A 220,260-nucleotide genomic window follows, 5' to 3' on the forward strand; every position below is an offset into this window, starting at 1 on the left:
TCAGCCAAGGGGAGGAACATCATCTACAGTTCTCGTGCTGGAGCAGACTGGGCAGAAAGGCAGGGACAGAGGGTAAAGCCGTAGCCTTCCCTACACATAGCTCAGTGCTGGGGTGCCATAGCAGGGACCCCAGGTCATCTCTTGCAGGGTGCTGGCTCTTGGTGCAGTAGTTTACAGTGGGAACAGCTCTGCCCCAGCTTGTGGCTTCCAGGCGTTGAGTTATTTTCTTGTTCTAATTTAACACATTTGTAACATTGAAGTAATGGAGTGATCCATAACAGTCCAGCATCACCTGGGACTGGCACACGGCTTGGCTGCTGGTTGTATCCCTGCAGGAGGAGGCAGGCTGATCCCAGCCCAGGTAGGAGCTGGGGTACCAGGAGTGTGGAGAAGGAAATAGGGGGGCTGAGAATGCTCTTGGAAGTTGGCACCCTCTGATCTGGGAGAGCCACCCAAGGAGAGCTGAGCCAGCGCAGGCAGTGTGGCAGGGTCTGGGGGCCTTTCAGCATGGCTGGGGTCACTCAGCACAGGGCAGGCTCTTTCCTGCAGGAGCCTGTGCCCGCCTGAGCACTACTGGGAGCACTGGTCCTTCCTGGGGTCACGCCGAGCCTTTGCAGCTTTTAGTTTTAATGCATTTCTATGTTCAATAATAACACAGTTCTATTTTTTGTAGCATTTCGGGTGTTCCTGGGGCTTGTTATCACATCACAGGTTGGAAACACTAATAAAAAGCTGGGTGAGCTGCAGAGAGCATGTGCCCCTGTGCTAGGTCAGCCTGGCAGCCCTGCGTGGCACATGGCAGGGCCGCTGATCCCCTTGCGGCAGTGGTTGCACACAGCGGGGCTTTTTCTTTGTGCGGGGCACGATGCCTGCTCCCTGCTTCAAGTTTACTTCATGTCTATTATCTCGCTTCCATCTCAGGTGCTAAGGTCTGGCATGCAAACCCAGCGGTGCATGAACCGGAGAGAATAACAGCGAGTGAGTGGCTGCAGATGGGCCCTTGGGAAGAGGTAGGTGCATGCCTGTGCACAAGAGGTTTGTGCTTGAAAGAGAAAAACACTGATTGTAGAGGGGAGAAGAGTTGCTATGGTTCAGCCTCGAGCAGCTGGTTGGGCAGGATGGTGCTGGCTGCAGTCCAGGGACTCCCTGCACTCAAACATGGGTGAACCAGGAGCCCCCACTAGAAGCAAGGCTTGACCCCTTCCTATGTCCCCCTAGGAAGGGATGAGGTAGTCAAAAAGGGCAGGTAGGATAATTAAGGCATCCATCCCTCTGCCTTCTCTGTGCCTGGGGCATCAGAGGGCTCCTTGCAGGGCCAAGAGCTGTGCCACCCTCATGTCAGGGTGGTGGCAGGCTCTGCCAGGCTGGTGAGTGCAGGCAGGAGTTGCCTTTGCACAGCCAAATGCCCATGGCTCCATTTAGCAGTCCCTGGAAAGATGCAAAATGAAAGAGAAATTGGGATACATGAGCTGCACCTGGGCCAGCCTGAAGCCTTGCCTGAGAGCTTTTTATTTTCTTCTAACAGTTCCCTTAATGTAAAGCCTTTTTTCATGGCTTTGCAGCTGTGGGCAAGTGATGCTCTGGTAGCACTGTGTTATCGTGACAGTTTGTATGCACAAAAGATGGAGAAATAAATATTATTTTTGGTACAAAAATGTAATCTTGTCTCCATATTGTAACTTTGCTGGTGCAGAGATGAACCTGGAGCCTTGTGGCACTGAGCCACAGGGACCTTGTCTGGGCTGGGGTGGGCTGCTGGGAAGCTGGAGCAGCATTGCAGCTGCCTGTGGTGGGCTAGGTGCTGCCACCACGTCCTGGGAGGAGGCTGGAAGTCCTGTTTCCCACACAGAAAATTCACCTTGGCAAACCTGGTCTGGTGCCTGAGAGCCCAGACGTGGAGTGGGCTCTGAGCAATGGAGGTGTCCTCCCTGCCCAAACATCACCCAGGCTGAAAGCCAGGCAGGTGGGAAGCTGGTTAGGACAGGAGCCACCCCCACTCTCCAAATACTTGCCGTGATGGATATTCCCTGGAGATAAAACAGTAAGCAGAGCCCTGGTCACACCGCTCAAGCTATTCTTTTCCCCAGAGGTGTATGTGCCCATGTGACAGCTCTGTGCCAGCCGTGTCCCTCCTGGTGACCCCACAGAGGGGTCCTCCTGCCCTTGCTCTCATGTGAGCAGCACCAGCCTGGCTGCCAGCTGAGTTTAGAGGTTGACCTAGCCAGAAATTGGCCAGGCTGCAGCTTCCTGCTGCTCTGCTGGGATGAAGGATGCTTTCTCCCAGATGGCCTCTTTGGAGGGACAAATACTTCGCCATGTGCTGGTGGCCCTGGCTTGGTCCAGGAAGAGTTTGTCCTTGTGACTGGTTCTGTGTATGAGGCTGGAGCTGACTGCGAAAGGCTGCATCCTTCTGACTGCATCCAAAGGCTGCATGGACAACCAAGCCTGAGCTGTGTTCCTCATCCCAGGGCCAAGTGTACGTTGCAGCAGCTGTTCTGCTGCTGAAGTCCTGGTAGCATCTTGTAGTAGGTACCCCATGGGGTGTCTGAATCCCCCCCCTGCAGTCAGCCTGGCCCCTCCTGCCCAAGGTGGTGCTGGTTTTACCCCTTGCCTGTGGCAGGGAGCAGCCCCTGCTCCCCTCCCTGCCACCGTGAGTTTAGAAAGGGGGTGGTGGGACATCACCAAGAGAGTCCTTCGTGTCCCCTGGAGCTGCTCCAGCCCCTCCTGCTGTAGCAAGCTGCCACCAGCATCTCCTCCCCGTCCCCAATCCTCCTCCATGTCTTTCCCGTCCCCCCACAGGCACAGTCTTGAGGGGACATGGCTACCAGCCAGGCCTGTGCCCCAAAATGTCCCTGCCTCTTCCCCAGCCCCCTTTCTGCTTCAAGGCATCCCTGTTGCTGCAGCAAGTGTGGTATGGGGCCAGCTGGCTAGTGCTTGCTCCACAGCGCTTTCGGGAGCTGGTCCTGCCGGCATGGATGCTGCGGACTGCAGGGGTAATCTAAAAATGAGGACAGAGACCTGATTATTGCCCTAGTTTGTGACAAATCTCCTTTTTTTTTTTAGCAGCCTTTTGATGAACTCATCAATGACAAGTTGCTAACTGGGGAGCAGGAGGCCCTGAATTGGGGTGGTGGGGCAGGGAGCAGGGTCTCCCAGGGTGCCTCATGGCTCAATGTGGCCACGTTGTCCTGTGAAAATGGGGAAAAAAAAGAGCCACGATAAAATAATCGTCTAAACCTGGTGCTGGGCCTGACCAGAGGGACCAGGGGGATGGAAGAAAGCCAGGCAGGGGCAGCCTCAGAGGAACATGGGACTGATACTTGGCTAGGGGATGAGGACACCCCAAAGCTCTGCAGGGGCCAGCAGAAACCTCATGGGCTTCAGCAGGGAGAGGTGCCACGTTACCCCGGGGTGCTGAAGTGGTGGTGGGGGATTTCCAGTTTCTAACAACGTGAGGCACCTGCCAGAATCATGTAGAGCAGTGGGCTCCAAATTTTTTTATTGCACTCTCCCAATATATTTATTGACTTATAAATTACCTACACGTACTACTGAGCTAAGATGTACATTGTAAAGAAGAAACTAAAATAGAAATTTAAAAAGGATGGGGTAAAGAGAAATAAGCACTATGTTTAAAAGTACTTTTTTATTTATTAACAGTACAAAAAATATTTTCTTCCTGCACCCCAGCAGACTATATCGTGCAGCCCGCTCTGGGGACCATGGAGTTGGAGTGAGCCAGCCCGGCCCCCTCTGTCTGGCACCGGTGGGGCCCTTCCCCATGCCCCACTTCCCTCTCCCCCTTCCCCCCCGCCCCGGACGCTGGCCTGCACAAAGCAGCTTTGTCTGCCTCTTCCTCTTCCTATCCTCCCATCTGGCCGCTCTCCCTCCCTGGCGCCCATCCTGTCTCCCTCAGCTGTGCCAGGACCCTCCTTCTCTATTCATCTCTGGGGAGGGAGTCCAAACCCCTCTGTTGCCCCATTGCAGCTCATGGGGACCCCTGGCTGTGCCCTGGTCTGGAGGTGATGGGGGTAATGGCAGGGTCCCCACCCTGACAGCCCTGGCACCTGTCCATACCCTGGGGACCAGTTGTGCAGCTGCCACCAGGAAAAGCAGTAGGTGCCGCTCCCTGAACTCCTCTGGAGCCAGGGCAGCATGGTCCTTTCCTTCCAGCACAGCTTCACCCATTGCTTTCCCTTCCCCATGCCAGCAGAGCTGTGTCGCTTGGGGTTCACCCAGGAGGGGTCCCCCAAAAATCCCATGTGTTGTGAGCCCTGTAGGAGAGGAGGGGAGGTCCCTGGGACATGTCTCTGCTCCCCGGTCCAAAACTGGCAGTGGCTTCCAAACTTTGGCCAGTGGAATGTCCCCAGCATGGTGCCACCCATGTCCCTGTCCCCTGAAAGGGGGATATGCCCCAGCACGGCTGTCTGCAGTCCCCTTCCTGCTGCCAGCTGCCCTGACAAAGCCCTAAGTGGTTTGACTCAGCATCGCTGCTCATTCGAGTGGAGAGGGTGCCAAAAACCCCCTCCCCACGCTGGGCATAGCCACTTTTGGCATGTGCTAAAGGGAGAAGGGTTGGATAGGCAGTGCTGGGCACAGGCAGCCCCTGCCTATTGCTGTGTGTGCTGCTGGAGGGACATTCTGGCAATGAGTGGCTTTTCTTGACTTTTTTTTTTTTTGGCTGTGGGTTTCCCAAAGCACTGCCCCTGCCCAGACTCCCTGGGGGCCAATGGGGGCTGGGTGCATCCATGAGGGGATTAGCCCTGCCTGGCTGTGTGCCCCCAGGGACTCCCTGGGGTGGGTTTGGGTGGGCTAGCACTAGGCTCCAGGGCAGGTGGAGGAGTATTCTGACTACAGAGGCAGCATCAGACCTAGGGGCCAAGTGCATGGGCTGGCTCCTCCACCAGGAGCTCAGTGACAGTGACCCTCGCAGGTCCCACCCATAGCATCACAGGGGCCTCAGCAAGTTCCAGAGGAGTGTGCAGGCTCCCAGGGGGACAGCAGTGTGCACCATGGCCCAACAGCACTGCCCACAGCATCTCCCTGCTCTGCCCCGTTTGCCTTCATCCTGCCTGGCATCCCTCTCCTTCCCCTGCCTGCCCCTCCATGCCCTCCCCTCTCCCCAGCTCCACAACTTCAGGTCTTGGCTGCAGCTGCTATCGGCTCCTCACAGCGCCCGGCCACCAGCATGGCCGGGGCAAGGGCTCTGCTGCCTCTGTCCCGCAGGGGAGGATGGACAGACAGACAGAGTGGGCTCCAAGCAACTCACACCACTGCATGGCAGAGGCCACCACGAGGTCACATAGGCTGCAAAAGGGCGAAATCCCACTACATCCTATTTTGCCTGGTCTCCTGCAGCCTGAAGAGTGTCTGAGAGCTGGCCCTGCCCCTCTGCATGATGGATGAGCTCTTGGCAGCCCCGGCAGGGCCGGCGAAGGGCAGGCAGTTCCCTCCCTCCACCCTCTCCTCCACCGCAGCCACAAGGTTTCAGCCAGCAAAAGGCAAATTTTATTCCATCTCCACACGCTGGACTTAAGCTGTTAAAAACAATAATAAAATAAATCAAAGCGTCGGGAAGTGGATTTATGGAGCAGGAAGAGATGCAGAGGATGGTGAAACACCTCTCGTTCCCACCTGGGAATGTGAGGCTGTGAGAGGGGCCAGCTATGTCAGGGGGAGATTAAATCCCAGAGGAAGTTATGGTGAGGGGCTGGTGGGCAGCCGGGTGGCACAGGCTGTGGGAAGGGCTTTCCCACTGCACCACCCTGCTACGGACACCTGCTCTCCTCGCCTAGCCCATTTGCACCCGCTGCCCCAGTAAGTCCCTTTTAGGCCCTTTCTATTCCAAGCACCAAGATTTCTAAGTGCTTTTTGATGGCATTGGCTGCCCTCCCTGCATCTCTGCTCAGAGCAGGCTCAAAATCCAGCCGAAGGCTCTTGGCACAGGAATGCACGAAGACCCACTTAACCCTGCAGCTGCCAGTGCCTGTGTCAGACCCAGGGCGACCTCCCGACTGCCTTCAGGGACCCTGAAGGAGCAGGCGAGAGGGAGCTGCGTGAAAACTCAGCTTTTTTGGTGATTTTTTCTCCCCACTCTTTGCTGGGTGAGGTCACGGCTGGAGGAGCTTCCTGATGGGACTCAGCCTGTGACCACAGCCTGATGCCAAGGAACATGTCAGCAGGCAGGATGCTAGCTCCCCACTGAGCACTCTCCAGGGCTGAGCAACCATGGGTCAGCTCAGCTCACAAATCCAGTGGAAAACTGTGTTTGCTCACTTCCTTTTTGTTGTTGTTGTTTTGGTTTGATTTTCAAGGTCAACTGGCCGAAAAAAGTGACTGCTACAAACAAGGGCCCTACAAGCTGGTGACACGGGGCTGTCACTGCCCTCTGCATCTGCAGGCTCCAGCCCTACCAGGAGCTGGCAGTGAGTTGGAAACAATCCCTGGGGGAACAACGATAGGAGCTCCAGCCTCAGTGTGACCTGTTCCTGCACCACCAAGGGCTTCCAGCTCAACTGCCTGCAGAGAAGCCCAGGGCTCCCCGGTCCCATGCCATGGATGTGCCTGGGAGGGTGACAAAGGACAGCAGGAGGGGGAAGAGGTGCTGAGCTGCTCCCAGTGTGAGAGGAAAGAAGGAGATAGAGGAGGAGGAGAAGAAGCAGAATGAAGCAGCAGCAGGAGGGCACCAGGGTGGAGGAGGATACGAGCTCCTTCTGGCTATTGAGAGATGTTCAGAGCATCCCAGCATGGCCCCTCATCCTGATACCCCAGCCGGGACCCAAGGCCCCCCTCTGCTTGCCATCTGGGCTGCCTCAAAGTTTGCTGATGAATACACACACACTCCCCATGCATACCTGGTTTGGGGGGGGGAGGGGGTATAAAACCACTCACCCCCCCCAGCAGTCGACACCAGGCACATGGGCTGTAACCCATGGCCCCACTCCAGCCACAGAGTCCCTCAGTCTCCCCCATGGCTGGAGGTGAAGGACACCCCCCACCTGCTCACTTGCTCCCATCCCACATCCAGGATTGTCCCCTCCTTTCCAAGGTCAAGTCACCCTTCCAGGGAGCAATACCTCTAATCCCCCAATAGCCACTCAGCCCAAGCAGCTGCTGGGGGCTTGGCCTTGACACCCTCTTTGCATCCCTTTTGTCAGGGCTGTGACTCTGGCTCTGTTTCTGTTGGCCTCCCTTTTCTTATCACCTCAGTTCAGGAAGTCCTCCATTGGCTAACCATGCTGCAATGAATAAGTTCCCACTCCTGCCTGTCCTTGCTAATTAGCACAGCTGACTGGCTTCCCTTCATCACCACTAATTGGCAGGTTTGTGTGTCTGTGCCTTTCCCTTCCTGGTTTTCGCAGTGCCCTTGAGTGATTTTAGTGCAACAGAGAGGAGAAATAAAATGAAACTAAATAAGCACCCTCACATTGCACGCATCCTTACACTGACACCAGCAGCTGGGGACACAGGGACACCGCAGGGCTTAGGGCACTGGGGAGGCTGTGGGCTCCTGAAGCCAGACCCACGCCTGCAGCTCTGCAAAGCCTCTTTGCTCCTCACCAGCAGTGGCCATCACTCAGCCAGGGACCCACAGGCCTGACCGTCCCCTCTTCCTCCACCTGCACTACCCACATCACCCCCCTTCCATCACCCAGCTCCAGGTGCCCAGTGGCATCACTGGCAAAGGAGACGGTGATGCCCAGTGCCCTGGGACAATGTCACCCTGGCTGGGGTGGGTGCTGGGGACAGCCCACGGATGGCACCTGGACGTGGTCAGCCCTGCTCCCTATTAACGCTGGGTCAATGTGATTGTTGTCCCCCTGAAGCTGCCCCTAATGCACTCCAGGTGTTCCACCTTGCGAGGGACGGTGGCCCCGGGTCTGGGGGCAGAGGGCATGGCATGACAGGGGCCCTACTGCACCAGGTACCTGCCCTGTTACCACCCTGACCCCAGTGCCCTCCCCTGTGGTCTGGGACTGCGTGCCCCAAAGGAGGATGCTCTGGCTGGAACCCCCTCCCACATGGGTGCAAGGGGTTGTGCATATGTGTGCGCATGCATGTGCATGCATGTGTTTGTGATCAGGGCTGTCCCCATATGCACAGGGAGGGGAGGAGGGTTGGCTCTGTGGGGTGCAGGGGAATTTGATGGGGGTGTCGCTGTGAGAGGTGCATGGGGATTTCTGGGGGTCTCTGTGGGAGTGCAGCAGAATTTGGGGGGTGTCTCTGTGGGGCGCAGGGGATTTTGGGAGTGTCTGTCAGTCTGCAAGGGGGTTTCAGGGGATGGTATCTCTGCATGAGGGCAGTCTCCAGGGGTGCTGGGGGGCAGGGATGTGGAGGCCACGGAGCTGCAGCCCAGACGGGGGCACTGGGAAGGGACAGGATGCGAATTCGGGGGTGGGGGGCTGTGCCCTGCACTCCTGGAGCCTCCTGCACTCTGTTAATGGGGCGGGGGGGACGGGACCTGACCTGACGGGGGGGGGGTGTGTGTCTGCCTGTCTGCCTGTCTGCCTGTCTGTCTCCCAGGGTTGCTCTTCCCCCACCCCCTCCACTTTCACCCTAACATCTGGGCAGCAGCAGCTTATTTTTTCCTCCACGGTTGCAACACCCCAAGTCACAGGACGTTTCTCCCGCAGGGAGAGGGTGGGGGGCTCGTCTTGGCCGGGGGGCCCCGGGCACAGTGCCTAACCACCACCCCCCACGCGTAGAGGGTGGAGCCCGGGCACCATGAAAAGCAGATCACCCTGGCATTGGAGAAGGGAGTGGACCCCTACCAGTGATGGGGAAGGGTGACCAGATCCCCCCAGGGTTGGGGAAGTGTCACCGGCTCCCTGCCAGTGATAGGGAAGGGCAACTGGATCCCCTTGGGGCTGGGGAAGGGGCTGTAGCTGTGGACACCATGGTCTCCTCGGTGGGGTATGCCAGGTTCTACCCCAAAAATGCTAGCCAGGAGCACACTGGTGCCACCCCTGCCCAAAGACCTGGGGGACCTGAGGATGGGGGGTGCCCCAAGAGCATCCCCACCATTGGAGCCAGGCTGGGCCCTCCGCCGGCAGCATCGGCACAGCAGCAGCATCGGGAGGGACAGGCCTCATCTGTGGCCCCCTCTTCCCATTGGAATAAATACTATTTATTCAGAAGAAACCATTTTATTATTTTTTTTCCCCAAAGAAAAAAAGCAATATAAATATTAGAGTATAAAACTTGCATGTAGCACATCAACATTGGTCTATATGGGTATAAGAAGGATATAAGCATATATATAATATATAAGTATAATTCAATATTAGACACATTGAAAGGGCGGATGTGTTTCATTTCACATACACTTGGAGCACAGACCACATGGAAAGAAGATACAGAGAAAATTGAAAATACTGGTGTTCACAAGTTAGTTACCGAGACTAAAAATAACACACCACTAAATACGCGACACTCACTACGCTACTTCAGATTGCAGATTAAAAAGAAATATAAAGACTACAATTCAGCTACAGCATTTCTAGAGGGGGGGCAAGTGGCAGCTGCAGGGGACAGGGTGGGAACCGCTCCCAGTGCAGCCAGCACCAGAGGTGGCCAGATCTGGATGAAACACGGCAGATGCTCCTGCTGCCCTGGGTTTGGGGAGGGTGCAGTGGTGGGGTGACCGCTGTCATGCCAGAGCCTGGCCGAGAGGGCTGGATCTGCTTGGGTGAGTTACGTGTTAGTGATTAAAAAGGGAAAAAACAACACACACCCCCTGGGAAACCTGGCGCGGCCCCTTCCTGGCCATCCCACAGCCCCTCTCTTCCCTCTGGCTACACAAAGTCCCGCTCTGCCTCCTCAAGGGGGCTCAGAGCTACTTTGATATGGGAAGCTGGCCCGGTGCAGGGGTGATGGGCAAGTGGAGAAACTCTGTTCCTCATCCTTTGATTCCCTCCATGGTGGAAAGCCCAAAGCTAGCAGGAGCATCACCTCCTCCAGGCTAGCCCAGCGTGGTCCCATGCGACCATCCCCTTGTCACCCCAGCTCGCTGGCTTTGCAGCATCACCCCATGCTTACCCCCAGCTCTCAGGTCCCTCCTCCGGGTCTGGTCCCCAAGCGCCACCAAACCAACTGTCACTTACTTGGTCACCAACTTTCCACCAAAGCCATGCGCTGGCAGCTCTGCGGATCTCACCCCTTTGGGTGAGACCCCCAAATAACCCCCTTATTTGGGGTCTACATCCCAAATAAGAAGCAATGAATCTCTCCATCCCACTTGACCAATCCCACCCCCCACCCACCTCCCAAGGCAGCCCTAGCACGGAGGCTCAGGCAGCTGCCAGCACTTTCACACCATACTGCGTGGGCATGCAAGGACTTCTCTGGATCCATGGAGCTAACTGTGCTAGTGCAGGTGTGAGGTGAAGGATGTGCACGCAGATGCAGGGTGCAGAAACATGAAGCATCGTCCCCCAGTCCCCTTGGAGGGTACTTGGCCAGACGTCTGCCTGAAGCAGCCTGGCCATAGGGGACTGAGACTCTCTTAGCTTTAATTCCAGAAGAACATTGACTGTACATATAAATATTTACTGCAAAGAAGGGATGAGATGTGTCTGCTCTTCAGAGACCCCTAGAACCACTGGGGCAGCTGCCGCACACCTTGGCACGCTCCTCATTGAATTCCCTACCTCTCAGACATCAGTAGGGGGTTTTTTGCCTCATATTTCAGGCCATCGGTGGTTGCACTTTAAAAAAAAAAAAAAAAGTTTAGGATGCAGCTTTGCCATATTCCCTTTGACTCATGCAATATAAACACTCACTTTTTTTTTTTTCCGGGTAACAGGTAAGCAGGAACTGAAGCACACCCTACCAACTTCTCAGCAACTAATCCATCGCTATTATTAACTGGGGGTGAATTTTACTAATGGAAAGTTTAAGAGCAAAGATCTGGAGCATGAGCTCTAAGCTAGGAACTTTCTTTTCCTTTCCAAAAAATGATTGAAGGTCTATAAATTAAATGACCCACATTAAAATTATTTACACTGGGCAAAGCTGAGCACAAGCCTTGTGCCTTTCTTGGACTATCTGGGAGCAAATCAAATCCAAAGACATGGCAGAAGACCTTCCGCCCTTGCATATTCTAATACCCGGGGGATCATATACATTAGCAAGTATTCACAGGGCACTTGTTTGTGTTCGGTTTAGCTTCCGGATTGGTTTTCATCATGAGATCTAACAGCAGCAAGACCCTGCTCCTAGCTCTGATGATGATCAGATACATTCGCAGCATTTACTACTTTTTGCATCACAAAAAATTCACATTCGTCCTCCGGCCTGGGCTGTGGTTTGGGGGAGTGCTGGAGCTGGCTGCCCTGTAGCTCTAAGGTCTCCTTCTTCTTTACTTCTTCTCCTTCTTCCCGGATTTCTTCTTGTTGCCTCCCGAGGAGCTGGCGCTCTTGGCGTCACGCTTGCCAGCAGCATTGGTGAGGGTGGCAGTGCTGCCTGGGATGTAGACGTTCTGCCGGTAATCAGGAACGTGCTGCAGGGTGAACTGGGGGCCATAGCGGGTGCTCAGCCCCATGGTGCCCGTCCCGCCGCCCAGGGTTGAGTTGCCATCAGCAGCTTCTGTGGGGGATGTGAGAGGGGTGGGTAAAGAGAAGGGCAGGTTGTTAGTGCCTTCCAGAGCCCACCCCAAGCCCCAGCAGTGCCAAAAGGCTCTCAATGGGTGTCAAACCCAGGCCTCGGTCCCACCAGCTTTCCTCCCCACCCCTCATTACCCTTCAGCACTATTGCTCCACAGGACAGGTGCAACGTGTGCGTACTGGGGAGCACGGTGCAGCCAACACCAAAATCCCTTGTTTCCATTTCACATCGTTGCCAGAGGTTTGGAATTTGGGGCTGGAGGCTGGCCGGGGTAGGGCAACCTCTCCTGCTCTGCCCTTGGCAGCAATGGGCCTGCCTGTCCCTCCCTGCCTGCCTGATGCTATCTGCTCTGCCCCCCTCCCCAGCTACTGCCTCCACAGAAAAACATACACACACCCCCCTCTGAAAGCAGCCCATTACAAACATATTGTGCAGCCACAACCACTAGTAATGCATTAAGAGAAATCCAATATTATTTTTTTTTCTGCTGCATTTAAAACCCTGCCCCCACTATTTCTTCAGCCAGGCTTATTCAGGGAGCAGAGCACATGAGATGAGAAGAAAATCCCTCCCCTGCAGTACCGCAAAATGGCTCTAGGAAGCTGAGCATGAAGCAAATCAGTGCCGTGTCTGACGGTCCAGATCTGGGAGCAGGGGGAGGGGAAGGCAAATTCATTCCTGTCATTCTGCAAAGCCCCAGCACCGAGACAGCAAGCGCAAGGGCAAGGAGGGGCGCAGCCCCCCCATCCCTCCGGGGATGCTGGGGCACTGCTGGAATCTAGAGACCAGATGGAGACAAGAGGATGCACAGAGGCAGGGGGAGAAATGAGCATGGGGGGGGACGGCAGAGCACAAGCGGTGCTGTTGCCATGAGCTGCTGCACAACCCTGCTCCAGTGTGACTGCCCATGCACAGCCCACGGTGGGATCCTTGCACAGCCCTGCTCAGAAATAATTTGCTAAAACCCTGTCTTTGCATTGGATACTGTGGATCCCATCTCAGCCTTTTGACTGCTTCATGCATGTGGCTACCAACATGCTCTCCTGGGAGGTTGGAGAAACCAGCAAGGGCTCCTGAAGGGCCCAAGGCAGAGACTGGTGCTGCTACTCCCTCCTTTCACAGGTAGAGAGACTGCTGGAATAAAGAAAAACAATGAGCAGAGAACGTGGGCTGGGCCCCTCATGTTTTTCCTCGCTCCAGACCAGATCTGTGCACGCCTCCGTGTTGCCTTTGCTTTCCCCTGAGCAGATGGAGGTGGCTAAGCCAGTCAGAAAGCTAGACAAAAAGCTGGGCCACATCCCAACAACCCCCTGAAATATTGCTGTGTACACATCACAGAGGTTGGAAGTATGAAGCAACTGCAGTTTGAAAAGTTACAGCTGCTCTGCTGGAGCAGGCAGAGGAAAACACACAGTGAGTCTGAAAACAAGCAGAATATTGTGCACCGAGGCCAGGAGACATGCAGGATGGTGTACAAACACAGCGAACCAGTGTGGGGAAATGCCATTTTTCTTTCCACTGTGGAAGCATTCACCAGCAGACTTCTACAGTCCCCATTAAATGCGTCCCAGACCTGGCACGGCTTTGAGACCTTGGGCTGGAGGAGGGCTGGAGGAGATGTGCATATAAAGTTAGTGATATTTATCACTAATCCTCGCTTGCCTCATCAGCAGCTCACCTCATCAACAGCATTAACAACCAACTCAACCCCACAGCCATTGGGGTGTTACAAACGGGGATGGGACAGCTGGAGATGTGCTGTCAGGCCAGGCTGCAGCCAGGGACTGGCTCGCAGGTGGACTATGGCCTCTGGCAGTGGGGAGATTTTTTTTCCTGGGTTCTCCCAGCTGGAGATAGCCCAGCTGGGGGCTTGGGCACCTACTCCTCTGCCCTGGGTGCTGCTGCCCTGCGTCCCCCCCTGGGCCCTCCCAGATGCACCAGGACTCTGAGCAGTGAGGGGACTGGGGGCTGCCAGCCCCATCCAGGACAACTCATCTCCATGAACTAGTTTGCAGTCACAGCATAGCCTTCAAAGGGGAGAAAAAGACACCCATGAAGTTCCCAGCCTGCCAGTTGGTCTTGGGTAAGAGCAAAGGGCTGTTTCTAGGTAACATTGACATTAAGGCTCAAAAGAAGAGAGAACAGGAACAACAGAGGTTTATAGATGGGCACGGAGCTGCTCTTGCCAAGCAGGGCACTTCAGCTCTTGTTGCTGGAAAGGTTACTCTCAGCCTTTACGAGCAGCCAGCCATCATCCCAAGCAGTCCTGAGGAGGAAAACAAGAATTTGGGCTTCGGCAAAAATAACCAGCTAGTGGCTCCATCGCCCTCATGAGCAGAGGGGAGGAGAGGCCAGCCTGAGGCAGCCCCAGAGCACGTGCTGCTGCAGCTGCTGGTAGGGCTTTCAGGAGAACCCAATATAGCACATCTGCCCCTACCTGTGGGCAGCAGAGCTGGGGAGAAGGACCTCCTTAGGCTGCCTTTCCATCTGCTCTCCCACCATTTCATGGCACCCCTATAAATTCTCACTGAAAGCCAGGGTATTTTAAGGACGGCATGTCTGCCCTTTATTATCTGGTGTCCTGGAGCATCTGCTCCTTGGTCTGTCTTAGCAGCTGCCTCTGCCCCTTCAGATGGCTCAAAACACTGGCTTTTCATGTTGTTCCCAGCTACAAAGGAAGAAGATCCATAGAAAAGGAGCCTGTGAAGGGAGACAGAAGCCCTACAGCAGGGTTGCAGCCCTGGGGTGAAACCAGCTCCCCAGGCACTCTGGCTTGGGAGGGTGATTTAACCATTAGGCAAGCAATTTAATCCTCACAGCAACTAGAACACGCAGGCTTGGCATGGCAGGGCCAGCTTTGCCTCTTGCTGAAGCAAAGGATAACCCCTGGCACAGGGTAAGGATGCAGGCAGAGCATCACCAGCCCCATCTGGGAGGCATCCCTAGCTCATGGAGCAGAGCAGCATCAGAGGAGTTTCTGCCTACTGGGTGGTCTCTGCTCAGTGCGTACTTGAACATGGGCTTAACGTGGTGCAGTGGAAGTCAGTATCAACCACTCTGTGCAGGAGCAGCTCACACTCGGGTGAACAAAGGGCAAGCAGTGCCATCACCTGTGTCACTGTGTCTCGAGCTCAGGAGGTGACAGTAAGAGATAAGGATCATTTAAATATCCAGGAAACATTACCCAAGGATGGGCAGCACAAAGCTTAATGGGCAATTAGCACTGCCCTTAATCAAAGCCTGCTCCAATCAACTCTACTAGCTTAATGAGTGAGAGCAGAAAAGGGGGCGAGAGAGAGAGCAGGAGAGACGTGAAAACACAGTGCTGGTGGAAAAAGCTTGTGCTGTGTCCCCATCCGGCTCCATCCATTCATCCATCCATCCATCCAGTGCAGCAAGGGACCGGCATGGGCAAGAAAAGGATGGAGTGCACAGAGCCATCCTCTCCCTGGGGCTGCAGCAGGGGAAGCCCTTATCTAGTGAATGGATCTGATTTAAATTAACCCCCTGGGTGGACGGAAGTGGTGGGAGAGGTTAGGACTGTTTGAGACTTGTGGACTGGAGAGATTTGCTGCAACAGGGCCCGGGGCTACATGGAAGTCGGTGCTTAACCTGGAAGGGACCCGCTCAGCTCTCTGATCTGGGGGACTGCTGGCGTGGCAGTCAGAAAAACAGCTTTATTTGCGAGCAAGGAAACTGGATTTGGAGGCACCAGGTGATGATAACCACATGCAACCCCGGAGGCTATTTTTCCATGGTCGTTTTTCAGAGCAGACACACATTTTCACATTGTTTCTTTCCCTTGGGTGTAAACAACTCCCTTGCCCAAGACCTTCGTCCCCTTCCCTGGCCACGGCAGCTGTGTCTCCAGGCTGCCTGGTGTCTGCAGAATGTCAAAGTTCAGCTGCAGCAGCTTTCCAAGAAAGCAACGCCAAAGCCATCCCTCCTCCCCCAGATTCCTTCTCTCTCAACAGCTCAAAGGAAACATCCTAAGCATTTTGCACAGGGTTTTATGTGTGTGCTGTTGCTTCTATTTTTAAATCAAGGGGGAAAAGACTAGGAGGTATTTATAAATAAAGGCTGTATGAAAACCAGCCTCTTTATACAGAGCGCTGCGCAGAGTGATAATTGCATTTGTTTTATATAAAGCCATGGACACTGTGGGTGCATGGGAACACCCCTCCCTGCCCACCGCTTCTACATGGTACAGCCATAAACCAGAACAAACCAACCCAAAAAGACCCCAAATCAAACCCCTGCAACTACAACTGCAAAGAGCCAGCAGCAGCCAGTGGGGCAAACCTTTGCGAGCCCACAGCTTGGCAGAGGGACCTGGTGTGACCAGGAACACAGGCTGATGTCTCTGGACATGAGGCTTGTTGGGGATACTGAGTCAGGCATTTACTGTATTCCTGGCCCAGTCTCTATTCACAAGAAAATCTTCCAGGCTTCCTACCTCCTCGCTTTACAGCAAGTTGCAATACAGCAGAGGTTTAATTTACTGTGACCTGCTGGAACCAAGTAGTTTATAAAACATCATCTCAGGACCAGCTCTCTCATGTAACACAACTGTGTCATGAGCCACATAATGTTCTGTCAAGTACACAGATAATATAGTTTGGGTGGAAGAGGTAACCCTGTCTACAGCATGCCTGATCTGATGGCTACCTGGCATCTCGTCTGCCTGAATCCTTCCCAACCCCTCTCCTCTGCAGGGTAACACAGACAGCAGTGCTTTTCCACCAGCATGCCTGATCTGATGGCTACCTGGCATCTTGTCTGCCTGAATCCTTCCCAACCCCTCTCCTCTGCAGGGTAACACAGACAGCAGTGCTTTTCCACCAGCTACTGTCGAAGAAGGACTTTTGAAGCCACCCCCAGTTAACCCAGATATGTAAGTCCCACCAGCATCTTATCTAATGGCATGCATCTGAGGTGTCCGCGCAAGACCAAGTGCCATGGTTTTCCCACACGCGATGGAGACCAACCATTTGCTGAAGCCAGGATCATGGCTTGGAGCATCTCTGTGTCAAACTGGTTGTTCGGCCAGGCTCCACCTTCCTCTCCATTCTGGGAGCTACAGGAAAAGAAAAAAACCAGCAAGTTAGTGCAGCTTGATCAGGAGGAGTGGGCTTGTCAGAGAGCATGAGAAACCAAGGCTGCAGGCTTGTTCGCTGGCAAGGAGGAGTTTGCAGGCTTTAAATCTTTCTATTAAATAACACTCAAGATTCAAGACACTTTCAGAGGTCTCCATCCCTCTCCAGGCTTTTGAAGAATATACCAAAAGCACTTCAGGGCTCAGTGGTGCTTCCAGCAACACCTACCTAACTCCTGCTGACTTCAGAGACAGCCAGCCCTTCATCACCTCAAAATTCCACCAATATAATTTAATGCCTTCCCACCAATATAATGTAATAGCACAGAAAATGCTGGTCCTAAAGTCCCAGAGGTGCATGCATCTTTGTATGACCAGGTCCTCTGTTCCTTTTGCAGGCCATGTGAGTGAATGCACCTTTCAAGCTATTTCAGGCTACAACTCCATTCTGCAGCTTCATTCGTAAGACAGAGGGTGAGAAAGCCCCGTGGTGTGGTGGGCTTTGGGACCAGCATGGAGCCAGCTGCCTGGCACCACAAAACCTGCTCGGAAGGGAGGTCAAGAGCAGCCGGCCAGCTCTGCAGAGCTGGCAGCAAACAGTCCTGGGGAGACTGGAGCAATAGGGAGAGGAGAAGGGAGGTGGGCAACCACCTTGGTTCCCCAGGACTGGGTGATGGAAGGGCTGAGCACCACAGATCCACCTGGGAAACCTCTGGGGATGCTACCAGGCTTTGATTAAGGAGGGTTTGTGACCGAGGTTACTATCAGCAGTCTGTGTGCAGTCTAACAAGACCTGCATTCACATTTGCCAGGTGCCAGCTGTGCTTGGCCACTGCTCACTAGCGGTGACACTTCCCCTCTGGAGAGGTCAGGGCTGTGCTCCCAGAGCCCCTCCAGAGCTTCTCTGCTTCCAGCAGAGAGACCTGAACATCTTACCAGCTTCCTGGGCCCTCCTCTGCTCTGACCCTTAGTGACCACATGACTCAGACTACCAGTCTCCCCTCTCCCAGCTGACTGCTCTGACCACCCGCAGCTCTTGCCACCCACTGGGATGCCAGGCTCTGCCCCTTGGCTGTGTGCTGGCTTGCCAGGGGCGAGGGCTGCCCTGCTCTTGCAGCTGGGAGCTCTCCAGAAGCGAGATGGGGGATTCAAAAGCCCTTCCCCTTGGAGAGAGCTGAACCCATTTCTCAGGGTTCAAACCACCATTCAAACCAAGCATTCAAACCACCAGGCTGCAAGGCACAGAGGTGGCCTCCTCCTCCACCGCTGTGGTCCCAGCCCTTGCACCCAGGAGCTGCCAGACCCAAAGCCCTGCTCAGACACGCTCAAGGAGCCGAGATCTCCCCCAGCTCTGGGGTATCCTGATGGCAGCTCCATGCTTGAGCATTCAGCACCCTGAGCACTGGAAATGCCAGCACAGGCACTGCCAGTGCCAACTCAACCCCGTGTGCTGGACGGCAGATGGGCTCTTCACCACCGCGCTGAGCACCCTGCTGCCTGAGTGCCCCAGATGGTTGCACCCACTGCAGCCCTCACACACAGGACAGGCTCAATATGGCCATTTTGGAAACAGGACGGATCCACAGGCCCCTTGAAGGTTGTATCTGCCGCAGTGACCCTGGGCAGCTCTGGGCTGCGTAACGTGGGCAGCTCCTGAGGTCTAGGTCACTACCCCAGCTGCATCAAAGCTCTGCAAGAAGGGAAGCCCTGAATGCACAAGAGCTTTCTCTGTCCTCCCTGTACAAATATCCTGCACACAGGAAGAAAAACTGCAGATGCACGGGATGGGTAAGAGTGCCCGTGAGCTCTTACCAGGCTCCACACGGCTCTGCTCAGTCACACAGCTTGGTATGGACCCAGTGAGGGGTATATATGGGCAAATTCCCTTTGAAACACAAGATCTGAGTGTAAGGACGCATGTATGGACACTCCCAGGTACTCTGCTGAAAATCTGGTCTTAAGCAACTTGCCCAAAGACACACAGGACCTGTGCCAGGACCACATGATCATCCTTCCCTTCCCCTTCTGTACTGCCTGCCTGATCCATCCCCAGCCAGGCGCTTGGCACCGCTCTCACACTGGTTTATCTGTAGAGGATGCAAACAATCACTAATGTAGCAAAGGCTGCCCCAGCACGACACTGCCAACAGCACTGCTTCTGAAATACCTGCTGTCTGCTGCAACCCAGGGCATCCCAAAAACTACTTATATCGCTCCTCCGTGATGCGTGTTGTGGCACAGTTTCAAGAAGGTCAGAAGCAAGGCTTGCCCGCCTCACAAATTGATTTCAGGGCTCGCATGATGGTTGTGCTGAGACTCCTCGGACATGGGTACTGCTGCCCTGCACTCGGTGTTGTGCCAGCGAGCAGCATGCAGGCAGTCCAGGCAGTGAGGACAAGGCGTGGACAGCCCTGGGGCTACAGTGACCTGTTAATGTCACAAGCAGGGCTGGGAATAGAGCCCCAAGCTAGATCCAATAAAGGACTTAGGAATCTAAACCCCATTGCAAACCACAACCCATTCAGCCACCAGTTAACCCCAGCAGTTCCTGCCCCACCAGCTGGCAGCTGAGGTTCCCAGGCTTTTCAGGGCTGCAGGAAAGCTGCCCAGAAACACCCCATTGTCTCCCAGCCACTGCTCCTCGCTCTGGGGGCTGCCCCAGCACACTGATGGGATCCAGAGACAGGGAAAGGGAAAACACAAAGAAGTGTCAAATCCTTTTTTTTTTTTTTTTTTTTTAAATTGTAATATACCAGTGGTTTGAACTCTGTTTTGAAATCGGAGGCCCAGATTCAACTCCCTCTTTGATCCGGCAGTGCCGGCATCACATTTTCCACCTCCTGAAAGACTCTTTCCTCCCCTCCTACCTCTCCTTTGGGCAACAGGCTGCAGTGGACAGAAGTTCCTCCTGTCAAAGCCATGTGTCCATGCCCTAGGACAGCAGGAATGCATGGAAGGAAAGGCTCACCGGTGGTCAGGGCATTCACCTGGGAGGTAGCACCAGGACCCCCAGCCTCACTGAGCTCCCTAGCCAGGTGGTCCTCACTCTCCACCCCAATGACCCTTGGCCCCATGGTTGCATGCAGGCACAGACAGGAGAGCCAGCCACCACTGAGCACCAGACTTGCTCAGGGCTGGGTTGGAAACAGGGGGAAGAAGGGCCATGGTTAGTCCCTGCAGCCTGGGAGGGGGTTGAGAGACACAGTCTAACCCCTCTGGTGCACAGCACAAGAGGAGTGGCTGTACCAAGAAACACGTGGATCTTGTTCAGGTTGTTTTGACCTCGTGTTTTAGAGGTGTGTACCCCCAGGGAAGGGTGACTCTGCATCACCAGTGAGCAGAGAGAGGTTCCACCCTAGAGGATGGGGAGACGGGCAGTATTTCAGACCCTTTTCCTTTCTTCTGGTCTTAGAGAGGGAGTGAACATATGTGAACTCATGAGTTGGATTTCACTGGCCCCTGCGTTATGGGTATACCTCAGTGTCAGGGGGAGACCCAAAGCCCTACACCCCCTTAATGCCCTGTGGGATCACAAAATCACAGACCAATTCAGATGGAGAGGGACATGAACCGCCCAGCCTAACGAAGGTGGGAAGGTCTCTGGTCCAACACCCCACTCAAAACAGGGCCAAGCTTTCAGCTGGATCCAACTTTATATTAGATGCTCAGGGCTCTGAGCAGCCACATTTTGAGTACAAGATTCCTCCAACTCTCTGGCCTCTGGTTCCCATGCTTGACCACCCTTGGGTGAAAAACATTTCCTAACATCTACTCCAAATTTGTCTTGTTGCAACATGTGCCCATTGACCCTGTCCTTTCACTGTGCACCTCTGAAGACAGCAATGAGACCCTTCTCCTAGTTCTCAGACCTCCAAGCTGAAGGAGCTCTCTCAGCCTCTCATCCCCTGCCAGGGGCTCCAGACCTCTGATCATTTTGGTGGCTCCCAAATGGCCATGTCTTCGTTGCAGGGGGGAGCCCAAAAAAAGGGCACTGTGCTAGAGGTGTGGTCCCATAAGTGCCAAATTGAGGTTAACCATCTCTTCTCTTCTCCTGCTGACTACAATGTTACCAGTAAAACCCAGTATACAGTGGGTCTCCATCACAGCAAGGGTACACTGGTGACTCGTGTTCAACTTGGTGGCCCCCAGGTCCTTTCCTGCATATCTACTGCACCCAGTGTTCCCAAATTTTGGACAAACAGCCCCAAAGCTGTGTGCCTGCTCCCCATGATGACACACAGAAAAGCTATTTTAGAAATGCGATTTTAGAATTGCAAAAAAATGGTATTGAGCTCACTTCTCTAAGCAGGAAATTCAAGTGCCTCAATTACTTGCCGTGCAATCATCCAGAATTCAGAGGCACAGAAAAAAACAAGTGCTGTAATCTAAAAACAGTCAAAAATAACTTCTTGCATTGGGAAAAGGCACACAGCTGATGACCAGATCTGGCCGTCCTCCACGGCTATAGGGTAGAGTTGTGAATCAGAACTGTGAATCACTGATTCAACAGCGAGCAGCCTGCCCTGCCCTGCTCCCTCTGCGTGGGGCAGGCAGACCTTGGACCCCCGCCTTGTAGCACTGCTCCCCACTTGGCCACAGCCTTGGGCACTGCTGTGGGGAGGCTGCCCGGAACAGGAGGGCTAGTTCCTATGGAAATTACTCCAAGGACTCACTGTTTTTAATACAAATGCCATTGACTCAATAGGGTTTTTTCCAAAAAAACATCCCCCATAGGATAGATTTTTTTTTTCTCTGTTCAATTCTACTCCGCATTTCAAAGCTCAGAAAAGAGCTGGCTTTCATTTTTGGGAACGTTTCCAGCACAGCTAGGACTGGAGGGAAAGAAGCAAACCCACGTTTGAGACAAACCGAGGGATGCAGCATCTTAGGGGGCTCAGGGCATGGTGGACACAGAGCACAGGACAGGGCCTGTGCCAGCAGAGGCAGGTACAGCTGGTGCACGACCTGCGAACACCTTCATTAAACCTGGCTACATGGAAATTGGGGAATGCTGAAACGAAAGGCTTGCCCTGCAGCCTTGACACACCCCCACTGCATGCTGCATCACAAGGCTGCCCCATTACCAAGGGCTTCTGCAAGCATCCGCCCGAGCAGCCCAGGGTGGACCTAGGTGCTTTGCTGACTGGCTATTTTGTGGCACCCCCAGCCACGGCTCCCTTTTTAACTTCCACTTCAAGCACAGAATTATTCATTTCCTTGAGGGGTTGCTATGGAGCTCATCACTATGGCAGCCAAAGGCCTTGCAAACATTTATTTGTGCAGCTGCCCAGCAGATTCCTGAAAAATTGTTTTCCTTATTCTGCAGCTGGAAACATGAGCCATAGCAGTGCCACAACAAACTGAAGAAGTTTATTCATGCCCGAGCAGTGCTGTCAGAGCCCCAGGGGCTGGAGAAGACAGCCCAGCATCCCATGGACAAGACCCCGGCACCCCGGGACTGCCTGGCAGGGATGCAGGCAGTGCTTTACCTGGGGATTTTCCCAGGACACCCTCAGCATCCTCCCTCCTCTCTCATTTGGGGCTTTCTGGCTCCTATGGCAGCGGCCCCCCAGCCAGCACCACTCCCACCCTGCAGGCCCGGCTGCTCCCAGGCTTCCCCACTCCAGAGAGGAGGACATGGCTGGGGTTTGTTTCTCCTTCCAGCCTGTCCCCCTTTCACTCTTGTTTGCTCCCCAGATCTGGCTGCTGGTCCCACCCTCCCATCACCTCCCCCAGCAGCCTGTCTGGGGCAGCACTCTGCCCTCCCCTCCCCACCCAGCTCCCAGGGCCAGGTAGTATCTTCAAGCTTATTCCTTCAGCCCCATTCCCAGGCAGCCCCTGCTCCCCCCAGGCTGCCTCCCCTGCCTAAACACCCCTGCACTGCTGTTTCCTCTCTCCCAGCTTCCTCCAAGCCTTCCCCACTACCACCACCCCCCCGCTGCCTCCCACATACAGCTCCAGCCGGAGGCAGCAGCAGAAGTAACATCTCAGCCTGTGTGTTTCCAGGCTGGTAAAGTGACGAGCAAGAGGGAACGGATCCGTCCCTGCCGGTGCTGAGCCTCCACCGTGCTCAAAGGTGTGCTGGAGACACAGCCCCAGAGCTGGGGATGCAGCCCCAGGGCCAGCATCCCTCTGTCCCACCACCCACGCCTCCCACAGCCCCAGCCCACAGCCCACCACTCTCCTGCCTCCCCCAGCCTCTGAAAAAACAGAACCAACTCCAAAATTGCCACAATTTCCTGCCCTTCTCCCTTCCTTAAGAGAGGATGCCCTTCCCCCATGCTCCCCTAGCTACGCACATTCCCTGCTGCTTCTGTAATGCAATCACAAAGGCTGGAGAGGACCTGGATGAGACCCAGCTTTAAGATCATGACTTTGCAAAGATGGGATTGAAAAATGTTAGCATGCAAGCAGGGGGAAGGTTTGCAGCCTCCCAAAGCACCGGCAAGTCGTTACTTCCAGCCAGCAGAGCTGCTGGAATGCCGCTCTGCCAGGCGGAGGCAGAACAAAAGGCCATGATGTCTCTAAAATGGGGACCAGCGGCAGTCCCCTCTCCCAGGGACTCTTCCAGCCCTCCTGGATGAGCTGGAGCTGAGACCAGTATTATTTCACACAGCCCATCCTGCTGCCATCCATGCCCCAAACACGCTGGGAAGGATATTTTGATAAATTCTTTGGAAAGGTTATTGTGCCTATGTGTCGGATCCCTCCACCTCTGCAGCTGGCCATGGCACGTGCTCTGCTGTGCAGGAAGCAGATGGAGACAGAAAAATTAAACTAATACACATAGCACCTGCTAAATTACCTAAAATAACATTTCTATACATAATGCTGTGATGATGAAACTCCTGATATTCTGGGGGCTTTCCAGAATGAGAAACACATCCCATCGCTAGGATATTTCCTTTTCTCTATAAAAGGCTCCCCAGCTTTTGACACGCCTGGCAGGATCCAAGTGGCTCAGACTTCAAGGGCCATGACAAATGCAGATGAAGGGATTATTGGCCCTGGATGGTCAATAAGGGAAGGAAACATTCAGCTGAAGAGGGCTACATGATCCAGAAAGAAGCCCACATACTGAATCTGCTGATATTTGGGCTGTTAATAGGCAAAAGGGTGAACCCTGCAAGCAGGAGTGCTCACTGGCATCGTGCACAGCACGGGGGACCAGCTCTGTTGTTTCTTGGATATGGAAGAGGAAGTGATGTGGGACCAGGACACATAGCTACAAAACCTTCAGCTTCCAGTCCCAGGATTGGCTCAGCTCCACAGGAAGGGGGGAAAAGAGAGCAGTTATCCAGGGACAACTCCTGCTCCCAGAGTCAAAACAGCTCCTGCCTATCCCAACGCCCCAAATCCACTCCAAAACTGCACCATGGGGCTGCAGCCTATGCTCAGAGCAAAGCCAGGCTCTGAGCAGCTTCATAATCCTCTAAAGCAGGATTTTCTCTGCAGCATTTGATAGGAAACCACAGTCCCACCTAAAGCCATGAGTTTCTGAGTGGTATTCAACCTTTCCTGTTTCAAGACCTACAAGGGAAACCCCAAATGTGGCAGATGCAACCATCTGGCCCTTGCTAGGCTTCCATGGTTTCCTCCAAGGTGTTTGCTGAGCAAAAGACATACAAACAGGCTGAGGGCTGGAGTGGGCTGCATCACTGGGCATGAACAACCACCTCAAATATTCCCCAAAAAGGCAACTTCTCTCCCAGGCTCCCCAGGACCTGGCACAAGCTGGTGATTTGAGCTCTGCAGCCCTAGAGACTTTGGCAGGGGGAAAACCCTCCCTTCAGAGCAGAGCCCCTTTACTAGCAGAACTCCTCCTTCACTCAGGGGTCCGTAGCCGACACTAAAGTGCAGCGGCTCTCAATCTTAGGCGAGCGCTGTGTCACTTAGATTTCAGCTGTTTCTGCAAAGCAATGACCCCAAAGGGATTTCCAGAGGTGCTGTGATTTTTCAGGCTGCTGGGCTCCACTCACACCCTCCTGAGGCCCCGGGGTGGCAGCTGAGAGCAGCTCCACACTCCACATGCTGCAGGAGCTGCGGAGGAATCACTTGATACTCAAGCATCTGAATAGGCAGATAAATGCAAACCAGCCAGAAGCAGCAGTAATTTTAGCCCAAAGACTGTTGCACCTCTTTTGATTCACCTGCAAAACATGTGGAGCCTCACCTGGCAAAGCGAATACCACTGCTGGCTTCTACCCTTGAGTGCATTTGGGATGGACACCCGAGAATTACAATTATTTCCTAAACTTCCCAGGGTGGCAGTTATTTCTGCAGCTCCTCTCACCCCTGTCAATCAGGAGCTGAGGATGGGAAGCCTGCGCAGCCCAGAAGTGCCAGCAGTTGCTCCCAGGGCTCCTGGCCTTCCCCAGGAACCTTGGTGACACCAGCTGCAGTGCATGTCCCACTAGCTGCATGTTCTCCAGGCAACACCTGTCCTGATGACTGTCTCCTTTTCCCTTTTTCACCCTCTTTCCCCCATGCTTCCCATCCACTCGTTCAATTACCCCTGGCTTTTGGAAGCCGCTGAGTGGTTTCAACCAGATCCGATGGCCAGGTGGAAGTTTCTGATATGCTACTCTTCTACCTTTTGCATGAAAATCAACAGAGAAAGACCCTCATTGGTGTCTCCTACTAGGGAAAGGCTCAGTTACCAGCCATGCTTGGCCCACTATCTTGCCTGTCACTGCCTGTCGTCACATGGGTGGCTAGAAATTGCAAAAGCTGCTTGTTCTGCTGCTGGTTCGGAGCTGGGCACAGCCTGGGATGCTGTGTGGGATGACAGTGACGCTGGGGAGGGGTTCAGAGAAAGCAGGAGGCTGGAGATGCGGTGGGGAATGGAGAAGAGGAGCATAGGCACCTTGCTGCATGGTGCACAGGAGGGCAGCAAGAGCAGATATTGTGGTAGGAAACACCAGGGACCTTGACAGGCTGGAGGAGTGGGCCCATGTGAACCTCATGAAGTTCAACAAGGACAAGTGCAAGGTCCTGTACCTGGGTTGGGGCAATCACCAATATCAGTACAGACTGGGGGATGAATGGGTTGAGAGCAGCACTGCGGAGAAGGACTGGGGGTACTGGTGGGTGGCAAATGGGACATGAGCTGGCAATGTGCGCTCGCAGCCCGGAAAGCCAACCATATCCTGGGCTGCATCACCAGCAGCATGGCCAGCAGGTCGAGGGAGGGGATTCTCCCCCTCCGCTCCACTCTCCTGAGACCCCCCCTGGAGCACTGCATTCAGCTCTGCGGTCCCCAGCACATGACAGACATGGACCTGTGAGAGCGGGTCCAGAGGAGGCCACAGAAATGGTCAGAGGGCTGGAACAGCTCTGCTATGGAGAGAGGCTGAGAGAGTTGGGGTTGTTCAGCCTGGACAAGAGAAGGCTTTTCTACCAGGCTCTTTCTACTTTCTACTAGACTTTCTACTAGGGCCTGGTGTGACAAGACAAGGGGCAACAGATTTAAACTGAAAGAGGGTAGGGTTTGGGTTGGACATAAGGAAGAAATGTTTTACAATGAGGGTGGTGAGACACTGGAACAGGTTGCCTAGAGAAGCTGTGGATGCCCCATCCCTGGAACTATTCAAGGTCAGGTTGGATGGGGCTTTGAGCAACCTCATCTAGTGAAGTACGTCCCTGCCCATGGCAGACGGGTTTGAGTTGATGATCTTTGAAGGTCCCTCCAACCCAAACCCTTCTGTGATTCTATGAAAAGATGCCAGAAGAGCCATGGTGGGGCATGAGAGGGACAGAAGGGTCACAGTCACAGGGACCTGGCTCTGCAACCCAGCAGTAGCACTGGAGGGGAGGGAGAGGTCTGCTGCAGGCTGCAGCTTGGCTGGCACCTCTGCCCAGCATGTGCCAGTTTTCACAACATTTTCAATCAAAGAGTGGACAGAAGGTAAATCCATCAGTGTTCACCCAGACATCCCCACTGCTGCAGGTGTGCATGTGCTTTATAGCACTTGCTACTGTATCCACTATAACATTACATAAACTTGCAATGTAAATTCCTACGGGGTTACAACACACGCAGACACCCCTGTGGCTGCTGGGTTAGCAAGTATTTTTTTTAGGAAGTACGTGCTAAAGCCTGCATCTGTGGCCAGTGGTCTTTTTGCTCTGTATTCACCCTCATGCTGCATAAGCCCATGAACGTCCGCATCTCCCTCTACCCTCTGGCCCCAGCTGCTGCATGCTCTGAGATGTCCCACCCAGACAAGCACATATGGGGTCCCCTTGGCAGGAGTGTGTCCTGGTACACTGGGGTTCTGCTGTCACACAGGACCTCCTGACCATCCCAAACACACACTAGAAGCCCCCCAAGCTGCAGCCACCCTTTGGCAGTACCTGCATGCTCTGAACGCCAAGAATGCTTCTGAGAGCTTTAAGAGCCTGAGACTATCTCTGGAACACCTTTTTTCCCCTCCCTGTCCCCCACCACACACAGGCAGGCTGTCGTTAGTCCTGCAAGCCCAACTCTTGGAGTTCAGGTGTGAAATTGAAACAAAGAATGAAAAAACCCTCCTTTCCTTCATAGCTCTCCTATGGGCACCTCCACTGTCAGCTACAAACCCCTTTTGCTGCACTATCTTTCCTCCCTCTGCACTGCCTGGGTGATGATAGCCAGAGTCAGAAGGGGCAGCCGTGATGCTGTTCAACAGGCGAGTGAAGCAAACACCGCTATTGACTGTGTTTGCCCTGGGAGAGGGGGTCTGGCTTGTAACAGCATTGGAAACCAGTAGCACATGAAGATTTAGGATTAGAGAAAATAAATGGAGAGGGGGTGTGAAACGACACTCTAGATCTTCTTTGCATGCTTTGCTCTGCCCTCCCCCAGAGCAACTGGGGATTCCCACACTGCTCCCCACCTCCTTGTGAGTCGCCCACCACAGTCTCTGGGGTGCTTCCTGCCTGGGATCTCCTTCTAGCCTACCCACACGGCCTGAGGTTGTTCCCTCTCCTCCCACAAGCTGCCCAGGACATACCGGCTCTTCCCAGCCCAGGATGTCTCACCCTCCTGTGCCCACCTGTGAGCAACAGAGAACCCTCCCCACTCCTCCAGGAAGGAAATCCTGACTTGAGCCTGGTGTTTTTCTGAATAAACCATCACACAAAGATCAAAACAAAGAGCTACCAGGCAAGTACTATGAACAGGCAGGGCACAAGCACGGTCTCTGTTCCTTTGGTGACTAGTGAAAAAACAATAAGATGGGTCCCCCATACCAGTCCTGGTCCCTGCGTTCTCCCCTCACACACCACCACCCCAGGGAAATCCCATGCTCCCACAGGTATGTCCTCCAATGCTACCGGACTGTACGTCTACTGTACTGTGGACAATTCATCGCTGTAATCTCCACTACAGACACTGATCTCATTTGTCTGGGAATGGTATCTGCTGCTTGGTATCATTCAGTATTCATTTACATTTGCCCAGAGACAGCATGAGTGCTTTCTTTTTTTTTTTTTTTTTAGAAAACAAAATACAAACATCATGAAATTAATTAATCTATCCTCCTGTTTCTCCCAAATAAGATTAGTTGAGAATCACTCTACTCAGGTCTGACTCCCTACCACATTTTCAGAGGATATTGCCTGAGCTCTTATTTCCTGAGCATCTGCACCAGAGCTCTCCTGTGTTGCAGAACAAAGAACAAATTCTCTTTGTTGTCCCATAACAGCACTCTGATTGCAGTGATGTACAAGATAGAGAGATGGTCCCTGCCTTATTGAGCTTACCCTGAGTTTTGCCTGGTTCCAGGTGCTCAGAAACATGTGGGATTCATTTTGGTGGGCAGGGCTACACTGACAAAAGACAGGATTGTTCCCTTTTCCAACTCCCAAGAAGACAGCAAAGGAGAAATCACGACATGGGTTTAAGCCTGCTTTCTGGCTTAGGGTCAGTGCCAGACTTCCTCCAGGATCCACTCAAAACGCTAGCCTAAGCTGCCTTGTCTTTATTGCTATTTAATTTGGATCAGGCAAATACAGTTAAGAGCACATCCCTTTTTTTTGTTTTCAGCTAAGAGGCGGCCTATGTTCCCCAAGCACCAAGCAGAGCCTTGCAGTTCAGAGAGCTCACGGTGCTAGAGAGGTTTGCCTGTCAGTAGGAAACAGAGTTGTACATGAGCAAACATTGGAAAGAGTAACGGCGGGCAGAGCTCAGGCAGCTGCCCTTGCACCCTCTTTAATACCTGTACTACCAACCGGTGCCTGGGGAATTCACACACCAGACATCAAAACGCAGGGAAGAGCATGGGAAGAGCACAGCAGGGAGCAGACTGCTCTCCAGGATTTGCCTGTTTGATCACCAGAGAGATGTCAGGGCTGGGCACTGAACATATGATAGCACTTTCTATTTCCACCCTTTAGTATTGTAACACAGGTTTAGAATAAAAACATCTCCCTTGATTTAACTTAAAACAGCAAAAAAAATCAGCAAGAGCTGCTTCATTGCAAATATGGAGTCTGCACACAGGCAGGTGGGGAAAATGAGCAGGAGTTAAAATCCACTGAGTTATTTCAGTACCAGCCTGTGCTTGGGCAAAGCCTCTCTCTAAACCCAGGGGTCAGTCTGGGCAGCCCGTGCTATGGGAACCTATGCCACAACCGGCACTGACACGAGCCACTGGTGGCTGTTTCAGGGACTACGGTGGGCACCCACAGAGCACCTGGGGTAACAACACAGCTTGTGCACCAGAACCAGCGTGTCGTGCTAGTTCAGCTCCCCATGAACAGAGTCTGAGGCTGCTTTTTCTCCTGCCCTCTCTCTTCCCATCTCATGTGCTGCTGCTCCAACTTAGGCACTGGGAAGGGGCTGGAGCTTGTAAAGAGCTACAGGCAGAGCCTGGGGCTGGGGTGAGGTCCACTGGCCCATGACCTGAGAAAAGGTCCCTGTCACTGAGTTAAGTAGGTCTGCACTCCATCAGCACTGTGCCTTGAAGAGCTCTGGCATGATGCTAGAAGAGAGAGCAATAGAGCTTGCTCTGATGGGGCTCATTTACTCACTTCTTGTAGCAAAACTATTACAGCTGCTCTGGTGCACTTCTGTATTAACAGGGCTTTCCAGTTAATTGTCATTTGAACTAGAGCGTAAATGGTTAGAAAGATTTTTCTTGATTAAAATGTTGTCAGTGATGGGGAATTCAACAGAGCTCTGAGAAAACTGCTCCAGGGATAGCCTTGTTTTAAAGTCCATGGCTGGTTTCTAGTGGGAACGCTTTATACACTTTACATCAAACCCTCACTCCATCTTGCCTTTGTCAGCTAGAAGAGCCTAGTAACAAAGTTTAATTGCTGCAACAAGTTAGCTATAGCAGTCTCCTAATTTTCTGTTCAGCTAAATTATTGAGCCAGACTCAGGGAAAGACTCACACACAACCAGCTGCTGCAGATGTTTAACTGCAAGCTCCGACACCAAAATCCAGGACCTGATGCTCCCTGTGGCACTGTTTAAACCTTCACGGGCACTGCCCGAGTGGCCTCCAGGGACAACAAAGCACAGAGGTGTGAGCTCCTCCCTTTTCTGCAGAGATACACTGCCTGACCCAGGCAGCCAAAGGAAGCACAGCATGTGAATTTACTCCTGGTTGCTCCAAGGGTATATCCTTGAGTATGCCCCAAGAGATATAATCTTTTCACATATAAATTATCCTGGAGCCAGTCTCCTCATACACAATAACCTCAGGTTGGGGTATTCACAGAGGAAGGTGGACTCCCAGTTTAAGTCCTCTCTTACCCTGATGGTACTCAAGGAAGTTCACCCTCTGAAGACGATCCCAGCCCCTGCCTATGAACCAGGAAGAAAGACAGGAGAGACAAAGGGCACCTGCTCAACATTTTCTTGTCGACACTTTCTCACTGTGTACCAAGAAGAGCAAACTTTGTTGGGCCAGAGGCAAGAGGGCGCACAGTCAAGAGAAGGGTACGCACTTGGGAGGCAGGTCTCTGCTCTGCTGCCAGGGCTTCTTATCTTTTTGGCATCACACATAAATTGGGCAAAATTCAGCTATGGTTTTGAGAGCAAGACCAGACCTTAGGAGACCTCATTCCTGTGAGTCTCCTGATCCATTAGGTTTAATTTCTTATTCCTTAGCCTCCCTCTGGCCAGTTGCCCAGCTCCAGTGGAAAGCGTACAGAGGGCTCCTCACCTGGATGAACCGATGAACCACCCCACGTTGGCGATGGCAGTTCCCAAGGAATGCAAGAAAGACTCCAAACTCCCCAAAAAACAGAGCTGGATCCAAGGCTCCCAACTCTGATTCAGCCAGACTAGCCCACAGGAAAAAGCACATATAGTGGCATTTCATGAGGGACTTGCTCCTGCTGACGTTAGATGTGGCTGAGACATTTCTCAAGAGGGACCTCTGGGGACCTGAGGCTCATCTTACTCCATGTCTGGCTTCCATGGGGACTTACACAGTGGTTTGACACCAGGTACTCAAGCCAGAGCAAGCAATATACTTCAGCAGCACAGAGCTCGAGGCTTCATGGCTGGTAAAGGGACTCACATAGTGATTTCCAGTGGTTTGCATGAAGGGGAGGAATCATAATTTTGGACTCAGAATCTGCCTAAATCTAGTCTAAATACTTGAAATCTGCTTTGGGTAACAAGCCTTTCACTGAGAAGCATGTTTTCCAGTCCTTTAACCATCTCACAACTTCACCTAGGACTCCCTCTCGTTCCTGACTGTCCTCTTTGAGCTGTAGACACCAAAACCAGACACACCATTGCAAACAACAGCTGTCACATCACCACCAAACAGAGCTGACACAGAAACAGCCCTATTTCTGACTCTTTGGCTGGACCATTCTACCAATGACAGGGAACACCCATCCCCAGAACTGCCAGTCGAGGACTTTCCAGCACTGAAAGTGGCATGCAAAGGAAAGAAACCTTCACCAGACACATACATGGAGAAAGATGTACTTACCCACTCGTTCCAGGTCTCTGGGTCTGAGAGAAGCGCCAGTCTGTGTTAGGCTGAACTTGCTGCAGAGGAAATAGAAGAGTTTTAATACCTCCATTCTTGCCTTTGAAAATGAAAGCGAACTGATCCTGTATTATTTCAGTCTGGACTATCAGCATGTTCTTTCCAAGTAAAGCAAATCAGTTAGAACAAAAAGAAAGCCCCCTCCCCCCCGAGTATTTCTGAACCAGTATGAATACTAAAAAGCATGATGAAAACTATTCAGCAAACAATCTTCCAAAGCAGCTCAGGAAAACAGGCTGTGAAAGAAATGAAGCATGAAATAAACTGATAAGGGCATCAATTCAGAAGGAGCAATGGTACCAAAGTAATGAGCTTGGAGGAGTGTGAGAGTGGGGGTGGCAGAGTTTATTGATACTGAGAAAGATGCTTTTAATGCCAGAAGGTAAAATTATAACAGACCTTCCTAATCTGTCCTTCTGTCCTTAAAAAGGCCTGCCTGAGATCTTGACTTCACACACTGTATTTGAATTACTTTTGCTAGATGCTGTGGCCTCAGAGCATTACAATATTTTTCTGTCCATGGAGAAAAGAATGAAATTCTGACAGCAAAAGAAAAAAGCATTATTTGTTTAGGAGCCACAATAAACTTCGGACACAGCAGCACACTTTGTAACTTCATTAGTAAGCCCCCGTATCACTTTCTGCCTGTGTTATTTTACAATCAGACAACTAACATTTTGTAAATAAGGAAGGACAAGAAGCAGGCTTGCATATTCCTGTTTGAATCACACCTTTGTGAAGAGCACTAAATAGCAGAACTGTTTTCTGTCTGGAAGACATATACTTCCAAAAATCGTAATATTCTTATTTAACTCCAGAATGATAACATGCTACCTGGAAAGGACATTTCTCTCAGTTACCTTAGGAATGAACAGTTCATAGTCCATACAGTGGAACATCAGTTTTATAGGATTATTCTGCTTGTACATGCAATTACTAAGGAAAAGTGAAGATGGGTACAGCTGACCTAGATTTTTATTTAGTAGATGTGATTTCACTAATTTCTCCACAGCTTGGATGATTCTCATGAAAGAATATATTAGAATAAATTACTCCCCTAAAATAGAGGCCCCACTGGTACCCGTGCTGCATGCAAATTAAGCTGTTTAAATACTTGCTTTCCGGATTTCAGACACACATTTTTGCACACGCTGACACACAATCCTGCACTAGATAAGCCCTTCCCAATCTATATTTTGAATTTCTGTTGTAATTACCACTTTCAAATTTAGGGCAGACATTTATGACACAAAATTACTTTCCTTTTTATATCCCAAAGTTATAAAAGCTACAGCTAAAGAGAGTCACCTTACATCCATATTTAGACATCTGAATACAAGTGGGTAAAGTTTTCAAAGCTCACTGCTGCCTAGGTCTCTGCAAGCCCAAGGGCATGTAAGGTCACCAGGACCTTTGTAAGGTCACCAGGATCACTACGTTCAGTGCTGAATAGTGAATTCAGCCCCTCACTCAAAATGACCAATCTGGAAAATTATCCCTTGCTGGGGCACAATCAGTAATTAATAACACTTGGGAGTTAAGAAATGAGAAATTTCTACAATGCATCTCTAAAACAGAGCAAAAGAAACACCTACAAACTTTGCTTTCAGATAACCTCCTCCCACGTCACGGTTCATATGCCATGCAGAATAAAGGGGTTAAACAGAATCAAGAAGTTAAACACCCAAAAAACACATTCCTGACCATGCTAAGAATCACTTTAAAAATAAAAGAGTATGAACAGGGCCAAGGGAAAACTCTCCACTTCTACAAACACACAGTCTTTGATTTTATAGTGCCACCCAGCCCCTTCTCCCACCTCCATCAAGCTGAGCCAAAGCTTTAACCTGCCACCTCCCAGGAGGTGACAGTGGCACATGGTCCCTGAAGCCACCTTCTTAGGTGGAAGGACAGACAGAGAACAGCCAACTGGCCTGGATATTACAGACTGTTGCGCTTAGCAGATAGGACAGCAAGAAACACCCATCTCTTACCCCATCACACGGACTCGCTAAGGTGCTGGTCACCTGCTCATAGGCAGCCATGGTCTCTGCAGTGCTAGAATGGCTGAAAGGTTTTACAAAGAGGAAATCATTCTGGTCAGACATGGGTGAGAAACAAGAGGTGTAATTCTGTGCCTGGGAGGTCAAGCCTGCTCCTCCCACGTCCAGGTACTCGATGAAGCCATCTGGCTTCATCTGCCCACTGAAATGGGAAGCAGGCTTGTGGCCAGTCCCTTGGCAGCAACCCGCAAAGGTCCAGCTGGCAGCACCAGCTTTGAGACATCGGGCAGCCACCACAGCAAACATCACACAGAACACAAGGGAAATGGACACCAAGGAGATGATGAGGTAAAGCGTTAGGTTGGTATCCTTGGGAGAAGATTTGGGAAGGTCCAAGGACTTGGCGAAGTCCTGCACACTGTTTTCCTCTGGAGAAATTACTATTACCACAGAGGCCGAGAGGGACGGTGTCCCATTGTCCCTCACTTCGACCACCAGCCTGTGGGGATCTTCTAACTCCCTGAAAGCCTGTGCAACCCTTATCTCTCCAGAGTGGCGTTCCACTTGGAAAGGCAAAGCCTCAGCGGTCTCCTGCAGCTGGTAGGACAGCCAGGCATTATGGCCACTATCAGCATCAACAGCTACAATTTTGGTGACCAGATAGCCAGGTTCTGCCAAGGCTGGGATGGTTTGGTGGAAGGCAGAGCCCTTGGGGACAGACGGGTAGACAATGGTGGGGGCATTGTCGTTCTCATCCAGGATGAACACATGGACCACAGCAGTACTACTCAGCGCAGGAGACCCAGCATCCTTCACCTCCACGGGCACCTGGAACACCTTATCCTGCTCATAGTCCAGAGCTCTCATCGTGTAGATGGTGCCATTGTCCTGGTCTATTCGGAAGTAGGTTGAGATGGGTACATCTTGCATCCCATTGTGCAAGATGGAGTAGGACAGCTTGGCATTGCTACCCTCATCGGGATCAGATGCTGACACCGAAAAAACAGAAGTTCCAGGAAGGGAGTTTTCCTGAATGTGAGCCGTATCAAAAGGGCTGGAGAAATTTGGTGCATTATCATTCACATCAGCAATTTGGAGGTAAAAGGTTTTTTGTGTGGTCCTCTGTGGGGACCCTGAATCCACAGCCCTCACCGTGATATTGTATCCACTGGCCTTCTCCCGATCAAGGGGACCATTTGTGACCAGTGAAAAATGTTCTTTAAAAGATGATACCAGTTTAAATGGGAGCTCTTTCGCTATCTGCAGACGGACCTGCCCATTGGCACCAGAATCGCTGTCCTTCACACCAATGAGGGCAATCACAGTGCCCGGAGTTGCGTCCTCCTGCACTGGGCTGGAGAGAGAGGTCAGCACGATCTCTGGGCTGTTATCGTTGATATCGATTAATTCCACTCGCAGGTGACAGTGTCCTTCCATGGCTGGGGATCCCTTGTCCCTGGCTCGAACCACAATCTCGTAAGCACTGGATTCCTCATAATCCAACGGGCCTTCGGTTCTGATCTCCCCTGTCCAGGGATCTAAAGAGAACATCTTGGTGAATTTACCAGGTACGTTATTGCTAGTTTTGAAAGAATATTCCACATCCCCATTGGGACCTTCATCCAGGTCGGTAACATTCAACTTGGTGACCAGAGTGCCTACTGGCACATTCTCCTCCAGATGTACCTTGGATATGGGTGGGTCGCATATAGGAGGGTTGTCATTTGCATCCAGGACATGGATAGTAACCTTGGCAGTGCCAGATTTCATTGGATTCCCTCCATCCAGGGCTGTCAGTGTTAGGTGATGAACAGCCACTTTCTCTCTATCCAGTGCTTTTTCAAGTATGATCTCGGGCATTTTAATGCCATCTCCTCTCACACTGATACTCAGGGTGAAATGTTTACTGGGGCTGAGCTCATAGGTGGAGATGGAGTTGGAGCCCATATCCGGGTCTTCTGCTACCTCCAAGGGTAGCCGAGTCCCAGGGTTGGCTACCTCAGTGATCTCCAAGACCACCTCCAGCTTGGGGAACTGGGGAGCGTTGTCATTCACGTCGAGGACATCCACCTCAACACGGTGGAGCTGGAGGGGATTCTCCATGACGAGTTGGAGGTGCAGGAAGCACGTGGGGCTCTGCCTGCACAGTGCCTCCCGGTCCAGCCTGCTATTGAGGAGCAGCACACCCGCCGCCAGGTCCACCTGGAAGTGCCGCTGTCCACCCTCGCTCACCAGGCGCAGGTTGCGGGCGGCCAGGCTCTGCACCTCCACCCCCAGGTCCTTGGTCAGGTCGCCCACCGAGGAGCCCGGCTCTCGGTCCTCGGGCACGGAGTAGCGCAGCTGCGCGCTGCTGCGAGCCGGCAGGCAGGAGAGGGCTGCGAGCAGCAGCGAGAGCTGCCATGGCAAACTCCGTCCCCCGAACATCCCGTGCCGGGTCTGCGAACGGAGCAGCGCGGAGCGGAGCGGCGGCGGCTCCGCGCAGCCTCCCCCGCCTCCCCGCCCCCGCTGCCGGCCCCGGGAGCCGCCGCCGCGCCGGAACCCCCGTGCCCCGGTGGTGTCCGAGCGGGTTGCGCAGGGAGGAAGCCGCCGCCGGAGCTGCCAGAGCCAGGCAGGGAGGGATGGAGGGGGCGGGGGGGGCGATCGCAGCCCGGCCGGCTGAGCCGCTCCTCGGCACGCAAAGGCACACAAAGTCGGCGAGCGAAGGGGATGGACCGAGTGACAGTTTTACGTCTCTCCACAGCCCCCTCCTCCTCCTCCTCCTCCTCCTTTTTCTCTCCCTCCTCCTCCTCCTCTCCCTCCTCCGCCGCCTTCTCCAAAATACGCACGGCGTAGCTCCCCCACCCCCCACTCCGCCGCCGCCATTCCGCCCCCGCAGCGCCAGAAGGACGCCGGGGACTCCCGGCAGCGGGAACCTCCGCTCCGCCCTCCGCGGCTGCTGGGAGCGGGCACCGGCGGGCACCCCCTCCCCAAAGTCGCCCGGGGATGCCTCATCCCGAGCCGCTCCGGTGCCGAGCCCCGCAGACGCCGGGGCTGCGGGACATGCTCCCGAGCTCACCTCGCTGCACAGGGTGGGATCCGGCGGGTTGGCACCGGCTGGACCCGCGGAGGGTTTCACAAACATGAACTCGCTGATGTCTGAGACCGGCGAAAAGCAGGAGCGGTAACGCGGGGCAGGGGGTGCCATGGCCGTCACCTGTACGCCCACCACCGTATCCCCTTGCTTAGGCTCATAGTGCAAGTGCCCAAAAATGTGGCTGGGAGGGGGTTGAAGCGTGTTCACGCTCTCCACACAGCAGCCGTGGTTGGCAGGTGCAGAGCCCCGCTGGAGGCACTGCACGCCCAGTGCTGCCAGTGCCACCAGCAAGACAGTGGAGATGAGCACTAGGGACATGATCAGATAAAGTGTAATTGTGGGTAAGCCCCCACCATCAGTGGCCCGAGCTGCGGAGCCCTGCAAGGCATCTGGACCCTCCTCCTCCACCAGCACCACCAGTGTGACAGCTGTGGAGAGCGGGGGCTCCCCAGCATCCCAGACCACCACCAGCAGTTCATGTGCAGAGGCATCCGTCTCCTGCAGGCCCCGTGTGATCCGGATCTCACCAGAGTGCAGGGCCATGCTGAAAAGCCCTGGGTCTGTGGCTTCCACGAGGTGGTAGGAGAGCCAGGCATTGCGGCCCGAGTCCGCATCTATTGCCACCACCTTGGTGATGAGAGCAGGAGGGGCAGTGGAGGGGGAGATTCGGAACTGGGTAGCGGAGTCCTCCCCAGCCCTGGGGAAATGCACCCGTGGGGCATTGTCGTTCTGGTCCACTATAAAAACGTGAACCAGTGTCCTGTTCCTCAGGGCTGGGGAGCCACCATCAGAGACCTCCACGTGGAACTGGAGATAGGTGGTTTGCTCATAGTCAAAGGGGAATTTGGCAGAGACCTGCCCACTTGTGGGATGTATGGAGAGGTATTGAGTCGGATCCAGGCCTGGATCTGTTCCACCAGTGTGCAGGATGGAATAGGAGAGACGGGAATTCTGCTCCGAGTCAGGGTCAGCAGCAGAGACTGTAACCAGCATGCTGCCCACCGGGTTGTTTTCTGTCACCAGCACTTCATAGGATGCTTGCTCAAACTGAGGCGTGTTGTCATTGACATCTGCAAGGGCAATTGGCAAGATGGTGTGGCGGGAGAGCGGAGGACTGCCCAGGTCCGAGGCAGAGACAGTGACATTGTAGTAGGCAACATGCTCCCTGTCCAAATGGGTGCTGGTTAGCAGCGAGTACTGGTGCTCATAATCCTTACGCAGCTGGAAGGGAAGATCTGGAGACACGTGACACTGGACCTTGCCCTGCTCACCAGAGTCCCTGTCTCTGACGTGTATCACGGCCACCACTGTGCCTGGGGGTGCATCCTCGCTCAGGGAGCTGGAGAAGGAGGTAAGAATGACCTCAGGGGCGTTGTCATTCACATCAGTGATTTCCACCACCACGCTGCAGTGCTCCTCCATCATGGGTGATCCCATGTCTTTGGCCTCCACTTCAATCTCATACACCGTTGCCTCCTCGAAGTCCAGGTTGCCGTGGACACGAATCTCCCCAGTTTGCTCATCAATGGCAAAGATCTGGCATAAGGTAGCTGAGTTGTGGCTGCTGAGGGAGTAGCGGATCTCTCCATTGGGCCCTTCATCCACATCGGTGGCATTTAACTTCACCACAAGGGTGCCCAGAGGCGAATTCTCCACCAAGCGGGCTCCATATGATGGTCTATCAAAGACTGGGTGGTTGTCATTTGCATCTAGGACCTGAATAGTGATGCGTGTCTGGCTGGACTGGGGGGGAGAGCCCCCATCTTCGGCGGTCAGGACCAGGTGGTGGAAAGCTCTGAGTTCCCTGTCCAGGGCCCTCTCCAGCACCAGCTCAGGGAACTTCCCACCATCTGTGCGCACCTTCACATTGAGGTTGAAGTTCTCATTGGCACTCAGGTGATAGGTCTGCAAGGTGTTGGTGCCCACATCGGGGTCCTGGGCAGGCTGGATGGGGAAGCGGGCACCCAGGGATGCCAGCTCATAGATGCGCAAGGAAACCTTGTCACTGGGGAACTCCGGAGGGTTGTCATTGATATCCAGGATCTCCACCTCGATGCGGTAAAACTCCACTGGGTTCTCGATGGCAAGTTTCAGGTGGAGGAAGCAGCGGGAGCTCTGCCCGCAGAGCTGCTCCCGGTCTATCCGCTCACTGACCATTATAACACCAGTGTTCACATTGACCGAGAAGTACTGGGAATCTGAATCCGACAGTACCTGCAGATTAGCTGCCGCCAGTTTCGCCACATCGGTGCCCAAGTCCTTTGCAATATTGCCCACAAAGGTGCCCCGGGTGAGCTCTTCCGGGATGCTGTACCGGATCTGAGCAGAAGAGCTGTGCAAAAACAAACAGAAAGAGAAGACACGCGGCAGTCCCAGGGACCGGCCCGCCTTTCCTGCCCTCGGCATCCTTGCCGGGTGGGCGGCCGGGGAGCGATGCCTGCCGCGCTCCGAGACCGCGCTCAGCGCTCGCCGCTCCCATTCATTGTTTGGGGCGGACGCGGTTCGACGGGGGCGGGGGACGCCGGGGCTCCGCGCGGCCGCCTCGCCATTGGCTCCGAGCGCCGCGTCGCTCCTCCAATCGCCGCGCTCCTTTCCCAGGACAGCAACACCGGCGCCAATCGCAACCCGCGGCGGTTGCCGCGCGGCGCGAACCTGCGGCGCCTCCCCGAGCGACGGTGGCACCGCGCCCCCCGCGCCCCCCGCGCCGGGGCGGGGGAGCAAGGGCAGCCCTGGGGGAAGGCGCGGTCCGGCCGCCGGGCAAGCCCCGCGCCGGCACCGCTTTCCCCTGCCCCTAGGCTCTCACCTGGCCGGGGTCCCGCAGCGTACCGGTAGCGGAGAGGAAATCCCCGGTTTCCCTTGGTAGGGTCGCGGGGGGCAGGCAAGGCCGCAGGAAGGTGAAGTCGCTCCGGTCGGAGCCCGGGGAGAAGCAGGTGCTGTAGCACTGGGACTGGGAGTCGGTGGGTCGCAGGGTGACCTCCATGTACTTAAGGGTGCCGTCGGAGCTGAGCTGGAGCTTGGGGCTGGGGTGCCTGAAGAAGTCCCGGGAGGGCGACTCACTAAGCCAGCAGCAGCAGCAGGGTGAGGCGGCAGCACGGCCTCTGCACCGGAAGCACCGGGCGGCCAGGAGGGTGATGGTGGCAAGCGCCACAGTGCTAACGGCTGCCAGAGCGATGATCAGGTAGATGGTCAGGTCTGGCTTCTCCTTGGCACCAGCCAGGAAATCCCGAGGCTTGTAGGTCTCCTCCAGGGCCACCTCCTCCAGGGCCACTGTGATGGTGACAGTGGTGGAGAGCGGTGGGTTGCCATTGTCTGTCACCTGGACAATGAGCTGCTGTGCTGCCACATCGGTGTCCTGGAGGGCACGCGCCACCCGCACCTCCCCAGTGTACAGCGACACGTGGAACAAGGAGGGGTCGGTGGACTGCGGCAGCAGTTGGTATGAGAGCCAGGCATTGTGCCCAGCATCCGCATCCACTGCTGTCACCTTGGTGACCAGGTAGCCCGGTGGGGCAGACCGTGGGACCCTCTGGGGTGCTGGGACATCACTGTCACTGGCAGGTTGCAGGATGGTGGGGGGGTGGTCATTCTGGTCCAGCACAAAGATGTGGACAGTAACGTTGGCATGGAGCGGGGGGGACCCTGAGTCCCGCACAGCCACGGAGACTGGCAGAACCTGCAGCAGCTCAAAGTCAAAGGTGCGCTGAGCATAGAGGTTACCATTGTCAGGGTTGATGTGAACGAAGGAAGAGGTGGGGGCACCCTGCACTTGGCTGCTCTCTATGAAGTAAATGAGACGGGAATTATCCCCGTCATCGGGGTCCAAGGCAGAGACAGTGCACAGCAGGGAGCCAGGTAGGTTGTTCTCCAGGATGAAGGCATCGTAGGAGGGCTGCAAGAAGCGTGGGGGGTTGTCATTCACGTCAGATATGTTAAGGAGCAGTGTGAGCGTCGTGGTGAGGGTGGGAGACCCACCATCCTGGGCGATCAGCTCCACTACATACTGTGAGGTGGACTCTCGGTCCAGGCTCTCCTGGGTGACCAGGGAGAAGTGGTTCTGAAGGGACCTGATGGCAAAAGGCACATCGGGGGAGATCTCCAAGCTCAAATCCCCGTTGGCCCCTGAGTCTCGGTCTCGTACATTGAAGAGCCCCACGACAGTCTCCGGTGGGGTGTCTTCCGGCATGGGGTTCAGCAGGAAGGTGAGCAGCACCTCCGGGGGGTTGTCATTGGCGTCCTCCACTTCCACCTGCAGTACACAGTGGCCCTCCATCTCTGGGACCCCTCCATCATGGGCTCGCATGTAGATCTCATAGAAAGGTGACTCCTCAAAGTCCAGGGCCCCACTCACCCGGACCTCGCCGCTGTGGGGATCCAGGGCGAAGAGCCTCCGGACCGAGTCGGAAGTGTGAACCCCAAATGAATACTGTGTCTCCCCATTGGGGCCCTCATCGGGGTCAGATGCGTGGAGCCGGAGAAGCAAGGCCCCCACGGGCATGTTTTCCAGGACTTGCACCTTGTACATGGTGCGGTCAAAGGTGGGTGCGTTGTCATTGACATCCAGGACCAGGACTGTTATCTGCGCTGTGCCCAAGCGGGCTGGGCTTCCCCCGTCCACAGCCGTCAGCACCAGCTGCAGTTCTGGCTGCTCTTCCCGGTCCAGGGCACGCTCCAGCACCAGCTCTGGGAAGAGTTTGCCATCCTGCTGCTGCTTGACATCCAGGGAGAAGTGTGAGTTGGAGCTCAGCCAGTAGGAGCCTACGGCATTGGTGCCCACATCGGGGTCCTGCGCGCTCTCCAGTGGGAAGCGCGCAGCCACTGTGGTAGACTCGGCAACACGCAGGGTGTGGTGAGCAGTGGGGAAGCTCGGGGAGTTGTCATTCAGGTCCAGGATCTCCACTTCCAGGCGGAAGAGCTGCAGGGGGTTCTCTGTCACCACCTGCACCGACAGCACGCAGCTAGCAGCCGCTCCGCACAGACGCTCCCGGTCCAGCTGCTGGCTCACCACTAGCACACCACTGTCCAGGTGCACAGCGAAGTGGCGCAGGCTCTCTTCTGAGCCCAGGCGCAGCCTGTGACCTGGCAGCTCCTCCACCTTCAAGCCGAGATCCTGGGCCACATTCCCCACCACAGTTCCCACCTCTGACTCCTCAACCACCGAGTAGCGGATCTGCCCGGAGACACAGCCGCAGAGCAAAAACAAACTCAGTACTTGCCATTTGCAGGCAGGTTGCTGGAGGCTGACACTCTCCATGTCTGTGCACGTCCGGCCCGGGACGCAGCAGGCACTGGGGAGCTGTGAAAAAATCCCTGGGTCTCTCTTCCACGGCTTGGAAAACAGCTCCGGGGCTCTGGCAGGCTGCGGCTCCGGCTGTCAGCCTCTGAGCAGAGGGGGTGGGCTGGGGGAGGGGAACTGAATCATAGCCCCAGTGCGGAGGTGGAAGGGGTGGGGGGAAGCAAATCCACCCCCCACTTCAGATCAGTGCCCAGTTGGCCGAGAGCTCCGTCCCCTCTCAGACAGCCATGGCTCCCCAGAGGTGCGGGAAGTGGGGTCCTGAGCCGACATCAGCAGGGCTGCCACCCCCAGCCTCCCCTCCGCCAGCCTGAATTACTTGCTCCGACAGCTCGCTTCCCATTCGCAGGGAAACTGCACGTCCTGGCAGCCTGGAAGCTAGGTACCAACCCTCCCTGTGCACTCCCCCTTCCACAATGCTGGCTTCACATCGTGCCCACAGACAAAGGGCAGCTGTCATGAACATGGGCCAAAGGATTTTTCATGCCCAATGAAAAGGTGCTTGTTAGAGGTGAGGTGCCAGGGGCTCTTCTCCCACCTCTTTTCTCCCCCCTAGCTAATACTTCGGCTGCTGCCTGCACCCCATGATTGCCTCTGTAAGTGAGGCATCACTGCCACCAGTACCACCATCAGCCAGGAGACCTCACACCGAGACAGGGATGCCCACCCCTGTGGGTGTTGGAGGCAGAAGCTGGGAAGGCAGAGATGGGTGAACCATTCAAAGCTGGAACGCAGTTGCTCCCCACACACACCTGGCTGGATGCCTCTTCCTCTCCCTGTGACAAGGAAAGTGTCAACCTTCACAGTACCTGAGTCATTGCAAATACACGGAGCTAGCCAGCAAGCCCACTATCCGACCACCACTGGACTGCAACATGAGGTCAGGATGTCAGACTGGAAATGAGGACTGAGCCTCCCACCTGGCAGACATACATACTGAAATTCTGTGGCAGACACAGCTTTGCAGCCAAGCAATCTCCCAGAGCGCAAAAGCAGGGGTCTCAGCCTCCCCAGAGGGGAGCAGAGCAGTAATTCCCCTCTCCCTGTCCCAGAGGATGGTGGCAAGCTGCAGGGTGTTAGCTCAGTTCACATCCCTGCAGAAGTCTTGTGCAGTCATGCCCTGGAGTCCTGTCCTCGATGCACTCCAGGTGACCCTGACCTCCCTTGGGTCCACGCAGACCCTGGGGTGCTGAGGTCCACAGGGGTGCGGCAGGCAGGGGAGCCAGCTCCTGCCTGGAACCCTGCCTGCCCCCACCACCCAGGCACCAAGGGGACCTGGGGGAATAGGCGAGAGAGGCTGGAGGCACCCACGCCCAGCACGGTGGATGGTGACAGGGCCACCATCCTTCTGGACAAGGACAGAGACGGTGGAGGTGCTGCCGTCGAGGGGCCTCCCTCCCCCCTGCAACCCCTCCCTGCACTTTCCAAGAGCCAAGGGGCGGGACCACGCTGGGAGAGACGGAGCAAGGAACATCGCGATTGGTGCAGAACACGGCCCGGGTCCCGCCTACTGCCTGCTCCGGGGGAGGGAAGGCATTCTTAAAGCGCAACGCAGCAAAACGCTGGACAAGTGGATTCCCCAGCGTCCAGAGACCGATACTTGTTTGGACATACTCATTCCCCGAGGGCTTCCGACGGTGCCACCAGAGGAAGCTGTCGCGGTAACCTTGACTCTGGCATGTGCCCTGTCCCCATCCCAGGCAGGGCCCCTGACAGCACATCTGGGTGACAGACATTGCCGCTGACAACATGGGGTGCTGCACCCCTGGGAATGGGTTTGGTGCTGCTGCGGTGCCTCAGCAGAAGCCCCCTGTGAAGCCCACACGGTGTGGGAGAATCCGCTCAGTGTCCCGAGGTGGCTCGGTCACCGAGAGGCTGGAGCAAGGGACAGGCTTCACACGCGGGATCCTGCTGTTGCTCAGGTTGCCAACGCCTGGGATGGGGATGGTGGCAAGGCAGGAAGGGTATGGGATGTCTAGGATGGAGAAGGAGATGTCCCCGTTCCAAAAGGCTGGAGCTCACCCTGTGGAAAGGCTCCGACCCAGATGACCCAGAGAGCTGAGGGATCACTGGAGATCCTGCAGGGTAGGATCCCTCATGGCAGGACACACCACCTGCCACAGATGGGGCCAGCACCATCCCCACTGCATTGGTTTTGGGGTCTGGCTGTTGTCCTGCAAAGCAAAGAGGTGTAAAGCCTTTGAAGGCTTGACATGGTCCGTGGCATTGGGCTGGATCTTCTTTGACCACAAAGACTGAAAATGCAGGGCCCAGTGCCAGCCCAGCTGGTTTCTCACTGCCAGTGCCTTTACAGTGTAGTACTGGGGAGTAGGGGGGGAGCCATGGCTAGGGCTCAGGCTTACCTCCTGCCCATTATCACCTCCTTCCAGCCCCACTCTCAAATAATTTACTGCCCCCACCCCCAGAGGCATCTTGCCAGGACCCTTTGGTGGAGGGGACATCCTTGTCCCCAGCTGTAGCACGACCCACACAATGCAGAGGAACACTTGCTTCTGCAGCTGCTGCAGCCATTCCCACCTGCCACAAATCAGAATTGCTGAGTCTGACCAGCGATGCAAGAAGAAGAAAAAAAAAAGGCGAAGAAAAAAAAAATGAAGAAAAAAAAAAAGCATAAAATAATTCTGAGAGGTTTCTGCCTCCGTCTGTGATTAGGCCACAGTGAGCAGGCAGCACACGCAGCCCCACACCCATGCGCAGCTTCCGCTGCAACCTCACTTCCTTCTGCTCCGAGGAACCGGTTGCTCCTACTCACGGCCTCCTGGGAAGGGACACATTACTGGCACCAACCACCTTGGAAATCACCTCCCCTGCTTCTGCTGGATCCTCTACCCGGCCTCACCTCTGAGGATCGAAGCGTTTCTGTAACTGAAAGCTCTCAAATTAAGCTGCACAATTCCCACTGGGGAAGAAGCACAGAAGCTGCCTGCTATGTGCAAATGCCTTCCTGGCTGCACTTTGTTCAGTCAGGACATTAGATGTCACCCGGACATAGCATATTACAAATCATGCAGGGCTTGTAATAGGGTTGTTAAAACAACACCTGGGTGGAGGACTCACCATCCTGCTCAGAGCCACAGTCCAGCTCAGCAGAGCCCTGCAAGCAACTGGGGTAGTCTGCAATCCCACCCCCCTTCCCCGAAGCAAACATCATCACAGAACTGCCATGGAAACAAAACATCAGAGGTCAAACATGAAGTGGGACACGGATGGGAGAGACTGCTCTGTGGCCACAGTCTGTCAAACAGAGGAACGAGCATTGTCCTTCAGCTTTTCATGATGCACTGTGGGAAGAGACACCCCAGTGCCCCACTGGCAGCTGGTGGCTCCCAGCCCCATTTGCACCCCAGCCCACACCAGGGCATGACACAGAGAGGCTATGTTCCCCTCCCAGAGCCTGACCCTGCAAGTGCTCCCCTCGACTCTCATTTTGCAAGGGGAAGGAAATACCATTAGCAGCAAACTTTCTGCTGAGGATTTGCAAGTGGTTGCAAGCTGACTTCAGCCTCCACCAGTTACTCACGCATAGCGTCCCCAAAACTGCATCCCAAAGACATATGTCTGCTAACCTGAGCAAACTGACTCTCTTGACCCTGCTCACCACAGTGCAAATATCATTGACATTCAGGACAGCTCATTTGACTTTGAAGAAGACCTGTTCAGCTGTAGCTAACCACTCTTCAGAAGCACGGCACGACTGGATATTCCCCCCAACCCCAATCCACTACCATATGCATATGGGACAAACGAACCATGGCTCTGCCCGGCACTGAGACATGCCAAGGAAGGAGCTACATTACCTCGGCAGGCATGGGGAGCCGGCTGGCGGTGCCCATGATCTGGTGGTACAGCCCTGGCTCACCATTCCTCATGGTGCTCTGGCAGCTCCCCAGGGGGCTGGAAGTGAAGGGCTTTTTACACAGGAGATCACTCTGGTGAGAGTCCGTGGTGAGATAAACCTGGTGGTAGAAGTTGGGTGGCGTGAAGCCGCCCCGCACGGCATCAATGTGGTGGAAGGGCCCTGGTGTCCTGTATAGGGTGCTCCTGGAGCTGTTGAACAGCTCCTTTGACTGCCTCCACTTGTAGCACTTGAAGATGCCTACTGACAACATGGTGATGAAGAAAGCTGCTGACACCAAAATCACAGCCAGGATGAGATAGAAAGTCACATACCTCCTGGGATCATTGGTGGGTGCCACATCAGTAAGGTCAGTGAGCACCTCCTTGACCATCTCGGCCACAGAGATGGAGACAGTGGCACTGGTGGACAGCACAGGCTCCCCATGGTCTTTCAGCAGGATGACTAGTGTGTGCTGGGGAGCGTCATCCTCCTGGAGCTGGCGGGCTGTGAAGATCTCTCCACTGTGCAGCCCAACTGAGAAGAGGCTGGGGTCAGTGGCTTGCAACAGGGTATAGGAGATCCAGGCATTGTACCCTGCATCCACATCCACCGCCACCACCTTGGTGACCAAGTGCCTGGCAGGAGTGCCTGGTGCCACCACATTGGTATAGATGGTGGTGGTGTTGAGGTGAGGGTACAGCACAGTTGGGGCATTGTCATTGAGGTCAGTGACAAACACACTGATCGAGACATTAGTGGCCAGAGGTGGAGAGCCGCCATCCTGGACCTGTACTGTCATGCTGAACTCCACCTGGTCCTCATGGTCCAGGGAGGTGAGCAGGTAGAGGGTCCCATTCTCCCGGTTGATGGAGAAGATGTGGCCTACAGTGGGATCACCTTGCAAGAGGGTATAGGAGAGATGGGCATTGCGCCCAAGGTCTGGGTCTGTGGCACTCACATTAAGGATGGGGATGCCAGGCACGTTGTTCTCCAGCACATAGACATCATAGGAGTCTCGGGAAGACTTGGGCGCATTGTCATTGACATCTGACACCTGCACCAGGATCTGTTTTACCACAGACAATGGTGGTGAGCCCAAGTCCCTGGCTGTGATAGTAATGTTATACTCTGATGCCTTTTCCCGGTCCAGAGCTGCTTTCGTTTTCAAGGTGTAGTAATTTTTGAGGGAGGAGCTGAGCATGAAAGGGATCCCAGGGGAGATGAAGCAGTTCACCAGACCATTGTCATGGGAGTCCAAGTCCGTTACACTCAGCAGAGCTACGACTGTCTCTGGGGCTGCATCTTCAGGCACGGGGCTGTACACGGAAGTCACTGTCACCTCTGGAGCGTTGTCATTTACATCCAAGACTTCCACCAGCACTTTGCAATGAGCCACACCAGGAACAGCACCCTTGTCTTTAGCCTGTAAGTAAATCTCATACAGCTTCATTTCCTCATAGTCCAGCTGCCCCTTGACCCTCAACTCCCCCGTGGCCAAGTCCAGAGCAAAGAGTTCTCGTACCTTGGCAGGCGTGTGGCTGCTGAAGGAATAGATGATGTCTCCATTGGGCCCATCATCCAGATCGTACGCACTGATCCTGGCGACCAGGGTACCACTGGGCGTGTTCTCCCTCACACTTGCCTTGTAGGTGGACTGGTTGAAGACCGGGGCATTATCATTGGCATCCACAACGTCAATGTGGATCTGCACGTGGGCTGACCGTGGTGGGCTGCCTCCATCCAGCGCGGTCAAGACCAAGTGCAGCTCCCGTTGCTCCTCCCTGTCCAGCTCCTTCCCTAACACCAGCTCCGCGTACTTGCTGCCATCCACTCTCGTCTGCACGTCGAGCGCAAAGTGCGGGTTGGCGCTGAGCTGGTAGGTCTGCAAAGAGTTAATCCCCACATCGGGGTCTTGCGCGCTCTCTAGCGGGAAGCGCGCCCCGGCCGCCACCGACTCGCTGATTTCTAGCCTCGCCTGGCTGCTGGGAAAAAACGGGTCGTTGTCATTGATGTCCTGGATCTCCACGGAGCCGCTGTACAGCTCCAGCGGGTTTTCCACCACGATCTCAAAGCTGAGGGAGCAGGGAGAGAGCGCGCCGCAGAGCTCCTCCCGGTCTATCCGCTCGCTCACCAGCAGCGCGCCGCTCGTCAGATCTACCCCGAAGTACTTCTTGTTGCCGCCGGACACCACCCGCAGCCGGCGCCCCGGCAGCCGCCCGAGGTCCAGCGCCAGGTCGGCTACCACGTTCCCCACCACGGAGCCTCTCCGCGCCTCCTCGGGAATCGCATAGCGAATTGCGGCAGAAACGCAGTCGGAAACGCCGAACAAAAGCAAGAGGCTCAGTACCTGCCCCGTCGTCACCCCGCGGTTCCTTACAGCCACGCCGTTCATCGCACAGGACGGTTGCGCTCTCCGCTTCGCGCCCCTCCGGCTAGAAATCCTCAGCTCGCCCCGTCATGCCGCTGCCCAGCGCGCCCCGGGAAGCGGCGTCCGGCGGGAAGACGGGCATTGCTTTGCGGGCTCCGCGGAGACTCACTCCCAGGCTCTCTCTGAGACCGTCTGCGCCTCATCCCGGCTCCGAGCGGGGCCGGGCCGCCAGATCCCCCCCGCTCCATCATTGGCCGACAGCGGCACACAGAGTCCCCGCCAATAACTGCACGGAACGCAGGGCTTCCGGAGCCCCGCCACAGGGCAGCCGCCCGCCGAGCACCGCCGGGAGGGAGCGCGGCAGCCCCGGCCCGAGGGCAGCGGGGCTTCAGCCGGCTGATCCTGAAGGGAGAGCACAGCCCGGCAAGAAACCCAGCTAATAAGGACAGCCGGGCTGGGAGAGCGCGGACAGAGGCAGCGTAGATCGGGGACGGGGACTGCGTGTGCGGGCAGGAAGGTGTAAGAGTTGGCGGAGAGGATGACGCCAAAAGGGGAGATACGGAAACAGAGCGGGGGTCCCCCGGGAAAACCTCGTTGGAAAGAGGCAGCGGGAGCAAGAAGGGGAGGGGGAGAAGGCGGGAGGAGGGATGGGGAGGGTCGGCCGTAGCACGCAGGGCGCAGAAGAGACCCAGCCCCGGCACGACGCGCCAGCTCCGAGTGTCCTTCGGGACCATCGGGATGCCAGTCCTCCCACCCAAGTGCTTGGTCAGCCCCTTCCTGACGTCCCACGGCGTCAAGATGTCGCGCCTCTGTGCGCCACCAAAGCAGCGTCGCCGGCAAAAGGACACAGATTTCGTGCTGCCGAGTTACGAGCAGCTCCTCCGGCCACAGCACACAGTCACCCCGCGGGGCAATTCCTGCCGCAGAGTTCCCAGGAGCATCGCCCCTCCTGCTCCCCACCGCCACCACTGTCCCAGCAGGCATCTTCCCTGACAAATCGGATACATCTCGGTTTAATATGCCCTCCTGCTCTCGCCACCTCCAAGCTTGCTCCCTGGTACCTGTTTCCACCAGCCAGACGCAGGGAAATCACAGTCTGTGACATGCTGGTTCACCGGGGGCAGAAGCGGTTCCCGTTCCCCTGCAGCAACAGCCCGGCAGATCATGGCGCCGCATAGACCATGGCACCAGCAGCACCTGGGCCAGAAACAGCCAATTCTCGGGCTGCCTGCCTGCATTTGGGGTTGTTGCTGTCAACATACGTCGGTTTTCCGACATTTCAAGTGCCCATACGGATAAAACTACCGCAATTTCAGCGTTCGTTGTCCATCACCCGCACAACTGCTCAGCTCTCACGGTGCAATGAGAAGGGGCCAAGGGAGCTTGATAAGGGAGCGCCAGGAGCCCTGTTAAAACCCGGCTGTGGCCGAGAAACACAGCGTCCAGGTGTATTCCCGCAGTCGAAACTGATAAGGAAGGGACGGCGATGTCTGGGAAAGAAACCGGAGTGGAAATTCCAGATAAGCATTCATTCACTTATCGAGAGAAACGACAAGGCTCTCCATGTCCTGCAGAACTGGCTTGGAAATGTTGTGGCTGGTAATCCGTTACCCCGCTGCTTGTCATGGCTGAGTGGCTTGAGGAAGGGCTGCAGATCACCCGCACCAACGTGGGAGACACGACACCCACCGGAGCGACAGGGACCTCGACTCTGGCTACATGTCCTCAACCTGCACAGTCCTGTTAACTGCCGTGAGCACACGGGATCCACCCTGAGACGCAGTATTTCTGTGCTTATATGAAGATTCAACAGTATCAAATGGGTCGGCACAGTCTTTTCTCTCTACATGCTCAGCTATTTCTTTTCCTACCAAATAATAGTTGCCAAAAGATAAACCGTATCAGCGCTACTTACCATTCTTATCACCAGTCCACAGAATGTGATAAAAGGCTTCACATAGATAAGATCCAACATTAGTCATCTGTTCGTATTTTAATAGAAATTAATTCTGGAGCCATTTCAAGACTGAGAAGGAAAACGATATGCTTTACCCACTGCAGCTGCATCCTGCACATAAGTACACATTTTGCCTCTGTCCGTTTTGAAGCGCTTCTGTAACAGACCGTGTCTGCAGGCTCCCAGTGCTGGGAGCAGATTTCATTTCTCATAGGCCCATAGCAACCAAATCCCAATTACCTTTCTTTCTTACATATAATTTAAAAAGAAAAAAACCACAGCTCTCCTGGAGATAAATCTTGAAGCAGTCTTCAGTCACTTATTTTCTCTGAAATAAGCTCTGAATCTTTATTCCAACCACTGCCTATTTCGTCTTTCCTAAGCTCTGTTTACTGAGCAATTTCTCTACCCTGCATATCGCAATTATTAAGGAGTTTCTCTTCATATGAGTGCACACACAACCTGTATTCAGAGTACCTTGTCCACTTAATCCCAGCAGCAGTAGGATGGGCAAGCAGTGGAGAGCTGAGTACAGTGAAGAGATTTTGGGAAAGGCATGGAAGATTGAACATTTCCATCTCCTGTATTTCCACTGATCTGGAGACGTTGTGTCTCCTTCACTGTGATGGGAAGCCTGAATATTGAAGGCGATGTCTCGGAGCTCCTGAAAACACTGTTTGCAGGGAGACGAGTGGAAACATGCAACAGCTAAGGGGAAAGACGCCTTTCCCCTGCACCAGGAATTCCTTCAGGGACGGGTTCAAGCCAAACCCCAGCCAAGAGCCACTCACTCCGGCACTAGTCCCAGAGTGACTAGCTCTGCTGGGGCTCCAGAGGAACCTGTGGCAGCAGCAGGCCCAATGCACTCTTTGCTTAGCTCCAGGCTTGGAGCTACAGTGAAGCACCAGCCCTGGCTCCCCAGACAGAGGGGAAATGTTAAGTCGTGGGTGTACACAATATCTTCCTTTTAAGGCATTCAAAGTATGAAAAGAACTGTGCTGGAAGGGAAAACAGAGCACTACAAAGTCACTGCCCTCACTGAGTGAACAGAGCGGGATAGATCACACATCGTTATCACAGGAAAGCACTTAAATCTGGCAGAGACAATAAATTAAGCAGCCACTAGGCCAAGACAGAAGTGTTGTCTCAGCTTCGGACTTCACAACACTTTCGCCCCCACTCCACTCCATGTCCACACCACCACCCCGACTCAGTGAAACTCACACCCGGAGTAGGACAGACAGACAGCTGTACTGACACGATAGCGTCACTACTTGGGGCACAACCAACAATTTGTGGATGAGACCAGGCAGATAAAAAGGAAGAGTCCAGATCACACACACCCCCCAACACACACATGCCCCCCCACACACACACACACGAGCTATTGAGCAGTGCACCGGAAGGCGACATTGAACTCTGCCGGTTCCCACGGATCCCTGATGGCAGAACAGCAAGCCTGCAGAGAGGGACCCCAGGACAGAAGCTCACCTGTGCTGAGCTCTCTGAGCTGGAAGGGTCCTTCCCGGAGTGAGTGCCTAAGCCGGGTACCCCGGCCAGGAGACAGTCAGACAGCGCTGCCACCCCTGGTCTCAGAAATGTGAAGTCCTTCTGGCCCGACTTGGAGGCTAAACACACCTCGTAGGAGTAGGGCAAGGGCAGTGTGCTGCTGCAGTAGTTGTATGGTGCTTTTGAGCCCAGGCTGGAATACAGTTCCTTATCAGAAGTTATAAAAACGGGAGGGCGCCTCGACTGTCGGCATTTAAAGAACAATATCAAAATGACTGTCAAAACGAATGACAAGGACACGACAGCGAGCACCACTACAAGAATGAGGTTTAGATCAGACGTCAGCTCGGACACAGCGTCTCTGTCGCTCAGCTCCGGCAGCGCCTCCTGCAAGCTCTCGGCCAGCACCACGTGCAGCGTGGCCGTGGCCGACAGCGCCGGCTGCCCGTGGTCCTTCACCACGGCCACCAGCCGCTGCTTCGCCGCGTCCCTCTCCGACACGGCCCGCGCCGTCCGCACCTCGCCGCTGTGCAGCCCCACGCGGAACAGCGCCGGCTCCGGCGCCTGCACCAGCTCGTACGACAGCCACGCGTTGCGCCCCGCGTCCGCGTCCACCGCCACCACCTTGGCCACCAGGTACCCGGCCTCGGCCGACCGCGGCACCACCTCGAACGGGGCCGCGGCCGGGGCCGCTCCCGCCGCTCCCGCGCCCGCCGCCGCACCCGCCGCCGGCCACAGCACCCGCGGCGCGTTGTCGTTGCGGTCCAGCACGAAGACGCGCACCGTCGCCGTCGAGCTCCGCGCCGGCGCCCCGCCGTCCTGCGCCCGCACCGCCACCGCGAACTCGCGGCACTGCTCGTAGTCGAAGGAGCGCTGCGCGTACACCGCGCCGCTCCGCGCCTCCACCGACACGTACGGCGCCGCGCCCGCTGCCGCCCGCCAGCCAGTAGCTCACGCGCCCGTTGGCGCCCGCGTCCGCGTCCCGCGCGCGCACGCGCAGCACCGGCGCGCCCGCCGCGTTGTTCTCCGCCACGTAGGCGCTGTAGGCGTCCTCCTCGAACACCGGCGCGTTGTCGTTCACGTCCGACACCTCCAGCACCAGCGCCGCGCGGCTGGACAGCGCCGGGCTGCCCCGGTCCCTGGCCACCACCGTCACCCGGTGCTCGGGCGCCTGCTCCCGGTCCAGCGCGCTCGCCGTCACCACCTTGTACGAGCCGCCCGACGTCGCCACCATCGACAGCGGCGCCTCGCCCGACAGCTCGCACGACACCTGACCATTCTCCCCGGAGTCCCGGTCCCGCACTTTCACCAGCGCCACCACCGTGCCGGCCGGCGCGTCCTCGGGCACCGGGCTCGACACCGACGTCAGCGTCACCTCGGGCGCATTGTCGTTCACGTCCAGCACCTCCACTTCCACCTTGCAGTGCGCCACCAGACCGCCTCCGTCTCTCGCCTCCACCAGCAGCGTGTACCCTCGCGTGTCCTCGAAGTCCAGCACTTCCTGTAGCGTGATCGTCCCGCTCTCCGCGTCCACCACGAACTTCTGAAGCGTCTTGGCCGGCATTTTCCCAAAGCCGTAGGTGATGCGGGCATTGGTGCCGGCGTCGGCGTCGGAGGCAGAGACGTTCAGCACGGGCGAGCCCGGCGGCGCGTCCTCGCGCAGGCTCGCGCGGTACCCGTCCTGCGCGAACACGGGTGGGTTGTCGTTGGCGTCGGTGACGTCGATGCGGAGCTGGGCGTTGCCGCTCCGGGGTGGCTCGCCGCCGTCCAGCGCCGTCAGCACCAGCCGCAGGCTCTGCTCGCTCTCCCGGTCCAGCGCGCGGCGCAGCACCAGATCTGCGAACTTGCTGCCGTCCTGGCTCTCCTTCACCTCCACCGCGAAGTACCCGTTGGCCTCCAGCTCGTAGCCCTGCAGCGAGTTGCTGCCCACATCCGCGTCTTCCGCCATGCCCAAGGCAAAGCGGGTGCCGGGAGAAGTTAACTCGTTGATCTCCAGCTGGAAATTGTCTTGCAGGAAGCGCGGCGCGTTGTCGTTCACGTCCTGGATGACCACCTCGACGTGGAAAACGTTCAGCGGGTTCTGCACCAGCGCCTCGAAGCTGACGGAGCAGGACGCCGACTCGCCGCACATCTCCTCCCGGTCCAGCCTCTCGCTCACGTACAGGTTCCCGGTCTCCCCACTCAACGCGAAGTATTGCTGCTCCGTGCTGAGCCGCAGCTTGCGTGCCGGCAGGTCCGCCGGGCTCAGCCCCAGGTCACGCGCCAGCGGCCCCACCAGCGAGCCTCTGCCCAGCTCCTCGGGGATGGCGTAGCGGATCCGCTCCGGCGCCGCCCGGCAGCACAAGCACAGCAGCAAAGCGGGCAGCAGCACTCGCCCGGACGCTCGCCGGCGGCTCGGCCTCTGCCTGCCCGCCATTCTCGGCAGCGCTCGCCGCGCTCCTCCTTCCTGCCGCTGCTCTCCCTCCCTGCCTCCCTTCCAGCCGCTCTCCGCAGCGAGCGCAGCGGCCGCCGGAGGGCAGCGATCTCGGCGCCGGCTCGGACGCCGCTGCTCCCCGCGCCGCGCCGCCTCTCGCCTCTGCTGCCCGTGCCGCTGCCGCTCTGGCCGGCGCCCTGCGAGCGAGCAGCCTGCGGGGGCAGGACGCTGCAGCGGCTGCGGCTGCGGCTCCGGCGCCGCTCCGCGTCGGCCAACAGCGGCACCCGGAGGCGCCGCGGCGCCACTGCAGCCGGCTCATGGCGTGCGGCGCTTCGGTCTCTGCGCTCTGAGCCGCACTGTCAGCAGCTGCCGGGAGTCGGCGCCATCGGCCACCGAAAAGCGCGATTCATCTTTCAGTTTGGCGAGTTTTCTCACAGACCCGGAAAGGCGAACCAAGCAGGTCTGTTCACTAGTGGAAATGAATAGTCTGGTTGGAGAACGTGTTACCGAGCAGTGGAGGAGCGCGCAGAATTCGTACAGCAGAGCATAGGTGAGTACAGGTAAGTACAAGCAGGTACACTGTACAGCAAATGTCTGAGAATTCCAACAGCTTCTACTATTGCTGCAGGTTGTCTTTCCCCAGCTCTTTTATTTCATTTCTACGAGGTCTGAGAAGCAGCAGCTACAAAGCATTTCAGAGGGGACGCTGTTGTAGAAAGGAAGCACCAGACCCACCATTTTCTTTGAGGAGACTCTTGTTTATATCCATTTTATTTTATATACCTCTCAGAGTGACTGAGCCTGGGACAAAATGGCAAGCTTTATTCTCTACAACAGCCGTTTCAGTACATGCTCCCAGTTTACAAATCATGGAGATCACCACGACTTCTAGCTCTAGAACTGGGAACACAGACCTATTAAAGCATTTCTTCAAAATTGCTTCTTTCAGTGAATGGGGTAAGTAAGTAGATCTAAGAATATGGACTGGCAGCAAAAAGGTACCCATGCTTCCAGGATACTTCAATTACTAGTGTGCTATTCCGAGAATCATAAAGAGGAGTGGTATACTCCTCTGTGGTGACGCCCGAGGTGTATACCACATGTTAGCTGCCTTTCCCAGGACAATTAGAGACCTGTAGAAAAAAAAAAACGGCAAAAAAAGTCACAAGAGGAAAAGTCAGAAGGGCAGCACTAGAGAAGGCAGTTTACGCATGACACAAACACAGCAATGTGTATTTTGCACCGACAATACACAGAACACTCCAGGCGTGGGGTGGTCTGAAAATGGAAAGGGTAAAAGCCTCTTGAGTGCAGCGCCTTTGAAAAAGTACTTCATCCTCCTCAGTGCCTGTTTGTACAATAACACCACCTCTCAGCAACAATCAAAGGAAATCACTGAATGCAGGACTCTGCAAACGAACAAAACTTGGTTCATGGCCATGGAGAGAGCAGGGCACATTATGACCAGCTGAATTATTTCAAATGCTACACAGACCACTAATCTGGAAACCAGAGGTACAGCAGACTTTCCTAACACTCCTATGCCCCAAACAAGAGATGACTCCATGGAAGACTACTGTGCCCATTCACAGGGTCCTGGTGATAACTCAATTCCGGTAATGCCACTCTTGCCACTCCCTCAAAAGATATAAAGACACGGACTACAGGACTCAGTTTCTCCTTCACAAACTTCTTTCGCTGTGGCAGTTATTAGAAAATGATTGCTCAGCCACAACTTTGCTGTGAGAAGAGGCTCTTCCTCACCAACAAGACCATTCTCACAAAGAAGTAGCTACACTCTACTTCAGCTGGAGAGACACAGACAAGAGGGTCACCTACCCATACTGAGCAGGTATTTACACAGAATCTCGCCCTTCCTCAACGTTTGTGATTGCATTACTAAGGTACTGCTTACATGCATTTCAAATAATAAACATTAAATCAAAACTCTGTTTTGTAAGACAATAGTGATAAATAGAGCAACGAATTATAGACTTCTAGGAAAACCTTCAATTAATAAGACGTTCACAGTGAAAATGCCTGTGTATACCTGTACTCATAGCCCAATCCTATGAGTGACACTGCTGAGCAAGAAATGAAAATTATACCGGCATTAGGCACATTAGTACATACTGTCGCTACACCCTCGGCTACACCGCTACCTCTAACTACACCTCTCTGTAAAAGACACGATGATGCACAGTAAAGCAGATGAAAAGTGACCATAGAACAACAATGATCCCTCGGAGATTAACCCTCCTTTGACAGACGAGGCCACAAGGTTGCAGAATGAACAGGCTTCTCGTGGACAACAAGGTCATTCTCACAAAAGCATTCCAGGTGCAGTAAGACTGGATGTGCTCATCAGCTGGTAAGCAGCACAGAAGGAAAAAACAATCTCTCTAACCAGTAATGCTGTTAAGAATGCACGCTACTCTGTTCCTCACACACCGTTTGCATCAATTTTAAATACTTAGGATTGAAAGATCAAGCGCTGCTACGCACGAGGGATAATGATAGGAAACAAGCTGTAAGGCGACATAAAAAGCACAAATGAACAACCCTTCACAGCAAGAGTATCTTGACATTTCTTGAAGTGCCATGCCATCTGTAATGCACCCCAGCAGAAACTGCAACAACGTTCTCTACATTCTAGCACTTCACCCATAGTTTGAAGGCCTAAGACGAGGCTTACAGAGTCTATAAGCACAGCATTCAGTCTGGAAACATCCAGTTCTTCAGCTGTGTCTTTGAAAGAGCACAGCGGTTGATCACCACTGATGTGACCAAACAGTGCTCACGTACGCACACGTATTTTAGAATTTAACACTTACCAACAAGTAATTTCGGTCCTTTTCCACCCTATTCCTCAATCCAGAGCTTGGAGCTCACTTTTGACCCAACCAAGGAAATTCCCGCAACCAACAAGGAATTCACAGGAACGCCACGGAGTGGTCTCCCTGCTGAGAAAGACGTACCTCCAGCATGGAAAACACACACTGCATTCTGGTACACAAAGTTGAGAACGCAGTCACTACTGGCTGAGAAACACGCTGTGTGAGGAACTTTCACACATGAGACAAGTACAAGACCCACCCCAAAGCAGGCACAGGCGGCTCTACGTTCATTTCCAACAATGGCTTACATTAATCCTAAATAATGACTGTTAAATTAAAAAGCTGTGTTACAAGGGAAGCGTGATAATTAAGTCAACCAAAGACGGACTTGAGAAAAACACTTTAACTAACAGCCATTCACGATAAAAGCAATTATGTATTTCTAATAGTCCTATCCTATAAGTAAAACTGCTCCCTGGCTGGTAAGGAGTACAGAAAAAGAAGAGAACCATTCTAACAAGTACCGCTATTAAAAAAATACATAGTCCTCCATTCCTCACATACTGCTTTCAACGATAATTAATAAGAAACAATATAAGATCAAGTGCTACTACATGCGTCAGCGGGTAATGATATGAGACAAGCAATAAGGCCGCATAAAAAATACAAATTATTAACCCGACACGGCAAGTTATAGATGCAGCCATTAACATGCCGTTTCAAGAGAATTTCATCCTACTCAAGCACTTGTGCTGTCGGGAAGATATCTTGACCCTGCTAATACTGCAAACTTCCATTTGTTAGTAATGCAATACATCCGTTCAGAAGAGCTAACACTGACACGAAAAACGGTATTACACGTCAGGGGACAAAACGAGAAACGATCTGTCACGGGATAAAAACACAAAGCCCCGCGCTTAAGAAGTTCAAGGCAACAGTAGCCCCACTTCTCCTGCCTCCCACACCAGCTGTAACGCTGAGACACAATCCCATGTTCGCCTGCCCGGAGCAAGAGGCACCAGCACACAGCGCGTTGCTGACCAAAGCTTTGCCTTCCTCGCAACTAAACCTCCCTAGGCGGGACACAGAACAAGGGGGAACGGGCAGAGAAACAGCAGAGGGAAGCGTCGCGGAGAACGTCTCGTCAGAGGAACTCACCGGGGGAGCGGCGGGGTCCGCGCGGCGGGCGCTGGCAGGGTCCTCCGCGAGCAGCGGCACGGGCTCGTCGGGCGGCGGCTGGGCCGGGAGGGTGTCGCAGCAGCTGCCGCCCGACAAGCGCAGCTGGCTCTTGCGCGAGTCGGCGGTGAGCGACACCTCGTGCGAATAGGAGTGCAGGAAGGCGCGGACGCCGTCGATGCCCACAAAGTGCGAGGCCGGGACGCCGCGCAAAGCGCCGCTGCCCGCCGCCGGCAGCTGCGAGCGGCGCCAGCGCCAGCGCCGCAGGCGCAGCGCCAGCAGCAGCAGCAGGAAGGCGAGGAAGAGGCAGGACACGGCCGCCACGGCCACCACCAGCCACCGCGTCAGGCTGCCGGCCGGCTCGCCCGGCGCCGCCGCCGCGCTGCCCAGCTCCGCCAGCAGCTCGGCCACGCTCTCGGCCAGCACCACGGTCAGCGTGGCCGTGGCCGACAGCGCCGGCCGCCCGTTGTCCTTCACCACCACCACCAGGCTCTGCCGCGCCGCGTCGCGGGCCAGCAGGAAGCGCGCCGTGCGCACCTCGCCGCTGTGCAGCCCCACGCGGAACAGCCCCGGCTCCGTCGCCTTGGCCAGCTCGTACGACAGCCACGCGTTCTGCCCCGCGTCCGCGTCCACCGCCACCACCTTGGCCACCAGCGCCCCGGGCTCCGCCGAGCGCGGCGCCAGCTCCACGCCCGCCCAGCCCGCGCCCGGCGCCGCCGCCGCCGGCGGGTACAGCACCTGCGGCGCGTTGTCGTTCTCGTCCACGATCACGAGCCGCACCGACACGTTGCTGCTCAGCGCCGGCACGCCGCCGTCCTCCGCCCGCACCCACAGCCACACCTCGCGCACCTCCTCGTAGTCGAAGGAGCGCAGCGCGTACAGCGCGCCCGTCTCCGCCTGCACCGACACGTAGGACGAGAGTGGCGAGCCCCGCACCCGCCCCTCCGACAGCCGGTACCGCACGCGCGCGTTCTGCCCCCAGTCCGCGTCCGCCGCCCGCACCGTCAGCACCAGCGCGCCCGCCGCGTTATTCTCGGGCAGCCGCGCGCTGTAGCGCGCCTCCGCGAACACCGGCGCGTTGTCGTTCACGTCCAGCACCCGCAGCGCCAGCACCGCGCTGCTCCACAGCGCCGGCGACCCGCCGTCCGCCGCCCGCACCGTCACGTTGTACTCCGCCACCTCCTCGCGGTCCAGCTCCCTCGCCGTCACCACGCGGTAGTAGTCCTCGAAGGACTTCTCCAGGCGGAACGGGAGGCGTTCGGCCATGCTGCACCGCACCTCGCCGTTCGCCCCCGAGTCCCGGTCCTGCACGTGCAGCAGGGCCACCACCGTTCCCGACGGGGCGTCCTCAGAGATCGCGCTCAGCTGGGAAGTCACTGTCAGTTCGGGAGCGTTGTCGTTCACGTCGGTCACAGAGATCGCGACTTTCGCCGTGTCGGAAAGTCCGCCGCCGTCCCGTGCCTGCACCTCCACTTCGTAGGAGTCGCCTTCCTCGAAGTCCAGGATCCGCACCAAACTAATTGCTCCCGCCTCAACATCCAGCCGGAAAATCTTCGAGGCTTTCTCTGTGATTTTTTTAAATGAGTATTTCACGTGCCCGTTCAGCCCCTCGTCGGCGTCGGTGGCCGTGACGGTGACGAGGACGGAGCCCACGGGCACGTCCTCCGGCACACGCACCGTGTACTCCGCCTGACTGAACACGGGCGCGTTGTCGTTCGCGTCCAGCACCGCCACGCGGATCCGCGCCGTGCCCGTCCGCGCCGGCTCTCCGCCGTCGCTCGCCCTCAGCACCAGCTCGTGAAACGCCGCCTCCTCCCGGTCCAGCGCCTTCGCCAGCACCAGCTCGGGACGTTGATCGCCACCGGGGCCCGCCTGCACGGCCAGCGAGAAGTGCTCGTCGCCGCTCAGCTCGTAGCTCTGCAGCGAATTCGGTCCCACGTCCGGGTCGTGCGCCTCGGCCAGGGGAAACCGCGACCCTGGGGCTGTCGTCTCGCTCATTCTCTCCTCCAGCTCAATTTCCTTGAAGCTGGGCGCGTTGTCGTTGATGTCCGTGATTTCCACTTCGATTCCGTAAACCTGCATTTCCCCCTCCACTATCACCTCACACCGCAGCACGCATTGCTGCACAATCTCGCAGAGCTGCTCTCTGTCTATCCTCTGCGCCGTCACTAAATGTCCCGTCTTCCCATGCAGAGCGAAATACTGCGTCCTACCTCTGTCTATGATGCTGAGGTCGCGGTGGCGGAGCGCCGGCAGCTCCAGCTCCAGGTCCTTGGCCACGTCGCCCACGAACGAGCCCTTCGGCATCTCCTCGGGAACCGAGTAGCGCAGCTGCCCCCACGCCGCCTCCCACGCCGCCACCAGCACGCACCACAGCAGGGCTCGCTCCCGCCGGCCCCGACGCCTCCCAGCCGCGCACATCTCCGCCGCGGCACTGCCGGCACTGCACTACCGCCGGCAGCTCCCCGCCGCCGCCCGCCGATCCGTCTCCCGATCCGGCTCGCCGCTCCCGGCCGCTGCCGCCGGCCCCTCCGCCTCGCTGAAGCACGGCTCCGCACCGCGGGGACACTCGCAGACCGCCCGGCCGCCGAGACAGCCACAGAGCGAGCGAGCGAGCGAGCCGAGCCACAGCGGGCGGGGCTGCCTCCAGCTCTCCGGCCTTCCTCTCGCTCCTCCTCGGTCAACAGCGGCGCCCGCAGCCTACTCCCGGCACTGCAGGCACCCAGCGCTGCCGAGCGCTGCCCGCCCTGCCTTTCCCACGCGCAGCTCGCGGGAACCGGACAGTCCACGCGGAGACGTCGGTTCCCGGCCAGCGGTGATCTCCTGCCTTGGCTTTTCTCGAGCCCGTCTCCTCTTTCATCCTCCAGGCGACCACAACCAGGAGGAAGGCTGAGGCCTCCCGTGGGCGTGGTGTTTCTACCGCACAGGAAAAATGACTCGCTAGTGCCCATCTATGTAAAGTAAAATACTTTTTCGTAACATGAAGTGCAGAATATTACGAGTTTTGGCCCATGCGTCCAAAAGCACAATCTCTACCACGAATTTTTGTAGCTGTCTAGCTTTAACGCATAAGAAAACGGTTGCTGAAATTCCAGCTATGACATTCAGACCCGCCCCACGGAGAACCAGAGATAACAGACTCATTAGCCGAAACGGAAGCAACTTTTCTTTAAATACTTCCGTTCATATGGAACACGCTCCAAATTAACTGCTCCACAACCATTGATTGAGATCAGACATGTAAGGGCTGAAGAAGGTGGAGTCAGTCAATTGAAACTGAGACCCTAATCCCGTACAGCTCCCGAGGAGGTGAACTTGCTCAGGCACCTGCGCCGTGCTCAGGGATTTCTCCCTAGAAGACCTTCTTGGGAACACAGTACAGAAGAACGCTCCCCTGTTGCTCGAAAGTCATTCTGTCCCTCCCACCCCGGTTTCAGGCTACAGGTCACCTGATCACTTCGCACTGATTGTACGACAGCTACCGAGGAGGCAGGAAGCACCTGCAGTGAACCTGGCCAGAATCATCTGCTCGGCTCCCCGCACACTCCGCGGAAAATGGCTTTGCTAGTGCAGCAAGAAGAAAAACAGGTACATCTGCCTTTGCTCCTATGCTCATTCTGTGGCCCACAACAGCAAAGAGGGGTGATTGCACCCGTACGACAGGGTTGGTTTGCTCCAAATTTTTCTTGTGCATCTGTTTTCCCGATAGTCGTCTATTCTCAACGATATTTTGGAATGGGATGAGAGCAATGCAATGCTTCAGTCAAGTCACTGAGCTAGCGCCTACATCATTAAACACCCAAAGCTGCAGCTAATACTGAGCAAGGAATGTTAATGGACTCTAATGGGTGATTTCTCTTTTTAATAGGCCACATTAATTTAGGGTTTGTATAGTTTATACACATTTACACTGAAACAATTAATTGGATAGCTTGAACGACTAGGAAGGGGCTTTCATTTTGTCAGACATCGACGTGTAAAGGATTGCAACTTGTTAATTAAGTATTAATAAAGTAATAAGAGGCGTGGGGACCATTTCTACATGTGTAAATGGACTTTATCGAAATGCTTACGTGCTTTCGTTTTGAGTATGCCCTTGCCGTTGTCGATATGTTCTCAGACATATGGGTAGAGGCTTCTCCTTGTAAACGGGCAGACACAACAAGTATTGCAAGAAATGGCTGACAGACCGACTTCCTCGATTTGTATTGCCCTGTCAACGCGATCAACCAGGTCCAAGCACCTCTCTTTGGGAAATGGGGAGAGAAAAAGAAGACAGGCTCCGAAATATAAAAGCCGACTTTTTTTTTTTTTTTTTTTTGAGATATCATACTACACTCTGTATGAAAGACAGATCAGGAACAATAAAACCACCATCCATGATGGAATTAAAAAAAAAAAAAAAAGGACAAATAACTGCACAAAGAAACAATGCCTGGAGAAATTAACCCATCCCACGTGGGCTACCATTTCTGAAGAAGCCTTCCACCAAAAGACGGGCCACACTCTCCTCCTTCATCAGGAAGGAATAACCTGTAACTTCTCCTTTCATGGAGAAAGCACGCACATTTCAGGAACGAAAAATCTCCAACACCAAGGGTCAAGCCATTCTCCCGACTCCATCATGCAGAATCCCCAGATTTCATGCTACACAGTAAGGATTGGTGCTCACCGTTAAAATGGGAAATAACCGTACAAAGAACTCGGAAAAATCATGCCTGGTTATAATTTATCCGTCCGATTAATGCTGCCATTTCTGCACCAGCCTTCCTCCAAAGCATGAGAGGGCGCACGGAGGAAGAGGGGAACATTCACTACGGATGAACAACCTGTAAGTTCTCCATTCATGGAGAAAACACGCACCTTTCCTTCGGGAAAACAGCGGGGTTCCATCCAGCTATCAACCAGCTTCAAGTACATCGCTTGGGGAAAAAAGAGCCGAGAGAAAAGCCTCCAACTCCAAGCCTCCGCCACATTTTTCGTTATGCAGAATCATTAATTTGCCACGTTCACCGTTACTAACTCAAGCGACAGTTGTAGTCGAAACCTCTCAGCTGAACCTGAACCTGTGACCACTGATAAACCAAGGAGCGCCGCCGCTAACTGCCTGCTCTGAATGGAAGGGAGTTACCCCGATCTTTCATTCCTTCACGGAGACACGGACCGGCACTCCCCATTCACAACACCTGAAAAAAAACCCAGGGCAGTAGGAACGGCGGTTCAGAAAGGCTCAAGGAAAACAGCAGGAGCGCGCGGGCTTACAGACCTGCGGTGCGTCGGGGTCCACAGGCGGCTCTCCCGCGCCGGCGCTGCTGCTCGGGCTCCGCTTCCCGTAGGGCTCCCCGCCGAGAAGCTCCTCCGCGGGCAGGCTGGGCAGCGGCGGCGGCGGCGGCAGCCAAGCGCCCTCCGCGACGGCGCGGCCCGGCGCCGCGCACAGGTTGTACGAGTAGGGCAAGGTGCCCTCGCAGAAGTCGGCCGGGAAGGCGGCGCCGGCCACGGAGAAGCGCTGCGCGCCCAGGCAGCGCAGGACGGCGGGCGGCCCGGCCCGGCGCACCCGCGCCAGCACGGCCAGCGCCACGCTCAGCAGGAACAGAGCGGAGAGGAGCGCCAGCGCCAGCACCAGGTAGAACTGCAGCTCCGCCGGCGAGGCGGCGCCCGCCGCCCGCTCGCTCAGCTCCGGCAGCGCCTCCTGCAAGCTCTCGGCCAGCACCACGTGCAGCGTGGCCGTGGCCGACAGCGCCGGCTGCCCGTGGTCCTTCACCACGGCCACCAGCCGCTGCTTCGCCGCGTCCCTCTCCGACACGGCCCGCGCCGTCCGCACCTCGCCGCTGTGCAGCCCCACGCGGAACAGCGCCGGCTCCGGCGCCTGCACCAGCTCGTACGACAGCCACGCGTTGCGCCCCGCGTCCGCGTCCACCGCCACCACCTTGGCCACCAGGTACCCGGCCTCGGCCGACCGCGGCACCACCTCGAACGGGGCCGCGGCCGGGGCCGCTCCCGCCGCTCCCGCGCCCGCCGCCGCACCCGCCGCCGGCCACAGCACCCGCGGCGCGTTGTCGTTGCGGTCCAGCACGAAGACGCGCACCGTCGCCGTCGAGCTCCGCGCCGGCGCCCCGCCGTCCTGCGCCCGCACCGCCACCGCGAACTCGCGGCACTGCTCGTAGTCGAAGGAGCGCTGCGCGTACACCGCGCCGCTCCGCGCCTCCACCGACACGTACGGCGCCGCGCCCGCGCTGCCGCCCGCCAGCCAGTAGCTCACGCGCCCGTTGGCGCCCGCGTCCGCGTCCCGCGCGCGCACGCGCAGCACCGGCGCGCCCGCCGCGTTGTTCTCCGCCACGTAGGCGCTGTAGGCGTCCTCCTCGAACACCGGCGCGTTGTCGTTCACGTCCGACACCTCCAGCACCAGCGCCGCGCGGCTGGACAGCGCCGGGCTGCCCCGGTCCCTGGCCACCACCGTCACCCGGTGCTCGGGCGCCTGCTCCCGGTCCAGCGCGCTCGCCGTCACCACCTTGTACGAGCCGCCCGACGTCGCCACCATCGACAGCGGCGCCTCGCCCGACAGCTCGCACGACACCTGACCGTTCTCCCCGGAGTCCGGGTCGTTTACGTTCAGGAGGGCCACCACCGTGCCGGCCGGCGCGTCCTCGGGCACCGGGCTCGATACCGACAACATCGTGATTTCGGGCGCATTGTCGTTCTCGTCCGTGAGGTCTATCTGCACCTTGCATTGACCGGTGAGCCCGCCACCGTCCCTCGCCTCCAGGCTCAACCTGTATTTACTCTTCTCCTCGAAATCGAGCGGCCCCGCCGTCCTGACCTCGCCGCTATCGCTGTCCACACTGAACAACGCGCGGACGCCGTCCGGGACGTTGCCGAAGGAGTAGGAGACCCGCCCGTTGGAGCCCGCGTCCGCATCCGTAGCCCGCACCCGCAGCACCAGCGACCCCGCAGGCAGATTCTCCCGCACTCGCGCCTCGTAGACGCTTTTACTGAACACGGGCGCGTTGTCGTTGGCGTCCGTCACGTTCACCCGAATCTGCACAGTCCCGGACCTCACGGGGTCCCCGCCATCCACCGCCGTCAGCACCAGCTCAAAGGAGCTCTGCTTCTCACGGTCCAACGCTCTCTCCAGCACTAATTCCGGCTGCTTGCTTCCATCCGAGCTCTCCTTCACGGTCAGAGTGAAGGATGGGTTGCTAGTGAGCTCATAAGTCAACAGCGAGTTGCTTCCCAAGTCCGCGTCTCGGGCCGTCTCCAGAGGAAAACGAGCACCAGGAGAAATGAACTCGTTGATCTCGAGGTCCAGAGCAGCCTTGCTGAAGGCCGGGGAGTTGTCGTTCACGTCCTGGATGGCCACCTCGACGTGGAAAACGTTCAGCGGGTTCTGCACCAGCGCCTCGAAGCTGACGGAGCAGGACGCCGACTCGCCGCACATCTCCTCCCGGTCCAGCCTCTCGCTCACGTACAGGTTCCCGGTCTCCCCACTCAACGCGAAGTATTTCAGCTGCCTGTTAGCCGTAGACGCCAGCCGCAGCTTGCGTGCCGGCAGGTCCGCCGGGCTCAGCCCCAGGTCACGCGCCAGCGGCCCCACCAGCGAGCCTCTGCCCAGCTCCTCGGGGATGGCGTAGCGGATCCGCTCCGGCGCCGCCCGGCAGCACAAGCACAGCAGCAAAGCGGGCAGCAGCACTCGCCCGGACGCTCGCCGGCGGCTCGGCCTCTGCCTGCCCGCCATTCTCGGCAGCGCTCGCCGCGCTCCTCCTTCCTGCCGCTGCTCTCCCTCCCTGCCTCCCTTCCAGCCGCTCTCCGCAGCGAGCGCAGCGGCCGCCGGAGGGCAGCGATCTCGGCGCCGGCTCGGACGCCGCTGCTCCCCGCGCCGCGCCGCCTCTCGCCTCTGCTGCCCGTGCCGCTGCCGCTCTGGCCGGCGCCCTGCGAGCGAGCAGCCTGCGGGGGCAGGACGCTGCAGCGGCTGCGGCTGCGGCTCCGGCGCCGCTCCGCGTCGGCCAACAGCGGCACCCGGAGGCGCCGCGGCGCCACTGCAGCTGGCTCACGGCCGCGCTCACAGGGGCCCGGGCTTTCCACCGGTGTTTAATGGCTGCATCCAGCTTTGGGGTCTCCTTTTTATTAGAATCAGGAAGCGCAGAAGCACTTGCCCAATGGAACTCCAAAGACGTTTAAAACTGACATACGCTGTGGGGTACTTTTAGGTCATCTCCTTGAGCCGCAATGAATAGTCAGAGGGAAATCTGCATGGCAGAGCAATAAATAAAGGAACTCAGCTGCCCTTAATAAAATCAAGGTGGAACTGTAAGAGCACGAAACAATATTATAGCTAGGGAAGACTTCCAGAGCTTTATAGCACTCTGTCAGGTATTTTCAATTCTGCTTTTATACATGGGACAAATACCAAGAGGGAAATATTTGTCATGCAGTAATCAACAAGCAATCCCAAACAGAATGAAGCAAAAGTCATTTCAATCCTGTCATGCTGGGCCTGCAAAGCCTTTCCATCTTCCCTGCATTTCTTCCTTTTGCTCATGGGTGTCTCTGACGTTTGTCCCACTGTTGATTTTTCTTGTAGGGAGCAGAACAATTACCCTGAGAAATATACTTCACCCCACAGGTAATGTCTATAGCTGTGTGCTAAGGCAGCAGAATAACCTTTATTATCTTGTGTCTCTTTCACAAAAGTTCCTTCTTCTGTGTCTCCATACCTGAGGGGCTGACAATGGGAAAGTGCAAAGCCACGTCGAGTCTTTCATAGAACTAAACATCGGTTTGGGCTGGAAGGGACCTTTAAAGATCATCTATTCCAACCACTCTGCCATAAGCAGGGACATCCTTCACTAGATCAGGTTGCTCAAAGCCCCATCAAACTTGACCTTGAGCACTTTCAATGGTGACACATCCACAACTTCTCTGGGCAACCTGTTGCAGTGTTTCACCACCCTCATCATCAAACATTTCTTCTTTATGTCCAATCTACACCTACCCTCATTCGGTTTAAAACTGTTGCCTCTTATCCTGTTCACGACAGGCCCTGGTAAAAACTGTCCGCCTTTCTTTTAAGTCACCTTTATATATTGAAAAGGTTCAATAAGGTCTCCCCACACACTTCTCCAGGCTGAAGAACCTCAACTCTCTCAGCCCTTCTTCTTAGCAGAGAGGTTCCAGCCCTTTGATCATTTTCAGGGTCCTCCTCTGGACCTACTCTAACAGGTCCATATCTTTCTGGTAGTGTGGGCCCCAGAGCCGCATTCAGTACTCCAGGTGAGTCTCATGAAAGCAGAGTAGAGGGAGAGAACCACCACACTACTTGTGATACAGCCCAAGATATGACTGGATTTCTGGGCAGCAAGAGTTAGAAACATACACAAATGAACAGATCAGGTGCAATAATATTTCTTAGGCCCAACTTATTGAGCAGAAGCAACTCAAACTGCATGGTACTCCATTAGGCACACGGCTGTGTTCACTATGACAAGCAAGGAAACGACCATCTGTTCTAGAACAACCCCACAGAGCTCCCCTGTCTTCTCGCCAACCCTACACAACTTGTAGGTTTCCTTCTGACCTTCTCATAACTGGCAACACATATCATCAGAGTACAATGCACTACAGTCACACCCAGAAGGCAGGTACATTTGCCTGTCTGCTTACCAACATTCTGAGAAGAAATAGGGCAATTCTAAAGCACAGGAATGATAAACGGCCAAACTAAAATGGGACTGGTAATCCAATAGAGAATGGGTCATCAATCAATGGTTTAGGGGGAATCTCCTCCCCTCTTTTATCACACACACTGTTCCACAGAGATGCGGCTTCTCCTAAGGTCATGTTTACATCTACGTTACCCGACAATAACAGAACACAAAAATACCCTCACGTCTTCTGCTTCTCACACCCACTGTAGCAAGAGAAAGACACACTAACACACGGCGCATTGCTAAACGCATGGCCACCTATTTTCCTAGTTCAAAACCAGACTCTCACCCTCCTTGCTCTGCATTCACAGCTTTTTGTTGCACCATGGATAATACCCAACTTTTGGCCAGGTATCAACCACAGGTGAAAGAGCATTTCATTCAGTGACATTTTAGGGAAAGAGAAGTATGTCAAAGTCTTTCTCCTGGCAGCTGTACACCTTCAAGGTATGGAAGGAAAGTGCTCCCCAGCCTGATAATTTTAACCAATCTCTTCTTTGAAGGACTATCAGCCAAACTGAGGCCCAGTTTTAGAACATGTGAAGAAACAAGGAAGGAATGTGAAACCAACAGAAGTGAAGGCATCATAGCTGAACATGTCAGATTATGTCAACTGTAGTAGGTACACAAGAAGAGTATCCAGCTGGGAAAAAGTACATGGGAGGATCACACAGGAGTTCACACCAAAGACCATAGGCACAGCTCTCCAAGTCATTGCTTTGGACAAGAAGAAAAGGAAAATGGCCAGAACCACACCTATGGGACCCATACAGCAACTAGGAGAAACGGAACATTTACACCTACCTTGTAGACATTTCAAGCTAAGCCACAGCAAACTCTTCCACCTGCCCTGTCTCTGTGCAGACAGAATGCTTCAACGTGCTCCACTATCATGTAACAGGGAAGCTAACTTTGCAGACAGACACCATTGAAAGACATGCTGCACACACAACTTCTCTTTACAGAGAACAAGCATCACAACATGGACGCAGGCATGGAGACTTCTCTGCTCATCACACTCATTTCAAGAAACGTAAAATGTTCTAAAGGGCACAAGCGATATGCAGCTTGGTTAAAGCCTCAGTCGTCAGTATCAGCTCAAAGGCACCATCATTCCTCCTCAGCACACAGGCAATTTGGAAGATGTGTGACTCTGCGACTGTTAATGCAATGCTTACGTCTATGCCCAATACCTACCGTTCACAGGAAAAGCTGTATCCAACGTGATGGTGGATAAAATGAGTAACTTCCTCGCACATGCCTCAAATAACAAGCCCCAAACCCAGGAATTCCTGACAAATGTACCCTCCCATCCCCTACATCCCCACCAATTTTAATACCAACAAAACATCAGCAGGTACCTCACATGAGCATGAGCCATTAATAATGCCTGAAGGTTAGTCAAGGCTGGGAAAAGCTTAATACCACCAGGATGAAACTCTACATCATAGTCTTACAAGGACATATAGGTGGAAAAATGACATTTCACACAGCAGTTACTAGAAATAGAACCCCTGAGTCATGTTTGCACTTCCATGGCTATTGCTTGCAGCCAAACTTGTCAGAGGACTGTCATCCCCTTTCAGGATGCGGGAAAAGGGGTTTTAGTGTAAGTGACAGAGGCCTTGGCACTAGGCATGATATTAAAGCACCGCCCAGGCAGACGGAGCATACAACCCCTCTTTTCCTGCTTCAAAGCCAGTCTCTTGCTGATACTGCCAAAACTTCTCACCATCTGTATGTGACAAGCAAGAACATTTGTTCCAGTGACATCTTCAGACACGTTATCAGACACACAGAGGCCCACCTTTACCTCAAGGGAAGAATTTAACTACCATTCACAAGGAACATCATGCAATAGGAAAGCAAACTGATGAACTCACAACATCCAAAACCAAGACACCTTCAGACTCATTTTCAGTAGTTCAGCAATAAACCCTGGGAATCAACAAAACACATGCCATGTCTCCACCAGTACCTCCCCACACACAGCACCCCAAGACTCCCCTCAAACCCTTCACAGATTGCATGGTTGACGCTGATCTTCATCATTTGCAGATAGACTCCATCGAAAGACAAGTTGCTCAGACAACTTCTCCTTACCAGGGACAGTATTTGACTTCTCAGCATGTGCACGTGACAAGCAAGAGCATTTCTTCCAGTGATATTTTAAGGAAACACGTCTACGAATACGTCTTTCTCTTTACAGCTGTAAACATGAAAGGCACGTACAGGACAGTCAGGCAAATGTAACAGAGGTGATCTTCCACACATTATCAGAGACAAAGGCCCTCCTTCAGATCATTACAACGAGCAAGTCAAGAACTTAACACCTGCAGAAAGGAAGGGATCAGAACATACACTTCTAGATTATGTAGAGGTATTACCTAAGGTAGGTACATAATTCAGGTGTTTAGTAGGTAGCGCATACACAGTTTGCTCTTTCCAAGGCTCTCACTATGACATTTGTCATAAGTACATAATTAAGCTGTTACTGAAGAATTGACGACAACCTGCAAACACACAGGAAGAACCTCCCAGGGCTCCCAATACAGCTGGAATAACATGTGTTAGGCCAAACTTACTTGGGAAGCCAAAACTCACATTGCATGATACTACAGCTGGGCACTGAACAGGGAAAGGAGCAAACCATCCCTCTTGTGTCCTTCAACAGCCCCTCACGAACAGCTCCCATGACTCCCATTTCCAATCCTTCACAACTTGCATGGTGTTCTTTGACCTTCATAATTTGCAAGCACATGGCATCAAAGAGCCACTTGCCCAGACCATCTCTCTATAACATGCACCAGGATCATGCCACGGACTTCACAGAGATCTCTTTACATCTCTGTATGAAGAAGGAAGAGACATTTGTCTGCTCACTAGTCTTCTGGGAAGAAACATCAAGGGTCTAAAAGTAAGAGAGGAGCATGCCTCCAAGCAGGGCTGGATCAAGGAACAGCGTGCAACTCAGTCACGACAAAGCCTCGCGCTTAAGAAGTTCAAGGCAACAGTAGCCCCACTTCGCCTGCCTCCCACACCAGCTGTAACGCTGAGACACAATCCCATGTTCGCCTGCCCGGAGCAAGAGGCACCAGCACACAGCGCGTTGCTGACCAAAGTTTTGCCTTCCTCGCAACTAAACCTCCCTAGGCGGGACACAGAACAAGGGGGAACAGGCAGAGAAGCAGCAGAGGGAAGCGTCGCGGAGAACGTCTCGTCAGAGGAACTCACCGGGGGAGCGGCGGGGTCCGCGCGGCGGGCGCTGGCAGGGTCCTCCGCGAGCAGCGGCACGGGCTCGTCGGGCGGCGGCTGGGCCGGGAGGGTGTCGCAGCAGCTGCCGCCCGACAAGCGCAGCTGGCTCTTGCGCGAGTCGGCGGTGAGCGACACCTCGTGCGAATAGGAGTGCAGGAAGGCGCGGACGCCGTCGATGCCCACAAAGTGCGAGGCCGGGATGCCGCGCAAAGCGCCGCTGCCCGCCGCCGGCAGCTGCGAGCGGCGCCAGCGCCAGCGCCGCAGGCGCAGCGCCAGCAGCAGCAGCAGGAAGGCGAGGAAGAGGCAGGACACGGCCGCCACGGCCACCACCAGCCACCGCGTCAGGCTGCCGGCCGGCTCGCCCGGCGCCGCCGCCGCGCTGCCCAGCTCCGCCAGCAGCTCGGCCACGCTCTCGGCCAGCACCACGGTCAGCGTGGCCGTGGCCGACAGCGCCGGCCGCCCGTTGTCCTTCACCACCACCACCAGGCTCTGCCGCGCCGCGTCGCGGGCCAGCAGGAAGCGCGCCGTGCGCACCTCGCCGCTGTGCAGCCCCACGCGGAACAGCCCCGGCTCCGTCGCCTTGGCCAGCTCGTACGACAGCCACGCGTTCTGCCCCGCGTCCGCGTCCACCGCCACCACCTTGGCCACCAGCGCCCCGGGCTCCGCCGAGCGCGGCGCCAGCTCCACGCCCGCCCAGCCCGCGCCCGGCGCCGCCGCCGCCGGCGGGTACAGCACCTGCGGCGCGTTGTCGTTCTCGTCCACGATCACGAGCCGCACCGACACGTTGCTGCTCAGCGCCGGCGCGCCGCCGTCCTCCGCCCGCACCCACAGCCACACCTCGCGCACCTCCTCGTAGTCGAAGGAGCGCAGCGCGTACAGCGCGCCCGTCTCCGCCTGCACCGACACGTAGGACGAGAGCGGCGCGCCCCGCACCCGCCCCTCCGACAGCCGGTACCGCACGCGCGCGTTCTGCCCCCAGTCCGCGTCCGCCGCCCGCACCGTCAGCACCAGCGCGCCCGCCGCGTTATTCTCGGGCAGCCGCGCGCTGTAGCGCGCCTCCGCGAACACCGGCGCGTTGTCGTTCACGTCCAGCACCCGCAGCGCCAGCACCGCGCTGCTCCACAGCGCCGGCGACCCGCCGTCCGCCGCCCGCACCGTCACGTTGTACTCCGCCACCTCCTCGCGGTCCAGCTCCCTCGCCGTCACCACGCGGTAGTAGTCCTCGAAGGACTTCTCCAGGCGGAACGGGAGGCGCTCGGCCATGCTGCACCGCACCTCGCCGTTCGCCCCCGAGTCCCGGTCCTGCACGTGCAGCAGGGCCACCACCGTCCCCGACGGGGCGTCCTCAGAGATCGCGCTCAGCTGGGAAGTCACTGTCAGTTCGGGAGCGTTGTCGTTCACGTCGGTCACGGCGATCGCGACTTTCGCCGTGTCGGAAAGTCCGCCGCCGTCCCGTGCCTGCACCTCCACTTCGTAGGAGTCGCCTTCCTCGAAGTCCAGGCTCCGCACCAGCGTGATCGCTCCGGTCTCAACATCCAGCTGGAAAATTTCCAATGCCATGTGCGACACTTTCTTCAATGAGTATTTCACGTGCCCGTTCAGCCCCTCGTCGGCGTCGGTGGCCGTGACGGTGACGAGGACGGAGCCCACGGGCACGTCCTCCGGCACACGCACCGTGTACTCCGCCTGGCTGAACACGGGCGCGTTGTCGTTCGCGTCCAGCACCGCCACGCGGATCCGCGCCGTGCCCGTCCGCGCCGGCTCTCCGCCGTCGCTCGCCCTCAGCACCAGCTCGTGAAACGCCGCCTCCTCCCGGTCCAGCGCCTTCGCCAGCACCAGCTCGGGACGTTGATCGCCGCCGGGGCCCGCCTGCACGGCCAGCGAGAAGTGCTCGTCGCCGCTCAGCTCGTAGCTCTGCAGCGAATTCGGTCCCACGTCCGGGTCGTGCGCCTCGGCCAGGGGAAACCGCGACCCTGGGGCTGTCGTCTCGCTCATTCTCTCCTCCAGCTCAATTTCCTTGAAGCTGGGCGCGTTGTCGTTGATGTCCGTGATTTCCACTTCGATTCCGTAAACCTGCATTTCCCCCTCCACTATCACCTCACACCGCAGCACGCACTTCTCCAATAGCCGGCACAGCTGCTCTCTGTCTATCCTCTGCGCCGTCACTAAATGTCCCGTCTTCCCATGCAGAGCGAAATACTGCGTCCTACCTCTGTCTATGATGCTGAGGTCGCGGTGGCGGAGCGCCGGCAGCTCCAGCTCCAGGTCCTTGGCCACGTCGCCCACGAACGAGCCCTTCGGCATCTCCTCGGGAACCGAGTAGCGCAGCTGCCCCCACGCCGCCTCCCACGCCGCCACCAGCACGCACCACAGCAGGGCTCGCTCCCGCCGGCCCCGACGCCTCCCAGCCGCGCACATCTCCGCCGCGGCACTGCCGGCACTGCACTACCGCCGGCAGCTCCCCGCCGCCGCCCGCCGATCCGTCTCCCGATCCGGCTCGCCGCTCCCGGCCGCTGCCGCCGGCCCTCCGCCTCGCTGAAGCACGGCTCCGCACCGCGGGGACACTCGCAGACCGCCCGGCCGCCGAGACAGCCACAGAGCGAGCGAGCGAGCGAGCCGAGCCACAGCGGGCGGGGCTGCCTCCAGCTCTCCGGCCTTCCTCTCGCTCCTCCTCGGTCAACAGCGGCGCCCGCAGCCTACTCCCGGCACTGCAGGCACCCAGCGCTGCCGAGCGCTGCCCGCCCTGCCTTTCCCACGCGCAGCTCGCGGGAACCGGACAGTCCACGCGGAGACGTCGGTTCCCGGCCAGCGGTGATCTCCTGCCTTGGCTTTTCTCGAGCCCGTCTCCTCTTTCATCCTCCAGGCGACCACAACCAGGAGGAAGGCTGAGGCCTCCCGTGGGCGTGGTGTTTCTACCGCACAGGAAAAATGACTCGCTAGTGCCCATCTATGTAAAGTAAAATACTTTTTCGTAACATGAAGTGCAGAATATTACGAGTTTTGGCCCATGCGTCCAAAAGCACAATCTCTACCACGAATTTTTGTAGCTGTCTAGCTTTAACGCATAAGAAAACGGTTGCTGAAATTCCAGCTATGACATTCAGACCCGCCCCACGGAGAACCAGAGATAACAGACTCATTAGCCGAAACGGAAGCAACTTTTCTTTAAATACTTCCGTTCATATGGAACACGCTCCAAATTAACTGCTCCACAACCATTGATTGAGATCAGACATGTAAGGGCTGAAGAAGGTGGAGTCAGTCAATTGAAACTGAGACCCTAATCCCGTACAGCTCCCGAGGAGGTGAACTTGCTCAGGCACCTGCGCCGTGCTCAGGGATTTCTCCCTAGAAGACCTTCTTGGGAACACAGTACAGAAGAACGCTCCCCTGTTGCTCGAAAGTCATTCTGTCCCTCCCACCCCGGTTTCAGGCTACAGGTCACCTGATCACTTCGCACTGATTGTACGACAGCTACCGAGGAGGCAGGAAGCACCTGCAGTGAACCTGGCCAGAATCATCTGCTCGGCTCCCCGCACACTCCGCGGAAAATGGCTTTGCTAGTGCAGCAAGAAGAAAAACAGGTACATCTGCCTTTGCTCCTATGCTCATTCTGTGGCCCACAACAGCAAAGAGGGGTGATTGCACCCGTACGACAGGGTTGGTTTGCTCCAAATTTTTCTTGTGCATCTGTTTTCCCGATAGTCGTCTATTCTCAACGATATTTTGGAATGGGATGAGAGCAATGCAATGCTTCAGTCAAGTCACTGAGCTAGCGCCTACATCATTAAACACCCAAAGCTGCAGCTAATACTGAGCAAGGAATGTTAATGGACTCTAATGGGTGATTTCTCTTTTTAATAGGCCACATTAATTTAGGGTTTGTATAGTTTATACACATTTACACTGAAACAATTAATTGGATAGCTTGAACGACTAGGAAGGGGCTTTCATTTTGTCAGACATCGACGTGTAAAGGATTGCAACTTGTTAATTAAGTATTAATAAAGTAATAACGCGATCAACCAGGTCCAAGCACCTCTCTTTGGGAAAAGGGGAGAGGAAAAGAAGACAGGCTCCGAAATATAAAAGCCGACTTTTTTTTTTTTTTTTTTTTGAGATATCATACTACACTCTGTATGAAAGACAGATCAGGAACAATAAAACCACCATCCATGATGGAATTAAAAAAAAAAAAAAAAGGACAAATAACTGCACAAAGAAACAATGCCTGGAGAAATTAACCCATCCCACGTGGGCTACCATTTCTGAAGAAGCCTTCCACCAAAAGACGGGCCACACTCTCCTCCTTCATCAGGAAGGAATAACCTGTAACTTCTCCTTTCATGGAGAAAGCACGCACATTTCAGGAACGAAAAATCTCCAACACCAAGGGTCAAGCCATTCTCCCGACTCCATCATGCAGAATCCCCAGATTTCATGCTACACAGTAAGGATTGGTGCTCACCGTTAAAATGGGAAATAACCGTACAAAGAACTCGGAAAAATCATGCCTGGTTATAATTTATCCGTCCGATTAATGCTGCCATTTCTGCACCAGCCTTCCTCCAAAGCATGAGAGGGCGCACGGAGGAAGAGGGGAACATTCACTACGGATGAACAACCTGTAAGTTCTCCATTCATGGAGAAAACACGCACCTTTCCTTCGGGAAAACAGCGGGGTTCCATCCAGCTATCAACCAGCTTCAAGTACATCGCTTGGGGAAAAAAGAGCCGAGAGAAAAGCCTCCAACTCCAAGCCTCCGCCACATTTTTTCGTTATGCAGAATCATTAATTTGCCACGTTCACCGTTACTAACTCAAGCGACAGTTGTAGTCGAAACCTCTCAGCTGAACCTGAACCTGTGACCACTGATAAACCAAGGAGCGCCGCCGCTAACTGCCTGCTCTGAATGGAAGGGAGTTACCCCGATCTTTCATTCCTTCACGGAGACACGGACCGGCACTCCCCATTCACAACACCTGAAAAAAAACCCAGGGCAGTAGGAACGGCGGTTCAGAAAGGCTCAAGGAAAACAGCGGGAGCGCGCGGGCTTACAGACCTGCGGTGCGTCGGGGTCCACAGGCGGCTCTCCCGCGCCGGCGCTGCTGCTCGGGCTCCGCTTCCCGTAGGGCTCCCCGCCGAGAAGCTCCTCCGCGGGCAGGCTGGGCAGCGGCGGCGGCGGCGGCAGCCAAGCGCCCTCCGCGACGGCGCGGCCCGGCGCCGCGCACAGGTTGTACGAGTAGGGCAAGGTGCCCTCGCAGAAGTCGGCCGGGAAGGCGGCGCCGGCCACGGAGAAGCGCTGCGCGCCCAGGCAGCGCAGGACGGCGGGCGGCCCGGCCCGGCGCACCCGCGCCAGCACGGCCAGCGCCACGCTCAGCAGGAACAGAGCGGAGAGGAGCGCCAGCGCCAGCACCAGGTAGAACTGCAGCTCCGCCGGCGAGGCGGCGCCCGCCGCCCGCTCGCTCAGCTCCGGCAGCGCCTCCTGCAAGCTCTCGGCCAGCACCACGTGCAGCGTGGCCGTGGCCGACAGCGCCGGCTGCCCGTGGTCCTTCACCACGGCCACCAGCCGCTGCTTCGCCGCGTCCCTCTCCGACACGGCCCGCGCCGTCCGCACCTCGCCGCTGTGCAGCCCCACGCGGAACAGCGCCGGCTCCGGCGCCTGCACCAGCTCGTACGACAGCCACGCGTTGCGCCCCGCGTCCGCGTCCACCGCCACCACCTTGGCCACCAGGTACCCGGCCTCGGCCGACCGCGGCACCACCTCGAACGGGGCCGCGGCCGGGGCCGCTCCCGCCGCTCCCGCGCCCGCCGCCGCACCCGCCGCCGGCCACAGCACCCGCGGCGCGTTGTCGTTGCGGTCCAGCACGAAGACGCGCACCGTCGCCGTCGAGCTCCGCGCCGGCGCCCCGCCGTCCTGCGCCCGCACCGCCACCGCGAACTCGCGGCACTGCTCGTAGTCGAAGGAGCGCTGCGCGTACACCGCGCCGCTCCGCGCCTCCACCGACACGTACGGCGCCGCGCCCGCGCTGCCGCCCGCCAGCCAGTAGCTCACGCGCCCGTTGGCGCCCGCGTCCGCGTCCCGCGCGCGCACGCGCAGCACCGGCGCGCCCGCCGCGTTGTTCTCCGCCACGTAGGCGCTGTAGGCGTCCTCCTCGAACACCGGCGCGTTGTCGTTCACGTCCGACACCTCCAGCACCAGCGCCGCGCGGCTGGACAGCGCCGGGCTGCCCCGGTCCCTGGCCACCACCGTCACCCGGTGCTCGGGCGCCTGCTCCCGGTCCAGCGCGCTCGCCGTCACCACCTTGTACGAGCCGCCCGACGTCGCCACCATCGACAGCGGCGCCTCGCCCGACAGCTCGCACGACACCTGACCGTTCTCCCCGGAGTCCCGGTCCCGCACTTTCACCAGCGCCACCACCGTGCCGGCCGGCGCGTCCTCGGGCACCGGGCTCGATACCGACAACATCGTGATTTCGGGCGCATTGTCGTTCTCGTCCGTGAGGTCTATCTGCACCTTGCATTGACCGGTGAGCCCGCCACCGTCCCTCGCCTCCAGGCTCAACCTGTATTTACTCTTCTCCTCGAAATCGAGCGGCCCCGCCGTCCTGACCTCGCCGCTATCGCTGTCCACACTGAACAACGCGCGGACGCCGTCCGGGACGTTGCCGAAGGAGTAGGAGACCCGCCCGTTGGAGCCCGCGTCCGCATCCGTAGCCCGCACCCGCAGCACCAGCGACCCCGCAGGCAGATTCTCCCGCACTCGCGCCTCGTAGACGCTTTTACTGAACACGGGCGCGTTGTCGTTGGCGTCCGTCACGTTCACCCGAATCTGCACAGTCCCGGACCTCACGGGGTCCCCGCCATCCACCGCCGTCAGCACCAGCTCAAAGGAGCTCTGCTTCTCACGGTCCAACGCTCTCTCCAGCACTAATTCCGGCTGCTTGCTTCCATCCGAGCTCTCCTTCACGGTCAGAGTGAAGGATGGGTTGCTAGTGAGCTCATAAGTCAACAGCGAGTTGCTTCCCAAGTCCGCGTCTCGGGCCGTCTCCAGAGGAAAACGAGCACCAGGAGAAATGAACTCGTTGATCTCGAGGTCCAGAGCAGCCTTGCTGAAGGCCGGGGAGTTGTCGTTCACGTCCTGGATGGCCACCTCGACGTGGAAAACGTTCAGCGGGTTCTGCACCAGCGCCTCGAAGCTGACGGAGCAGGACGCCGACTCGCCGCACATCTCCTCCCGGTCCAGCCTCTCGCTCACGTACAGGTTCCCGGTCTCCCCACTCAACGCGAAGTATTGCTGCTCCGTGCTGAGCCGCAGCTTGCGTGCCGGCAGGTCCGCCGGGCTCAGCCCCAGGTCACGCGCCAGCGGCCCCACCAGCGAGCCTCTGCCCAGCTCCTCGGGGATGGCGTAGCGGATCCGCTCCGGCGCCGCCCGGCAGCACAAGCACAGCAGCAAAGCGGGCAGCAGCACTCGCCCGGACGCTCGCCGGCGGCTCGGCCTCTGCCTGCCCGCCATTCTCGGCAGCGCTCGCCGCGCTCCTCCTTCCTGCCGCTGCTCTCCTCCCTGGCTCCCTTCCAGCCGCTCTCCGCAGCGAGCGCAGCGGCCGCCGGAGGGCAGCGATCTCGGCGCCGGCTCGGACGCCGCTGCTCCCCGCGCCGCGCCGCCTCTCGCCTCTGCTGCCCGTGCCGCTGCCGCTCTGGCCGGCGCCCTGCGAGCGAGCAGCCTGCGGGGGCAGGACGCTGCAGCGGCTGCGGCTGCGGCTCCGGCGCCGCTCCGCGTCGGCCAACAGCGGCACCCGGAGGCGCCGCGGCGCTACTGCAGCTGGCTCACGGCCGCGCTCACAGGGGCCCGGGCTTTCCACCGGTGTTTAATGGCTGCATCCAGCTTTGGGGTCTCCTTTTTATTAGAATCAGGAAGCGCAGAAGCACTTGCCCAATGGAACTCCAAAGACGTTTAAAACTGACATACGCTGTGGGGTACTTTTAGGTCATCTCCTTGAGCCGCAATGAATAGTCAGAGGGAAATCTGCATGGCAGAGCAATAAATAAAGGAACTCAGCTGCCCTTAATAAAATCAAGGTGGAACTGTAAGAGCACGAAACAATATTATAGCTAGGGAAGACTTCCAGAGCTTTATAGCACTCTGTCAGGTATTTTCAATTCTGCTTTTATACATGGGACAAATACCAAGAGGGAAATATTTGTCATGCAGTAATCAACAAGCAATCCCAAACAGAATGAAGCAAAAGTCATTTCAATCCTGTCATGCTGGGCCTGCAAAGCCTTTCCATCTTCCCTGCATTTCTTCCTTTTGCTCATGGGTGTCTCTGACGTTTGTCCCACTGTTGATTTTTCTTGTAGGGAGCAGAACAATTACCCTGAGAAATATACTTCACCCCACAGGTAATGTCTATAGCTGTGTGCTAAGGCAGCAGAATAACCTTTATTATCTTGTGTCTCTTTCACAAAAGAAGTCCCTTCTTTTGCATCTCCATACTTGGGGGGCAAGGCCAGGTCAAGTCTTTCATAGAATAGAATGATTTGAGTTGCAAGGGCCCTTTGAACCCCTCTGACACAGTCTGCCACTGACCCCCAGTCTGTTCATGGAGACCTAGTCTCAGCTGGGTTGCCACTCTGCACTTTGAGGACTGCAATAGGGATGGTTTTGCTTTCTTTCACTACAGACAAGTGTGCCTCTGGGAGCACACGTATGCCTATGAAAGCCTTCCTCTTTACAGCTGTAAATGTCAAAGGTGTGTACAGAACTGGCCCTGCACTCAGACAATTGGAACAGATGTGACCTTCCACATTTCATCAGACCCCCTGAAGTCTAGCTGTAGCTCATGACAACAAGCAAGGCAAGAGTTAGAAACATACAGAAATGAACGGAATTTCTTAGGCCAAACTTATTGAGCAGAAGGAACTCAACTTGCATGTTACCACAACTGTGCGCCTAATGGAGTAACTATGACAAGCAGGGAAATGACCATATCTTCTTCTGTGGTTCCCCCGTCAACAGCTCTCCCCTGAGTCTTCTCTACAACAATACACAACTCATGGGTCTGCTTCTGACCCTCTTAATTGGCAAAAACATATCATGAGATGATGAGGCACCATGATCACACCAAGAAGAGAGGTATGTTTGTCTGCTCACCACCGTTCTCAGAAGAAACAGAAGGATTCTAAAGCACATGAATGAGCCATGGCCAAAGTACAAGAGAAGCAGTCATCCAACAGAGAATGGGTCACCAAACTAGAGACTTAGGTAGAATCTCCTCCCCTCTTTCATCATATGCACTGTTCCACAGAGATGCAACTTCTACTGTAGTCATGCTTTCATCTACTCTCCCTACCAAAACCAGAACACAAATGTACCCTCACATCTCCTGCCTTCCATACCAGCTGTAGCATGACCATAAGCACTAACACACAATGGAAGATAGCCTGCTGCTTATAACTAAACCAACATACATAGGAGACCAGGAAAATAATAATAATAAAAAAAGAAAACAAAGAAGCAACACAAGGAAGAAGGAAAAGAGAAAATGTTCTCAGAGGAAATACATTGGGAGGACATCTCAGTCTTCACTGCAGGCATTGAAATTCATCCTCCAGAGCACCTGGACATCACTGAGGTCTAAAGCTTCAAGTTTGACCTATTAAAGTCTTAATCTGCACTACACAGCAGGGGGGGGTCATTTTATGAAATATTCATCAGCTCTAATCTTTTTTTTTCCCCTATAATATGGCCTGCTAACGTCCCTACAAATAAAATGCTGTAAGTCTAAACACCTTATCATGAGCACCTTTCTCAAGCTAGAGCAAAAATACAAGAGATTCTGCTTTAGCTTTTGCTTCTTTTTCCTCACACATAAAATTCTGCCTTAGGTGGCTGAAGTAAGCTTTTGCTGCAAAACAACATGCACAGTTTCAAATGCAAAAGCACTCTCCAGAAATGGAGGAAATGAACCATCACCTTCCAAGAAACAGAAGCCTGAAAGAAAGTGTAATTACAGCTATGAAAAAACTCTACATCACAATAGTACAGGGAGATACAGGTGGATCAAGGAGGTTTCACACAGGAATTGTAAGCTGTTCTACCCATGCATCATTGTTCTACACGCACAGTTACTGCACAAATACTTTATGACTGGAGGACTACCATTGCCTTTCAGGACAGGGAAACCACGACCACAGCATAAATGGCACAGGCCTTGGCACCAGGCATGAAATCAAGTCATTGCTCAGCCAAAGCCACATGGACCACCTGTTTTCCTAGTTCAAAACCAGACTCTCACCCTCCTTGCTCTGCATTCACAGCTTTTTGTTGCACCATGGATAATACCCAACTTTTGGCCAGGTATCAACCACAGGTGAAAGAGCATTTCATTCAGTGACATTTTAGGGAAAGAGAAGTATGTCAAAGTCTTTCTCCTGGCAGCTGTACACCTTCAAGGTATGGAAGGAAAGTGCTCCCCAGCCTGATAATTTTAACCAATCTCTTCTTTGAAGGACTATCAGCCAAACTGAGGCCCAGTTTTAGAACATGTGAAGAAACAAGGAAGGAATGTGAAACCAACAGAAGTGAAGGCATCATAGCTGAACATGTCAGATTATGTCAACTGTAGTAGGTACACAAGAAGAGTATCCAGCTGGGAAAAAGTACATGGGAGGATCACACAGGAGTTCACACCAAAGACCATAGGCACAGCTCTCCAAGTCATTGCTTTGGACAAGAAGAAAAGGAAAATGGCCAGAACCACACCTATGGGACCCATACAGCAACTAGGAGAAACGGAACATTTACACCTACCTTGTAGACATTTCAAGCTAAGCCACAGCAAACTCTTCCACCTGCCCTGTCTCTGTGCAGACAGAATGCTTCAACGTGCTCCACTATCATGTAACAGGGAAGCTAACTTTGCAGACAGACACCATTGAAAGACATGCTGCACACACAACTTCTCTTTACAGAGAACAAGCATCACAACATGGACGCAGGCATGGAGACTTCTCTGCTCATCACACTCATTTCAAGAAACGTAAAATGTTCTAAAGGGCACAAGCGATATGCAGCTTGGTTAAAGCCTCAGTCGTCAGTATCAGCTCAAAGGCACCATCATTCCTCCTCAGCACACAGGCAATTTGGAAGATGTGTGACTCTGCGACTGTTAATGCAATGCTTACGTCTATGCCCAATACCTACCGTTCACAGGAAAAGCTGTATCCAACGTGATGGTGGATAAAATGAGTAACTTCCTCGCACATGCCTCAAATAACAAGCCCCAAACCCAGGAATTCCTGACAAATGTACCCTCCCATCCCCTACATCCCCACCAATTTTAATACCAACAAAACATCAGCAGGTACCTCACATGAGCATGAGCCATTAATAATGCCTGAAGGTTAGTCAAGGCTGGGAAAAGCTTAATACCACCAGGATGAAACTCTACATCATAGTCTTACAAGGACATATAGGTGGAAAAATGACATTTCACACAGCAGTTACTAGAAATAGAACCCCTGAGTCATGTTTGCACTTCCATGGCTATTGCTTGCAGCCAAACTTGTCAGAGGACTGTCATCCCCTTTCAGGATGCGGGAAAAGGGGTTTTAGTGTAAGTGACAGAGGCCTTGGCACTAGGCATGATATTAAAGCACCGCCCAGGCAGACGGAGCATACAACCCCCTCTTTTCCTGCTTCAAAGCCAGTCTCTTGCTGATACTGCCAAAACTTCTCACCATCTGTATGTGACAAGCAAGAACATTTGTTCCAGTGACATCTTCAGACACGTTATCAGACACACAGAGGCCCACCTTTACCTCAAGGGAAGAATTTAACTACCATTCACAAGGAACATCATGCAATAGGAAAGCAAACTGATGAACTCACAACATCCAAAACCAAGACACCTTCAGACTCATTTTCAGTAGTTCAGCAATAAACCCTGGGAATCAACAAAACACATGCCATGTCTCCACCAGTACCTCCCCACACACAGCACCCCCAAGACTCCCCTCAAACCCTTCACAGATTGCATGGTTGACGCTGATCTTCATCATTTGCAGATAGACTCCATCGAAAGACAAGTTGCTCAGACAACTTCTCCTTACCAGGGACAGTATTTGACTTCTCAGCATGTGCACGTGACAAGCAAGAGCATTTCTTCCAGTGATATTTTAAGGAAACACGTCTACGAATACGTCTTTCTCTTTACAGCTGTAAACATGAAAGGCACGTACAGGACAGTCAGGCAAATGTAACAGAGGTGATCTTCCACACATTATCAGAGACAAAGGCCCTCCTTCAGATCATTACAACGAGCAAGTCAAGAACTTAACACCTGCAGAAAGGAAGGGATCAGAACATACACTTCTAGATTATGTAGAGGTATTACCTAAGGTAGGTACATAATTCAGGTGTTTAGTAGGTAGCGCATACACAGTTTGCTCTTTCCAAGGCTCTCACTATGACATTTGTCATAAGTACATAATTAAGCTGTTACTGAAGAATTGACGACAACCTGCAAACACGCAGGAAGAACCTCCCAGGGCTCCCAATACAGCTGGAATAACATGTGTTAGGCCAAACTTACTTGGGAAGCCAAAACTCACATTGCATGATACTACAGCTGGGCACTGAACAGGGAAAGGAGCAAACCATCCCTCTTGTGTCCTTCAACAGCCCCTCACGAACAGCTCCCATGACTCCCATTTCCAATCCTTCACAACTTGCATGGTGTTCTTTGACCTTCATAATTTGCAAGCACATGGCATCAAAGAGCCACTTGCCCAGACCATCTCTCTATAACATGCACCAGGATCATGCCACGGACTTCACAGAGATCTCTTTACATCTCTGTATGAAGAAGGAAGAGACATTTGTCTGCTCACTAGTCTTCTGGGAAGAAACATCAAGGGTCTAAAAGTAAGAGAGGAGCATGCCTCCAAGCAGGGCTGGATCAAGGAACAGCGTGCAACTCAGTCACGACAAAGCCTCGCGCTTAAGAAGTTCAAGGCAACAGTAGCCCCACTTCGCCTGCCTCCCACACCAGCTGTAACGCTGAGACACAATCCCATGTTCGCCTGCCCGGAGCAAGAGGCACCAGCACACAGCGCGTTGCTGACCAAAGTTTTGCCTTCCTCGCAACTAAACCTCCCTAGGCGGGACACAGAACAAGGGGGAACAGGCAGAGAAGCAGCAGAGGGAAGCGTCGCGGAGAACGTCTCGTCAGAGGAACTCACCGGGGGAGCGGCGGGGTCCGCGCGGCGGGCGCTGGCAGGGTCCTCCGCGAGCAGCGGCACGGGCTCGTCGGGCGGCGGCTGGGCCGGGAGGGTGTCGCAGCAGCTGCCGCCCGACAAGCGCAGCTGGCTCTTGCGCGAGTCGGCGGTGAGCGACACCTCGTGCGAATAGGAGTGCAGGAAGGCGCGGACGCCGTCGATGCCCACAAAGTGCGAGGCCGGGATGCCGCGCAAAGCGCCGCTGCCCGCCGCCGGCAGCTGCGAGCGGCGCCAGCGCCAGCGCCGCAGGCGCAGCGCCAGCAGCAGCAGCAGGAAGGCGAGGAAGAGGCAGGACACGGCCGCCACGGCCACCACCAGCCACCGCGTCAGGCTGCCGGCCGGCTCGCCCGGCGCCGCCGCCGCGCTGCCCAGCTCCGCCAGCAGCTCGGCCACGCTCTCGGCCAGCACCACGGTCAGCGTGGCCGTGGCCGACAGCGCCGGCCGCCCGTTGTCCTTCACCACCACCACCAGGCTCTGCCGCGCCGCGTCGCGGGCCAGCAGGAAGCGCGCCGTGCGCACCTCGCCGCTGTGCAGCCCCACGCGGAACAGCCCCGGCTCCGTCGCCTTGGCCAGCTCGTACGACAGCCACGCGTTCTGCCCCGCGTCCGCGTCCACCGCCACCACCTTGGCCACCAGCGCCCCGGGCTCCGCCGAGCGCGGCGCCAGCTCCACGCCCGCCCAGCCCGCGCCCGGCGCCGCCGCCGCCGGCGGGTACAGCACCTGCGGCGCGTTGTCGTTCTCGTCCACGATCACGAGCCGCACCGACACGTTGCTGCTCAGCGCCGGCGCGCCGCCGTCCTCCGCCCGCACCCACAGCCACACCTCGCGCACCTCCTCGTAGTCGAAGGAGCGCAGCGCGTACAGCGCGCCCGTCTCCGCCTGCACCGACACGTAGGACGAGAGTGGCGAGCCCCGCACCCGCCCCTCCGACAGCCGGTACCGCACGCGCGCGTTCTGCCCCCAGTCCGCGTCCGCCGCCCGCACCGTCAGCACCAGCGCGCCCGCCGCGTTATTCTCGGGCAGCCGCGCGCTGTAGCGCGCCTCCGCGAACACCGGCGCGTTGTCGTTCACGTCCAGCACCCGCAGCGCCAGCACCGCGCTGCTCCACAGCGCCGGCGACCCGCCGTCCGCCGCCCGCACCGTCACGTTGTACTCCGCCACCTCCTCGCGGTCCAGCTCCCTCGCCGTCACCACGCGGTAGTAGTCCTCGAAGGACTTCTCCAGGCGGAACGGGAGGCGCTCGGCCATGCTGCACCGCACCTCGCCGTTCGCCCCCGAGTCCCGGTCCTGCACGTGCAGCAGGGCCACCACCGTCCCCGACGGGGCGTCCTCAGAGATCGCGCTCAGCTGGGAAGTCACTGTCAGTTCGGGAGCGTTGTCGTTCACGTCGGTCACAGAGATCGCGACTTTCGCCGTGTCGGAAAGTCCGCCGCCGTCTTCTGCCTGCACCTCCACTTCGTAGGAGTCGCTTTCCTCGAAGTCCAGGCTCCGCACCAGCGTGATCGCTCCGGTCTCAACATCCAGCTGGAAAATTTCCAATGCCATGTGCGACACTTTCTTCAATGAGTATTTCACGTGCCCGTTCAGCCCCTCGTCGGCGTCGGTGGCCGTGACGGTGACGAGGACGGAGCCCACGGGCACGTCCTCCGGCACACGCACCGTGTACTCCGCCTGGCTGAACACGGGCGCGTTGTCGTTCGCGTCCAGCACCGCCACGCGGATCCGCGCCGTGCCCGTCCGCGCCGGCTCTCCGCCGTCGCTCGCCCTCAGCACCAGCTCGTGAAACGCCGCCTCCTCCCGGTCCAGCGCCTTCGCCAGCACCAGCTCGGGACGTTGATCGCCGCCGGGGCCCGCCTGCACGGCCAGCGAGAAGTGCTCGTCGCCGCTCAGCTCGTAGCTCTGCAGCGAATTCCGTCCCATGTCCGGGTCGTGAGCCCTGGCCAGGGGAAACCGCGACCCTGGGGCTGTCGTCTCGCTTATTCTCAGTTGCGTTTCCGACTCTTGGAAGCTGGGTGCGTTGTCGTTGATGTCCGTGATTTCCACTTCGATTCCGTAAACCTGCATTTCCCCCTCCACTATCACCTCACACCGCAGCACGCACTTTTCCAATAGCCTGCAGAGCTGCTCTCTGTCTATCCTCTGCGCCGTCACTAAATGTCCCGTCTTCCCATGCAGAGCGAAATACTGCGTCCTACCTCTGTCTATGATGCGGCCGCCGCGCTGGCGGAGCGCCGGCAGCTCCAGCTCCAGGTCCTTGGCCACGTCGCCCACGAACGAGCCCTTCGGCATCTCCTCGGGAACCGAGTAGCGCAGCTGCCCCCACGCCGCCTCCCACGCCGCCACCAGCACGCACCACAGCAGGGCTCGCTTCCGCCGGCCCCGACACCTCCCCGCCGCGCACATCTCCGCTGCGGCACTGCCGGCACTGCACCACCGCCGGCAGCTCCCCGCCGCCGCCCGCCGATGCGTCTCCCGATCCGGCTCGCCGCTCCCGGCCGCTGCCGCCGGCCCCTCCGCCTCGCTGAAGCACGGCTCCGCACCGCGGGGACACTCGCAGACCGCCCGGCCGCCGAGACAGCCACAATGCGAGCGAGCGAGCGAGCCGAGCCACAGCGGGCGGGGCTGCCTCCAGCGCTCCGGCCTTCCTCTCGCTCCTCCTCGGTCAACAGCGGCGCCCGCAGCCTACTCCCGGCACTGCAGGCACCCAGCGCTGCCGAGCGCTGCCCGCCCTGCCTTTCCCACGCGCAGCTCGCGGGAACCGGACAGTCCACGCGGAGACGTCGGTTCCCGGCCAGCGGTGATCTCCTGCCTTGGCTTTTCTCGAGCCCGTCTCCACTTTCATCCTCCAGGCGACCACAACCAGGAGGAAGGCTGAGGCCTCCCGTGGGCGTGGTGTTTCTACCGCACAGGAAAAATGACTCGCTAGTGCCCATCTATGTAAAGTAAAATACTTTTTCGTAACATGAAGTGCAGAATATTACGAGTTTTGGCCCATGCGTCCAAAAGCACAATCTCTACCACGAATTTTTGTAGCTGTCTAGCTTTAATGCATAAGAAAACGGTTGCTGAAATTCCAGCTATGACATTCAGACCCGCCCCACGGAGAACCAGAGATAACAGACTCATTAGCCGAAACGGAAGCAACTTTTCTTTAAATACTTCCGTTCATATGGAACACGCTCCAAATTAACTGCTCCACAACCATTGATTGAGATCAGACATGTAAGGGCTGAAGAAGGTGGAGTCAGTCAGTTGAAACTGAGACCCTAATCCCGTACAGCTCCCGAGGAGGTGAACTTGCTCAGGCACCTGCGCCGTGCTCAGGGATTTCTCCCTAGAAGACCTTCTTGGGAACACAGTACAGAAGAACGCTCCCCTGTTGCTCGAAAGTCATTCTGTCCCTCCCACCCCGGTTTCAGGCTACAGGTCACCTGATCACTTCGCACTGATTGTACGACAGCTACCGAGGAGGCAGGAAGCACCTGCAGTGAACCTGGCCAGAATCATCTGCTCGGCTCCCCGCACACTCCGCGGAAAATGGCTTTGCTAGTGCAGCAAGAAGAAAAACAGGTACATCTGCCTTTGCTCCTATGCTCATTCTGTGGCCCACAACAGCAAAGAGGGGTGATTGCAGCCGTACGAAAGGGTTGGTTTGCTCCAAAACACCCAAAGTTGCAACTAATACTGAGCAAGGAATGTTAATGGACTCTAATGGGTGATTTCTCTTTTTAATAGGCCACCTTAATTTAGGGTTTGTATGATTTATACACATTTACACTGAAACAATTAATTGGATAGCTTGAACGACTAGGAAGGGGCTTTCGTTTTGTCAGAAATCCAGGTGTAAAGGATTGCAACTTGTTAATTAAGTATTAATAAAGTAATAAGAGGCGTGGGGACCATTTCTACATGTGAAATGTGCAAATGGACTTTATTCAAGTGCCTAACTGCTTGTCATTTTGATTATGCCCTTTGTCGTTGTCGATATGTTCTCAGACATATGGGTAGAGGCTTCTCCTTGTAAACGGGCAGACACAACAAGTATTGCAAGAAATGGCTGACAGACCGACTTCCTCGATTTGTATTGCCCTGTCAACGCGATCAACCAGGTCCAAGCACCTCTCTTTGGGAAATGGGGAGAGAAAAAGAAGACAGGCTCCGAAATATAAAAGCCGACTTTTTTTTTTTTTTTTTTTTTTGAGATATCATACTACACTCTGTATGAAAGACAGATCAGGAACAATAAAACCACCATCCATGATGGAATTTAAAAAAAAAAAAAAGGACAAATAACTGCACAAAGAAACAATGCCTGGAGAAATTAACCCATCCCACGTGGGCTACCATTTCTGAAGAAGCCTTCCACCAAAAGATGGGCCACACTCTCCTCCTTCATCAGGAAGGAATAACCTGTAACTTCTCCTTTCATGGAGAAAGCACGCACATTTCAGGAACGAAAAATCTCCAACACCAAGGGTCAAGCCATTCTCCCGACTCCATCATGCAGAATCCCCAGATTTCATGCTACACAGTAAGGATTGGTGCTCACCGTTAAAATGGGAAATAACCGTACAAAGAACTCGGAAAAATCATGCCTGGTTATAATTTATCCGTCCGATTAATGCTGCCATTTCTGCACCAGCCTTCCTCCAAAGCATGAGAGGGCGCACGGAGGAAGAGGGGAACATTCACTACGGATGAACAACCTGTAAGTTCTCCATTCATGGAGAAAACACGCACCTTTCCTTCGGGAAAACAGCGGGGTTCCATCCAGCTATCAACCAGCTTCAAGTACATCGCTTGGGGAAAAAAAGAGCCGAGAGAAAAGCCTCCAACTCCAAGCCTCCGCCACATTTTTTCATTATGCAGAATCATTAATTTGCCACGTTCACCGTTACTAACTCAAGCGACAGTTGTAGTCGAAACCTCTCAGCTGAACCTGAACCTGTGACCACTGATAAACCAAGGAGCGCCGCCGCTAACTGCCTGCTCTGAATGGAAGGGAGTTACCCCGATCTTTCATTCCTTCACGGAGACACGGACCGGCACTCCCCATTCACAACACCTGAAAAAAAACCCAGGGCAGTAGGAACGGCGGTTCAGAAAGGCTCAAGGAAAACAGCGGGAGCGCGCGGGCTTACAGACCTGCGGTGCGTCGGGGTCCACAGGCGGCTCTCCCGCGCCGGCGCTGCTGCTCGGGCTCCGCTTCCCGTAGGGCTCCCCGCCGAGAAGCTCCTCCGCGGGCAGGCTGGGCGGCGGCGGCGGCAGCCAAGCGCCCTCCGCGACGGCGCGGCCCGGCGCCGCGCACAGGTTGTACGAGTAGGGCAAGGTGCCCTCGCAGAAGTCGGCCGGGAAGGCGGCGCCGGCCACGGAGAAGCGCTGCGCGCCCAGGCAGCGCAGGACGGCGGGCGGCCCGGCCCGGCGCACCCGCGCCAGCACGGCCAGCGCCACGCTCAGCAGGAACAGAGCGGAGAGGAGCGCCAGCGCCAGCACCAGGTAGAACTGCAGCTCCGCCGGCGAGGCGGCGCCCGCCGCCCGCTCGCTCAGCTCCGGCAGCGCCTCCTGCAAGCTCTCGGCCAGCACCACGTGCAGCGTGGCCGTGGCCGACAGCGCCGGCTGCCCGTGGTCCTTCACCACGGCCACCAGCCGCTGCTTCGCCGCGTCCCTCTCCGACACGGCCCGCGCCGTCCGCACCTCGCCGCTGTGCAGCCCCACGCGGAACAGCGCCGGCTCCGGCGCCTGCACCAGCTCGTACGACAGCCACGCGTTGCGCCCCGCGTCCGCGTCCACCGCCACCACCTTGGCCACCAGGTACCCGGCCTCGGCCGACCGCGGCACCACCTCGAACGGGGCCGCGGCCGGGGCCGCTCCCGCCGCTCCCGCGCCCGCCGCCGCACCCGCCGCCGGCCACAGCACCCGCGGCGCGTTGTCGTTGCGGTCCAGCACGAAGACGCGCACCGTCGCCGTCGAGCTCCGCGCCGGCGCCCCGCCGTCCTGCGCCCGCACCGCCACCGCGAACTCGCGGCACTGCTCGTAGTCGAAGGAGCGCTGCGCGTACACCGCGCCGCTCCGCGCCTCCACCGACACGTACGGCGCCGCGCCCGCGCTGCCGCCCGCCAGCCAGTAGCTCACGCGCCCGTTGGCGCCCGCGTCCGCGTCCCGCGCGCGCACGCGCAGCACCGGCGCGCCCGCCGCGTTGTTCTCCGCCACGTAGGCGCTGTAGGCGTCCTCCTCGAACACCGGCGCGTTGTCGTTCACGTCCGACACCTCCAGCACCAGCGCCGCGCGGCTGGACAGCGCCGGGCTGCCCCGGTCCCTGGCAGTGATGGTGATATTGTAAGTGGAGACCTTTTCCCTGTCCAGGGCACTGGCTGTTATTAGTTTGTAGGTGTTCTCTGCTGACGGTTCTAGTCTGAAAGGCAAATCGCCGTCGATGTTGCAGCTCACTTGTCTGTTATCCCCCGAGTCCCTGTCACGGACATTGATCACAGCTACAACCGTGCTCGGGACCGAGTCTTCGGGTATCGGGTTCAAGATAGGCAGGAGGGCAAGGGTTGGCGCGTTGTCGTTCACGTCTAGAATGTCTATGTGCACTTTGGCGTGCGCAATCAGCCCGCCCCCGTCCTTGCCTTCAACAGTCGCTTCATAATATTTCTCTTCTTCATAATCTAAGGGGCCTGTAACTTTCACGTCCCCTGTTCTGGAGTCCAGAGTGAAGAGCTGGCGAGCACTGTTTGCGATGTCACTGAAAGAGTAGGTAATTTCTGCATTTGTACCTTCGTCGCCGTCAGTAGCTTTCACCTGAAAAGCTAAGGAGCCCTCTGGCAGGTTTTCCAGCACTCGAACCTTGTAGATCTCTTTGGTGAATACCGGCGGGTTGTCATTTGCGTCGGTCACGTTAATCTTAATCTGGGTGGTCCCGGATCGGACTGGATCCCCACCATCCACCGCCGTCAGTATCAAATGGTGATTTCTCTCTTTTTCTCGATCTAAGCTTTTCTCCAGTACCAATTCCGCGTGTTTCGTCCTATCAGGACTCTCCCTCACTACAAGGGAGAAGAGCGGGTTGGGGGTAAGTTGGTAGTTTTGTAATGAGTTCGCGCCAATGTCGGGGTCTCTGCCACTGCTCAGTGGAAACCTGGTCCCAGGAGGCGTGGACTCGATCATTTCTATGGCAACAAATTCTCTGTCAAACTGCGGCGCATTGTCATTGATATCCTGGATAGTAACGCTTACATGAAATATATTGAAAGGGTTTTCCACGACTGCTTCCAAACTGAGGACACAGGGCGACACGGCCCCGCAGATGCCCTCTCTGTCTATCCTCTCGTTTATCCGCAGATTTGTATTATCTTCCCAGAGAGTAAAGTATTGCTTTTCGTCACCAGACACTATCCGCAGCTTGCGTGCCGGCAGGTCCGTCGGGCTGAGCCCCAGGTCCCGCGCCAGCGGCCCCACCAGCGAGCCTCTGCCCAGCTCCTCGGGGATGGCGTAGCGGATCCGCTCCGGCGCCGCACGGCAGCACACTGGCAGCAGCACGGCCAACAGCGCGACCCGCCCGGCGGCTGCCCGGCCCTGCGCTGCCGGTCGGACCTCCATTCTCTGCTTTGCTGAAGCGTATTCCGCAGACGATTTTAAATTAGGCTTTCCAAGCAGCTGAATCAGTACGTGAGAGAAATAAATATATGAAAACCACGTTGCTGGTCGGAGGACGGGCTGACTCTTGCAGTTCTTCCTCTTCTCTCTGCTCTGCTCCGTGCGGAGCGGCACTGCGCGGGCGCCGGAGCCGGGGAGGAGCCGCCGGCAGAGCCGCTTCTCCGCCTTGGCCAATAGTGACACCCTGAGTCTGTGCCCGAGAACCGCAGCGTCCGAGAGGAAGAGAACAGCCCGAAGGTCCTACTACGCACGCCCTTAAATGGCACTCAGACGCGGGCTGGAAAACACGGGTGTTGTCAGTAGCGCGAAACAGAAAACTTCTGTGTTGAAACCGTGCATCTAGGAATTCCCATTGTCTGAGTTTCTTACACTTGCAAGTATTCTGCAAGACAAATCCTCCCCCATTGCTCGGAGGATGTGGGGCAGGATCTCTATCTCTGCCCCACAGTGATCTTACTGGTCTCTAGTGTGAGGGCGCGGGCGTGTCCCCGTTGCCACCGGGAGGAAATGGCAGGACGGGACGAACGCTGCAGCACTGCACGTAGATAGTGGTTTTATTTTCGATATTTGGGAGATCCCGAGCTAGCACTCAGCTTTCCCACTTTGAACAGTGATCGCTGATGGACGAGCAAAGCCGGGAATCCCAGCCCAGAGATGGGATTTCCCATCCCACTGGGATCCCATGTCTTTCGACATTCAAAACCCAGCATCATCGTATCAGTGCCATACAACCCAGCCCCGAATTTCTTTTGTCTGTGTCTCTGACAAACCACGTCCTCATCTCCTAAGCAGGCCGTTACTGCAGCGGGTCTCAAATATTAAGAATATTTTCTGGCAAATGTCGACGGCAGTTACAGTTGCTTGAACAAGCCAAGAGAAAACAGACTGATCCCTCCCTCATGAAAAGCCGTTGTATGTCACCTGTACATTAAAACGTTGTCTCTCTTACGTCTCTCTTTTTTTTAAGGAAAAAAAAGACCTGAAGGAGGGCTGTATCACCGCAGCCCCTTATGCAGAAGACAAGAAACGGTTAGAAAACCCTCCACACTACCTACCCGGTGGAGTACCTCCGCATATAGACCAACGCTGAGTCTCTGTAGGTGCCAATGTGTTCCCCTTGTCAGTAAGGTGTCGTTAGAAAATATGTTTTCCTGCTAACTCTGGCCATTCATCCAGTGGAGGATTTGTTTTCCTCCAGATGCACCTATACACTACTCACGGTAACAAATTAACAACGTATCAGAACGAGAAGTTGGTTTGAATTTGTAGTGTTTCAGGAGTCAAGAGGTAGCAAGCATGTGGACATCTCTATATGAGGTCGAGAGAGGACTGTGGATATTTACATAGGGACGGGGGGAGTCTGCTGAAACATGTCGGCCTCCCGACATGTTTCACTGCCTCCTATATAGCGAGAATTGCTTATCACAATCCAGACACACATTTTCATGCACCTTCACACACCGAAGCACCCTCCGAATCGCTGTTTCCAAGCGGAGATTGATGTCTCCTAGCTCCAGGATTTTGTCTTCCAGCTTGTACCCGAGCCTGCGGGCCACAGCACAGTTAAGTCCCAGGAAGACGCAGCTAAGAACCAGCCTGCATCAGAGAGGGAAACATTTTCTTCCCACGTGCATATCGCATGTGAGTTTGTGCCTGATGGATGGCAGCAGAAAGGAGTAACGACCACAAGGTTAGTTCATGTAAAGCATAAGGTTATGTCTCAGCTTACATTCCTACCACACACAAAGGTACCAGTACAAAGTCACGACATTTTGGCAAGATCTAGGATCAGCGCAAAAAAACTGTGCGGACCTTCACCGGGAACCTTAACGTATGATTTTCTCTCAACTTGAAAGCAGTAATTTTTTATTTGCCACTAGTTTATTTTGTTTAAAATGCAATGACACAATGTATCACCAACTCAAATAGCAGAATAACAAACAATAGAGCAACGTAACATTGCTCATTAATTATATTCTTGAAGTCTTAAAAGCCTGTTCAGTCCATTATGAAAGATCAGTAATGGAGGTGAAAAGAGCTAAAATCCCCAAAGACAAAAAGAAATGTTGTAAATATGTTTCCTTTTAGTTTCCCTTTCGCAGATAATTTAGCCTAGCCTGTCAGTATTGTTGGTCTTAAGTAAGGAAGCTTAGATAGTAGAATTGCTAACGAGCATTCTTTATTTGAAGGAAACCTACGTATGGTCTTTCCCCCTCCTAACAATACTCATTAGAGTAAGAATGCTTTGCCTGTGTTAAATCCTTGGTTAGCTTAGATAGTTGCAATGTAGATAGATAAAAAGGAATTATTCAGACCCTGTGTCCTTGGAAAGGGCTGATAAGGAGAAGCTACACAAGAACCAACTGGTTTTGGATATGCAAGGAAGATATGAGCAAGACAAAAATGGACTGAGCATGCGTAAAGACAAAGTTCAGTCAGCGGTCAGAGTGATGAAGACTACCGACTTCCTCCAACGACCACCAGAGGATCCCTAACGACCACCTAAGGACTCAAGTACGCATGCGTCAGAGACACTTACATATATTAATGAGTTCCAAGAAATCTCATGTTTATATAAATTAATCTTATGAATATGTATGATTTTGCAATATATAATCTCTGCGATTCTGCTTGTTTGTCGGAGCACTTATGTGGAGTGATCCCCAGTGCTGCCCAGCGCTGTAATAAAGGATGCCTGCTTAATAGTAACTCCGTTGCTATTGAGTTTTATTTCGGAAACACTCTGAAACCCCGATTCGCCTGCTGGGAGATTCGGATTTTAAAGGGTAGTCTCCACGAATTTTGCTTCAGCTTTGGTGACCCAGATGGGACTCTCTCTGTCCAGCTGCAGGAGCCCCTGAGTCAGAGACTCCCTTGGCCGGCCCCGGAGACTTCTCTGGAGGGACTCCCCGATTCGGCGGATCCATGCGGGGAAAGACAAGGACCACTGGTAAGAAAGGCATTCTTTCTGAGTTTTGGGACCAGTCATTTGAAGCTACTCATAAGTCGCGGTTCATGAGAACCTCGCCGGGTGGCATACAAATTGCATGTACGATTCATACTGGCCGTTTGGTTGGTATTTGTATTGATCATTTGGTTAATACGGTTGTTTGTTTGTGCATGTGTGTCTGATTTTGATTTACATATGCATATGTGATATACGTACATGTCTGGCATATGTGTACTTGAAAATCTCTGTTTATGTCGACATTTACTATCTGGGGATAGTAGTTGTTATGTGTAAGTGTTTGTGTTCTAGTTTTTGTTTTTGTCCTTGTGTTGTACAAATTTAGAATGGGGAACCAGCAAGGTGGAATTTTGAAAAAGAGTCCTTTGGGTTGCATTATGGCTCACTGGAAAGATATTGGGGAACCATCTGGAGGGAGTGTGAATCGTAAAACCTTGATAAAATACTGTAATCAGTGGTGGCTTTTGTGTAAGTTAGAGGATGGAGAAAAAAGGCCTTTTGAACGGAACTTTGAAGTATAACACTTTGTTGCAACTCATGTTATTTTTGCAGCAAGAAGGAAAATGGGATGAGGTGGTTTATGCAGATAGGTTTTTCACTCTGCGGAATCACCCTGAGTGGCAGAAAGAGTGTGGAATTAATTTGGCACCCCAGCACCCTATGGTCTTGGCGATAGAAAAGGAGAGAAATAAGCAAAATGAGATTGAAAAGGTGTTGTTCAGCGTGTAGCATTGGACAGAGATGTTTGAAAGTTGGTTTGCAAAATGAAAGGTTAGAGGATGTGGATGCAGTGTTTAGTGAACCAGAGAAACAGATGGTTGTGAGAGCAGCTAGAGCTCAGGTACAGGCTCTGGTGCTGGCTGGGACTCTGCTGGGAACAGTGGATAATCATGTTCCGATTACCAATCCTGGCTGGGACCCTAACCAGATGGGAACCAGGGATTTACTAGTGCAGTACTGGGAATGGATTGCCTACGGAATAAGAAATGCTGTCCCAAAATCAGTAAATTGGTCTCAACTGTATGAGATAAAATAAGATAAAAAGGAGTCACCTACTGACTTTTTGAATCGGCTAAAGGAAGGAATGCAGAAATACCCTACCTCTCAAGAAGGTAAAAGTCAACTAATATTTCTGGGTTTGGGACAGTTGGTTGATATTAGAAGGAAATTACAGAAAGTGCAAGGGGCAGATGCAAGGGACTTGGAAAGGTTATTGGAAATCGGAATAGAGATAGTCAAAAGGAAAAACAAATGAGTAAAACAATTGCTACAGCTAATGCTAGAGTAGCTGCTTTGCGCACCGTAGAAGGTCAGACACCCCCTTGGAGCAACACCAATGAGGGAAGAGGAGTTATGAGAAGTGGTGCGAGTGCCCCACTTAGAGGGAATAGAGGAAATCAACCCCTCTTGAAAGATCAGTGTGCCTATTGTAAACAAATGGGGCACTGGAAAAAAGATTGCTTGAAATTGGGCAAACCGGTGACGGTAGCCAGCACGGAAGAAAACTGACAGGGACCAGGGGAATCTTCCCTAGCGGAACCCTTGGTAAAAATTCAGCTAGGGAAAGAAGAAAAACCTGTAGAATTTTTAATAGATACAGGTGCCACATTTTCAGTATTAAATCAGACTTTATTGCCCATGAGTAAAAAAACTGTTAACATTGTGGGAGCAACAGGGCAGGTTGAGAGGGCTTTCTTTCTAAGACCATTGAAATTTAAAATTAGGAAAAGTGTAGGGATTCATAAATTCCTCTACCTGCCTGAAGCTCCTAGGCCACCTTTGGGAAGGGACTTATTAGAACAATTGAATGCCAAAATAAGATTTAAAGATGGGTAAGTCGGATTTAAAATACCAGAAGAAAACCATACTGAAATTTTAAGTTTGTCTCTCACTGAACACCAAGTTAGAGAAGAAGAAATTATGCAGGAAATAAAAGACCAGGTATACCGAGGAGTATGGGCCTCGGGAATACCTGGAAAAGCTAAAAATGTGGAATTGGTTGTTGTTAAACTCAAAGAAGGAGCATGACCCATTAGGGTAAAACAATATCCTTTGAAATTGGAAGATAGATGAGGAGTGCAAAGTATCATAGAAAAATTTATCAAATTTGGATTATTGACTGAATGCTCCGCAGAGTATAATGCTCCCATTCTGCCTGTCAAAAAGCCTGATAGCAAAACCTACCGATTGGTACAAGACCTACGGGCAATAAATCAGATAGTTGAAGATTTGCACCCGGTAGTGGCAAACCCATACACTTTATTGACTAGTTTAAAAGAAACCTATGAATGATTCACAGTACTAGATCTGAAAGATGCATTCTTTTGCCTCACCTTGGCCCCTGAAAGCCGCAACTTATTTGCCTTTGAATGGGAAAACCCCAATTCAGGACGGAAAAAAACCCCAACTAACCTGGACAGTGTTACCTCAAGGATTTAAGAATAGCCTCACAATTTTTGGAAATCAATTGGCTAAAGAATTGGAGGTCTGGGAAAGGCCTCCAGGAAATGGTATCCTTTTGCAATATGTGGATGATATTTTGGTAGCTACAGAAAAAGAAGAAGAATGTAAGGAATGGACTGTGAGTTTGTTAAATTTTCTTGGACTAAGTGGTTATCGAGTATCATTGCAGAAAGTCCAGATCTTGGGAAAAAAAAAGTAATCTACTTGGGATTTGTGATTTCTGAAGGACAGAGACAGCTCGGGAAGGACCGAAAGGAAGCCATCTGCAGGACCCCAAAACCGACCATGGTAAAAGAGCTGCGAACCTTTCTGGGAATGACAAGTTGGTGTCGATTATGGATTTATAATTACGGACTTTTAGTTAAACCCTTGTACGAACTGTTGAAAAATAGTCAGACACAGTTAACATGGACTGATGAAGCCAAGAGGGTGTTCAAAGAATTGAAACTGGAATTAATGAGAGCTCCAGCTTTGGGCCTGCCAGACATAACAAAGCCCTTCTGGTTGTTCTCATATGACAGACAAGGGGTGACTTTGGGAATTCTAGCCCAGAGGCTGCGTCCTTATAAATGAGCAGTAGCATATTTTTCCAAACAATTGGATGAGGTTAGTAAAGGATGGCCAGGATGCCTTCGGGCAGTTGCCGCTGTTGTTCTGATCATTCAAGAAGCTTGAAAATTGACTTTGGGACAAAAGATGGTTGTGCATACTTCCCATGCTGTAACTTCCATTTTGGAACAAAAAGGAGGACATTGGCTGTCACCATCAAGGTTTCTGAAGTATCAAGCAGTCCTGATGGAACAGGACAAAATTGAAATCGTTACATCTGCTGTTATTAACCCCACTTCTTTTCTAAGTAATAAGCAGGAAATTAAGACTGTTGTACATGATTGTATAGAAACCATTGAGACCGTATATGCAAGCAGGCCTGATCTGAAAGACGAGCCACTGGAAGAAGCTGACCACACTTGGTATACCGACGGGAGTAGTTTTGTAAAGAATGGAGTTTGAATGGCAGGATATGCTGCAACCACCACAGATCAGGTGGTGGAAGCTAAGTCACTCCCTAAAGGCACATCTGCACAACGAGCCGAAATAGTTGCCTTAGCGAGAGCACTGGAGCTTGCCAAAGGATTGCAAGTGAATATACGGACAGATTCAAAATATGCCTTTGGTGTAGTTCATGCTCATGGAGCAATTTGGAAGGAGCGGGGACTCTTAACTGCTCAAGGGAACTTTTAGAGGCTGTGCAACTTCCGTCAGCGGTGGCGATTATGCACTGCAAAGGACATCAGAAAGGTAACACTGACAGGGAAGTGGAAAATAAATTGGCTGATTATGGGGCAAGGCAAGCAGTGGAACAAGGTGAGATATTAAGTTTAATTCCTGAAAAAACTTTGCCACTACCTGAATCAGTTGAATATGATGAAGAGGATCAGAAGTTAATTACTGACTTAGAGGCTGAACTTGGCCTATCAGGATGGGCAGTGTTAAAATATAACAGGATAATAATTCCCTTTAGACTATTGTGGGCACTGACAAAGACTGAACATGATAAAACTCACTGGAGAACTGAAGAGCAGATAGTGGCTAGAAATTTGTTTCAAACTGTGAAAAGTGTAGTTGATAGGTGCGAGACATGTTTGAAAAACAACCCAAAGGTAGAAAATCATGTAAAATTTGGAAGCATAAGCAAAGGAAATGTTCCAGGTCAAAACTGGCAAATAGAATTTTCAGAGCTCCCTAGAAACGGGGGGTACAGGTGTCTGTTGGTGTTAACCGGTACCTACTCTCGATGGCCTGAAGCTTTCCCTTGCAGAGCAAATAAAGCCCGAGAAGTACCAAAAGTTTTATTAAGATAAATTATTCCTAGGTTTGGAATGCCAGAAGTGATCTCCTCTGACAGAGGGCCACGCTTTGTGTCACAGGCAGTTCAGAAAGCCAGTTCAAATTTTTAGAAATTAATTGGAAATTGCATACAGCCTACCGCCCACAAGCAAGTGGACAGGTAGAGAAAATGAACCACATGATAAAAACACAATTGAGCAAAATTTTTCAGGAAACCAACTTGAGATGGGATCAGGCCCTCCCAATTCCATTATTGAGACTTCGAACTAAACCAAGGACTAAAGAGAAATTGAGTCTCTTTGAGACTTTATATGGGAGACCATTTCAAACCAGATATCAAGGGCAAGATCTCACCCAAGTAGGGGAAATTAGCTTACAGCAATATCTAATAGCATTAGGAAAACAATTACAAGAAGTAAATAAATTAGTAGTATCTACCAGAGCGTGGGGTTTAGGTTCTCCAGTGCAGTTGTTTAAACATGGGGATTGGGTTTATGTTAAAAATATTTCAGGTGACCCTCTTGAAGAGAAATGGAGTGGCCCTTTTCAAGTTCTGCTCACAACCTACACTGCAGTTAAGCTTGAGAAGCACGCCGCGTGGATCCACTATTCGAGAATTAAGAAAGCACCTACTGGACCATGGAAATCTCAGCCTACAGGACCAACGTCCGTAAGATTGACCCGAAATTAGTTTTCCTGATGCTGCTATGTGCTTGTTTACTAGTGTGTAAAAGTCTATGTGAAGAGGATGCTAACAATTTAATGTTAGAGGATTTGTTAGGATTTGGTAAAATGCGAAATTTGACAAGCGTAACTGCTTGCCTCCCAATTCCCCAATCTGCAGGCCAACCTATCCCATGGGGAATCATACCTGTGAATTTGACAATGCTAGAATATTACAACAAAATGACCCAAGAATTGAACAAGGCTGGAGTAAGATACTATTTAGACCAGAAAGAAGACTGCAGGGATAGAGTTTTGAATGTACTGCAAGATCCAGTGACCACAGGAAACAAAACTATAATTGCTAAACCAAGAGGAGGAAAATGCCCTAAAGGTTATAGCGAAAAGGACTTTGGCTTTGTATCAGGAGGAGGAACTGCCCTGGGTAAATTCGTAATGTGTATTTTCGATTCAATTCAAAAAGGGAAAAAGGTGAGATGACCTGAATGTGAGAAACTTAGACAGCTACCAAAACTTGGGTCAAGCCAGTAGAGGGATTTTGGAAGTATATAGGAAATAACGCCTGGTGCATTGATTGGAGTATGAAGCCAATGTTTGATATTAGTAGGAAAAATTGGAAGTGCCTCACAAAGGTAAATCGGACTTTCCACTTTGGAATTACAGCAGAAATGCGCTCAAAATCATTCCCAATAATGTAGGCAAAAGATTCCTTCTCCTGGCTACACTGTCTGGGTAACATCAGATGGATATTGGACCACTCGATTGAAACTAGAACCAATAGGGAGACAAGTAACCCTAGGACTTCTGACAATCTGCCCAACTTGGAAGCGAAGTCCAATTAAAACCACTTCTTGGGGAAAAGGGAAAGGAGAACCAGAAGACAATTCATGGGCAGGCCTATCTCTGCTGTCGAATTCAGCTGGGGAAAGCTAGACACGATGAATTCTGCCGAGCCGGTACAGAACAGGGCACATAAAACACACACAGCAGACTCAGCACACGTTCAGGAGGTGACTTTCAAGAGCTGGCAACCATCATAAAACGTAATTTCCAAGACCATGCACTTTGAAATATCCGCAGCTACCCTAAGAACCTAAGCACCGTGTATACAAAAGCAGGTAAAAATAAATTAACATACCTCAAAGGAAACTTGGCCACAATTCTCGGCAACCTCTCCCGTAGGGACGAGGCCGCCTGAAGCTTCAGCCGGTAGCCGGGCCGGGAGGGTGTCGCAGCAGCTGCCACCCGACAAGCGCAGCTGGCTCTTGCGCGAGTCGGCGGTGAGCGACACCTCGTGCGAATAGGAGTGCAGGAAGGCGCGGACGCCGTCGATGCCCACAAAGTGCGAGGCCGGGATGCCGCGGAAAGCGCCGCTGCCCGCCGCCGGCAGCTGCGAGCGGCGCCAGCGCCAGCGCCGCAGGCGCAGCGCCAGCAGCAGCAGCAGGAAGGCGAGGAAGAGGCAGGACACGGCCGCCACGGCCACCACCAGCCACCGCGTCAGGCTGCCGGCCGGCTCGTCCGGCGCCGCCGCCGCGCTGCCCAGCTCCGCCAGCAGCTCGGCCACGCTCTCGGCCAGCACCACGGTCAGCGTGGCCGTGGCCGACAGCGCCGGCCGCCCGTTGTCCTTCACCACCACCACCAGGCTCTGCCGCGCCGCGTCGCGGGCCAGCAGGAAGCGCGCCGTGCGCACCTCGCCGCTGTGCAGCCCCACGCGGAACAGCCCCGGCTCCGTCGCCTTGGCCAGCTCGTACGACAGCCACGCGTTCTGCCCCGCGTCCGCGTCCACCGCCACCACCTTGGCCACCAGCGCCCCGGGCTCCGCCGAGCGCGGCGCCAGCTCCACGCCCGCCCAGCCCGCGCCCGGCGCCGCCGCCGCCGGCGGGTACAGCACCTGCGGCGCGTTGTCGTTCTCGTCCACGATCACGAGCCGCACCGACACGTTGCTGCTCAGCGCCGGCGCGCCGCCGTCCTCCGCCCGCACCCACAGCCACACCTCGCGCACCTCCTCGTAGTCGAAGGAGCGCAGCGCGTACAGCGCGCCCGTCTCCGCCTGCACCGACACGTAGGACGAGAGTGGCGAGCCCCGCACCCGCCCCTCCGACAGCCGGTACCGCACGCGCGCGTTCTGCCCCCAGTCCGCGTCCGCCGCCCGCACCGTCAGCACCAGCGCGCCCGCCGCGTTATTCTCGGGCAGCCGCGCGCTGTAGCGCGCCTCCGCGAACACCGGCGCGTTGTCGTTCACGTCCAGCACCCGCAGCGCCAGCACCGCGCTGCTCCACAGCGCCGGCGACCCGCCGTCCGCCGCCCGCACCGTCACGTTGTACTCCGCCACCTCCTCGCGGTCCAGCTCCCTCGCCGTCACCACGCGGTAGTAGTCCTCGAAGGACTTCTCCAGGCGGAACGGGAGGCGCTCGGCCATGCTGCACCGCACCTCGCCGTTCGCCCCCGAGTCCCGGTCCTGCACGTGCAGCAGGGCCACCACCGTCCCCGACGGGGCGTCCTCAGAGATCGCGCTTAGCGCCGACGACACTGTCAGTACGGGCGTGTTGTCGTTCACGTCGGTCACGGCGATCGCGACTTTCGCCATGTCGGAAAGTCCGCCGCCGTCCCGTGCCTGCACCTCCACTTCGTAGGAGTCGCCTTCCTCGAAGTCCAGGCTCCGCACCAGCGTGATCGCTCCGGTCTCAACATCCAGCTGGAAAATTTCCAATGCCATGTGCGACACTTTCTTCAATGAGTATTTCACGTGCCCGTTCAGCCCCTCGTCGGCGTCGGTGGCCGTGACGGTGACGAGGACGGAGCCCACGGGCACGTCCTCCGGCACACGCACCGTGTACTCCGCCTGGCTGAACACGGGCGCGTTGTCGTTCGCGTCCAGCACCGCCACGCGGATCCGCGCCGTGCCCGTCCGCGCCGGCTCTCCGCCGTCGCTCGCCCTCAGCACCAGCTCGTGAAACGCCGCCTCCTCCCGGTCCAGCGCCTTCGCCAGCACCAGCTCGGGACGCTGATCGCCGCCGGGGCCCGCCTGCACGGCCAGCGAGAAGTGCTCGTCGCCGCTCAGCTCGTAGCTCTGCAGCGAATTCCGTCCCACGTCCGGGTCGTGAGCCCTGGCCAGGGGAAACCGCGACCCTAGGGCTGTCGTCTCGCTCATTCTCTCCTCCAGCTCATTTTCCTTGAAGCTGGGTGCGTTGTCGTTGATGTCCGTGATTTCCACTTCGATTCCGTAAACCTGCATTTCCCCCTCCACTATCACCTCACACCGCAGCACGCACTTTTCCAACAGCCGGCACAGCTGCTCTCTGTCTATCCTCTGCGCCGTCACTAAATGTCCCGTCTTCCCGTGCAGAGTGAAATACTGCGTCCTACCTTTGTCCAAGATGCTGAGGTCGCGCTGGCGGAGCGCCGGCAGCTCCAGCTCCAGGTCCTTGGCCACGTCGCCCACGAACGAGCCCTTCGGCATCTCCTCGGGAACCGAGTAGCGCAGCTGCCCCCACGCCGCCTCCCACGCCGCCACCAGCACGCACCACAGCAGGGCTCGCTCCCGCCGGCCCCGACGCCTCCCCGCCGCGCACATCTCCGCCGCGGCACTGCCGGCACTGCACCGCCGCCGGCAGCTCCCCGCCGCCGCCCGCCGATCCGTCTCCCGATCCGGCTCGCCGCTCCCGGCCGCTGCCGCCGGCCCCTCCGCCTCGCTGAAGCACGGCTCCGCACCGCGGGGACACTCGCAGACCGCCCGGCCGCCGAGACAGCCACAATGCGAGCGAGCGAGCGAGCCGAGCCACAGCGGGCGGGGCTGCCTCCAGCGCTCCGGCCTTCCTCTCGCTCCTCCTCGGTCAACAGCGGCGCCCGCAGCCTACTCCCGGCACTGCAGGCACCCAGCGCTGCCGAGCGCTGCCCGCCCTGCCTTTCCCACGCGCAGCTCGCGGGGACCGGACAGTCCACGCGGAGACGTCGGTTCCCGGCCAGCGGTGATCTCCTGCCTTGGCTTTTCTCGAGCCCATCTCCTCTTTCATCCTCCAGGCGACCACAACCAGGAGGAAGGCTGAGGCCTCCCGTGGGCGTGGTGTTTCTACCGCACAGGAAAAATGACTCGCTAGTGCCCATCTATGTAAAGTAAAATACTTTTTCGTAACATGAAGTGCAGAATATTACGAGTTTTGGCCCATGCGTCCAAAAGCACAATCTCTACCACGAATTTTTGTAGCTGTCTAGCTTTAACGCATAAGAAAACGGTTGCTGAAATTCCAGCTATGACATTCAGACCCGCCCCACGGAGAACCAGAGATAACAGACTCATTAGCCGAAACGGAAGCAACTTTTCTTTAAATACTTCCGTTCATATGGAACACGCTCCAAATTAACTGCTCCACAACCATTGATTGAGATCAGACATGTAAGGGCTGAAGAAGGTGGAGTCAGTCAATTGAAACTGAGACCCTAATCCCGTACAGCTCCCGAGGAGGTGAACTTGCTCAGGCACCTGCGCCGTGCTCAGGGATTTCTCCCTAGAAGACCTTCTTGGGAACACAGTACAGAAGAACGCTCCCCTGTTGCTCGAAAGTCATTCTGTCCCTCCCACCCCGGTTTCAGGCTACAGGTCACCTGATCACTTCGCACTGATTGTACGACAGCTACCGAGGAGGCAGGAAGCACCTGCAGTGAACCTGGCCAGAATCATCTGCTCGGCTCCCCGCACACTCCGCGGAAAATGGCTTTGCTAGTGCAGCAAGAAGAAAAACAGGTACATCTGCCTTTGCTCCTATGCTCATTCTGTGGCCCACAACAGCAAAGAGGGGTGATTGCACCCGTACGACAGGGTTGGTTTGCTCCAAATTTTTCTTGTGCATCTGTTTTCCCGATAGTCGTCTATTCTCAACGATATTTTGGAATGGGATGAGAGCAATGCAATGCTTCAGTCAAGTCACTGAGCTAGCGCCTACATCATTAAACACCCAAAGCTGCAGCTAATACTGAGCAAGGAATGTTAATGGACTCTAATGGGTGATTTCTCTTTTTAATAGGCCACATTAATTTAGGGTTTGTATAGTTTATACACATTTACACTGAAACAATTAATTGGATAGCTTGAACGACTAGGAAGGGGCTTTCATTTTGTCAGACATCGACGTGTAAAGGATTGCAACTTGTTAATTAAGTATTAATAAAGTAATAACGCGATCAACCAGGTCCAAGCACCTGTCTTTGGGAAAAGGGGAGAGAAAAAGAAGACAGGCTCCGAAATATAAAAGCCGACTTTTTTTTTTTTTTTTTTTTTGAGATATCATACTACACTCTGTATGAAAGACAGATCAGGAACAATAAAACCACCATCCATGATGGAATTAAAAAAAAAAAAAAAAGGACAAATAACTGCACAAAGAAACAATGCCTGGAGAAATTAACCCATCCCACGTGGGCTACCATTTCTGAAGAAGCCTTCCACCAAAAGACGGGCCACACTCTCCTCCTTCATCAGGAAGGAATAACCTGTAACTTCTCCTTTCATGGAGAAAGCACGCACATTTCAGGAACGAAAAATCTCCAACACCAAGGGTCAAGCCATTCTCCCGACTCCATCATGCAGAATCCCCAGATTTCATGCTACACAGTAAGGATTGGTGCTCACCGTTAAAATGGGAAATAACCGTACAAAGAACTCGGAAAAATCATGCCTGGTTATAATTTATCCGTCCGATTAATGCTGCCATTTCTGCACCAGCCTTCCTCCAAAGCATGAGAGGGCGCACGGAGGAAGAGGGGAACATTCACTACGGATGAACAACCTGTAAGTTCTCCATTCATGGAGAAAACACGCACCTTTCCTTCGGGAAAACAGCGGGGTTCCATCCAGCTATCAACCAGCTTCAAGTACATCGCTTGGGGAAAAAAAGAGCCGAGAGAAAAGCCTCCAACTCCAAGCCTCCGCCACATTTTTTCGTTATGCAGAATCATTAATTTGCCACGTTCACCGTTACTAACTCAAGCGACAGTTGTAGTCGAAACCTCTCAGCTGAACCTGAACCTGTGACCACTGATAAACCAAGGAGCGCCGCCGCTAACTGCCTGCTCTGAATGGAAGGGAGTTACCCCGATCTTTCATTCCTTCACGGAGACACGGACCGGCACTCCCCATTCACAACACCTGAAAAAAAACCCAGGGCAGTAGGAACGGCGGTTCAGAAAGGCTCAAGGAAAACAGCGGGAGCGCGCGGGCTTACAGACCTGCGGTGCGTCGGGGTCCACAGGCGGCTCTCCCGCGCCGGCGCTGCTGCTCGGGCTCCGCTTCCCGTAGGGCTCCCCGCCGAGAAGCTCCTCCGCGGGCAGGCTGGGCAGCGGCGGCGGCGGCGGCAGCCAAGCGCCCTCCGCGACGGCGCGGCCCGGCGCCGCGCACAGGTTGTACGAGTAGGGCAAGGTGCCCTCGCAGAAGTCGGCCGGGAAGGCGGCGCCGGCCACGGAGAAGCGCTGCGCGCCCAGGCAGCGCAGGACGGCGGGCGGCCCGGCCCGGCGCACCCGCGCCAGCACGGCCAGCGCCACGCTCAGCAGGAACAGAGCGGAGAGGAGCGCCAGCGCCAGCACCAGGTAGAACTGCAGCTCCGCCGGCGAGGCGGCGCCCGCCGCCCGCTCGCTCAGCTCCGGCAGCGCCTCCTGCAAGCTCTCGGCCAGCACCACGTGCAGCGTGGCCGTGGCCGACAGCGCCGGCTGCCCGTGGTCCTTCACCACGGCCACCAGCCGCTGCTTCGCCGCGTCCCTCTCCGACACGGCCCGCGCCGTCCGCACCTCGCCGCTGTGCAGCCCCACGCGGAACAGCGCCGGCTCTGGCGCCTGCACCAGCTCGTACGACAGCCACGCGTTGCGCCCCGCGTCCGCGTCCACCGCCACCACCTTGGCCACCAGGTACCCGGCCTCGGCCGACCGCGGCACCACCTCGAACGGGGCCGCGGCCGGGGCCGCTCCCGCCGCTCCCGCGCCCGCCGCCGCACCCGCCGCCGGCCACAGCACCCGCGGCGCGTTGTCGTTGCGGTCCAGCACGAAGACGCGCACCGTCGCCGTCGAGCTCCGCGCCGGCGCCCCGCCGTCCTGCGCCCGCACCGCCACCGCGAACTCGCGGCACTGCTCGTAGTCGAAGGAGCGCTGCGCGTACACCGCGCCGCTCCGCGCCTCCACCGACACGTACGGCGCCGCGCCCGCGCTGCCGCCCGCCAGCCAGTAGCTCACGCGCCCGTTGGCGCCCGCGTCCGCGTCCCGCGCGCACGCGCAGCACCGGCGCGCCCGCCGCGTTGTTCTCCGCCACGTAGGCGCTGTAGGCGTCCTCCTCGAACACCGGCGCGTTGTCGTTCACGTCCGACACCTCCAGCACCAGCGCCGCGCGGCTGGACAGCGCCGGGCTGCCCCGGTCCCTGGCCACCACCGTCACCCGGTGCTCGGGCGCCTGCTCCCGGTCCAGCGCGCTCGCCGTCACCACCTTGTACGAGCCGCCCGACGTCGCCACCATCGACAGCGGCGCCTCGCCCGACAGCTCGCACGACACCTGACCGTTCTCCCCGGAGTCCCGGTCCCGCACTTTCACCAGCGCCACCACCGTGCCGGCCGGCGCGTCCTCGGGCACCGGGCTCGATACCGACAACATCGTGATTTCGGGCGCATTGTCGTTCTCGTCCATGAGGTCTATCTGCACTTCGCAGTGACCGGTGAGCCCGCCACCGTCCCTCGCCTCCAGGCTCAACCTGTATTTACTCTTGTCCTCGAAATCGAGCGGCCCCGCCGTCCTGACCTCGCCGCTATCGCTGTCCACACTGAACAACGCGCGGACGCCGTCCGGGACGTTGCCGAAGGAGTAGGAGACCCGCCCGTTGGAGCCCGCGTCCGCATCCGTAGCCCGCACCCGCAGCACCAGCGACCCCGCAGGCAGATTCTCCCGCACTCGCGCCTCGTAGACGCTTTTACTGAACACGGGCGCGTTGTCGTTGGCGTCCGTCACGTTCACCCGAATCTGCACAGTCCCGGACCTCACGGGGTCCCCGCCATCCACCGCCGTCAGCACCAGCTCAAAGGAGCTCTGCTTCTCACGGTCCAACGCTCTCTCCAGCACTAATTCCGGCTGCTTGCTTCCACCCGCGCTCTCCTTCACGGTCAGAGTGAAGGATGGGTTGCTAGTGAGCTCATAAGTCAACAGCGAGTTGCTTCCCAGGTCCGCGTCTCGGGCCGTCTCCAGAGGAAAACGAGCACCAGGAGAAATGAACTCGTTGATCTCGAGGTCCAGAGCAGCCTTGCTGAAGGCCGGGGAGTTGTCGTTCACGTCCTGGATGGCCACCTCGACGTGGAAAACGTTCAGCGGGTTCTGCACCAGCGCCTCGAAGCTGACGGAGCAGGACGCCGACTCGCCGCACATCTCCTCCCGGTCCAGCCTCTCGCTCACGTACAGGTTCCCGGTCTCCCCACTCAACGCGAAGTATTGCTGCTCCGTGCTGAGCCGCAGCTTGCGTGCCGGCAGGTCCGCCGGGCTCAGCCCCAGGTCACGCGCCAGCGGCCCCACCAGCGAGCCTCTGCCCAGCTCCTCGGGGATGGCGTAGCGGATCCGCTCCGGCGCCGCCCGGCAGCACAAGCACAGCAGCAAAGCGGGCAGCAGCACTCGCCCGGACGCTCGCCGGCGGCTCGGCCTCTGCCTGCCCGCCATTCTCGGCAGCGCTCGCCGCGCTCCTCCTTCCTGCCGCTGCTCTCCCTCCCTGCCTCCCTTCCAGCCGCTCTCCGCAGCGAGCGCAGCGGCCGCCGGAGGGCAGCGATCTCGGCGCCGGCTCGGACGCCGCTGCTCCCCGCGCCGCGCCGCCTCTCGCCTCTGCTGCCCGTGCCGCTGCCGCTCTGGCCGGCGCCCTGCGAGCGAGCAGCCTGCGGGGGCAGGACGCTGCAGCGGCTGCGGCTGCGGCTCCGGCGCCGCTCCGCGTCGGCCAACAGCGGCACCCGGAGGCGCCGCGGCGCCACTGCAGCTGGCTCACGGCCGCGCTCACAGGGGCCCGGGCTTTCCACCGGTGTTTAATGGCTGCATCCAGCTTTGGGGTCTCCTTTTTATTAGAATCAGGAAGCGCAGAAGCACTTGCCCAATGGAACTCCAAAGACGTTTAAAACTGACATACGCTGTGGGGTACTTTTAGGTCATCTCCTTGAGCCGCAATGAATAGTCAGAGGGAAATCTGCATGGCAGAGCAATAAATAAAGGAACTCAGCTGCCCTTAATAAAATCAAGGTGGAACTGTAAGAGCACGAAACAATATTATAGCTAGGGAAGACTTCCAGAGCTTTATAGCACTCTGTCAGGTATTTTCAATTCTGCTTTTATACATGGGACAAATACCAAGAGGGAAATATTTGTCATGCAGTAATCAACAAGCAATCCCAAACAGAATGAAGCAAAAGTCATTTCAATCCTGTCATGCTGGGCCTGCAAAGCCTTTCCATCTTCCCTGCATTTCTTCCTTTTGCTCATGGGTGTCTCTGACGTTTGTCCCACTGTTGATTTTTCTTGTAGGGAGCAGAACAATTACCCTGAGAAATATACTTCACCCCACAGGTAATGTCTATAGCTGTGTGCTAAGGCAGCAGAATAACCTTTATTATCTTGTGTCTCTTTCACAAAAGAAGTCCCTTCTTTTGCATCTCCATACTTGGGGGGCAAGGCCAGGTCAAGTCTTTCATAGAATAGAATGATTTGAGTTGCAAGGGCCCTTTGAACCCCTCTGACACAGTCTGCCACTGACCCCCAGTCTGTTCATGGAGACCTAGTCTCAGCTGGGTTGCCACTCTGCACTTTGAGGACTGCAATAGGGATGGTTTTGCTTTCTTTCACTACAGACAAGTGTGCCTCTGGGAGCACACGTATGCCTATGAAAGCCTTCCTCTTTACAGCTGTAAATGTCAAAGGTGTGTACAGAACTGGCCTGCACTCAGACAATTGGAACAGATGTGACCTTCCACATTTCATCAGACCCCCTGAAGTCTAGCTGTAGCTCATGACAACAAGCAAGGCAAGAGTTAGAAACATACAGAAATGAACGGAATTTCTTAGGCCAAACTTATTGAGCAGAAGGAACTCAACTTGCATGTTACCACAACTGTGCGCCTAATGGAGTAACTATGACAAGCAGGGAAATGACCATATCTTCTTCTATGGTTCCCCCGTCAACAGCTCTCCCCTGAGTCTTCTCTACAACAATACACAACTCATGGGTCTGCTTCTGACCCTCTTAATTGGCAAAAACATATCATGAGATGATGAGGCACCATGATCACACCAAGAAGAGAGGTATGTTTGTCTGCTCACCACCGTTCTCAGAAGAAACAGAAGGATTCTAAAGCACATGAATGAGCCATGGCCAAAGTACAAGAGAAGCAGTCATCCAACAGAGAATGGGTCACCAAACTAGAGACTTAGGTAGAATCTCCTCCCCTCTTTCATCATATGCACTGTTCCACAGAGATGCAACTTCTACTGTAGTCATGCTTTCATCTACTCTCCCTACCAAAACCAGAACACAAATGTACCCTCACATCTCCTGCCTTCCATACCAGCTGTAGCATGACCATAAGCACTAACACACAATGGAAGATAGCCTGCTGCTTATAACTAAACCAACATACATAGGAGACCAGGAAAATAATAATAATAAAAAAGAAAACAAAGAAGCAACACAAGGAAGAAGGAAAAGAGAAAATGTTCTCAGAGGAAATACATTGGGAGGACATCTCAGTCTTCACTGCAGGCATTGAAATTCATCCTCCAGAGCACCTGGACATCACTGAGGTCTAAAGCTTCAAGTTTGACCTATTAAAGTCTTAATCTGCACTACACAGCAGGGGGGGGTCATTTTATGAAATATTCATCAGCTCTAATCTTTTTTTTTCCCCTATAATATGGCCTGCTAACGTCCCTACAAATAAAATGCTGTAAGTCTAAACACCTTATCATGAGCACCTTTCTCAAGCTAGAGCAAAAATACAAGAGATTCTGCTTTAGCTTTTGCTTCTTTTTCCTCACACATAAAATTCTGCCTTAGGTGGCTGAAGTAAGCTTTTGCTGCAAAACAACATGCACAGTTTCAAATGCAAAAGCACTCTCCAGAAATGGAGGAAATGAACCATCACCTTCCAAGAAACAGAAGCCTGAAAGAAAGTGTAATTACAGCTATGAAAAAACTCTACATCACAATAGTACAGGGAGATACAGGTGGATCAAGGAGGTTTCACACAGGAATTGTAAGCTGTTCTACCCATGCATCATTGTTCTACACGCACAGTTACTGCACAAATACTTTATGACTGGAGGACTACCATTGCCTTTCAGGACAGGGAAACGACGACCACAGCATAAATGGCACAGGCCTTGGCACCAGGCATGAAATCAAGTCATTGCTCAGCCAAAGCCACATGGACCACCTGTTTTCCTAGTTCAAAACCAGACTCTCACCCTCCTTGCTCTGCATTCACAGCTTTTTGTTGCACCATGGATAATACCCAACTTTTGGCCAGGTATCAACCACAGGTGAAAGAGCATTTCATTCAGTGACATTTTAGGGAAAGAGAAGTATGTCAAAGTCTTTCTCCTGGCAGCTGTACACCTTCAAGGTATGGAAGGAAAGTGCTCCCCAGCCTGATAATTTTAACCAATCTCTTCTTTGAAGGACTATCAGCCAAACTGAGGCCCAGTTTTAGAACATGTGAAGAAACAAGGAAGGAATGTGAAACCAACAGAAGTGAAGGCATCATAGCTGAACATGTCAGATTATGTCAACTGTAGTAGGTACACAAGAAGAGTATCCAGCTGGGAAAAAGTACATGGGAGGATCACACAGGAGTTCACACCAAAGACCATAGGCACAGCTCTCCAAGTCATTGCTTTGGACAAGAAGAAAAGGAAAATGGCCAGAACCACACCTATGGGACCCATACAGCAACTAGGAGAAACGGAACATTTACACCTACCTTGTAGACATTTCAAGCTAAGCCACAGCAAACTCTTCCACCTGCCCTGTCTCTGTGCAGACAGAATGCTTCAACGTGCTCCACTATCATGTAACAGGGAAGCTAACTTTGCAGACAGACACCATTGAAAGACATGCTGCACACACAACTTCTCTTTACAGAGAACAAGCATCACAACATGGACGCAGGCATGGAGACTTCTCTGCTCATCACACTCATTTCAAGAAACGTAAAATGTTCTAAAGGGCACAAGCGATATGCAGCTTGGTTAAAGCCTCAGTCGTCAGTATCAGCTCAAAGGCACCATCATTCCTCCTCAGCACACAGGCAATTTGGAAGATGTGTGACTCTGCGACTGTTAATGCAATGCTTACGTCTATGCCCAATACCTACCGTTCACAGGAAAAGCTGTATCCAACGTGATGGTGGATAAAATGAGTAACTTCCTCGCACATGCCTCAAATAACAAGCCCCAAACCCAGGAATTCCTGACAAATGTACCCTCCCATCCCCTACATCCCCACCAATTTTAATACCAACAAAACATCAGCAGGTACCTCACATGAGCATGAGCCATTAATAATGCCTGAAGGTTAGTCAAGGCTGGGAAAAGCTTAATACCACCAGGATGAAACTCTACATCATAGTCTTACAAGGACATATAGGTGGAAAAATGACATTTCACACAGCAGTTACTAGAAATAGAACCCCTGAGTCATGTTTGCACTTCCATGGCTATTGCTTGCAGCCAAACTTGTCAGAGGACTGTCATCCCCTTTCAGGATGCGGGAAAAGGGGTTTTAGTGTAAGTGACAGAGGCCTTGGCACTAGGCATGATATTAAAGCACCGCCCAGGCAGACGGAGCATACAACCCCTCTTTTCCTGCTTCAAAGCCAGTCTCTTGCTGATACTGCCAAAACTTCTCACCATCTGTATGTGACAAGCAAGAACATTTGTTCCAGTGACATCTTCAGACACGTTATCAGACACACAGAGGCCCACCTTTACCTCAAGGGAAGAATTTAACTACCATTCACAAGGAACATCATGCAATAGGAAAGCAAACTGATGAACTCACAACATCCAAAACCAAGACACCTTCAGACTCATTTTCAGTAGTTCAGCAATAAACCCTGGGAATCAACAAAACACATGCCATGTCTCCACCAGTACCTCCCCACACACAGCACCCCCAAGACTCCCCTCAAACCCTTCACAGATTGCATGGTTGACGCTGATCTTCATCATTTGCAGATAGACTCCATCGAAAGACAAGTTGCTCAGACAACTTCTCCTTACCAGGGACAGTATTTGACTTCTCAGCATGTGCACGTGACAAGCAAGAGCATTTCTTCCAGTGATATTTTAAGGAAACACGTCTACGAATACGTCTTTCTCTTTACAGCTGTAAACATGAAAGGCACGTACAGGACAGTCAGGCAAATGTAACAGAGGTGATCTTCCACACATTATCAGAGACAAAGGCCCTCCTTCAGATCATTACAACGAGCAAGTCAAGAACTTAACACCTGCAGAAAGGAAGGGATCAGAACATACACTTCTAGATTATGTAGAGGTATTACCTAAGGTAGGTACATAATTCAGGTGTTTAGTAGGTAGCGCATACACAGTTTGCTCTTTCCAAGGCTCTCACTATGACATTTGTCATAAGTACATAATTAAGCTGTTACTGAAGAATTGACGACAACCTGCAAACACGCAGGAAGAACCTCCCAGGGCTCCCAATACAGCTGGAATAACATGTGTTAGGCCAAACTTACTTGGGAAGCCAAAACTCACATTGCATGATACTACAGCTGGGCACTGAACAGGGAAAGGAGCAAACCATCCCTCTTGTGTCCTTCAACAGCCCCTCACGAACAGCTCCCATGACTCCCATTTCCAATCCTTCACAACTTGCATGGTGTTCTTTGACCTTCATAATTTGCAAGCACATGGCATCAAAGAGCCACTTGCCCAGACCATCTCTCTATAACATGCACCAGGATCATGCCACGGACTTCACAGAGATCTCTTTACATCTCTGTATGAAGAAGGAAGAGACATTTGTCTGCTCACTAGTCTTCTGGGAAGAAACATCAAGGGTCTAAAAGTAAGAGAGGAGCATGCCTCCAAGCAGGGCTGGATCAAGGAACAGCGTGCAACTCAGTCACGACAAAGCCTCGCGCTTAAGAAGTTCAAGGCAACAGTAGCCCCACTTCGCCTGCCTCCCACACCAGCTGTAACGCTGAGACACAATCCCATGTTCGCCTGCCCGGAGCAAGAGGCACCAGCACACAGCGCGTTGCTGACCAAAGTTTTGCCTTCCTCGCAACTAAACCTCCCTAGGCGGGACACAGAACAAGGGGGAACAGGCAGAGAAGCAGCAGAGGGAAGCGTCGCGGAGAACGTCTCGTCAGAGGAACTCACCGGGGGAGCGGCGGGGTCCGCGCGGCGGGCGCTGGCAGGGTCCTCCGCGAGCAGCGGCACGGGCTCGTCGGGCGGCGGCTGGGCCGGGAGGGTGTCGCAGCAGCTGCCGCCCGACAAGCGCAGCTGGCTCTTGCGCGAGTCGGCGGTGAGCGACACCTCGTGCGAATAGGAGTGCAGGAAGGCGCGGACGCCGTCGATGCCCACAAAGTGCGAGGCCGGGATGCCGCGGAAAGCGCCGCTGCCCGCCGCCGGCAGCTGCGAGCGGCGCCAGCGCCAGCGCCGCAGGCGCAGCGCCAGCAGCAGCAGCAGGAAGGCGAGGAAGAGGCAGGACACGGCCGCCACGGCCACCACCAGCCACCGCGTCAGGCTGCCGGCCGGCTCGTCCGGCGCCGCCGCCGCGCTGCCCAGCTCCGCCAGCAGCTCGGCCACGCTCTCGGCCAGCACCACGGTCAGCGTGGCCGTGGCCGACAGCGCCGGCCGCCCGTTGTCCTTCACCACCACCACCAGGCTCTGCCGCGCCGCGTCGCGGGCCAGCAGGAAGCGCGCCGTGCGCACCTCGCCGCTGTGCAGCCCCACGCGGAACAGCCCCGGCTCCGTCGCCTTGGCCAGCTCGTACGACAGCCACGCGTTCTGCCCCGCGTCCGCGTCCACCGCCACCACCTTGGCCACCAGCGCCCCGGGCTCCGCCGAGCGCGGCGCCAGCTCCACGCCCGCCCAGCCCGCGCCCGGCGCCGCCGCCGCCGGCGGGTACAGCACCTGCGGCGCGTTGTCGTTCTCGTCCACGATCACGAGCCGCACCGACACGTTGCTGCTCAGCGCCGGCGCGCCGCCGTCCTCCGCCCGCACCCACAGCCACACCTCGCGCACCTCCTCGTAGTCGAAGGAGCGCAGCGCGTACAGCGCGCCCGTCTCCGCCTGCACCGACACGTAGGACGAGAGTGGCGAGCCCCGCACCCGCCCCTCCGACAGCCGGTACCGCACGCGCGCGTTCTGCCCCCAGTCCGCGTCCGCCGCCCGCACCGTCAGCACCAGCGCGCCCGCCGCGTTATTCTCGGGCAGCCGCGCGCTGTAGCGCGCCTCCGCGAACACCGGCGCGTTGTCGTTCACGTCCAGCACCCGCAGCGCCAGCACCGCGCTGCTCCACAGCGCCGGCGACCCGCCGTCCGCCGCCCGCACCGTCACGTTGTACTCCGCCACCTCCTCGCGGTCCAGCTCCCTCGCCGTCACCACGCGGTAGTAGTCCTCGAAGGACTTCTCCAGGCGGAACGGGAGGCGTTCGGCCATGCTGCACCGCACCTCGCCGTTCGCCCCCGAGTCCCGGTCCTGCACGTGCAGCAGGGCCACCACCGTCCCCGACGGGGCGTCCTCAGAGATCGCGCTCAGCGCCGACGACACTGTCAGTTCGGGAGCGTTGTCGTTCACGTCTGTCACGACAATCGCGACTTTTGCCATGCCGGAAAGTCCGCCGCCGTCTTCTGCCTGCACCTCCACTTCGTAGGAGTCGCCTTCCTCGAAGTCCAGGCTCCGCACCAGCGTGATCGCTCCGGTCTCAACATCCAGCTGGAAAATTTCCAATGCCATGTGCGACACTTTCTTCAATGAGTATTTCACGTGCCCGTTCAGCCCCTCGTCGGCGTCGGTGGCCCTGACGGTGACGAGGACGGAGCCCACGGGCACGTCCTCCGGCACACGCACCGTGTACTCCGCCTGGCTGAACACGGGCGCGTTGTCGTTCGCGTCCAGCACCGCCACGCGGATCCGCGCCGTGCCCGTCCGCGCCGGCTCTCCGCCGTCGCTCGCCCTCAGCACCAGCTCGTGAAACGCCGCCTCCTCCCGGTCCAGCGCCTTCGCCAGCACCAGCTCGGGACGCTGATCGCCGCCGGGGCCCGCCTGCACGGCCAGCGAGAAGTGCTCGTCGCCGCTCAGCTCGTAGCTCTGCAGCGAATTCCGTCCCACGTCCGGGTCGTGAGCCCTGGCCAGGGGAAACCGCGACCCTGGGGCTGTCGTCTCGCTTATTCTCAGTTGCGTTTCTGACTCTTGGAAGCTGGGCGCGTTGTCGTTGATGTCCGTGATTTCCACTTCGATTCCGTAAACCTGCATTTCCCCCTCCACTATCACCTCACACCGCAGCACGCACTTCTCCAACAGCCGGCACAGCTGCTCTCTGTCTATCCTCTGCGCCGTCACTAAATGTCCCGTCTTCCCGTGCAGAGCGAAATACTGCGTCCTACCTTTATCCAAGATGCTGAGGTCGCGCTGGCGGAGCGCCGGCAGCTCCAGCTCCAGGTCCTTGGCCACGTCGCCCACGAACGAGCCCTTCGGCATCTCCTCGGGAACCGAGTAGCGCAGCTGCCCCCACGCCGCCTCCCACGCCGCCACCAGCACGCACCACAGCAGGGCTCGCTCCCGCCGGCCCCGACGCCTCCCCGCCGCGCACATCTCCGCCGCGGCACTGCCGGCACTGCACCACCGCCGGCAGCTCCCCGCCGCCGCCCGCCGATCCGTCTCCCGATCCGACTCGCCGCTCCCGGCCGCTGCCGCCGGCCCCTCCGCCTCGCTGAAGCACGGCTCCGCACCGCGGGGACACTCGCAGACCGCCCGGCCGCCGAGACAGCCACAGTGCGAGCGAGCGAGCGAGCCGAGCCGCAGCGGGCGGGGCTGCCTCCAGCGCTCCGGCCTTCCTCTCGCTCCTCCTCGGTCAACAGCGGCGCCCGCAGCCTCCTCCCGGCACTGCAGGCACCCAGCGCTGCCGAGCACTGCCGCCTTGCCTTTCCCACGCGCAGCTCGCGGGGACCGGACAGTCCACGCGGAGACGTCGGTTCCCGGCCAGCGGTGATGTCGTACTTTGGCTTTTCTCGAGCCCATCTCCTCTTTCATCCTCCAGGCGACCACAACCAGGAGGAAGGCACAGGCCTCCCGTGGGCGTGGTGTTTCTACCGCAAGGGAAAAAGGACTGAGTTAACAGCTACATCATTAAACATCCGAAGATGCAGTTAATACTGAGATAGGAAAGTTAATGGACTCTAATGGGTGATTTCCTTTATAATGGGCCACATTAATTTAGGGTGTGTATAGTTTATACACATTTACACTGAAACAATTAATTCGATAGCTTGAACAACAAGGAAGGAGATTTCATTTTGTCAGAAATCCACGTGTAAAGGATTGCAAGTTGTTAATTAATTATTAATAAAGTAATAAGAGGCGTGGGGACCATTTCTACATGTGAAATGTGCAAATGGACTTTATTCAAGTGCCTAACTGCTTGTCATTTTGATTATGCCCTTTGTCGTTGTCGATATGTTCTCAGACATATGGGTAGAGGCTTCTCCTTGTAAACGGGCAGACACAACAAGTATTGCAAGAAATGGCTGACAGACCGACTTCCTCGATTTGTATTGCCCTGTCAACGCGATCAACCAGGTCCAAGCACCTCTCTTTGGGAAATGGGGAGAGAAAAAGAAGACAGGCTCCGAAATATAAAAGCCGACTTTTTTTTTTTTTTTTTTTTGAGATATCATACTACACTCTGTATGAAAGACAGATCAGGAACAATAAAACCACCATCCATGATGGAATTAAAAAAAAAAAAAAAAGGACAAATAACTGCACAAAGAAACAATGCCTGGAGAAATTAACCCATCCCACGTGGGCTACCATTTCTGAAGAAGCCTTCCACCAAAAGATGGGCCACACTCTCCTCCTTCATCAGGAAGGAATAACCTGTAACTTCTCCTTTCATGGAGAAAGCACGCACATTTCAGGAACGAAAAATCTCCAACACCAAGGGTCAAGCCATTCTCCCGACTCCATCATGCAGAATCCCCAGATTTCATGCTACACAGTAAGGATTGGTGCTCACCGTTAAAATGGGAAATAACCGTACAAAGAACTCGGAAAAATCATGCCTGGTTATAATTTATCCGTCCGATTAATGCTGCCATTTCTGCACCAGCCTTCCTCCAAAGCATGAGAGGGCGCACGGAGGAAGAGGGGAACATTCACTACGGATGAACAACCTGTAAGTTCTCCATTCATGGAGAAAACACGCACCTTTCCTTCGGGAAAACAGCGGGGTTCCATCCAGCTATCAACCAGCTTCAAGTACATCGCTTGGGGAAAAAAGAGCCGAGAGAAAAGCCTCCAACTCCAAGCCTCCGCCACATTTTTTCGTTATGCAGAATCATTAATTTGCCACGTTCACCGTTACTAACTCAAGCGACAGTTGTAGTCGAAACCTCTCAGCTGAACCTGAACCTGTGACCACTGATAAACCAAGGAGCGCCGCCGCTAACTGCCTGCTCTGAATGGAAAGGAGTTACCCCGATCTTTCATTCCTTCACGGAGACACGGACCGGCACTCCCCATTCACAACACCTGAAAAAAAACCCAGGGCAGTAGGAACGGCGGTTCAGAAAGGCTCAAGGAAAACAGCGGGAGCGCGCGGGCTTACAGACCTGCGGTGCGTCGGGGTCCACAGGCGGCTCTCCCGCGCCGGCGCTGCTGCTCGGGCTCCGCTTCCCGTAGGGCTCCCCGCCGAGAAGCTCCTCCGCGGGCAGGCTGGGCAGCGGCGGCGGCGGCGGCAGCCAAGCGCCCTCCGCGACGGCGCGGCCCGGCGCCGCGCACAGGTTGTACGAGTAGGGCAAGGTGCCCTCGCAGAAGTCGGCCGGGAAGGCGGCGCCGGCCACGGAGAAGCGCTGCGCGCCCAGGCAGCGCAGGACGGCGGGCGGCCCGGCCCGGCGCACCCGCGCCAGCACGGCCAGCGCCACGCTCAGCAGGAACAGAGCGGAGAGGAGCGCCAGCGCCAGCACCAGGTAGAACTGCAGCTCCGCCGGCGAGGCGGCGCCCGCCGCCCGCTCGCTCAGCTCCGGCAGCGCCTCCTGCAAGCTCTCGGCCAGCACCACGTGCAGCGTGGCCGTGGCCGACAGCGCCGGCTGCCCGTGGTCCTTCACCACGGCCACCAGCCGCTGCTTCGCCGCGTCCCTCTCCGACACGGCCCGCGCCGTCCGCACCTCGCCGCTGTGCAGCCCCACGCGGAACAGCGCCGGCTCCGGCGCCTGCACCAGCTCGTACGACAGCCACGCGTTGCGCCCCGCGTCCGCGTCCACCGCCACCACCTTGGCCACCAGGTACCCGGCCTCGGCCGACCGCGGCACCACCTCGAACGGGGCCGCGGCCGGGGCCGCTCCCGCCGCTCCCGCGCCCGCCGCCGCACCCGCCGCCGGCCACAGCACCCGCGGCGCGTTGTCGTTGCGGTCCAGCACGAAGACGCGCACCGTCGCCGTCGAGCTCCGCGCCGGCGCCCCGCCGTCCTGCGCCCGCACCGCCACCGCGAACTCGCGGCACTGCTCGTAGTCGAAGGAGCGCTGCGCGTACACCGCGCCGCTCCGCGCCTCCACCGACACGTACGGCGCCGCGCCCGCGCTGCCGCCCGCCAGCCAGTAGCTCACGCGCCCGTTGGCGCCCGCGTCCGCGTCCCGCGCGCGCACGCGCAGCACCGGCGCGCCCGCCGCGTTGTTCTCCGCCACGTAGGCGCTGTAGGCGTCCTCCTCGAACACCGGCGCGTTGTCGTTCACGTCCGACACCTCCAGCACCAGCGCCGCGCGGCTGGACAGCGCCGGGCTGCCCCGGTCCCTGGCAGTGATGGTGATATTGTAAGTGGAGACCTTTTCCCTGTCCAGGGCACTGGCTGTTATTAGTTTGTAGGTGTTCTCTGCTGACGGTTCTAGTCTGAAAGGCAAATCGCCGTCGATGTTGCAGCTCACTTGTCTGTTATCCCCGAGTCCCTGTCACGGACATTGATCACAGCTACAACCGTGCTCGGGACCGAGTCTTCGGGTATCGGGTTCAAGATAGGCAGGAGGGCAAGGGTTGGCGCGTTGTCGTTCACGTCTAGAATGTCTATGTGCACTTTGGCGTGCGCAATCAGCCCGCCCCCGTCCTTGCCTTCAACAGTCGCTTCATAATATTTCTCTTCTTCATAATCTAAGGGGCCTGTAACTTTCACGTCCCCTGTTCTGGAGTCCAGAGTGAAGAGCTGGCGAGCACTGTTTGCGATGTCACTGAAAGAGTAGGTAATTTCTGCATTTGTACCTTCGTCGCCGTCAGTAGCTTTCACCTGAAAAGCTAAGGAGCCCTCTGGCAGGTTTTCCAGCACTCGAACCTTGTAGATCTCTTTGGTGAATACCGGCGGGTTGTCATTTGCGTCGGTCACGTTAATCTTAATCTGGGTGGTCCCGGATCGGACTGGATCCCCACCATCCACCGCCGTCAGTATCAAATGGTGATTTCTCTCTTTTTCTCGATCTAAGCTTTTCTCCAGTACCAATTCCGCGTGTTTCGTCCTATCAGGACTCTCCCTCACTACAAGGGAGAAGAGCGGGTTGGGGGTAAGTTGGTAGTTTTGTAATGAGTTCGCGCCAATGTCGGGGTCTCTGCCACTGCTCAGTGGAAACCTGGTCCCAGGAGGCGTGGACTCGATCATTTCTATGGCAACAAATTCTCTGTCAAACTGCGGCGCATTGTCATTGATATCCTGGATAGTAACGCTTACATGAAATATATTGAAAGGGTTTTCCACGACTGCTTCCAAACTGAGGACACAGGGCGACACGGCCCCGCAGATGCCCTCTCTGTCTATCCTCTCGTTTATCCGCAGATTTGTATTATCTTCCCAGAGAGTAAAGTATTGCTTTTCGTCACCAGACACTATCCGCAGCTTGCGTGCCGGCAGGTCCGTCGGGCTGAGCCCCAGGTCCCGCGCCAGCGGCCCCACCAGCGAGCCTCTGCCCAGCTCCTCGGGGATGGCGTAGCGGATCCGCTCCGGCGCCGCACGGCAGCACACTGGCAGCAGCACGGCCAACAGCGCGACCCGCCCGGCGGCTGCCCGGCCCTGCGCTGCCGGTCGGACCTCCATTCTCTGCTTTGCTGAAGCGTATTCCGCAGACGATTTTAAATTAGGCTTTCCAAGCAGCTGAATCAGTACGTGAGAGAAATAAATATATGAAAACCACGTTGCTGGTCGGAGGACGGGCTGACTCTTGCAGTTCTTCCTCTTCTCTCTGCTCTGCTCCGTGCGGAGCGGCACTGCGCGGGCGCCGGAGCCGGGGAGGAGCCGCCGGCAGAGCCGCTTCTCCGCCTTGGCCAATAGTGACACCCTGAGTCTGTGCCCGAGAACCGCAGCGTCCGAGAGGAAGAGAACAGCCCGAAGGTCCTACTACGCACGCCCTTAAATGGCACTCAGACGCGGGCTGGAAAACACGGGTGTTGTCAGTAGCGCGAAACAGAAAACTTCTGTGTTGAAACCGTGCATCTAGGAATTCCCATTGTCTGAGTTTCTTACACTTGCAAGTATTCTGCAAGACAAATCCTCCCCCATTGCTCGGAGGATGTGGGGCAGGATCTCTATCTCTGCCCCACAGTGATCTTACTGGTCTCTAGTGTGAGGGCGCGGGCGTGTCCCCGTTGCCACCGGGAGGGAAATGGCAGGACGGGACGAACGCTGCAGCACTGCACGTAGATAGTGGTTTTATTTTCGATATTTGGGAGATCCCGAGCTAGCACTCAGCTTTCCCACTTTGAACAGTGATCGCTGATGGACGAGCAAAGCCGGGAATCCCAGCCCAGAGATGGGATTTCCCATCCCACTGGGATCCCATGTCTTTCGACATTCAAAACCCAGCATCATCGTATCAGTGCCATACAACCCAGCCCCGAATTTCTTTTGTCTGTGTCTCTGACAAACCACGTCCTCATCTCCTAAGCAGGCCGTTACTGCAGCGGGTCTCAAATATTAAGAATATTTTCTGGCAAATGTCGACGGCAGTTACAGTTGCTTGAACAAGCCAAGAGAAAACAGACTGATCCCTCCCTCATGAAAAGCCGTTGTATGTCACCTGTACATTAAAACGTTGTCTCTCTTACGTCTCTCTTTTTTTTAAGGAAAAAAAAGACCTGAAGGAGGGCTGTATCACCGCAGCCCCTTATGCAGAAGACAAGAAACGGTTAGAAAACCCTCCACACTACCTACCCGGTGGAGTACCTCCGCATATAGACCAACGCTGAGTCTCTGTAGGTGCCAATGTGTTCCCCTTGTCAGTAAGGTGTCGTTAGAAAATATGTTTTCCTGCTAACTCTGGCCATTCATCCAGTGGAGGATTTGTTTTCCTCCAGATGCACCTATACACTACTCACGGTAACAAATTAACAACGTATCAGAACGAGAAGTTGGTTTGAATTTGTAGTGTTTCAGGAGTCAAGAGGTAGCAAGCATGTGGACATCTCTATATGAGGTCGAGAGAGGACTGTGGATATTTACATAGGGACGGGGGGAGTCTGCTGAAACATGTCGGCCTCCCGACATGTTTCACTGCCTCCTATATAGCGAGAATTGCTTATCACAATCCAGACACACATTTTCATGCACCTTCACACACCGAAGCACCCTCCGAATCGCTGTTTCCAAGCGGAGATTGATGTCTCCTAGCTCCAGGATTTTGTCTTCCAGCTTGTACCCGAGCCTGCGGGCCACAGCACAGTTAAGTCCCAGGAAGACGCAGCTAAGAACCAGCCTGCATCAGAGAGGGAAACATTTTCTTCCCACGTGCATATCGCATGTGAGTTTGTGCCTGATGGATGGCAGCAGAAAGGAGTAACGACCACAAGGTTAGTTCATGTAAAGCATAAGGTTATGTCTCAGCTTACATTCCTACCACACACAAAGGTACCAGTACAAAGTCACGACATTTTGGCAAGATCTAGGATCAGCGCAAAAAAACTGTGCGGACCTTCACCGGGAACCTTAACGTATGATTTTCTCTCAACTTGAAAGCAGTAATTTTTTATTTGCCACTAGTTTATTTTGTTTAAAATGCAATGACACAATGTATCACCAACTCAAATAGCAGAATAACAAACAATAGAGCAACGTAACATTGCTCATTAATTATATTCTTGAAGTCTTAAAAGCCTGTTCAGTCCATTATGAAAGATCAGTAATGGAGGTGAAAAGAGCTAAAATCCCCAAAGACAAAAAGAAATGTTGTAAATATGTTTCCTTTTAGTTTCCCTTTCGCAGATAATTTAGCCTAGCCTGTCAGTATTGTTGGTCTTAAGTAAGGAAGCTTAGATAGTAGAATTGCTAACGAGCATTCTTTATTTGAAGGAAACCTACGTATGGTCTTTCCCCCTCCTAACAATACTCATTAGAGTAAGAATGCTTTGCCTGTGTTAAATCCTTGGTTAGCTTAGATAGTTGCAATGTAGATAGATAAAAAGGAATTATTCGGACCCTGTGTCCTTGGAAAGGGCTGATAAGGAGAAGCTACACAAGAACCAACTGGTTTTGGATATGCAAGGAAGATATGAGCAAGACAAAAATGGACTGAGCATGCGTAAAGACAAAGTTCAGTCAGCGGTCAGAGTGATGAAGACTACCGACTTCCTCCAACGACCACCAGAGGATCCCTAACGACCACCTAAGGACTCAAGTACGCATGCGTCAGAGACACTTACGTATATTAATGAGTTCCAAGAAATCTCATGTTTATATAAATTAATCTTATGAATATGTATGATTTTGCAATATATAATCTCTGCGATTCTGCTTGTTTGTCGGAGCACTTATGTGGAGTGATCCCCAGTGCTGCCCAGCGCTGTAATAAAGGATGCCTGCTTAATAGTAACTCCGTTGCTATTGAGTTTTATTTCGGAAACACTCTGAAACCCCGATTCGCCTGCTGGGAGATTCGGATTTTAAAGGGTAGTCTCCACGAATTTTGCTTCAGCTTTGGTGACCCAGATGGGACCCTCTCTGTCCAGCTGCAGGAGCCCCTGAGTCAGAGACTCCCTTGGCCGGCCCCGGAGACTTCTCTGGAGGGACTCCCGATTCGGCGGATCCATGCGGGGAAAGACAAGGACCACTGGTAAGAAAGGCATTCTTTCTGAGTTTTGGGACCAGTCATTTGAAGCTACTCATAAGTCGCGGTTCATGAGAACCTCGCCGGGTGGCATACAAATTGCATGTACGATTCATACTGGCCGTTTGGTTGGTATTTGTATTGATCATTTGGTTAATACGGTCGTTTGTTTGTGCATGTGTGTCTGATTTTGATTTACATATGCATATGTGATATACGTACATGTCTGGCATATGTGTACTTGAAAATCTCTGTTTATGTCGACATTTACTATCTGGGGATAGTAGTTGTTATGTGTAAGTGTTTGTGTTCTAGTTTTTGTTTTTGTCCTTGTGTTGTACAAATTTAGAATGGGGAACCAGCAAGGTGGAATTTTGAAAAAGAGTCCTTTGGGTTGCATTATGGCTCACTGGAAAGATATTGGGGAACCATCTGGAGGGAGTGTGAATCGTAAAACCTTGATAAAATACTGTAATCAGTGGTGGCTTTTGTGTAAGTTAGAGGATGGAGAAAAAAGGCCTTTTGAACGGAACTTTGAAGTATAACACTTTGTTGCAACTCATGTTATTTTTGCAGCAAGAAGGAAAATGGGATGAGGTGGTTTATGCAGATAGGTTTTTCACTCTGCGGAATCACCCTGAGTGGCAGAAAGAGTGTGGAATTAATTTGGCACCCCAGCACCCTATGGTCTTGGCGATAGAAAAGGAGAGAAATAAGCAAAATGAGATTGAAAAGGTGTTGTTCAGCGTGTAGCATTGGACAGAGATGTTTGAAAGTTGGTTTGCAAAATGAAAGGTTAGAGGATGTGGATGCAGTGTTTAGTGAACCAGAGAAACAGATGGTTGTGAGAGCAGCTAGAGCTCAGGTACAGGCTCTGGTGCTGGCTGGGACTCTGCTGGGAACAGTGGATAATCATGTTCCGATTACCAATCCTGGCTGGGACCCTAACCAGATGGGAACCAGGGATTTACTAGTGCAGTACTGGGAATGGATTGCCTACGGAATAAGAAATGCTGTCCCAAAATCAGTAAATTGGTCTCAACTGTATGAGATAAAATAAGATAAAAAGGAGTCACCTACTGACTTTTTGAATCGGCTAAAGGAAGGAATGCAGAAATACCCTACCTCTCAAGAAGGTAAAAGTCAACTAATATTTCTGGGTTTGGGACAGTTGGTTGATATTAGAAGGAAATTACAGAAAGTGCAAGGGGCAGATGCAAGGGACTTGGAAAGGTTATTGGAAATCGGAATAGAGATAGTCAAAAGGAAAAACAAATGAGTAAAACAATTGCTACAGCTAATGCTAGAGTAGCTGCTTTGCGCACCGTAGAAGGTCAGACACCCCCTTGGAGCAACACCAATGAGGGAAGAGGAGTTATGAGAAGTGGTGCGAGTGCCCCACTTAGAGGGAATAGAGGAAATCAACCCCTCTTGAAAGATCAGTGTGCCTATTGTAAACAAATGGGGCACTGGAAAAAAGATTGCTCGAAATTGGGCAAACCGGTGACGGTAGCCAGCACGGAAGAAAACTGACAGGGACCAGGGGAATCTTCCCTAGCGGAACCCTTGGTAAAAATTCAGCTAGGGAAAGAAGAAAAACCTGTAGAATTTTTAATAGATACAGGTGCCACATTTTCAGTATTAAATCAGACTTTATTGCCCATGAGTAAAAAACTGTTAACATTGTGGGAGCAACAGGGCAGGTTGAGAGGGCTTTCTTTCTAAGACCATTGAAATTTAAAATTAGGAAAAGTGTAGGGATTCATAAATTCCTCTACCTGCCTGAAGCTCCTAGGCCACCTTTGGGAAGGGACTTATTAGAACAATTGAATGCCAAAATAAGATTTAAAGATGGGTAAGTCGGATTTAAAATACCAGAAGAAAACCATACTGAAATTTTAAGTTTGGCTCTCACTGAACACCAAGTTAGAGAAGAAGAAATTATGCAGGAAATAAAAGACCAGGTATACCGAGGAGTATGGGCCTCGGGAATACCTGGAAAAGCTAAAAATGTGGAATTGGTTGTTGTTAAACTCAAAGAAGGAGCATGACCCATTAGGGTAAAACAATATCCTTTGAAATTGGAAGATAGATGAGGAGTGCAAAGTATCATAGAAAAATTTATCAAATTTGGATTATTGACTGAATGCTCCGCAGAGTATAATGCTCCCATTCTGCCTGTCAAAAAGCCTGATAGCAAAACCTACCGATTGGTACAAGACCTACGGGCAATAAATCAGATAGTTGAAGATTTGCACCCGGTAGTGGCAAACCCATACACTTTATTGACTAGTTTAAAAGAAACCTATGAATGATTCACAGTACTAGATCTGAAAGATGCATTCTTTTGCCTCACCTTGGCCCCTGAAAGCCGCAACTTATTTGCCTTTGAATGGGAAAACCCCAATTCAGGACGGAAAAAAACCCCAACTAACCTGGACAGTGTTACCTCAAGGATTTAAGAATAGCCTCACAATTTTTGGAAATCAATTGGCTAAAGAATTGGAGGTCTGGGAAAGGCCTCCAGGAAATGGTATCCTTTTGCAATATGTGGATGATATTTTGGTAGCTACAGAAAAAGAAGAAGAATGTAAGGAATGGACTGTGAGTTTGTTAAATTTTCTTGGACTAAGTGGTTATCGAGTATCATTGCAGAAAGTCCAGATCTTGGGAAAAAAAAAGTAATCTACTTGGGATTTGTGATTTCTGAAGGACAGAGACAGCTCGGGAACGACCGAAAGGAAGCCATCTGCAGGACCCCAGAACCGACCATGGTAAAAGAGCTGCGAACCTTTCTGGGAATGACAAGTTGGTGTCGATTATGGATTTATAATTACGGACTTTTAGTTAAACCCTTGTACGAACTGTTGAAAAATAGTCAGACACAGTTAACATGGACTGATGAAGCCAAGAGGGTGTTCAAAGAATTGAAACTGGAATTAATGAGAGCTCCAGCTTTGGGCCTGCCAGACATAACAAAGCCCTTCTGGTTGTTCTCATATGACAGACAAGGGGTGACTTTGGGAATTCTAGCCCAGAGGCTGCGTCCTTATAAATGAGCAGTAGCATATTTTTCCAAACAATTGGATGAGGTTAGTAAAGGATGGCCAGGATGCCTTCGGGCAGTTGCCGCTGTTGTTCTGATCATTCAAGAAGCTTGAAAATTGACTTTGGGACAAAAGATGGTTGTGCATACTTCCCATGCTGTAACTTCCATTTTGGAACAAAAAGGAGGACATTGGCTGTCACCATCAAGGTTTCTGAAGTATCAAGCAGTCCTGATGGAACAGGACAAAATTGAAATCGTTACATCTGCTGTTATTAACCCCACTTCTTTTCTAAGTAATAAGCAGGAAATTAAGACTGTTGTACATGATTGTATAGAAACCATTGAGACCGTATATGCAAGCAGGCCTGATCTGAAAGACGAGCCACTGGAAGAAGCTGACCACACTTGGTATACCGATGGGAGTAGTTTTGTAAAGAATGGAGTTTGAATGGCAGGATATGCTGCAACCACCACAGATCAGGTGGTGGAAGCTAAGTCACTCCCTAAAGGCACATCTGCACAACGAGCCGAAATAGTTGCCTTAGCGAGAGCACTGGAGCTTGCCAAAGGATTGCAAGTGAATATACGGACAGATTCAAAATATGCCTTTGGTGTAGTTCATGCTCATGGAGCAATTTGGAAGGAGCGGGGACTCTTAACTGCTCAAGGGAACTTTTAGAGGCTGTGCAACTTCCGTCAGCGGTGGCGATTATGCACTGCAAAGGACATCAGAAAGGTAACACTGACAGGGAAGTGGAAAATAAATTGGCTGATTATGGGGCAAGGCAAGCAGTGGAACAAGGTGAGATATTAAGTTTAATTCCTGAAAAAACTTTGCCACTACCTGAATCAGTTGAATATGATGAAAAGGATCAGAAGTTAATTACTGACTTAGAGGCTGAACTTGGCCTATCAGGATGGGCAGTGTTAAAATATAACAGGATAATAATTCCCTTTAGACTATTGTGGGCACTGACAAAGACTGAACATGATAAAACTCACTAGAGAACTGAAGAGCAGATAGTGGCTAGAAATTTGTTTCAAACTGTGAAAAGTGTAGTTGATAGGTGCGAGACATGTTTGAAAAACAACCCAAAGGTAGAAAATCATGTAAAATTTGGAAGCATAAGCAAAGGAAATGTTCCAGGTCAAAACTGGCAAATAGAATTTTCAGAGCTCCCTAGAAACGGGGGGTACAGGTGTCTGTTGGTGTTAACCGGTACCTACTCTCGATGGCCTGAAGCTTTCCCTTGCAGAGCAAATAAAGCCCGAGAAGTACCAAAAGTTTTATTAAGATAAATTATTCCTAGGTTTGGAATGCCAGAAGTGATCTCCTCTGACAGAGGGCCACGCTTTATGTCACAGGTAGTTCAGAAAGCCAGTAAATTTTTAGAGATTAATTGGAAATTCCAGGTAGCAGTCCTCGAAGGACTTCTCCAGGCGGAACGGGAGGCGCTCGGCCATGCTGCACCGCACCTCGCCGTTCGCCCCCGAGTCCCGGTCCTGCACGTGCAGCAGGGCCACCACCGTCCCCGACGGGGCGTCCTCAGAGATCGCGCTCAGCTGGGAAGTCGCTGTCAGTTCGGGAGCGTTGTCGTTCACGTCTGTCACGACAATCGCGACTTTCGCCGTGTCGGAAAGTCCGCCGCCGTCCCGTGCCTGCACCTCCACTTCGTAGGAGTCGCCTTCCTCGAAGTCCCGGATCCGCACCAGACTGATTGCTCCCGCCTCAACATCCAGCTGGAAAATCTTCGAGGCTTTCTCTGTGATTTTCTTCAATGAGTATTTCACGTGCCCGTTCAGCCCCTCGTCGGCGTCGGTGGCCGTGACGGTGACGAGGACGGAGCCCACGGGCACGTCCTCCGGCACACGCACCGTGTACTCCGCCTGGCTGAACACGGGCGCGTTGTCGTTCGCGTCCAGCACCGCCACGCGGATCCGCGCCGTGCCCGTCCGCGCCGGCTCTCCGCCGTCGCTCGCCCTCAGCACCAGCTCGTGAAACGCCGCCTCCTCCCGGTCCAGCGCCTTCGCCAGCACCAGCTCGGGACGCTGATCGCCGCCGGGGCCCGCCTGCACGGCCAGCGAGAAGTGCTCGTCGCCGCTCAGCTCGTAGCTCTGCAGCGAATTCCGTCCCACGTCCGGGTCGTGAGCCCTGGCCAGGGAAACCGCGACCCTGGGGCTGTCGTCTCGCTCAGTCTCAGGTCTATTTCTGCCCCTCGCAAGCTGGGCGCGTTGTCGTTGATGTCCGTGATTTCCTCTTCGATTCCGTAAACCTGCATTTCCCCTTCCACTATGAGCTCACACCGCAGCGCGCATTGCTGCACACTCTCGCAGAGCTGCTCTCTGTCTATCCTCTGCGCCGTCACTAAATGTCCCGTCTTCCCGTGCAGAGCGAAATACTGCGTCCTACCTCTGTCTATGATGCTGAGGTCGCGGCGGCGGAGCGCCGGCAGCTCCAGCCCCAGGTCCTTGGCCACGTCGCCCACGAACGAGCCCTTCGGCATCTCCTCGGGAACCGAGTAGCGCAGCTGCCCCCACGCTGCCTCCCACGCCGCCACCAGCACGCACCACAGCAGGGCTCGCTCCCGCCGGCCCCGACGCCCGCCTCTCTCCGCCATTGCAAAGCCCGGCAGCAGCTGCCCGCTCGCCCCGCCGCCCACCGGAGCCGGCCTGCGGGTCACCGCTGTCGCCGCGCTCCTCCCGCCGAGCCTTCCCCCGAGCAGCCCGGCCCGGCTCGGCTCGCTCCCACCGCGCTGCCCCGGGCTCGGACCTTGCAGCCCCGCGGCTCGCTCGCCGGCTCGCCGTTGCTCCGGCGGCCGCCGCCCGCCTTTCGGCCCATCGTGAGCCAACAGCGACCCTCGCAGCCGCAGGCAGCAACTGCAGCGCTCCGGCGCTGGGAAGCGGCCCTCCGCCTTGCCGGCTTCCCTCTCCCGCTCAGCGAACAGCGCCTGCTGCAGCCCCGCGCTTGCGATCAACCCTGATAACAGTGCTTACAGATTCACGGGACATGCATGCATTCAGGGTAGTCTCTCCGACAAGTCCTGCCCACCGCATTGCTTCAGAGAATGACAGAATGATAGAGTGATAGAGTCACAGAATCATAGAATGGTTTGGGTTGGAGTGGACCTTTAAAGATCATCTAGTTCACCCGCCCTGTAATGAGCAGGGACATCTTCAACTAGATCAGGTGACTCAGAGCCCCGTCCAGCATGACCTTAAAAGTTTCCAGGGATGAGGCATCCACAACCTCCCTGGGCAACCTGTCCCACTCTTCCACCACCCTCATTGTAAAAAATATCTTCCTTATATCTAGTCTGAACCGACCCTCTTCTAGTTTAAAACCATTACCCCTTGTCCTATCGGTACAGGCCCCATGAAAAAGTCTGTCTCCAACTTTCTTGTAAGCCCCCTTTAAGTATTGAAAGGCTGCAATAAGGTCTCCCCAGAGTCTTCTCTTCTCCAGGCTACATAACCCCAACTCTCTCAGCCTTTCCTCATAGGAGAGGTGTTCCATCCCTCTGAACATTTCTGTGGCCCTCCTCTGGACCCGCTCCAACAGGTCCATGTCTGTCTTGTACGGAGGATGCCAGAGATGGATGCAGTGCTCCAGGTGGGGTCTCACCAGTGCAGAGTAGAGGGGCAGAATCACCTCCCTGGCCACACTGCTGGTGATGCAGCCTGGGATACGGTCGGCTTTCTGGGTTGCGAGTGCACATTGCTGGCTCATGTCCAGTTTTTCATCCACCAGTGCCCCCAAGTCCTTCTCCGCAGAGCTGCTCTCAAGCCCTTCATCCCCTAGCCTGTATTGATACTGGGGGTTGCCCCAACCCAGGGGCAGGACCTAGCACTTGGCCTTGTTGAACCTCATGAGGTTCACACGGGCCCACTTCTCGAGCTTGTCCAGGTCCCTCTGAATGGCATCCCGTCCCTCAGGCGTGTCAGCCGCACCACTCATCTTGGTGTCATCTGCAAACGTGCTGAGGGTGCACTCGATCCCACCATCTATGCCGTTGATGCAGATATGAAACAGTACTGGGTCCCCATACGGACCTCTGAGGGACACCACTCGTCACTGATCTCCATCTGGACATTGAGCCATTGACCACTACTCTGTGGATGCGACCATCCAGCCAATTCCTTATACACCAAACAGTCCATCCCTCAAATCCGTCCGTCTCCCAATTTAGAGAGACGGATGTTGTGATGGACCATGTCAAAGGCTTTACAGAAGTCCGGACAGATAACATTCCCTTGTCCACTGATGTAGTCACTCCAGCATAGAAGGCCACTAGGTTGGTCAGGCAAGACTTGCCCTTGGTGAAGGCATGCTGGCTGTCTCAAATCACCTCCCTGTCCTCCATGTGCCTTAGCATAGCTCCTAGGAGGATCTGTTCCATGACCTTCCAGGCACAGAGGTGAGGCTAACAAGTCAGTAGTTCCCAGGGTCCTCCTTTCTACCCTTTTAAAAAATGGGTGCAATGTTTCCCTTTTTCCAGTCACCGGGAACTTCACCTGACTGCCATGACTTTTCAAATATCATGGAGCGTGGCTTGGCAACTGCATCAGCCAATTTCCTCAGGACTCTGGGATGCATCTCGTCGGGTCCCATAGGCTTATGCATGTTCAGGTTCCTCAGGTGGTCTCAAACCTGATCTTCTGTTACAGGGGGAGGGATTTTGCTCCCCCCGTCCCTGCCACGAGGTCCATCCACTTGAGAGGTGTGGGAAGAGAGATTGCCAGTGAAGATGGAGGCAAAAAAGTTGTCGAGTACCTCAGCCTTCTCATCTGTTGTTACCAGTTTGCCAGTCGTGTTCATCAGGGAGGGTACGCTTTCTTTGACCTTCCTTTTCTGGCTGACATACCTGTAGAAGCCCTTCTTATTATTCTTTGCGTTCCTTGCCAAGTTCAGCTCCAGCTGCCCCTTGGCCTTCCTGACCCCATCCCTACACAGCCGGGCAACATCCCTATACTGTTCCCAGGATACCTGTCCCTGCTTCCACTGCCTGTGCATTTCCTTCTTGCCCCTCAGTTGGACCAGCAAGTCTTCACTCAGTCATGCCGGTTTCTTGCCTTCCTTTCCTGATTTCTTACACATGGGGATCGAGAGCTCTTGCGCTCTGTGGAAAGCATCCTTACAGGTCTGCCAGCTCTGTTCTGCTCCTTTGTCCCTGAAGGCAGTTTCCCAGGGGGGCCCATTGACTAACTCCTTGAAGAGCTGGAAGTTTGCTTTCCTAAAATTCAGGGACCTCACTTTACTCTTCGCCTGTCCTTTATATCCCTCAGGAGTGCGAACTGCACCAGTGCATGATCACTGCAGCCCAGGCTGCCTCCAATCTTGACGTCTCTGACTAGCTCACTTGCGTTGGTGACCAACAGGTCCAGAAGCGCATCCCCTCTGGTAGGGCTGTCTGTTACCTGGCCTAAGGAGTTATCCTTCCTAAACGGCGCCTCCGACGAGCCCCTCGGGAAAGCTCAGCGGTGTGCTTAGACCCTCCAGTGCAGGAAACGGCCTCTCCCTCTCATAGGGTAAAATCCATAATAAACCATCTAGTTATGAACCGCATCAGACACCCAGACCCTCGAGCTGGAACAACCCGACAAGCGGCAGTTTTACACCAGGAGGTGCCGGTTCCTTGTGATCTCAGTAAGAGAGACACGCCGACTCTCTAAGATGTCATTCACAACTCTGATTATTACAGCTCACACTATTGGAAGAGATTAGCGTAGATAATCCTACGACCCTTTAGGTGCAGACAGCCCTGAGCAGAGCAGCTTCGCACAGGCCCCCAGCCACGCACAGCATGCCATGCAGACCCCGGTCATAGAAAAGACAGAGTGCCCCCGTTTCAGTCATTCAGGCCATTACAGGACTTCCCTGCAAGAAAGCAATTCTATTCATCATTCCTACTGTCAGAGTAAAAGAAGTTCGCATGCGGACTTCTTGCTCGCAGGTGGCTTTCTCACCAGTAGCAAGTGGGAGCTGCCTGCAGGTTCCTCGGTTACAATGAGCTGAGTTTATCCTTCCACGAAAGGATTTGTGGAGCACAACACAGCACAGGCCTGTGCCTTAAAGGAGGTTGTAAGGAGGCAGGTGGTGGTCTCTTCTCCCAAGTAACAAGCGATAGGACAAGAGGAAATGGCCTCAAGTTGTGCCGGGGTGGGGGTGGGGGGGTAGATTGCATATTAGGAAAAATTTCTTCACCAAAAGGACTGTCAAGCACTGGCATAGCCTGCCCAGGGAAGTGGTTGAGTCACCATTCCTGGATGTGGCGCTCAGGAACATGGTTTAGTGGTGGACTTGGTAGTGTTAGGTTAACGGCTGGACTCGATGGTCTCAAGGATCTTGTCCAACCTAAACGATTCTATGATTTGACTTAGGTTGACTGGATGGTGGATCATTCACTCGTCAATGTACAACGGTCTTTACTACACCAGCCTGTCCTCAGGACTTAGCTTTTTAATCAGGGCCTTGCGGAAGGGATGGCTGCAGTCCTCTGCATTTCCCAAGAGCAAAACCTCTCCCTGGGAGCTGTTTTTGCTCGCTAGATGCCCACCTCCTGGGGCTCCCCCAGATGCTTCCCCAAAGGAACCTGCATGCTGTCTTTGTGCCATCCATCCCCCAAAAGCTTTAGAATCAAAACACTTTGTGCTCAAACACCTCACAGTTGCCATCTGCAGCTGGAGCTGTCAGGAGACTTGGAAAGGTCACTCCCCAGTCACCTCACTGCTCGGCAGAGGCCTTTGCACCCCCAGGGCCCTTGTTAGGGTAGGGGCCAGTTTCCCCTCACCTGGATCTAACTGGGCCCTGTCGCAGCCAGACACTCAGTGCTCAGAAGACCTGCAGAGGCCTGCCAGCAAATCCCTGCTCCCCACAATTTTCCTGAATTCTCTATCAGCTCTGTCTCCAAACTGAAGAAATGTACCCACCCAACTTTACCTCAGCCAAGGGACAAAATGAGAAAAAAAAACTCCCAGCCTTTTGAAAAACTCTGACAGAGCTTTCCCAGAAAGAGCATCTCTACAAAGACTGTCTCCACACAAGGCATTAGTTGTTTGCTTTATTTCACTTTTACACACAAGGGTATCTCGGTTTACAACGGTACAGTTTATAACTGCAGCACAACACAGCGTGAGAGTTTCTGAATATTCCGGGCCACACTGCCATCATTCAAACAATCCGTTATTATACATGGGGTGACAGTCCTTCTTAAGAGGAATAGGTAAGACAATGCCCAAACACAGTTTGCAGAGTAGAAGGAGAAAGGGCAAAAAGGAGAATGCAAATGCTCTAACACAAACCCAGAAAATACTGTCGGGACAGCTTTCCACTCCCATCAAGAAGCCTCTGAATTTGGGAACAACAAGGATGAGACCAAACCCAATGGCTCTTTTCCAAGTTCATCTCGATTCTACCTTCAGACAAAGTCCTTTGAAGCGACTCATGGAGTTTCCTTACAATGCACCCAAGGACAACATGTGAACATGTTTTCACAACTCTGTACGGTTACAGCCTATCCCAACACCATTAGTGCTGCTATTAGAACATATTTCCAAGGCAATCCCAAGGAGACAGTCCCCCCACCCCCTCTCATGGGCCAAAGGAAAATCTCATGCATTTTGCTGCTCTCCCTAGAGAAAATGAGACTGCTGTACTCAAAGGGTCAAAATGCTCTTCTTGCCTGCTGGGCTGGAATTGCGTGCATCACAATGGCTGGATGTGAGCAACTCCCTGCTTCACTGGGCAGCCTTTTGCGCCATATGCAGACACACAATGGCTGTCTGGACAGACATAGTGACCAGAAGGCAAAACACACAGAGCCCACACATCTCAGACAGAGACATCCGGAACCCAGAGAAGAAAGAGCCCCGTGCTTGCACCACATTGTAACACAGTACTCACAACTTCCTTGCTTTCCTGACCCGGGAGGAGGGCTACGTGCATTTCAGCGAGCATGCGATTCGTCTGCCCGCCCTTGCCATTGCGTTACAGCACAGAATAAGAGGTCCACAGCCTTGCCTGACAGCAAGTGAGACAAGAACTTAGCTGGGGGCCCTGGAACTAACCCCACTCTCAAAGCATTTCAGAAATGGCTGTAACAGAGATGAAACATATTACTGCCTGACTGAGGGAGCCTTTAGGTTCTTTTGGGGTTTGGAGGGGGAGACACCTTTTCTTCTGACTTAGAATTTGAGGGAAATTGGTGACACCAATTGCAAATGCAGATTTATTCTGGAGGAACCATTGCCACATGTAGCCCAGATCCCTTCCTATCGCAAGGCCTGAAGCCTCTGGCTCTGCTGACTCCATGCTAGTTAAAGGAAAGACTATTGAATTGTTCTGCAGAGAGCGTCCCTGGGTTGTCTGGTGCCATCTCCTCTGCCGTGATAGGGCCACGGGGGAAATCTTGTTCACTGTTGGTGTCCCCGCCCATGCCACAGTGCTGTGGTGGCAGGCTGGGGAGGATGGGCTTCAGGAACTTGAACTCGCTGTTGCCCGAGCCCGTCGTGAGGTTGATCTCATAGCAATAAGCATGGGGCAGAGTCCCCATAGCGGCCGCATCAGCCACGCTGCTCTGCAAGTTGCCGGCGCCGTAAAGCACATGCCCGCTTTTCAGCTCCTTTCTCTTGCACACCTTGCGAGCGATGAAGGCTGCAGTGGACATGAGGAAGAGGAGTGAGACGAAGACCAATGAAATTATTAAATAGGTTGTCAGGGAGCTGCCCTCATCCTCCGTGGCCAGGCTGCTGTGTGGTAGGCGCATGTCTGAGAAGTCATTGAGCAGGAGTGCGCTCAGTGCTGCAGTGGCTGACAGTGGTGGCCGCCCGTTGTCTCGCACCAAGACGACGAGCTTCTGCTTCACGGCATCTCTCTCCGTCGCCGGCCTCCTCAGCCGCACCTCCCCACTTTGGGCACCCACCACAAACAGCCCGGGGTCGGTGGCCCTCAGCAGGTGGTACGAGAGCCACGAGTTCTGCCCCGAGTCAGCATCAACAGCCACCACTTTGGTTACGAGGTACCCCGCCTCAGCCGACACGGGCACCAGCTCGCTGGACGGTGGGCTGCTGTCCTGCGAGGGGTGCAGCACCAGCGGCGCATTGTCATTCTCGTCCACCACAGCAAGGCGGACAGTGACATTGGCACTAAGGGGTGGCGAACCCCCATCGGAGGCGCTCACCAAGACCTCGATCTGCCTCACCTGCTCGTAGTCCAGGGGCCGCAGCACAACACGTGCCCGTTCTCAGAGTTCACGGAGATGCAGGAGCAGGGGGCCTGCTCTGTGCGTTGGGCCGGTGCCAGGGAATAGGTCACCTTGGCATTAGGTCCCACATCAGCATCTGTGGCACTGACGGCTCCAACGAGCACTGTGGGGACGTTGTTCTCACGCACAGACATGGTGTATGATGTCTGGTTGAAGACAGGTGCGTTGTCGTTGACATCGGAGATGTCCACCATGAAGGTCTGGGTGGTTGTGAGAGGCGGTGACCCTGCATCTGCTGCTGTGACAGTGAGGATGTACCGTGGCATCTCCTCCCGGTCCAGCGTGCTCACGGTCACCAGCTCGTAGTAATTCTTATAGGCTGGCCGCAGGGAGAACGATAGCTGGTCCTCAAGGGCACAGGAGATCTTCCCGTTGGCACCCGCATCCCGGTCCCTGACAGTAAAGAGGGCGACCACTGTCCCTGGTAATGTGTTCTCGGGGAGGGGCTGCTGAAGGAACTGACCACCAGCTCCGGTGCGTTGTCATTCACATCCACCACCTCCACCAACACCTTGCAGATTGCTGAGAGGCCCCCGCCGTCCGTGGCCCGCACGCTGAGCTCATGATTCTCTGCTGCTTCAAAGTCCAGAGACTTGGTGAGTTTTATTTCACCACTTGTGGGGTCAATTGTGAATGCTGAGGCTCTATGGCCCACTGCTTGGCTGAACTGATAGGAGATGTCCCCATTAGGTCCTGCATCCAGATCAGTTGCCACCACGCGGAGAACGACAGAGCCCTCCGGCGTGTTTTCCAAAACCTGCCCAACGTACAGCTTCTGTGTGAAGACGGGAGCGTTGTCATTTACATCTAGAATGACAATGCGGATTTGGGTGGTCCCATTCCTGGGCGGAGAGCCCCCATCCATGGCGATGAGACTGAAACTCACCTCCACCTGCTCCTCTCTGTCTAGCGGCTTTTCCAAGACCAGTTCAATATAATTGTTGTCCTCACTGCGACTGCCAAAGGAGACACTAAAGTACTCGTTCTCGGGAGCAATGCTGTAAGCCTGGATGCTGTTGCTGCCAACATCCAGGTCCCGAGCCCCCTCCAGCGGGAAACGCGAGCCCGGGTCGCTCGTTTCCGGGATCTTAAAAGTGACTCGTTCCTCCGGGAAAACGGGCGAATGGTCATTGATGTCCTCCACGGCCACCTCGATCCGAAAGAACTGCAGCGGGTTTGCCAGTAGGAGCTCGAAGGGGAGCGTGCAGGTAGCGGACTGCCCGCACAGCTCCTCCCGGTCCAGCCTCTCCGCCACTACGAGGCGGCCGGTGCCGCGGTCTAAGCGAAAGTGCTGCCGGCCGTCCTCGGAGGCCAGGCGGGCGCGGCGAGCCGACAGCTGCGCCGGGGCCAGCCCCGCGTCCTCCGCCACGTTGGCTAACACGGAGCCGCTCTCCGCCTCCTCGGCTACGGAGTAGCGGATGGGCTCGGAGCGAGCGTGCGGCAGGGAGAGGAAAGCAGAGAGACAAAGCACTTGCCTTGCGATCGCCATGTCGGGGCGGCGGGCAGCCTCCGTCTCGCGGACCGCCCGCGCAGTCCTCCGCCGAAAGCGGCGCCCGGCAGCAACGCGGCGGAGCGCCGGGCTGGCGCCCTCCCTCTCGCCGAGTCCGGCTGGCGGCCCGGAGCGCGGCCGCCGTGGCCCGGCAGCGGATGGCACGGGACACCGCTCGCCGCCGCTCGCCGCCGCCGCCGCCCAGCTCGGCTGGGCTGGGCTGGGCTGGGGTGGGCAGGGCCGGGCTGCGCCCGGCCGGCCCCCCTGCCGCAGCCGCTCGGCGCCGCCTTGGCCGGGAGCACCACCCTGCGGCCTGCCGCGGGACTGCGCCCGGCGCCGCTCGCTGCCCGCGCTGCCGGCTCGCAGCGGCGCATGGACCCGTGCGCACACGCGCGGCTGCCGGCCGCTCGCCCGCGGGGGGGCCCCGCGGCAGGACGCGCGCGCACCGCGCCGGGGAGGGAAGCGCAGGGAAGGGGCGCCGAGAGCCCTGCGGGGCCGCCGCTTGAGTCCCAGCGCACGGGCAGCGCCGGCAGCTGCCCCGCGTCTTCCTCCGCTCCCCGCCGCCCAGAGCCCGCGGGCAGGCGTGCGCGCTTGGCTCCCGGGAGGCCAGTCCGTGCCCTTCGAGAAACACGGAGGCAAGACAAGCACAAGGCCTTTCGCACGGCACCGTGGGGCGGAGGCTCAGCCCGGAGGGACTGAGCCGCCTTCCCCGACCGGAGAAGCCGGGCAAGAGCCTCCGCAGGGGCAGCACGCAGGTAAGAGCGCAGCACGGCACTACATCTACTCGTGGATCTCAGGCTGAGGACGGGGAGCGGAGGCGGGTCCCAGCAAGGCTCAGGCGTGGACGCGCCTGCCGGCCGGGCAGTCCGGCGGCTGAACGGGAGGAGGGGCTGTGCTCCCCGGGTTGACTTCCCCCTCGCCAGCGGGCTGCGAGCTGCACAGCGGTTCTTTGGTCCTCAGCGCTGCTTTGCGGGCTGGGCAGGACGGGCCTCAGGAACTGGAATTCGCTCCTCCCCGAGCCGGTGGTCAGGCACACTTCGTAGCGGTAAGCCGGCGACAGAGTGCCCGTGCCGGCCACGTCCACGCCGTCGGTGGCGAAGTCGCCGTCAGCGTAGCAGCGGGCAGAGGAGGCGACAGGCGTGCGCGGAGGCGAGCCTTGCAGAGCTTGGCTGCCGAAAAGGCGAGGACGGACAGGAGGAAGAGCGACGAGACCCAGCCCAGGGAGGCGATGAGGTAGGTGGTGAGCGGGTCCTCCTCGCCCGCCTGCCTGCGGCTGCTGCTGCTGCTGCCTCGCCGCAGGAGCGTGGTTGAGCTGGAGGAAGGCGTCGGAGAAGCCGTCCACCAGGGCGATGCCGAGGGTGGCGGTGGCGGAGCGCGGCGGCTGCCCGCGGTCTCGCACCAGCACGACGAGCCTCTGCCGGGGCGCGTCGCTCTCCGCCACGGCCCGCGCCGTGCGCACCTCGCCGCTGTGCAGCCCCACGCGGAACAGCCCCGGCTCCGTCGCCTTGGCCAGCTCGTACGACAGCCACGCGTTCTGCCCCGCGTCCGCATCCACCGCCACCACCTGGCCACCAGCGCCCCGGGCTACGCCGAGCGCGACGCCAGCTCCACGCCCGCCCAGCCCGCGCCCGGCGCCGCCGCCGCCGGCGGGTACAGCACCTGCGGCGCGTTGTCGTTCTCGTCCACGATCACGAGCCGCACCGACACGTTGCTGCTCAGCGCCGGCGCGCCGCCGTTCTCCGCCCGCACCCACAGCCACACCTCGCGCACCTCCTCGTAGTCGAAGGAGCGCAGCGCGTACAGCGCGCCCGTCTCCGCCTGCACCGACACGTAGGACGAGAGCGGCGCGCCCCGCACCCGCCCCTCCGACAGCCGGTACCGCACGCGCGCGTTCTGCCCCCAGTCCGCGTCCGCCGCCCGCACCGTCAGCACCAGCGCGCCCGCCGCGTTATTCTCGGGCAGCCGCGCTGTAGCGCGCCTCCGCGAACACCGGCGCGTTGTCGTTCACGTCCAGCACCCGCAGCGCCAGCACCGCGCTGCTCCGCAGCGCCGGCGACCGGCCGTCCGCCGCCCGCACCGTCACGTTGTACTCCGCCACCTCCTCGCGGTCCAGCTCCCTCGCCGTCACCACGCGGTAGCAGTCCTCGAAGGACTTCTCCAGGCGGAACGGGAGGCGCTCGGCCATGCTGCACCGCACCTCGCCGTTCGCCCCGAGTCCCGGTCCTGCACGTGCAGCAGGGCCACCACCGTCCCCGACGGGGCGTCCTCAGAGATCGCGCTCAGCTGGGAAGTCGCTGTCAGTTCGGGAGCGTTGTCGTTCACGTCTGTCACGACAATCGCGACTTTCGCCGTGTCGGAAAGTCCGCCGCCGTCCCGTGCCTGCACCTCCACTTCGTAGGAGTCGCCTTCCTCGAAGTCCCGGATCCGCACCAGACTGATTGCTCCCGCCTCAACATCCAGCTGGAAAATCTTCGAGGCTTTCTCTGTGATTTTCTTCAATGAGTATTTCACGTGCCCGTTCAGCCCCTCGTCGGCGTCGGTGGCCGTGACGGTGACGAGGACGGAGCCCACGGGCACGTCCTCCGGCACACGCACCGTGTACTCCGCCTGGCTGAACACGGGCGCGTTGTCGTTCGCGTCCAGCACCGCCACGCGGATCCGCGCCGTGCCCGTCCGCGCCGGCTCTCCGCCGTCGCTCGCCCTCAGCACCAGCTCGTGAAACGCCGCCTCCTCCCGGTCCAGCGCCTTCGCCAGCACCAGCTCGGGACGCTGATCGCCGCCGGGGCCCGCCTGCACGGCCAGCGAGAAGTGCTCGTCGCCGCTCAGCTCGTAGCTCTGCAGCGAATTCCGTCCCACGTCCGGGTCGTGAGCCCTGGCCAGGGGAAACCGCGACCCTGGGGCTGTCGTCTCGCTCAGTCTCAGGTCTATTTCTGCCCCTCGCAAGCTGGGCGCGTTGTCGTTGATGTCCGTGATTTCCTCTTCGATTCCGTAAACCTGCATTTCCCCTTCCACTATGAGCTCACACCGCAGCGCGCATTGCTGCACACTCTCGCAGAGCTGCTCTCTGTCTATCCTCTGCGCCGTCACTAAATGTCCCGTCTTCCCGTGCAGAGCGAAATACTGCGTCCTACCTCTGTCTATGATGCTGAGGTCGCGGCGGCGGAGCGCCGGCAGCTCCAGCCCCAGGTCCTTGGCCACGTCGCCCACGAACGAGCCCTTCGGCATCTCCTCGGGAACCGAGTAGCGCAGCTGCCCCCACGCTGCCTCCCACGCCGCCACCAGCACGCACCACAGCAGGGCTCGCTCCCGCCGGCCCCGACGCCCGCCTCTCTCCGCCATTGCAAAGCCCGGCAGCAGCTGCCCGCTCGCCCCGCCGCCCACCGGAGCCGGCCTGCGGGTCACCGCTGTCGCCGCGCTCCTCCCGCCGAGCCTTCCCCCGAGCAGCCCGGCCCGGCTCGGCTCGCTCCCACCGCGCTGCCCCGGGCTCGGACCTTGCAGCCCCGCGGCTCGCTCGCCGGCTCGCCGTTGCTCCGGCGGCCGCCGCCCGCCTTTCGGCCCATCGTGAGCCAACAGCGACCCTCGCAGCCGCAGGCAGCAACTGCAGCGCTCCGGCGCTGGGAAGCGGCCCTCCGCCTTGCCGGCTTCCCTCTCCCGCTCAGCGAACAGCGCCTGCTGCAGCCCCGCGCTTGCGATCAACCCTGATAACAGTGCTTACAGATTCACGGGACATGCATGCATTCAGGGTAGTCTCTCCGACAAGTCCTGCCCACCGCATTGCTTCAGAGAATGACAGAATGATAGAGTGATAGAGTCACAGAATCATAGAATGGTTTGAGTTGGAGTGGACCTTTAAAGATCATCTAGTTCACCCGCCCTGTAATGAGCAGGGACATCTTCAACTAGATCAGGTGACTCAGAGCCCCGTCCAGCATGACCTTAAAAGTTTCCAGGGATGAGGCATCCACAACCTCCCTGGGCAACCTGTCCCACTCTTCCACCACCCTCATTGTAAAAAATATCTTCCTTATATCTAGTCTGAACCGACCCTCTTCTAGTTTAAAACCATTACCCCTTGTCCTATCGGTACAGGCCCCATGAAAAAGTCTGTCTCCAACTTTCTTGTAAGCCCCCTTTAAGTATTGAAAGGCTGCAATAAGGTCTCCCCAGAGTCTTCTCTTCTCCAGGCTACATAACCCCAACTCTCTCAGCCTTTCCTCATAGGAGAGGTGTTCCATCCCTCTGAACATTTCTGTGGCCCTCCTCTGGACCCGCTCCAACAGGTCCATGTCTGTCTTGTACGGAGGATGCCAGAGATGGATGCAGTGCTCCAGGTGGGGTCTCACCAGTGCAGAGTAGAGGGGCAGAATCACCTCCCTGGCCACACTGCTGGTGATGCAGCCTGGGATACGGTCGGCTTTCTGGGTTGCGAGTGCACATTGCTGGCTCATGTCCAGTTTTTCATCCACCAGTGCCCCCAAGTCCTTCTCCGCAGAGCTGCTCTCAAGCCCTTCATCCCCTAGCCTGTATTGATACTGGGGGTTGCCCCAACCCAGGGGCAGGACCTAGCACTTGGCCTTGTTGAACCTCATGAGGTTCACACGGGCCCACTTCTCGAGCTTGTCCAGGTCCCTCTGAATGGCATCCCGTCCCTCAGGCGTGTCAGCCGCACCACTCATCTTGGTGTCATCTGCAAACGTGCTGAGGGTGCACTCGATCCCACCATCTATGCCGTTGATGCAGATATGAAACAGTACTGGGTCCCCATACGGACCTCTGAGGGACACCACTCGTCACTGATCTCCATCTGGACATTGAGCCATTGACCACTACTCTGTGGATGCGACCATCCAGCCAATTCCTTATACACCAAACAGTCCATCCCTCAAATCCGTCCGTCTCCCAATTTAGAGAGACGGATGTTGTGGGGGACCATGTCAAAGGCTTTACAGAAGTCCGGACAGATAACATTCCCTTGTCCACTGATGTAGTCACTCCAGCATAGAAGGCCACTAGGTTGGTCAGGCAAGACTTGCCCTTGGTGAAGGCATGCTGGCTGTCTCAAATCACCTCCCTGTCCTCCATGTGCCTTAGCATAGCTCCTAGGAGGATCTGTTCCATGACCTTCCAGGCACAGAGGTGAGGCTAACAAGTCAGTAGTTCCCAGGGTCCTCCTTTCTACCCTTTTAAAAAATGGGTGCAATGTTTCCCTTTTTCCAGTCACCGGGAACTTCACCTGACTGCCATGACTTTTCAAATATCATGGAGCGTGGCTTGGCAACTGCATCAGCCAATTTCCTCAGGACTCTGGGATGCATCTCGTCGGGTCCCATAGGCTTATGCATGTTCAGGTTCCTCAGGTGGTCTCAAACCTGATCTTCTGTTACAGGGGGAGGGATTTTGCTCCCCCCGTCCCTGCCACGAGGTCCATCCACTTGAGAGGTGTGGGAAGAGAGATTGCCAGTGAAGATGGAGGCAAAAAAGTTGTCGAGTACCTCAGCCTTCTCATCTGTTGTTACCAGTTTGCCAGTCGTGTTCATCAGGGAGGGTACGCTTTCTTTGACCTTCCTTTTCTGGCTGACATACCTGTAGAAGCCCTTCTTATTATTCTTTGCGTTCCTTGCCAAGTTCAGCTCCAGCTGCCCCTTGGCCTTCCTGACCCCATCCCTACACAGCCGGGCAACATCCCTATACTGTTCCCAGGATACCTGTCCCTGCTTCCACTGCCTGTGCATTTCCTTCTTGCCCCTCAGTTGGACCAGCAAGTCTTCACTCAGTCATGCCGGTTTCTTGCCTTCCTTTCCTGATTTCTTACACATGGGGATCGAGAGCTCTTGCGCTCTGTGGAAAGCATCCTTACAGGTCTGCCAGCTCTGTTCTGCTCCTTTGTCCCTGAAGGCAGTTTCCCAGGGGGGCCCATTGACTAACTCCTTGAAGAGCTGGAAGTTTGCTTTCCTAAAATTCAGGGACCTCACTTTACTCTTCGCCTGTCCTTTATATCCCTCAGGAGTGCGAACTGCACCAGTGCATGATCACTGCAGCCCAGGCTGCCTCCAATCTTGACATCTCTGACTAGCTCACTTGCGTTGGTGACCAACAGGTCCAGAAGCGCATCCCCTCTGGTAGGGCTGTCTGTTACCTGGCCTAAGGAGTTATCCTTCCTAAACGGCGCCTCCGACGAGCCCCTCGGGAAAGCTCAGCGGTGTGCTTAGACCCTCCAGTGCAGGAAACGGCCTCTCCCTCTCATAGGGTAAAATCCATAATAAACCATCTAGTTATGAACCGCATCAGACACCCAGACCCTCGAGCTGGAACAACCCGACAAGCGGCAGTTTTACACCAGGAGGTGCCGGTTCCTTGTGATCTCAGTAAGAGAGACACGCCGACTCTCTAAGATGTCATTCACAACTCTGATTATTACAGCTCACACTATTGGAAGAGATTAGCGTAGATAATCCTACGACCCTTTAGGTGCAGACAGCCCTGAGCAGAGCAGCTTCGCACAGGCCCCCAGCCACGCACAGCATGCCATGCAGACCCCGGTCATAGAAAAGACAGAGTGCCCCCGTTTCAGTCATTCAGGCCATTACAGGACTTCCCTGCAAGAAAGCAATTCTATTCATCATTCCTACTGTCAGAGTAAAAGAAGTTCGCATGCGGACTTCTTGCTCGCAGGTGGCTTTCTCACCAGTAGCAAGTGGGAGCTGCCTGCAGGTTCCTCGGTTACAATGAGCTGAGTTTATCCTTCCACGAAAGGATTTGTGGAGCACAACACAGCACAGGCCTGTGCCTTAAAGGAGGTTGTAAGGAGGCAGGTGGTGGTCTCTTCTCCCAAGTAACAAGCGATAGGACAAGAGGAAATGGCCTCAAGTTGTGCCGGGGTGGGGGTGGGGGGGTAGATTGCATATTAGGAAAAATTTCTTCACCAAAAGGACTGTCAAGCACTGGCATAGCCTGCCCAGGGAAGTGGTTGAGTCACCATTCCTGGATGTGGCGCTCAGGAACATGGTTTAGTGGTGGACTTGGTAGTGTTAGGTTAACGGCTGGACTCGATGGTCTCAAGGATCTTGTCCAACCTAAACGATTCTATGATTTGACTTAGGTTGACTGGATGGTGGATCATTCACTCGTCAATGTACAACGGTCTTTACTACACCAGCCTGTCCTCAGGACTTAGCTTTTTAATCAGGGCCTTGCGGAAGGGATGGCTGCAGTCCTCTGCATTTCCCAAGAGCAAAACCTCTCCCTGGGAGCTGTTTTTGCTCGCTAGATGCCCACCTCCTGGGGCTCCCCCAGATGCTTCCCCAAAGGAACCTGCATGCTGTCTTTGTGCCATCCATCCCCCAAAAGCTTTAGAATCAAAACACTTTGTGCTCAAACACCTCACAGTTGCCATCTGCAGCTGGAGCTGTCAGGAGACTTGGAAAGGTCACTCCCCAGTCACCTCACTGCTCGGCAGAGGCCTTTGCACCCCCAGGGCCCTTGTTAGGGTAGGGGCCAGTTTCCCCTCACCTGGATCTAACTGGGCCCTGTTGCAGCCAGACACTCAGTGCTCAGAAGACCCGCAGAGGCCTGCCAGCAAATCCCTGCTCCCCACAATTTTCCTGAATTCTCTATCAGCTCTGTCTCCAAACTGAAGAAATGTACCCACCCAACTTTACCTCAGCCAAGGGACAAAATGAGAAAAAAACTCCCAGCCTTTTGAAAAACTCTGACAGAGCTTTCCCAGAAAGAGCATCTCTACAAAGACTGTCTCCACACAAGGCATTAGTTGTTTGCTTTATTTCACTTTTACACACAAGGGTATCTCGGTTTACAACGGTACAGTTTATAACTGCAGCACAACACAGCGTGAGAGTTTCTGAATATTCCGGGCCACACTGCCATCATTCAAACAATCCGTTATTATACATGGGGTGACAGTCCTTCTTAAGAGGAATAGGTAAGACAATGCCCAAACACAGTTTGCAGAGTAGAAGGAGAAAGGGCAAAAAGGAGAATGCAAATGCTCTAACACAAACCCAGAAAATACTGTCGGGACAGCTTTCCACTCCCATCAAGAAGCCTCTGAATTTGGGAACAACAAGGATGAGACCAAACCCAATGGCTCTTTTCCAAGTTCATCTCGATTCTACCTTCAGACAAAGTCCTTTGAAGCGACTCATGGAGTTTCCTTACAATGCACCCAAGGACAACATGTGAACATGTTTTCACAACTCTGTACGGTTACAGCCTATCCCAACACCATTAGTGCTGCTATTAGAACATATTTCCAAGGCAATCCCAAGGAGACAGCCCACCCACCCCCCCTCTCATGGGCCAAAGGAAAATCTCATGCATTTTGCTGCTCTCCCTAGAGAAAATGAGACTGCTGTACTCAAAGGGTCAAAATGCTCTTCTTGCCTGCTGGGCTGGAATTGCGTGCATCACAATGGCTGGATGTGAGCAACTCCCTGCTTCACTGGGCAGCCTTTTGCGCCATATGCAGACACACAATGGCTGTCTGGACAGACATAGTGACCAGAAGGCAAAACACACAGAGCCCACACATCTCAGACAGAGACATCCGGAACCCAGAGAAGAAAGAGCCCCGTGCTTGCACCACATTGTAACACAGTACTCACAACTTCCTTGCTTTCCTGACCCGGGAGGAGGGCTACGTGCATTTCAGCGAGCATGCGATTCATCTGCCCGCCCTTGCCATTGCGTTACAGCACAGAATAAGAGGTCCACAGCCTTGCCTGACAGCAAGTGAGACAAGAACTTAGCTGGGGGCCCTGGAACTAACCCCACTCTCAAAGCATTTCAGAAATGGCTGTAACAGAGATGAAACATATTACTGCCTGACTGAGGGAGCCTTTAGGTTCTTTTGGGGTTTGGAGGGGAGACACCTTTTCTTCTGACTTAGAATTTGAGGGAAATTGGTGACACCAATTGCAAATGCAGATTTATTCTGGAGGAACCATTGCCACATGTAGCCCAGATCCCTTCCTATCGCAAGGCCTGAAGCCTCTGGCTCTGCTGACTCCATGCTAGTTAAAGGAAAGACTATTGAATTGTTCTGCAGAGAGCGTCCCTGGGTTGTCTGGTGCCATCTCCTCTGCCGTGATAGGGCCACGGTGGAAATCTTGTTCACTGTTGGTGTCCCCGCCCATGCCACAGTGCTGTGGTGGCAGACTGGGGAGGATGGGCTTCAGGAACTTGAACTCGCTGTTGCCCGAGCCCGTCGTGAGGTTGATCTCATAGCAATAAGCATGGGGCAGAGTCCCCATAGCGGCCGCATCAGCCACGCTGCTCTGCAAGTTGCCGGCGCCGTAAAGCACATGCCCGCTTTTCAGCTCCTTTCTCTTGCACACCTTGCGAGCGATGAAGGCTGCAGTGGACATGAGGAAGAGGAGTGAGACGAAGACCAATGAAATTATTAAATAGGTTGTCAGGGAGCTGCCCTCATCCTCCGTGGCCAGGCTGCTGTGTGGTAGGCGCATGTCTGAGAAGTCATTGAGCAGGAGTGCGCTCAGTGCTGCAGTGGCTGACAGTGGTGGCCGCCCGTTGTCTCGCACCAAGACGACGAGCTTCTGCTTCACGGCATCTCTCTCCGTCGCCGGCCTCCTCAGCCGCACCTCCCCACTTTGGGCACCCACCACAAACAGCCCGGGGTCGGTGGCCCTCAGCAGGTGGTACGAGAGCCACGAGTTCTGCCCCGAGTCAGCATCAACAGCCACCACTTTGGTTACGAGGTACCCCGCCTCAGCCGACACGGGCACCAGCTCGCTGGACGGTGGGCTGCTGTCCTGCGAGGGGTGCAGCACCAGCGGCGCATTGTCATTCTCGTCCACCACAGCAAGGCGGACAGTGACATTGGCACTAAGGGGTGGCGAACCCCCATCGGAGGCGCTCACCAAGACCTCGATCTGCCTCACCTGCTCGTAGTCCAGGGGCCGCAGCACAAACACGTGCCCGTTCTCAGAGTTCACGGAGATGCAGGAGCAGGGGGCCTGCTCTGTGCGTTGGGCCGGTGCCAGGGAATAGGTCACCTTGGCATTAGGTCCCACATCAGCATCTGTGGCACTGACGGCTCCAACGAGCACTGTGGGGACGTTGTTCTCACGCACAGACATGGTGTATGATGTCTGGTTGAAGACAGGTGCGTTGTCGTTGACATCGGAGATGTCCACCATGAAGGTCTGGGTGGTTGTGAGAGGCGGTGACCCTGCATCTGCTGCTGTGACAGTGAGGATGTACCGTGGCATCTCCTCCCGGTCCAGCGTGCTCACGGTCACCAGCTCGTAGTAATTCTTATAGGCTGGCCGCAGGGAGAACGATAGCTGGTCCTCAAGGGCACAGGAGATCTTCCCGTTGGCACCCGCATCCCGGTCCCTGACAGTAAAGAGGGCGACCACTGTCCCTGGTAATGTGTTCTCGGGGAGGGGGCTGCTGAAGGAATTGACCACCAGCTCCGGTGCGTTGTCATTCACATCCACCACCTCCACCAACACCTTGCAGATTGCTGAGAGGCCCCCGCCGTCCGTAGCCCGCACGCTGAGCTCATGATTCTCTGCTGCTTCAAAGTCCAGAGACTTGGTGAGTTTTATTTCACCACTTGTGGGGTCAATTGTGAATGCTGAGGCTCTATGGCCCACTGCTTGGCTGAACTGATAGGAGATGTCCCCATTAGGTCCTGCATCCAGATCAGTTGCCACCACGCGGAGAACGACAGAGCCCTCCGGCGTGTTTTCCAAAACCTGCCCAACGTACAGCTTCTGTGTGAAGACGGGAGCGTTGTCATTTACATCTAGAATGACAATGCGGATTTGGGTGGTCCCATTCCTGGGCGGAGAGCCCCCATCCATGGCGATGAGACTGAAACTCACCTCCACCTGCTCCTCTCTGTCTAGCGGCTTTTCCAAGACCAGTTCAATATAATTGTTGTCCTCACTGCGACTGCCAAAGGAGACACTAAAGTACTCGTTCTCGGGAGCAATGCTGTAAGCCTGGATGCTGTTGCTGCCAACATCCAGGTCCCGAGCCCCCTCCAGCGGGAAACGCGAGCCCGGGTCGCTCGTTTCCAGGATCTTAAAAGTGACTCGTTCCTCCGGGAAAACGGGCGAATGGTCATTGATGTCCTCCACGGCCACCTCGATCCGAAAGAACTGCAGCGGGTTTGCCAGTAGGAGCTCGAAGGGGAGCGTGCAGGTAGCGGACTGCCCGCACAGCTCCTCCCGGTCCAGCCTCTCCGCCACTACGAGGCGGCCGGTGCCGCGGTCTAAGCGAAAGTGCTGCCGGCCGTCCTCGGAGGCCAGGCGGGCGCGGCGAGCCGACAGCTGCGCCGGGGCCAGCCCCGCGTCCTCCGCCACGTTGGCTAACACGGAGCCGCTCTCCGCCTCCTCGGCTACGGAGTAGCGGATGGGCTCGGAGCGAGCGTGCGGCAGGGAGAGGAAAGCAGAGAGACAAAGCACTTGCCTTGCGATCGCCATGTCGGGGCGGCGGGCAGCCTCCGTCTCGCGGACCGCCCGCGCAGTCCTCCGCCGAAAGCGGCGCCCGGCAGCAACGCGGCGGAGCGCCGGGCTGGCGCCCTCCCTCTCGCCGAGTCCGGCTGGCGGCCCGGAGCGCGGCCGCCGTGGCCCGGCAGCGGATGGCACGGGACACCGCTCGCCGCCGCTCGCCGCCGCCGCCGCCCAGCTCGGCTGGGCTGGGCTGGGCTGGGGTGGGCAGGGCCGGGCTGGGCTCGGCCGCCTCCCCTGCCGCAGCCGCTCGGCGCCGCCTTGGCCGGGAGCACCACCCTGCGGCCTGCCGCGGGACTGCGCCCGGCGCCGCTCGCTGCCCGCGCTGCCGGCTCGCAGCGGCGCATGGACCCGTGCGCACACGCGCGGCTGCCGGCCGCTCGCCCGCGGGGGGGCCCCGCGGCAGGACGCGCGCGCACCGCGCCGGGGAGGGAAGCGCAGGGAAGGGGCGCCGAGAGCCCTGCGGGGCCGCCGCTTGAGTCCCAGCGCACGGGCAGCGCCGGCAGCTGCCCCGCGTCTTCCTCCGCTCCCCGCCGCCCAGAGCCCGCGGGCAGGCGTGCGCGCTTGGCTCCCGGGAGGCCAGTCCGTGCCCTTCGAGAAACACGGAGGCAAGACAAGCACAAGGCCTTTCGCACGGCACCGTGGGGCGGAGGCTCAGCCCGGAGGGACTGAGCCGCCTTCCCCGACCGGAGAAGCCGGGCAAGAGCCTCCGCAGGGGCAGCACGCAGGTAAGAGCGCAGCACGGCACTACATCTACTCGTGGATCTCAGGCTGAGGACGGGGAGCGGAGGCGGGTCCCAGCAAGGCTCAGGCGTGGACGCGCCTGCCGGCCGGGCAGTCCGGCGGCTGAACGGGAGGAGGGGCTGTGCTCCCCGGGTTGACTTCCCCCTCGCCAGCGGGCTGCGAGCTGCACAGCGGTTCTTTGGTCCTCAGCGCTGCTTTGCGGGCTGGGCAGGACGGGCCTCAGGAACTGGAATTCGCTCCTCCCCGAGCCGGTGGTCAGGCACACTTCGTAGCGGTAAGCCGGCGACAGAGTGCCCGTGCCGGCCACGTCCACGCCGTCGGTGGCGAAGTCGCCGTCAGCGTAGCAGCGGGCAGAGGGAGGCGACAGGCGTGCGCGGAGGCGAGCCTTGCAGAGCTTGGCTGCCGAAAAGGCGAGGACGGACAGGAGGAAGAGCGACGAGACCCAGCCCAGGGAGGCGATGAGGTAGGTGGTGAGCGGGTCCTCCTCGCCCGCCTGCCTGCGGCTGCTGCTGCTGCTGCCTCGCCGCAGGAGCGTGGTTGAGCTGGAGGAAGGCGTCGGAGAAGCCGTCCACCAGGGCGATGCCGAGGGTGGCGGTGGCGGAGCGCGGCGGCTGCCCGCGGTCTCGCACCAGCACGACGAGCCTCTGCCGGGGCGCGTCGCTCTCCGCCACGGCCCGCGCCGTGCGCACCTCGCCGCTGTGCAGCCCCACGCGGAACAGCCCCGGCTCCGTCGCCTTGGCCAGCTCGTACGACAGCCACGCGTTCTGCCCCGCGTCCGCATCCACCGCCACCACCTGGCCACCAGCGCCCCGGGCTACGCCGAGCGCGACGCCAGCGCCACGCCCGCCCAGCCCGCGCTCGGCGCCGCCGCCGCCGGCGGGTACAGCACCTGCGGCGCGTTGTCGTTCTCGTCCACGATCACGAGCCGCACCGACACGTTGCTGCTCAGCGCCGGCGCGCCGCCGTTCTCCGCCCGCACCCACAGCCACACCTCGCGCACCTCCTCGTAGTCGAAGGAGCGCAGCGCGTACAGCGCGCCCGTCTCCGCCTGCACCGACACGTAGGACGAGAGCGGCGCGCCCCGCACCCGCCCCTCCGACAGCCGGTACCGCACGCGCGCGTTCTGCCCCCAGTCCGCGTCCGCCGCCCGCACCGTCAGCACCAGCGCGCCCGCCGCGTTATTCTCGGGCAGCCGCGCGCTGTAGCGCGCCTCCGCGAACACCGGCGCGTTGTCGTTCACGTCCAGCACCCGCAGCGCCAGCACCGCGCTGCTCCGCAGCGCCGGCGACCGGCCGTCCGCCGCCCGCACCGTCACGTTGTACTCCGCCACCTCCTCGCGGTCCAGCTCCCTCGCCGTCACCACGCGGTAGCAGTCCTCGAAGGACTTCTCCAGGCGGAACGGGAGGCGCTCGGCCATGCTGCACCGCACCTCGCCGTTCGCCCCCGAGTCCCGGTCCTGCACGTGCAGCAGGGCCACCACCGTCCCCGACGGGGCGTCCTCAGAGATCGCGCTCAGCTGGGAAGTCGCTGTCAGTTCGGGAGCGTTGTCGTTCACGTCTGTCACGACAATCGCGACTTTCGCCGTGTCGGAAAGTCCGCCGCCGTCCCGTGCCTGCACCTCCACTTCGTAGGAGTCGCCTTCCTCGAAGTCCCGGATCCGCACCAGACTGATTGCTCCCGCCTCAACATCCAGCTGGAAAATCTTCGAGGCTTTCTCTGTGATTTTCTTCAATGAGTATTTCACGTGCCCGTTCAGCCCCTCGTCGGCGTCGGTGGCCGTGACGGTGACGAGGACGGAGCCCACGGGCACGTCCTCCGGCACACGCACCGTGTACTCCGCCTGGCTGAACACGGGCGCGTTGTCGTTCGCGTCCAGCACCGCCACGCGGATCCGCGCCGTGCCCGTCCGCGCCGGCTCTCCGCCGTCGCTCGCCCTCAGCACCAGCTCGTGAAACGCCGCCTCCTCCCGGTCCAGCGCCTTCGCCAGCACCAGCTCGGGACGCTGATCGCCGCCGGGGCCCGCCTGCACGGCCAGCGAGAAGTGCTCGTCGCCGCTCAGCTCGTAGCTCTGCAGCGAATTCCGTCCCACGTCCGGGTCGTGAGCCCTGGCCAGGGGAAACCGCGACCCTGGGGCTGTCGTCTCGCTCAGTCTCAGGTCTATTTCTGCCCCTCGCAAGCTGGGCGCGTTGTCGTTGATGTCCGTGATTTCCTCTTCGATTCCGTAAACCTGCATTTCCCTTCCACTATGAGCTCACACCGCAGCGCGCATTGCTGCACACTCGCAGAGCTGCTCTCTGTCTATCCTCTGCGCCGTCACTAAATGTCCCGTCTTCCCGTGCAGAGCGAAATACTGCGTCCTACCTCTGTCTATGATGCTGAGGTCGCGGCGGCGGAGCGCCGGCAGCTCCAGCCCCAGGTCCTTGGCCACGTCGCCCACGAACGAGCCCTTCGGCATCTCCTCGGGAACCGAGTAGCGCAGCTGCCCCCACGCTGCCTCCCACGCCGCCACCAGCACGCACCACAGCAGGGCTCGCTCCCGCCGGCCCCGACGCCCGCCTCTCTCCGCCATTGCAAAGCCCGGCAGCAGCTGCCCGCTCGCCCCGCCGCCCACCGGAGCCGGCCTGCGGGTCACCGCTGTCGCCGCGCTCCTCCCGCCGAGCCTTCCCCCGAGCAGCCCGGCCCGGCTCGGCTCGCTCCCACCGCGCTGCCCCGGGCTCGGACCTTGCAGCCCCGCGGCTCGCTCGCCGGCTCGCCGTTGCTCCGGCGGCCGCCGCCCGCCTTTCGGCCCATCGTGAGCCAACAGCGACCCTCGCAGCCGCAGGCAGCAACTGCAGCGCTCCGGCGCTGGGAAGCGGCCCTCCGCCTTGCCGGCTTCCCTCTCCCGCTCAGCGAACAGCGCCTGCTGCAGCCCCGCGCTTGCGATCAACCCTGATAACAGTGCTTACAGATTCACGGGACATGCATGCATTCAGGGTAGTCTCTCCGACAAGTCCTGCCCACCGCATTGCTTCAGAGAATGACAGAATGATAGAGTGATAGAGTCACAGAATCATAGAATGGTTTGAGTTGGAGTGGACCTTTAAAGATCATCTAGTTCACCCGCCCTGTAATGAGCAGGGACATCTTCAACTAGATCAGGTGACTCAGAGCCCCGTCCAGCATGACCTTAAAAGTTTCCAGGGATGAGGCATCCACAACCTCCCTGGGCAACCTGTCCCACTCTTCCACCACCCTCATTGTAAAAATATCTTCCTTATATCTAGTCTGAACCGACCCTCTTCTAGTTTAAAACCATTACCCCTTGTCCTATCGGTACAGGCCCCATGAAAAAGTCTGTCTCCAACTTTCTTGTAAGCCCCCTTTAAGTATTGAAAGGCTGCAATAAGGTCTCCCCAGAGTCTTCTCTTCTCCAGGCTACATAACCCCAACTCTCTCAGCCTTTCCTCATAGGAGAGGTGTTCCATCCCTCTGAACATTTCTGTGGCCCTCCTCTGGACCCGCTCCAACAGGTCCATGTCTGTCTTGTACGGAGGATGCCAGAGATGGATGCAGTGCTCCAGGTGGGGTCTCACCAGTGCAGAGTAGAGGGGCAGAATCACCTCCCTGGCCACACTGCTGGTGATGCAGCCTGGGATACGGTCGGCTTTCTGGGTTGCGAGTGCACATTGCTGGCTCATGTCCAGTTTTTCATCCACCAGTGCCCCCAAGTCCTTCTCCGCAGAGCTGCTCTCAAGCCCTTCATCCCCTAGCCTGTATTGATACTGGGGGTTGCCCCAACCCAGGGGCAGGACCTAGCACTTGGCCTTGTTGAACCTCATGAGGTTCACACGGGCCCACTTCTCGAGCTTGTCCAGGTCCCTCTGAATGGCATCCCGTCCCTCAGGCGTGTCAGCCGCACCACTCATCTTGGTGTCATCTGCAAACGTGCTGAGGGTGCACTCGATCCCACCATCTATGCCGTTGATGCAGATATGAAACAGTACTGGGTCCCCATACGGACCTCTGAGGGACACCACTCGTCACTGATCTCCATCTGGACATTGAGCCATTGACCACTACTCTGTGGATGCGACCATCCAGCCAATTCCTTATACACCAAACAGTCCATCCCTCAAATCCGTCCGTCTCCCAATTTAGAGAGACGGATGTTGTGGGGGACCATGTCAAAGGCTTTACAGAAGTCCGGACAGATAACATTCCCTTGTCCACTGATGTAGTCACTCCAGCATAGAAGGCCACTAGGTTGGTCAGGCAAGACTTGCCCTTGGTGAAGGCATGCTGGCTGTCTCAAATCACCTCCCTGTCCTCCATGTGCCTTAGCATAGCTCCTAGGAGGATCTGTTCCATGACCTTCCAGGCACAGAGGTGAGGCTAACAAGTCAGTAGTTCCCAGGGTCCTCCTTTCTACCCTTTTAAAAAATGGGTGCAATGTTTCCCTTTTTCCAGTCACCGGGAACTTCACCTGACTGCCATGACTTTTCAAATATCATGGAGCGTGGCTTGGCAACTGCATCAGCCAATTTCCTCAGGACTCTGGGATGCATCTCGTCGGGTCCCATAGGCTTATGCATGTTCAGGTTCCTCAGGTGGTCTCAAACCTGATCTTCTGTTACAGGGGGAGGGATTTTGCTCCCCCCGTCCCTGCCACGAGGTCCATCCACTTGAGAGGTGTGGGAAGAGAGATTGCCAGTGAAGATGGAGGCAAAAAGTTGTCGAGTACCTCAGCCTTCTCATCTGTTGTTACCAGTTTGCCAGTCGTGTTCATCAGGGAGGGTACGCTTTCTTTGACCTTCCTTTTCTGGCTGACATACCTGTAGAAGCCCTTCTTATTATTCTTTGCGTTCCTTGCCAAGTTCAGCTCCAGCTGCCCCTTGGCCTTCCTGACCCCATCCCTACACAGCCAGGCAACATCCCTATACTGTTCCCAGGATACCTGTCCCTGCTTCCACTGCCTGTGCATTTCCTTCTTGCCCCTCAGTTGGACCAGCAAGTCTTCACTCAGTCATGCCGGTTTCTTGCCTTCCTTTCCTGATTTCTTACACATGGGGATCGAGAGCTCTTGCGCTCTGTGGAAAGCATCCTTACAGGTCTGCCAGCTCTGTTCTGCTCCTTTGTCCCTGAAGGCAGTTTCCCAGGGGGGCCCATTGACTAACTCCTTGAAGAGCTGGAAGTTTGCTTTCCTAAAATTCAGGGACCTCACTTTACTCTTCGCCTGTCCTTTATATCCCTCAGGAGTGCGAACTGCACCAGTGCATGATCACTGCAGCCCAGGCTGCCTCCAATCTTGACGTCTCTGACTAGCTCACTTGCGTTGGTGACCAACAGGTCCAGAAACGCATCCCCTCTGGTAGGGCTGTCTGTTACCTGGCCTAAGGAGTTATCCTTCCTAAACGGCGCCTCCGACGAGCCCCTCGGGAAAGCTCAGCGGTGTGCTTAGACCCTCCAGTGCAGGAAACGGCCTCTCCCTCTCATAGGGTAAAATCCATAATAAACCATCTAGTTATGAACCGCATCAGACACCCAGACCCTCGAGCTGGAACAACCCGACAAGCGGCAGTTTTACACCAGGAGGTGCCGGTTCCTTGTGATCTCAGTAAGAGAGACACGCCGACTCTCTAAGATGTCATTCACAACTCTGATTATTACAGCTCACACTATTGGAAGAGATTAGCGTAGATAATCCTACGACCCTTTAGGTGCAGACAGCCCTGAGCAGAGCAGCTTCGCACAGGCCCCCAGCCACGCACAGCATGCCATGCAGACCCCGGTCATAGAAAAGACAGAGTGCCCCCGTTTCAGTCATTCAGGCCATTACAGGACTTCCCTGCAAGAAAGCAATTCTATTCATCATTCCTACTGTCAGAGTAAAAGAAGTTCGCATGCGGACTTCTTGCTCGCAGGTGGCTTTCTCACCAGTAGCAAGTGGGAGCTGCCTGCAGGTTCCTCGGTTACAATGAGCTGAGTTTATCCTTCCACGAAAGGATTTGTGGAGCACAACACAGCACAGGCCTGTGCCTTAAAGGAGGTTGTAAGGAGGCAGGTGGTGGTCTCTTCTCCCAAGTAACAAGCGATAGGACAAGAGGAAATGGCCTCAAGTTGTGCCGGGGTGGGGGTGGGGGGGTAGATTGCATATTAGGAAAAATTTCTTCACCAAAAGGACTGTCAAGCACTGGCATAGCCTGCCCAGGGAAGTGGTTGAGTCACCATTCCTGGATGTGGCGCTCAGGAACATGGTTTAGTGGTGGACTTGGTAGTGTTAGGTTAACGGCTGGACTCGATGGTCTCAAGGATCTTGTCCAACCTAAACGATTCTATGATTTGACTTAGGTTGACTGGATGGTGGATCATTCACTCGTCAATGTACAACGGTCTTTACTACACCAGCCTGTCCTCAGGACTTAGCTTTTAATCAGGGCCTTGCGGAAGGGATGGCTGCAGTCCTCTGCATTTCCCAAGAGCAAAACCTCTCCCTGGGAGCTGTTTTTGCTCGCTAGATGCCCACCTCCTGGGGCTCCCCCAGATGCTTCCCCAAAGGAACCTGCATGCTGTCTTTGTGCCATCCATCCCCCAAAAGCTTTAGAATCAAAACACTTTGTGCTCAAACACCTCACAGTTGCCATCTGCAGCTGGAGCTGTCAGGAGACTTGGAAAGGTCACTCCCCAGTCACCTCACTGCTCGGCAGAGGCCTTTGCACCCCCAGGGCCCTTGTTAGGGTAGGGGCCAGTTTCCCCTCACCTGGATCTAACTGGGCCCTGTCGCAGCCAGACACTCAGTGCTCAGAAGACCCGCAGAGGCCTGCCAGCAAATCCCTGCTCCCCACAATTTTCCTGAATTCTCTATCAGCTCTGTCTCCAAACTGAAGAAATGTACCCACCCAACTTTACCTCAGCCAAGGGACAAAATGAGAAAGGAAACTCCCAGCCTTTTGAAAAACTCTGACAGAGCTTTCCCAGAAAGAGCATCTCTACAAAGACTGTCTCCACACAAGGCATTAGTTGTTTGCTTTATTTCACTTTTACACACAAGGGTATCTCGGTTTACAACGGTACAGTTTATAACTGCAGCACAACACAGCGTGAGAGTTTCTGAATATTCCGGGCCACACTGCCATCATTCAAACAATCCGTTATTATACATGGGGTGACAGTCCTTCTTAAGAGGAATAGGTAAGACAATGCCCAAACACAGTTTGCAGAGTAGAAGGAGAAAGGGCAAAAAGGAGAATGCAAATGCTCTAACACAAACCCAGAAAATACTGTCGGGACAGCTTTCCACTCCCATCAAGAAGCCTCTGAATTTGGGAACAACAAGGATGAGACCAAACCCAATGGCTCTTTTCCAAGTTCATCTCGATTCTACCTTCAGACAAAGTCCTTTGAAGCGACTCATGGAGTTTCCTTACAATGCACCCAAGGACAACATGTGAACATGTTTTCACAACTCTGTACGGTTACAGCCTATCCCAACACCATTAGTGCTGCTATTAGAACATATTTCCAAGGCAATCCCAAGGAGACAGCCCACCCACCCGGGCTCTCATGGGCCAAAGGAAAATCTCATGCATTTTGCTGCTCTCCCTAGAGAAAATGAGACTGCTGTACTCAAAGGGTCAAAATGCTCTTCTTGCCTGCTGGGCTGGAATTGCGTGCATCACAATGGCTGGATGTGAGCAACTCCCTGCTTCACTGGGCAGCCTTTTGCGCCATATGCAGACACACAATGGCTGTCTGGACAGACATAGTGACCAGAAGGCAAAACACACAGAGCCCACACATCTCAGACAGAGACATCCGGAACCCAGAGAAGAAAGAGCCCCGTGCTTGCACCACATTGTAACACAGTACTCACAACTTCCTTGCTTTCCTGACCCGGGAGGAGGGCTACGTGCATTTCAGCGAGCATGCGATTCATCTGCCCGCCCTTGCCATTGCGTTACAGCACAGAATAAGAGGTCCACAGCCTTGCCTGACAGCAAGTGAGACAAGAACTTAGCTGGGGGCCCTGGAACTAACCCCACTCTCAAAGCATTTCAGAAATGGCTGTAACAGAGATGAAACATATTACTGCCTGACTGAGGGAGCCTTTAGGTTCTTTTGGGGTTTGGAGGGGAGACACCTTTTCTTCTGACTTAGAATTTGAGGGAAATTGGTGACACCAATTGCAAATGCAGATTTATTCTGGAGGAACCATTGCCACATGTAGCCCAGATCCCTTCCTATCGCAAGGCCTGAAGCCTCTGGCTCTGCTGACTCCATGCTAGTTAAAGGAAAGACTATTGAATTGTTCTGCAGAGAGCGTCCCTGGGTTGTCTGGTGCCATCTCCTCTGCCGTGATAGGGCCACGGGGGAAATCTTGTTCACTGTTGGTGTCCCCGCCCATGCCACAGTGCTGTGGTGGCAGGCTGGGGAGGATGGGCTTCAGGAACTTGAACTCGCTGTTGCCCGAGCCCGTCGTGAGGTTGATCTCATAGCAATAAGCATGGGGCAGAGTCCCCATAGCGGCCGCATCAGCCACGCTGCTCTGCAAGTTGCCGGCGCCGTAAAGCACATGCCCGCTTTTCAGCTCCTTTCTCTTGCACACCTTGCGAGCGATGAAGGCTGCAGTGGACATGAGGAAGAGGAGTGAGACGAAGACCAATGAAATTATTAAATAGGTTGTCAGGGAGCTGCCCTCATCCTCCGTGGCCAGGCTGCTGTGTGGTAGGCGCATGTCTGAGAAGTCATTGAGCAGGAGTGCGCTCAGTGCTGCAGTGGCTGACAGTGGTGGCCGCCCGTTGTCTCGCACCAAGACGACGAGCTTCTGCTTCACGGCATCTCTCTCCGTCGCCGGCCTCCTCAGCCGCACCTCCCCACTTTGGGCACCCACCACAAACAGCCCGGGGTCGGTGGCCCTCAGCAGGTGGTACGAGAGCCACGAGTTCTGCCCCGAGTCAGCATCAACAGCCACCACTTTGGTTACGAGGTACCCCGCCTCAGCCGACACGGGCACCAGCTCGCTGGACGGTGGGCTGCTGTCCTGCGAGGGGTGCAGCACCAGCGGCGCATTGTCATTCTCGTCCACCACAGCAAGGCGGACAGTGACATTGGCACTAAGGGGTGGCGAACCCCATCGGAGGCGCTCACCAAGACCTCGATCTGCCTCACCTGCTCGTAGTCCAGGGGCCGCAGCACAAACACGTGCCCGTTCTCAGAGTTCACGGAGATGCAGGAGCAGGGGGCCTGCTCTGTGCGTTGGGCCGGTGCCAGGGAATAGGTCACCTTGGCATTAGGTCCCACATCAGCATCTGTGGCACTGACGGCTCCAACGAGCACTGTGGGGACGTTGTTCTCACGCACAGACATGGTGTATGATGTCTGGTTGAAGACAGGTGCGTTGTCGTTGACATCGGAGATGTCCACCATGAAGGTCTGGGTGGTTGTGAGAGGCGGTGACCCTGCATCTGCTGCTGTGACAGTGAGGATGTACCGTGGCATCTCCTCCCGGTCCAGCGTGCTCACGGTCACCAGCTCGTAGTAATTCTTATAGGCTGGCCGCAGGGAGAACGATAGCTGGTCCTCAAGGGCACAGGAGATCTTCCCGTTGGCACCCGCATCCCGGTCCCTGACAGTAAAGAGGGCGACCACTGTCCCTGGTAATGTGTTCTCGGGGAGGGGGCTGCTGAAGGAACTGACCACCAGCTCCGGTGCGTTGTCATTCACATCCACCACCTCCACCAACACCTTGCAGATTGCTGAGAGGCCCCCGCCGTCCGTGGCCCGCACGCTGAGCTCATGATTCTCTGCTGCTTCAAAGTCCAGAGACTTGGTGAGTTTTATTTCACCACTTGTGGGGTCAATTGTGAATGCTGAGGCTCTATGGCCCACTGCTTGGCTGAACTGATAGGAGATGTCCCCATTAGGTCCTGCATCCAGATCAGTTGCCACCACGCGGAGAACGACAGAGCCCTCCGGCGTGTTTTCCAAAACCTGCCCAACGTACAGCTCCTGTGTGAAGACGGGAGCGTTGTCATTTACATCTAGAATGACAATGCGGATTTGGGTGGTCCCATTCCTGGGCGGAGAGCCCCCGTCCATGGCGATGAGACTGAAACTCACCTCCACCTGCTCCTCTCTGTCTAGCGGCTTTTCCAAGACCAGTTCCACATAATTGTTGCCCTTAATCCGACTGCCAAAGGAGACACTAAAGTACTCGTTCTCGGGAGCAATGCTGTAAGCCTGGATGCTGTTGCTGCCAACATCCAGGTCCCGAGCCCCCTCCAGCGGGAAACGCGAGCCCGGGTCGCTCGTTTCCAGGATCTTAAAAGTGACTCGTTCCTCCGGGAAAACGGGCGAATGGTCATTGATGTCCTCCACGGCCACCTCGATCCGAAAGAACTGCAGCGGGTTTGCCAGTAGGAGCTCGAAGGGGAGCGTGCAGGTAGCGGACTGCCCGCACAGCTCCTCCCGGTCCAGCCTCTCCGCCACTACGAGGCGGCCGGTGCCGCGGTCTAAGCGAAAGTGCTGCCGGCCGTCCTCGGAGGCCAGGCGGGCGCGGCGAGCCGACAGCTGCGCCGGGGCCAGCCCCGCGTCCTCCGCCACGTTGGCTAACACGGAGCCGCTCTCCGCCTCCTCGGCTACGGAGTAGCGGATGGGCTCGGAGCGAGCGTGCGGCAGGGAGAGGAAAGCAGAGAGACAAAGCACTTGCCTTGCGATCGCCATGTCGGGGCGGCGGGCAGCCTCCGTCTCGCGGACCGCCCGCGCAGTCCTCCGCCGAAAGCGGCGCCCGGCAGCAACGCGGCGGAGCGCCGGGCTGGCGCCCTCCCTCTCGCCGAGTCCGGCTGGCGGCCCGGAGCGCGGCCGCCGTGGCCCGGCAGCGGATGGCACGGGACACCGCTCGCCGCCGCTCGCCGCCGCCGCCGCCCAGCTCGGCTGGGCTGGGCTGGGCTGGGGTGGGCAGGGCCGGGCTGGGCTCGGCCGCCTCCCCTGCCGCAGCCGCTCGGCGCCGCCTTGGCCGGGAGCACCACCCTGCGGCCTGCCGCGGGACTGCGCCCGGCGCCGCTCGCTGCCCGCGCTGCCGGCTCGCAGCGGCGCATGGACCCGTGCGCACACGCGCGGCTGCCGGCCGCTCGCCCGCGGGGGGGGGCCGCGGCAGGACGCGCGCGCACCGCGCCGGGGAGGGAAGCGCAGGGAAGGGGCGCCGAGAGCCCTGCGGGGCCGCCGCTTGAGTCCCAGCGCACGGGCAGCGCCGGCAGCTGCCCCGCGTCTTCCTCCGCTCCCCGCCGCCCAGAGCCCGCGGGCAGGCGTGCGCGCTTGGCTCCCGGGAGGCCAGTCCGTGCCCTTCGAGAAACACGGAGGCAAGACAAGCACAAGGCCTTTCGCACGGCACCGTGGGGCGGAGGCTCAGCCCGGAGGGACTGAGCCGCCTTCCCCGACCGGAGAAGCCGGGCAAGAGCCTCCGCAGGGGCAGCACGCAGGTAAGAGCGCAGCACGGCACTACATCTACTCGTGGATCTCAGGCTGAGGACGGGGAGCGGAGGCGGGTCCCAGCAAGGCTCAGGCGTGGACGCGCCTGCCGGCCGGGCAGTCCGGCGGCTGAACGGGAGGAGGGGCTGTGCTCCCCGGGTTGACTTCCCCTCGCCAGCGGGCTGCGAGCTGCACAGCGGTTCTTTGGTCCTCAGCGCTGCTTTGCGGGCTGGGCAGGACGGGCCTCAGGAACTGGAATTCGCTCCTCCCCGAGCCGGTGGTCAGGCACACTTCGTAGCGGTAAGCCGGCGACAGAGTGCCCGTGCCGGCCACGTCCACGCCGTCGGTGGCGAAGTCGCCGTCAGCGTAGCAGCGGGCAGAGGAGGCGACAGGCGTGCGCGGAGGCGAGCCTTGCAGAGCTTGGCTGCCGAAAAGGCGAGGACGGACAGGAGGAAGAGCGACGAGACCCAGCCCAGGGAGGCGATGAGGTAGGTGGTGAGCGGGTCCTCCTCGCCCGCCTGCCTGCGGCTGCTGCTGCTGCTGCTGCCTCGCCGCAGGAGCGTGGTTGAGCTGGAGGAAGGCGTCGGAGAAGCCGTCCACCAGGGCGATGCCGAGGGTGGCGGTGGCGGAGCGCGGCGGCTGCCCGCGGTCTCGCACCAGCACGACGAGCCTCTGCCGGGGCGCGTCGCTCTCCGCCACGGCCCGCGCCGTGCGCACCTCGCCGCTGTGCAGCCCCACGCGGAACAGCCCCGGCTCCGTCGCCTTGGCCAGCTCGTACGACAGCCACGCGTTCTGCCCCGCGTCCGCATCCACCGCCACCACCTGGCCACCAGCGCCCCGGGCTACGCCGAGCGCGACGCCAGCGCCACGCCCGCCCAGCCCGCGCTCGGCGCCGCCGCCGCCGGCGGGTACAGCACCTGCGGCGCGTTGTCGTTCTCGTCCACGATCACGAGCCGCACCGACACGTTGCTGCTCAGCGCCGGCGCGCCGCCGTTCTCCGCCCGCACCCACAGCCACACCTCGCGCACCTCCTCGTAGTCGAAGGAGCGCAGCGCGTACAGCGCGCCCGTCTCCGCCTGCACCGACACGTAGGACGAGAGCGGCGCGCCCCGCACCCGCCCCTCCGACAGCCGGTACCGCACGCGCGCGTTCTGCCCCCAGTCCGCGTCCGCCGCCCGCACCGTCAGCACCAGCGCGCCCGCCGCGTTATTCTCGGGCAGCCGCGCGCTGTAGCGCGCCTCCGCGAACACCGGCGCGTTGTCGTTCACGTCCAGCACCCGCAGCGCCAGCACCGCGCTGCTCCGCAGCGCCGGCGACCGGCCGTCCGCCGCCCGCACCGTCACGTTGTACTCCGCCACCTCCTCGCGGTCCAGCTCCCTCGCCGTCACCACGCGGTAGCAGTCCTCGAAGGACTTCTCCAGGCGGAACGGGAGGCGCTCGGCCATGCTGCACCGCACCTCGCCGTTCGCCCCCGAGTCCCGGTCCTGCACGTGCAGCAGGGCCACCACCGTCCCCGACGGGGCGTCCTCAGAGATCGCGCTCAGCTGGGAAGTCGCTGTCAGTTCGGGAGCGTTGTCGTTCACGTCTGTCACGACAATCGCGACTTTCGCCGTGTCGGAAAGTCCGCCGCCGTCCCGTGCCTGCACCTCCACTTCGTAGGAGTCGCCTTCCTCGAAGTCCCGGATCCGCACCAGACTGATTGCTCCCGCCTCAACATCCAGCTGGAAAATCTTCGAGGCTTTCTCTGTGATTTTCTTCAATGAGTATTTCACGTGCCCGTTCAGCCCCTCGTCGGCGTCGGTGGCCGTGACGGTGACGAGGACGGAGCCCACGGGCACGTCCTCCGGCACACGCACCGTGTACTCCGCCTGGCTGAACACGGGCGCGTTGTCGTTCGCGTCCAGCACCGCCACGCGGATCCGCGCCGTGCCCGTCCGCGCCGGCTCTCCGCCGTCGCTCGCCCTCAGCACCAGCTCGTGAAACGCCGCCTCCTCCCGGTCCAGCGCCTTCGCCAGCACCAGCTCGGGACGCTGATCGCCGCCGGGGCCCGCCTGCACGGCCAGCGAGAAGTGCTCGTCGCCGCTCAGCTCGTAGCTCTGCAGCGAATTCCGTCCCACGTCCGGGTCGTGAGCCCTGGCCAGGGGAAACCGCGACCCTGGGGCTGTCGTCTCGCTCAGTCTCAGGTCTATTTCTGCCCCTCGCAAGCTGGGCGCGTTGTCGTTGATGTCCGTGATTTCCTCTTCGATTCCGTAAACCTGCATTTCCCCTTCCACTATGAGCTCACACCGCAGCGCGCATTGCTGCACACTCTCGCAGAGCTGCTCTCTGTCTATCCTCTGCGCCGTCACTAAATGTCCCGTCTTCCCGTGCAGAGCGAAATACTGCGTCCTACCTCTGTCTATGATGCTGAGGTCGCGGCGGCGGAGCGCCGGCAGCTCCAGCCCCAGGTCCTTGGCCACGTCGCCCACGAACGAGCCCTTCGGCATCTCCTCGGGAACCGAGTAGCGCAGCTGCCCCCACGCTGCCTCCCACGCCGCCACCAGCACGCACCACAGCAGGGCTCGCTCCCGCCGGCCCCGACGCCCGCCTCTCTCCGCCATTGCAAAGCCCGGCAGCAGCTGCCCGCTCGCCCCGCCGCCCACCGGAGCCGGCCTGCGGGTCACCGCTGTCGCCGCGCTCCTCCCGCCGAGCCTTCCCCCGAGCAGCCCGGCCCGGCTCGGCTCGCTCCCACCGCGCTGCCCCGGGCTCGGACCTTGCAGCCCCGCGGCTCGCTCGCCGGCTCGCCGTTGCTCCGGCGGCCGCCGCCCGCCTTTCGGCCCATCGTGAGCCAACAGCGACCCTCGCAGCCGCAGGCAGCAACTGCAGCGCTCCGGCGCTGGGAAGCGGCCCTCCGCCTTGCCGGCTTCCCTCTCCCGCTCAGCGAACAGCGCCTGCTGCAGCCCCGCGCTTGCGATCAACCCTGATAACAGTGCTTACAGATTCACGGGACATGCATGCATTCAGGGTAGTCTCTCCGACAAGTCCTGCCCACCGCATTGCTTCAGAGAATGACAGAATGATAGAGTGATAGAGTCACAGAATCATAGAATGGTTTGAGTTGGAGTGGACCTTTAAAGATCATCTAGTTCACCCGCCCTGTAATGAGCAGGGACATCTTCAACTAGATCAGGTGACTCAGAGCCCCGTCCAGCATGACCTTAAAAGTTTCCAGGGATGAGGCATCCACAACCTCCCTGGGCAACCTGTCCCACTCTTCCACCACCCTCATTGTAAAAAATATCTTCCTTATATCTAGTCTGAACCGACCCTCTTCTAGTTTAAAACCATTACCCCTTGTCCTATCGGTACAGGCCCCATGAAAAAGTCTGTCTCCAACTTTCTTGTAAGCCCCCTTTAAGTATTGAAAGGCTGCAATAAGGTCTCCCCAGAGTCTTCTCTTCTCCAGGCTACATAACCCCAACTCTCTCAGCCTTTCCTCATAGGAGAGGTGTTCCATCCCTCTGAACATTTCTGTGGCCCTCCTCTGGACCCGCTCCAACAGGTCCATGTCTGTCTTGTACGGAGGATGCCAGAGATGGATGCAGTGCTCCAGGTGGGGTCTCACCAGTGCAGAGTAGAGGGGCAGAATCACCTCCTGGCCACACTGCTGGTGATGCAGCCTGGGATACGGTCGGCTTTCTGGGTTGCGAGTGCACATTGCTGGCTCATGTCCAGTTTTTCATCCACCAGTGCCCCCAAGTCCTTCTCCGCAGAGCTGCTCTCAAGCCCTTCATCCCCTAGCCTGTATTGATACTGGGGTTGCCCCAACCCAGGGGCAGGACCTAGCACTTGGCCTTGTTGAACCTCATGAGGTTCACACGGGCCCACTTCTCGAGCTTGTCCAGGTCCCTCTGAATGGCATCCCGTCCCTCAGGCGTGTCAGCCGCACCACTCATCTTGGTGTCATCTGCAAACGTGCTGAGGGTGCACTCGATCCCACCATCTATGCCGTTGATGCAGATATGAAACAGTACTGGGTCCCCATACGGACCTCTGAGGGACACCACTCGTCACTGATCTCCATCTGGACATTGAGCCATTGACCACTACTCTGTGGATGCGACCATCCAGCCAATTCCTTATACACCAAACAGTCCATCCCTCAAATCCGTCCGTCTCCCAATTTAGAGAGACGGATGTTGTGGGGGACCATGTCAAAGGCTTTACAGAAGTCCGGACAGATAACATTCCCTTGTCCACTGATGTAGTCACTCCAGCATAGAAGGCCACTAGGTTGGTCAGGCAAGACTTGCCCTTGGTGAAGGCATGCTGGCTGTCTCAAATCACCTCCCTGTCCTCCATGTGCCTTAGCATAGCTCCTAGGAGGATCTGTTCCATGACCTTCCAGGCACAGAGGTGAGGCTAACAAGTCAGTAGTTCCCAGGGTCCTCCTTTCTACCCTTTTAAAAAATGGGTGCAATGTTTCCCTTTTTCCAGTCACCGGGAACTTCACCTGACTGCCATGACTTTTCAAATATCATGGAGCGTGGCTTGGCAACTGCATCAGCCAATTTCCTCAGGACTCTGGGATGCATCTCGTCGGGTCCCATAGGCTTATGCATGTTCAGGTTCCTCAGGTGGTCTCAAACCTGATCTTCTGTTACAGCGGGACGGATTTTGCTCCCCCCGTCCCTGCCACGAGGTCCATCCACTTGAGAGGTGTGGGAAGAGAGATTGCCAGTGAAGATGGAGGCAAAAAAGTTGTCGAGTACCTCAGCCTTCTCATCTGTTGTTACCAGTTTGCCAGTCGTGTTCATCAGGGAGGGTACGCTTTCTTTGACCTTCCTTTTCTGGCTGACATACCTGTAGAAGCCCTTCTTATTATTCTTTGCGTTCCTTGCCAAGTTCAGCTCCAGCTGCCCCTTGGCCTTCCTGACCCCATCCCTACACAGCCAGGCAACATCCCTATACTGTTCCCAGGATACCTGTCCCTGCTTCCACTGCCTGTGCATTTCCTTCTTGCCCCTCAGTTGGACCAGCAAGTCTTCACTCAGTCATGCCGGTTTCTTGCCTTCCTTTCCTGATTTCTTACACATGGGGATCGAGAGCTCTTGCGCTCTGTGGAAAGCATCCTTACAGGTCTGCCAGCTCTGTTCTGCTCCTTTGTCCCTGAAGGCAGTTTCCCAGGGGGGCCCATTGACTAACTCCTTGAAGAGCTGGAAGTTTGCTTTCCTAAAATTCAGGGACCTCACTTTACTCTTCGCCTGTCCTTTATATCCCTCAGGAGTGCGAACTGCACCAGTGCATGATCACTGCAGCCCAGGCTGCCTCCAATCTTGACATCTCTGACTAGCTCACTTGCGTTGGTGACCAACAGGTCCAGAAGCGCATCCCCTCTGGTAGGGCTGTCTGTTACCTGGCCTAAGGAGTTATCCTTCCTAAACGGCGCCTCCGACGAGCCCCTCGGGAAAGCTCAGCGGTGTGCTTAGACCCTCCAGTGCAGGAAACGGCCTCTCCCTCTCATAGGGTAAAATCCATAATAAACCATCTAGTTATGAACCGCATCAGACACCCAGACCCTCGAGCTGGAACAACCCGACAAGCGGCAGTTTTACACCAGGAGGTGCCGGTTCCTTGTGATCTCAGTAAGAGAGACACGCCGACTCTCTAAGATGTCATTCACAACTCTGATTATTACAGCTCACACTATTGGAAGAGATTAGCGTAGATAATCCTACGACCCTTTAGGTGCAGACAGCCCTGAGCAGAGCAGCTCGCACAGGCCCCCAGCCACGCACAGCATGCCATGCAGACCCCGGTCATAGAAAAGACAGAGTGCCCCCGTTTCAGTCATTCAGGCCATTACAGGACTTCCCTGCAAGAAAGCAATTCTATTCATCATTCCTACTGTCAGAGTAAAAGAAGTTCGCATGCGGACTTCTTGCTCGCAGGTGGCTTTCTCACCAGTAGCAAGTGGGAGCTGCCTGCAGGTTCCTCGGTTACAATGAGCTGAGTTTATCCTTCCACGAAAGGATTTGTGGAGCACAACACAGCACAGGCCTGTGCCTTAAAGGAGGTTGTAAGGAGGCAGGTGGTGGTCTCTTCTCCCAAGTAACAAGCGATAGGACAAGAGGAAATGGCCTCAAGTTGTGCCGGGGTGGGGGTGGGGTGAGAAGATTGCATATTAGGAAAAATTTCTTCACCAAAAGGACTGTCAAGCACTGGCATAGCCTGCCCAGGGAAGTGGTTGAGTCACCATTCCTGGATGTGGCGCTCAGGAACATGGTTTAGTGGTGGACTTGGTAGTGTTAGGTTAACGGCTGGACTCGATGGTCTCAAGGATCTTGTCCAACCTAAACGATTCTATGATTTGACTTAGGTTGACTGGATGGTGGATCATTCACTCGTCAATGTACAACGGTCTTTACTACACCAGCCTGTCCTCAGGACTTAGCTTTTAATCAGGGCCTTGCGGAAGGGATGGCTGCAGTCCTCTGCATTTCCCAAGAGCAAAACCTCTCCCTGGGAGCTGTTTTTGCTCGCTAGATGCCCACCTCCTGGGGCTCCCCCAGATGCTTCCCCAAAGGAACCTGCATGCTGTCTTTGTGCCATCCATCCCCCAAAAGCTTTAGAATCAAAACACTTTGTGCTCAAACACCTCACAGTTGCCATCTGCAGCTGGAGCTGTCAGGAGACTTGGAAAGGTCACTCCCCAGTCACCTCACTGCTCGGCAGAGGCCTTTGCACCCCCAGGGCCCTTGTTAGGGTAGGGGCCAGTTTCCCCTCACCTGGATCTAACTGGGCCCTGTCGCAGCCAGACACTCAGTGCTCAGAAGACCCGCAGAGGCCTGCCAGCAAATCCCTGCTCCCCACAATTTTCCTGAATTCTCTATCAGCTCTGTCTCCAAACTGAAGAAATGTACCCACCCAACTTTACCTCAGCCAAGGGACAAAATGAGAAAAAAAACTCCCAGCCTTTTGAAAAACTCTGACAGAGCTTTCCCAGAAAGAGCATCTCTACAAAGACTGTCTCCACACAAGGCATTAGTTGTTTGCTTTATTTCACTTTTACACACAAGGGTATCTCGGTTTACAACGGTACAGTTTATAACTGCAGCACAACACAGCGTGAGAGTTTCTGAATATTCCGGGCCACACTGCCATCATTCAAACAATCCGTTATTATACATGGGGTGACAGTCCTTCTTAAGAGGAATAGGTAAGACAATGCCCAAACACAGTTTGCAGAGTAGAAGGAGAAAGGGCAAAAAGGAGAATGCAAATGCTCTAACACAAACCCAGAAAATACTGTCGGGACAGCTTTCCACTCCCATCAAGAAGCCTCTGAATTTGGGAACAACAAGGATGAGACCAAACCCAATGGCTCTTTTCCAAGTTCATCTCGATTCTACCTTCAGACAAAGTCCTTTGAAGCGACTCATGGAGTTTCCTTACAATGCACCCAAGGACAACATGTGAACATGTTTTCACAACTCTGTACGGTTACAGCCTATCCCAACACCATTAGTGCTGCTATTAGAACATATTTCCAAGGCAATCCCAAGGAGACAGCCCACCCACCCCCCTCTCATGGGCCAAAGGAAAATCTCATGCATTTTGCTGCTCTCCCTAGAGAAAATGAGACTGCTGTACTCAAAGGGTCAAAATGCTCTTCTTGCCTGCTGGGCTGGAATTGCGTGCATCACAATGGCTGGATGTGAGCAACTCCCTGCTTCACTGGGCAGCCTTTTGCGCCATATGCAGACACACAATGGCTGTCTGGACAGACATAGTGACCAGAAGGCAAAACACACAGAGCCCACACATCTCAGACAGAGACATCCGGAACCCAGAGAAGAAAGAGCCCCGTGCTTGCACCACATTGTAACACAGTACTCACAACTTCCTTGCTTTCCTGACCCGGGAGGAGGGCTACGTGCATTTCAGCGAGCATGCGATTCATCTGCCCGCCCTTGCCATTGCGTTACAGCACAGAATAAGAGGTCCACAGCCTTGCCTGACAGCAAGTGAGACAAGAACTTAGCTGGGGGCCCTGGAACTAACCCCACTCTCAAAGCATTTCAGAAATGGCTGTAACAGAGATGAAACATATTACTGCCTGACTGAGGGAGCCTTTAGGTTCTTTTGGGGTTTGGAGGGGGAGACACCTTTTCTTCTGACTTAGAATTTGAGGGAAATTGGTGACACCAATTGCAAATGCAGATTTATTCTGGAGGAACCATTGCCACATGTAGCCCAGATCCCTTCCTATCGCAAGGCCTGAAGCCTCTGGCTCTGCTGACTCCATGCTAGTTAAAGGAAAGACTATTGAATTGTTCTGCAGAGAGCGTCCCTGGGTTGTCTGGTGCCATCTCCTCTGCCGTGATAGGGCCACGGGGGAAATCTTGTTCACTGTTGGTGTCCCCGCCCATGCCACAGTGCTGTGGTGGCAGGCTGGGGAGGATGGGCTTCAGGAACTTGAACTCGCTGTTGCCCGAGCCCGTCGTGAGGTTGATCTCATAGCAATAAGCATGGGGCAGAGTCCCCATAGCGGCCGCATCAGCCACGCTGCTCTGCAAGTTGCCGGCGCCGTAAAGCACATGCCCGCTTTTCAGCTCCTTTCTCTTGCACACCTTGCGAGCGATGAAGGCTGCAGTGGACATGAGGAAGAGGAGTGAGACGAAGACCAATGAAATTATTAAATAGGTTGTCAGGGAGCTGCCCTCATCCTCCGTGGCCAGGCTGCTGTGTGGTAGGCGCATGTCTGAGAAGTCATTGAGCAGGAGTGCGCTCAGTGCTGCAGTGGCTGACAGTGGTGGCCGCCCGTTGTCTCGCACCAAGACGACGAGCTTCTGCTTCACGGCATCTCTCTCCGTCGCCGGCCTCCTCAGCCGCACCTCCCCACTTTGGGCACCCACCACAAACAGCCCGGGGTCGGTGGCCCTCAGCAGGTGGTACGAGAGCCACGAGTTCTGCCCCGAGTCAGCATCAACAGCCACCACTTTGGTTACGAGGTACCCCGCCTCAGCCGACACGGGCACCAGCTCGCTGGACGGTGGGCTGCTGTCCTGCGAGGGGTGCAGCACCAGCGGCGCATTGTCATTCTCGTCCACCACAGCAAGGCGGACAGTGACATTGGCACTAAGGGGTGGCGAACCCCCATCGGAGGCGCTCACCAAGACCTCGATCTGCCTCACCTGCTCGTAGTCCAGGGGCCGCAGCACAAACACGTGCCCGTTCTCAGAGTTCACGGAGATGCAGGAGCAGGGGGCCTGCTCTGTGCGTTGGGCCGGTGCCAGGGAATAGGTCACCTTGGCATTAGGTCCCACATCAGCATCTGTGGCACTGACGGCTCCAACGAGCACTGTGGGGACGTTGTTCTCACGCACAGACATGGTGTATGATGTCTGGTTGAAGACAGGTGCGTTGTCGTTGACATCGGAGATGTCCACCATGAAGGTCTGGGTGGTTGTGAGAGGCGGTGACCCTGCATCTGCTGCTGTGACAGTGAGGATGTACCGTGGCATCTCCTCCCGGTCCAGCGTGCTCACGGTCACCAGCTCGTAGTAATTCTTATAGGCTGGCCGCAGGGAGAACGATAGCTGGTCCTCAAGGGCACAGGAGATCTTCCCGTTGGCACCCGCATCCCGGTCCCTGACAGTAAAGAGGGCGACCACTGTCCCTGGTAATGTGTTCTCGGGGAGGGGCTGCTGAAGGAACTGACCACCAGCTCCGGTGCGTTGTCATTCACATCCACCACCTCCACCAACACCTTGCAGATTGCTGAGAGGCCCCCGCCGTCCGTGGCCCGCACGCTGAGCTCATGATTCTCTGCTGCTTCAAAGTCCAGAGACTTGGTGAGTTTTATTTCACCACTTGTGGGGTCAATTGTGAATGCTGAGGCTCTATGGCCCACTGCTTGGCTGAACTGATAGGAGATGTCCCCATTAGGTCCTGCATCCAGATCAGTTGCCACCACGCGGAGAACGACAGAGCCCTCCGGCGTGTTTTCCAAAACCTGCCCAACGTACAGCTCCTGTGTGAAGACGGGAGCGTTGTCATTTACATCTAGAATGACAATGCGGATTTGGGTGGTCCCATTCCTGGGCGGAGAGCCCCCGTCCATGGCGATGAGACTGAAACTCACCTCCACCTGCTCCTCTCTGTCTAGCGGCTTTTCCAAGACCAGTTCCACATACGCCTTGCCCTTAATCCGACTGCCAAAGGAGACACTAAAGTACTCGTTCTCGGGAGCAATGCTGTAAGCCTGGATGCTGTTGCTGCCAACATCCAGGTCCCGAGCCCCCTCCAGCGGGAAACGCGAGCCCGGGTCGCTCCTTTCCGGGATCTTAAAAGTGACTCGTTCCTCCGGGAAAACGGGCGAATGGTCATTGATGTCCTCCACGGCCACCTCGATCCGAAAGAACTGCAGCGGGTTTGCCAGTAGGAGCTCGAAGGGGAGCGTGCAGGTAGCGGACTGCCCGCACAGCTCCTCCCGGTCCAGCCTCTCTGCCACTACGAGGCGGCCGGTGCCGCGGTCTAAGCGAAAGTGCTGCCGGCCGTCCTCGGAGGCCAGGCGGGCGCGGCGAGCCGACAGCTGCGCCGGGGCCAGCCCCGCGTCCTCCGCCACGTTGGCTAACACGGAGCCGCTCTCCGCCTCCTCGGCTACGGAGTAGCGGATGGGCTCGGAGCGAGCGTGCGGCAGGGAGAGGAAAGCAGAGAGACAAAGCACTTGCCTTGCGATCGCCATGTCGGGGCGGCGGGCAGCCTCCGTCTCGCGGACCGCCCGCGCAGTCCTCCGCCGAAAGCGGCGCCCGGCAGCAACGCGGCGGAGCGCCGGGCTGGCGCCCTCCCTCTCGCCGAGTCCGGCTGGCGGCCCGGAGCGCGGCCGCCGTGGCCCGGCAGCGGATGGCACGGGACACCGCTCGCCGCCGCTCGCCGCCGCCGCCGCCCAGCTCGGCTGGGCTGGGCTGGGCTGGGGTGGGCAGGGCCGGGCTGGGCTCGGCCGCCTCCCCTGCCGCAGCCGCTCGGCGCCGCCTTGGCCGGGAGCACCACCCTGCGGCCTGCCGCGGGACTGCGCCCGGCGCCGCTCGCTGCCCGCGCTGCCGGCTCGCAGCGGCGCATGGACCCGTGCGCACACGCGCGGCTGCCGGCCGCTCGCCCGCGGGGGGGCCCCGCGGCAGGACGCGCGCGCACCGCGCCGGGGAGGGAAGCGCAGGGAAGGGGCGCCGAGAGCCCTGCGGGGCCGCCGCTTGAGTCCCAGCGCACGGGCAGCGCCGGCAGCTGCCCCGCGTCTTCCTCCGCTCCCCGCCGCCCAGAGCCCGCGGGCAGGCGTGCGCGCTTGGCTCCCGGGAGGCCAGTCCGTGCCCTTCGAGAAACACGGAGGCAAGACAAGCACAAGGCCTTTCGCACGGCACCGTGGGGCGGAGGCTCAGCCCGGAGGGACTGAGCCGCCTTCCCCGACCGGAGAAGCCGGGCAAGAGCCTCCGCAGGGGCAGCACGCAGGTAAGAGCGCAGCACGGCACTACATCTACTCGTGGATCTCAGGCTGAGGACGGGGAGCGGAGGCGGGTCCCAGCAAGGCTCAGGCGTGGACGCGCCTGCCGGCCGGGCAGTCCGGCGGCTGAACGGGAGGAGGGCTGTGCTCCCCGGGTTGACTTCCCCCTCGCCAGCGGGCTGCGAGCTGCACAGCGGTTCTTTGGTCCTCAGCGCTGCTTTGCGGGCTGGGCAGGACGGGCCTCAGGAACTGGAATTCGCTCCTCCCCGAGCCGGTGGTCAGGCACACTTCGTAGCGGTAAGCCGGCGACAGAGTGCCCGTGCCGGCCACGTCCACGCCGTCGGTGGCGAAGTCGCCGTCAGCGTAGCAGCGGGCAGAGGGAGGCGACAGGCGTGCGCGGAGGCGAGCCTTGCAGAGCTTGGCTGCCGAAAAGGCGAGGACGGACAGGAGGAAGAGCGACGAGACCCAGCCCAGGGAGGCGATGAGGTAGGTGGTGAGCGGGTCCTCCTCGCCCGCCTGCCTGCGGCTGCTGCTGCTGCTGCTGCCTCGCCGCAGGAGCGTGGTTGAGCTGGAGGAAGGCGTCGGAGAAGCCGTCCACCAGGGCGATGCCGAGGGTGGCGGTGGCGGAGCGCGGCGGCTGCCCGCGGTCTCGCACCAGCACGACGAGCCTCTGCCGGGGCGCGTCGCTCTCCGCCACGGCCCGCGCCGTGCGCACCTCGCCGCTGTGCAGCCCCACGCGGAACAGCCCCGGCTCCGTCGCCTTGGCCAGCTCGTACGACAGCCACGCGTTCTGCCCCGCGTCCGCATCCACCGCCACCACCTGGCCACCAGCGCCCCGGGCTACGCCGAGCGCGACGCCAGCGCCACGCCCGCCCAGCCCGCGCTCGGCGCCGCCGCCGCCGGCGGGTACAGCACCTGCGGCGCGTTGTCGTTCTCGTCCACGATCACGAGCCGCACCGACACGTTGCTGCTCAGCGCCGGCGCGCCGCCGTTCTCCGCCCGCACCCACAGCCACACCTCGCGCACCTCCTCGTAGTCGAAGGAGCGCAGCGCGTACAGCGCGCCCGTCTCCGCCTGCACCGACACGTAGGACGAGAGCGGCGCGCCCCGCACCCGCCCCTCCGACAGCCGGTACCGCACGCGCGCGTTCTGCCCCCAGTCCGCGTCCGCCGCCCGCACCGTCAGCACCAGCGCGCCCGCCGCGTTATTCTCGGGCAGCCGCGCGCTGTAGCGCGCCTCCGCGAACACCGGCGCGTTGTCGTTCACGTCCAGCACCCGCAGCGCCAGCACCGCGCTGCTCCGCAGCGCCGGCGACCGGCCGTCCGCCGCCCGCACCGTCACGTTGTACTCCGCCACCTCCTCGCGGTCCAGCTCCCTCGCCGTCACCACGCGGTAGCAGTCCTCGAAGGACTTCTCCAGGCGGAACGGGAGGCGCTCGGCCATGCTGCACCGCACCTCGCCGTTCGCCCCCGAGTCCCGGTCCTGCACGTGCAGCAGGGCCACCACCGTCCCCGACGGGGCGTCCTCAGAGATCGCGCTCAGCTGGGAAGTCGCTGTCAGTTCGGGAGCGTTGTCGTTCACGTCTGTCACGACAATCGCGACTTTCGCCGTGTCGGAAAGTCCGCCGCCGTCCCGTGCCTGCACCTCCACTTCGTAGGAGTCGCCTTCCTCGAAGTCCCGGATCCGCACCAGACTGATTGCTCCCGCCTCAACATCCAGCTGGAAAATCTTCGAGGCTTTCTCTGTGATTTTCTTCAATGAGTATTTCACGTGCCCGTTCAGCCCCTCGTCGGCGTCGGTGGCCGTGACGGTGACGAGGACGGAGCCCACGGGCACGTCCTCCGGCACACGCACCGTGTACTCCGCCTGGCTGAACACGGGCGCGTTGTCGTTCGCGTCCAGCACCGCCACGCGGATCCGCGCCGTGCCCGTCCGCGCCGGCTCTCCGCCGTCGCTCGCCCTCAGCACCAGCTCGTGAAACGCCGCCTCCTCCCGGTCCAGCGCCTTCGCCAGCACCAGCTCGGGACGCTGATCGCCGCCGGGGCCCGCCTGCACGGCCAGCGAGAAGTGCTCGTCGCCGCTCAGCTCGTAGCTCTGCAGCGAATTCCGTCCCACGTCCGGGTCGTGAGCCCTGGCCAGGGGAAACCGCGACCCTGGGGCTGTCGTCTCGCTCAGTCTCAGGTCTATTTCTGCCCCTCGCAAGCTGGGCGCGTTGTCGTTGATGTCCGTGATTTCCTCTTCGATTCCGTAAACCTGCATTTCCCTTCCACTATGAGCTCACACCGCAGCGCGCATTGCTGCACACTCTCGCAGAGCTGCTCTCTGTCTATCCTCTGCGCCGTCACTAAATGTCCCGTCTTCCCGTGCAGAGCGAAATACTGCGTCCTACCTCTGTCTATGATGCTGAGGTCGCGGCGGCGGAGCGCCGGCAGCTCCAGCCCCAGGTCCTTGGCCACGTCGCCCACGAACGAGCCCTTCGGCATCTCCTCGGGAACCGAGTAGCGCAGCTGCCCCCACGCTGCCTCCCACGCCGCCACCAGCACGCACCACAGCAGGGCTCGCTCCCGCCGGCCCCGACGCCCGCCTCTCTCCGCCATTGCAAAGCCCGGCAGCAGCTGCCCGCTCGCCCCGCCGCCCACCGGAGCCGGCCTGCGGGTCACCGCTGTCGCCGCGCTCCTCCCGCCGAGCCTTCCCCCGAGCAGCCCGGCCCGGCTCGGCTCGCTCCCACCGCGCTGCCCCGGGCTCGGACCTTGCAGCCCCGCGGCTCGCTCGCCGGCTCGCCGTTGCTCCGGCGGCCGCCGCCCGCCTTTCGGCCCATCGTGAGCCAACAGCGACCCTCGCAGCCGCAGGCAGCAACTGCAGCGCTCCGGCGCTGGGAAGCGGCCCTCCGCCTTGCCGGCTTCCCTCTCCCGCTCAGCGAACAGCGCCTGCTGCAGCCCCGCGCTTGCGATCAACCCTGATAACAGTGCTTACAGATTCACGGGACATGCATGCATTCAGGGTAGTCTCTCCGACAAGTCCTGCCCACCGCATTGCTTCAGAGAATGACAGAATGATAGAGTGATAGAGTCACAGAATCATAGAATGGTTTGAGTTGGAGTGGACCTTTAAAGATCATCTAGTTCACCCGCCCTGTAATGAGCAGGGACATCTTCAACTAGATCAGGTGACTCAGAGCCCCGTCCAGCATGACCTTAAAAGTTTCCAGGGATGAGGCATCCACAACCTCCTGGGCAACCTGTCCCACTCTTCCACCACCCTCATTGTAAAAAATATCTTCCTTATATCTAGTCTGAACCGACCCTCTTCTAGTTTAAAACCATTACCCCTTGTCCTATCGGTACAGGCCCCATGAAAAAGTCTGTCTCCAACTTTCTTGTAAGCCCCCTTTAAGTATTGAAAGGCTGCAATAAGGTCTCCCCAGAGTCTTCTCTTCTCCAGGCTACATAACCCCAACTCTCTCAGCCTTTCCTCATAGGAGAGGTGTTCCATCCCTCTGAACATTTCTGTGGCCCTCCTCTGGACCCGCTCCAACAGGTCCATGTCTGTCTTGTACGGAGGATGCCAGAGATGGATGCAGTGCTCCAGGTGGGGTCTCACCAGTGCAGAGTAGAGGGCAGAATCACCTCCCTGGCCACACTGCTGGTGATGCAGCCTGGGATACGGTCGGCTTTCTGGGTTGCGAGTGCACATTGCTGGCTCATGTCCAGTTTTTCATCCACCAGTGCCCCCAAGTCCTTCTCCGCATGAGCTGCTCTCAAGCCCTTCATCCCCTAGCCTGTATTGATACTGGGGGTTGCCCCAACCCAGGGGCAGGACCTAGCACTTGGCCTTGTTGAACCTCATGAGGTTCACACGGGCCCACTTCTCGAGCTTGTCCAGGTCCCTCTGAATGGCATCCCGTCCCTCAGGCGTGTCAGCCGCACCACTCATCTTGGTGTCATCTGCAAACGTGCTGAGGGTGCACTCGATCCCACCATCTATGCCGTTGATGCAGATATGAAACAGTACTGGGTCCCCATACGGACCTCTGAGGGACACCACTCGTCACTGATCTCCATCTGGACATTGAGCCATTGACCACTACTCTGTGGATGCGACCATCCAGCCAATTCCTTATACACCAAACAGTCCATCCCTCAAATCCATCCGTCTCCCAATTTAGAGAGACGGATGTTGTGGGGGACCATGTCAAAGGCTTTACAGAAGTCCGGACAGATAACATTCCCTTGTCCACTGATGTAGTCACTCCAGCATAGAAGGCCACTAGGTTGGTCAGGCAAGACTTGCCCTTGGTGAAGGCATGCTGGCTGTCTCAAATCACCTCCCTGTCCTCCATGTGCCTTAGCATAGCTCCTAGGAGGATCTGTTCCATGACCTTCCAGGCACAGAGGTGAGGCTAACAAGTCAGTAGTTCCCAGGGTCCTCCTTTCTACCCTTTTAAAAAATGGGTGCAATGTTTCCCTTTTTCCAGTCACCGGGAACTTCACCTGACTGCCATGACTTTTCAAATATCATGGAGCGTGGCTTGGCAACTGCATCAGCCAATTTCCTCAGGACTCTGGGATGCATCTCGTCGGGTCCCATAGGCTTATGCATGTTCAGGTTCCTCAGGTGGTCTCAAACCTGATCTTCTGTTACAGGGGGAGGGATTTTGCTCCCCCCGTCCCTGCCACGAGGTCCATCCACTTGAGAGGTGTGGGAAGAGAGATTGCCAGTGAAGATGGAGGCAAAAAGTTGTCGAGTACCTCAGCCTTCTCATCTGTTGTTACCAGTTTGCCAGTCGTGTTCATCAGGGAGGGTACGCTTTCTTTGACCTTCCTTTTCTGGCTGACATACCTGTAGAAGCCCTTCTTATTATTCTTTGCGTTCCTTGCCAAGTTCAGCTCCAGCTGCCCCTTGGCCTTCCTGACCCCATCCCTACACAGCCAGGCAACATCCCTATACTGTTCCCAGGATACCTGTCCCTGCTTCCACTGCCTGTGCATTTCCTTCTTGCCCCTCAGTTGGACCAGCAAGTCTTCACTCAGTCATGCCGGTTTCTTGCCTTCCTTTCCTGATTTCTTACACATGGGGATCGAGAGCTCTTGCGCTCTGTGGAAAGCATCCTTACAGGTCTGCCAGCTCTGTTCTGCTCCTTTGTCCCTGAAGGCAGTTTCCCAGGGGGGCCCATTGACTAACTCCTTGAAGAGCTGGAAGTTTGCTTTCCTAAAATTCAGGGACCTCACTTTACTCTTCGCCTGTCCTTTATATCCCTCAGGAGTGCGAACTGCACCAGTGCATGATCACTGCAGCCCAGGCTGCCTCCAATCTTGACGTCTCTGACTAGCTCACTTGCGTTGGTGACCAACAGGTCCAGAAACGCATCCCCTCTGGTAGGGCTGTCTGTTACCTGGCCTAAGGAGTTATCCTTCCTAAACGGCGCCTCCGACGAGCCCCTCGGGAAAGCTCAGCGGTGTGCTTAGACCCTCCAGTGCAGGAAACGGCCTCTCCCTCTCATAGGGTAAAATCCATAATAAACCATCTAGTTATGAACCGCATCAGACACCCAGACCCTCGAGCTGGAACAACCCGACAAGCGGCAGTTTTACACCAGGAGGTGCCGGTTCCTTGTGATCTCAGTAAGAGAGACACGCCGACTCTCTAAGATGTCATTCACAACTCTGATTATTACAGCTCACACTATTGGAAGAGATTAGCGTAGATAATCCTACGACCCTTTAGGTGCAGACAGCCCTGAGCAGAGCAGCTTCGCACAGGCCCCCAGCCACGCACAGCATGCCATGCAGACCCCGGTCATAGAAAAGACAGAGTGCCCCCGTTTCAGTCATTCAGGCCATTACAGGACTTCCCTGCAAGAAAGCAATTCTATTCATCATTCCTACTGTCAGAGTAAAAGAAGTTCGCATGCGGACTTCTTGCTCGCAGGTGGCTTTCTCACCAGTAGCAAGTGGGAGCTGCCTGCAGGTTCCTCGGTTACAATGAGCTGAGTTTATCCTTCCACGAAAGGATTTGTGGAGCACAACACAGCACAGGCCTGTGCCTTAAAGGAGGTTGTAAGGAGGCAGGTGGTGGTCTCTTCTCCCAAGTAACAAGCGATAGGACAAGAGGAAATGGCCTCAAGTTGTGCCGGGGTGGGGGTGGGGGGGTAGATTGCATATTAGGAAAAATTTCTTCACCAAAAGGACTGTCAAGCACTGGCATAGCCTGCCCAGGGAAGTGGTTGAGTCACCATTCCTGGATGTGGCGCTCAGGAACATGGTTTAGTGGTGGACTTGGTAGTGTTAGGTTAACGGCTGGACTCGATGGTCTCAAGGATCTTGTCCAACCTAAACGATTCTATGATTTGACTTAGGTTGACTGGATGGTGGATCATTCACTCGTCAATGTACAACGGTCTTTACTACACCAGCCTGTCCTCAGGACTTAGCTTTTTAATCAGGGCCTTGCGGAAGGGATGGCTGCAGTCCTCTGCATTTCCCAAGAGCAAAACCTCTCCCTGGGAGCTGTTTTTGCTCGCTAGATGCCCACCTCCTGGGGCTCCCCCAGATGCTTCCCCAAAGGAACCTGCATGCTGTCTTTGTGCCATCCATCCCCAAAAGCTTTAGAATCAAAACACTTTGTGCTCAAACACCTCACAGTTGCCATCTGCAGCTGGAGCTGTCAGGAGACTTGGAAAGGTCACTCCCCAGTCACCTCACTGCTCGGCAGAGGCCTTTGCACCCCCAGGGCCCTTGTTAGGGTAGGGGCCAGTTTCCCCTCACCTGGATCTAACTGGGCCCTGTCGCAGCCAGACACTCAGTGCTCAGAAGACCCGCAGAGGCCTGCCAGCAAATCCCTGCTCCCCACAATTTTCCTGAATTCTCTATCAGCTCTGTCTCCAAACTGAAGAAATGTACCCACCCAACTTTACCTCAGCCAAGGGACAAAATGAGAAAAAAAACTCCCAGCCTTTTGAAAAACTCTGACAGAGCTTTCCCAGAAAGAGCATCTCTACAAAGACTGTCTCCACACAAGGCATTAGTTGTTTGCTTTATTTCACTTTTACACACAAGGGTATCTCGGTTTACAACGGTACAGTTTATAACTGCAGCACAACACAGCGTGAGAGTTTCTGAATATTCCGGGCCACACTGCCATCATTCAAACAATCCGTTATTACACATGGGGTGACAGTCCTTCTTAAGAGGAATAGGTAAGACAATGCCCAAACACAGTTTGCAGAGTAGAAGGAGAAAGGGCAAAAAGGAGAATGCAAATGCTCTAACACAAACCCAGAAAATACTGTCGGGACAGCTTTCCACTCCCATCAAGAAGCCTCTGAATTTGGGAACAACAAGGATGAGACCAAACCCAATGGCTCTTTTCCAAGTTCATCTCGATTCTACCTTCAGACAAAGTCCTTTGAAGCGACTCATGGAGTTTCCTTACAATGCACCCAAGGACAACATGTGAACATGTTTTCACAACTCTGTACGGTTACAGCCTATCCCAACACCATTAGTGCTGCTATTAGAACATATTTCCAAGGCAATCCCAAGGAGACAGCCCACCCACCCCCGCTCTCATGGGCCAAAGGAAAATCTCATGCATTTTGCTGCTCTCCCTAGAGAAAATGAGACTGCTGTACTCAAAGGGTCAAAATGCTCTTCTTGCCTGCTGGGCTGGAATTGCGTGCATCACAATGGCTGGATGTGAGCAACTCCCTGCTTCACTGGGCAGCCTTTTGCGCCATATGCAGACACACAATGGCTGTCTGGACAGACATAGTGACCAGAAGGCAAAACACACAGAGCCCACACATCTCAGACAGAGACATCCGGAACCCAGAGAAGAAAGAGCCCCGTGCTTGCACCACATTGTAACACAGTACTCACAACTTCCTTGCTTTCCTGACCCGGGAGGAGGGCTACGTGCATTTCAGCGAGCATGCGATTCGTCTGCCCGCCCTTGCCATTGCGTTACAGCACAGAATAAGAGGTCCACAGCCTTGCCTGACAGCAAGTGAGACAAGAACTTAGCTGGGGGCCCTGGAACTAACCCCACTCTCAAAGCATTTCAGAAATGGCTGTAACAGAGATGAAACATATTACTGCCTGACTGAGGGAGCCTTTAGGTTCTTTTGGGGTTTGGAGGGGAGACACCTTTTCTTCTGACTTAGAATTTGAGGGAAATTGGTGACACCAATTGCAAATGCAGATTTATTCTGGAGGAACCATTGCCACATGTAGCCCAGATCCCTTCCTATCGCAAGGCCTGAAGCCTCTGGCTCTGCTGACTCCATGCTAGTTAAAGGAAAGACTATTGAATTGTTCTGCAGAGAGCGTCCCTGGGTTGTCTGGTGCCATCTCCTCTGCCGTGATAGGGCCACGGGGGAAATCTTGTTCACTGTTGGTGTCCCCGCCCATGCCACAGTGCTGTGGTGGCAGGCTGGGGAGGATGGGCTTCAGGAACTTGAACTCGCTGTTGCCCGAGCCCGTCGTGAGGTTGATCTCATAGCAATAAGCATGGGGCAGAGTCCCCATAGCGGCCGCATCAGCCACGCTGCTCTGCAAGTTGCCGGCGCCGTAAAGCACATGCCCGCTTTTCAGCTCCTTTCTCTTGCACACCTTGCGAGCGATGAAGGCTGCAGTGGACATGAGGAAGAGGAGTGAGACGAAGACCAATGAAATTATTAAATAGGTTGTCAGGGAGCTGCCCTCATCCTCCGTGGCCAGGCTGCTGTGTGGTAGGCGCATGTCTGAGAAGTCATTGAGCAGGAGTGCGCTCAGTGCTGCAGTGGCTGACAGTGGTGGCCGCCCGTTGTCTCGCACCAAGACGACGAGCTTCTGCTTCACGGCATCTCTCTCCGTCGCCGGCCTCCTCAGCCGCACCTCCCCACTTTGGGCACCCACCACAAACAGCCCGGGGTCGGTGGCCCTCAGCAGGTGGTACGAGAGCCACGAGTTCTGCCCCGAGTCAGCATCAACAGCCACCACTTTGGTTACGAGGTACCCCGCCTCAGCCGACACGGGCACCAGCTCGCTGGACGGTGGGCTGCTGTCCTGCGAGGGGTGCAGCACCAGCGGCGCATTGTCATTCTCGTCCACCACAGCAAGGCGGACAGTGACATTGGCACTAAGGGGTGGCGAACCCCCATCGGAGGCGCTCACCAAGACCTCGATCTGCCTCACCTGCTCGTAGTCCAGGGGCCGCAGCACAAACACGTGCCCGTTCTCAGAGTTCACGGAGATGCAGGAGCAGGGGCCTGCTCTGTGCGTTGGGCCGGTGCCAGGGAATAGGTCACCTTGGCATTAGGTCCCACATCAGCATCTGTGGCACTGACGGCTCCAACGAGCACTGTGGGGACGTTGTTCTCACGCACAGACATGGTGTATGATGTCTGGTTGAAGACAGGTGCGTTGTCGTTGACATCGGAGATGTCCACCATGAAGGTCTGGGTGGTTGTGAGAGGCGGTGACCCTGCATCTGCTGCTGTGACAGTGAGGATGTACCGTGGCATCTCCTCCCGGTCCAGCGTGCTCACGGTCACCAGCTCGTAGTAATTCTTATAGGCTGGCCGCAGGGAGAACGATAGCTGGTCCTCAAGGGCACAGGAGATCTTCCCATTGGCACCCGCATCCCGGTCCCTGACAGTAAAGAGGGCGACCACTGTCCCTGGTAATGTGTTCTCGGGGAGGGGGCTGCTGAAGGAACTGACCACCAGCTCCGGTGCGTTGTCATTCACATCCACCACCTCCACCAACACCTTGCAGATTGCTGAGAGGCCCCCGCCGTCCGTGGCCCGCACGCTGAGCTCATGATTCTCTGCTGCTTCAAAGTCCAGAGACTTGGTGAGTTTTATTTCACCACTTGTGGGGTCAATTGTGAATGCTGAGGCTCTATGGCCCACTGCTTGGCTGAACTGATAGGAGATGTCCCCATTAGGTCCTGCATCCAGATCAGTTGCCACCACGCGGAGAACGACAGAGCCCTCCGGCGTGTTTTCCAAAACCTGCCCAACGTACAGCTCCTGTGTGAAGACGGGAGCGTTGTCATTTACATCTAGAATGACAATGCGGATTTGGGTGGTCCCATTCCTGGGCGGAGAGCCCCCGTCCATGGCGATGAGACTGAAACTCACCTCCACCTGCTCCTCTCTGTCTAGCGGCTTTTCCAAGACCAGTTCCACATACGCCTTGCCCTTAATCCGACTGCCAAAGGAGACACTAAAGTACTCGTTCTCGGGAGCAATGCTGTAAGCCTGGATGCTGTTGCTGCCAACATCCAGGTCCCGAGCCCCCTCCAGCGGGAAACGCGAGCCCGGGTCGCTCGTTTCCGGGATCTTAAAAGTGACTCGTTCCTCTGGGAAAACGGGCGAATGGTCATTGATGTCCTCCACGGCCACCTCGATCCGAAAGAACTGCAGCGGGTTTGCCAGTAGGAGCTCGAAGGGGAGCGTGCAGGTAGCGGACTGCCCGCACAGCTCCTCCCGGTCCAGCCTCTCCGCCACTACGAGGCGGCCGGTGCCGCGGTCTAAGCGAAAGTGCTGCCGGCCGTCCTCGGAGGCCAGGCGGGCGCGGCGAGCCGACAGCTGCGCCGGGGCCAGCCCCGCGTCCTCCGCCACGTTGGCTAACACGGAGCCGCTCTCCGCCTCCTCGGCTACGGAGTAGCGGATGGGCTCGGAGCGAGCGTGCGGCAGGGAGAGGAAAGCAGAGAGACAAAGCACTTGCCTTGCGATCGCCATGTCGGGGCGGCGGGCAGCCTCCGTCTCGCGGACCGCCCGCGCAGTCCTCCGCCGAAAGCGGCGCCCGGCAGCAACGCGGCGGAGCGCCGGGCTGGCGCCCTCCCTCTCGCCGAGTCCGGCTGGCGGCCCGGAGCGCGGCCGCCGTGGCCCGGCAGCGGATGGCACGGGACACCGCTCGCCGCCGCTCGCCGCCGCCGCCGCCCAGCTCGGCTGGGCTGGGCTGGGCTGGGGTGGGCAGGGCCGGGCTGGGCTCGGCCGCCTCCTGCCGCCGCCGCCCGGCGCCGCCTTGGCCGGGAGCACCACCCTGCGGCCTGCCGCGGGACTGCGCCCGGCGCCGCTCGCTGCCCGCGCTGCTGGCTCGCAGCGGCGCATGGACCCGTGCGCACACGCGCGGCTGCCGGCCGCTCGCCCGCGGGGGGGCCCCGCGGCAGGACGCGCGCGCCCCGCGCCGGGGAGGGAAGCGCAGGGAAGGGGCGCCGAGAGCCCTGCGGGGCCGCCGCTTGAGTCCCAGCGCACGGGCAGCGCCGGCAGCTGCCCCGCGTCTTCCTCCGCTCCCCGCCGCCCAGAGCCCGCGGGCAGGCGTGCGCGCTTGGCTCCCGGGAGGCCAGTCCGTGCCCTTCGAGAAACACGGAGGCAAGACAAGCACAAGGCCTTTCGCACGGCACCGTGGGGCGGAGGCTCAGCCCGGAGGGACTGAGCCGCCTTCCCCGACCGGAGAAGCCGGGCAAGAGCCTCCGCAGGGGCAGCACGCAGGTAAGAGCGCAGCACGGCACTACATCTACTCGTGGATCTCAGGCTGAGGACGGGGAGCGGAGGCGGGTCCCAGCAAGGCTCAGGCGTGGACGCGCCTGCCGGCCGGGCAGTCCGGCGGCTGAACGGGAGGAGGGGCTGTGCTCCCCGGGTTGACTTCCCCCTCGCCAGCGGGCTGCGAGCTGCACAGCGGTTCTTTGGTCCTCAGCGCTGCTTTGCGGGCTGGGCAGGACGGGCCTCAGGAACTGGAATTCGCTCCTCCCCGAGCCGGTGGTCAGGCACACTTCGTAGCGGTAAGCCGGCGACAGAGTGCCCGTGCCGGCCACGTCCACGCCGTCGGTGGCGAAGTCGCCGTCAGCGTAGCAGCGGGCAGAGGGAGGCGACAGGCGTGCGCGGAGGCGAGCCTTGCAGAGCTTGGCTGCCGAAAAGGCGAGGACGGACAGGAGGAAGAGCGACGAGACCCAGCCCAGGGAGGCGATGAGGTAGGTGGTGAGCGGGTCCTCCTCGCCCGCCTGCCTGCGGCTGCTGCTGCTGCTGCCTCGCCGCAGGAGCGTGGTTGAGCTGGAGGAAGGCGTCGGAGAAGCCGTCCACCAGGGCGATGCCGAGGGTGGCGGTGGCGGAGCGCGGCGGCTGCCCGCGGTCTCGCACCAGCACGACGAGCCTCTGCCGGGGCGCGTCGCTCTCCGCCACGGCCCGCGCCGTGCGCACCTCGCCGCTGTGCAGCCCCACGCGGAACAGCCCCGGCTCCGTCGCCTTGGCCAGCTCGTACGACAGCCACGCGTTCTGCCCCGCGTCCGCGTCCATCGCCACCATCTTGGCCACCAGGTAGCCCGCCCGCGCCCAGCACGACACCAGCTCGCTCGCCGCGGCGCTGCTCTTTGGGGTCGGGTACAGGACGACGAGTTCTCGTCCTGCACCACCACGCACAGCACCGCCTGGGCGCTGAGAGGCGGCGAGCCGCCGTCGGCAGCGCACACCGCCACCTCGAAGGCGCGCACCTCCTCGTAGTCCAGCCGGCGCCGCGCTCGCACGGTTCCGCTCTCCGCGTCCACGGATACAAAGGATACCGCTGCGGGGGCATCCGGCGTGGTCGGCCCCAGCGCATATCTCTCGTGGTCGTTTTTCCTGCGTCGGCGTCCGTGGCGCTCAGCCGGCCCAGGCTTGTCCCCGCGGGCTCGTTTTCGCTCAGCACCATGGTGTAAACGGCTTGGGCGAAGGTGGGCTCGTTGTCGTTCACGTCCAAGAGCCGCACGAGCAGCGTCTTGGACGCCGAGAGCGCGGGGGAGACCTTGTCGTGGGCCCACTTAAAATGGCTCATTTTAAGTTCACAGAAGCACTGGGAAGAGAGGTGCTGGTACCGTCCGCGATCACTCGTCTGTGTCAGGAAGGAACTGGAGGGTGCGTTGTAAAGCCCCGGTATCAACATTTTTCTGGCCAATACTGTTCATCGAAGCCACAAAAATACAAGGGAATTTAATGGCAGAGGTCCCCACCTCCATGGCCTCCAGCAGCTTGTAAGACAGCTTGAGTTCAGCACTGCCACCACCCTGGTGAACGGCACTTGGCAGCACCGAGCACCAGCTCCTAACAGCAGTGCAGGGGACGCCATCAGTGATGTGACACTCCTTTGCACCATTGTCCCTGAAGTCCTGGTTAACGCTGGACAGGACCACTACATTCCCGGTGCTGCTGCCTCCAGTAGGACATGTCCCTAGCAGTGGTGTCCTTCCTGCTCTGGGTCCTTATGGGCTCCACACAGTGCGTGGACAGGACCCACCGTGTGGACAGGACCTACACATCCGTACCCATACTTCTCATCTTCTCATGGTACAGCTGCCCCTCTTTGTGGTGACACCAAAGACTTGATCTAACGCGAATACTCAGGGCATAGCGCTGGATGCAGAGAGGCGTGGTTAGTCAGCACTTGTGGAGCAGCTGAGCCATGCTGGATCCTCGTGGGAGGCCCCCGCCAGCGGCTCTGAGACACTCTCTACCCTCTTCTCCCACCCCAGTGGCTCCTCCACTACCAGCTCCACAACATCGATAGTCCTTACTGCCAGGGGTGAGCACCCCCCCACGCTGCTCCCTCCCCACTCCCCCTATTGCCTCGGCCCAGCCAGGTCTCTCACCTGTGCAGCCCAGTCGCCTTCTTCCCCGAGACTGGCCGCCTCTTGCAAGCACACCGAGCTCTGCTGTTCGCCTGGGCCGGAAGGCAGCCTGGTGGGGAAGCAGGGGAAGACGGGCCTGAGGAAGTGAAACTCGCTGTTGACAGTCCCAGAGGCAAAGCAGACGTCGTACACATAGCTGTGGGGCAGGGAGCCTGCGTTGCTCTCCATGGCAGCCTTTGGGAACGTGGGCAAGGTCTCCGCCTCGCTCCGCCTGGTCCGCCGCATCTTCACCACCATGGTGGCCACCACGGTGGCCAGGAACAGCGCCGACATGCAGGCCAGGCAGACGATGAGGTACAGGGTCAGCGGCCCGTCGGGCTCGATGGCAGGCGCCTCCTTGCTCACCTGCAAATGGGCATCAGAGAAGCCGTCCACCAGGGCGATGCCGAGGGTGGCGGTGGCGGAGCGCGGCGGCTGCCCGCAGTCTCGCACCAGCATGATGAACCTCTGCCGGGGCGCGTCGCACTCCGCCACGGCCCGCGCTGTGCGCACCTCGCCGCTGTGCAGCCCCACGTGGAACAGCCCCAGCTCCGTTGCCTTGGCCGGCTCATACAACAGCCACGTGTTCTGCCCCACGTGGCACAACCACCGCCACCACCTTGGCCACCAGGTAGCCCGCCCGCGCCCAGCACGGCACCAGCTCGCCCGCTGCCGCACTGCTCTTGGGGGGCGGGTGCAGCACAAGGGGCACGTTGTCGTTCTTGTCCCGCACCACCACGGGCAGCACCGCCTGGGCGCTGAGAGGTGGCGAGCCGCCGTTGGTAGCGCGCACCGCCACCTCGAAGGCGCGTACCTCCTCGTAGTCCAGCGAGCGGAGGATGTAAATGTCCCCATTTTCAGTGTTGACCGACACGTCGGGCTGCTTCTTGCCCTCCTGCCACACCAGCGCGTAGTTTACGCGGGTGTTTTTTCCCTTGTCAGCGCCCATGGCGTTCACACTGCCGAGCCAGAGCATGGGGCTGTTGTTCTCTGTGACCGACATAGTGTAAATCTCCTGGGTGAACTCTGGGGGATTGTCGTTCACGTCCGATATCTGCACGAAAATGCTTTCCTGAGAGCTCAGCCGCATCGTGCCCCAGTCCGTGGCTGTGATGGTGATGTGGTGATGTTATACTCCGCTGTCCTCTCCCTGTCCAGCGCCGCTTTTGTTCTCAGTTCGTAGTAATTATCAAAAGTGAGGGTGAGACTGAAGGGCAAATCCCCATCGATTGGGCACTCCGTCCTGCCGTTGTCCCCGGAGTCCCGGTCCCGCACACTGAACAGGGCCACCATGGTCCGGGGCAGGGCGTCCTCGGAAATGCAGGCGGTGAAGGAGGTGAGCGCTGTCTCCGGGGCGTTGTCATTCACGTCCAGAATCTCCACCTGCACTTTGCAATGCGCAGACAGCCCCCTCCGTCGGTGGCTCTCACCACCATCTCGTGATTTTCCACTTCCTCGAAGTCCAGGTTGCTCGTGACCCGTATCTCCTCAGTGGCAGAGTTCAGCTCGAAGAGCTGCCGTGATCGCTCCGATGTCTGGGTGAAGGTGTACCGCACTTTCCCGTTGGACCCTTCGTCGGGATCCGCGGCCGCGACTCTGACCACCAGGTGCTCCAGGGGGCTGTTCTCGGCCAGGCGCACCTCGTAGACCTCCCGACCGAAGACTGGAATGTTGTCATTGGCATCCAGCACGACGATCCGGACCTGAGCCGTGCCCGACCTGGGTGGCGAGCCCCCATCGGTGGCGGTGAGAAGTAAATTCAGCTCTCGCTGCTCTTTGCGGTCCAGCTGCCGCTCTAGGACGAGCTCCGCGTATTTTGCTCCACATTTCACTGTTCCGAGAGCGAGGGAGAAATGTGAATTGGACCCGAGGCTGTAGTTCAGCAAGCCGTTGCTGCCTACGTCCTTGTCCCGGGCGCTTTCCAGAGGGAAACGGGACCCGGGAGATGCCATTTCTAGAATCTCTAAAACCGTCTCCTTCTCCGGGAACACGGGGGAGTTGTCGTTCACGTCACGAACCTCCACCTCCCCTCGGATCAGCTGCAACGGATTTTCAAAGAATATCTTAAAGAAGAGCGTGCAGGTATTGCTCTGCGGACAGATCTCCTCTCGATCCAGCGACTCCTTTGCCGTCAGGACTCCGGTGTTTTGATTGAGGCGGAAAAGCTGCTCATTCCCTTCGCACACAACAGCCAGCTGCGAGCTGGCTCGGAGAAACCCCCAGGTCTTTTGCAATACTGGCGACAAAGGAGTCCCTCTCTATTTCCTCCGCCAGAGAATAGCGAAGGGTTTCAGCCCCGCTCTGACACACACAAATGCACAGAATAAACAAGATCATTTGCCTCTGTCTGCCTCCGCTCCGTCTCCCACACGCCATTACTCTCCAGAAAAGCCATCCACCGTCCTCCGTGGTTCCCAGCATTTTTAAGCAGCGTCCGAGGCAGAGCGGTGTTTGTCAGGAATCCTGGGGTAAGGGGCTCTGAAACCCCACGAGCACCCCGACTCCGTGTCCCGCCGCCCTTCCCGAGCAGCTCACACGGTTTTTTTTTCTCCTTGTGCCTGCGAACCCGGTGCGGGCAGAGGAACCTGCCGGTCCGTGGCCAACACCCCCACCCAGCGTCGCAAGGGGGAATAGTTCCTCTGCCTTCTCATTCAGGACAGAGATGCTGATTCGGAGTTTGCTGCTTGAATCTGCACTCTCCGTGCCAAACCGAAGCCAAAAAGCACAGTGTAAATGCTCTTCTCGCTTGGAAGCAGGCTCCTTCCCCGCATACAGAGCGCTGCTCTGGGTATCACCTCCCAGCTCGCAACCGCGAACTCTTCATACACAGCTCTTGGTTTTCCTCTGTGTTGTGCAGGCTTTGCAAGATCTGCCACTCCCATAGGATGCATTGCGGGATTTTCCTTTTCTTCTCCACTTGTTAATCAGCACAGGACAGTTAACAAGTAGTAACTCTTCAAAGCACCGCTATTGAATATGAGAGCTGGTGCCAGGGAAAGGTCTCGAAAGCAAATGCTTCACCATGTCTCTAGCTCACCATCACACTAGAATTATAATGCTAATGCTATTCTAGGACACATCATCCCAATGCTGTTTTCTTCACATTGTGTACCACGCCTCGCCCAAAGGACACACAACTTTTTTTCTCCTTAATTGACAGGACTATCCTCCCCTGCCGCCTGCTGACCCGTGCACCCATGATAAAGTGTGTCACTGTATAACACATTCGTGAAATGTATTCCCCAGCCGTACACAAACATCGAAATGCTGCAACCTGTTTTAATGTTTTGGAGGGATACACTCCTTTCTCCTCTAATGTTATCACACAGGCTTAGAAATACTTTAAAGGTCTCTGTTCTCAGAGGTCAAACCTGAACTACTGTACCTGTGTCAGCCAACAGCTATTTAATACAAAAGGCAAGGAAACAAACAGGAGAGCTCATCAGTTAAACCCCCAGATACATAAACGCTAACGAGCAGGAGCTAACGGAGATAATAGCAAAGACTAGGGATCTAACGACACTGATCGATGGGTCATTAAATGAACCATTCAAGTGTAAACTCCAAGAGGTTCAACCAGAAACTTTGTAAACGATAAGGGAAAAAAAAAAATCATGGATTATCAGAAAGGTTCTCATAGGAAAGAGCAAACTGATTACGAGATGTTGGGGGGGGTAGGGTGGTCTAGGAATATGCAAAGCTTCTTATGGAATGATTAGAGGCAGGATCAAACTCGGTAAAAGGGAGAGGTCAAGAGTGGACCTGGGAGGAATAACCGTGGGGAAACGGAGGTGGGAGGGGAGAGAGAGGGGTCCTGATCACGGGCTGATAGTGCGAGGCAGGATCCGTGCCGGAGATGGGATAAAAACCCCAGGGTCAGGCACTCATCGCCGGCCCTGAGGATCGACTTATACCGCAACTGCTCCTGCGGACCCAGCGGCGAGCTCCGGGAAACGCATGTGCAATGTACTGGAGATGCGCGCAGCTGTCTCCAAGACCAGTCTTCCTCTTCCAGCTGGGATTCAGATCCGCCGAGTGAAATCTCAGAGGCCCCATGCCGGGTTTTGTTGCCCCCTTGGATAAAGGCTTCTTCCCCATCCCTGGAGCCACTGCCCATCCACCTCCAGCACACCCTGCGGATAGCATGGCTTGGGAGGAGCAGTTGCTTGCAGATCAAAGCACAGATGCTTCCCCGAGTCACTGTGGTTTTTCATGCCCGAGTGCAAAGAGGGACCAAAGTTCCCGTCCTCTCGTTCCCAGCCAGCTCCCAGGACGGAATTCTTCTCTCGCCTCTAGCATTCAGACAGCGCCTGAATTCCCAGCTCTCCCGCGGAACTGCTGCCCTGAGCTCTTCGCTGGATGCAAACGTGAGGAAAGCCGGAAGAATCGTTCCCCACCTTCTGTCTCTCCGTTATGCTGTAAATACCACTGATATATTTCCTGTTTGTGGTTCATCTTCCGAGAGATAATCCGGCCTCCTCTCTCTGTCTGCACTCAGTCCAGTGAATGCTTTCCCCATCACTCTGTTAGATGTAAACATTTCTTTCTCGCGGTATTAAGTTGGTGCTTACCAACCAACGGGCTCTGCCTGAGTCACCCCAGACCTGCGTCAAAATCCTCCCAAATCTCCTAGGGATGGAGTGTGGCATCAGCGGGCTGGGGACAGCCTGGGAGATCGTCTCCCTTCTTCACATCCCCAATTCTGCCTTGTGCTCTTGACGTTTCCAGACGGTTCTCGGTGCGGCAATTCCCAGTGCATCCCTTGGAAAGGCTTTGAACTAGGACATTTCGGTTGGGCTTTCAGCTATTGTCAGCTATGCAGCATCTGGCTGGTACTCACTGATCTCCCCTTGGTTGGGAGCTCCTCGCCCAGCAGCAGCAATACACGCACAGCGCTGGCCAACAGCGGCACTGGGCGTCCAACGCAGGAACTGCACATGGCCGTCTACCCCCAAATCTCAGTACGCATCTCTTCCGTTAGGTTCTGGCTATTGCTAGGGCAAATTATGAAACACATTTCCCACCTGAAGTCTTTGGCAAATAAACGTACTTTCTTAGTACTCATTGAGACATTTGGTTTGGCACTAATAATCCAGGCAAGTATGAAACGTCTAGAAGGTGTCCTATACAAGCCTTCTGTCAAATGTGCTTAACAAAGATGCGTGCTATGGGCAAATGTAGCAAGCATTGCTCATGTGTTGTGCACTACATCTTCCAGAAGTCAGAGAGACAATCGAGGCGTTTTCAAGCACAGGCTGGTTGTGGAAGGCTCAGAGTTTTGGATATTTTCTATTTCACAAGGAGACCTCTGACTGTTGTATGTCCTCTCCTAGAGTAATCTGAAGTTAAGAACCAATTCAGTATTAATAGTAGCACGAACCTCCACCTCCTCTCGGATCAGCTGCAACAGATTTTCAAAGAATATCTTAAAGAAGAGAGTGTAGGTATCGCTCTGCAGACAGATCTCAGATCTCCTCTTGGTCCAGCGACTCCTTTACTGTCAGGACTCTGGTGTTTTGTTTGAGGCAGAAAAGCTGCTTGTTCCTCTCAGACACAACGTGGGCCACATTTCCTGCTAGGTAGCAGTATTTCCTTTCTACTAACATCGGTTTGTGAGGTTATCTGCTCTAAAATCTCCCCTGCATACCTTCCAACTTCGAAGAATAAGGGGAAATTGCCTGCTTCAAAAGTCTGAGTTCATATACCTTCTTAAAGACATTCTGCACTCTCCAGTCTCCACAGATAATGCTGAACAGAAGGTACCTGACAGATGTCTACCCAGACCTTTTCCATCCTACATCTTTTGAAGGCAAGGAATTCTTGCTCTCTTCTCTCTAGTCATGACATCTCAGTACTTCTTGTTTGAAAAGAAACCCTTCAGAGCTTCAACACTTTGCTACTATGAATGCCTTTTGAAGCCAAGTAATTATTCTCTTCTTCATAAACTTTGTGCTTAGTGGGATCCAATTTTTCCATCCTTAACCTCACTCTTAGGTCAAATATGCAGCAATTTTCTTCATAAATCCCTAGAACCATGTGTTTTCTTGCATCCTGAGGTCTGAAATGGCCCACAATATTTGAATTCCTAGCTCTAAGTTGATCTATTTTGTGGGGGAAAACGTCATCGACTGAGATTTTTTTCATGTTCTTGTGTCCAATTTCCATATGACTCCTTCCACAGTTTCTTGCAGTGGCTGTTTCAGTTGACCAGAAGGAGACAGATACAAATGGAAAGTCACATGATGAACAATCAAGCAGCACAAGGTTGTCAGGCAATTCAAGTCCACTGTGTGCATAATCTTGGTGTTCCGTGTGCTTTTCATGAAGCAATAGAGAATAAGATTATTTTATCAGTGACATTTGGATAGCCTTGAAAAAGATACTTCAGGGACAGAAGTGCCACACAGGCATTTCATGAACAAGGGCAAGAAACACCCAGTTTGTGAAGAAATGTTTCTACAATTGGCTACCTGAAAATAGTAGCTAGAAGGGATTGAGGGAAAACAGTCAAATGATATAATAAGAAAGTGAGAAATAACCAGACTGTATGCTGTTCTGGGTATAGAAATAGCACATTTTCTCTTTAATGGACAGGCCAGGAAGGAAAGGATATGGGGCCTATGTTGGCCTTGGACAGGCTAATTTTGAAACTCTAGCTGGTCATCTGAGGAGAGAAACAGGAATTCCACTGAAAAGCAGATTTAAAAGTGAAGGAGAGAAAGGGAGAGCAGGAGGGCAAATAGCAATGGTTAGAGGAGGGAAAGTTGCTATGCAAGAGGGGCCAAGAGAGGACAAGCATGAATCTGTTTGTTTGACAAGGCTGATCAAGGAGGGTAAAGACAGAGAAATACATGTAGGATCCATCCTGAAGGCAACTTAGGAGGAGCTTGTTGGTGTAGCACCTGTAAGGAAAGAATCAGAATGGGCATTAGTAAAGGGAAAGTGGGGTCCAATCAGCCAGAGTGAAAAGGGTATGGGGGATTCTGGAGAAAAGCAGGAAGGGCAGTAGATGCAGATTAAAGTCAAAGCAGGTGCATGGATCAGAAAGGATTGAAAATGTACATAAAGAAGGAAGAAACAAAATAGTTAGGCAGGAGAGGAAGGTAGGAGGAAGAAAGGCTGAGATACCGTCCTTTAGGTTTGTGTTTGTCTTTCACCCATTCTCAGTGTCTGGTTTAGGACTTAGATATCTTATTTTCCATCTTTCTCCCTCACAGTGTCTTTCTTTCCACTTGGGGAGCAACAAAATTACCAGAAGGTATCAGCAAACCAAAGGGAACCCTGGTATCTCAGCCAGTTTAACAGGATGAAGTGCCCAGAGAAAGCAAGCATCAGTGCCTAACTTTCTGTCTCCTGATGCCAGGCTTGGCCCATCTTCAAGCCAAGTTCCCAATCCTGTAACCCTTGGACGGCATGAACATATTGAGAAGGTGGAAACACCTGGCCCAGTGTAACGCCTAAAAAGGAGATAAATGGAGAAGTGATTCAAGCACAACTTCATGGACAGCATGGTCACTGCCTGGAAAGAAAACAGAGCTTCTGAACTGAGTCTTTCAAAGGAGACAGAGAGATCAAGGGAGTTGTCATGTTTACTCATGTCACAGGTGAACAGAGAGATGGGTCAACATGAGGGGATCACCCCCCACTTCATGTCTAGTGCTTCTGAATATACAGTGACCAGTCGAGCAGTTAACTAAGTGGCCAACACCGTTCATAAACCAAATCCAGCTAAATGATAAGGGCTGCATAACCCCAGCATAAGAGAAATATGGCCTATGTTTTACAGAAGCAGCAGAGACTTCCTGTTTTGGGAGGATGCCTGGGACAACAAAGGCTTTTTATGCCCTCTGTTTAGCACCTGCTTCTCTGCCCTCAGCTGCAAACTAGGCACACTCTAGGATCACAGGATGACCCTTGTGTCTCTGACGCAACTAAACCATTCCCAGAAATACAGGGTGACCAGTTAACTTCCTGGGACATCTTTTACACAAAATAGTGAGATTTAGGCTCTCAGTATCCTAATGTACCCTTGTGTCTTTACTATTTTGTTTTATACCTACTGTATTTTGTCAAAGCTGAGCTGTGAAAAGTCATCTTTCTGTCAGCCAATGTTTTGACATGCTCTGCGCTGCTGATCAACGACACGTAGATACTCTGAAAGAAAGGAGACTTCCAGAGCAGAAAACATCTATCCTATGAGGATAAATCCAGAAAGGGTTTATTCACTGTTTAGGCAACAGACATATACTCACACCAATATCGCATTTACTAATAGAGTGGACACACTGGCAATGAAAAACTGAATAGCATCTTAAAGGTAGATGCACAGACACAATTCCTAGTGAATAATTATAAAGTATACAGTTATGAAAGCAATGCATTTAGCAGATACTGCTGAAGGTGCATCACAGCTAATTTACTTTCCAAAGAGTTTATACCTGGACAGGTGCAGCACACCTCTGCTGTCAAGATCCTTTTACTGCTGGGTTCTAAAAAAAAAAAAAAAGAAGGTAATCTATTTTTATATTAAAGATACTGGATTCCATCAATGATGGGGAGGGCTAATAGAAAACAACCTGTAGTCCATGAGCACTGTCACATATAAACATATTATCTGCTCAAGCCCACCCAAAAAGGTGATGAGACTAGGGCACACCTTGGAATCACTTAAATTCAGGGTTTTTCGTCCACCAGCAGGTCGGCCCCTGCCCAGGGAGGAACAGGGGCAGCAGAGTCGGATCCGGCTGCCCCGTCCTTGGCTCGGCAAACGGGGGATCTGCTGCTGCAATCCCTGCCCCGTGCCGGCGGAGGGCAGCCGCCACCAGGGAAAATACTAAGTGGAGACTGCAAGTCACGGAAAGGAGCGGCAGAAACCGGCTTGGAAACAACCGGGCTCGGCAGCAACCCGGGCTCGGCTAGGGCAAGGGACAGAGTCCCCCGGAGAGAGAGGCAGGTCTCTTTATTATCTATCTATCTATCTATCTATCTATCTATCTATCTATCCATCCACCTACCTACCCATCCATCCATCTATCTACCTACCTATCTATCTGCGTCCTTGTCCACAGGAGCTGGCTCCTGCTGTGCTGCTCGGTGCACCGGGGAAAGGAGCACACACTCAGATCCAAGGAAACAAGCTCAGATCGAGACAGTTTTAGACTCAAAGCAGGAGGCTGGAGAGAAAGGAGAATTACGAGGTCATTAGTGATGTGATGAGATTGTGAGGGGGCACCCGGCACTCTGGACTGAGATGAGTTTGGGAGGGGAGATAGGTCATGGAGCAGCCATGGAGATAATTTTATCCCTTGGGGTCCCTAACGCTGGCCTTCTGCCCTTGCCACAGATAAAAAATGAAATTGCAGTAGTATTGAACAGTGTGCTTGTTCCCCCCCCAGCATCGGGACTACAGGGCAAGTGATGACAGCAGCTAGCTTAAACCCTGGGAATCAGGGATTGTTGTAGGAGACACCAGGGCTGAATAATCTCTCAGCTTTCTTTTCTGTCAGGCTAGAGTGTGTCTAATGCAGAAAACATACCATTTTAAATATGCTTAAATAATTGTGTTCACATTCATTACTACATGCTTGTTGTCTGTTTTAATCTTTACAGAAGACAAAGAAAGGGGATACAGACACCTATTTAGAGAGAGAGACAATTGTCAGGAATTCATATATATATTATTCCTAATCACACAATTCAATTTAAAGTGAAATTCACAGGTTTGTCTGTGACTGATTTATTCGTTTAAAATAGATTAAAGAAAATACACCTTAAAAAGTTCAAGCCAAAATTTTTGAATAAGATTAGTGATGTGGAGGCATTTGAGATCAAGAAGCTTCAGCCAAGGCACAATAAGCAAATCTGATTTTCAAGAAGAAAGCATATCATGCACTGCTGTAAGTCTCCCATTTAGATCCTTAAGCTACAAGCAAAATAGGTGTTGCCTCTTTTTTTTTTTCTCTTAAAAATGTTTTGTGCAAAACAAATAAATAGAGAAAGCCTGCAATACACAGTACTATTTAATTGCTGTTGAAGATCAGTTTATTGTTTCATTTTACTTCAGCTGTACAGTTTTAACCCTGTAAATGGGCAGGGTGTTCTGTATTGTGTTAGAGGAAAATGAGTCTGTATACTTCAAATTAGGCAGGTACATAGTAGTTTCACTGTTGAAGAAAATTACATGTATAGAAAAATGTGTGTCTTACTCAACTTCACCAACTATTATGTGTGTAGTTAGGACTAGCCCTGAAGGCCCAGATGATGAGAGACTACTTAAAATATGTCTTAACTGGAAATTAAGGACAGATTTCTTATAATGTAATCCTGAAAGCCCTGCTCCATGTGTCCTGAACTCGGAGATACACTGCTGAAGAGCATTAGCTCTTTAACTGTAGAGTTCTGTAAGCCCACAGATTTCTGCTTCTACATGTGCAGATGTGTCCTGACATTGCCAAGAAACTTGTTTTTTCCTTTAAGTGCCCAGGTGGTGTCCAGAAGTTTGTGATCCCATGTCTGTCTTCCAGAAGGGATTGGGTTCACTTGGCATTTAAAGGGCAAACTTCGTGCAGAGCCTATGCAAAATGCAATGCTGCTATGCGAAGTACAGTGCTTTCTTTTAAAAATCTAAAATGGAGAAGAATACTGTAGGATCCCTTTTTCTCTAATACCATCCTGTGTTTAAGGTTTCAAAGTTAAACTCTGCCTAAAAGTGTCCAAATTCACCTCTGGATATTGGATGATAGGAACTTTGGCATGGAACTGGAGTGATTCTTAGCCTTCCTCTCAAAACATACATTATAGTCATCAGCAGGTGGTAGTTAACAACTAAATAAGGTATCTCTTTGCTTTCTCATTTTATTTCTTTCATGTACTTCATTCTGTTTCTTGATATATTAATCAAAATAGCTAAAGAAACAAATGCTCAAAAACACCAACCCCAAAACCTGGTACAAAGTCATGGGTGACTCTGAGAGAGGTTAAGAATCAATACGGGCTGCCTGTGTGAATAAGAAGCACATCCCTTAAGTTGAACTTTTTAATCCCAAACCCAAGTTTAAATGTCTATCCTTCTGAACACATGGAAAAAACAACTCTGTGCCCAATTCACAATCATCTGCCATTCTGAGGGTAAAACCAGAGTATTGGATACAGTGACAGGAACAGATAAATGTTCATTACATTGTTGTTCAGTAGATGGAGTATGAGTTAGTTTTACATAAAAATGCTAAACCAAGAGACTCCTAGCTATCCAGTCTCTTTGTTTATTAACACTTCCCACTAAATGCACATAACAAAAAGACATCAGAAAAACTATTTGCCAAAAACTTTAAGCTGAACAGAATAAACCTGTGTAGTGAACCTTGCTTTGTACATAACCTTCACATGCCTCATGAGCAAAACATCAGAAAAATCAAGATAGATGTTGAACTGCACTAATAATTGAGTTCCAGCATCACTAGGATACAGCAAAAATTTTCTTCAAGGCAGTGTTGCCTAAAGGTGAACTACAGAAAAAAAAAAAAAAAGCAAATGTGATAATAGCCTTTTAATTTACATAGCATTCAGCCAAGCTGATTGATGTTGTCTCCGAGAATCTGAGATTTTTATCTTGCTCGCTCTCCTTCTTACCTCATTTATGGCTTCAATGCTCTCCAACTTCAGAACAGTGAGACACAGCTGGCTGAAAATACAGCTTCCACAAGGAAATATCCAATGTGTTGCAAAGGAGAAAACCTGTGAGGCCTAGTACCAATGACAAAAGGTGGATTAGAGCAGCAGCTATGTGATAAGACTGGGAAACTACTTTACTATCTTTCAAAACAACAAAAAAATAGGCTTGTTCATAGTTGAGGGGAAGAGTAAAAAATTCTGAGGAACACAAAATAATCATACACATCCATTAATACTGGCAGCCTCTGTTAGGCAACTTCTGACTCACACTGTCGTTAAGAACAGATAATTATTTTAGGGAAAAGACATCAGATTCTCAAACATGCTACTGCTTTCTGCTGTTACATAGAAGCCATCCATCTGTTGTCAAGTTTGTCAATAATTTGAAATCTAGCTGTAACATTACCACAATGCACATACTGTGTATAGCATATGGGAGCAGTTAGCATGATACTGGACATAAATTTTAGTCAGAGATACATGAGCTATCACTACCCCATCACAAAGGTCAATAACAGTAAGTACAGTCTACTTAAAGAATCCCTGAATGGAAGATGCATCATGTAATGCGTCCTTCTGCATAAGTTGTAGGATATTTCTAAAGCTTCTAAAGCTTTAACAAGAGCTTTGCTTTGGACTGAGATGGTGATTAAGAGGTATAATGAACTGGTGTCCAGCAAAGACAAGACACTTATAAATGCCAGGCAGATAACAAGCAATGGGTCCTCAAGAGAAATAAGAAGGAAATACAAGACATTGTCAGAACTGTGTCATCATAGCTGAATCAATCAAAACCCTAAAGCTCACCTGGGAATAAACTGTTGTAAGCTGACAGCAAATGGTGAAGTCAGAAAACCTTTTTCCCCTATAAAAGCCCCAAACAAAAAAAACCCCAGGCTGGTATAATTACCAATCCACTCAAATATTCAAATTAAAAAGACTTGATATGAATGGTCAAATGAATTCCTTTAAAAAGCCAAAGTACTGTTCCAACAAAAGTTATTCATGCATCATTTGAAGTTTCACATCAAATTGTAGGGAAAAAAGAAAAAAAAAAAAGAAACCCTTCCTATTGGACAGACATTTGCACTTGCCTCTGAAATAAAAATGTGTGAGATTATACACAGTTAAGAATAAAATCAAGCTTGGAAAATGATTCTTCTGTCAGTTAATGAAACAGTGAAAGACACCGAGGACATTTCAGAGGACTGCAGGTACTGGTTTCTTGGCCCATGTAAAAAAAATCCTAAGACTATTCTGAAGCTTCCTGAATTAACATTGTAAACTTCCCTAAATGTATTGATCTACATATGCTATAATCAGAGCAGCAAATGTATTCATAAGTCTTTTCTCATGTACTTTTACAGGGAAACTAGAAATGGCATTTTTTAATGAGGTAGTAATTTCCTAAATTCTTAGGACCGTTTAGCTTCTTAGGACTTCGTTTATCTATTTTTTGTTTGTTTCTTTCTTTCTTTCTTGTTACTTTTGTTATCTGAATGAATGGAGAAATTAAGACAGAATACAGCAAAACCTCTGAAAGAAAATTAAGGGAAACCACTGTACCTTTCCATGTCACTCATTACACCTTACCTATAAATATCCCTTTGCCAGAAAAAAAAGATGGAAATTAACAGATTTTGTTCGAGTGAGTGATACTCTGAACAAGGCCTCTAAAGGTATTCCTCTGCAAGGATAGATGATCCCATCATGAGTCTTCTGTTCTTCACAGCAGTTACAATAGCTGTTGAGGGGCAAGACATTTAACCAAACATTTAACCAAAACAGATAATAGACTACAATTTGGCTCTTACCTTTGTAACTAAGTAGCTGACCATTGCCAAAGGCAATATTTTGCAGACATTCAACAACCATAACCATAACCACAACTATTTAAAAAAATGTTGTAGCAGTATATGTCAGTTTACACTTGGAATTTTGGTAGTTAGGCTGTCATCATTCTTTGGAAAAATATGCATGAAAGTGGCAAGATAGCCATGCTGGCAAAAATTGCGTATTTCACAGCAAAAGCCCCCCATATTGTGGGTTCCTTCACTTGCTGCTCCATGAAATACTTATCTATAATTTTTAAATATTAAATGCTGGCTGTGTCAATGCTGAGGACCACCCTGACCTTGCCTCTACTGCTCTTGTCCTGCCAGTGCCTTAGAGTCTTCCTGGCTCTTGTCATGTATCCCCATAATCCCTGCTCAGAGATCCAGCAACAAATTTACCATTTGTCTGCTTCTGCCTTTCTTCCAGTGCTGGGAGGTCCTCTGTTACAAGTATTATGGGATTGCATCATCAGAATCAGATTTCTAAAGGAGATCCTGCATAGAAAGCACGTCAGGAGGCTCAGCAGGTGTGGCCCTTGCCATTCTTCCTAGAGGGTCCCATATCAGTGTCCATTCCATGTGGATGCTGCCAGGTCATCGGAAGGGCAGGAGGGGACCGCTTGGTGGAATCTGTGAGGTCCAGTCACCTCTGAAATGGCATCTCCAACATGCCAGCTTAGACACACCACGACAGTGATCTGGATCTTGAAGGTACTGCTGGGGCACAGTTACAGGACAGAGTGAGCACACTAAGTGACATTCAGTGCTTAAATAGAGGTGCCTAGGGCTATTCAAGGTGAAATACAGCACAATGTACCTCGTGTATATATACACAACCTATAGGATGCCTGTCTTCAGTGCCAGAAGGACATGGGTCTCCAATAGAGCCTGTGTTACAGCCCTCTGTCGATATCCCAGTTACTGTTGCATATGGTACTGGCTGCTAACCAGCAGGTAAAGGAGTCTGACTTGTTGTTTCTAAGACACAGTTTTTGGACTTGGACACAAAGGTAAACATGTAGCAAAAGTCACAAGCAAGAAGGAAGAAGTGCTTTCAGCCATCAGGAAGCAGAAGAAGCGAACAAGTCAACCCCCCAATTCCTACTGTACCATAACTTATTTACTACTGTCTTCTAGACACTCCTCTTACTGTGTGGCAACAGCTTAAACTCTCATCACAAAACTGATGAGGAGAGTGCAGCTTAATGGAAAGCAGATTATGTCAAAGAGATTTTATATCTTTCTCTGACAAGATTACAAATATGAATGATAACGGAGACTGTACTGCTGATATAATATAATCAGACTTTTGTAAGACTTCCAGCTTTATGCCTCTAACATTCAGGTAAAAAAGTAAAAACAAGAGCACCATGGAAAATCAGAATGGCACATACTGAATCGAATTAAATTTGTCAAGCTGATAGTTTCACTGCAATTAATGTGGATGCATCAAATAATTGCAATTAAACTAGTAATATCCTATAAAGACTTTCTCCTGTGCTTTTATGTTACTTTCTTTTGCAATGATGTAGAGATATAACGGTAGTGTAAACATACATTTGTTCTTGGAAAGTTTTCAAATTATATAAATATCGGGATGGTGATAAACAAGAAAGCCAATGAGCAGTTCACAGAGCTGTGGAATTCTTGGTATGGCACACCAAGGCACTTTTTAATACAATGAAATACAATGCCATTCCTGCAGGAACAAAGAATCATATGCAGAGACCTGTCTCTGGACAGTGCTCCAGAAACCATTGGCTCTGGACAGACTGAAAATTTCTATAGGCAATGTCTTGAACACCACTGGGAAGGCTAACATGGATTATTACAGAAGAACACTGAAGAGAAATACATTTCTTTGATAGAAACCATTGTAACAAAACCTCCATGTGTGCACTTCAAAACTGTTGGTAGTTCACAGAGGAACAGTGAAAGTGATAACTGGTCTAGAGAACAGGACACAGAGACTGAAAGAACTCCAGTCTCCAACTTACCGTAGTGAAGTTGTAGGTGGTTTGATCAGATTCTGATGAACAGATATGTATTAGATGGCTCTTTAACCTAGCAAGGACATCTGACATGCCCCTGTTATGATCCAGAAGTTTAAAGAAATGAAAGCAGGGAATAAAGCACAATTCATAACACCAAGAGGACATGCCCAGGGCATATGGTGTGTTACCTCTCATTTGATACCTTCAAGTCAATAGGTGGGCTCTTTCTAAAGATAGTTTGTAATTCTATCACAAGTCAGTAGTCTTGTTGCAGGGAGCAGTGGATATGAATATGCGGTGTATGCCATGCGTAGAGCAGATTAGATGATCAGAAAATTCATCTTGCATCTGTGAAATATATCCATTGGTATCTAACATGCTGCAGGTCATCTGTCATGTCTTCTGTATTTAGCCTCTCCACATTTGATTCCCAAATACCACGTAACTACTAGCTTTCAAAATAATCTAATCTTTTAATTAACACTCAGATTCCCCAGGAATTACATTTTTAAGCAATATAATGAACCAAATTCAGCTTTTACTCTGCTTTGTGCCCCTAGCAGAGATAAAGAGAACCAGAGATTTTCACAGAAGTTACTGAAATAACAAAGATAAAACAAAGTTCAAACTTCATACCTTTGGAAACAAACACAAGTCTCTCTCCTTTTGGTCAAGACGGATGTGAGCATCAGATGTTGCTTCCTGTGAGTCCATTTCCCACAGGATTCTTTCAAATGACAGACTCACCTCTGTGCTATCCCTCAGGGAGTGCATACATGTGTATTAAGTAGAATAAGTCGGTGTGTTTTGGTTTTTTTTTGTCATTTTGGAAATACCGCTTTTCAATTCCAATTGTCTTCTGAGGAGTAGATATCCTGCTGATCCCCTAGCTATATTTAAATCTGCTATTTTTTTCTCCTTTGAGATCTGTAGAGCCAGTTCTGCTCTGTCTGTTCAGCACCACAAATATCAACTGAAGTGTTAATGAAGATGCATGTGCAAGGCCAGATGCTGGCCTTAGTAATGGCTGTACCCAGACACTGCCCTGTCTACCATTGTATATTCTGAAATGATGATCTTTCAGAAGATAAATATCAATGTGATGTGTTATATATTATCTTTCCTATTGCACCTAACCACCAGACAGTGCAAACAGTCTGACTTTAATCAGAAATGGTGTTTCCTGGCAATAGAAAACATACTTCTTGCTTTTATTAGAGACATGTTTGATCTGTGTTCAGTCAGACAGTAAAAATGGGATTCTTAAATCCTGCATTTCCATCATTGCTTTCTGAAGTGAAATATGAGTTTAAGTGGAATAGGAAAGCCTTTGACATGCCCTTTGACATTACAATGCCTGCCCCACAGAAAACAGGAGGGAGAATTTAATACGTTACCCATGCAAGGTGAAATATTTCATTACCTGGGTTTCCTCAAGGATGGTGTTTACAACTCTAACTCTTTCAAACTAGCCAGAAAGGATTATTTTACTTGTAACATCACCATCTGTATTCCTGTTTTAGTCCTGTTCTGTAAGTTAAAGCACGAAAGTCCATTTAGAAGCAAATAGGACATCTTCAGTCACCAGATATTACTCATTGTGTCTTTTGCTAATGACTGCATTAACTTATTTCCCCAAAAGATCATAGCATTGTTTGTTTCTGACACTGTTATTGCCCATGTCCTGATATTTGACTCTCACCTGTTCTGTCTTTTGTCTTAATGATAGCCAAGTTTGAGGAAAGTTCTGGAAGATATTTCATAGCAAAGTACTAGGATGCAAATGAAACTGGTGGAAAAGGATAAGTAATCTCTATTAAAAAAAAAAAAAATCTTCTCCAGACACAACTCTTCAAGCCAAAACTTGGCTTTATATTAAGCCAAAACTTGGCTTTAATAAGTTACTAATCAAAAACTATTTTGATGTTTGATACCTCCTGGTTACTTATCAGCTGGGCGCTCTGTTCACTTAAGTTGCCAGAAGAACTATGACATACCGGCTTTTGGCCTTCTCTTTCCTTCCCTTACTCAGTCTCTTATTTATCAAAAGACCAGGTACTCCAGCTGTTAGCTCTGGCATTTATTTCAATGTGGTTCTGTAGGAATGATTAACCTGAACAACATACATCTTTATTTTACATACAGAAACATCTGAAGGAACAGATGAAGGAGAGCAGCGTAAAAGCAGAAAACCTCTGCACACCACCAGAGCACAAAAACCCTTGCCCAAAAATGTAAGGAGAGTCCCATAAGCAAATGGAAAAAAGAGCTCTTGCTGTTTAATGATACAGTTACATCTCTGTTAGGATAAGCTATGACAGAAGCAGAGGGGAATCTCCCCATAGTTTGTGTTAATCAAAGTGAAGATGCTTCAAATGCTCTGATTTGTTTGTGGCATCCTATAACTTGTTCTGCCACACAAAACTTTTCCTTGTAATTTGATTGTGTGCCTTTTGATGCCTTCTATTGCATTTTAACCAGCAGACTAGCAAACTGCATACTGCATTAAAGGAAGAGAGGTTAGCAGGGAGCTCAGCTTACATAAAGGGGGAACTTCATATATGAAATAAATACCCTATAAATTTTTTCATACTGACTTCTGTATCCTTGCGCATTATTTTTTAGCCCTTCACTCTTCCAGGGTTCTCCATATTTTCTTTATTTTCTTTGCTTATGTCCATTTTTTCTCTTTGTTCTCCTTTTCTAACTTTCCTTCCTAAATAGGACACCAGCTCACCATGATTTATTAGGATCACACCATCACATTCAGAATAATGAAGTGCATTTGAACTTAAGCAACATAAGCTTGCCAATCCCTTCCAACCACAAGACAAATCTGCAGCTGGTATCTGAAAGCACTGGGTGTTTTCTTGTGATGCCTTATGTCTCTGCATAAAACTGAACCCTTCGCACATCTTTTGCAATAACAAATCTATTCCAATGGCAAAGAACTTGATACCAACTTTAAAAAATACCAGTTGTAGTTCTGGTTTTCCCTCTGCTCCTTAGAGTTCAAGATTCACTCACTGAGCTACTCCTTAGAGAAGACAACTACATTTGTAAGTGAAGTAATAGCCCATTCCATCCTAACAGAAGAATGTGATGAAGAACAATTGTAGATAAGGTGTAAGAAGCAACTTGTATGAGACAGTGATTTTCTGCAACATATGGAATAAACTCCCAGAGACAGTCCAGTGCATTTTGGGAAATTCAGATGGAAAGTTCTGAGGAACGAAGAAACCTAAAAGCAATGACAAAAACATGCCACCAAGAAAATTTTGAGGGACGAGCCTGAGGACCAGGCTGTGTATATCCTCTGCAGTAGTTGCAATGTAGTGATAAAGCACAGGGATATAACTCATCTCCTTCCTCAGCACTGAGACCAAGTTCACTTTCTAGGACAAATCAGAAATGTTTCAAAGATCTTCTGTTTTCTGCCAACTGGTAGAAGTTTTTAAGGGACCTGAGTGTCAGTTCGGGATTGGCAGAGTGCAGCAGTGTCCTACTTTTACTTTTAGTATCCCCTACTAGTGGTAACTGGAAGCTTAAATCAGCCTTATACTTTGCAGAGATTTCGCTATGGCATTGGTTCCTCTTTGTTCACCACAGATCAGTAAAGAAGGCACTTTCACCATCTCTCCTTCAAACTCTGGGCCAGATTTGCTTATAGGTAAACTCATACTAGAATCTTTCACTTGTCAAATGATCTTCTGACCACTGACAAAGAAAGAATGTCCTTAGGGTTTTTTTACATATAACATCTGTCACTGATACCACTGAACACAAGATAATATTGAACTGTTTGGACACCTGGGCAGGAGAGGCGGAGCTCCATTTTTCACTTGAGGGGAAATAGAGCAAAAACAATCCATGAATACTTGTTAGTTTTGATGACTCTATCAGAGGGATCTCCACAGAGTTTTTACCTAGGTCTATATGGCGTTAGCCCCAGAATAGGCTTTCTGGGTAAATTCTTCTACCATAACATAGCTACTTCTGCTAATTATCACTGGTTTGTCCAGTCCAAAGGAAATGCAAATTCATAAACCGTTTTTCATTGCAATATAAAATTCATATAATTGTTATTTCTAGTTTAGACAACACCCTTATTTATTGTGCCAGCTCTGTAAATGTTGATTGTGAATTCTGAAATATCCTGAAAAGGAATGTATCATCTGGGCTGTTACCTTGGCTTTAGCTGGTGTAATCTAAGGTAAAAGGCAATGATGTACCCTGCAAGTCAACTGTGTATTTTGGCAATTTCCTACATCATTATTTGCTGCTTTGTTCATATATTTCTTTTTACCATCCACTATAAATTAAGAAGACAAGAAGTTCAAATACACCCCTGCATCTCTGTTTAGTACAATGACCTTCCAGTAAGTTTCCTATTTTCTAAACAGCAAATATGAAGCTTTTGTAATATTTTTAATTAACTACATTTCCTAAGTTCATGTGTAATTCTGACTCATTTATATTCTCTCTGTTTCTATAATATCAGTTTTATAATAAACGGATGGCCACATCACACAGGATAGATCAAATGCAATATGTTCATAAACTTAGCCAGTCTAAAGAAATATTATCAACTGATAAAAGGCTTGAAGGAAATTAAATGTGAGGAAAGAGAGTTAAAAATGTATAGCCTAGGGAGAAATAGATGAGGAGGTGAGATGTAAGTCTACAAAAATCAAGTGTGTGAACAATAAAGCAAGAAATAGCAGAGGCACAGGGATACAAAACTAAGCATCTGCACAAAATTACTTAGGGGAAGATGTAAACTGAACGCTGAGGAACTGTTGGGGTTTATTTATGTGTAGATCCCTGCAAGTCCAAACATAATCTCCATATAAAAGCACATTCTAAAATTGATTATAGCAGATTTTTTGTGAATATTCTGGAGTAAAACTGAGGAATAGAGACCATAAAAGAGAACTATCAATCTTTCTGACCTACTTGATCATTTGCCTTCTAATACCTTTTCTCCAACTGTAGATTGTATTAGAAAAATTAAGTTTACAGGGAAGTGACTAAAATTTAAGAGGAAGTGCTGTAGTTACTGAAACAAAGTAGCATTCCTGATATCAAAATTCCAGCTTTAACCTCAGCTTTAAATTTATCCAGCTGTACAAAGATAAGGAAAGGTATGAGTAAAAATTATGAAGTTTTATCTCTGCCTTATAGTTATACTTTGTATTCTACGTATCACTTGTTAAATGGTCATTACAATGCAAAGGAAGTTTGTGCTACCACCTTATTTTTATCACCAGCAAGTATATAATATTTTTGAACAAGTTTGGTTTTGACCAGACTGCATACATTTTTTGACAAAGAGCCCATGGCCTAACTGTTCAGCAGTAACCACAATATCAGCATAACTGACAACAGTATTTCAGCCACATGAGAAACAAGAACACCCATGGGAATTACTAAAAAATACATAATCACTAAAGCAAACCACTTTTCCCAGGAACAGATGTTATTATTTTAGAGAAAAAAACTCACTGAAGGAAACTGCAATTTTGCTGGATCTGGTACTTAAAAGAAAGAAGGAAAAAAAAGATAATAAAATTAAAAATTAGAGCATTTAAAGATTAAGCAACTGTGCAAAATGAGAAAGCTCCTTTGCAGAATCCTGAGGCAAGTACCAAAAGAACTGGGCCAATATTAGCATATGTATTCAGTACACTTCTGGAAGCAAGGAAATGTTTAGAAAGATTCAGGTGTAACACCTGTCTTTTGTACTAAGGAAAATACAAGAATAAAAAAAATGGAGGAAGGGTAACAGAGGACACAGTTAAGCCGAGATGGAGCAGGCCAGATGGACTGTTATGACTTAATTAAGGAGAGTTTGACTCAATGGGATTCACACATGGGAGATTATTCCTATCAAATCTGACAGATTTTTTCACAGTGGTAACAAATATCACAGAAGGAAACTGTGGACATAAAAATGATTTGACACTGACTGCATATTATTAAATTAGAAAGTTAATGATTAGGGTATATACAGCATGAAAAGCTTGCAAAAGGAAAAAGCTGGCTTTGAAATGAAATATAGGAAATCAAAACATAAAGTGTAGACCAAACTTTAATTTACTCAGCTTCAACAAATTAAATGTATCTGCCTACTCCTAATATCTTTTGGTCAACTAACCATAGAGGCATAATACACCACTTTCAGCAAAACATGAATTCCCATCTTTTACCTAAAAGCATATAAATTGTACATTATCTAAATGTGACCAATTCTTTCTTTGATTCTGGTCTTGTCTTTTCTTCCTGGGAGTTCACTGTTAAGCTGCTTTATCAGGAACCAGTTTTCCTATCGTTCACAGAGCCACAGAACAGTTGAGGTTAGAATGTACCCTCTGGAGATCATCTAGTTCATCCCCCCAATGCTGGGTAAGCTAAAGCAGGTTGCACAGGCTCTCAGCCAGTTGAGTTTTGAATACCTCCAGGAATGGAGACTCCACAACCTCTCCTGGCAACCTGTTCCAGTAGTCAACTACGGTTAGCGTATGAAAGTTTTTTCCTTATGTTTAGAACTGAATTTCATGTATTTCCATTCCTGCTTATTGCCTATTGTCCTGTCAGACAGTCTGTCTCTGTCTGCCTTACTCCCTCTGATCAGGTATTTGATAGATAAAATCCCCCCTGATCCTTCTCTTCTCTAGGGTGAGCTCTGCCAGCATTCTGAGCATCTCCTTATAATGCTAACTGGTCTCCAGCTGAAATTCCTAACCTCTAGTCACAACCCTTTGAGCCTGGCAGTTTAGCCATTTTTCAGTCCACTTATCTAGGCCATACTTTATCAGTTTGTCTGTAGGAATGTTACAGGAGACAGCACTGAAAACCTTATTGAAGTCAAGGTAAACAATATACACTGCTCTTCCCCATCCAGTGATCTAGTCATCTCATTGTAGAAAGATATCAGGTTGATCAAGCAGGATTTCCCCTTCATAAATCCATGTTTACTGCTCCCAATCATCTACTTGTCCTTCATATGTTTCAAAATGGTTTCCAGGATTCTTTGCTCACCATCTTCTCAGGGACTGAGGTGAATCTGACGGGCTGTAGTTCTGTAGATCCTCCTTCTTGCCAGTCTTGATGATACTAGTGATATTTGCCTTCTTCCAGTTCTCAGGAACCTCCTTCAAACACCATGACTTTTCAAAGATTGAGTGGCCTTGCAGTGACATCAGCCAGGTCACTCAGCACTCGTGGATGTATCCCGTCAGGTGCCATGGACTTACGTATATTCTGATCCTCCTTGGGTAAGGAGTAAGGGTAAGTCTTTATTTCTCCACAGTTTCCAACTGCTGTCAGAGACCTGGCATTCCTGAATGCAAATCTTACTTGTAAAGACCAAGGCAAGGAAGGCATCGAGTGACTCCTTGTTCTTTGTCACCATCTCCCTCATGATATATAGCAGCAGACCCACATTTTACTAGTCTTCCTTTTGCTGCTGATATACCTGTAAAAGCCTGTTGCCTTTCCTATCCCTCACCCCATTCGACTCCAGATGGGCTTTGGCTTTCGTATTCCATCCTTGCATGCATCTTGGACAGCATCTCTATATTGCTGTGGGGTCACTTGTCCCCTCTTTCACCTTTTGTATGCTTCCTTTTTATGTTTGAGCTGTGCCAGGAGCTTCTTGATCATCTATGCAGGCTTTCTGCCACCTTCATTTCATTTTCTACACACTGAGGTGGACCATTCTGGAGCTTGGAGAAGGTAAAATTTTGAAGTCTCCCGAACTCCTCTTCTCTCCAGGACCATCTTCCATGGGACTCTTACTAGCAGGTCCCTGAACAGGCCAAAGCCTACTTTGCTGAAACCTAGGGTTGAGAGGCTGCTATGTGCCCAGTTGCCTCCACCCAGAATCCTTAACTCCACCATCGCATGGTCCCTAAAACCGAGGCTGTCCCAACCTTCACACCCCAGACCAGTTCTTCCTTGTCTGTAAGTATCAGGTCCAGCAAAGAACTTCCTCTCCTTGATTCCACAGTCACCTGTATCAGGGAGTTATCATTAATGCACTCCAGAAACCTCCTGGCTTGCTTGTGTCCCACTCTGTTGCCCTTTCAACAAATATCAGGGTGGACAAAGACTGAAAAATCTGTGAGCTTTTTCTGGCCATTGTTCCTTATGTTGTAGTCCAGTGTAGTAACTGTCCCAGCTGGGGGGAGAGGACATACAATGGTGCACAACTGCACTGAGAATACAGTAGTAGATAATTAAGTAGATAATCAATCCCCTGCCCGAAGGCATGCAATACTGGACCTGATGGTCACCAATGCAAGTGAGCTAGTCAGAGACATCAAGACTGGAGGCAACCTAGGCTGCAGTGATCACGCATTGGTGGAGTTCACAGTCCTGGCGGATATGGGACAGGTGAGGAGCATAGTCAGGACCCTGAATTTTAGGAAAGCAAACTTCAGCTCTTCAAGAATTTAGTCAGTAGGACCCCCTGGGAAACGGTCCTCAGGGACAGGGGAGCACAACAGAGCTGGCAGATCTTTAAGGATGCTTTCCATAAAGCGTAAGAGCTCTCAGTCCCCAGATGTAGGAAATCAGGCAAGGAAGGGAAGAGACCAGAATGGCTGAGTCAAGACATGCTGGTCAAACTAAAGAGCAAGAGGGAACTGCACAGGCAGTGGAAGCAAGGACAGGTAACCTGGGAAGAATATAGGGACGCTGCCCGCTTGTGTAGCGATGGGGTCAGGAAGGCCAAGGCACAGCTGGAGCTGAACTTGGCAAGGGATGCAAAGAATGACAAGAAGGGCTTCTACAGGTATATCAACTAGAAAAGGAAAGCTAAAGAAAGTGTACCTCCACCGATGAACAAGAATGGTGACCTAGTATCAACAGATGAGGAGAAGGCTGAGGTACTCATCAACTTTTTGCTTCAGTTTTCTCTGGCAACTGCTCTCCTCACCCATCCCGAGTCAATGGACAATATGTTGAGGACCAGGGGGGTAAAGCCCCTCCCACTGTAACAGAAGATCAGGTTCGTGACCACCTGAGGAACCTGAACATACATAAGTCTCTGGGACCTGATGAGATGCATCCCAGAGTCCTGAGGAAATTGTCTGATGTACCTGCCAAGCTACTCTCCATGATATTTGAAAAGTCATGGCAGTCAGGTGAAGTCCCTGGTGACTGGAAGAAGGGAAACATTGCACCCATTTTTAAAAAGGGTAGAAAGAAGGACTCTGGGAACTACCGGCCTGTCAGCCTCACCTCTGTGCCTGGAAGGTCATGGAACAGATCCTCCTAGGAGCTATGCTAAGGCACATGGAGGACAGGGAGGTGATTTGAGACAGCCAGCATGCCTTCACCAAGGGCAAGTCTTGCCTGACCAACCTAGTGGCTTTCTACGATGGAGTTACCACATCACTAGACAAGGGAAAAGCAATGGATGTCATCTGTCTGGACTTCTGTAAAGCCTTTGACATGGTCCCCCACAACATCCATCTCTCTAAATTGGGAGACAGACGGATTTGATGGGTGGACTGTTCAGTGGATAAGGAATTGGTTGGATGGTCACATCCAGAGGGTAGCGGTCAACGGCTCGATGTCCAGATGGAGATCAGTGACAAGTGGTGTCTCTCGGGGGTCCGTACTGGGACCAGTGCTGTTCAATATTTTCATCAATGACATTGACAGCGAGATCGAGTGCGCCCTCAGCAAATTTGCAGATGACACCAAGCTGAGTGGTGCAGTTGACATCCCAGAAGGACAGGATGTCATCCAGAGGGACCTGGACAAGCTGGAGAAGTGGGCCTGTTTGAACCTCATGAAGTTCAATAAGGCCAAGTGCAAGGTCCTACACCTGGGTCAGGGCAATCCTCAGTTTCAATACAGGCTGGGCGATGATGTGATTGAGAGCAGCCCTGAGGAAAATGACTTGGGAATACTGGTGGACGAAAAGCTGGACATGAGACAACAATGTGTGCTCGCAGCCCAGAAGGCCAACCATATCCTGGGCTGCATCACCAGCAGTGTGTCCAGCAGGTCGAGGGAGGTGATTCTGCCCCTCTACTCCACTCTGGTGAGACCGCACCTGGAGTCCTGCGTCCAGCACTGGAGCCCTCAGCACAAGAAGGACATGGAGCTGTTGGATTGAGTCCAGAGGAGGGCCACGAAAATTATCTGAGGGCTGGAGCACCTCTCCTACGAGGACAGGCTGAGAGAGTTGGGGTTGTTCAGCCTGGAGAAGAGAAGGCTGCGGGGAGACCTTATAGCATCCTTCCAGTACTTAAAGGGGACCTATAGCGGAAAGACGGGGACAGACTTTTTAGCAAGGCTTGTTGTGACAGGACAAGGAGCAATGGTTTTAAACTAAGGGAAGGCAGATTTAGACTGGATTTAAGAAAGAAATTTTTTACAATGAGGGTGGTGAGGCACTGGAACAGGTTGCCTAGAGAGGTAGTGGAGGCCCCATTCCTGGAAAAATTCAAGGTCAGGTTGGATGGGGCTCTGAGCAATCTGATCTAGTTAAAGATGTCCCTGCTCTTGCAGGGGGGTTGGACTAGATGACCTGTAAAGGTTCCTTCCAATCCAAAGCATTCTATGATTCTAAGTAGGCACTATTTCTTCAGTAAACGCCCAGCCAACAAAAAGCCTTTCTACTGCTTTATCTTTACAGTGCTGCTGTGTGGAACAGAGAGGAAATTAGTCAGCAGCTTCCATTTGTTTTTTAGTATGGTTAATATGCCAGGCCTTAATAGCAGGGAGCACACTCTAAGTTCAACTGAATGCAAGGACTTAATTATAATCTAAAAGACTGGTGATTTTCTCATACAACCCTCTGGTAGATTATATCAGCTGAGGCTGTTGTACTACCCACAAAGTAGTTCTAGAGGAACTCCAGGTCATTGCTTGTTGAAAAACTTCTTTAGTGAATGCTCCTCAGCTTTAAAACTAAACTCCCTATTTGGCTTAAGAGAAACAAAGTTTAGTGACTTTGGTCCCAAAACTGTTCTTTAGTTAACACTGAAGTTATTTGTGTAAGTCAAAAATGTTTCTAGATAAAAGTTTGTTATGGTTGAAGGCAGTCACTCTAGATAATATCAACCAGATAGCAAAGAATGTTAAAGAATTACTCATTTATTTTAACAACAGTAATGTTTACAGCAATGTAATCTGTTACAGAGATAATTTTAAAATAGCCTAATATTTGGAAGGAAATTAAATGCAAGCTTTGACAGTTATCTGTTCTGAAGATCAGAGCTGAGGCCGCACATATTGATTCTCTGTAATAACTTTCTGAGTTCAGTTTGCAGACTCTCAGAGCTCTCAGTTTGGCAGCAAGGAAGCAACACATTCGTCTCTGTCAGGCTGATATTGTGGTCATTTCATAGACCAAAAAGAAGATAAAAAAAGTTCCTTACTAAGAAAATGTAATAACAATGTACATAAGCTAAGTAATGCTTGGAAAGTTTAGTCCTGTAGTTTCACATACATTGTAATACATTTTAAAACACACATGCTAGTGTGGCATTTAATTATATACTTTGTAGGGTACACATGTGAAAGCTGCATTGCATCACATAGCTGCATCATACAACCCTGTGCCAGTATTCTTCCTCAGGGAAGAAGTTGCATAAATCCCCTTTCTGGAGTGATTTGTGAATGGAGGGAGGAAGCCAGAGAAGGAATGCTTCCATGCCACAATGTTGTGGTGCACTTCTATACCACAAATGCCTCCAGCTGATGATTAGTCCTTGACTAATGTATATGGAAGTATAGCTATTGCTCAACAGACCTGAAGAGGGGATTGTGCAGTACTGAGTGAAGGTCAAAAAGCAAATCCCACAGCTAATTGGTGCTGAAGATACCAAACTGGACTTATTTTCCTTTATGGCTACCATGGACTGTATTACCCAACCCTGGGGTAATTACTGGGGAATCAGTTTTATTACTGGGCAACCAGTCAGTCACAGATTTCTAGTTGCACTGGCTCACCAAACCTGAGTCCTGAGCTCTGAAAGGAACTGGGGATTGGGAAGGGGATATATTAGACATAGGCTGTGAGTATAAGGCAACTAGATTTTTTTTTTCCCCCAGGCCTAATCCCTAAGAAAGCTTCATCTCGTATCTGGATATTGTAGTACCTCTCAGTTTGGCTGGTATATCAGCAACTCTGACCACTGTAAAAGCTGTGTAAATCTGCCCCACTCAGTGTCTCACTGTAGCATATGTTGTTCTCAGAATTTCCTGGAGCATGCACTCAGCCCAGTTAGCACTGCAATAGTTTTGCCAAGCCAGGCTTATCTTCAGGGGTGTAAAATGAGTCAGCACTGCCCCATCCCAAAGTTGTACCATTTGTTCTCTACTCAGAAGTATGCAGCTCCTCAAAACCTCACCGTTTCTTTTCATGACATGTGCATTGTGACTTATGCCATGGAATCAAAATGCAGATGTGAAAGAACACGTTTTGGTCTCTGACCACATCATCTATTGAATAGCCTCTCTTTTTCCTCAAATCTTGTCTACCTGATACCCCTCATACTGACCTCTACCACAGCCTGTGCCCAGAATCATAGCAGGAAAAACTTTCCACTTGTCCAACATGTCTTGATGTCTCAGTTGGACACCTAGAACATCTATAAAGCCACCTCCTTATTTTCCTTTAGTTAAGGAAGCCTGTATGCCTTTGTGCATGTGACTGAAAAGCATTGACCTTTCTTACAGGTAGTCACTTATCATACACGGAGACTGAGTTTGTGCTGACTGGTGCCCCAGAAAGCAGATAAGGACAACGAAAAGGTAGGTTTCAGTGAGTTGAAATTAAGATTCAACTCTTTCAACTCTTAAACATAAATAAACTACAGTGAAGCTTAAAAAGGAAGGAAGGCGTAGGCTTCTTTAAGTAAGAACAAAATGCCCTTCAGCAACAAAAGAGTGAAGGAAGCATGAGCAGAACAGAATGATTCACACATGAAAGACTGTGCAGTAAGTGAACTGTTGCAGTAAAAGGTGTTTATTGTGCACAGAAGCATCCAATTACATGGACATCAGTGGGCTTGTCTTACCCTTTGATTACAGGGATCCTAAGTAACAGTAAATGTATAGGGAAATCCCAGACTGCTCTGACATAGAAAGATAGCACATAAAGGAGGCACTTGCATCATGAAAAGTGGTTACCCAATAAGTTTTCTGCCCTTTGCATAGAAGTACAACTCCTAATACATCTTCTGCTGGCAATGATCCTGACTGGACTCTTGACATTGACAGTTAGTAGACAAAAATGGGAAATCTAATATAGTTTCTTCAAGGGTTAAACTCCTTAAAATCTTTCTGGTTTAGCAAGCCAGCTTCAAAAATGTCTATGTGAATTTAAGCTTGGACTGAGCATAATCCATCTCAATTTCCATGTTTGCTATGGTGAGTGACATCTTTTTTGGAGAAGATAAAGAGAGACCTATTACCTCTTACTGCTCTTTCCCTTCATCTGGTTGTTCATCTGTCATCCACACTTTCAATCCCCTATCACAATTCCCTCTTTCATAACATGGTTATTTCTGGCCTGTTTTCTCTGTTCCCCTTAGATGTTTTGCCCTTTCATCCAAACAGGAGGTGTTTCCATAAGCAAGAGTTGGGGTCTATTTCCCAAACACACTTCTGCTGCTTTTGCTCAATGATGTTTAGCAATTCTGCAAGAAGTCTTTTGGTAACATGATCTTTCTACTTCCAAATTAATTTTGTCCTTCAAATCTCATCCATTCCTGACTAAAGAAAACTGCATCTCTTTTCACACTTACTTCCCAACCTACAGTATGTCTCTGCTGTCTGCTAATATTCCTCTGTTCGTCTTCCTCCAGAAAACCTTTGTGAATATTTGTGCCTGGCCTCATCTTCTTTTTCTCCAGTATGCTTTCTCTTCCCAATGCCATGTAGACCAACAGTCACCTTTTAAAGACCCATTACTCTTAAATCTGACCTCTTCCTTCTCCCCCCCTCAACTTTCAACCTGACACTTAGCTTTTATCTGCAAACTCAAGCACATAAACTTCAAAAAGCAACCTGGTTAAACCCTAGAAATAGTTTAGATTAAATCACCATAAGGTTCATAAGTAACTGACTCTGTAGAAATTCAGCGTTTAAACTATTGTTTACTGTCAATCTGTGATGGCATTTCATGTATACTCCTACAAGAGTCTGTCATGCATCCAACCCTACAAAACTGTTTTACTAGCACCTTGTATGCTACTGTAATGTGCATGAAATCTTAGCTGATGCCAAAGAGGGACAGAGAAAAAGGGAAGCTTTCTGGAATACAAAAGAACCTTGACAATTTGTGAGGGAGAGTCTGAAATAAGACAAAATTTCATAATGACACATTCAAAAAAGTACAGTCAGGAAGGTCACAGCAAATAGAGCAAAATGGGGAAATATATGAGTGAGTAGTACTGCAGAAAATATCTGGGGTTATAGCGGTTCACAGACTATGAGATGCCACTTTCAAAAAATGGAAAATCTCATTCTGGGGTATATTATCAGAAGTGTTGTATGCAAGACAAGGGAGGTAATTATTCTGCTCTACTTGTTACTAGTGAGAGCTTGGTTCCTGCTTTGGGCACAGCATTTAAAGAAGCATGGACATAGAGACAATCCAACAGAGAGTGAGACAAATAAGGTTTTTCAAAAAACACGATCTTTAAAGAAGAATTGTTCAGATAATAAAAAAGGATGTTGAGGGAAGGGGAGAAGAGTGTTCCAGTTTACCAAAGATTATTACAACAAAGACAGTGATCAATTGTTCTCAGTGTCCTCTGGAGGAGGGCAAGAAGTAATCTGCTTAATTTGCAGCAAAGAGGATTTAGGTTACACACTAGAAAAAACTAGCTACTATAAGGATAGTTAAGCTCTGGAACAGGCTATCTGGAGAGGTAGTAGGATGCCTTCAATAAGAAGTTTTAAGAACAATTTTGGCTCATGTGTCAGGGATAGGAGCTGTATGTATTTAATGTTTCAAGTGAGGTAGAAGACCATTTGGTCATCTCTTGTATCTTTGAGGTAATTTTACCACTGCATCTACATATATTCTATATGTAACGATACTGGACCAGGCTGTGCATCTGTCCTCACACTGATGAGCATCTTGATGGCAGACTTAGCAGGAATTCTTGTGAGAGGCTTGCTAAAGTGTTTGGCAAATTATATCATTGAGTATATTCCAGCCATCTTTGATATAATCAGCTATTTACACACATGCTGACAAGGATCATTACCAGCACTGTTTGATGACCATGTTTCATTATGAACCAGAAAAGAATATGAAAGTAAATTATTACAGGGCAGATCCTGCTAGAGCAGTCTATGACTTTGTCAACAGGTTGCTACAGTGTTTTTGACACTGGACTTCTCTAATCTCCAAAATTCTTGTGTGTCAAATAATACCCACAGAGAGTACATCATACTTGTATTTTGAAGTGCAATGTTTTCACATTTGTGAATTTAAACCTATTGATTTTTATCTATAGAGCTCAGTTGTTTGTGTCTTGTTTACCTTGGAAATCCTCTTTGTCCCCACGTGACACTAAGTGAATTCTTAATTACTGAGCTGCTTTGACACATAACAACCTTTTCAAATGGGAGAAAACCATTAGCCTGATATTTTCTTTTGGTGACCTGCATGTTGAATTCACCTCCTTCCTAGATATGACAAGATGCACTGTTAGTCTTTCAACATGTAATGTGGTTAGGGGGGTTTATTACACTGAGCTTAGGAGCTTTAAACTTTGCAGAAGAATAAGGAATTTTGTAGATTTTTAAGGACACTAAGTTTGCTGGATTTTTGTGTTTCAAAAAATTTATAAAAGTGTCTAGGGGTCCAAGGCAAGTACTTTGAGTAAATTAAATTTAAATAAACAGATAAATAATCTGCTTATACTGAGCTGTGATAATGACTTTGTCATCTTTAATTTTCATAATCTTTCACTTGCTCATTTGTGGGACTTTTATTGTGTAACGCCAGTGTCGCGGATGGAGTGAGGGTGCACTTCACTCACAAGAGAGAAGTAAAAATATAGTTTATTGATACAGAATAGGGAGTTAACGAAGTTCAATGCAACAGTGTTTTAACAAGATTAGATGGCAAGGCACACTTGATTATTTACTGCATAGAGGACAGGGTCAGACAAAACTGTCAGGGAGACCCTCCCGTTGAGTCATGAGGTTCGGAAAGGATCCCCTTGCTTTCTAAACTCCTTCTCAGAGAGCAGTCTAGGTGCGGCTAGATCCAGTCCTAGTCCCAGACTTGGTCAATGGTTTATGTCTAAAGGATTATATGTGTGCAATCAATCCTTTATATCACTTAGCTAAGATTTCAAAGTTTAGCACGCTATTAGTCACTTACTGAGGATCTGTTGCGGCAAGGAATCTCTCAACCTCGAGGAGTAACCTTCAGAGGTGTCCCTGCTCAAGGGGAGATCCTGGCGTGCAGCCCGCTGCCGTGCAGGAGAGCTCAAAGGGCTCTTGGGCTGCTCACTATGGGCGATAACATGATTGACCCATAGTCATATTTGCATGCTGACCACAGGTTTTAGTTTCTTCGGTGGGTGCATTGCACAATAGCCCTAGGCTATTGTGCTGTTATCTCTCTCCTGAATGCACTTTGAGCCGATGCAGCCGTTGTGACCAGATGCATCCATTACAATCACCACTGGTGGTTATCACCTAAGCAGGGTTGCAGGAGATAAAGGTCGGGGGCGGGGAAAGCACACTGTCACAGCCAGTAGCAAGCAGAGTTGTTAGACTTTTAAAGATATATTACATGTTTTCTTTCCCAAGGATTAATAACTGCTTCAACAACTCCTTTCAAAACCCCAGTTCTCACTTTCGGGCACTGCAGGTCCCTTATTTTAACAATCAACCAGTGATGCACACAGCAGGGTGAGAGAACTGTACTTCCAACTAACACATGACCTTGCAACCACAAAACAAAAGTTGGGAGATAATGGGCAAGAAATAATGTCTGCCAAACAGTATTACAACAGGATAGAGATGCAAGAAAAGATTGTCCACGCAGACTTAATTAGCTAGCTACTTATCATAGACACATCCGTCAAAAAAACCCCCCAAATCCCGAGAATTACAAAGCGAAGCAGTCTGAACAGAAGGTGCATAAGACATCGCAGAACAACAGGCTGGCCCAAACATAAGCCAGCTCAATTGTTGCCGTAATTAATGACTGAGGAGCTCAGAAGTTTATATATTGAACTCCATTGTTTTAAGCTTGTGAAAAGAAATCTATCCCATCAGGTGCTCTCAAAGACCTCAGATACCCAGTAGGAGCAAAGTAAATGAAAGTGCTTTTTCCCTACCACTGTAACAAAAAAACCCTGATAGCACAAAGACCATCAGCAAATACAAGCTGTTTTTAAACAGTTTTAGGAGTGACTGTGCTTTGCTTTGGGTCTAGATAGGAAAGGATTCCATTTAAATGCTGGACTAGCCAGTTAACCGACTGCCAGACCCTTTATTACATCAAGGAACAACCACTTTGTTCCAATCCAAAAGTTTTCAGCTTTCACCTAGTATTCGAAGTTACTCATTCAGAAAAAACAGCAGCAGCTCAGTAATTACAATGGGGCAGGTTGGGATGTGTGCTCTTTATTCTATTCCATAATAATAGGAGTGAGTTCCATTGTATTTATATGATAGTGTAACCAGATGTAACCAAAATGATTAGTTCGTTCTTTGTAACTAAGCAACATAGAGATAGGAGCAGGTTAGACAACGCTTTAATATTGTGGTTGTACACCTATGGCTATGGATATGCTACTATGCCCAAAGACAATTGGACAAGG

General features: G+C 54.2%; 15 protein-coding genes and 5 pseudogenes across 28 annotated transcripts; all 20 read right to left on the minus strand.

Annotated features, from left to right (window-relative positions):
- Window positions 1-9,136: 9,136 nt before the first annotated feature.
- On the minus strand, window positions 9,137-66,126 carry LOC140656808 (protocadherin gamma-C5-like). 14 transcript variants are annotated; one of them, XM_072872969.1, is made up of 5 exons: window positions 35,388-35,550; window positions 33,693-35,239; window positions 31,639-31,697; window positions 16,593-16,681; window positions 9,137-11,586 (listed from the first exon to the last, which is right to left on the minus strand). In XM_072872969.1, exons 1-5 carry the CDS (start codon window positions 35,407-35,409, stop codon window positions 11,360-11,362), a joined length of 1,944 nt encoding a protein of 647 aa, XP_072729070.1. In that variant the 5' UTR covers window positions 35,410-35,550; the 3' UTR covers window positions 9,137-11,359. The 14 variants fall into 14 exon arrangements, 13 of the variants coding, with proteins under 13 accessions (XP_072729070.1, XP_072729068.1, XP_072729062.1 ...); XM_072872964.1 differs by lacking the exons at window positions 33,693-35,239; window positions 35,388-35,550 and adding exons at window positions 45,883-47,346; window positions 47,446-48,526 and having other exon boundaries at window positions 9,138-11,586; XM_072872971.1 differs by lacking the exon at window positions 35,388-35,550 and adding an exon at window positions 38,989-39,397 and having other exon boundaries at window positions 9,139-11,586; window positions 33,693-33,765.
- Window positions 66,127-69,903: 3,777 nt separating this feature from the next.
- LOC140656809 (protocadherin gamma-A10-like) lies at window positions 69,904-74,973 on the minus strand. Its single transcript, XM_072872974.1, has one exon. It carries the CDS (start codon window positions 73,555-73,557, stop codon window positions 70,855-70,857), a length of 2,703 nt encoding a protein of 900 aa, XP_072729075.1. The 5' UTR covers window positions 73,558-74,973; the 3' UTR covers window positions 69,904-70,854.
- A 933-nt stretch (window positions 74,974-75,906) lies between these two features.
- Window positions 75,907-78,693, minus strand: LOC140656812 (protocadherin gamma-B5-like). The gene has a single exon (XM_072872978.1). The coding sequence runs from the start codon at window positions 78,654-78,656 to the stop codon at window positions 76,167-76,169; it is 2,490 nt and encodes an 829-aa protein (XP_072729079.1). The 5' UTR covers window positions 78,657-78,693; the 3' UTR covers window positions 75,907-76,166.
- Window positions 78,694-82,430: 3,737 nt separating this feature from the next.
- Window positions 82,431-87,037, minus strand: LOC140656810 (protocadherin gamma-A10-like). The gene has a single exon (XM_072872975.1). It carries the CDS (start codon window positions 86,822-86,824, stop codon window positions 84,122-84,124), a length of 2,703 nt encoding a protein of 900 aa, XP_072729076.1. The 5' UTR covers window positions 86,825-87,037; the 3' UTR covers window positions 82,431-84,121.
- Window positions 87,038-88,662: 1,625 nt separating this feature from the next.
- On the minus strand, window positions 88,663-92,562 carry LOC140656814 (protocadherin gamma-B2-like). The gene has a single exon (XM_072872980.1). The coding sequence runs from the start codon at window positions 92,018-92,020 to the stop codon at window positions 89,531-89,533; it is 2,490 nt and encodes an 829-aa protein (XP_072729081.1). The 5' UTR covers window positions 92,021-92,562; the 3' UTR covers window positions 88,663-89,530.
- An 8,607-nt stretch (window positions 92,563-101,169) lies between these two features.
- LOC140656869 (protocadherin gamma-A10-like) lies at window positions 101,170-103,614 on the minus strand. Its single transcript, XM_072873083.1, has one exon. It carries the CDS (start codon window positions 103,612-103,614, stop codon window positions 101,170-101,172), a length of 2,445 nt encoding a protein of 814 aa, XP_072729184.1.
- Window positions 103,615-105,492: 1,878 nt separating this feature from the next.
- On the minus strand, window positions 105,493-109,074 carry LOC140656813 (protocadherin gamma-B5-like). Its single transcript, XM_072872979.1, is given in 2 exon segments — window positions 105,493-107,289; window positions 107,291-109,074. Coding segments are annotated over 2 exon segments (2,487 nt in total). The 5' UTR covers window positions 108,715-109,074; the 3' UTR covers window positions 105,493-106,226.
- Window positions 109,075-113,777: 4,703 nt separating this feature from the next.
- On the minus strand, window positions 113,778-117,043 carry LOC140656811 (protocadherin gamma-A10-like). The gene has a single exon (XM_072872977.1). It carries the CDS (start codon window positions 116,878-116,880, stop codon window positions 114,178-114,180), a length of 2,703 nt encoding a protein of 900 aa, XP_072729078.1. The 5' UTR covers window positions 116,881-117,043; the 3' UTR covers window positions 113,778-114,177.
- Window positions 117,044-118,801: 1,758 nt separating this feature from the next.
- LOC140657003 (protocadherin gamma-A12-like) lies at window positions 118,802-130,202 on the minus strand. Its single transcript, XM_072873402.1, is given in 3 exon segments — window positions 118,802-120,201; window positions 128,879-129,560; window positions 129,563-130,202. Coding segments are annotated over 3 exon segments (2,484 nt in total). The 5' UTR covers window positions 130,026-130,202; the 3' UTR covers window positions 118,802-118,862.
- LOC140657002 (protocadherin gamma-B2-like) lies at window positions 120,171-121,671 on the minus strand. The gene has a single exon (XM_072873401.1). The coding sequence runs from the start codon at window positions 121,355-121,357 to the stop codon at window positions 120,203-120,205; it is 1,155 nt and encodes a 384-aa protein (XP_072729502.1). The 5' UTR covers window positions 121,358-121,671; the 3' UTR covers window positions 120,171-120,202.
- Window positions 130,203-134,994: 4,792 nt separating the features above from the next.
- On the minus strand, window positions 134,995-138,375 carry LOC140657000 (protocadherin beta-15-like; annotated as a pseudogene).
- Window positions 138,376-138,508: 133 nt separating this feature from the next.
- Window positions 138,509-141,669, minus strand: LOC140656999 (protocadherin gamma-A2-like; annotated as a pseudogene).
- Window positions 141,670-147,185: 5,516 nt separating this feature from the next.
- On the minus strand, window positions 147,186-149,860 carry LOC140656870 (protocadherin beta-4-like). Its single transcript, XM_072873084.1, has one exon. The coding sequence runs from the start codon at window positions 149,625-149,627 to the stop codon at window positions 147,186-147,188; it is 2,442 nt and encodes an 813-aa protein (XP_072729185.1). The 5' UTR covers window positions 149,628-149,860.
- A 119-nt stretch (window positions 149,861-149,979) lies between these two features.
- LOC140657001 (protocadherin gamma-A2-like) lies at window positions 149,980-153,141 on the minus strand (annotated as a pseudogene).
- Window positions 153,142-157,938: 4,797 nt separating this feature from the next.
- Window positions 157,939-161,328, minus strand: LOC140656714 (protocadherin beta-4-like). The gene is given in 2 exon segments (XM_072872771.1): window positions 157,939-159,506; window positions 159,509-161,328. Coding segments are annotated over 2 exon segments (2,439 nt in total). The 5' UTR covers window positions 161,097-161,328; the 3' UTR covers window positions 157,939-158,655.
- Window positions 161,329-162,631: 1,303 nt separating this feature from the next.
- On the minus strand, window positions 162,632-164,614 carry LOC140656573 (protocadherin gamma-A2-like). Its single transcript, XM_072872472.1, has one exon. It carries the CDS (start codon window positions 164,438-164,440, stop codon window positions 162,683-162,685), a length of 1,758 nt encoding a protein of 585 aa, XP_072728573.1. The 5' UTR covers window positions 164,441-164,614; the 3' UTR covers window positions 162,632-162,682.
- A 4,790-nt stretch (window positions 164,615-169,404) lies between these two features.
- LOC140656572 (protocadherin beta-15-like) lies at window positions 169,405-172,801 on the minus strand (annotated as a pseudogene).
- Window positions 172,802-174,105: 1,304 nt separating this feature from the next.
- LOC140656577 (protocadherin gamma-A2-like) lies at window positions 174,106-176,087 on the minus strand. The gene is given in 2 exon segments (XM_072872479.1): window positions 174,106-175,559; window positions 175,562-176,087. Coding segments are annotated over 2 exon segments (1,755 nt in total). The 5' UTR covers window positions 175,914-176,087; the 3' UTR covers window positions 174,106-174,156.
- A 4,794-nt stretch (window positions 176,088-180,881) lies between these two features.
- Window positions 180,882-184,261, minus strand: LOC140656705 (protocadherin beta-15-like). The gene is given in 2 exon segments (XM_072872757.1): window positions 180,882-182,560; window positions 182,563-184,261. Coding segments are annotated over 2 exon segments (2,439 nt in total). The 5' UTR covers window positions 184,043-184,261; the 3' UTR covers window positions 180,882-181,601.
- Window positions 184,262-184,520: 259 nt separating this feature from the next.
- On the minus strand, window positions 184,521-189,315 carry LOC140656873 (protocadherin beta-15-like; annotated as a pseudogene).
- Window positions 189,316-220,260: the final 30,945 nt, after the last annotated feature.

The sequence above is a fragment of the Ciconia boyciana genome, chromosome 9, assembly GCF_034638445.1.
Source record: "Ciconia boyciana chromosome 9, ASM3463844v1, whole genome shotgun sequence".
NCBI classification, from domain to species: Eukaryota; Metazoa; Chordata; class Aves; order Ciconiiformes; family Ciconiidae; genus Ciconia; species Ciconia boyciana.

Bases quoted from the DNA above. Each gene is read 5' to 3' on its own strand.
- LOC140657002 (XM_072873401.1), bottom strand. From the start codon at position 121,357: ATGGAGGTCCGACCGGCAGCGCAGGGCCGGGCAGCCGCCGGGCGGGTC.
- LOC140656814 (XM_072872980.1), bottom strand. From the start codon at position 92,020: ATGGAGGTCCGACCGGCAGCGCAGGGCCGGGCAGCCGCCGGGCGGGTC.
- LOC140656870 (XM_072873084.1), bottom strand. From the start codon at position 149,627: ATGGCGATCGCAAGGCAAGTGCTTTGTCTCTCTGCTTTCCTCTCCCTG.
- LOC140656810 (XM_072872975.1), bottom strand. From the start codon at position 86,824: ATGTGCGCGGCGGGGAGGTGTCGGGGCCGGCGGAAGCGAGCCCTGCTG.
- LOC140656869 (XM_072873083.1), bottom strand. From the start codon at position 103,614: ATGTGCGCGGCGGGGAGGCGTCGGGGCCGGCGGGAGCGAGCCCTGCTG.
- LOC140656808 (XM_072872967.1), bottom strand. From the start codon at position 65,915: ATGGCGGGCAGGCAGAGGCCGAGCCGCCGGCGAGCGTCCGGGCGAGTG. The intron at 31,698-63,449 runs GTCTGTAAGCCC...TTTCCTCTGCAG, and splicing joins TGGACCCCGACGCACCGCAG to CAAGTTCAGCCTAACACAGA. The intron at 11,587-16,592 runs GTTGGTCTCCAT...CATCCCCCACAG, and splicing joins GATCCTGGCTTCAGCAAATG to AAGCTGCTGATGGCAACTCA.
- LOC140656812 (XM_072872978.1), bottom strand. From the start codon at position 78,656: ATGGCGGGCAGGCAGAGGCCGAGCCGCCGGCGAGCGTCCGGGCGAGTG.
- LOC140656811 (XM_072872977.1), bottom strand. From the start codon at position 116,880: ATGTGCGCGGCGGGGAGGCGTCGGGGCCGGCGGGAGCGAGCCCTGCTG.
- LOC140656809 (XM_072872974.1), bottom strand. From the start codon at position 73,557: ATGTGCGCGGCTGGGAGGCGTCGGGGCCGGCGGGAGCGAGCCCTGCTG.
- LOC140656573 (XM_072872472.1), bottom strand. From the start codon at position 164,440: ATGGCGGAGAGAGGCGGGCGTCGGGGCCGGCGGGAGCGAGCCCTGCTG.